The sequence below is a fragment of the Nerophis ophidion genome, linkage group LG17 (assembly GCF_033978795.1).
Source record: "Nerophis ophidion isolate RoL-2023_Sa linkage group LG17, RoL_Noph_v1.0, whole genome shotgun sequence".
In the NCBI taxonomy this organism is placed as follows: Eukaryota; Metazoa; Chordata; class Actinopteri; order Syngnathiformes; family Syngnathidae; genus Nerophis; species Nerophis ophidion.
In genome coordinates, this window is record NC_084627.1 from 5235494 (window position 1) to 5498369 (window position 262876).

General features: G+C 40.0%; 7 protein-coding genes across 15 annotated transcripts in view; 4 read left to right on the forward strand and 3 right to left on the reverse strand.

The window, feature by feature from the left end:
- Window positions 1–11203: 11203 nt before the first annotated feature.
- Window positions 11204–88953, reverse strand: antxr1b (ANTXR cell adhesion molecule 1b). Of its 3 annotated transcripts, none has more exons than XM_061875807.1 (19): window positions 88846–88953; window positions 88361–88523; window positions 63942–64013; window positions 63805–63876; window positions 63651–63732; window positions 62618–62651; window positions 60603–60682; window positions 57022–57090; window positions 56866–56946; window positions 53485–53545; window positions 53165–53263; window positions 46488–46557; window positions 46311–46389; window positions 38753–38848; window positions 38635–38679; window positions 38347–38439; window positions 34705–34872; window positions 24376–24456; window positions 11204–15024 (listed from the first exon to the last, which is right to left on the reverse strand). In XM_061875807.1, the coding sequence occupies exons 2-19, from the start codon at window positions 88519–88521 to the stop codon at window positions 14701–14703; spliced, it is 1767 nt and encodes a 588-aa protein (XP_061731791.1). In that variant the 5' UTR covers window positions 88522–88523; window positions 88846–88953; the 3' UTR covers window positions 11204–14700. The 3 variants fall into 3 exon arrangements, with proteins under 3 accessions (XP_061731791.1, XP_061731790.1, XP_061731788.1); XM_061875806.1 differs by lacking the exon at window positions 88846–88953 and having other exon boundaries at window positions 11204–11952; window positions 14681–15024; window positions 88361–88797; XM_061875804.1 differs by lacking the exon at window positions 88846–88953 and having other exon boundaries at window positions 88361–88797.
- Window positions 88954–95427: 6474 nt separating this feature from the next.
- LOC133535838 (bone morphogenetic protein 1-like) lies at window positions 95428–142081 on the forward strand. Of its 4 annotated transcripts, none has more exons than XM_061875810.1 (21): window positions 95428–95509; window positions 102636–102730; window positions 105239–105325; window positions 105496–105585; window positions 105650–105767; window positions 108700–108878; window positions 109058–109163; window positions 114553–114677; window positions 114749–114864; window positions 118656–118758; window positions 118830–118946; window positions 119014–119159; window positions 119234–119429; window positions 122257–122382; window positions 124967–125130; window positions 129975–130155; window positions 130238–130363; window positions 133448–133575; window positions 133650–133863; window positions 133967–134217; window positions 141421–142081. In XM_061875810.1, exons 3-21 carry the CDS (start codon window positions 105283–105285, stop codon window positions 141553–141555), a joined length of 2664 nt encoding a protein of 887 aa, XP_061731794.1. In that variant the 5' UTR covers window positions 95428–95509; window positions 102636–102730; window positions 105239–105282; the 3' UTR covers window positions 141556–142081. The 4 variants fall into 4 exon arrangements, with proteins under 4 accessions (XP_061731794.1, XP_061731795.1, XP_061731792.1 ...); XM_061875811.1 differs by having other exon boundaries at window positions 105500–105585; XM_061875808.1 differs by lacking the exon at window positions 95428–95509 and having other exon boundaries at window positions 102451–102730.
- Window positions 142082–148305: 6224 nt separating this feature from the next.
- On the reverse strand, window positions 148306–168503 carry trim69 (tripartite motif containing 69). Its single transcript, XM_061875824.1, has 6 exons — window positions 167598–168503; window positions 162336–162431; window positions 156504–156737; window positions 156104–156126; window positions 155895–156010; window positions 148306–149438 (listed from the first exon to the last, which is right to left on the reverse strand). The coding sequence occupies exons 1-6, from the start codon at window positions 168177–168179 to the stop codon at window positions 148894–148896; spliced, it is 1596 nt and encodes a 531-aa protein (XP_061731808.1). The 5' UTR covers window positions 168180–168503; the 3' UTR covers window positions 148306–148893.
- A 14012-nt stretch (window positions 168504–182515) lies between these two features.
- On the forward strand, window positions 182516–210435 carry LOC133535854 (calsenilin-like). 3 transcript variants are annotated; one of them, XR_009802342.1, is made up of 9 exons: window positions 182516–182671; window positions 185308–185479; window positions 201721–201845; window positions 205260–205329; window positions 205416–205559; window positions 209722–209829; window positions 209894–209998; window positions 210067–210129; window positions 210193–210435. XR_009802342.1 is itself a non-coding variant. In XM_061875843.1 (9 exons), the coding sequence occupies exons 1-9, from the start codon at window positions 182651–182653 to the stop codon at window positions 210238–210240; spliced, it is 783 nt and encodes a 260-aa protein (XP_061731827.1). In that variant the 5' UTR covers window positions 182520–182650; the 3' UTR covers window positions 210241–210435. The 3 variants fall into 3 exon arrangements, 2 of the variants coding, with proteins under 2 accessions (XP_061731827.1, XP_061731828.1); XM_061875843.1 differs by having other exon boundaries at window positions 182520–182671; window positions 205416–205486; XM_061875844.1 differs by lacking the exons at window positions 182516–182671; window positions 185308–185479 and adding an exon at window positions 197398–197741 and having other exon boundaries at window positions 205416–205486.
- A 7800-nt stretch (window positions 210436–218235) lies between these two features.
- sprn2 (shadow of prion protein 2) lies at window positions 218236–224987 on the forward strand. Its single transcript, XM_061877197.1, has 2 exons — window positions 218236–218479; window positions 224431–224987. The coding sequence occupies exons 1-2, from the start codon at window positions 218421–218423 to the stop codon at window positions 224885–224887; spliced, it is 516 nt and encodes a 171-aa protein (XP_061733181.1). The 5' UTR covers window positions 218236–218420; the 3' UTR covers window positions 224888–224987.
- A 15336-nt stretch (window positions 224988–240323) lies between these two features.
- On the reverse strand, window positions 240324–245548 carry prnpb (prion protein b). Its single transcript, XM_061875825.1, has 2 exons — window positions 245205–245548; window positions 240324–242845 (listed from the first exon to the last, which is right to left on the reverse strand). The coding sequence occupies exon 2, from the start codon at window positions 242839–242841 to the stop codon at window positions 241420–241422; it is 1422 nt and encodes a 473-aa protein (XP_061731809.1). The 5' UTR covers window positions 242842–242845; window positions 245205–245548; the 3' UTR covers window positions 240324–241419.
- Window positions 245549–251430: 5882 nt separating this feature from the next.
- LOC133535839 (protein phosphatase PTC7 homolog) overlaps window positions 251431–262876 on the forward strand; it is a 34587-nt gene continuing 23141 nt past the window's right edge. The window contains exon 1 of one of the 2 annotated variants that reach the window (XM_061875813.1): window positions 251431–251926. In XM_061875813.1, the coding sequence (XP_061731797.1) occupies window positions 251725–251926 (202 nt within the window). In that variant the 5' untranslated portion in view covers window positions 251431–251724. The remainder of the gene's footprint in view (window positions 251927–262876) is intronic. The other variant, XM_061875812.1, reaches the window with a different exon arrangement.

The following is a 262876-nucleotide window of genomic DNA, read 5'->3' on the forward strand; positions in this document are numbered from 1 at the left end:
TCAAATAATAATAATAATAAAAAAATATCAATGGCATATCAAATAAAATTTGAATAAAAATGTAATGCTTCTTTTCTATTTATAAACTTTTTCCAAAGGCTTTTAATACATTTGAAAACAAAACAACAATAATGGATGAATCAAACATTCAGGTAGCCAGAGAAAGTGAAGTGAATTATATTTATATAGCGCTTTTCTCTCGTGACTCAAAGCGCTTTTACATAGTGAAACCCAATATCTAAGTTACATTTAAACCAGTGTGGGTGGCACTGGGAGCAGGTGGGTAAAGGGTCTTGCCCAAGGACACAACGGCAGTGACTAGGATGGCACAAGCGGGAATCGAACCTGCAACCCTCAAGTTGCTGGCACGGCCACTCTACCAACTGAGCTATACCGCCCCCCAGTTTATTTAATGTATCCATATTTTTTAGGGTAGAATTGCGTTGTTAGTCTTTTAGTGCATACTTTGTTGTTTAGAGCATACTTAGTGCATACTCATTATTTTAGGGCATAAGTGTACTTACATAGTTTTTTAGGGCACAAATGTCTACTTAGTCTTTTTAGTGCATAAATATGTGTTTATGGCATAAGTATGTACTTAACCTTTACAGTGCATGCTTAGTTTTTAAGTGTGTACTTAGTATTTCAAGTGCATACTTACTCTGAACCAAGGATGTCGTCGTGGCTTGTGCAGCCCTTTGAGACACTTGTGATTTAGGGCTATATAACATTCTTTGTCGGGACTTTGTTTGGAATGTATAGTCAATTCTTTCCTACTGCCGTGGGTTTTGCTGTGTTCCAGCATTCCGCTTTTGTTGTTTTGCACCTCTTAGTTTTAGTTTTTTTTTTTTTTTATAGCCTTAGTGCCTTCCTAGCATCTCTGTTTGTTTTGAGCTATGTTAAATATTTTTCCCTGGACGTTGCCTTCTTGGTCTTAATCGCCGCCATGTGACCTGAGAGTATATATATCCATCCATCCATCCATTTCCTACCGCTTTTTACCTTCAGGGTCGCGCAGGGCTTGCCCAAGGACACAACGGCAGTGACTAGGATGGCGGAAGCGGGAATCGAACCTGCAACCCTCAAGTTGCTGGCACGGCCACTCTACCAACCGAGCTATGCCGCCCGTTAATTATTGCTCAGTTTGCTAAACTGATTTGCTTTAACACTGAATATAAAACAAGCGACGCTTATATAACTTAACTGTGCAAAATTAACTTTCCAAAAACAAACGAAAGAATATCAATGGCATATTAAATAAAATGAAAAAAAAAAAAAAATGGTGGTAGCAGGGGGGTGTATAATAGTGTAGCGTCCCGGAAGAGTTAGTGCTGCAAGGGATCCTGCGTATTTGTTCTGTTGTGTTTACGTTGCGAATGTGCTCCCGAAATTCTTGTTTGGTGTGGGTTCACAGTGTGGCGCATATTTGTAACGGTGTTAAAGTTGTTTACATGGCCACCCTCAGTATGGGTGTTGACCAAGTAGGCCTTGCATTCATTTCTGTGCGTATAAGCCGCATATATTATGTGACTGGGCTGGCACGCTGTTTGTAGGGAGGAAAAGAGGACATGACGACAGGTTGTAGAGGACGATAAAGGCAGGGTCCTCAATATTTCTGGGTGGAAATCGGGAGAAATTCGAGAGGGGCAATGAAATTCGGGAGTCTTCTGGGAAAATGGGGAGGGTTGGCAAGTAAGAGTATTAGCGGTGTTACCGCGGCACCACCGCTGTATAATACTGGCGGGCCAGCTCTAATGTTAATTTGATATTGCCAAAAGGGCCAAATAAAATTAAAGCTGCAAGCAGCGTTGGTCGGGTCCGCCTTTGGCCGCTGCTGCCGCTACTCAGGCCCTGGTCTAAGTCAGACCAACATAGAGGTTTTTATTTCATGTCTCTACGACATTTCTAACAGAAGTTACATGCAGTTTTGTCTGGGTTTTTTCCAAGGGGGCGCTAAGCGCAATTTAGATTTTTGGGGTTTGGTTTTTTATTAGATGGCAGTTTTTGCCAGTCCTTATATGTGTGTAAAATTTGGTGAGTTTTGAAGCATGTTAAGGGGGGGAAATTATAGATCGGCGATTCTGGATGTTGTTGATAAATGGCTTTTGCTTTGCATAGTAGAGCTTTAACTAGCACTTTGAAGCATTTTAAGGGTGTCAAATTACAGTTTAAAGAGGCAAAAATGACATTTTTTAGGAAACTTTGCACAGGGGTTTTTTGAAGGCGCGTAAAATCCAAACCGGAGCAGTAATCAAAAGGGTTTAATGTCTCTCCTGTGCGAGTTTGAAGCCGAAACAACAAACGCACTGGGAGGAGTTTCGATTTGAAAAAGGTGACGGGTTTTTACAAAACTTTTATTTTGAAGGGGTAATTTTTAACTTCCTGTCGATTTTGGCCCTAGGATGTCAATTATCTAAATGTAGATCTAAGTGAGACCTACATAGAAGTTTTTGTTTCATGTCTTTCCGACATTCCTACTGGAAGTTACAAGCAGTTTTGTCTGTTTTCTCTTCCTAGGAGCAGTTTTTTCTGTGTTTTATTCAAGTTTTATTAATTTTTTTTTTCATTAAATCGCAATTTCTGCCAGTCCTGATGTGTCTGCCAAGTTTGGTGAGTTTTGAAGCATTTTAAGGGGGTCAAATTACAGCTCAAAGAGGCAAAAATAGCATTTTTTGCGAAAATTTTGCTTTGAATGAGTTTTTGCAAAATTTCTGTTGATTTTGGGTATAGACGTTTTTTATTGGAAATGTAGATCTAAGTCAGACCTACACAGAGGTTTTTGTTTCATGTCTCTACGACATTGCTAACGGAAGTTACAAGCAGTCTGTTTTTTGTTTCCTTTTAGGGGGCGCTAGAGCGCAATTTTCATTTTTGGGGTTTGGTTGCTTAATATGTTGTGGTGTCACGGTAGACCGACGTGTGTGTCAACTTTGGTGAGTTTTGAAGCATGTTAAGGGGGTCAAATTGGGGCGCGACGGTGCGGAATAATAAAGAATAATAATAAGAATAATAAAACACACCAGATACAATAGGGTCCTTGCCTATGGCAAAGGACTCCACAGGAGTCCTTTGCCATAGACAGGGCGGACCCTAATTACAGGGCGGGGGGGGTTTGGTGTTAGCTGGTGTATATAATAGCCAAGAGTCATGGATGCATTGCATTCTGGGTAAGTGCTATGTAGGTTAGTTGAGTGTTTCTGGAAATAACGGTACTTTCCACATTTCCCAAACGTCCTCAGCGCAATTTTATATCTTTACCGGTCTACCCGTCTTGTTGAATGCACATCTCCATGGCAACCTCCTCGGACTGCACTTTTATTGTCCAGTTTCCTGCCGTTCCTCGGCCTCTGAGACTTGCCTCACACGAGCTAACAATCTCCCAGGACCAGCATATGGAAAAGATATATTAAGATTTATTGTCGTCATCCCAACACTATTAGAAGCACTTCCTCAAATAGTCACGTCACCCCCCCCCCCCCCCCGTGCATTCTCTGATTTATGTGGCACCTGCCCTGCCGGAGAATAAGAAGACATAGCAGGAGACGTCAGTGACAAACTTAGGGGCGTGCACCTTCCACTTCAGCCGCCAGATGGCAGTAGAGTGTGGGATATCTTAAACTGTGCTTTTGTGGCATTTCCAACTTTGACCACAAAGTAGAGTGGCGCTTTCTGTCATTTTCAGCAGACCGCATTGAAAAATGATTATAAACGAGAGCCACCCATGAATGGGGCCATGTTAATCCCTTCCGGACTGTAGACACTACAGTATATGTACATTTTATGGATATATTTTATTTTATTTTATTTAGCAACAATTATTTTAACCAGCCATTCATTATTCAGACAAATATATTTAATAGGGGTGTCAAAAAATATATATTTCTAATTAATTTCGGTTCTTATTTGCAACAATTGATTAAAACAATTTAATACAGTTATAAGGGGATTCATATTAATCCCATTTAATTTAAATATGGACACTATATTTACATGTTAAATATATACTTTATTTTCTAATACATTTTATTCAGCAACAATTATTTTAGCCAGACATTTATTATTTAGACAAATATATTTAGTAGTGCTATGAAAAAAAAAATCAAATTAATTCCAATTCTTACAACGATTCTTATCAAAAATATATGTATAAAAAAATAAAAAAAAATTTGAAGGGGATTTATTTATATGGCCCCATTCATCACCATTTACCTGACACACGGAACGTGACAAACTTTGGTGTGTGCACCATCCACCTCAGTCGCCAGATGGCAGTAGAGTGTTGAAAATTTGATTTTATCCATCCATCCATTTTCTACCAGGGTTGCGGGTGGCGCTGGCGCCTATCTCAGCTACAATCGGGCGGAAGGCAGGGTACACCCTGGACAAGTCGCCACCTCATCGCAGGGCCAACACAGATAGACAGACAACATTCACACTCACATTCACACACTAGGGCCAATTTGATTTTATTCAGCAACAATTGTTTTAGCCAGCCATTCATTATTTAGACAAATATATTTAGTAGGGGTGTCCAAAAATATTTTTTTTTCAAATGAATTGCGTTTATTTGCAACAATTCTTATCAAAAATCAATTATAACAAACAAACAAAAAATATTTTAAAACATTAAAAAAAAAACCAGTTGGAAAGGGATTCATAGGGCCCCCATTCATCGTCGTTTACCTGACACACGGAGCGTGACAAACTTGGGGTGTGCACCATCTACTTCAACCGCCAGATGGCAGTAGAGTGTGGAATATTTCAAACTGCGTTTTGTGACAATTCCAACTTTGACAACAGCGCCAGGTGCTATGTAGAGTGGCGCTTTTCGTCATTTTCAGCAGACCGCATTGGAAAATGATAAACTCCCCAAGCGATATCCACCAAAAAAAAAAAAAAAAAAATTCAAAAGAATTGGGATTCTTACGATTCTTATAATTAGATTAAAAAAAAAGTTGGAAGGGGATTCATATGGTTCCCATTCATTGCTGTTTACCTGACACTTGGAACGTGACAAACTTGGGTTGACACCTTCCACTTCAGCCACCAGATGGCAGTAGAGTGTGGAATATCTCAAACTGCGTTTTGTGGCAATTCCAACTTTGACAACAGCGCCAGGTTCTATGTAGAGTGGCGCTTTTCGTCATTTTCAGCAGACCGCATTGGAAAATGATAAACTCCCCAAGCGATATCCACCAAAAAAAAAAAAAAAAATCAAAAGAATTGGGATTCTTACGATTCTTATCATAATTTGATTTTTAAAAAAAAGTTGGAAGGGGATTCATATTGCTCCCGTTCATTGCTGTTTACCTGACACTTGGAACGTGACAAACTTGGGTTGACACCTTCCACTTCAGCCACCAGATGGCAGTAGAGTGTGGAATATCTCAAACTGCGTTTTGTGGCAATTCCAACTTTGACAACAGCGCCAGGTGCTATGTAAAGTGGCGCTTTCCATCATTTTCAGCAGACCGCATTGGAAAATGATAAACTCCCCAAGCGATATCCACCATAAAAATAAATAAATAAATAAATTCAAAAGAATTGGGATTCTTACGATTCTTATAATTAGATTAAAAAAAAAGTTGGAAGGGGATTCATATGGTTCCCATTCATTGCTGTTTACCTGACACTTGGAACGTGACAAACTTGGGTTGACACCTTCCACTTCCGCCACCAGATGGCAGTAGAGTGTGGAATATCTCAAACTGCGTTTTGTGGCAATTCCAACTTTGACAACAGCGCCAGGTGCTATGTAGAGTGGCGCTTTTCGTCATTTTCAGCAGACCGCATTGGAAAATGATAAACTCCCCAAGCGATATCCACCAAAATAAAATAAATTCAAAAGAATTGGGATTCTTACGATTCTTATAATTAGATTAAAAAAAAAGTTGGTAGGGGATTCATATTGCTCCCGTTCATTGCTGTTTACCTGACACTTGGAACGTGACAAACTTGGGTTGACACCTTCCACTTCCGCCACCAGATGGCAGTAGAGTGTGGAATATCTCAAACTGCGTTTTGTGGCAATTCCAACTTTGACAACAGCGCCAGGTTCTATGTAGAGTGGCGCTTTTCGTCATTTTCAGCAGACCGCATTGAAAAATGATAAACTCCCCAAGCGATATCCACCAAAATAAATAAATAAATGAATTCAAAAGAATTGGGATTCTTACGATTCTTATCATAATTAGATTAAAAAAAAAAGTTGGAAGGGGATTCATATGGTTCCCATTCGTTGCTGTTTACCTGACACATGGAACGTGACAAACTTGGGTTGACACCTTCCACTTCCGCCACCAGATGGCAGTAGAGTGTGGAATATCTCAAACTGCCTTTTGTGGCAATTCCAACTTTGACAACAGCGCCAGGTGCTATGTAGAGTGGCGCTTTTTGTCATTTTCAGCAGACCGCATTGGAAAATGATAAACTCACCAAGCGATATCCACCAAAAAAAAAAAAAAAAAATTCAAAAGAATTGGGATTCTTACGATTCTTATAATTAGATTAAAAAAAAAGTTGGAAGGGGATTCATATGGTTCCCATTCGTTGCTGTTTACCTGACACTTGGAACGTGACAAACTTGGGTTGACACCTTCCACTTCAGCCACCAGATGGCAGTAGAGTGTGGAATATCTTAAACTGCGTTTTGTGGCAATTCCAACTTTGACAACAGCGCCAGGTTCTATGTAGAGTGGCGCTTTTCGTCATTTTCAGCAGACCGCATTGAAAAATTATAAACTCCCCAAGCGATATCCACCAAAAAAAATAAATAAATAAATTCAAAAGAATTGGGATTCTTACGATTCTTATCATAATTAGATTTAAAAAAAAAAGTTGGAAGGGGATTCATATGGCTCCCATTCATTGCTGTTTACCTGACACTTGGAACGTGACAAACTTGGGTTGACACCATCCACTTCAGCCACCAGATGGCAGTAGAGTGTGGAATATCTCAAACTGCGTTTTGTGGCAATTCCAACTTTGACCACAGTGCCAGGTGCTATGTAGAGTGGCGCTTTCCATCATTTTCAGCAGACCGCATTGGAAAATGATGAAATCCCCAAGCGAGATCCACCCAGCAATGGAGCCATATTAATCTCATCTAATTTAAAACATGGACACTATATTTACATGTTATCAATATACTTTATTTTGCAATACCCTTTATTCGGCAACAATTATTTCAGACGGCCATTTATTATTTACACAAGTATATTTAGGAGGGCTGTAAAAAAAAAAAAAAAAAATACAAAATGTATTAATCCGGAGTCTTACTTGCAACGATTCTTATCAAAATTAGATTAAAAAAACAAAACAGTTGGACGGGGATTCATATGGCTCCCATTCCTTGCCGTTTACCTGACACACGGTACGTGACAAACTTGGGGTGTGCACCATCCACTTCAACTGCCAGATGGCTGTAGAGTGTGGAATATCTCAAACTGCGTTTTGTGGCAATTCCAACTTTGTCCACAGCATCAGGTGCTATGTAGAGTGGCGCTTTCCATCATTTTCAGCAGACCGCACTGAAAAATGATTACCGGCGAGATCCACCCAGGAATGGAGGCATATTAATCCCATCTAATTTAAATATGGACACTATATTTACATTTTATAGATATACTTTATTTTGCAAAACTTTTTATGGAGCAACATTTATTTCAGCCAGCTATTTATTATTTACACAAATATATTTAGTAGGGCTGTAAAAAAAAAAAAAAAAAAAATCAAATGAATTGCAATTCTTATTTGATTTTTGATTATTATCAAAAATCTATTATTTTATCTATTTTATAAACCCTCAAATTAAGTTAAGTTAAAGTACAAATAATTGTCACACACACAATAGGTGTGGTGAAATTTGTCCTCTGCATTTGACCCATCCCCTTGATCACCACCTGGGAGGTGAGGGGAGCAGTGAGCAGCAGCGGTGGCCACGCCTTGGAATAATTTTTGGTGATTTAAAGTTAAAGTACCAATGATTATCACACACACACACACACCAGGTGTGGCAAAAATATTCTCTGCATTTGACCCATCACCCTTGATCACCCCTTAGGAGGTGAGGGGAGCAGTGAGCAGCAGCGGTGGCCACGCCCAAGAATTTAACCCCCAATTCCCACCCTTGATGCTGAGTGCTGAGCACTCGAAGCATCATCCATCTATCCATCCATTTTCTATCGCTTATTCACTTTTGGGGTCGCTGGTGCCTATTTCAGCTACAATCGGGCGGAAGGCGGGATGCACCCTGGACAAGTCGCCACCTCATTGCAGGACTCAAAGCATAATGTAATGAGAAAATACTACCAATAATATGATGTTTTCTCTTGGATTTAATACAAGAGAAAACATCATATTATGAGTTATTATTTAGTTTAATAATAATTTATTAATTATTAAAAAATAATTAATTAATAATTACAAGAGAAAACATAATATTATGAGTTATTATTTAGTTTAATAATAATTTATTAATTATTAAAAAATAATTAATAATTACAAGAGAAAACATAATATTATGAGTTATTATTTAGTTTAATAATAATTTATTAATTATTAAAAAATAATTTAATTAATAATTACAAGAGAAAACATAATATTATGAGTTATTATTTGGTTTAATAATAATTAATTAATTATTAAAAAATAATTAATTAATTGATAATATTTATTATTAAATGCCAATACATTTGATGTATTGGCATTTAAAAGAAATGAGCCCCACAAATGTGAGAACTCTCCAATAGACACTTGCCTTTGCATCTCATGACTTCTACTGTAAATTAACTCTTAATCCACACATTAAACATGACATCTGTAAAGCTGACTTTTTTTAATTATTTTTTTTTAAATGGCGTTTGAGGAGAATAAACTGCTGGGGGCAAAAAAAACAGTTGAAACCAAAAATATTTCTGTGATGTTTTTGTCCCGTCTTGTTTTCATTATTGCAATCTAGATGTTTCCAGGGTGTTGCACAACATCTTTCCCAAATGGAACAACAGATGAGTTGCTACCCAAAAGTCGGGACACATTTTGCTAAAAAAACATTCCTCGTTGTTTTTGGCAACATTATCTTGCAAACTAAGGGGATTTTTTTTTCTGTTGACAAAAGCACAACACGCTTCTATTTTAGTATTTGATTGAGAAATAATCCTTTCTTCATCGACCAATCACTGCTAACCATTCATGTTTTCTCAAAGCCTCCGCGGGATTTTCCAATCCTGACAAACCTCAAAAATCCTTTGGACGTCAACCTCGCACGCTCGCTGCAAATGAGGTGACACACTTTTGTTTTTCTACTGCGTTTTTTTTTCTTTTGACTGTTTGGGAAGATGAATGTGCTGCTGCCTCTCTGGCTTCCTTCAGCACAGCTGGCCTCCATATTACTATTAATGATGATAATAATATCATTTTTAATAATAATAATATTAATACTCTTATTAGAGTCCTCTCCAAGGTTTCTCATAGTCACGGTCACTGACGTCCCACTGGGGTGAGTTTTTCCTTGCCCTTATGTGGGATGTCGTCGTGGTTTGTGCAGCCCTTTGAGACACTTGTGATTTAGGGCTATATAAATAAACAATTGATTGATTGATTAAACAATAATAATAATATTATTATTACAAATAATAAATTATCGTATCCATATTATCATTATTAATACAAATTGTATTATTATTACTAATAACAATATTATTTGTATTATTAACAATAAAAATAGGTATTAATAATACGTTTATTATTAATAAAAACAATAATAGAATTATTATTAATAATGAAATTATGATTATTGCGATTATCATTAATAATAATGGTAAGAATATAATTATTAATAATAATATTATTAATAATAAATAATCATATCCATATCATTACTATTAATAACAATACCCATAATATTATTAATAATAATATTGTTATTAATAACAATAACATTATTAATATAACAATATAATTAATGACATCATAATTATGATTATTATTACTAGTAATGATGGTGATATTATTAATAATAACAATAATAATATTATTATTATTACAAATAATAAATTATCTTATCCATATTATTATTATTAATAAAACATGTATTATTATTACTAATAATAACAATATTATTTGTATTATTAACAATAAAAATAGGTATTAATAATACATTTATTTTTAATAAAAACAATAATATAATTACTATTAATAATGAAATTATGATTATTATTGCGATTATCATTAATAATAATAATGGTAAGAATATAATTATTAATAATAATATTATTAATAATAAATAATCTTAACCATATCATTACTATTATTATTAACAATACCCATAATATTATTATTAATAATAACAATAATATTGTTATTAATAACAATAACATTAATAAAACAATAACAATATAATTAATGGCATAATTATGATTATTATTACTATTAATAATGGTGATATTATTAATAATAACAATAATCATATTATTATTAATAATGACATTATGAATATTATTATTGATAGTAATATTGATAACATACTTTTTTTTATTAATAATAACTAATAATACTCAATTGGTAGGAGGCCACGGGGAAGACCCAGGACACGTTGGGAAGACTATGTCTCCCGGCTGGCCTGGGAACGCCTCAGGATTCCCCGGGAAGAGCTAGACGAAGTGGCTGGGGAGAGGGAAGTCTGGGTTTCCCTGCTTAGGCTGCTGCCCCCGCAACCTGACCTCGGATAAGCGGAAAAAGATGGATGTATAATAATAATATTAATAATAATAATATTAGCAATAATAAAAACAATATTGTTATTATTACTACTAATAATAATAGCAATAATATTATTAATAATAATGACATTATTATTATTAATAATAGCCCCACTTTAAAACACCCTTGTGTTGTGTTGAAATGGTCATTTTGTAGCCAAGAGCACTGAGGTTGCACTCACACCAACACAATCCTGCTTCAGACACCAAGTGGGTGGAGTTTGTCATACAGCAGCCAACCACCAGGGGGGGCAAAGCACATGCTAGTCTATTTACAACAAGGGTGTCTAAAGTGCTCATTCTTCATTGGCCTTCAGCATAAACTAAATGCATGTATTAATAATGAGACACATTAGTAGATATTACACTAAGTGGCTTTGTCAGCTATAACATCAAGCGTAGCCCCGCCTCCTTCAGTTGTACAGTAAGAACTTTGGACACCCTGATTCACAGTCTTATGAAAATCACCTATCACTCTTTTTTTGTTGTTTTGTTCCCTTTTTCTGCAACAACAAAAAATCAAAATCACAAATTTTCCTCAAAATTTGAACAGCCCAAACTTAGTAATGTTTATAAATCTGCCAACATAATGTGCCACAAAAGACCGTCTCGCTTTTACATTATACACATTGTTGTCATAATTACAAAACCCAAAACCAGTGAAGTGAACTTTTGCGCCAAGTTCTTTTCCTCTTTGGTCCGGAGGACACGACGTCCACAGTTTCCAGAAACAATTTGAAATATGGACTCATCAGGGCACGGAACATTTTTCCACTTTGCGTCAGTCCTGGGTGTTGTTGATAAATGGCTTTGGCTTAGCGCTATCTTGCACTTACAGATGTAGCAACAAACTGTAGTTACTGACAGTGGTTTTCTGAAGTGTTCCTGAGCCCGTGTGGTGATATCCTTTACACACTGATGTGGCTTTTTGATGCAGTACCGCCTGAGGGATCGAAGGTCTTGCCGCTTACGTGCAGTGATTTCTCCAGATTCTCTGAACCTTTTGATGATGTTACGTACCGTAGATGGTGAAATCCCTAAATTCCTTGCAATAGCTGGTTGAGAAATGTTGTTCTTAAACGGTTCGACAATTTGCTCATGCAATTGTTGAGAAAGTGGTGTTTGTGAATGACTGAGAATTTTGTGGTAGCTGCTTTTACACCCGGTCATGGCTGATCCCAATTAGCCTGTTCACCTGTGGGATGTTCCAAATAAGTGTCTGATGAGCATTCCTCAACTTTCTCAGTCTTTTTTGCCACTTGTGCCAGCTTTTTTGAAACATGCTGCAGGCATCAAATTCCAAATGAGCTAATATTTGCAAAAAATAACAACATTTACCAGTTTGAACGTTAAATATCTTGTGTCTGCAGTCTATTCAATTGTATATAAGTTGAAATGGATTTGCAAATCATTGTATTCTATTTTTATTTACAATTTACACAACGTGACAACTTCACTGTTTTTGGGGTTTGTACATAATTGTGGTTAGCTTCTTTTTACACTTTTATGACAGAGAACGTTAGTATTCCATCCATCCATTTTCTACCGCTTGTCCCTTTCAAGGTCACGGGGGGTGCTGGAGCTTATCTCAGCAGCATTCGGGCGGAAGGCGGTGTACACCCTGGACAAGGTTTTTTTAAGTTAGTATTTATTTTGCTATTTAAAATCGAAGGTCCTGGGTTCGATCCTGCGCTCGAGATCTTTCTGTGTGGAGTTTGCATGTTCCCCCCGTGACTACGTGGGTTCCTCCCACCTCCAAAGACATGCACCTGGGGATAGGTTGATTGGCAACACTAAAATGGTCCATAGTGTGTGAATGTTGTCTGTCTATCTGCAACTTGTCCAGGGTGTACCCTGCCTTCCGCCCGAATGCAGCTTAGCTCCAGCACCCTTCGCAACCCCGAACGGGACGAGCGATAGAAAATGGATGGATGGAAAATCACAGTGGTTAGCTTCTTTTTACACTTAAGCGACGATGCACTTAACTAACATTGGAACTTTGACTAAACTAGACCACAAGTACAAACCCCGTTTCCATATGAGTTGGGAAATATGTGTTAGATGTCAATATAAACAGAATACAATGATATGCAAATAATTTTCAACCCGTATTCAGTTAAATATGCTACAAAGACAACATATTTGATGTTCAAACTCATAAACTTAATTTTTTTTTCTCAAATAATAACCTAAAAATTCATGGCTGCAACACGTGCCGTAGTAGTTGGGAAAGGGCATGTTCACCACTGTGTTACATCACCTTTTCTTTTAGTTTGGGAACTGAGGGAACTAATTGTTGAAGCTTTGAAAATGGAATTCTTTCCCATTCTTGTTTTATGTAGAGCTTCAGTCGTTCAACAGTCCGGGGTCTCCGCTGTCGTATTTTACGCTTCACACATTTTCGATGGGAAACAGGTCTGGACTGCAGGCGGGCCAGGAAAGTACCCGCACTCTTTTTTTAGGAAGCCCCACTGTTGTAACACGTGCTGAATGTGGTTTGGCATTGTCTTGCTGAAATAAGCAGGGGCGTCCATGAAAAAGACGGCGCTTAGATGGCAGCATATGTTGTTCCAAAACCTGTATGTACCTTTCAGCATTAATGGTGCCTTCACAAATGTGTAAGTTACCCATGCCTTGGGCACTAATGCACCCCCCTACCATCACAGATGCTGGCTTTGAACTTTGCGTCGATAACAGTCTGGATGGTTCGCTACATGACACAATGTTGAATATTTCCAAAAACAATTTGAAATGTGGACTCGTCAGACCACAGAACACTTTTCCACTTTGCATCAGTCCATCTTAGATGATCTCGGGCCCAGAGAAGCCGGCGGCGTTTCTGGATGTTGTTGACGAATGGCTTTCGCTTTGCATACTAGAGTTTGAACTTGCACTTACAGATGTAGCAACCGACTGTAGTTACTGACTGGTGTTCCTGAGCTCATGTGGTGATATCCTTTAGAGATTGATGTGCCGTCTGAGGGATCAAAGGTTATGGTCATTCAATGTTGGTTTCCGGCCATGCCGCTTACGTGGAGTGATTTCTCCAGATTTTCTGAACCTTTTGATGATATTATGGACCGTAGATGTTGAAATCCCTAAATTTCTTGCAATTGCACTTTGAGAAACGTTGTTCTTAAACTGTTTGACTATTTGCTCACGCAGTTGTGGACAAAGGGGTGTACCTCGCCCCATCCTTTCTTGTGAAAGACTGAGCATTTTTTGGGGAAGCTGTTTTTATACCCAATCATGGCACCCACCTGTTCCCAATTAGCCTGCACACCTGTGAGTGTTGGATGAGCATTCCTCAACTTTATCAGTATTTATTGCCACCTTTCCCAACTTCTTTGTCACATGTTGCTGGCATCAAATTCTAAAGTTAATGATTATTTGCACAAAAAAAAAAGTTTATCAGTTTGAACATCAAATATGTTGTCTTTGTCGCATATTCAACTGAATTTGGGTTGAAAATGATTTGCAAATCATTGTATTCTGTTTATATTTACATCTAACACAATTTCCCATCTCATATGGAAACAGGGTTTGTATTTAGCTATTTACCATTTTGTTATACTGATACTATTAATACAGGCATTATGTTACTTTTTTTTTTTTTTTTAAAAGAGACATTTAGTTAGTATTTAATGGAGGTTTTGACATACTACTAGTACAGTGGGGAGTTTCTTTTGACACTTTTGTGCCTGGAAGGTTAAAAAATGATGAAGGATTTAAGGACTTTGTTACACTTGCATGCCAGTCAAAATAGTTTTAACACTGGAACAGACTTCTCCCAATATTCTGATTGGACCTGCTATTAGTTGCTTTTCATTGGACAGCGAAGTTACGCAAGTTAATTGCACATCAGCCCCTATTTAAAACAAACAAACAAACAAACAAACAGACATAAAAGAATCCAACTTAACTGTTCAGGAGTTCTTTAGCATCAGTAGTCGTCCTGATTGGGGCGTGGCGGTGGGCGGGCCGGAGGCGGGGCTCTGCAAGGAGGCGGGCCCTGCGGCGGGGGCGGCAGGAAGCCGGTGGGCGAGGGGGGAGCGGAGAGGCGCCTGGCGTTGTTGAGGGGCGGCGGGGGCGAGTGCGGCAACGGCGGCAGGGTGGAGGTGGGCGACGGCGGCAAGGTGAAGGCGTGGTCGGGGGTGGGGCACTGCCCGCCGTGGGGCAGGGTGTAGATGGGCGTGGAGGGGTGCTTGTAGATGGGATAGCGAGGGGCCGGGTAGGACTTGGTGCGGGTGAAGCTGATGCACTTCCCCTTTTGAAGAAGAAGACAATCATTAATGAGACAAGAAGCAGCTGCTGTCTGACTTTCTTGGAGGATCTTCAACAACTGGCAGCTCTCAGCAGATGGAAAGCTGCAGTACGTAAAAGTGAGTGAGTGTCACGGAGGAAAAGCACATTCCTGCCCGGCCCGCCATCCTGACGCTGGAACCTGGAGGAGCTACTCCTCTTTTTTTTTTTTTTTTTAATGACTTCTGCAGACAACAGTCTCCTCAGGACATTATGATGAAGCTATTGTTGTCCTGCTAAATACAATACACTGTCCGTCCGTTTTCTGCCGCTTATTCCCTTTTGGGGTCGCGGGGGGGCGCTGGCGCCTATCTCAGCTACAATCGGGCGGAAGGCAGGGTACACCCTGGACAAGTCGCCACCTCATCGCAGGGCCAACACAGATAGACAGACAACATTCACACTCACATTCACACACTAGGGCCAATTTAGTGTTGCCAATCAACCTATCCCCAGGTGCATGTCTTTGGAAGTGGGAGGAAGCCGGAGTACCCGGAGGGAACCCACGCATTCACGGGGAGAACATGCAAACTCCACACAGAAAGATCCCGAGCCTGGATTTGAACCCAGGACTGCAGGAACTTCGTATTGTGAGGCAGACGCACTAACCCCTCGGCCACCGTGAAGCCCCTACAATACACTGCAAAAACTGAAATCTAAGTCGGATTAAATATCTCAAATAAGGGTCATATTTGCTTATTTTATGCCTGATAAGATAATTTTTCTCGCTAAGCAGATTTTTTGTTAGTGTTTTACCTGTTTTAAGTGTTTTGGTCCTAAATCAGGCGTGTCCAAAGTGTGGCCCCCAGCTTATTTGTTAATTGCCCATTCTAAAAAGTACTATAATAAAAATTTACAACATAAAAGAGTTTAAGAAAAGAGTAAACAGGGACATGTAACAAGAAAAAGTTGCAATGTTGACACTAATAACACCAAACCACAGGGCGCCCCGGATTAAAAGGCTCACTGCCGATGAGCGGGTCTATTCAGGTCTTTTTTTCATACTAAGGCGCGTTAAAAGAGTCCATCCATCCATTTTCTACCGCTTATTCCCTTTTGGGGTTGCGGGGGGCGCTGGCGCCTATCTCCGCTACAATCGGGCGGAAGGCGGGGTACACCCTGGACAAGTCGCCAGCTCATCGCAGGGCCGACACAGATAGACAGACAACATTCACACTCACATTCACACACTAGGGCCAATTTAGTGTTGCCAATCAACCTATCCCCTGGTGCATGTCTTTGGAAGTGGGAGGAAGCCGGAGTACCCGGAGGGAACCCACGCAGTCACGGGGAGAACATGCAAACTCCACACAGAAAGATCCCGAGCCTGGATTTGAACCCAGGACTGCAGGACCTTCGTATTGTGAGGCAGACGCACTAACCCCTCTTCCACCGTGAAGCCCCATTAAAGGAGTCATATTATAATTTTTTTTTTCTTTACTAAATGTTAAAGTCTTCCTTGTGGTCCACATAACATTTAATGGTGTTTTTTTTGGTCAAAATGTTTTACACATCATATTCAAGTCGCTTTCTGACGGTCGCTTCAGGATGCGTTGTTTTGTGGGCGGTCTTATTTACGTGGCTCACCTTCGACGGCGTCATCGCTGTTGTAGCCGTGTAGCGTGCAAGGACGGGAATGGAAAAAGTGTCCAAAGACGGAGCTAACTGTTTTAATGACATTTAGACTTTACACCAGTGCCACCCACACTGGTTTAAATGTAAGTTAGATATTGGGTTTCACTATGTAAAGCGCTTTGAGTCACTAGAGAAAAGCGCTATATAAATATAATTCACTTCACTTCAATCAATAACGGAGCAGCATCTTCCAGTTCACTAGTGCAACAACAACAACGTTGGAAATGTGTCCCCGTGAAAAAACGTCCGGCCGAAACTCTCTAATAACTAAAGTTCCTTGAGTGAATAATGTAAACTCACTACACCGGTATGTTTTAGCGCTTTCATGGCGAGTTGACTGACAGATATAAGTAAGAACTTTACACTACTTTAAATTAGAAATGGCAACAGCGGAGGATGAATGTCACATATCAAGAAGATAGCGAAAAAGAATAAGCTTATGAATACGGGTTGACACGGGCTACAAAGGCGGACACGTGCACATTTTCAGGACTTATGCAGAACCCAAATACAGATCAGCAGGTACCAGAAGATAAGAAAAGTTGATTTTGCATAATATTGTGAAACAAAACACCAGATAATGTCTGCTAATAGGTGCCATTTTGTGGTCCTTATACACACACCATAATACTTATATGTTTAATGCGCCGACAACCCATCAAGCCATGCGGCTCCATAGTTTACCGAAGTCGTACCAAAAACATTTTGACAGATTTTTGAGCGCCGTGTGTAATGTTTTATATTTTCAATGGAACATTTAAAGTTTTGGTGTTGTTTACTGCCATCAAAGTGTAGTTTACACATATATCTTATGTATGACTACCATCTACTGGTCACACTTATCATTACACCACATACCAATTTTGGTGTTTACTTCCATCCTAGTGCAGTCTACACATATCTCTTATGTATGACTACCATCTACTGGTCACACTTATCATTACACCACATACCAATTTTGGTGTTTACTTCCATCCTAGTGCAGTCTACACATATCTCTTATGTATGACTACCATCTACTGGTCACACTTATCATTACACCACATACCAATTTTGGTGTTTACTTCCATCCTAGTGCAGTCTACACATATCTCTTATGTATGACTACCATCTACTGGTCACACTTATCATTACACCACATACCAATTTTGGTGTTTACTTCCATCCTAGTGCAGTCTACACATATCTCTTATGTATGACTACCATCTACTGGTCACACTTATCATTACACCATGTACCAATTTTGGTGTTTACTGCCATCATAATGCAGTTCACACATATCTCTTATGTATGACTACCATCTACTGGTCACACTTATCATTACACCATTTACCAATTTTGGTGTTTACTGCCATCATAATGCAGTTCACACATATCTCTTATGTATGACTACCATCTACTGGTCACACTTATCATTACACCACATACCAATTTTGGTGTTGTTTACTGCAGTCATAGTGTAGTTTACACATATCTCTTATGTATGACTAACATCTACTGGCCACACTTATCATTAAACCACATACCAATTTTGGTGTTTACTGCCATCATAATGCAGTCTACACATATCTCTTATGTATGACTACCATCTACTGGTCACACTTATCATTACACCATGTACCCAATAAAATTGCTTCGAGGTCGGTAAGCACAACCAGAATTATTCTGTACATTAGGCACACCAGGTTTTAAGGCGCACTGAGTTTTGAAAAAATTAAGAGGATTTTAAGTGCGCCTTATAGTCCGAAAAATACGGTAAAACGTTATTTACGTTCCGTAACCTGTATCAAAGTGCCGTTAAAAGTAGTTCCTTAACTTTAGCCCTTACAATAACAATATCGCTAATACTTGGTTAATTTTAAGGAGTATTGTTGGTGGATTTTGCAAAGTTTTTTTTTTTTTTTTTTTGACAACTTTAGGGGGGTAATTAGCTTCATGGTTAGCCACATTGTACTTGTACAAATTACAAGGCATAAAAAAAAAATGTTCTTGTTTTACAAAGGGATTGTGAATTAATGGCAAAATTCCCCCCCTAAAAAGTGCAGTTCCTCCTCAAGTGTAAAAGCTGCATTTAATTAGTTTCACATCTGACAAAAGTGTAAAAAGAAGTTGACCGCAGTAAAACATGAAAACAATACATGCTGCCCTAACTTTGACAACAAATGTGAGTCTGTTTCCTTCCTGTCTGTTCTTCTCAGTGTCTGATCTTTCTTTTGAAGTCAATGGTGCTAAAAAAAAAAAAATTTCTAACAAAGGACTAAGCAAAGAATGTACTGTTGATCCTAAAAAAGCCAAAGTCGGGTCATATCAAGGGCGCTTTCTTGCTTTCACGTGCTACGCGGAATGGTTAAATACCACAACCCACGTTTAAAAAGCCTAAAAACACCGGAGCTGACGGTCCGACAGAGCGGCAGGGCACGCTGGAGCCCGGCCCAAGATGGCGGCGAGGAGGTGGAGATGGCGAGCGAGCGAGCGGCGAGGCGGGCGCGACGCTTCAAGCGAGATCAGGTGCGTGGATCGCGCACTTGCATACAATTAATGAATCCTCTCGCACTGATAAAAGGGGCGGCAGATGTGAACGTGGATGAGAGAGGCGTAGAGACTGGAAGGAGCCAACGTGAAGCTGACGCTTAGCGAGAGAGGAGGAGAGCCCGAGACAGACGACGAGCGAAGAAGTGGAGCTGAAAAGCTATACGGAGGAGACTTGTCTTATTTGGAAAAATAAAGAAGTCTACACCTGCTAAAAAGGCATATCCTTCCTTGGTGGTCCATGGAACCCGCACGACGGCTTGAGTCCCGTCACACACCCATTTAAATGATGTGCCTCACACATGTTGAAAGGATAAAACGTAAAAACGCTCACCACTGATGAACAGTAAGAACAGATGAAGATGACCATTATGAAGACGCCACAAGCATCGGCAGCCAATCATCAGGAAGTACAGGTAAAAATGACAACTTTCAGCCATTAACTACATTTGTTCCACCTTTTCTTCTGTGCTTGTCCTAACATGCAGTTAACATGTCCTACTAGCAACACTGGTCATTACTAGAAATGTCCGATAATGGCTTTTTTTGCCGATATCCCGATATTGTCCAACTCTTAATTGCCGATTCCGATATCCACAGATACTGATATATACAGTCGTGGAATTAGCTTTACGGGGGGGTGTAAGTAGCGTCCCGGAGGAATTAGTGCCGCAAGGGGTTCTGGGTATTTGTTCTGTTGTGTTACGGTGCGGATGTTCTCCGGAAATGTGATTGTCATTCTTGTTTGGCGTGGGTTCACAGTGTGGCGCATATTTGTAACGGTGTTCAAGTTGTTTATACGGCCACCCTCAGTGTGACCTGTATGGCTGTTGACCAAGTATGGGTTGCATTCACTTATGGGTGTGTGAAAAGCCGTAGATATTAAGTGATTGGGCCGGCGCTCAAAGGCACTGCCTTTAAGGTTTATTGCGCTTTGTATGTCTCCCTACGTCCCTGTAGCACTCCGTACAGCGGCATTTTGAAAAGTCATAAATTGTACTTTTTGAAACCAAAACCGAAAATTTCCGATATTACATTTTAAAGCATATATCGGCCGATAATATTGGCAGTAATACATCTCTAGTCATTACCAACATAAACTGTATGATCTGCTGTATTATTGACTATTATTAGGCTGTACAAGCTTCATTTATGAAGTAGTACTGACTTGTTGTAAACAAAAACAAAACGTTATATTTCTGCAAGGAAAAAGGGGATTTTGTGAATAAATTCGTGACTATACAGGGGAGCAAGTGTTGCCCGTTTGTCATCAATCTATTTTCTACTGCTTGTCCCTTTTGGAGTCGCGGGGTGTGCTGGAGCCTATGTCGACTGCATGCGGGCGGAAGGAGGGGTACACCCTGGACAAATCGCCACCTCATCACAGGGCCAACACAGATAAGACAACATTCACAGACTAGGGCCAATTTAGTGTTGCCAATCCCCAGGTGCATGTTTCTGGAGGTGGGAGGGAACCCACGCAGTCATGGAGAGAACATGCAAACTCCACACAGAAAGATCCCGAGCCCAGGATTGAACTCAGGACCTTCGTATTGTGAAGCATATGCACGAACCCCTGCGCTGCCCGCCCATTGCAGCGCTTACACACCCTCCCTCTCACTTCCTTTTTCCTGTGCAATCGTCGTCCCTCGTACACGGTGTATCTCGTCCATATTTTGCCGGAAAATCCAGTTTTTGTCCTTCCTTCCCGGCATCTTACCGGTATTGTTTCGCTTGTCTCGCTACTGCCACGATCCAGCCTCCGTCCGCAACACCCGGAGCGTGGGCTCACTTAAAGGAACGCCGTCAGATTGATGTTCCGTAACTCAATCAACATGAAGATGACAGGATTGTGTGTAAATATCTTGACAAATAGGAGACTTGTTATATAAGTAAAGAAAAGGAGGCAGCGTTCTTTTACTTTCTGTCACATTCCAGAAAGAAATGTCAGCCAGACGGAAAAATATCTCATCTACAAGCTATGTGAAGAAGCCTAGAACTGATTCGATTTCAATGTCCGCAATATTTAAGGGTTCGTTAGGAGGAAACCTTACAGTGTAATAAATCTGTACACTTCTATAAAACTGGTGAGATGGCAAGTTTTTGGGATGTAGAAAAATCCTGTATTTTCCCAAGAGATTTCCCATATTTTGAAAAGCAAATATTGATGCTCCTGTATTTGGTGCTAAATTAACCACAAGATCAGCACCGCATTAAACATGTTAAAGTACCAATGATTGACACACCTACACACTTAAGTGTGGTGAAATTTGTCCTCTGCATTGGACCCATCCCCTTGTTCACTTCCTGGGAGGTGAGGGGAGCAGTGAGCAGCAGAAGTGCCGCATGTTGCTACTGGTTTCCTCAAAAGCATGACGTATAATATTCATGTTTAAATAACTTGTACTGCAAATGAAAATATGCTCCAGATATCAGTTTTCGGCTTCCTTGACTACTAATAATCGGTATCAACCCTAAAAAAAACATATCAGTCGATTTGTAGCACCTTTATGCGCCGTCAATGATAAGAATTTAAGTGCAAATTTCCCTAATTGTGTTACGAACTGCAGGGTTTGTTCCCCCGGGATGCAGACGGACCACTCCGGACTGGACGTGCAGGTAAGAACATGATGTATTCTCGAAAATCAAAGCGGTACAAAAAAAACAGAAAACAAGCCGACGGAACAACGTGCCGATCTCACTCGAAGCTAAGGCTACCACTAAGTATAGAATATTTTTTATCGTCACAAAACGTTTTTTCCTTTAAAAAGTAATATGAGGTGGCGACTAAAAACACATCAGTTGATTTGTAGCACCTTTATGCTCCGTCAATGATTAGAATTTAAGTGCAAATTTCCCAAATTGTGTTACGAACCCTGCAGTGAGCTGCAGGGTTTGTTCCCCCGGGATGCAGACGGACTACTCCGGACTGGACGTGCAGGTAAGAACATGATGTATTCTCGAAAATCAAAGCGGTACAAAAAAACAACAGAAAACAAGCCGACGGAACAAAGTGCCGATCTCACTCGAAGCTAAGGCTACCACTTAGCATTGAATATTTTTTTATCGTCACATAACGTTTTTTCCTTTAAAAAGTAATATGAAGTGGCGACTAAAAACATATCAGTCGATTTGTAGCACCTTTATGCTCCGTCAATGATAAGAATTTAAAAAGTAATATGAGGTGGCGACTTGTCCAGGGTGCACCCCGCCTTCCGCCCGATAGCAGCTGAGATAGGCTCCAGCACCCCCCGCTACCCCAAAAAGGACAAGCGATAGAAAATGGATGAATGGATGTTTATAAACTCAGGAAATACGTCCATGGACAAATGAGGACTTTGAATACGACCAATGTATGATCCTGTAACTACTTGGTATCAGATCGATACCTAAATGTGTGGTATCATCCAAAACTAATGTAAAGTATCAAATAACAGAAGAATAAGTGATTATTACATTTGAACAGAAGTTTAGATTGAACATGTTAAAAGAGAAAGTAAGCAGATATTAACAGTAAATAAACAAGTGGATTAACAATAAGTCTTCTACAACTTGACCTTTATAATGATGACAAAATAATAGGTAGATAAATAACACAATACGTTACTGCATCTGTCAGCAGACTAATTAGGAGTCTTTGTTTACTTACTACTAAAAGACAAGTTCACTATTTTATTTAGGACAAACTTGCAATGATAAACATATGTTTAATGTACACTAAGATGTTTTGTTAAAATAAAGCCATTTTTTGTGATCTTCCTTATTTACAAAAATAGCGTACTACATGTTGGTACCGGTACCAAAATATTGCCTTCTGCCTTCATTTGGACAACAGGTGCTAGTGTGCATGTGTAACGCAGCTGCTAAAAAAAGGTGCAAAGCAACACACACACTTCCTGTGATGCTGTGTGACATGTGGAATGATTGCACTTAACCCCTGTGGGTTAAGTGCAATCAACCTTTGGCCCAATCAAAGGCGTAGAATTGGGTAGGGACGCTAGGGACACGTCCCTACCAATATCCAGCCGCTACTGTGTAGTCACTATCAATACAAGCGCTGCCCGTAATGTTTAATCAATGATTATGGCACAGAAAGGGTTAAATGTCGGTCTCTGCTAGAAGTACCGCCTTTAACCTAAATATCGCTCCCTGATTGGTTGCCGCGTTCATGCTAAATTACGTGTGATTGGCTGTCCCCGCTGTCACTCCTCACTGTGGAAAAAACAGTCCCACCTATCCAGACGTTAGCTCCAAATTAGCACTGCATCTAGTCTTTTCCTCCGCTTTTTTTCCAGGTGAAAGTCAATGCTCAGTCCCCTTTACCATTGTTAACCCTCCCCAGAGGTGAAAGTTAACCTTTAACATGTGAATTCAACTACTTTAGTCCGTTTTTTAACATCGTAAAAAAATCAGCTGTCTTTTTCTACGGACTGCAACAGTCCGTCGTCATGGATACATGACAACAACTTCCATTCATACCAGTCATGCGTGCCTGAGGCGGAGTGATAGCCTACGCTGTGATAAGGCTTTAGAATAGTAGCCGTGCTCAATATTTAAACCACGGTTAACAGCCAATCAGATCGTCGGATTTCACCTTTCCGTTTAATTTTTTTTAGTTTCATGTAACATATTTACAGTACAAAAGCAGCAATAGAAAGAAGTAGATGAAGGGAAACATTGTGAGTGATTTAAACACAAGTTGGGGAAAAGATTATTACAGTTCATTTATGTTTATTTACAATGTTGTATTGCATGAATGTATTTCTGATGATGTTGATGGACAGTAGGCTATGTTGATTGACAGTATGATGCACAGTTGCACTACAGCCCTACACTAAAGACGAAAGATGAGAACTCTTCGAAGTCTTCTCCTTTGCTTTCATTTTAGTTACTTTACCCTATAACATCTGTTTGACGTGAAATTATGATTGCTAATGTAGAAACAAAAAAAAAAGTAAACTTTCAGAGTGCTGCCTTGGAGCACTTTTGTGTCCCCACCAATCTCAAAATCAAACCTACTCCCTTGGGCCCAATGAAAGCAATTTGGAAGTTTTGTTCAACCTCAGGGGCCGGAATGTTTGCTCAACAATAGACGCTTCGCTGTGATTACTGCTCTTCATTTTTTTTTTTTTCAACATATTAAACATCTCACCTTGTCTCCAGGATGAGGTCGCATGATTGACACTCGGTCATAGCCTCGTCTCAGGAAAACCCACAGAGCGTCCAGTTTGCCCTGTGAGTAATCACACACACACACACACACACACACACACACACACACTGGTTATAATTTGGAATGGGGACCAGGTTTGTGATCATGACTTGTAAAGACCACCCTTTCTACAGGTTGTGGAGGCATTAAAAAATGAGGTAAAATGGCCAGATAGCTCATACACTTCTTTAAATCTCTGGATTGATGAAGTAATGTGCTGATCATGCTTACTGGGGACCCGGGGAAAAAGAGTTACTATGGTTCATGGGGACCACATTTTTAATAATTTTGCATAATTCACACAAATTCGTACGTGACTACTGAGGACCACTTAAAAAAAAAAAAAAGTTGAAATGAAATATGACATGATCTACAATCAATCAATCAATCAATGTTTACTTATATAGCCCTAAATCACTAGTGTCTCAAAGGGCTGCACACAGACTACAGCACTACAGCTGACCTCTTATTGCAGGGGTCGGCACCCTTTACCACTCAAAGAGCCATTTTGACCCGTTTCACAAAATAAAAAAAACAATGGGAGCCACAAAACTCTTTTGATATTCAAAATGGAATAACACTGTGTACAAAGTTTTTTTTTGCTTTGTGCTATGTATAAACCAGCGGTCTCAGTCAAGCAGCCTGCAACTTAATATGAAAATTTAAAGGGGAACATTATCAGCAGACCTATGTAAGCGTCAATATATACCTTGATGTTGCAGAAAAAAGACCATCTATTTTTTTAACCGATTTCCGAACTCTAAATGGGTGAATTTTGGCGAATTAAACGCCTTTCTGTTTATCGGTCTTTTTGTGATGACGTCAAAACGTGACGTCTCCGAGATAATTCATTTTCAACACATTACAAACACCGGGTCTCAGCTCTGTTATTTTCCGTTTTTTTGACTATTTTTTTGGAACCTTGGAGACATCATGCCTCGTCGGTGTGTTGTCGGAGGGTGTAACAACACTAACAGGGAGGGATTCAAGTTGCACCACTGGCACGAAGATGCGAAAGTGTCTGCCGCCAGACCCCCATTGAATGTGCCAGAGTGTCTCCACATTTGACCGGCGATGCTAAGACAGACATGGCACAGAGATGTATGGATAACCTGCAGATGCATTTGCAACGATAGTCAACGAAATCACAAAGGTGAGTTTTGTTGATGTTGACTGCCAGCTAATCGATGCTAACATGCTACGCTAATCGATACTAACATGCTATTTACCGGCGGTGCTAAAGCAGACATGGCACAGAGATGTATGGATAACCTGAAGATGCATTGATTGATTGATTGATTGATTGATACTTTTATTAGTAGATTGCACAGTACAGTACATATTCCGTACAATTGACCACTAAATGGTAACACCCGAATAAGTTTTTCAACTTGTTTAAGTCGGGGTCCACGTTAATCAATTCATGGTACAATTTGCAACTATATTACGTTTCCTTCCACCCACATTTAATGCGAAACAAACACTTACCAATCGACGGATTTAAGTTGCTCCAGTGTCAAAAGATGCGAAAGTCCTGATCGTTTGGTCCGCACATTTTACCGGCGATGCTAACCCAGCTATTCGGCCATGCTATGGCTATGAATAGCGTCAATAGCTATTCGCTCAATAGCTTCAGTTTCTTCTTCAATATTTTCATACTCCAACCATCTGTTTCAATACATGCGTAATCTGTTGAATCGCTTAAGTCGCTGAAATCCGAGTTTGAATCCGAGCTAATGTCGCTATATCTTGCTGTGGTATTCCCATTGTTTGTTTACATTGGCAGCACTGTGTGACGTCACAGGGAAATGGCCAGTGTCTTCGCAGAGAGCCAAAAATAAGGCACTTTAAAGCTTTATTTAGGGATATTCCGAGACCGGTAAAATTTAGAAAAAAAATTCAAAAAATACAACAAGCCACTAGCAACAGAATTTTATTGTTTTTAACCCTTTTGAAATTGTGATAATGTTCCCCTTCAATGTTAGTGCGGCCTGCGAGTTTTATGTGAATGCCACTCGGCAACATCACATTTGCCAACCCTCCCAATTTTCCCGGAAGGCACCCGAAATTCGGCGCAACTATTCGCTTGAATGTCTATTGATATTCACTCAAACAACAATAATATGGGCGTGCTTTGATGGTACCGCGTTTAACGCCCTCTACAACAGTGACAAATAGCTTGCCAGCCCAGTCACATGTTGTGTGTGGCTACTGCAAACATGCGTAAGTGAATGCAAGGCATACTTGTTCAACAGCCATACACGTCACACTGAGGGTGCCCGTTTAAACAACTTTAACACTCTTACTAATATGCGCCACAACAGAACAAATACCCAGAATCCCATGCATCCCTAACTCTTCCGGGCTACATTATACGGCGGCATAGCTCGGTTGGTAGAGCGGCCGTGCCAGCAACTTGAGGGTTGCAGGTTCGATTCCCGCTTCCGCCATCCTAGTCACTGCCGTTGTGTCCTTGGGCAAGACACTTTACCCACCTGCTCCCAGTGCCACCCACACTGGTTTAAATGTAATTTAGATATTGGGTTTCACTATGTAAAGCGCTTTGAGTCACTCGAGAAAAAGCGCTATATAAATATAATTCACTTCACAATTCACTATACACCCTGGCTACAACCAAACCCCGCCCACCTCAACCGAATGCACGGACGGGGGGTTGGTGGTAGCGGGGTTGTATAATGTAGCCCAGAAGAGTTAGGGATGCATGGGATTCTGGGTATTTGTTCTGTTGTTTTTATGTTGTGTTACGGTGCGGATGTTCTCCCGAAATGTGTTTGTCATTCTTGTTTGGTGTGGGTTCACAGTGTGGCGCATATTAGCAAGAGTGTTAAAGTTGTTTAAACGGGCACCCTCAGTGTGACCTGTATGGCTGTTGAACAAGTATGCGTTGCATTCACTTGTGGGTGTCTGTAAAAGCCGCATATATTATGTGAATGGGCCGGTACGCTGTTTGTATGGCGGAAAAGTGGATGTGACGACAGGTTGTAGAGGACGCTAAAGGCAGTGCCTTTAAGGCAATCCCCAATATTGTTGTCCGGGTGGTAATCCAGAGAAATTTGGGAGAATAGTTTGCCCCGGGATAAATGGTCCCTAGTGTGTGAATGTGAGTGTGAATGTTGTCTGTCTATCTGTGTTGGCCCTGCGATAAGGTGGCGACTTGTCCAGGGTGTACCCCGCCTTCCGCCCGATTGTAGCTGAGATAGGCGCCAGCATCCCCCGCGACCCCAAAAAGGGAATAAGCGGTTGAAAAAGGATGGATGGATGAGTTGCCCCGGGACATTTTCGATAGGGGCACTGAAATTCTTCACGGTGGCAGAGGGGTTAGTGCGTCTGCCTCACAATACGAAGGTCCTGCAGTCCTGGGTTCAAATCCAGGCTCGGGATCTTTCTGTGTGGAGTTTGCATGTTCTCCCCGTGAATGCGTGGGTTCCCTCCGGGTACTCCGGCTTCCTCCCACTTCCAAAGACATGCACCTGGGGATAGGTTGATTGGCAACACTAAATTGGCCCTAGTGTGTGAATGTGAGTGTGAATGTTGTCTGTCTATCTGTGTTGGCCCTGCGATGAGGTGGCGACTTGTCCAGGGTGTACCCCGCCTTCCGCCCGATTGTAGCTGAGATAGACAGCCCAAAGGGAATAAGCGGTAGAAAATGGATGGATGGATGGATGGCACTGAAATTCGAGAGTCTCCCGGGAAAATTGGGAGGGTTGGCAAGTATGGGTGACTGTGTAAACAGAGCGATGTCCCCATTAAGTAAGCATTGCCAGAACACACACACACACACACACACACACACACACACACACTCACATACACAACCTCTTTAAATTCAAGTTAAGGGTTGTTTTGCTTCTGTAATTATTTTCTTTATTTTTTTGCTTCTGTATTGACACCCAATGTGTGAGGTGTAGAAGAATGTTATTTTGGTGAGGAGGAGAAGCACCTGCTGAAAAGCTTCCATATTTAGTTGTGATCTCAGCTGACATCTGCTTCTCATTATAGCAGCTGACTTGATTGGTTCGAGAGCACACATTCAACTATTTCCCATCAATGTTAGATACCAACACCGGCTGTCGATTCTTCACCATCCCTCTTTTTCCCCCATTTCTACTGTAATATATGTCATTGTTTGGCATTTGGTAATCATAAGGAGGAAATGGTTGAATGTGTTTGAGAGCGATACACAATAAAACTAACTTTATCACATGGGTGTCCAAAGTGTGGCCCGGGTCCCACAACATTAAACAAAGAAAAATGTTTACCGTATTTTTCGGACTATAAGTCGCAGTTTTTTTCATAGTTTGGTCAGGGGTGCGACTTATACTCAGGAGCGACTTATGTGTGAAATTATCAACACATTACCGTAAAATATCAAATTATATTATTTAGCTCATTCACGTAAGAGACTAGACGTATAAGATTTCATGGGATTTAGCAATTAGGAGTGACAGATTGTTTGGTAAAGGTGTAACATGTTTTATATGTTATAGTTATTTGAATGACTTACCATAATATGTTGTGTTAACATAGCAGGCACCATCTCAGTTGCTTATTTATGCCTCATATTAAATACACTTATTCAGCCTGTTGTTCACTATTCTTTATTTATTTTAAATTGCCTTTCAAATGTCTATTCTTGGTGTTGGGTTTTATCAAATAAATTTCCCCAAAAATGCGACTTATACTCCAGTGCATCGTATTTATGTTTTTTCCTTCTTTATTATGCATTTTCGGCAGGCGCGACTTATACTCCGAAAAATACTGTATTTTAAGGTATTTTTGGGTTCAGTGAGGTTAGCTAATTTTACTTGTTTTAGAAAGTCTTGACAAGCCAAATTTTCTTGTTCCATTGGCAGATAATTTTGCTTAGTTCAAATAAAATACCCCTCATTTTTGAATTTTTTTTTTCTTGTTTTTGAACGCTGACTTTTTGCAGTGTACAACTTGCTTTCCTGAGGGGACTGAAAAGTCAAAGCATGCAAGCAGAGGTGGGTAGTAACACGCTACATTTACTCCGTTACATTTACTTGAGTAACTTTTGGGATAAATTGTACTTCTACGAGTAATTTTTATGCAACATACTTTTACTTTTATTTGAGTATATTTATAGAGAAGAAACGCTACTTTTACTCCGTTCCATTTATCTACATTAAGCTCGCTACTCGCTACTTTTTTTAATCGATCTGTTAATGTTTGTTTTTGTTAATGACAGAGCTTCAAAGTAGAATCTACGCATGCCTGCATTTCACCAATCACATGTAGTCACTGGTGACGTTGGACCAATCAAACAGAGCCAGGTGGTCACATGACCGTGATACGTAAAACCCGACTTAAACATGTTGACAAACTTATTGGGGTGTTACCATTTAGTGGTCAATTGTACAGAATATGTACTGTACTGTGCAATCTACTATTAGTTTTAATCAATCAATCAATCAAATCAATGAATGCCCACTGAGCCTATGGTGCTGTTAAGTTATTGTGGCTCAATGTGCCTTAATTTTAATTTTATTTTAATGTACTATTATTTAATATATATTATTGTTTTAGTTGCTTAAGAGATATTCCTGGCTCTGAATTTGCTCATTGCTATTTTTATGTTTTTGTGCATTATTTGTTGCCGTAATCATTAAACAGGTTACTCATCAGTTACTCAGTACTTGAGTAGATTTTTCACAACATACTTTTTACTTTTACTCAAGTAAATATTTGGGTGACTACTCTTTACTTTTACTTGAGTAATAAATCTCTAAAGTAACTGTACTCTTACTTGAGTACAATTTCTGGCTACTCTACCCACCTCTGCATGCAAGGGCTATTAAAAAAAAAATGTTTATTAAAAAACAGACATTGTTTATGTTTAAAGGTGAACTGCACTTTCGGGGTAATTTTGCCGATCATTCACAATCCGAATGTGTTCCAATTTGTAATAATCAGCTCGTTTTAGGTGGCGAGCGGTGCAGATCAAATAAATTTCCCAAAAAAATGCGACTTATACTCCAGTGCGACTTATATATGTTTTTTTCCCCTTCTTTATTATGCATTTTCGGCAGGTGCGACTTATACTCCGAAGCAACCTATACTCCGAAAATTACGGGTAGTATCACACTTTTACTTAACTATTCGTCATTGACTGATAAAAAAAAAAAGTACAACTTTTTTTAATTTTTATTATTATTATTCTTAAGCGCTTGGCACATGGATGTCTAAACCTTTTTTTTTTTTTTTTTAAATAAAAGATGCAAGGGCCATTTTGGTATTTTTCATTGTCTAAACAAAACATTTTTAAACACCTGCATGTCAGCTTTGTTGTATTAGTGTCAACATTTCAACTTTTTCTTGTTAATTTTGTTTTAGTAATATTTGTTTTGGCACAGGGGTGTCAAACTCATTTTAGCTCAGGGGCCGCATGGAGGAAAATCTTGGACTATTAAAATCATGACATGAAAAAAATAAGAAATAAATAAAGATTGTGAATGTTGTCTATCTATCTGTGTTGGCCCTGCGATGAGGTGGCGACTTGTCCAGGGTGTACCCCGCCTTCCGCCCGATTGTAGCTGAGATAGGCGCCAGCGCCCCCCGCGACCCCAAAAGGGAATAAGCGGTAGAAAATGGATGGATGGATGTTTTCTTTGTCTTACTTTGGCCAAAAAGTAGAACAAACAAATTCTGAAAATATTACAATATAAATATAGAAAAAAATAGCGGCAGCGGTAAAGTTTAGATCCATGAAGGAAAGAAGAAAATAAATGAATGTTTATAACTGAATACATTTACATATGTATAAAAAAATAGTTTCCTTTTTTATTGTTTTTATTTTAATAAATTAACGTTTATGACAACTTTTTTCCAAACCACAATATACAATGTTTTGGAAAAAGGTTGTCATAAACGTCAGTTCATTAAAAAAACAAATAATACAAGAGAAAACACCTTTTTATGCATATGTATTCACTTTCTTCTTTCCTTCATGTTAGCACAGGGGTTAGTATATGTGCCTCACAATACGAAGGTCCTGGGTTCGATCCTGGGCTCGGGACCTTTCTGTGTGGAGTTTGCATGTTCTCCCCGTGACTGCGTGGGTTCCCTCCAGCTTCTTCCCAACTCCAAAGACATGCACCTGGGGATCGGTTGATTGGCAACACTAAAATTGGCCTTAGTGTGTGAATGTTGTCTGTCTATCTATGTTGGCCCTGCGATGGGGTGGTGACTTGTCCAGGGTGTACTCCGCCTTCCGCCCGAATGCAGCTGAGATAGGCTCCAGCACCCCCCGCGACCCCGAAAGGGGAAAGCGGCAGAAAATGGATGGAATATAGAATGTGAGATATAACAGGATAATGCGTACATTTATCATTTGTTTTCAAAACGCCTACAACAAAGTGGGACCCCAAAAATGTACTGTGGGACACTATTTTTATGACTAAATGGGGTCCAGGGACCCCATTTTGAAAATTCCTTTTTTAAAATGTATTTTTTTTCCTTTTTTTTTTTATTGACATCCAGCATCAGACATTTCTATCCATTACATCAGGCGTGTCCAGAGTGCGGCCCGAGGGCCATTTGTGGCCCCCAGTTAATTTGTTAATGGCCCCCGGCCCATTCTAAAAAATACTATAATAAAAATTTTAAACATTGACACTAATAACACAAAGCTGCCATGCTTTATTGACCTGCTGAAGACTCCAATTACATCACTGAAACAATTTCACTTTCAAATATTTTGGTGGGATAATATTGCATATTTTGTGCGAAACAAAGTTTTCTTTCACAAAAAGGGCATAACAAAATAACTTGAAAAAAATTATAAAATCTTATAATCAAGAGATATACAGACTTCAGCGTTAAAAGTAAAATAATATAAATATACATTTGGCTTATTTTCAACACTTATTCTTTTTTTATTGTTATGAATTATTCACCTATTTAGGGTTCCAATTACTTCACGTCATGTATTCCACTTTGAAATGTTTTGGGGGAAAATGTTGCATAGTTTGTGTGTTCGCCATATAAATAAGGGTTTTGACATAAAGGCCATAAACATAAAAAACACAAATTAAAAAATTTTTATAACGACAGACAGACCTGAAGTTGATCTTGAGATTCAAGCGTTAAATGAAAAAAAAAAATAATTTATGACTTATTTCTAACATTTTTATGACTGAGACCCTTCCGGAGACCGGGGACCAAACTTGAGGAAAGCCAAAGATGTAAAAAAATCATCTATTGTATTGCTTTTAAAAAGGAAAAATATCAAAATGGCCCCCGCATGCTTTGATTTTTCAGTCTGCGGCCCTCAGTGGAAAAAGTTTGGGCACCCCTGCATTACATCATATTCAAATACATCATATAGCTGTTGTCTGCTGTAAATGTCAAAAGTATTTTTTGTTTATATCCCAACGTAAACCCCACCCCAAAAAAAGCAAAAAAAACAAACAGAAAATATATTTTGAAAATTCCTAGCGCCAACACTGATGAAGTATTGGTGGCGGTGGCCTGCTGGCCGCTTCTAATACTAATCAAATATCCTCCCGGAGGCCATAAATCATTAATTAGGGGGCCTTGACTTTCTCACATAGGGCTTAGCATACGATGACATATATTTGATTGTTTTAGTTTAATTTTTTGTTTTGGCTTTGTGTGTGTATGTATGTGTGTGTGTGTGTGTGTGTGTGTGTGTGTGTTTGTGTGTTCACGCGTGTGTGTTCTTCTCTTCTATTTTTTTTGTACAGGATATTGTGTTTGCCACTTGCCCGTGAAGGAATAGTATTATATAATAAAGTTTGATTTGATACATCCATCCATTACACCATGGGTGTCAAACTCTGGCCCGCGGGCCTGTAATTTCATTTGGCCCTTGAGGGAATAATAAATTAACATTAAAGCCGGCCCGCCGGTATTATACAGTGGCGGTGTCGCTGTATCACCGTATTCAACGATGATTTTCATACTTGCCAACCCTTTTTCCAGGAGAATCCCGAATTTCAGTACCCCCCGAAAATCTCCCGGGGCAACCATTCTCCCGAATTTCCACCCGGACAACAATATTGGGGGCGTGCCTTAAAGGCACTACTTTTAGCATCCTCTACAACCTGTCTTCACGTCGGCTTTTCCTCCATACAAACAGCGTGCCGGCCTAATCACGTAATATATGCGGCTTCTACACACACACAAGTGAATGCAAGGCATGCTTAGTCAACAGCCATACAGGTCACACTGAGGGTGGCCCTATAAACAACTTTAACACTGTTACACCACACTGTGAGCCCACACCAAACAAGAATGACAAACACATTTCGGGAGAACATCTGCACCATAACACAACAGAACAAATACCCAGAACCCCTTGCAGCACTAACTCTTCCGGGACGCTACAATATACACCCCCGCTACCAACAAAACTCGATTTTGCATGTCACTATAAAGTTATATAAGCCTTGCTTGTTCAATATTCAATGCAAAACTTGTTTGGGTCCCTATTAAAATGTTCAGTTGTTCAACTTTGGACCGCGGCTTTGTTCAGTTTAGAATTTTGGCCCACTTTGTATTTGAGTTTGACACCCCTGCATTACATCCTCTGGTGTCTGTTGCCGTCATCTCCCTCTGCAAACCATAACAGTCCATCCATCCATTTCCTACCGCGTGTCCCTTTTGGAGCCTATCTCAGCTACAATGGGGCGGAAGGCGGGGTACAAGTCACCACCTCATCGCAGGGCCAACACAGATAGACAGACAACATTGACACACTAGGGACCATTTAGTGTTGACAATCAACCTATCCCCAGGTGCATGTCTTTGGAGGTGGGAGGGGCCTATCCCCAGGTGCATGTCTTTGGAGGTGGGAGGGGCCTATTCCCAGGTGCATGTCTTTGGAGGTGGGAGGAAGCCGGAGTACCCGCAGGGAACCCACGCAGTCACGGGGAGAACAAGCAAACTCCACACAGAAAGATCCGGAGCCCGGGATTGAACCCTCGACCTTCGTATTGTGAGGCATGTGCACTAACCCCTGCTTCACCGTGCTGCCCTGATTTGAAACGTAATAGGTACAAAAATCTCACAATGGCTGTCATTTTTTCTTTCTTTCTGTTTTTGCCCCGTGTAGAAAAAGTTAGGACACCCCGTATTTAGAGGTTATCGACCATCTGCCTTTTTCAATGATGTTGACATGTATGGGTAGGTTGAATAATACGTGTTGTAGTTTATAAGGGTGTCCTGAAGTCTGTTTATATTGTGATGTAATGTAAGCAAAAGCACCTTGATGGGGGAGTACCACTTGTGAGGGTGGGCGGGTTTTCGCAGGTGGTAGTGCAGCCGCGATAAAGGCGGAAGATCGGGTTCGTCTTCGGGCATCACAACCCGAGCGTTCTTTGCTTTTTCCAGCTTGGCTCCTTCCTCGGTGGAGCCTCTGTCACCCCAGCGCACCTGCAAGGAAACAACCAAATCTGATCGTACACGTATTTGAACTACTCAAAATGTGTAGCGGTCCATTTCTGGCGCCTTTGTCTGTTTGTATAAAGCTCATAAGTTGAGGATGAGTTATTGAAATAACAGGACAGAAAGTAACAGGAGTACAGGCATTTAAGTCCCATTTTAAAACTCATTTGTATACTCTACCCTTTAAATTGACCGCCCTTTTAGACCAGTTGAACTGCCGTTTTTCTTTTCCAGTCTGCCCCCCTCTCCCTCGTGGAAGGGGGGGGTGTCACAGGTCTGGTGGCCATGGATGAAGTGCTGGCTGTCCAGACTTGGGACCCGGGGTGGACCGCTCGTCTGTGCATTGGTTGGGGACATCTCTGCTCTGCTGACCCGTCTCTGCTCGAGATGGTCTCCTGCTGGCCCCACTATGGACCGGACTCTCACTATTATGTTAGATCCACTATGGACTGGACTTTCACGATTATGTTAGATCCACTATGGACTGGACTCTCACTATTATGTTAGATCCACTATGGACTGGATTCTCACAATATTATGCTAGATCCACTATGGACTGGACTTTCACTATTATGTTAGATCCATTATGGACTGGACTCTCACTATTATGTTAGATCCACTATGGACTGGATTCTCACAATATTATGCTAGATCCAATATGGACTGGACTTTCACTATAATGTTAGATCCACTATGGACTATACTCTCACAATATTATGCTAGATCCACTATGGACTGGACTTTCACTATTATGTTAGATCCACTATGGACTGAATTCTCACTATTATGTTAGATCCACTATGGACTGGACTCTCACTATTATGTTAGATCCACTATGGACTGGACTCTCACAATATTATGCTAGACCCACTCGAAGTCCATTGCACTGGTCGCCCTAGGGGCGGGGGTCCCCCACATCTGCGGTCCTCTCCAAGGTTTCTCATTGTCATCCCACTGGGTTGAATTTTTCCTTGCCTTGATGTGGGCTCTGAACTGAGGATGTCGTTGTGGCTTGTGCAGCCCTTTGAGACACTTGTGATTCAGGGCTATATAAATATACATTGATTGATTGAGTGAGTGAATTTTATCCATCTTAATAGCATGTGATTCAATAATTAAATAATCAATAATTAATAACAGTGATTCAACAACAGAATAAATAATATTTAAAATAGTTTGGGTAACAGGACTGTGCTGAGATTTTAACCCTCACCCTCCAGTCTTAGATGAAATAATCAGCCATAGTTACAGAAAAAAAAATGTATTTTTGGCTTTTCTCTTGGCCTGCACCAGATCTGAATGATGCAACGTCCTGTGTACCATGTGACTAAAGTGTGAATTCTAATTAAATTGGTTAGTCTTTTCTTTAAAAATTTATTTTTTTAATTATACACAGGTTAAGAAGTAACACAACTATGTAAAGAAAAAAAAAAACATTTCTGATGTTTTATGGTACAGTGTACAGTAACAGTGAAGGCATGTCAAATTGTATTTAGCAAAGTGAAGAACACTTTGCTAAATTCAAACAAAAGTATTTTAAAAACCTCTAAAGGCTTTGTGTCCACATGCGTGGACAGCACCTTTTAGCTCTTATTTCCAAAATTGTGTACACTACTAAATTGGGGTCTTATGGCCACTTATGTGGACACTTATACTGCCATCTGGTGGTGTCAGAAGAGTATTAACATACAATGTAATTTGGGAAAAAAAGTGTAAAAAAAAGAATTAGCATGTCACTAAACATGAAGTACACATCTGTGTACTTATGGACTAAGTACATCATATAAAAAGATGACTCTTAGTTTTTATTTTAATTAGGGTGCAATAAGTCCAAATAGCTAAGAGAAATTAAAAAAGCATGTAAACAAACAGCTTGGGCCTCAAGAAGTTAAAGCTTGATTTTAAAGTGTGTTTATACATTTTATTTTCTGATTGGGTGGAATGGCTGGTAAGTCACTCTTTTTCACATCAAAATTTCAGGGAAAAACAAACTGTCAGCACATTTGGGGTAAAAAGTGGTTATGTCACAAAAAAAAAAGTGAATCCTTTCAGCAAATACATGATGCATATTTTCCAAGGGTGTGCAGTACTGAGACATCTCCTTGACTTTTCATCACCCAGGACAGATGTGCGACCCCTCTTGACCTCTCGTATGTGCTGTTAAGTGAAAGTCTGCTGTCGTGATGCAGCACAGCCTCGCACTCGCTGCAAAGTGCTGACAGATGTGGTCACAGGGCACCGACGCCAGAGGAGGAAATACTCTGGAGCATCACAACATGTCATAGCGACCCCCAGGCGCCGTGTAAGTATGTGCCCTCGTGTCCTCAAGCAAACAGTGGAAGTAGAAAACACTTGGAAGGTCACCCCCTGAGCATAATTGACTGTAATGATGTCCCAGCAGTAATGTGTCCCTAGAGCCTGATTTTCAGCACCGAAGAGGCCTGCCTTACTTGTTTGCTCCACTTTTGAGAGGCGGGGCACACAAGAAAAGTTACAGGTTTTCATGGCGTCGTCAATCAATCAATGAATGTTTATTTATATAGCCCTAAATCACAAGTGTCTCAAAGGGCTGCACAAGCCACAACAAAATCCTCGGTTCAGATCCCACATCAGGGCAAGGGAAAACTCACAACCCCACCCAATGTGAATGACTATTAGAAACCTTGGAGAGGACTGCAGATGTGGGTAACCCCCCTCCCCCTCTAGGGGAGACCGGATGCAATGGACGTCGAGTGGGTCTAGCATAATATTGTGAAAGTCCAGTCCATAGTGGATCTAACATAATAGTGAGAGTCCAGTCCATTGTGGATCTAACATAATAGTGAGAGTCCAGTCCATTGTGGATCTAGCATAATATTGTGAGAGTCCAGTCCATAGTGGATCTAACATAATAGTGAGAGTCCAGTCCATTGTGGATCTAGCATAATATTGTGAGAGTCCAGTCCATAGTGGATCCAACATAATAGTGAGAGTCCAGTCCATAGTGGATCTAACATAATAGTGAGAGTTCAGTCCTGGTATGTTGTTTCTCCTTATTCCTGTAATCCCTCTCCTCATTGTGTTCGCTTCATAGTCCCTCTAAGGTAAAGAATATTTTGTGTTGGACTTTTTGCTGTGCTCAGTCCGACCTGGCCGTTTTCCCTGCCGACCACTGAGGAACCTGTTTTTGTTTGTTTATTCATGGTGTGCACTTCTGCCCCATCGCCTTCTGTTACACTTTTTGGACTTATTTCATATTCCCCTTTTTGTAATTCTACCTTGCCTCCCGCCTCTGCACCCTGGGGTCACCTCCTTGATCAGGTCTTAACAGCAAGATTGTTCTATAAATACCTGTATGCCTCCAAAGTTTGATTCCAAATTTTCTGGATTTATCCCGAATACACAAAAACAAGTACCGATTGGCGAGAAAATGTGGTTTTGAATTGCAGCCTCAATGTTATCTTATCTTAAGACCACGCGTACCTCCATTCTTTTGATGCCTCCAACGCCGCGGCCTCCGTAATACGAGGCGTCCACTGTGGGCCATCTCTTCTTGTGAAAGTCATCCTCGTCGTCCTGGGAAGAGAAGGGAGGTTGCACACTTATATCAGAGCAAGGTCAAGCAATATTTTTAAAGCCCTTGTTTTTTTCATGCAGGACTATGCTACAAACCCAGTTCCCCCAAAGCATGAAAGAACCCATTCAAACCGGCAGGTAAGACAAGAGTATATATACAAGATGCATGTCTATAAAATGGTATGAATCCCTTACCGAGAAATCGTCCTCTATCGGTGGTGGTGGTGGCTCATGAATGACCTGCATGGCATCATGACAGGTTTTAAAAGGGTCCTTCTAAAAGATGACTTAGTTTTACTGCGCTCGAGCTTACCACGGTGCAGCAGAGAGGCCAGAACCACCACAGCAGAGCAAAGATGAGCAGGAGCAGCAGGATGAGCAGAGCAATCGCCACAAAGGTCCCATCAGACTGGTCAGAAAAACACAATCATGACTTATTAGATGTTCTAATATCTTGACTTTTATGTGGAAGCAGGCAATGATCGAACACCGTCCGTACAGCCAAATCTTTTAGTCGTGTTTGTTATGTGTGCTTAATTTGTTCTTAGAACACACACAGAACCATGAACAGCTCAGTGTCTGTATCTTCCTTTGGGGCAGGATGAATCTATCAATCCCTGCGCTGATCACACTATGAGAGGTGTTACTTCGGGTTTGAGACAAAACTAAAGGGCCAACGAAAGTTGCGAGTGCCAGCACTATTGAATTCAGGAAAGAAGTCGTAGCAAAGTACAAAGGTACATCTACACCATGGGTGTCAAACTCTGGCCCCCGTGTAATTTCATTTGGCCCTTGAGGCAATATCAAATTAACATTAGAGCTGTAACACCACATTCACCGCTAATACTCATACTCCTCAACCCTCCCAATTTACCCGGGAGACTCCCAAAATTCAGTGCCCCTCCCGATTTCCACCCAGACAATAATATTGGGGGCGGGCCGTAAAAGCACTACTTTTGCCGTTCTCTACATGTCGCCACGTCCGCTTTTCTTCCATAAAAACAGCGTGCCGGCCCACTCACATAATATATGCGGCTCACACACACACAGAAGTGTGTGCAAGGCATACTTGGTCAACAGCCATACAGGTCACACTGAGGGTGGCCGTATAAACAAGTTTAACACTGTTACAAATATGCGCCACACTGTGAACCCACAGCAAACAAGAATGACAAACACGTTTCGGGAGAATATCCGCACCGTAACACAACATAAACACAGCCGGACAAATACCCAGAATCCCTTGCATCACTAACTCTTCCGGGACGCTACAATATACACACCCGCTACCACGCCGGCCCACTCACATAATATATGCGGCTCACACACACACACAAGTGTGTGCAAGGCATACTTGGTCAACAGCCATACAGGTCACACTGAGGGTGGCCGTATAAACAAGTTTAACACTGTTACAAATATGCGCCACACTGTGAACCCACAGCAAACAAGAATGACAAACACGTTTCGGGAGAATATCCGCACCGTAACACAACACAAACACAACCGGACAAATACCCAGAATCCCTTGCATCACTAACTCTTCCGGGACGCTACAATATACACACCCGCTACCACGCCGGCCCACTCACATAATATATGCGGCTCATACACACACACACAAGTGTATGCAAGGCATACTTGGTCAACGGCCATACAGGTCACACTGAGGGTGGCCGTATAAATAAGTTTAACACTGTTACAAATATGCGCTACACTGTGAACCCACAGCAAACAAGAATGACAAACACGTTTCGGGAGAATATCCGCACCGTAACACAACATAAACACAGCCGGACAAATACCCAGAACCCCTTGCATCACTAACTCTTCCGGGACGCTACAATATACACCCCCGCTACCACGCCGGCCCACTCACATAATATATGCGGCTCATACACACACACACAAGTGTATGCCAGGCATACTTGGTCAACAGCCATACAGGTCACACTGAGGGTGGCCGTATAAACAAGTTTAACACTGTTACAAATATGCGCCACACTGTGAACCCACAGCAAACAAGAATGACAAACACGTTTCGGGAGAATATCCGCACCGTAACATAACATAAACACAATCGGACAAATACCCAGAACCCCTTGCATCACTAACTCTTCCGGGTCGCTACAATATACACCCCCGCTACCACGCCGGCCCACTCACATAATATATGCGGCTCATACACACACACACAAGTGTATGCAAGGCATACTTTGTCAACAGCCATACAGGTCACACTGAGGGTGGCCGTATAAACAAGTTTAACAGTTACAAATATGCGCCACACTGTGAACCCACAGCAAACAAGAATGCCAAACACGTTTCGGGAGAATATCCGTACCGTAACACAACACAAACACAACCGGACAAATACCCAGAATCCCTTGCATCACTAACTCTTCCGGGACGCTACAATATACACACCCGCTACCACGCCGGCCCACTCACATAATATATGCAGCTCATACACACACACACAAGTGTATGCAAGGCATACTTGGTCAACGGCCATACAGGTCACACTGAGGGTGGCCGTATAAACAAGTTTAACACTGTTACAAATATGCGCCACACTGTGAACCCACAGCAAACAAGAATGACAAACACGTTTCGGGAGAATATCCGCACCGTAACACAACATAAACACAGCCGGACAAATACCCAGAACCCCTTGCATCACTAACTCTTCCGGGACGCTACAATATACACCCCCGCTACCACGCCGGCCCACTCACATAATATATGCGGCTCATACACACACACAAGTGTATGCAAGGCATACTTGGTCAACAGCCATACAGGTCACACTGAGGGTGGCCGTATAAACAAGTTTAACACTGTTACAAATATGCGCCACACTGTGAACCCACAGCAAACAAGAATGACAAACACGTTTCGGGAGAATATCCGTACCGTAACACAACACAAACACAACCGGACAAATACCCAGAATCCCTTGCATCACTAACTCTTCCGGGACGCTACAATATACACACCCGCTACCACGCCGGCCCACTCACATAATATATGCGGCTCATACACACACACACAAGTGTATGCAAGGCATACTTGGTCAACAGCCATACAGGTCACACTGAGGGTGGCCGTATAAAGAAGTTTAACACTGTTACAAATATGCGCCACACTGTGAACCCACAGCAAACAAGAATGACAAACACGTTTCGGGAGAATATCCGCACCGTAACACAACATAAACACAACCGGACAAATACCCAGAATCCCTTGCATCACTAACTCTTCCGGGACGCTACAATATACACACCCGCTACCACGCCGGCCCACTCACATAATATACGCGGCTCATACACACACACAAGTGTATGCAAGGCATACTTGGTCAACAGTCATACAGGTCACACTGAGGGTGGCCGTATAAACAAGTTTAACACTGTTACAAATATGCGCCACACTGTGAACCCACAGCAAACAAGAATGCCAAACACGTTTCGGGAGAATATCCGCACCGTAACACAACACAAACACAACCGGACAAATACCCAGAATCCCTTGCATCACTAACTCTTCTGGGACGCTACAATATACACCCCCGCTACCACCAAACCCCGCCCCAACTCAAACTCGCCGCCGAAAAAAGGCATTACATTTATGTTTTTATTAGGGTCCGCAGGCCCATGGCAAAGGACTCCAAAGGATTTGACCCCCTTAACATGCTTCAAAACTCACCAAATTTGACACACACGTCGGTATAGCAAACCTTCCCAACATATTAAGCAACCAATCCCCCAAAATTAAAATTGCGCTCTAGCGCCCCCTAGGAAAAAATTACAGACAAAACTGCATGTAACTTCTGTTAGGAATGTCATAGCGAGATGAAACAAATACTCCTATGTAGGTCTGAGTTAGACCCAATTTTCATACACTCACTTCTTTCAGCAAAAATCTACAGGAAGTTGGCAAAAACCCCTTCAAAATGCAATTTTCGCAAAAAATGCAATTTTTGCCTCTTTACGCTGTAATTTGACCCCTTCAAACTGCTTCAAAAGTCACCAAACTTGGCGCACACATAAGGACTGGCGAAAATTGCGATCTAATGAAAAAACCAAACCCCAAAACTCAAAATTGCGCTCTAGCGCTATTTCTGAATAAAACACTGAAAAAACTGCGCCTAGGAAGAAAACACAGGCAAAATTGCTTGTAACTTCCGGTAAGAATGTCGTAGAGACATGAAACAAAAACCTCTATGTAGGTCTCGCTTAGACCTACATTTCATAGATTGACAACCCCCAACAAAAATCAACAGGAAGTTTGCAATCCCCCCTTCAAAACAAAAGTTTTGTAAAAACCGGTCACCTTTCTTCAAACATTATCTCCTCTGAGTGCGTTTGTTGTTTTGGCTTCAAACTCGCACAGGAGAGAGATTGAACCCTTCTGATTAAAAGTATAGAACAGAGTTTTGATAAGTTCTCAGGTTTTGATTTTACGCGCCTGCAAAGTACCCCTTTTAAACACATATACCTTTATACCTTTTAATTTCCTTCCTCTTCTTTCCTGACAATTTAAATCAATGGTCAAATGTTTTTTAATTTATTGTAAATAATAATAAATACATTTTAATTTAATTCTTCATTTTAGCTTCTGTTTTTTCGACAAAGAATATTTGTAAAATATTATACTTATTATGATTCAAAAAAAAAAAAAATATTCTGGCAAATCTAGAAAAATCTGTAGAATCAAATTTAAATATTATTTCAAAGTGGATTTTAACCTATTTAAAACATGTCATCAAATTTTTTAAATTAATCTTAATCAGGAAAAATTACTAAAGATGTTCCATAAATTCTTATTTAAATTTTTTCAAAAAGATTGGAATTAGATTATTTTTCTCTTAATTTATCTCGGTAGAATTTTGAATTTTAAAGACTCGAAATTGAAGAGAAACTATGTTTCAAAATTTAATTTAATTTTTTTTCGTGTTTTCTCCTCTTTTAAACCATTAAATTAAGTGTTTTTTCATCATTTATTCTCTACAAAAAACCTTCCGTAAAAGGAAAAAAAATGTACGACGGAACGACAGACAGAAATACCCTTTTATATATATATATACATCCATCCATTTTCTACCGCTTGTCCCTTACGGGGTCGCGGGGGGCGCTGGCGCCTATCTCAGCTACAATCGGGCGGAAGGCGGGGTACACCCTGGACAAGTCGCCACCTCATCGCAGGGCCAACACAGATAGACAGACAACATTCACACTCACATTCACACACTAGGGCCAATTTAGTGTTGCCAATCAACCTATCCCCAGGTGCATGTTATGTAGGTTTATTTATTAAAGGTAAATTGAGCAATTTGGCTATTTCTGGCAATTTATTTAAGTGTGTATCAAACTGGTAGCCCTTCGCATTAATCAGTACCCAAGAAGTAGCTCTTGGTTTCAAAGAGGTTGGTGACCCCTGCTATAGATATTCCCTGTAAAATGTGGATTTCCTTTATTATGGGAACAATTGCTTCCTTTTTTCCGTACGATTCAGCTTTTTTTTTTTAGCCGAGGTAGTGCTGTATTTACACGCACTTACAGTAAGTAGTGTCGGGTCCCGCTCTGACTCACATACTGTACGTCTTGGTAACAACTTGCTTTTACGACACACTCTCACACAGCTGCGTAAAACGTATTGCTTTTTCCCAGCAGTAAATTTTGCATGCCGTTCCTTAAAATACAGTCCTTTCCCTCCATAGGATGTCCCCAGAGAATGATCTGGACACGATCAAACCCTCCCAGGGCAAAAAATAGGGACTGCAAAGGTAGTGTTTTCACAAAGGCCTAAGTATAATTGATAGCAGACTTGGATGTCTGCAATTGATGACTAAAATATGTCTCCATTCCATTTGGCAGTTAAGGTGACAGCCGACCTGGCCTGGCCAGAGCAAAGAATGTCTGCTCAGAGTAAACATTTTCTTTTTTTTCGCGTGGGGGCGGGGGCTTTTTATGGCTGCTAATATTACAAACCCTGTTTCCATATGAGTTGGGAAATTGTGTTAGATGTAAATATAAACGGAATACAATGATTTGCAAATCCTTTTCAACCCATATTCAGTTGAATATGCTACAAAGACAAGATATTTGATGTTCAAACTCATAAACTTTATTTATTTTTTTTGCAAATAATAATTAACTTAGAATTTCATGGCGGCAACACGTGCCAAAGTAGTTGGGAAAGGGCATGTTCACCACTGTGTTACATCACCTTTTCTTTTAACAACACTCAATAGACGTTTGGGAACTGAGGAAACTAATTGTTGAAGCTTTGTAAGTGGAATTTTTTTCCCATTCTTGTTTTATGTAGAGCTTCAGTCGTTCAACAGTCCGGGGTCTCCGCTGTCGTGTTTTACGCTTCATAATGTGCCACACATTTTCCATGGGAGACAGGTCTGGACTGCAGGCGGGCCAGGAAAGTACCCGCACTCTTTTTTTTATAAACCGACGCTGTTGTAACACGTGCTGAATGTGGCTTGGCATAGTCTTGCTGAAATAAGCAGGGGCGTCCATGAAAAAGACGGCGCTTAGATGGCATTGTTTGTTGCTCCAAAACCTGTATGTACCTGTCAGCATTAATGGTGCCTTCACAGATGTGTAAGTTACCCATGCCTTGGGCACAAATACACCCCCATACCATCACAGATGCTGGCTTTTCAACTTTGCGCTTATAACAGTCCGGATGGTTCTGTTCCTCTTTGGTCCGGATGACACAATGTCGAATATTTCCAAAAACAATTTGAAATGGGCACTCGTCAGACCACAGAACACTTTTCCACTTTGCATCAGTCCATCTTAGATGATCTCAGGCCCAGAGAAGCCGGCGGCGTTTCTGGATGTTGTTGATAAATGGCTTTCGCCTTGCATAGTAGAGCTTTAACTTGCACTTACAGATGTAGCGACGAACTGTATTTAGTGACAGTGGTTTTCTGAAGTGTTCCTGAGCCCATGTGGTGATATCCTTTAGAGATTAATGTCGGTTTTTGAAACAGTGCCGTTTGAGGGATCGAAGGTCACGGTCACTCAATGTTGGTTTGCAGCAATGTTGGTTACATAGAGTGATTTCTCCAGATTCTCTGAACCTTTTGATGATATTATGGACCGTAGATGTTGAAATCCCTAAATTTCTTGCAATTGCACTTTGAGAAACGTTGTTCTTAAACTGTTTGACTATTTGCTCACACAGTTGTGGACAAAGGGGTGTACCTCGCCCCATCCTTTATTGTGAAAGACTGAGCATTTTTTGGGAAGCTGTTTTTATACCCAATCATGGCACCCACCTGTTCCCAATTAGCCCGCACACCTGTGGGATGTTCCAAATAAGTGTTTGATGAGCATTCCTCAACTTTATCAGTATTTATTGCCACCTTTCCCAACTTCTTTGTCACGTGTTGCTGGCATCAAATTCTAAAGTTAATGATTATTTGCAAAAAAAAAGTTCATCAGTTTGAACATCAAATATGTTGTCTTTGTAGCATATTCAACTGAATATGGGTTGAAAAGAATTTGCAAATCATTGTATTCTGTTTATATTTACATCTAACACAATTTCCCAACTCATATGGAAACAGGGCTTGTATTTAATTATGCATATTTTGGGGCGTGTGCTTTGAAACAAGGTTTTAAAATAACACTTTCCATCGTGTTTCCAAGTCCAAGTAACATAAAGCAGAAGGTGTATGCATGGCAGATGTTTTCCAAATCTTCCAAGATTTTAGGATCAGTGGGAGCGAAGGAGAACTTAAGAGTCATTAGGAGATATGACGTAGCATAGTGATGTCAGGCTCGTGTTGGAAAACAAAGATGGTGGGTTTGGTTTGGCTTTCTTCTCGCCCTCGGCGTGGTACTCACACAAGTGACAGCAGTGATGGTGACGGAGCTGGATATGAAACTCAGGCCGTTGTTCATGCTGACGTGGAGCGTGGCGGCCCTGCAGAGAAAAAGCAAGCGCGTGTCAATGAGAGGAATGAGGTTTCTCGACAATTTGCCGGGAATAAAAGAGTACGCGCTCATTAGAATAGTACTTACATTCCCTCCTTTTCCAAAACGGGAGCCGGGCACAGAAGGTAGGTGTCTTTCACCACCAAAGGCCTTTTCACTGTGCAAAGATAATTAAAAGCTTAGTTTATGGTTTAGTCCAGGGGCGCTCACACTTTTTCTGCAGGTGAGCTACTTTTCAATTGACCAAGTCGAGGAGATCTACCTCATTCCTATTTATAATTTATATTTATTTATTTATGAAAGACATTTTTTTTAACAAGTTAATGGTGTTTAATGATAATACAAGCATGTTTAACACACATAGATTCCTTTCTTTCATGAAGACAAGAATATAAATTGGTGTATTACCTGATTCTGATGACTTGCATTGATTGGAATTAGACAGTGGTGCTGATAACGTCCACATTTTCAAATGGAGGAAAAAAAAAAGTCCTCCTTTCTGTCCAATACCACATGAAAGTGGTTGGATTTGGCATCTCATTTGTCCAACTTGCATACTGGTTTTTAAACACTTTGTTATGAGAGTAGCATATGTGTGTGGCCCTTTAATGTCTGGCAGCAGGTGAGTGACGTCAGTGAGTGTGCGGGTGGGCAAGCAAGTGAGAAAGTGGTCACTGAGGGCGGGGGAGAAATACATTGGCATCAAACTCCGTAGCTTGCTAGCTTGTGCACGCTAGCTTTCTGAGACTCTTATTTTGTTAGCACAGGCAGGATAAAACAGGTCTTTTATGGTGAAGACAGGAACTGTGCAGTCGGTCTTTAGAGTTTTGACAGTAGGTACGGAGTCTCTAGAAATAAAATGTGTTTCCCTGCGTCCGCCCTGTTAGTGATTTTTTTCTTAAATATGAGCTCGCAGCAGCCAGCGTCATCTCACAAGATCCTCGGGTGCCGAGAATGTCAAACAACTGACGAAAGTGAAGTCTTGGTATGATTGATGATTGCTCATTTTTATGTCTATTTTTTAATGCCTGGCTTGAGATCGACTGACACACCCTCCGAGATCGACCAGTCGATCGCGATCGACTGGTCGACATAATAGGCACCCCTGGTTTAGTCATTTCAAACATAGTCAACATGTTACAAAAGAAATGAACAGGACATGTTTACATTCAATAATATGTTTGAAGGAGACAAACGTTGATTTAATCCTACCTCTCTCCATGTCTCAGTGATTACTGATAGTTTGTTCACTTCCTGTGTTTTAATGCGACCATTAGGAAATTTAAAAAAATGGTGTTGTGCCAATTGACAGATTGCTTTTAAAGGCCTACTGAAATGAGATGTTCTTATTTAGACGGGGATAGCAGGTCCATTCTATGTGTCATACTTGATCTTTTCGCAATATTGCCATATTTTTTTCTGAAAAGATTTAGTAGAGAACATGGACATAAAGTTTGCAACTTTTGGTCGCTAATAAAAAAGCCTTGCCTGTACCGGAAGTAGCAGACGATGTGCGCGTGAAGTCACCGGTTGTGGCGCTCCTTACATCTGAACATTGTTTACAATCATGGCCACCAGCAGCGAGAGCGATTCGGACCGAGAAAGCAACAATTTCCCCATTAATTTGAGCGAGGATGAAAGATTCGTGGATGAGGATAGTGAGAGTGAAGGACTAGAAAAAAAAAAACAGAGGCGAGGGCAGTGGGAGCGATTCAGATGTTAGACACATTTACTAGGATAATTTTGGAAAATCCCTTATCTGCTTATTTTAATAGAAATGTGTCGGGAGAAGTGTATGGTGTGTGTTTGAGTTTGAGTTTATTTCGAACATGCATGCAAGCATACAACATGATACATCACAATTTCCAGTTTCTCTTTTCAACATGTTCGAAAAGGAGTAGGAAGAAGCAGAGCATATTTAATCCCACCCCTTTTCTTTACATAACAGTTGCTAAAACTTTTGTTCACTTCCTGTTCTCAATGTATTCACAATGTATACTCCATAAGTAATAAGTAATCACAATACAAATAAATAAATAAATAAATAATTGGTGAAGTAAGTTTTATTCCATACGATGAGATAAATCAGATTATTTTGAGAATGAATGGGTGAGTAAAATCAGAATGTTTATCATGGTTCTTCATTTTTGTACTTTGTAAACACTTCCAGTTTGAAGAGTTTCTTGAAGTGGATCATATTAGTACATTGTTTGATTGCTTTGCTTAATCCATTCCATAATTTAATTCCACATACTGATATACTGAAGGTCTTAAGTGTTGTACGTGCATACAAATGTTTTAAATTACATTTTTCTCTAAGATTATATTTCTCTTCTTTTGTTGAGAAGAATTGTTGTATATTCTTGGGAAGCAGGTTATAGTTTGCTTTGTGTATAATTTTATCTGTTTGCAATTCCACTACGTCGTGGAATTTCAGTATCTTTGATTCAATAAATAAAGGGTTTGTATGTTCTCTATGCCCAACATCATGTATTATTCTAACTGATCTTTTTTGTAACAGTTAGTGAATGAAGTGTACTTTTGTAATTATTTCCCCATATTTCTACACAGTAACTCAGATATGGTAACACTAGTGAGCAGTAGAGAATATAAAGTGATTTTTGGTATAGAACATATTTGGCTTTATTCATTATTGATATATTTCTTGCAAACTTTATGTTGTATAATTTTTACATGAGATTTCCAGTTCAATTTATCATCAATCAGTATACCTAGAAATTTGGTTTCATTTACTCTTTCAATTTCTATTCCGTCTATTTGTATTTGTGTTTGACTTTCTTTTCTACTGTTACCAAATAGCATTATTTTAGTTTTACTGAGATTCAATGATAGTTGGTTTTTGTCAAACCATTTTTTTAATTTGTTCATTTCTTCTGTTATTATTTGTATTATCCATTGTGTGTTCTCTTCTGGGGCTTCACGGTGGCAGAGGGGTTAGTGCGTCTGCCTCACAATACGAAGGTCCTGCAGTCCTGGGTTCAATCCCAGGCTCGGGATCTTTCCGTGTGGAGTTTGCATGTTCTCCCCGTGAATGCGTGGGTTCCCTCCGGGTACTCCGGCTTCCTCCCACTTCCAAAGACATGCACCTGGGGATAGGTTGATTGGCAACACTAAAATTGGCCCTAGTGTGTGAATGTGAGTGTGAATGTTGTCTGTCTATCTGTGTTGGCCCTGCGATGAGGTGGCGACTTGTCCAGGGTGCACGCCGCCTTCCGCCCGATTGTAGCTGAGATAGGCGCCAGCGCCCCCCGTGTCCCCAAAAAGGGAATAAGTGGTAGAAAATGGATGGATGGATGGATGTTCTCTCCTGAACAAAAGGCTGTTGTATCATCCGCAAATAATACTAACTTTAAATCTCTTGTAACTTTACAAATGTCATTTATATAGAGATTGAATAATTTAGGTCCTAGTATTGATCCCTGAGGTACACCACAGGAAATATTTAGCATTGTAGAAGTGTGTTCGCCTAGCTGCACGTATTGTTTCCTGTTCGTTAGATAACTTCTTATCCAATTTAAGACTAACCCTCTGATGCCATATCGTTCCAGTTTTTTTATTAAAACATTGTGATTAATTGTGTCAAATGCTTTAGTTGGATCCATGAACGCTGCTGCCGCACGTGTGGTCATTAAATATGTATTCTGATATATGTTCTTCAGAGAAAATGAGCCAAGGTCAGTGAGTCTCAGTTTGAAAAATTCATTAATTGTATCATTTGTCGTTTAATAAAAAAATTAAAACGGGTCCCACAGACCCGAACACCACGCAGGTCATTAGATTATTTTTTTTCCATCACCATCTTTTTCACTTTGAAAGAACTACATTCTGTATTTCTACATTTGTTAATTGACCCCAGCTGTAGTGTGTTGTTTATAAGCTCGAAGTTGATCTCGAGGCGTTCTGCATGCAAAAGGAAAACTTTTACAAAGTGATAGTCATACAGCAACGAGACCAATCGCAAATTATTATTTTTTTCCGCCTTTGTCCCTAAATTCCTGCACTTCCCCTCTTGCAAGTGAGACAGAAGGCCAACGAGCAGGGCTGTGGTTTGTTTACACTTGGCCGAGGAGCATGGTGTGCAAAGACGCGGCTCCTTTTCGATGGGATCCACATTCCCCCCAACTTCAGACATCTGAGAAGGCCTGAGTGTTATACCAGCTGATCCTAAGCGGACTGGGGGCGGGGGGGGGGCAAGAGACCACTTTTCCTTTGCCCATCACCCAAAAAATTGGGCTGAATCTAAATAATGTGTTTGTGTTTTTGTACAGGAAATATCAATGTCATTATATTCAATTGTCAATCTTTCAAAGTTCATGTACGTAGCCCTTAATCAAAGACCACAATGACCTTATTCAAGATAATGACAGTCTTCTACAACAAAAGTGTTGTCAGTCCGGGACAAAACAGTTTTTAAAAACTTGGGTGTGCACTTTGGTGGGGTTTCGCTTAGCAATCACACTGGTATTTTTTATTTTGGAGTGAGTTTGGCAACATATTACATGACGTAAGTCAAATATTCCAAGTCTGCTGGGTTGAATACGTATGTTATTTTTTATATTATGATAAATAAATGATAAATGGGTTGTACTTGGGGCTTCACGGTGGCAGAGGGGTTAGTGCGTCTGCCTCACAATACGAAGGTCCTGCAGTCCTGGGTTCAAATCCAGGCTCGGGATCTTTCTGTGTGGAGTTTGCATGTTCTCCCCGTGAATGCGTGGGTTCCCTACGGGTACTCCGGCTTCCTCCCACTTCCAAAGACATGCACCTGGGGATAGGTTGATTGGCTACACTAAATTGGCCCTAGTGTGTGAATGTGAGTGTGAATGTTGTCTGTCTATCTGTGTTGGCCCTGCGATGAGGTGGCGACTTGTCCAGGGTGTACCCCGCCTTCCGCCCGATTGTAGCTGAGATAGGCGCCAGCGCCCCCCGCGACCCCAAACAGGAATAAGCGGCAGAAATGGGTTGTACTTGTATAGCGCTTTTCTACCTTTCAAGGTACTCAAAGCGCTTTGACATTACTTCCACATTTACCCATTCACACACACATTCACACACTGATGGAGGGAGCTGCCATGCAAGGCGCTAACTAGCACCCATCAGGAGCAAGGGTGAAGTGTCTTGCTCAGGACACGAGAGACGTGACGAGGTTGGTACTAGGTGGGGATTGAACCAGGGACCCTCGGGTTGCGCACTGTGCCACCCCGTCCCTCTATTCTGCTTTCTTCTTAATTTTATCAGGATGGATTTCATCTTTAGCAAGGGCAGGTTTTGTGGCATATTATGTGACATAACTCAACTATTTGCAAGCCAAAATACTGCTAGTTTTTTTTTTATATATATATTTTGCTATATTTACCTGTTTTGACCTCACCAAAACATCCAAAATAAACTTGTAAAGGGCAGTTTTTGTGATATATATATTATGCGATGCAACCCAATATTCTAAGTCCGTTGGTTTGAATGCGTACAGTAAGTGAATTTATATTCTGCTGTTTTGACCAGCATAGATTTCATCAAAAGCATCCAGAATTTATTATGTTAGATCCACTATGGACTGGACTCTCACACTATTATGTTAGATCCACTATGGACTGGACTCTCACACTACTATGTTAGATCTACTGTGGACTGGACTCTCACACTATTATGTTAGATCCACTATGGACTGGACTCTCACACTATTATGTTAGATCCACTATGGACTGGACTTTCACACTATTATGTTAGATCCACTATGGACTACACTCTCACGCTATTATGTTAGATCCACTATGGACTGGACTCTCACACTATTATGTTAGATCCACTATGGACTGGACTCTCACACTATTATGTTAGAGCCACTATGGACTGGACTTTCACACTATTATGTTAGATCCACTATGGACTACACTCTCACGCTATTATGTTAGATCCACTATGGACTGGACTCTCACACTATTATGTTAGATCCACTATGGACTACACTCTCACGCTATTATGTTAGATCCACTATGGACTGTACTCCCACTATTATTTTAGATCCACTATGGACTGGACTTTCACACTATTATGTTAGATCCACAATGGACTGGACTTTCACAAATGTATATTTTTTATACATATATTGTATTGGTTTTTAAAATAAATGGCCCCCGGTTGCTTAGATTATTCAGTGTGCGGCCATCAGTAGCAGAAGTTCGGACACCCCTGACTTAAGTGGTGCACACTAGTTAGAATGATGGCGTTCGCTACATTCCCAAGGAAGAGTACTATGAGACTAAACGCACCGGTGTTCTTTTTCACCGACCATGACAATTGTTGCTTCCTCCTCGTGTCCTTGTTAGCCACAAACCGCTAACTCAGCTATTTTATTTGCTCTGTGAAGCTGTGTTTCAAAAACAAATCATGTGTCTGTGTAATAAATGCCGCCGGCAGCCAGCGCACAGACTTGACAAAGGTCTTGCCAAACTCCTGGGAAATTAATCTGGCTCTTGGGCTACTTAATTCCGTCTAACCGGCCACTTTTACCACCAAATATGCTGCTTTGACTTGCTTCTGGCTCGGCACGGCACAAAGTGGAGGGCTTTGCGTTTATATACGACCCACTTAAAGGCGCCTTAATTGTCAGGGTTTTTCCCCCACACCCACAGGATCTTGTTGGCAGCTCTGAGACCAATCGTTTTTGTGCTTTTATGTACGAACACGCTGCACTGGGCCTCTCGAAAAAGAAAATTCTTTGATTTATTAAAGCGGGTACTTACTAAAAGTCACTGTGTCGTTGATGCGGAAGCTGCAGAGGACTTTCTGCACATCACCAGCGTGCAAGAAACCATTTCCTCTGATTACCACCTGGAATGACTCTAAGGGAGCATTGAAGTTATTAAAATAATCAATCATTCTGTAGGTTATTTGGCAGAATTGTACAAAAAAAAACAAGAACTCTCGCCATGCAACCTTATTTAAAGAGGGGAGATTTATAATTAAAACAGATTTTTGACACTAGCCAGATGACGGGAACAATATTAGTGTGTCAGTCATTACATTGATGCAGGCTAACAATGGCTCAAATTATTTCCCTTACCTCCTGCACAGATGCTAGACGGCTCAACAGCCAGAATCTCAATGCATGACCTCTTCAGAATCTGGAACATTGACCAAAAAATAAGAAAATTTAAATACATACAGTACATTTTTCTGCATGCGCAGCATCTCCCAAATATGAATACACTCCTCACATTTCAGAAAGCATTTTGTTCTATCTTCTCAAAAGACAAAACTATAGAAGTTAAACTTGGATATGCTTTTGAGTAGTCAGTGTACAGCAGGCCTGGGCAATTATTTTGAACCAGGGGGCCAAATTTGGAGAAAAAAATGGGTCTGGGGGACAGTATATCCATATATATATATATATATATATATATATATATATATATATATAGTAGGCTCCAGCGCACCCCGCGACCCCGAAGGGAATAAACGGTAGAAAATGGATATATATATATATACATATATATATATAGTATAAACATATGAATACATATATATTTACAATATATACATACATACAAATATATATATACATACATACAAATATATACATATATACACACACACACACACACACACACATATATCCATCTATCCATTTTTTACCGCTTATTCCCTTTTTGGGGACGCGGGGGGCGCTGGCGCCTATCTCAGCTACAATCGGGCGGAAGGCCGGGTACACCCTGGACAAGTCGCCACCTCATCGCAGGGCCAACACAGATAGACAACATTCACACTCACATTCACACACTAGGGCCAATTTAGTGTTGCCAATCAACCTATCCCCAGGTGCATGTCTTTGGAAGTGGGAGGAAGCCGGAGTACCCGGAGGGAACCCACGCATTCACGGGGAGAACATGCAAACTCCACACAGAAAGATCCCGAGCCTGGATTTGAACCCAGGACTGCAGGACCTTCGTATTGTGAGGCAGACGCACTAACCCCTCTGCCACCGTGAAGCCATATATATATATATATATATATATTAGGGCTGGGCAACGATTAAAAATGTTAATCGAAGTTAATCGCACTATTTCTCAGATTAATCGCGATTAACTGCATTGTATACGCAAAGCCCAATAATGAATTCAAAAGTAGTGTGTAGTGCACCTTTATTGGAATATTCTCCCACATGAACAAAAGCGCCAAAACATTTGTTGTGCAAACACAATTTAAGTCAGTCCTTGTTAAACAGTAGCAGTTAAATAGCATATTTTATGAAAATCAACTCAAAAAATGTAAATACAAAAATTTTAAGCTTATTGCCACTGCCAGGGTATTAAAGTTATCCTGTTTGTTATGGAAAATAAATATAATCTACATACAAATCTCTGAGCCACAATCATAACATCTGAACAGGCAATTTCTGAGGTAACAGCAGAAACATTTTTTTTATCAGGGATCTTATGTTTAAAAAAACTATATTATAGGTAGTGGGCTGTTTTAGGGAATTTTTGATCAAATTATGCGTATTAGCAATATTAATAAAGTTGTGTTTATTCTGCGTAGTGGACTTAAAATAATTATGACCATATCTCGGAATTGATATGATGGGAATTTTCCGATTGTTTGCTTGGTGCTTTGATAAACTGAACGCATCATATACATGGTACTATATTGTGATGTTATGAGCCAGGGAAAAAAAGAACTACCCTACCCAGCATGCAACAGGAGTGACGAGCATGCGCGGTAGCCCGGTATAGGTTGTGTCGCCATGACGGCATCTTGTATGTTGTGATATGCACGCTCTGAAAGCAAACGTTAAGAACTCCGCCAACACTCCTGGTCTGCATTATTCATAAATAGACAGACAACACATATACTCCGCTGCTTCACAGGCCGCTGGATGTAGCCGGCAAAGTATTCCCATCCTAGCTAGCCGGTCTAGCAAGCACGCGTCATTCAGTCCAAAACGGCCCGATCTATCCGGAGTGACCACGCTGTAAGCCAGCCATGAAATTTGCAGAATTGTCCGGTATTTTTGCCAAATGTTCCATCTTTACCAAGAGCCCCTCGACGCCGAAGCCCATCCGGGCGACGCCATCTTGTTAAGAAAAAGCGTTAACAAAATAAAAGCATGTAAACAACATACGCAAATGTGCGATAAAATAATTGTCGGCGTTAATAGATTGATGAGTTAACTCGTAATTAATGCAATAATTTGCCCACCCCTAATATATATCCATCCATCCATCCATTTTCTACCGCCGCTTATTCCCTTTCGGGGTCGCGGGGGGGCGCTGGCGCCTATCTCAGCTACAATCGGGCGGAAGGCAGGGTACACCCTGGACAAGTCGCTACCTCATCACAGGGCCAACACAGATAGACAGACAACATTCACACTCACATTCACACACTAGGGCCAATTTAGTGTTGCCAATCAACCTATCCCCAGGTGCATGTCTTTGGAAGTGGGAGGAAGCCGGAGTACCCGGAGGGAACCCACGCATTCACGGGGAGAACATGCAAACTCCACACAGAAAGATCCCGAGCCTGGATTTGAACCCAGGACTGCAGGAACTTCGTATTGTGAGGCAGACGCACTAACCCCTCTGCCACCGTGAAGCCCCCCCTAATATATATATATATATATATATATATATATATATATATATATATATATATATGTGTGTGTAAGATGTGAAAATCTGCTGTACAGTACGTGTGCTTGGGAACACTAATACAAAACCTCACAATAATGTCTGATTGAATGCTAGGAACGTTATGACAGATCGCCTTAAAAAAACGGAATGCAATTTTTATTTTGTTTACTAAATGGGACACCCAGAATGTACATGAAAATAAAGAATGTGGGATTTACAATATTAAGTATGAACGATAAAACACTGAATATTGACTTTACATGAACGTCACAACCCTTCTCCGTCCACATATTTTACAATCAAGTGAAACGCAACACAAATGCAATAAACACAGCGAAATATGAACGCAAAGGGTAAAAAAAAACCCCACCTACAATCTGATATAACTGATATATCACTAAGCTTTAGAACTTAGTTGTAAAAATCTCCTTCCGCGTCTGTCCCTGACACCCACATTTCAGGCTGACGCTCCGTGGAAACGCTCCCCACCCACACTGCTTGGTGCCTCGTCTGAGCTGCTGTGACTTAGGTTACCATAGTAACTAATTAGATTACCATAGTAACTAGTACATCATGCAGAATCACAGATTCCAACCATTGAAATACTTTGTATAGTTGAAGACTTACGGTTATTTGAAAACATCCCTACACATCATAATGGCAGCTACACTTTCCATCTTAAAGATCTAAACAAAATTGTTTGGGAATGTCCGGCGGGCCAGATTGAAAAACTCAACTGGGCCTTAATTTGTCCAGGTCTGGTGTGCAGCTTGTATAGTTAAGACTATGGAACTGAGGCTTCACGCTTATACCGAGTCAATGACCCCTTGCAGGGTGTGAAATCCCTCCGTCACGGGGAAGACGTGGTCCTGGCTGTCGGCGATGGTTGACAGCTGCAGAGACAGGCGGCATTTGGATTATCTGTGGAACGTAACGTTCATTGGTGCGCCATTATGAGGTTTACTCACCTGGGTTTCATTGAAGTCTTTCACTCCCACACAGTAGACGGTGGCCCCCAACTGTCGCGCTCGGCCGGCCTGGTTCGTTTAAACACACACAAAAACATCAAACACTTGATGTCAAAGGTCACACCACTAAAATGTGGGAGGATGACTCTCATTTAGTGGCGTGACACACCCGCAGAGGACCAAGTTTAAGGGTGCGGTCACACTTGTCATGTTGGGTGCGGTTAATGAGGAACTTGTGTGGGTTTGCTGGGTCTGCTGGTTTTATTTCTTTGGTCAATATAATCTCTGCCCTGGTGTGCACCAAACAAGCGGACCGAGACCCTTTGAATAAACGGGTCCAAGTATGCTGGCAAGTTAACTCTGATCATGGACTAATGTGACAATTACAGCAAAACGCATGAGGTAATGACAACTATACAAGAGAAGACGTGGAGCTCTTTAAGAGTATATTTGAGAAGCTTTTGGAGAACCGTAAACTGATGAATATAGCAGAATATACATTTAAACAACGCATTAAATGGCATAGTTGGAACACTTTACTAAAACGGCCTTCTTTCATCTCCGTAATATCGCTAAAATTCGCTCCATTCTGTCCACTAAAGACGCTGAGATCATTATCCATGCGTTTGTTACGTCTCGTCTCGACTACTGTAACGTATTATTTTCGGGTCTCCCCATGTCTAGCATTAAAAGATTACAGTTGGTACAAAATGCGGCTGCTAGACTTTTGACAAGAACAAGAAAGTTTGATCACATTACGCCTGTACTGGCTCACCTGCACTGGCTTCCTGTGCACTTAAGATGTGACTTTAAGGTTTTACTACTTACGTATAAAATACTAAACGGTCTAGCTCCATCCTATCTTGCCGATTGTATTGTACCATATGTCCCGGCAAGAAATCTGCCTTCAGAGGACTCCGGCTTATTAGTGATTCCTAGAGCCCAAAAAAAGTCTGCGGGCTATAGAGCGTTTTCCGTTCGGGCTCCAGTACTCTGGAATGCCCTCCCGGTAACAGTTCGAGATGCCACCTCAGTAGAAGCATTTAAGTCTCACCTTAAAACTCATTTGTATACTCTAGCCTTTAAATAGACTCCCTTTTTAGACCAGTTGATCTGCCGTTTCTTTTCTTTTTCTTCTATGTCCCACTCTCCCTTTTGGAGGGGGTCCGGTCCGATCCGGTGGCCATGTACTGCTTGCCTGTGTATCGGCTGGGGACATCTCTGCGCTGCTGATCCGCCTCCGCTTGGGATGGTTTCCTGCTGGCTCCGCTGTGAACAGGACTCTCGCTGCTGTGTTGGATCCGTTTTGGACTGGACTCTCGCGACTGTGTTGGATCCATTGTGGATTGAACTCTCACAGTATCATGTTAGATCCGCTCGACATCCATTGCTTTCCTCCTCTCCAAGGTTCTCATAGTCATCATTGTCACCGATGTCCCACTGGGTGTGAGTTTTCCTTGCCCTTATGTGGGCCTACCGAGGATGTCGTGGTGGTTTGTGCAGCCCTTTGAGACACTAGTGATTTAGGGCTATATAAGTAAACATTGATTGATTGATTGATTGACTTAGAGTTTTGTCTCATGGTATGCCACAAAACCGGCCTTTAAAAGTATGTTTTAGAAGTCTTTTGGAAGATAGTAAAAATCAGTGGACTAGTGGTTAGAGTGTCGGTAGGTTGTGAGTTCAAACCCCGAGTCATACCAAAGACTAAAAAAATGGGAGCCATTACCTCCCTGCTTGGCACTCAGCATCAAGGGTGGGAATTCCGGGTTAGATCACCAAAAATTATTCCTGGGCGCATCACCACTGCTGCTCACTGCACCCCTCACCTCCCAGGGGGTGACCAAGGGGACGGGTCAAATGCAGCGGACAAATGTTTCCACCGCCAAGTGTGTGTGTGTGTGACAATCATTGGTACTTTAACTTTAACTTAACTAAACAGAAGATTAAAAAAAAAAAGAATAATTACAGTAGACCCAACAGATGGCATTTTAATTTGGAATATTTGCGTTACGTCCCATACTATGTTAAGAAAAGAGCCCTTTAAAAGTTTTTTTAGAAGCTTTTGTTGAAATCTAAGATAGTAAAAACAACAGAATATTAAAAAAAAAAAAAAAAAGAATAATTACAGTAAAACCAGCAGATGGCATTATAATCTGGAATATTTGAGTCACGTAATATGCTACAAAACCAGCCTTTAACTATATATTTAAGAAGATTTTGGTGAAATCTATTATGTTAAAATTATATATATATACATATATTGTATATATATGTATATATCCCATGTATATAATCCCATTGAGATCTTTGATCTCAATGGGATTTTACCTGGTTAAAAAAAGGCTTAAAGAAAAAAAAAAAAAATTATATATGTGTATATACATATATATACACATATATAATTTTTTTTTTTTTTTATCCTTTTTTTAACCAGTTAAAATAAAAATAAAAAAGTATATATGTGTATATACATATATATATATATATATATATATATATACACATATATAATTTTTTTTTTTTTTTTTAGCCTTTTTTTAACCAGGTAAAATCCCATTGAGATCGAAGATCTCTTTTCCAAGGGAGACCTGGCCAAGAGGGCAGCAGCAAGGTCACATTAAAAACAGTAAACAACACATAAAACTTTACAAAATAATATATACATACATATATATCTCCTACGAATTAAACCCAGCAGACGGCATTTTACTTTAGAATATTTGCAACAAAACAAGCCTTTTATAGTATTTTTTAGAAGCTTTTGGTGGAATGTAAGCTGGTAAAAAATACCACGTAAATTTTACCTATGCACGATATAAATCACCATAAATGATTCCCGCCCACTGCTCCCGTCACCTCCCAGGGGGTGATCAAGGGTGATGGGTCAAATGCAGAGAATAATTTCGCCACACCTAGTGTGTGTGTTTGTGTGTGACAATCATTGTTACTTTAACTTTAATAAACACAACAGACAGCATTTTGGTTTGGAGTATTTGGGTTACCTCACGTAGTAATATGTTAAAAAGGGTGCCCTTTAAAAGTATCTATTTTCTTTATTTGAATTTTGTTACATATCCTGCCACAAAACCTGCCCTTTAAATGTAGAATACCAAAATAATGTATGTATTTAATCCAGCAGACTTGGTATATATCACAAAAACTGTCCTTTAAACGTAGAATATCAAAATAACGTATGTACTCAACCCAGCAGACTTGGTATATTTGAATAATATGTCACGAAAACTGTCCTTCACAGCTCTTGGTGAAATCCAAGCTCTTAGAAATACAAAAATAACCTACATTTTCAACCCAACAGATGTCATTTGGGCTTGGAATATTTGGGTTTTGTACGAAAGCTGTCCAATCAGGTCTTTCCTTTCTGTATTTTTTTTAACTGTGCAGCCTTTGCTCCAATGACAAAAATACCAGTGTGCAACACTAAGCCAACCGCACCGAAGATTGCACTAAGTATCCTAAAAAAAAAGTTTGTCCGTACCAAACCACAAGTGTGAACGCAGCCTAAAACTCTCACTTTTTAAACTATACAAATATCTTGATAATGCATGTAGTTCTCTTGCCTCACTTTGAGCCAGATCAAATTGATTTTCTCTCAGTTCTCCATCTGTCAAGGCGATGATGACGCTGGCAGTCCGGTAGCCTGGAAGCCAGACAAATTGAAAATGTGCTACTTAACACAAATAGACATCTGTTATACAAATGCTTCATTCTTTCCACATACTATACTCACTGCACATTTAATATTGCTATTAATTCATGGTAGTTTATTATTGTAGTTGTACAAAACCCGTTTCCATAAGAGTTGGGAAATTGTGTTAGATGTAAATATAAACGGAATACAATTATTTGCAAATCCTTTTCAACACATTTAGTTGAATGCACTACAAAGACAAGATATTTGATGTTCAAACTCATAAACTTTATTTTTTTTTGCAAATAATAATTAACTTAGAATTTCAAGGCTGCAACACGTGCCAAAGTAGTTGGGAAAGGGCATGTTCACCACTGTGTTACATCACCTTTTCTTTTAACAACACTCAATAAACATTTGGGAACTGAGGAAACTAATTGTTGAATCTTTGAAAGTGGAATTCTTCCTCCTTCTTGTTTTATGTAGAGTTTCAGTCGTTAAACAGTTCGGGGTCTCCGCTGTCGTATTTTACGCTTCATAATGCGCCACACATTCGATGGGAGACAGGTCTGGACTGCAGGTGGGCCAGGAAAGTACCCGCACTCTTTTTTTACGAAGCCACGCTGTTGTAACACGTGCTGAATGTGGCTTGGCACTGTCTTGCTGAAATAAGCAGCGGCGTCCATGAAAAAGACGGCACTTAGATGGCAGCATATGTTGTTCTAAAACCTGTATGTACCTTTCAGCATTAATGGTGCCTTCACAGATGTGTAAGTTACCCATGCCTTGGGCACTAATGCACCCCCATACCATCACAGATGCTGGCTTTTCAACTTTGCGTCGATAACAGTCTGGATGGCTTGCTTCCCCTTTTCTAAAACAATTTGAAATGTGGACTCGTCAGACCAAAGAACACATTTACACTTTGCATCAGTCCATCTTAGATGATATCAGGCCCAGAGAAGCCGGCGGCCTTTCTGGATGTTGTTGATAAATGCATAGTAGAGCTTTAACTTGAACATACAGATGTAGCGACGAACTGTATTTAGTGACAGTGGTTTTCTGAAGTGTTCCTGAGCCCATGTGGTGATATCCTTTAGAGATTGATGTTGGTTTTTGATACAGTGCCGTCTGAGGGATTGGGGTCAGTGTCATTCAATGTTGGTTTCCGGCCATGCCGCTTACGTGGAGTGATTTCTCCAGATTCTCTGAACCTTTTGATGATATTATGGACCGTAGATGTTGAAATCACTAAATTTCTTGCAATTGCACTTTGAGAAACTTCGTTCTTAAACTGTTTGACTATTTGCTCACGCAGTTGTGGACAAAGGGGTGTACCTCGCCCTATCCTTTCTTGTGAAAGACTGAGCATTTTTTGGGAAGCTGTTTTTATACCCAATCATGGCACCCACCTGTTCCCAATTAGCCTGCACACCTGTGGGGTGTTCCAAATAAGTGTTTGATGAGCATTCCTCAACTTTACCAGTATTTATTGCCACCTTTCCCAACTTCTTTGTCACGTGTTGCTGGCATCAAATTCTAAAATTAATGATTATTTGCAAAAAAAAAGTTTATCAGTTTGAACATCAAATATCTTGTCTTTGTGGGGCTTTCAACTGAATATGGGTTGAAAAGGATTTGCAAATCATTCTGTTTATATTGACATCTAACACAATTTCCCAACTCATATGGAAACAGGGTTTGTACAACCACGACAAACTAGTTTATTTTATTGGTTATGTTTTAATTCATTTATGATTACTTTTATAATTCATTTATTTTTAGTTTTGCCTTCTTGTAATGTTCTGTGCAGCACTGAATTGCCTTGTGTACAAATTGTGCTCCATAAATAAACTTGCCTTGCCTTTACATAGCTTGCAAAAATTGACTCCCAAGAAAAAGCTCATATTTAAAATTGGAGGAAAAGTTGCATCTTCGACTCACCGTCGCCTGTCGCATAGTAAATTTGCTGACTGGCCTGAAAAAGACACAATTGAAGGCGTTAGTGGAAACGTTTTAAACGGATCTCATTTTTAGAGAATAGGTTTTGGTAGTGGTGTAACGGTACGTGTATTTGTATTGAACCGTTTCGCTACGGGGGTTTCGGTTCGGAGGTGCACCGAACGAGTTTCCACACGTACATTTTAAGTAGCGTACCGCACGTTGTGTAAACAATGCACAACACACGGCATGCTAGCAGCGACCGGGCTACAATAGACTGATCATAACTCCTCTTTTCACCGGATATGTCCTCTTTTGCCGGGCTGTCCGGGTGGAGTTTCTTAAATGCCTCAAATGTCCGGCATTTTAAGTTAGGGTTGCGTGTATTTTCAATGTACGTTCGGGGTTAAGAAGGGGTTAAAAACAAAACGCATTGTGCAGGCAGCAGCATTCGTGAGGGAGGGGCAGAGACAGAGAGAGCGAGAGAGTTATGATAACGCGCATGCGTCGCCAGGCTCTGCTTTTTACATATAGATTTATCATTTTATTTTTTATTATCTATAGCAGGGGTGTCAAAAGTGTGCCTCAGAGGCCATTTGCGGCCCACAGCTAATGTTTTAAAGGCCCACGGCACATTCTGAAAATACTATTACAATAAACAAAAACATAACAAAAAAGCTTATACGTTAAATGTAATTTAGAAAAAGTTGCAATGTTGACTAATAAAACAAAGCTGTTTTCTTTTCTTTCAAACTGTCATTGCTCAAAACATAATATTGTATCAAAATCAATGTTATTATGAATTATTGACCTATCCAAGGATCCGATTACTTCACATCAAATATTCCACTAAGAAAAATATTTTTGGTGGAAGATTTTGCAAATTTGGTAAATAAATAAACCAAAAAAAGTTATATTTTGTTGTTTTCTTACTGTACCGAAAATGAACCGAACCGTGACCTCTAAACCGAAGTACGCACCGACTGAAATTTTTGTGTATCGTTACACCCCATAAATTATGGTGAATATTCCTCACTTTTTCCAAGCCTTTGTGCATGTAGGTGTCGCCACCTGGCTGGACCATTCGCAGCTCGGCCAACCCGGCTCGTATTTGCTCTCTGAAAAAAAAAAACATGAATAATTTAAAAAAAAAGGACGAAAAATGATTGAAAAAGTTAGAATGTGTGAACCTGTCTTCTGTCAGCGGCATCACTATTCGCCCTTGTGTTGAAAAGACGATGAAAGACATCCTCAGCTGAGGACTAGACCATGACAAAAGTTAACTTTGTTTCATTTACTTCTTGAATCTTTCAACGACGACAAATACCTGATAAACCTTTGAGCCAGGAGTTCCACAAAATAATAGATTTCATTCCAGTAATGTTGCACACTGCCAGATCTGGGAACAAAACATGAAGGGGGACATTATGTCATTATTATGAGATTTGCAAAGAAATATCAATCAATCAATCAATCAATGTTTACTTATATAGCCCTAAATCACTAGTGTCTCAAAGGGCTGCACAAACCACCACGACATCCCCGGTAGGCCCACATAAGGGCAAGGAAAACTCACACCCAGTGGGACATCGGTGACAATAATGACCCAGTGGGACGTCGGTGACAATGATGACTATGAGAACCTTAGAGAGGAGGAAAGCAATGGATGTCGAGCGGGTCTAACATGATACTGTGAAAGTTCAATCCACAATGGATCCAACACAGTCGCGAGAGTCCAGTCTAAAGCGGATCCAACACAGCAGCGAGAGTCCCGTTCACAGCGGAGCCAGCAGGAAACCATCCCAAGCGGAGGCGGACCAGCAGCGCAGAGATGTCCCCAGCCGATACACAGGCAAGCAGTACATGGCCACCGGATCGGACCGGACCCCCTCCACAAGGGAGAGTGGGACATAGAAGAAAAAGAAAAGAAACGGCAGATCAACTGGTCTAAAAAGGGAGTCTATTTAAAGGCTAGAGTATACAAATGAGTTTTAAGGTGAGACTTAAATGCTTCTACTGAGGTGGCATCGCGAACTGTTACATAATACATAAATAATCACTTCTAAAAAGGGATGCCGATAAATGCTTTAAAATGTAGTATCGGAAAATATCGGTATCGGTTTCAAAATTAACAGTATCGGTTTCAAAAAGTAAAATTTATGACTTTTTAAAACGAAGCTGTGTACATGACGTAGCAAGAAGTACAGAGTACCAATAAACCTTAGAGGCACTTCCTTTACTTACCGGCACTGTCGCATAATATCTACGGCTTTTCGCACACCCACACAAGTGAATGCATTGCATACTTGGTCAACAGCCATACAGGTCACACTGAGGGTGGCTGCATAAACAACTTTAACACTGTTATAAATATGCGCCACACTGTGAACCCACAACAAAAAAAATGAGAAACACATTTTGGGAGAACATCCGCACCGTAACACAATATAAACTTCTTCTATGTCCCACTCTCCTTTGTGGAGGGAGTCCGGTCCGATCCGGTGGCCATGTACTGCTCGCCTGTGTATCGGCTGGGGACATCTCTCCGCTGCTGATCCGCCTCCGCTTGGGATGGTTTCCTGCTGGCTCCGCTGTGAACGGGACTCTCGCTGCTGTGTTGGATCCGCTTTGGACTGGACTCTCGCGACTGTGTTGGATCCATTATGGATTGAACTTTCACAGTATCATGTTAGACCCGCTCGACATCCATTGCTTTCCTCCTCTCCAAGGTTCTCATAGTCATCATTGTCACCGACGTCCCACTGGGTCATTATTGTCACCGATGTCCCACTGGGTGTGAGTTTTTCCTTGCCCTTATGTGGGCCTACCGAGGATGTCGTAGTGGTTTGTGCAGCCCTTTGAGACACTAGTGATTTAGGGCTATATAAGTAAACATTGATTGATTGATTGATTGAAACACAACAGAACAAATGCCCAGAACCCCTTGCAGCACTAACTCTTCCGGGAGGCTATAGAATACACCCCCCGCTACCCCCTATCCCACCTCAACCTCCTCATGCTCTCTCAGGGAGAGCATGTCCCATATTCCAAGCTGCTGTTTTGAGGCATGTTAACAAAATAATGCATTTTGTGACATCAATAATAAATATAGCAGTGCCATGTTGGCTTTTTTTCCATAACTTGAGTTGATTTTATTTTGGAATACCTTCTTACATTGTTAAATGCATCCAGCGGGGCATCACAACAAAACTAGGCATAATAATGTGTTAATTCCACGACTATATAGATCGGAATCGGTAATTAGGAGTTGGACAATATCGGAATATCGGATATCTCTACTTCTTAATTATTAGCAGTAAACTGCAGTACATTACGGGGCGGTATAGCTCGGTTGGTAGAGCGGCCGTGCCAGCAACTTGAGGGTTGCAGGTTCGATTCCCGCATCCGCCATCCTAGTTACTGCCGTTGTGTCCTTGGGCAAGACACTTTACCCACCTGCTCCCAGTGCCACCCACACTGGTTTAAATGTAACTTAGATATTGGGTTTCACTATGTGAAGCGCTTTGAGTGACTAGAGAAAAGCGCTATATAAATATTAATTCCTTTAATTAGTGCCAACATTTCTGATTAGTTTAGATTACACAAGTTCATGTTCAAAAATAAATGACAACATGTATAGAGCAGTTCTCCAAATGCTGCAATATTAAAAAAAAAAAACACCATCATAATTTTACTGATTTTGTGGATGTGAAATCACAAAGAAAAGTGTTTTTCTGGGGATTTTTTTTTGCACAACCAGAACTATTCATCCTGAGAGAATTGCGCAATTAATAATATTGATAGCACCGTGCTGATTATTTGGCTATGTTTTTGACACATTGCTTTTGTTTATATACGTTTGGAGAGTTATGTGGTCCAGGAGTTTGTTTTTCTACTCAGTCCCTTGTGTGAAAATCCTAATTTAGATATTCCTGGCGTGTCATTTAGATTCATGCGTTGTGTAAATTTATTTATTTTTTAAATAAAAAAAAGACAATAAACGACTTTTATAATGTCAACGGCAGTGGAAAAAAAAAATCTTGGATCTGCACAAAATTCCTGGTTCACTCAAAAATGTGATACTTTGGCCAACCCCTCCAAAAAGTTCCATGGAAGTCGGTCAAGCAGTGTTTTTCTAACCCCTGCTAGCAAACAAGATGAGAGTGAAAAGAGCTGATCAAAGATTACATAACGCACGTCAAGGACTTTTGTGTCTTAACTATATAATTCACACTATATTGACCTATGTATACAGCATGTAAATTAGACCAGTGGTTCTCAAATGGGGGTATGCGTACCCCTGGGGGTACTTTTTAGACCAGTTGATCTGCCGCTTCTTTTCTTTATCCTATGTCCCCCCCTCCCTTGTGGAGGGGGTCCGGTCCGATGACCATGGATGAAGTACTGGCTGTCCAGAGTCGAGACCCAGGATGGACCGCTCGTCGGGACCCAGGATGGACCGCTCGCCTGTATCGGTTGGGGACATCTCTACGCTGCTGATCCGCTTGAGATGGTTTCCTGCGGACGGGACTCTCGCTGCTGTCTTGGAGCCACTATGGATTGAACTTTCACAGTATCATGTTAGACCCGCTCAACATCCATTGCTTTCGGTCCCCTAGAGGGGGGGGGGTTGCCCACATCTGAGGTCCTCTCCAAGGTTTCTCATAGTCAGCATTGTCACTGGCGTCCCACTGGATGTGAATTCTCCCTGCCCACTGGGTGTGAGTTTTCCTTGCCCTTTTGTGGGTTCTTCCGAGGATGTTGTAGTCGTAATGATTTGTGCAGTCCTTTGAGACATTTGTGATTTGGGGCTATATAAATAAACATTGATTGATTGATTGATTGATTGAAGGTATGTGATATATTTTTTTAATATTCTAAAAATAGCAACAATTCAAAAATCCTTTACAAATATATATATTGAATAATACTTCAAGAAAATATGAATGTAAGTTCATAAACTGTGAAAAGAAATGCAACAATGCAATATTCAGTGTTGACAGCTAGATTTCTTTTGTGGACATGTTCCATAAATATTGATGTTAAAGATTTCTTTATTTGTGAAGAAATGTTTGGAATTAAGTTCATGAATCCAGATGGATCTCTGTTACAATCCCCAAAGAGGGCACTTTAAGTTGATGATTACTTCTATGTGTAGAAATCTTTATTTATAATTGACTCACTTGTTTATTTTTCAACATGTTTTTAGTTATTTTTATATCCTTTTTTTCCAAATAATTATTTAGTTTAGTTTATTTAGTTTATTAAGGATCCCCATTAGTCTACACCGCAGTGGAGACTATTCTTCCTGGGGTCCAGGCAAAAAACATCACACAACCACAGAACAAACGATTAAAATGCAGTACAACATGATCCAATAATAAATTGTCATAATACAAAAATAGAACCAAAAAATACTAATAAATGTTGTTCCATAATAATTTTCATACCAAAGATAAAAATAGCAATATAAAAATAGATATACTGTATACATTTTTGCAAAAATAAAACAAAGAACCAATGGCCTAAAATATACACATTAGTGTACCAAAGACAAACAATAAGTGACGAAAAAGTATCATCCATCCATTTTCTGCTGCTTATCCCATAATCAATAAAATACTCAATAGTCAATAAAAACAGTCATGACATTAGGTACAATCTAAAATAATCTCTTTACGCAATACTTCTCCTTTTAGTTTATTCTTAAAGCCAACTATGCTGGTGATTGATAGCAGATATTGTGGAAGTCTGTTCCAGTAAGTGATTGCCCGATACATTACAGTCTTTTTCAAAACATCACTTTTGGGTTTAAGACGGGTGAGAGCACCTCTTTGGGCTAGCCTGGTACCGTAGTTGTGACTGTCACTGGCAAGCAAGAGCTGAGAATACAGATATGAGGGTTTATGGTATGTATAGATGTTTTTTAAAGAAAGACCACTACAAATGATCAATATTTTGCACTGTTATACAATTTAATACATCAGAAAGTGATGACATAGTGCTGTATTTTACTTCTTCATCTCTTTTTTTTTTCAACCAAAAATGCTTTGCTCTGATTAGGGCAGTGTTTCTTAACCTGGGTTTCGGTGAGTCGGCCTCAGGGGTTCGGCTGAGGTCAAAACACACCCGACTCATCGTGTAAATACGAACTTCTCCCTATCGGCGTTTTACGGATAGGCAACAGCTGACTAAATTTGCAGGTGTGTAATTTGTTGCGAGTTTTGTTAATTTTGTTGTTGGAACAAGGTGATGTTCATGCACGGTGCATTTTGTGCACCAGTAAAAAAAAACATGGTAACACTTCAGTATGGGGAACATATTCCCCATTAAATAGTTGCTTATTAACATGCAAATTATTAACATATTGTCTCTTAACTAGTCATTATTATGTACTTATTAATGCCTTTTTGGCATGGCCTTATAATAACCCTAACCCTCTAACCCAAGGGTAGGGAACCTATGGCTCTAGAGCCAGATGTGGCTCTTTTGATGACTGCACCTGGCTCTCAGATAAATCTTAGCTGACATTGATAGATTACGATAAGTAATTAATAATTCTGCTGGTAATCACAGTGTCAAAAATAACGATCAAATTATAAAACATTGTCATGCATTTTAATCCAACCATCTGTTTTCTATCGCACCTGTTCAAGATGTTGCATTAATGGTAAGAAGTATTATATTTATTATAGGTTACCTTAGAACAGGGGTCACCAATCTTTTTGAAACCTAGAGCTACTTCTTGGGTACTAATTAATGCGAAGGGCTACCAGTTTGATACACACTTAAATAAATTGCCAGAAATAGCCAATTTGCTCAATTTACCTTCAATAAATAAATCTATATATATAAAAAAGGGGTATTTCTGTCTGTCATTTCGTCGTACATTTTATTTCCTTTTACGGAAGGTTTTTTGTAGAGAATAAATGATGAAAAAAAACACTTAATTGAACGGTTTAAAAGAGGAGAAATCCCCCCAAAAATGAAAATTCAATTTTGAAACGTAGTTTATCTTCCATTTCGACTCTTTAAAATTCAACCGAAAAAAATTAGAGAAAAACTAGTTCATTTGAATCTTTTTGAAAAAATTAAAAAAATAATTTATGGAACATCATTAGCCATTTTTCCTGATTAAGATTAATTTTAGAATTTTGATGACATGTTTTAAATAGGTTCAAATCCAATCTGCACTTTGTTAGAATATATAACAAATTGGACCAAGCTAGATTTCTAACAAAGACAAATCATCATTTATTCTAGATTTTCCAGAACCAAAATTTTAAAAGAAATTCAGAATACTTTGAAATAAGATTTAAATTTGATATTACAGATTTTCTAGATTTGCCAGAATATTTTTGGGGAATTTTAATCAGGAAAAGTTTGAAGAAATATTCCACAAATATTCTTTGTCGAAAAAACAGAAGCTTACATCAAGAATTACATTAAAATGTATTTATTATTCTTTACAAAAAAAAAGTACTTGAACATTGATTTAAATTGTCAGGAAAGAAGAGGAAGAAATTTAAAAGGTAAAAATGTATGTGTTTAAAAATCCTAAAATCATTTTTAAGTTTGTATTTTTTCTCTAAAATTGTCTTTCTGAAATATTTTCTTGGATTTTCAAATTATATTTGAGTTTTGTCTCTCTTAGAATTAAAAATGTCAAGCAAAGCGAGACCAGCTTGCGAATAAATAAATAACATTTTAAAAATAAAGGCAGCTCACTGGTAAGTGCTGCTATTTGAGCTATTTTTAGAATAGGCCAGCGGGCGACTCATCTGGTCCTTACGGGCGACCTGGTGCCAGCGTGCACCGCGTTGGTGACCCCTGCCTTTGAATAACAATGTTATTAAAAAGAATAAGAACTTATTATACTCAAAAAATGTTGGTCTTACTTAAAAATGCACACATTTAGTTGTATTCAGTGTTAAAAAATATTATATGACTCTCATGGAAATACATTTTGAAATATTTGGCTTTCATGGCTCTCTCAGCCAAAAAGGTTCCCGACCCCTGCTCTAACCCTTACCAAATAACTCTAAATTAAGTCTTTATGACGTAGAATATGTTCCCCTAGTGTCCAAATAACTCTAAATTAAGTCTTTATGACATAGAATATGTTCCCCTAGTGTCCAAATAACTCTAAATTAAGTCGTTATGACGTAAAATATGTTCCCCTAGTGTCCAAATAACTCTAAATTAAGTCTTTATGATGTAGAATATGTTCCCCTAGTGTCCAAATAACTCTAAATTAAGTCTTTATGACGTAAAATATGTTCCCCTAGTGTCCAAATAACTCTAAATTAAGTCTTTATGACGTAAAATATGTTCCCCTAGTGTCCAAATAACTCTAAATTAAGTCTTGATGACGTAGAATATGTTCCCTTAGTGTCCAAATAACTCTAAATTAAGTCTTTATGACGTAAAATATGTTCCCCTAGTGTCCAAATAACTCTAAATTAAGTCTTTATGACGTAGAATATGTTCCCCTAGTGTCCAAATAACTCTAAATTAAGTCTTTATGACGTAGAATATGTTCCCCTAGTGTCCAAATAACTCTAAATTAAGTCTTTATGACGTACAATATGTTCCCCTAGTGTCCAAATAACTCTAAATTAAGTCTTTATGACGTAAAATATGTTCCCCTAATGTCCAAATAACTCTAAATTAAGTCTTGATGACGTAGAATATGTTCCCCTAGTGTCCAAATAACTCTAAATTAAGTCTTTATGATGTACAATATGTTCCCCTAGTGTCCAAATAACTCTAAATTAAGTCCTGATGACGTAGAATATGTTCCCCTAGTGTCCAAATAACTCTAAATTAAGTCTTTATGACGTACAATATGTTCCCCTAGTGTCCAAATAACTCTAAATTAAGTGTTTATGACGTACAATATGTTCCCCTAGTGTCCAAATAACTCTAAATTAAGTCTTTATGACGTAGAATATGTTCCCCTAGTGTCCAAATAACTCTAAATTAAGTCTTTATGACGTAGAATATGTTCCCCTAGTGTCCAAATAACTCTAAATTAAGTCTTGATGACGTAGAATATGTTCCCCTAGTGTCCAAATAACTCTAAATTAAGTCTTTATGACGTAGAATATGTTCCCCTAGTGTCCAAATAACTCTAAATTAAGTCTTGATGACGTAGAATATGTTCCCCTAGTGTCCAAATAACTCTAAATTAAGTCTTTATGACGTACAATATGTTCCCCTAGTGTCCAAATAACTCTAAATTAAGTCTTTATGACGTACAATATGTTCCTCTAGTGTCCAAATAACTCTAAATCAAGTCTTTATGACGTACAACATGTTCCGCTAGTGTCCAAATAACTCTAAATTAAGTCTTTATGACGTACAATATGTTCCCCTAGTGTCCAAATAACTCTAAATTAAGTCTTTATGACGTAGAATATGTTCCCCTAGTGTCCAAATAACTCTAAATTAAGTCTTTATGACGTACAATATGTTCCCCTAGTGTCCAAATAACTCTAAATTAAGTCTTTATGACGTAGAATATGTTCCCTAGTGTCCAAATAACTCTAAATTAAGTCTTTATGACGTACAATATGTTCCCCTAGTGTCCAAATAACTCTAAATTAAGTCTTTATGACGTAGAATATGTTCCCCTAGTGTCCAAATAACTCTAAATTAAGTCTTTATGACGTAGAATATGTTCCCCTAGTGTCCAAATAACTCTAAATTAAGTCTTTATGACGTAGAATATGTTCCCCTAGTGTCCAAATAACTCTAAATTAAGTCTTGATGACGTAGAATATGTTCCCCTAGTGTCCAAATAACTCTAAATTAAGTCTTTACGACGTAGAATATGTTCCCCTAGTGTCCAAATAACTCTAAATTGAGTCTTTATGACGTACAATATGTTCCCCTAGTGTCCAAATAACTCTAAATTAAGTCTTTATGACGTACAATATGTTCCCCTAGTGTCCAAATAACTCTAAATTAAGTCTTGATGACATAGAATATGTTCCCCTAGTGTCCAAATAACTCTAAATTAAGTCTTTATGACGTAGAATATGTTCCCTAGTGTCCAAATAACTCTAAATTAAGTCTTTATGACGTACAATATGTTCCCCTAGTGTCCAAATAACTCTAAATTAAGTCTTTATGACGTAGAATATGTTCCCCTAGTGTCCAAATAACTCTAAATTAAGTCTTTATGACGTAGAATATGTTCCCCTAGTGTCCAAATAACTCTAAATTAGGTCTTTATGACGTAGAATATGTTCCCCTAGTGTCCAAATAACTCTAAATTAAGTGTTGATGACGTAGAATATGTTCCCCTAGTGTCCAAATAACTCTAAATTAAGTCTTTATGACGTAGAATATGTTCCCCTAGTGTCCAAATAACTCTAAATTAAGTCTTTATGACGTACAATATGTTCCCCTAGTGTCCAAATAACTCTAAATTAAGTCTTTATGACGTACAATATGTTCCCCTAGTGTCCAAATAACTCTAAATTAAGTCTTTATGACGTAGAATATGTTCCCCTAGTGTCCAAATAACTCTAAATTAAGTCTTTATGACGTAGAATATGTTCCCCTAGTGTTCAAATAACTCTAAATTAAGTCTTTATGATGTACAATATGTTCCCCTAGTGTCCAAATAACTCTAAATAAAGTATTGATGACGTAGAATATGTTCCCCTAGTTTCCAAATAACTCTAAATTAAGTCTTTATGACGTAGAATATGTTCCCCTAGTGTCCAAATAACTCTAAATTAAGTCTTTATGACGTACAATATGTTCTCCTAGTGTCCAAATAACTCAAATTTAAGTCTTTATGACGTAGAATATGTTCCCCTAGTGTCCAAATAACTCTAAATTAAGTCTTTATGACGTAGAATATGTTCCCCTAGTGTCCAAATAACTCTAAATTAAGTCTTTATGACGTACAATATGTTCCCCTAGTGTCCAAATAACTCTAAATTAAGTCTTGATGACGTAGAATATGTTCCCCTAGTGTCCAAATAACTCTAAATTAAGGCTTTATGACTTAGAATATGTTCCCCTAGTGTCCAAATAACTCTAAATTAAGTCTTTATGACGTACAATATGTTCCCCTAGTGTCCAAATAACTCTAAATTAAGTCTTTATGACGTAGAATATGTTCCCCTAGTGTCCAAATAACTCTAAATTAAGTCTTTATGACGTAGAATATGTTCCCCTAGTGTCCAAAGAACTCTAAATTAAGTCTTGATGACGTAGAATATGTTCCCCTAGTGTCCAAATAACTCTAAATTAAGTCTTTATGACGTAGAATATGTTCCCCTAGTGTCCAAATAACTCTAAATTAAGTCTTTATGACGTAGAATATGTTCCCCTAGTGTCCAAAGAACTCTAAATTAAGTCTTTATGACGTACAATATGTTCCCCTAGTGTCCAAATAACTCTAAATTAAGTCTTGATGACGTAGAATATGTTCCCTTAGTGTCCAAATAACTCTAAATTAAGTCTTTATGACGTAGAATATGTTCCCCTAGTGTCCAAATAACTCTAAATTAAGTCTTTATGACGTAGAATATGTTCCACTAGTGTCCAAAGAACTCTAAATTAAGTCTTTATGACGTACAATATGTTCCCCTAGTGTCCAAATAACTCTAAATTAAGTCTTTATGACGTAGAATATGTTCCCCTAGTGTCCAAAGAACTCTAAATTAAGTCTTTATGACGTACAATATGTTCCCCTAGTGTCCAAATAACTCTAAATTAAGTCTTGATGACGTAGAATATGTTCCCTTAGTGTCCAAATAACTCTAAATTAAGTCTTTATGACGTAGAATATGTTCCCCTAGTGTCCAAATAACTCTAAATTAAGTCTTTATGACGTAGAATATGTTCCCCTAGTGTCCAAAGAACTCTAAATTAAGTCTTTATGACGTACAATATGTTCCCCTAGTGTCCAAATAACTCTAAATTACGTCTTTATGACGTAGAATATGTCCCCCACTGTCCAAATAACTCTAAATTAAGTCTTTATGACGTAGAATATGTTCCCCTAGTGTCCAAATAACTCTAAATTAAGTCTTTATGACGTAGAATATGTTCCCCTAGTGTCCAAATAACTCTAAATTAAGTCTTTATGACGTGGAATATGTTCCCCTAGTGTCCAAATAACTCTAAATTAAGTCTTTATGACGTACAATATGTTCCCCTAGTGTCCAAATAACTCTAAATTAAGTCTTGATGACGTAGAATATGTTCCCCTAGTGTCCAAATAACTCTAAATTAAGTCTTTATGACGTAGAATATGTTCCCCTAGTGTCCAAATAACTCTAAATTAAGTCTTGATGACGTACAATATGTTCCCCTAGTGTCCAAATAACTCTAAATTAAGTCTTTATGACGTAGAATATGTTCCCCTAGTGTCCAAATAACTCTAAATTAAGTCTTTATGACGTAGAATATGTTCCCCTAGTGTCCAAATAACTCTAAATTAAGTCTTTATGACGTAGAATATGTTCCCCTAGTGTCCAAATAACTCTAAATTAAGTCTTTATGACGTAGAATATGTTCCCCTAGTGTCCAAATAACTCTAAATTAAGTCTTGATGACGTAGAATATGTTCCCCTAGTGTCCAAATAACTCTAAATTAAGTCTTTATGACGTAGAATATGTTCCGCTAGTGTCCAAATAACTCTAAATTAAGTCTTTATGGCGTAAAATATGTTCCCCTAGTGTCCAAATAACTCTAAATAAAGTCTTGATGACGTAGAATATGTTCCCCTAGTGTCCAAATAACTCTAAATTAAGTCTTTATGACGTAGAATATGTTCCCCTAGTGTCCAAATAACTCTAAATTAAGTCTTTATGACGTAGGAATATGTTCCCCTAGTGTCCAAATAACTCTAAATTAAGTCTTTATGACGTAGAATATGTTCCCCTAGTGTCCAAATAACTCTAAATTTAGTCTTTATTACTTAGAATATGTTCCCCTAGTGTCCAAATAACTCTAAATTTAGTCTTTATTACTTAGAATATGTTCCCCTAGTGTCCAAATAACTCTAAATTAAGTCTTTGTTACTTAGAATATGTTCTCCATACTAAAGTGTTACCAAAAACATGTAACTTTGTCTTGAATTTGAAAAAAAATATATATTTTTTTTCATTTTTCACTAAAGAAGGGTTCGGTGAATGCGCATATGAAACTGGTGGGGTTCGGTACCTCAGACAAGGTTAAGAACCACTGGATTAGGGGGTACTTGAATTAAAAAAATGTTCACAGGGGGTACTTCACTGAAAAAAGGTTGAGAACCACTGTACTAGACATTATGTTTTTCCCCATTGAAAAAAAGTCAACAATTGACACAAGCAAGTCAGAGGTGTTCGGTATAGCTCGGTTGGTAGAGCAGCCGTGCCAGCAACTTGAGGGTTGCAGGTTCGATACCCGCTTCTGCCATCCGAGTCACTGCCGTTGTGTCCTTGGGCAAGACACTTTACCCACCTGCTCCCAGTGCCACCCACACTGGTTTAAACGTTAAAATTAGATATTGGGTTTCACTATGTAAAGCGCTTTGAGTCACTTTGAGAAAAGCGCTATGTAAATATAATTCACTTCACTTCCAGTCACTCAAACTAGTGACATTGTGAGATGGAGCTGCATTCGTAATATTTATTTTAAGATTGCGATCAACAAAGCAGCCATCAAACAATTCTTGATTAGATAGTACTTTATTTATTCCGTCAGGAAAATTACAATTTTCAGCACAATCCCATTCAAGATCAGACAAACATTAAAGGGAGACAGAACAGGATCGCTGACGGGTCTGCCGGCTTCCAGCGCCCCTTACAAAAAAAAAAAGATGAGATACAGGTATACAAGGGGGGGGGGAATAGAAGATTAAAATAAAATAAAAAAATCGGTGTTAGCCTGGACCCCGGAGGGGTATCCCCCCCCCTTGTTTACCTGTATCTCATCTTTTTTTGTAAGGGGCGCTGGAAGCCGGCAGACCCGTCAGCGATCCTGTTCTGTCTCCCTTTAATGTTTGTCTGATCTTGAATGGGATTGTGCTGAAAATTGTAATTTTCCTGAAGGAACTCTCCTGACGGAATAAATAAAGTACTATCTAATCTAATCTAAATTGTAGAGAAGCTAAGAAAAGACAAAATGTCCCATTGTTCCTTATGTTCTGGACAATACGGTGAATGTAATATTCTGTAAGTTTGACAAAAAAGCACTTTGCCGTTTCTGTTTTGTTTGGCAGGCGCCAATAGAAAGTGAAACAAAAAGCCAAATCAGTATAACTCAAAAGAAGTCTTCTTTGCGTCTCTCTGAACTGCTTCTTTTCTCTCTCCCCCTCTCGGTGTGTTTTCATTTATCGTCCTGTGATGTGAGTCCCATAGCGCTGAGGCGGCCAATAAGCGCTCCTTGGAACAGCTGGCGCTCATGGAGAAAGGGTTCTTGACGCTTGGGACGAGATGTGGGATACAGCTGTCCTTTAAGAGACGCGTGGCTGCAGTTGGACGGCACATTTTATCACCTAGATTGTGCTACCGGTTCCAGTTGTGTTTATTGATTCGCATGCTTGGAGGCAGTTTACGTATCCAGTGGGACATTACTTCTATTCGATGTTTACTTGGAAGAAGGCATTTATTTGAGAGGGGGTGTTTATTAGTACAAAAGAGCAATTGACTTGGTTTGTCGGTTAGTTGGTTGGCAACATAACTGAAAAACTTTCAGGAAATGTCCAAAATGGGATAAGGCACAACAGATTGCATTTTTGGCCTGAGACGGATAATTGCTGTGGTTACTTTATATTTACATTTAGGGATGTTGTAGCAGCTGACAGAAGCACACTGTATACTGTATTTTTCGGAGTATAAGCCGCTCCGGAGTATAAGTCGCACCTGCCGAAAACGCATGATAAAGAAGGAAAAAAAAACATATATAAGTCGCATTTTGGGGGGAAATGTATTTGATAAAACCCAACACCAAGAATAGACAATTGAAAGGCAATTTAAAATAAATAAAGAATTGTGAACAACAGGCTGAATAAGTGTACGTTATCCATTCATCCATTTTCTACCGCCTTTTGGGGTTGCGGGGGGCGCTGGCACCTATCTCAGCTACAATCGGGCGGAAGGCGGCGTACACCCTGGACAAGTCGCCACCTCATCGCAGGGCCAAGTGTACGGTTTATGACACATAAATAACCAACTGAGAAGGTGCCTGGTATGTTAAATGTAACATATTATGGTAAGAGTCATTCAAATAACTATAACATATAGAAAATGCTATACGTTTACCAAACAATCTGTCACTCCTAATTAGGGCTGGGCAATACACACAATATACATCTGAATGTTTGGCCTTAGCATTAAATGAACACTTGATACATACAACCACAGCAGCATGATGATTCTATGTGTCTTGTTCATACTGCATTATTATATGCTCATTTTAAACTTTCATGCAGAGAGGGAAATCACAACTAAGTCAATTGACCAAAACTGTATTTATTAAAGAGTTATTAAAAACTGCACTTTTGTGAATGTCACTAAGATGACATATCAAAACAACACTAAATTAAAGTGCACTTTTTGTACAGAACGCCACTACAATAGTTTAAAACAAAAAAAGTGCACTTTTGTGCATGATGTCAAACAACATATCCATCCATCCATTTCCTACCGCTTATTCCCTTTTGGGGTCGCGGGGGGCGCTGGCGCCTATCTCAGCTACAATCGGGCGGAAGGCAGGGTACACCCTGGACAAGTCGCCACCTCATCGCAGGGCCAACACAGATAGACAGACAACATTCACACTCACATTCACACACTAGGGCCAATTTAGTGTTGCCAATCAACCTATCCCCAGCTGCATGTCTTTGGAAGTAGGAGGAAGCCGGAGTACCCGGAGGGAACCCACGCATTCACGGGGAGAACATGCAAACTCCACACAGAAAGATCCCGAGCCTTGATTTGAACCCAGGACTGCAGGAACTTCGTATTGTGAGGCAAACGCACTAACCCCTCTTCCACCGTGAAGCCCCCGTCACACAAGATATTTAAAAGTTAAAAAGTCAAAGTACCAATGATTGTCACACACATACTAGATGTGGCGAAATTATGCTCTCCATTTGACCCATCACCCTTGATCACCCCCTGGGAGGTGAGGGAAGCAGTGAGCAGCAGCGGTGATTTAACCTCCAATTCCAACCCTTAATGCTGAGTGCCAAGCAGGGAGGTAATGGGTATCATTTTTATAGACTTTGGTATGACTCGGTCGGGATTTGAACTCACGACCTACTGATATCCGGGCGGACACTCTAACCACAAGGCCACTGAGTAGTTCAACAACAAGAGTTTACAACTTTTAGTCGTAACACAACAGCAACTTTCAACAAATTGCGATCTGATTGGCTATCGCAACTGTCTATCAACTGTATGTGTTCTCAAATTCATCCGCTTAACGGTCCCGATGAGTATCCAATCACAGGACGCGTAAATGTCACGTTCAACACAAGGCCATCTAGAACAGTGTTTTTCAACCGCTGTGCCGTGGCACACTGGTGTACCGTGAGATACAGTCAGGGCGGACACTCTAACCCAGGGGTGCCCATTACGTCGATCGCGAGCTACCAGTCGACCGCGGGGGGTGTGTCAGTCGATCTCCAGCCAGGCTTTTAAAAAAAATAGACCTAAAAATGAGTGATCATCAATCTTCACCAAGACGTCACTTAAATGACATTCACGGTACCGGAGGGTCTTGTGAGATGACGCTGGCTGCTGCAAGATCATTATTATGAAAATATGACCGAGAGGAAGGCGAGAAACACTTTTTATTTCAACAGACTCTCGCGCCGTACCTTCCGTCAAAACTTTAAAGGCCGACTGCACATTTCCTATCTTCACAACAAAAGCCCTGCTTCATGCTGCCTGCGCTAACTAAATACAGAGTCTCGGAAAACTGGCGTGCACAAGCGATCCCTCAGAAAGCTGGCGTGCACATCACTTGTGCACGCCAGCTTTCCGAGACTCTTATTTTGTTAGCGCAGGCAGCATGAAGCAGGGCTTTTATTGTGAAGATAGGAAATGTGCAGTCGGCCTTTAGAGTTTTGACGGAAGGGACGGCGCGAAAGTCTGTTGAAATAAAAAGTGTTTCTCGCCTTCCTCTCTGTCATTTTTTCATAATAATGAACTGGCAGCAGCCAGCGTCATCTCACAAGACCCTCGGGTGCCGTGAATGTCAATCAAGCAAGCTACGGAATTTGCCGCCAATGTTTTTCTTGTAAAGTGTATGGAAGCTAGATGAATTAGATGCCAAAAACCAACCACTTTCATGTGGTATTGTACAGAAAGGCCAACTTTTTTTCTCCTCCATTTGAAAATGTGGGCGTTATCATCATTACTGTCTGATTCCAATCAATGCAAGTCATCAGAATCAGGTAATACACCAACTTATATTCTTGTCTTTGTGAAAGACAGACATCTATATGTGTTACACATGCTTGTATTATCATTAAACACATTTAACTTGTTTACAAAAATGTCTCTTTCATAAATAAATAAATATAAATGATATATATAAATGAGGTAGATCCCCTCTAGTTGGTCAATTGAAAAGTAGCTAGCCTGCAGAAAAAGTGTGGGCACCCCTGCTCTAACCACTAGGCCACTGTAAAAACCGTCAAATAAAAATGAGCTGCATAATAGGAAATCAAATAGTGTTCGTCCTTCGCTATGTGGTAGGTTACTGCGGATGTTATCTCCTTTTGTCGTTGACTATTTTTTTCATACGGTGTTGATCTGGAAATCTTTGCCTTGGCATTTTGATGGTGTGGCACCAAACGGAGATGTTGACATGCGGAGTAAGCACTCATCATTCTCTCGCAGGTGACTTTTCTAATGATGCTGCATATTGGCCGTAATGCTACTTTTTGTAGCAATGCTTTTGCCCCACACTTAACAAACTACGGTTGTCTGCGCGACATATTCCCACTTGAAGCCAAACCACCGCCAGACGATGGACCCCCTGCTGTTTTTCTTGGGAATTAATTCTTCCTTCATTGGTTACCAGATTCGAACCTTCTTTCTCTCGTATTACTACCCGCACCACTGTTAACGTGACCCATGCTGCTACCTCTCTGCTCTGCGAGGGCGTATACGTATGTGACGTATGACGTGACAGTATGTAAGAAAATGCACTTGCTGTCTGTGAGAAGGAGAGACAGGAAAGAGTGGGAAGAGCCTGTGGTGTAATGCCAGCAGCTAAAAGCAACTGCGTGAGAACGTATACTCGAATATCACCGTATAGTCATTTTCTATATCGCACGGAGACAAACCTGCGATATATCGATATACTCGATATATCGCAGGTTTGTCTCCGATATATCACCATATAGTCATTTTCTATATCGCACGGAGACAAACCTGCGATATATCGATATACTCGATATATCGCAGGTTTGTCTCCGATATATCACCATATAGTCATTTTCTATATCGCACGGAGACAAACCTGCGATATATCGATATACTCGATATATCGCAGGTTTGTCTCCGATATATCACCATATAGTCATTTTCTATATCGCACGGAGACAAACCTGCGATATATCGATATACTCGATATATCGCAGGTTTGTCTCCGATATATCACCATATAGTCATTTTCTATATCGCACGGAGACAAACCTGCGATATATCGATATACTCGATATATCGCAGGTTTGTCTCCGATATATCACCATATAGTCATTTTCTATATCGCACGGAGACAAACCTGCGATATATCGATATACTCGATATATCGCAGGTTTGTCTCCGATATATCACCATATAGTCATTTTCTATATCGCACGGAGACAAACCTGCGATATATCGATATACTCGATATATCGCAGGTTTGTCTCCGATATATCACCATATAGTCATTTTCTATATCGCACGGAGACAAACCTGCGATATATCGATATACTCGATATATCGCAGGTTTGTCTCCGATATATCGCCCAGCTGTTGCGATCTGTGACTCTGATCTTCACATGTTTAATTTCTTCTTTGTTTCATTCTCTTCCGACCCACTTACTTCTGTTTAGTCCGTTACCATGGTTACACATTGATTTCACCTGCTCCTCGTTTTCTACACACATCTGGTTCTCCTTGATTTCTCCCTATATAAGCTTTCCTCTTTTCTTTGTTCAGTCCGGGTCCATAAATTTGCCTTCTAGCAAAAGTATCGACTGACTTCATGTAAGTATATTCTCGCTAGCTTTTCACGCTAAACCTTTGTTTTATTCCAGCTCTCATGCTGATGAATTGTTTTTTCTTTTTTGTGTGCCTTTGTGCCAGTCTTAGTTTTTATGGTTTCTATTCCTAACTTTTATGCTAGCGCCCTTGGTTTATTTTGTCTGTTAGCTGCAGTATTTTTGTTCGTAGCCTGCTTTTGTTAAGTTTAATAAATCATTTAAACTTACTATTGCTGTGTTCTTGTCGACGCATCCACGGAGGGACAAACTCGGCGTTACTATGCCAATCAGTCATTACACCAGCACTACTCTTAATCACTAAATCCAATGAAATCCTCTTCCCCTGTGTCGCTTTCAAACAACTCTGCCAACTCCAAACGTAGACAATGCGCCGCTTCCTCTTCTATCGGTACGTGGCTTACGTCAGAGTCATCGGGAGTTGCAGTTCCAATTATTCCAGCCGTTCTGAATCCGGACAGGATGGTTTTGGTTGTCACCGAAGCCCATGCTTTGTCGATTCGTGTGTGTGTGTGACGATTGCTGACATACGCCTGGTCTCTTACGTGAATGAGATAAATAATATTTTTTAATATTTTGCGGAAATGTGTTAATAATTTGTTAAAATAAGTCGCAAAACTGTGACTTATAATCCGAAAAATACTCTATGTACTTCAAGTAGAAAATTTAATGTGCGTATAAAAGCAACACAAGCATTATAAACAAAGTATTATGGCAGAAACAAAATAATAACCTAAATAGATATGAAACTTGTGCAAGATGGCAACTTATATTAATAGAAATATATAATATTTTTAACCCAAATAGGTGAAACTAAATAATCTCCCACGGCACACCAGACTGTATCCCATGGCACAGTGGTTGAAAAACAATGATTTACAGAGTAAAACACCCGAAACTAAGGTTTTGGGCATTGTTTTCTCTTAACACATTTATTTATCTAAAAATGACCCAGGACACGCAATATTGTGGGTTTCCTGCGAATCGTCTTCATCTCTAAAGGAAAAATCTAATCTGCGGGAGAGAATTCCTCTGCAATTTTCAACTAAGTGTCTTTTTTTTTTTGAGTGGTCAGCTTGGAGCGTCCCTCTGTCTCCGACTCCCTCGTCGTCAAGTGACATAAGTGCGTGACTGTTATGATTTTGCTGACTAGTTTTGATGACCCGCCTTATCTTGCCTCTGATTGGCCAGTACGTAATGTTTTGCCCTAATCTTAGCCAATGGTTACTCATCATACGAACAACTAATCATCATGGATTTTCTCCGTATGTATGGATGTTCTCATTCATCCATGTCATTGTATTTTCTCCATATTTTTATTTGACCTGGATTCGCAGTCCATTTTTTAATTTGTAGCTTATAGCTTTAATGTAATCTACCTAGCTACATTGGTCAAAATGTAGCTAAACTAAAAGATACTTGATAAAAAAGTAGCTAAGCTACCGCCAAGCTACTGGAAAATGTAGTTAAGCTACATAGCTTAGCTAAATGTAGCTTGTTACTGCCAATCACTATGTATAGGAATGAACTATACACCATAAAACATTATCAAAATGCTATGTCACATTTTTTAAAGTAATACTTTTGTGAAATGAAAAAACAAACTAGTAATGTAAAAAAAAAACATGGTGTTTACTTTTTGATATCAATATAGAACACAAAGCAGTTTGGTTAATGTAGATAAAGTCAAATAAACAAGTGTAACCTATTTTTATGGACTTGTTATAAGCTGTTGTACAGTATATGCCTTGAGCTCTTATTTTGAAGGCGCTAAAAGTGGAAGTGGTGACACGTGGTGGAGCGGAGTTTTGAAAACAAACAAAACAAAGTGGTCCTCGTGTAAAACTGGAGCTTCCGTGTTTGTTATTTTGTCGGTTTTTTTTGTTGTTGTGGGTGTGTGAAGCTCTGTATGTTTGGAGGGAAAGGTTAATACGTTTTTTTTTGTTTTAACGGCCTGTTGTTTTTGTACTTATCATGTTATTGTGTTGAAACGAGGACGTTTATTTTTGTAAGAGGAGAGGTATGTAACCTATTTTTACGGACCTGCCTCTTTGTGATGTTAAGTTCCTGTTATAAGCTGTTATACAGTATATGCCTTGAGCTCTTATTTTGAAGGCGCTAAAAGTGGAAGTGGTGACACGTGGTGGAGCGGAGTTTTGAAAACAAACAAAACAAAGTGGTCCTCGTGTAAAACTGGAGCCTCCGTGTTTGTTATTTTGTCGGTTTTTTTGTTGTTGTGGGTGTGTGAAGCTCTGTATGTTTGGAGGGACAGGTTAATAGGTTTTTTTTTTGTTTTAACGGCCTGTTGTTTTTGTACTTATCATGTTATTGTGTTGAAACGAGGACGTTTATTTTTGTAGGAGAGGTATGTAACCTATTTTTACGGACCTGCTTCTTTGTGATGTTAAGTTCCTGTTATAAGCTGTTATACGGTGTATGCCTTGAGCTCTTATTTTGAAGAATATGATTGATTTTGATTGGGTGTGAGTTTTCCTTGCCCTTTTGTGGGTTCTTCCGAGGATGTTGTAGTCGTAATGATTTGTGCAGTCCTTTGAGACATTTGTGATTTGGGGCTATATAAATAAACATTGATTGATTGATTGAAACTTTTATTAGTATATTGCATAGTACAGTACATATTCCGTACAATTGACCACTAAATGGTAACACCCGAATACGTTTTTCAACTTGTTTAAGTCGGGGTCCACGTAAATCAATTCATGGTAAAGAGCAGAAGTGGTGACACATGGTGGAGCGGAGTTTTGAAAACAAACAAAAAAATGTGGTCCTCGTGTAAAATTGGAGCCTCCGTGTTTGTTATTTTGTAGTTTTATGCATTTTTAAACCCTCGGTTACAAAATCTTTGTCCTTCTTCAACAACGCCATTCGGTTTCAGTGCAACAGGTTGGCCAACAAAAATAAACAGGAGTGACACCTCTCACGTCTATTACACAATCTCCGTGCCTCAATGACAACACAGCCTGCCTGGGTTCAAATGGATGAGATGACAAAACAAATGACATAGTATTGACGTTATTGGAACACTGACAAAGTTAGCAGGAAGATAAAGGACAAGTGACTATCCCAGTGAACAAATTAAAGACTTTATAAAGCTGTCGTCATCTAATAACAGCAGTGCGCTCTTAAAGGCACTCTGAGACTCCACGGAAGTAGAAGCGAGTAAAATGAAGTGAAACAAAGCCAGCGGCTCTGTTTACTCGGAGGGTACATCCCCAGAGCAAAGTCTGTGTAGTTAATGCCGTTTTTTCTCAGGTCTAAGTGCGCTAGTGTCAGTTCTGTTTCCAGGAAGTAAGCAGTTTTGCGTTAAAATGCATTAATAAATGAGTTTTTTTGGGGGGTAATAAAACATTTAAACAGTATTACTATCCAATGTGTTATTCTTATAGCCAGACATGTGTGTTTAATTCCGTACCTGACGTTTTTATCTACATCTGTTGCCTTCCTAAGAGGTTGTCACATGATTCTGAGGGAGGCAACAGGTAGCCAAAACCGTCAGGTACGGAAATAAACACACATGTCTGCCTATAAGAATAACAAATTGCATAATTTTTTTGAAAACCTAATGAACCTCTCAAAGTAAAGCCTCAGCCTTCCTGGTAAGGTTTATTCAGGTGTACTGGAGAGGAGGCAAGGCGGATAGTTGAACCTCGGATCCAGGAGGAACAGTGTGGTTTTCGTCCTGGTCGTGGAACTGTGGACCAGGTCTATACTCTCGGCAGGGTTCTTGAGGGTGCATGGGAGTTTGCCCAACCAGTCTACATGTGCTTTGTGGACTTGGAGAAGGCATTCGACCGTGTCCCTCGGGAAGTCCTGTGGGGAGTGCTCAGAGAGTATGGGGTACCAGACTGTCTTATTGTGGCGGTCCGCTCCCTGTATGATCAGTGCCAGAGCTTGGTCCGCATTTCTGGCAGTAAGTCGGACACGTTTCCAGTGAGGGTTAGACTCCGCCAAGGCTGTCCTTTGTCACCGATTCTGTTCATAACTTTTATGGACAGAATCTCTAGGCGCAGTCAAGGCGTTGAGGGGTTCCGGTTTGGTGGCCGCGGGATTAGGTCTCTGCTTTTTGCAGATGATGTGGTCCTGATGGCTTCATCTGACCGGGATCTTCGGCTCTCACTGGATCGGTTCGCAGCCGAGTGTGAAGCGACCGGAATGAGAATCAGCACCTCCAAGTCCGAGTCCATGGTTCTCGCCCGGAAAAGGGTGGAGTGCCATCTCCGGGTTGGGGAGGAGACCCTGCCCCAAGTGGAGGAGTTCAAGTACTTAGGAGTCTTGTTCACGAGTGAGGGAAGAGTGGATCGTGAGATCGACAGGCGGATCGGTGCGGCGTCTTCAGTAATGTGAACGTTGTATCGATCCGTTGTGGGGAAGAAGGAGCTAAGCCGGAAGGCAAAGCTCTCAATTTACCGGTCGATCTACGTTCCCATCCTCACCTATGGTCATGAGCTTTGGGTCATGACCGAAAGGATTAGATCACGGGTACAAGCGGCCCAAATGAGTTTCCTCCGCCAGGTGGCGGGGCTCTCCCTTAGAGATAGGGTGAGAAGCTCTGTCATCCGGGAGGAACTCAAAGTAAAGCCGCTGCTTCTCCACATCGAGAGGAGCCAGATGAGGTGGCTCGGGCATCTGGTCAGGATGCCACCCGAACGCCTCCCTAGGGAGGTGTTTAGGGCACGTCCAGTCAGCAGGAGGCCACGGGGAAGACCCAGGACACGTTGGGAAGACTGTCTCCCGGCTGGCCTGGGAACACCTCGGGATCCCCCGGGAAGAGCTAGACGAAGTGGCTGGTGAGAGGGAAGTCTGGGCTTCCCTGCTTAGGCTGCTGCCCCCGCGACCCGACCTCGGATAAGCGGAAGATGATGGATGGATGAACCTCTTTACTTACCGTGAGGAATTTGACCACAATTTATCTATTATTCCCTTTACTGTTACATCTCTATTTACATTACATGCTTCAACTTCTCTGTGTGTATGCGAGCAACATAGAAGAATATAGTGGAGACAGACATGTGGGTTCACTCCATTTCTTTCATTATGCGAAATGGCTCAAAAAGGTATTGGCAGATTTTTCATTTTTGGAAGTGTCAGAAATGTGATAATGAATAAGTTATTACTTTTTTGTGGGGATGATCTGGACAACTGTTTGGATTCAAGACTTTTTACGATTGGGAGGAAGGGCCTGGCAGAAGTCCACACTCTCCAATTTCTTTTTTAGTTGTATTATAGGTTAAACATCTGTAAAAGAGAATATATTGCATCTGACCTAAATAATAAAACAAAATACTGTTATTTGTTTACATCCACTGTTTTAAAATGACTGTAGGTCACAATTGTATTCATGTCCTAAAACTGTCCCTCTTAAAAAAGTTCAACGAAATCTAAAAAATGTACTTCCATCCATCCATTTCCTACGGCTTATTCCCTTTGGGGTCGCGGAAGGTGCTCGTGCCTATCTCAGCTACAATCGGGCGGAAGGCAGTGTACACCCTGGACAAGTCGCCACCGCAGGGCCAGATATATTAAATAAAACATTTTAAAATGTTTTATATGCCTTTTTTGAACACTTGCTTTTTTTCCAAAGGGAAAAAAATATGCAATAACTTGAAGCGCAAAATGAAGTGAATTATATTTATATAGCGCTTTTCTCTAGTGACTCAAAGCGCTTTACACAGTGACACCCAATATCTAAGTTACATTTAAACCAGTGTGGGTGGCACTGGGAGCAGCTGGGTAAAGTGTCTTGCCCAAGGACACAACGGCAGTGACTAGGATGGCGGAAGCGGGAATTGAACCTGCAACCCTCAAGTTACTGGCACGGCCGCTCTACTAACCGAGCTATGCCGCCCCAAATGGGATATTTGAGATTATAGCCTTGATTAGGTCAATAATTCATAAAATTCATTTTTATGCATTACTATTTTGGGAGATTTCTTTTGTAGAAATATGTGGTTATAATGTGTAATGGGACATTATAATAAGACAAAATTGGTTCTGAGGGTAAAGAGTGTAAGCATATTTCTATCCCATTCTAAACAAGAATAAATAAATCAATAACCCTTGCTATAGGTCCCAAAACGGTCCCTATCATAAAAGTATAATACGAATCTAATATTAATATTTTAAATCCGTCAACAATAAATAGCTATTCTAAAATTCTTGTGACCAAATGGGTCTGGAGTGTAAAGACTATAAGTATACAGTACATGCAAACTATCTTGTTCTTTTGCACCTTGCAATAATGTAGATTATAATAAAAAAAGAAGGATACTAAAAAAACAAATCCTGACCACGGTGACAAGCATATAAGTGTAGATGCATGAAAATAATGTGCTGTGCCAATACAACTTTTAAAATCAAACCATCCCAAATGCATCACATCCTAATTTATGAAGAAGAAGCGCTCAATTAAATTGAAAGTTGAAAGCAGTGATAAGTAAACCACTAAACGTCTCCATCCTTTGATCAAACAGATACAAACAAATGCACTCACTTGTCCAACACAAAGAAAAGGTCAAATCCCCCATAGCAAGACGACCCGGCTTCTCTCCCGCCGTGGTCCTGTCCTGCAGCACCGACCACGAGCACCACCACAGCCACCACCATGCCAACTTCCACGCCAAGCAGGACCCGCCTGCACCAACGCCTCGACATCCCTTGGAGTTTAAAACAAAAAACAAAAAACATTAAGAGGACATGTCCGGTTTGGGAAATATCGCCTGTCAAAGTCTCAGCGGTGAGCCCCAGAGATGCAGCTTGCCATGCTGTGAAGCAATGAAGTCTGGAATCAAGACTGCCATCTCCTCAGCAACAGATGTGCACAGAAAAGAAAAAAGGGGGAGTGAAGCTTCCAGCGGTCCTTCCTTCTTCGGTCTCTGCAACCCAATCCCCTTAACAAACTCGTGCCTTGACCTCACACCACATGATACACTATAACAAACATCTCATCTACTTCTTAAACAAAATAACATGTCTTACCTTAACAGTACAGTACTTCCAATTGACCTGTGTAGGCTTGCTCCTCTTGTCCACTAGTGTCATCTAGTGGTACAGTAGATTCACTTCATGTTGGAGTTTTGTTTACCTGGGGAAAAAAGGAGTTTAGTCAAAAAATATCTATTTTATTTTGACAATAGGTCCCACCTGTCCGACTTCAATGATTACCTCTCAAAATAGATTAGATTAGATAGTACTTCATTTATTCCGTCAGGAGAGTTCCTTCAGGAAAATTAAAATTTTCAGCACAATCCCATTCAAGTTTAGACAAACATTACAGGGAGACAGAACAGGATCGCTGACGGGTCTGCCGGCTTCCAGCGCCCCTTACAAAAAAGAGGAGATAAAGGTAAACAAAGGGGGGGGGGAGAAAAAAATAGAAGATTAAAATAAAATTTAAAAAATCGGTCTTTGCCTGGGCCCTGGAGAGGAGGTGCAGACTGAGGCCAAGGGAAAAAAACAAAAAAAATTAAAAAACAACTCATAACCATGGTACACATCCCTCTTCCATGTGTGTAAGAGGGAAACATCAAAGAACACAGAGGACATTAAAGACATTAAAGCAGCAGATACAACCAGACACTTCTACATAAAGCTATGAATAAAAAGTAAAAGAAACATATCCACTGTGGTGGCCTCTGCGGTGTTCCACGCCATCGTCCGCTGGAGAGGAGGGAGCATGGCCAGGGACAGGAGCAGACCCAACAAAGCAACCAAGACAGCTGACTCCACTCTCGGCCAGTGTCCAGTCCGCATGGATGAGCGATGATACATCCAAGGTGACTGAGGTGTCCGACACCTGCTCACCCAGCCAAGACACCGCAAAGACTGTCCGTCCCAGCGCTCAGTGCTAGCTCCGCAGCTCTGTCCCCTCATCCGCATCTCCTCCAGTACATCCAAACATACTCTGGTGTAGCAGAGACCCAGCAGCTGGTCTCCATGGCCAAAAGGCTCCCGGGAGGCAGATCCAGAAGTCCACAAAAAAAGCACCACAGAGGTCACGAAAGTGCCACCCCTTATCACACAGTCCCAAAGGGTCCCGGACCAAAAGGCAAAAAAATATAATAACACATGAAAACAAGAGGGAAACACAAAAGGATGACACAAGAGCACAGAGCTCCTGCCTACAGCAGCCACTACAGCAGCGCCATCTTGGGAAAAAAAAAAAATAGCATCATTAACGTAGGTAGGTAGGTAGGTCTTTATTGTCACTGCAACAAGTACAACGAAACTTTGTTTTCAGCACAAACCTGTTCAAGATTAGACAAACAAACAGTGTACAGGGTTACAGAACAAGAACGCTGATGGCTCGCCAAAAGGCGCCCCGTAAAAGATGGGAAAAAGGTCAACGCTGGGGAAGGATTAGTAAAAAAAATACATTCCAGACTGGGCTCCCAAGGGGGCCCAGTTCGGAGTGAGAAAAAACCTCCATAGCAAAGCACATATACATATTACAACATACATCTCGAGATATCTAACAACAGAGGGAAGGTAGTTCAAGGTCATGGTGGTAGGTCACAGCTCTCAGGCGCTGACCATCCATTCATCACTCCTACGGGATTTGCGTCGAGGGTGTTGGATTAGGGGCCTGGGGGGTGTATGTGTGGCGTATATTTTTTTTGTGGATGTGTGTGTGTGTGTATAAGCCCATAGTGTGTCTCTGTTCCGCGGCCTTGATGTATTTGCCGTCGCTAGTCCAAAGTTCACAAAAACAAGTGTGTGTCCATGACAGACAAAAAAAGGGAGTTTGTTGTGTCTTTGCTTGCAGTGATCTTTGGGAGAGTCTCGAAGCCAGGGAAACATCCATCCATTTTCTACCGCTTATTCCCTTTTTTGGGGTCGCGGGGGGCGCTGGCGCCTATCTCAGCTACAATCGGGCGGAAGGCGGGGTACACCCTGGACAAGTCGCCACCTCATCGCAGGGCCAACACAGATAGACAGACAACATTCACACTCACATTCACACACTAGGGCCAATTTAGTGTTGCCAATCAACCTATCCCCAGGTGCATGTCTTTGGAAGTGGGAGGAAGCCGGAGTACCCGGAGGGAACCCACGCATTCACGGGGAGAACATGCAAACTCCACACAGAAAGATCCCGAGCCTGGATTTGAACCCAGGACTGCAGGAACTTCATATTGTGAGGCAGACGCACTAACCCCTCTTCCACCGTGAAGCCCAGCCAGGGAAACAATCCAAGTTAAAAAGATTTGTATGCGAGTGAAAATAAAATTTGCTTTTCACTCTAAAATTGTCTATGACTGGTCCTCAAAAACTGCGGGGTAGACAGTCCGATGTAATCCACAGTTCTTCCCGCATCCTCCAATCGTTTGTGGCAGCTTTGGGGTACTTTGAAGACTGCCAGCAACTTCCAGTTTGTCGAGAAACCAGAGCAACGCTTACTCCAATCTGTTGTCATAATTCCCAATAGGTGGATATCTCCACGTCGTCGACACAAAAGGGTCGCCACGCACGCGGCCTTCCTTCTTCTCCCAAGAGTCCGTCGTGTGTCCAGCAACAACCGCTTCGTCACGACAGCAGGTTCCCTCCAAACCCAAGATCTTGTCAATTTTGTTGAGGCCAGTTAAATAGTTCCAATGTTTAGATTTGGAGAGCAGTGCAGCAGTGCAAAAAGAGGCAAAAAGAAAGTTAAAGACAAGACAAAACAAAGAAGCAAGCAGGAGAGATAAGGGAACAACAACCACATGACCACTGCTGGAGAAATACCATTCACACACTACTGGGCATTGAATCACATCAACAGTATACAAAAGGGCTCGTTTTCTGGCGCATTTAAAATCTATTAAAACGCATCAGCAATTAAAACATATAGCGTAAATTGCTCCGATTGGCTCATGAAACTTCCGGTCAATAAAGTTTGATTCATAGTACACACTCCTCAAAGACATATTACCTGCCCTGACCACATGGTGGCGACAAATACACATGTAACAATGTTAATTAAATGACAAGAGTGACACACTTAAGTTAAAAGCCTACAGAAACCCACTACTACCAACCACGCAGTCTGATAGTTTATATATCAATGATGAAATATTAACATTGCAACACATGCCAATACTGACGGTTTAGTTCACTAAATTGCAATTTTAAATTTCGCGCGGAAGTATCATGCTAAAATGTTGCGGTATTTTATTGCATAATTCCACAGTATTCTTTTGCAATGTGTTCAATTAATAATGGAGACGTCAAAGAAGAAAGATGTAGGTGGGAAGCGGTGTATTGTGGCCGCCTTTAGCAACACAAACACAGCCGGTGTTTCCTTGTTTACATTCCCGAAAGATGACGGTGAAGCTTTACTATGGAACAGAGCGGTCAAGCGAACATGGTTTCCTACCACATGTCAACCGACAGGTTTCGGTGAGAAAATAGTGGTAATAAGTCGGCTCTTACCGTAGACATGAGCGGAGAGCTTGGGTCGTTCCTGTCGAAGAGGCAGCTGCTGACTCTCTTGCCTCCTCTCACCGGCCGCCCCCGACCGTCGGATGATTCCACCGTGGAGGAGGGAAAAAGAAAAACAATCTCAGCCCGGCCCAACCGGCTGCCTTTGCCTCGTCGAGAAACATGGCTTCCCTCGCAGACAATGGCGGTCACCGCACCCGTGGCCACACCCCTCCGACTGTCAGGTTGTACAGGTACGACCGTATAATCTCACTAAAACACTAGTAACACAATAAGCAGATAAGTGATTTTCCAGAATTATCCTAGTAAATTTGTCTAATAACATCTGAATCGCTCTGCCGTCTAATTTTTTTTTTCTTTTCTAGTCCTTCATTCTCACTTTCCTCATCCACGAATCTTTCATCCTCGCTCAAATTAATGGAGAAATCGTCACTTTCTCGGTCCGAATCGCTCTCGCTGCTGGTGGCCATGATTGTAAACAATGTGCGGTATACTTAATTATGATTATGATTTCTGGTTATGTTAGGCCAGGGGTCACCAACGCGGTGCCCGCGGACCTGTTCTAAAAATAGCTCAAATAGCAGCACTTACCAGTGAGCTGCCTCTATTTTTTTAAATTGTATTTATTTACTAGCAAGCTGGTCTCGCTTTGCTCGACATTTTTAATTCTAAGAGAGACAAAACTCAAATAGAATTTGAAAATCCAAGAAAATATTTTAAAGACTTGGTCTTCACTTGTTTTAATAAATGTATTTTTTTTTTTTTACTTTGCTTCTTATAACTTTCAGAAAGACAATTTTAGAGAAAAAATACAACCTTAAAAATTATTTTAGGATTTTTAAACACATATACCTTTTTACCTTTTAAATTCCTTCCTCTTCTTTCCTGACAATTTAAATCAATGTTCAAGTAAATTTATTTTTTTTATTGTAAAGAGTAATAAATACATTTTAATCTAATTATTCATTTTAGTTTCTGTTTTTTCGACGAAGAATATTTGTAAAATATTTTTTCAAACCTATTATGATTAAAATTCTAAAAAAATTATTCTGGCAAATCTAGAAAATCTTTAGAATCCAATTTAAATCTTATTTCAAAGTCTTTTGAATTTCTTTTAAAATTTTTGTTCTGGAAAATCTAGAAGAAAAAAACGATTTGGCGGCTTCACGGTGGCAGAGGGGTTAGTGCGTCTGCCTCACAATACGAAGGTCCTGCAGTCCTGGGTTCAATCCCAGGCTTGGGATCTTTCTGTGTGGAGTTTGCATGTTTCCTCCGGGTACTCCGGCTTCCTCCCACTTCCCAAAACCTGCACCTGGGGATAGGTTGATTGGCAACATTAAATTAGGCCCTAGTGTGTTAATGTGAATGTTGTCTGTCTATCTGTGTTGGCCCTGCGATGAGATGGCGACTTGTCCAGGGTGTACACCGCCTTCCGCCCGATTGTAGATGAGATAGGCGCCAGCGCCCACCGCAACCCCTAAAGGAAATAAGCGGTAGAAATGGATGGATGGATGGATGGATGGATAAACGATTTGTCTTTGTTAGAAATATAGCTTGGTCCAATTTGTTATATATTCTAACAAAATGCAGATTGGATTTTAACCTATTTAAAACATGTCATGATATTTCTAAAATTAATCTCAATCAGGAAAAATTACTAATGATGTTCCGTAAATTATTTGTTTAATTTTTTCAAAAAGATTCGAATTAGATAGTTTTTCTCTTCTTTTTTTCGGTTGAATTTTGAATTTTTAAGAGTCGAAATTGAAGATCGTACAGGGATACGATCTTCAATTTCGATCAGTGTCAGAGCTTGGTCCGCATTGCTGGCAGTTAGTCGGACACGTTTCCAGTGAAGGTTGGACTCCGCCAAGGTTGCCCTTTGTCACCGATTCTGTTCATAACTTTTATGGACAGAATTTCTAGGCGCAGTCAAGGCGTTGAGGGGATCTGGTTTGGTGGCCGCGGGATTAGGTCTCTGCTTTTTGCAGATGATGTGGTCCTGATGGCTTCATCTGACCGGGATCTTCAGCTCTCACTGGATCGGGTTGCAGCCGAGTGTGAAGCGGCCGGAATGAGAATCAGCACCTCCAAATCCGAGTCCATGGTTCTCTCCCGGAAAAGGGTGTAGTGCCATCTCCGGGTTGGGGAGGAGACCCTGCCCCAAGTGGAGGAGTTCAAGTACCTAGGAGTCTTGTTCACGAGTGGGGGAAGAGTGGATCGTGAGATCGACAGGCGGATCGGTGCGGCGTCTTCAGTAATGCGGACGTTGTACCGATCTGTTGTGGTGAAGAAGGAGCTGAGCCGGAAGGCAAAGCTCTCAATTTACCGGTCGATCTACGTTCCATCCTCACCTATGATCATGAGCTTTGGGTCATGACCGAAAGGATAAGATCACGGGTACAAGCGGCCGAAATGAGTTTCCTCCGCCGTGTGGCGGGGCTCTCCCTTAGAGATAGGGTGAGAAGCTCTGCCATCCGGGAGGAACTCAAAGTAAAGCCGCTGCTCCTCCACATGGAGAGGAGCCAGAAGAGGTGGTTCGGGCATCTGGTCAGGATGCCACCCGAACGCCTCCCGAGGGAGGTGTTTAGGGCACGTCCAACCGGTAGGAGGCCACGGGGAAGACCCAGGACACGTTGGGAAGACTATGTCTCCCGGCTGGCCTGGGAACGCCTCGGGATCCCCCGGGAAGAGCTAGACGAAGTGGCTGGGGAGAGGGAAGTCTGGGCTTCCCTGCTTAGGCTGCTGCCCCCGCGACACGACCTCGGATAAGCGGAAGAAGATGGATAGATGGATGGATGGAAATTGAAGATAAACTATATTTCGAAATTTAATTTTCATTTTTTTGCCCGTTCTCTCCTCTTTAAAACCGTTCATTTAAGTGTTTTTTTTTCATCATTTATTCTCTACAAAAAAACTTCCGTAAAAGGAAAAAAAATGTACGACGGAATGACATACAGAAATACCCTTTTTTTTTTTTATATACATAGATTTATTTATTAAAGGTAAATTGAGCAAATTGGCTATTTCTGGCAATTTATTTAAGTGTGTATCAAACTGGTAGCCCTTCGCATTAATCAGTACCCAAGAAGTAGCTCTTGGTTACAAAAAGGTTGGTGACCCCTGCTTTATGCCAGCAGAGAACTTAACTGAATGAAGAAGACAGGTCAACAAAATGGCGGATGCTAGTTTAATGCTCACCGACTTCCCACACAACATTTTGGTAAGCATCTTTTTGTATCTATTTTATTTAATTTTACCTGTAATTATATTGTCTCGTCGGGTATGCCGTGATAATGATTTTATTTCGTTTTCCCCTAATCCTTCGAGGGTTGGCTAATGGCTAATAGCTAATTAGGGCCTAGCATGTTGCTAATTAGTCACCGGATGTCGGGAAAACAGTAGCTTGCTCTTCTCTCAAGTTATTATTCATCTTAAAGTGTACCCCCAAAAAACCGAAATGTAATAAAACACTAAAACGATTTTTAAACACATCTCTAACACATTTAAAAGCACCACAGCCGACTACCTGGCTAATGCTAACCCTCAGCTCAGGGCTAATCGGCTAAATTGTTGCTATTAATTCTGTTGTATTTGAATGTCTTACCTCACCGAATGGCTGATGTAGTTATAAGTTGGTCATTAATTTAAACATAAGTTTGTGTGATATAAAAAACTTACTGCAAACAAATGCTTGACAAAAATCTTCTTTATCAGTGGTCATCTATTTTAAGGGGTTTGCGACCTCTAGGGGATCTGTGGAGGTACTGCAGGGGAGTCTTAACATTATTGAGTGATACGACTTTTTTAAATAATCCATCCATCCATTTTCTACCGCTTATTCCCTTTCGGGGTCGCGCGGGGCGCTGGCGCCTATCTCAGCTACAATCGGGCGGAAGGCGGGGTACACCCTGGACAAGTCGCCACCTCATCGCAGGGCCAACACAGATAGACAGACAACATTCACACACTAGGGCCAATTTAGTGTTGCCAATCAACCTATCCCCAGGTGCATGTTTTTGGAAGTGGGAGGAAGCCGGAGTACCCGGAGGGAACCCACGCATTCACGGGGAGAACATGCAAACTCCACACAGAAAGATCCCGAGCCTGGATTTGAACCCAGGATTGCAGGACCTTCGTATTGTGAGATTGTGAGGCAGACGCACTAACCCCTCTGCCACCGTGAATAATATATAATATAATAATGATATAATATATTGTTATATTCACACTTGTCCATCCATCCATCCATTTTCTACCGCTTATTCCCTTTTGGGGTCGCGGGGGGCGCTGGCGCCTATCTCAGCTACAATCGGGCGGAAGGCGGGGTACACCCTGGACAAGTCGCCACCTCATCGCAGGGCCAACACAGATAGACAGACAACATTCACACTCACATTCAAACACTAGGGCCAATTTAGTGTTGCCAATCAACCTATCCCCAGGTGCATGTCTTTGGAAGTGGGAGGAAGCCGGAGTACCCGGAGGGAACCCACGCATTCACGGGGAGAACATGCAAATTCCACACAGAAAGATCCCGAGCCTGGATTTGAACCCAGGATTGCAGGACCTTTGTATTGTGAGGCAGACGCACTAACCCCTCTGCCACCGTGAATAATATATAATGTAATAATAATATAATATATTGTTATATTCACACTTGTATTAAAACATATTTTTTACTCGTTTGGAATGCCTTTCGATACACTATCGCCTTAGCATGAATTGATTAACGTGGACCCCGACTTAAACAAGTTGAAAAACTGACAGTTTTGCAAAAATTAAAAACATTTTTAAAAAGTGGAATGAGGTGAAATCTAATGAGAAAAAGTGGCAATGTTGACACAAAGCTGCCATGCAGGCAGTTTTTTTTCCCTTTTTTCTTTATTTTCCTTTTTTTCCATTGCTCAAAAAAAAAAAAGGACAAAAAAATCTATGTTATAATGAATTATTACTTAAAAATTATCACTTTAAAATGTTTTATGTGGAAAAAATATTCCATATGTTGTGTGGTTGCCATATAAAAACATCAACGTTTTGACAAAAGAGCATAAAACAAACAAAATCATAGTTCAAACTTAAAATCAACAGATTAATCGGAATTTAAGTGTTAAAAGTAAAAAAAAATAATAATAAAAATGCATCACTTTATGTGTGGGGAACCATTTGGATCTCAAATATATTTAGTAGGATTTTATTGAACTTTTCACTGTGATTACTCAAAAATATTAAATAATTTAAATAATTTTTGTCCCGCATTATTGATCTTTGAGGGATTTAATTGCTAAATAAAGAAACTCTCCTGAAGGAATTAATAAAGTACCATCTATCTATCTAGCCATCTATCTAAATACTGCATATTTCAGTTTTACTATAAAAAACTAAGTTATCTTTGACAAAAAAGGCATAAAACTTTATTTGTATTCCTTTATATCAACCTCACGTTTATATAGAGATTTACTGTAAGCATTAAATTAAAAATAATAATAACAATTTGACTTATTTTGAACATTTTAGTTACTGAGACCCTCTATACTCCCCAGGAGCCCTAAGGATTAAAAAAAAAATCCATATATTTTGTTATGGTTTGAAAATGAAAAATATCAAAATGGCCCCCGCATGCTTAAATTTTTCCGTGTGCGGCCCTCTGTGGAAAAAGTTTGGACACCCCTGAGTTAAGTTAAAATGACAAAACCAGTGAAGTTGGCACGTTGTGTAAATGGTAAATAAAAACAGAATACAATGATTTGAAAATAATTTTCAACTTATACTGAATAGACTGCAAAAACAACATATTTAATGTTCGCGCTGAGAAACTTTTTTTTCTGCAAATAATCATTAAGTTAGAATTTAATGGCACAGGGGCATTTTTACCACTGTGTTACATGGCCTTTCCTTTTAACAAAACTCAGTTAAGTTTTTTTTTTAAGCTTTTCAGGTGGAATTCTTTCCCATTCTTGCTTGATGTACAGCTTACGAGGTCTCCGTTGTGGTAGTTTACGTTTCATAATGCGCCACACATTTTCAATGGGAGACAGGTCTGGACTACAGACAAACCAGTCTAGTACCCGCACTCTTTTACTATGAAACCATGCTGTTGTAACACGTGGCTTGGCATTGTCTTGCTGAAATAAGCAGGGGCGTCCATGGTAACGTTGCTTGGATGGCAGCATATGTTGCTCTAAAACCTGTATATACCGTTCAGCATTAACGGTGCCTTCACAGATGATAATAATAATAAGAATAAGAATAATGATGATGATGATGATATTATTATCATCATCATCGTCATCATCATCATCATCATCATCATCATTATTATTATCATTATTAGTAATGATAATAATGAATTAGCTTTATATAGCGCTTTTCTAGACACTCACAGCGCTTCACAGAGAAGTGAGAAGCCACCTGGTGGTGGTAAGCTACTTTCATAGCCACAGCTGCCCTGGGGTAGACTGACAGAGGCGTGGCTGCCAGTTTGCGCCTACGGCCCCTCTGAAAACCACCACCTGTCATTTATCCACCAGAGTGAGCGGCACTGGGGGAAAGGGTGAAGTTTCCTGCCCCAGGACACAACGGCAGCAATTTGCATGTCAACAGGCGGGTAGCCAATCTGCAACCCTCAGGTTTTTGGCACGGCCGTTCTACCCACCACGCCATGCCGCAGATGTGTAAGTTACCCTTACCTTGGGCACTAATACAACCCCATACCATCACGGAGGCTGGCTTTTGAAATTTGAGCCTATAACAATCCGGATGGTTCTTTCCCTATTTGTTCCGGAGGACACTACGTGCACAGTGTCCAAAAACAATTTGAAATATGGTCTTGTCAGACCTCAGAACACTTTTTCACTTTGGATCAGTCCATCTTAGATGAGCTTAGGCCCAGCTGGGTGTTGTTGATACATGGCTTTGGCTTTGCATAGTAGAGTTTTAACTTGCACTTACAGATGTAGCGACAAACTGTAGTTACTGAGAGTGGTTTTCTGAAGTGTTCTTGAGCCCATGTGGTTATATCCTTTACACATTGATGTCGGTTTTTGATGCTGTACCGCCTGATTGATCGAAGGGCCGTAATATCATCGCTTACGTGCAGTGATTTCTCCAGATTCTCTGAACCTTTTGATGATATTACAGACCGTAGATGGTGAAATCCCTAAATTCCTTGCACTAGCTGGTTGAGAAATGTTGTTCTTTAACAATTTGCTCACACATTTGTTGAAAAAGTGATGACCCTCGCTCCATCCTTGTTTGTGAATTACTGAGCATTTCATGGGCGCTGCTTTTATACCCAATCATGGCACCCACCTGTTCCCAATTAGCCCGTTCACCTGTGGAACGTTCCAAATAAGTGTTTGATGAGCATTCTTCAACTTTCTCATTGTTTTTTGCCACTTGTGCCATCTTTTTTGAAAGATGCTGTAGGCATCAAATTCCAAATGAGCTAATATTTGCAAAAAAATAAAGTTTTCCAGTTCGAATGTTAAATATCCTGTCTTTGCAGTCTATTCAATTGAATATAGGTTGGAAAGGATTAGCAAATGATTGTATTCTGTTTTTATTTACCATTTACTCAACGTGCCAACTTGACTGGTTTTGAGTTTTGTTTGTTTGTATATACATGTATATACAATAAATACAAGATATACAGTGTATGCAAGAGGTCCCCGCTCCATATTTCGCTGGCCTGGAAAACGTTGAAGAAACCTGCTCTATATGACAAAAGGATAATATTGCACTGCAAGCAGGACATAATGAAAAACTGATGCTTTGTTCTGTATTTCCCCTAACCCAGCATTATTAGACTTAGTGCTTGTTCACATTCCAATGTTTTGGTGGAAAACAGATGTTACTGATATCGAAAATAGCTAAAAGTCTATTTTTGCCACTACACTCAGCCTTGCTTTGTTGACGATCTTTCACAGACATAAAAACAATAGCGGTTGTTTATCTAGTAGAGCTTCATAACTGGGGTTATGTTAGATTAGAGGTGTTTCTGATATTGCGTCCCTCATAATCAATTATAAACAATTAATCAGTCAACTATGGAGACTCGAGCTGTTTTGCGGTTCCTTCCCACTTGTGACTTCCTGTTACTTCCAAACTCACACGACAGTTAACGCTCTTCTCCCCGGCGGTTGCCAGGAGACCGCAGGTCACTGAGGCCGAGGCTGAACCAGTCGTGACTGCCTGTAAAAAAAACAAAAAAAAACAACTCAATTGCATGAGTGAATTGACTTTGGAAAAAAAAAAGGAATAGTTTCCACCTTTCAAAGTTTGTCACGTCACACTGCAAATGAGCTATTTATTAATGGGGAAGACCGGTGAACTGTTTGTTCTACTTGACTAAAACCACGACATGACGTCTTTTATCGTGCAGGATGTGTGGTCAGAATACCGGAAATAATGTGTAAAGTTAATCAGAGTGACACAAAATCTTTGGGTATGCCTGAAATGAAAAAATATATAGAAATGTACAATTACAGAGTCCTTTACAAAGTTTTTAAGGTTTTCAAATTGTCATAGAGGTATTAAATGTCCGATATCAAACAGTGTTTTAACCCTCAGGGGACAAAAGGTGACTTTTTTATTTTTTTAATATATTTTTTCTCAGCTTTTGGTCTTATTTTTTGTGCGTTTTTGTCATATTAATTTGAAACATTTCAATGTCCAGTTTTTTCCCAGGTGTACAATACACTGGTAATTATTTTGTTATTTTTGACTAAATGATTTCACAGCTTTATTTGACCTACATTTGCATAGCATTCGTTGTTTTATTGTGAAATTGTCTAAACAAAAGGCCTTCAAATGGGTCGAATTAAAACAAAAATGATATTTTTGGTATTTTTATCATTGAAAAATGTGTGACAAAAATTTGTTTACACCCTTTTATGTCCTGTTTAGCTTTGAAGATAATTAAAATTGAATGTCCCCAGAGAATTAAATAGCAACACTAAGATATAAGGCAACCGGGGTTTCTGTTGTGGTATTTTAGGCTTCATAATGCGCCACACAGTTTCAACGGGAGACAGGTCTGGACTACAGGCAGGCCAATTTAGTACCTGTATTCTTTCACTACGAAGCCACGCTGTTGTAACACGTGGCTTGGCATTGTCTAGCTGAAATAAGCAGGGGCGTCCATGAAAAAGACGTTGCTTGGATGGCAGCATATGTTGCTCCAAAACCTGAATGTACCTTTCAGCATTAATGGTGCCTTCACAGATGTGTAAGTTACCCATGCCTAAGTTACCTCCATACGGCGTGGCGCAGTGGAAGAGTGGCCGTGCGCAACCCGAGGGTCACTGGTTCAAATCCCACCTAGAACCAACCTCGTCACGTCCGTTGTGTCCTGAGCAAGACACTTCACCCTTGCTCCTGATGGGTGCTGGTTGGCGCCTTGCATGGCAGCTCCCTCCATCAGTGTGTGAATGTGTGTGTGAATGGGTAAATGTGGAAGTAGTGTCAAAGCGCTTTGAGTACCTTGAAGGTAGAAAAGCGCTATACAAGTACAACCCATTTATTTATCATTTATACCATCACAGATGCTGGCTTTTCAACTTTGCGCCTAGAACAATCTGGATGGTTTGTTTCCTCTTTGGTCTGGAGGACAAAACGTCCACGGTTTCCAAAAAACATTTGAAATGTGGACTCGTCAGACCATAGAACACTTTTCCACTATGCATCAGTCCATCTTATATGAGCTCGGGTCAAGCGAAGCCAGCGGCGTTTCTGGATGTTGTTGATAAATGGCTTTGGCTTTGCATAGCAGAGTTTTAACTTGTACTTGCATATGGAGACGAACTGTAGTTACTGACAGTGGTTTTCTGAAGCGTTCCTGAGCCCATGTGGTGATTTGCCGGCTTTTTTTAAACATATTGTAGGCATCAAATTCCAAATGAGCTAATATTTGCAAAAAATTACAAAGTTTCTCAGTTTGAATCTTATGTATCTTGTCTTTGCAGTCTATTCAATTGAATATAGGTTGAAAAGGATTTGCAAATAATTGTATTCTGTTTTATTTACAATTTAAACAACATGTTAACTTCACTGGTTTTGGGTTTTGTAGGTGTGTGACATCAGCATGTGTGTGTTTTGCAGCGAAGGGTGTGCTAGTGCGTGTGTGTGTGCGCGTGTGCTCTGCGCTCGCTGTTGAATGTCCTCTAATCTTTGGTGCAGAATGGAGACCTGAGATAGAGAGAGAGGGAGAAAAACAAAACAAAATAAAAATAGTACTGTCGTGTCGACCTGAGGAACTTTTGACGTCCTCAAGCTATCGCTTAAAAAACTGTATTTCTACTTTTTATTTTATTTTACATCATGCACTTTACATTTCTGTTTTTGTGCAGTTTGCGGATTTCTCACGCTGCGGACTGGGACTTTTTGGATCCAAATGTTCAATACCAGCAGGATGATATTGACTACAAGGATCCCTGCAAAGCTGGTAAAGTACATATATTTTTATTTTATTTAGTGTCCATTTCAGGCTATGTGGGATCTGGGTTTGTCATACATACTTAAACCTTTTTAAAGTGAAAATTCGGCCTTTTAAAATAAATGCTCAATTTTGATGTCATTTAACAGTAGCACTGCAACATACAGTTTCTGATACTTTATCCCTCCTTAACCAAATTATTAGTTATAAAATCTATAATAAACATACTGTTAAATAAGCATATATGTGTATTATTGAGTGCAACACTTTAATTGGATGTTTGTTTACTTAATAAAGATATGTATGATATAATTAATGACCCCTAAAAAATAAAAACTCACTTTGATTGACCAAAATGGCTATTACTACTACTTCTACATCAATATCCATAAAACAATTCAATTATTTTCAGTGCAGCAGATAAATTTGTGTCGAACATAAAAAACGATCCGTCATACCTCATTAAACATGTCAAACAATTAGTGAGTCAATTATGGAGTCTCAAGCTGTTTTGGGGGTACCTTCCCACTCGTGATTTCCTGTAACTTCCAAAACACGCACCTCCGCTCTTCTCCACAGTAGTTGCCAGGAGACCAGAGGTCATTGAGGCCGAGGCTGAAGCAGTCGTAGATGCCTGTAAAAAAATCCTCCTGCAATAAAAGACGGCTTATTACATCCAGTTCATTGTGACTAGTTTCCACTTTTTCAAAGGTTGTCACGTCACACTGAAAACCTGCTTTGATATAAATCGGGAAGACCAGTGACCTATTTATTCTGCTTCACTGCGGAACACGTTACCAGATATAATAATAATAATTATGGATTAAATTGTATATCGATATAGTATTTTATCCACAGTGTTCGGTCCATTTACCATATTTTTTGGACTACAAGGCACACTTAAATTCTTTTCATTTTCTCAAAAATCGAACAGTGCGCATTGTGACCCGGTGCGCCTAATGCAAGGCATAATTCTGGTTCTGCTTACCGACCCCGAAGCAATTTGATTTGGTAAATGGTGTAATGAATTGATTAACGTGAACCCCGACTTAAAACAAGTTGAAAAACTTATTCGAGTGTTACCATTTAGTGGTTAATTGTACGGAATATGTACTGTACTGTGCAATCTACTAATAAAAGTTTCAATCAATCAATGATAAGTGTGACGAGTAGATGGCAGTCATACATAAGAGATACATGTAAACTGCAAAAGGAGGCCAATAAACAACACCAAAACTTTAATTGTTCCATTGAGAATATCAAACATTACACAAAGCGCTCAAAAATCTTTTGGTAAGCTATGAAGCCGCATCTTTTGATGGATTGTTGGCGCATTAAACATACGAGTATTATTATGGTGCATGTATAAGGACCGCAAAATTAGCAGACATATTATCTGCCGTTTTGTCTTGCATTATTATGCAAAACCAACTTTTCTTACCTTCTGGTACCTGCTGATGTGTATTTGGGATCGGCATAAGTCCTGAAAATGTGCGCGCCTCTGCATTTGTAGTCCGTGGTAACACCGTAGTCAAAAGCTTCTTTTTCTTTACCTTCTTATGTGGCATTCATCTTTGTCTGTTGCCATTTCTAATATAAAGTAGTGTAAAGTTCTTACTTAATCTGTCAGTAGACTAGCTGTCAAAGCGCTTGAAACTGTAATGGGTTTACATAATTCCCGGACGGAACTTTAGTTACTAGACATTTCTGGTCGGATGTTTTTCACGGGACACATTTCATTTTCTCAAAACTTGACAGTGCGCATTATAACCCGGTGCACCTAATGTACAGCATAATTCTGGTTGTGCTTACCCACCTCAAAGCTATTTTATTTGGTACATGGTGTAATGACAAGTGTGAACAGTAGATGGCAGTCATACATAAGAGATACGTTGATGTTGCATTATTGAGCCACTCCGTTATTGATTTGAGTAAAGTCTGAATGTCATTAAAACAGTTAGTTCCATTTTTGACACTTCTTCCACTCCGGTCCTTGCACGCTAGACCACTAGAACCTGAATAGACCCGCTCATTGGCACCGGGGACAAGTCTGTTGGCGGTGACCAGTGAGGCGGGCGACCAAAGGACGGCCATCTTCTTGACCGTAGGAAAGGCGGACGCGAGTGGCGCCAAAACCATTGTGGCCTAAGATTATCATGTCTTTGTCCTGGGTGTTGCTACTGGTCACACTTATCATTTCACCATGTACCAAATAGAATAGCTTTGAGGTCGGTAAGCACAACCAAAATTATTCCATACATTAGGCGCAGAGGGTTATAAGGCGCACTGTCAAATTTTTGAGAAAATGAAAGGATTTTAAGTGCGCCTATAGTCCCAAAAAATTTGGTAATGCCAATGTTTTTCGACCATTCTAAATAGTTGTGTGGTATGAGACTTTGGAAGTTTTGCAGTAACATCACAGACAAATGTTTGCTGAAATGTTACAATGTTGGAAGCAGTATTGCATTAATAGCGCGGGTCATGTTTACTGTATATCTGTATAAATATGTCCCTTAGCTGCCTTTTTGGGAGACATTGCCTTGGATGAAGAAGAACTTCTGATGTTTAAAGAAGCCCTAAAAGTAGCACCTCTTCAGCAAAAAGGTATCGGCTTGAACACATTTTCTTTTTTGACTCCAGTTGTGCACAAATCATCCTGTTTACATTCTTTTTAGTTAACAGTTCCGCTTCCAATGACGTCATCAGATTAAGGAAATCTGACCGTAGACATACAGTTAAAATTTAAAAATTAAAGTACCAATGATTGTCATAAGGAAGAAGAAGAAGACGAGCAGCCACGTCCAGATCTGAGCGGGTTTGGTCCGACGGCATCATACCGTACACCATCAGCGGCAATTTCAGTGGTAGGTTCCTGTTGTTCGACACATGTCGGAGCAGTCAAACTCTGACTCAAAGTTTTTTCTTCAGGGAGTCAGCGAGCCATTTTCCGTCAGGCCATGCGTCACTGGGAAAAGCACACCTGTGTCACGTTCATCGAGAGGACAACCGAGGAGAGCTACATTGTTTTCACATACAGGCCTTGTGGGTGAGTTCGCCATGTAACTGGTTTGGGTGTATATGGGAGACCCAGAGTTCGGTATAGAGAGACTATGGCCAACCCGGTTTTAGGCGGTCTCCTTCATCAACGGTCGGCAACCCAAAATGTTGAAAAAGCCATATTGGACCAGAAATACAAAAAAAAAATCTGTCTGGAGCCGCAACAACTTAAAAGCCTACTGAAAGCCACTACTACCGACCACGCAGTCTGATAGTTTATATATCAATGATGAAATATTGACATTGCAACACATGCCTATACGGCCAGTTTAGTTTACTAAATTCATCCATCCATTTTCTACCGCTTATTCCCTTTCGGGGTCGCGGGGGGCGCTGGCGCCTATCTCAGCTACAATCGGGCGGAAGGCGGGGTACACCCTGGACAAGTCGCCACCTCATCGCAGGGCCAACACAGATAGACAGACAACATTCACACTCACATTCACACACTAGGGCCAATTTAGTGTTGCCAATCAACCTATCCCCAGGTGCATGTCTTTGGAAGTGGGAGGAAGCCGGAGTACCCGGAGGGAACCCACGCATTCACGGGGAGAACATGCAAACTCCACACAGAAAGATCCCCAGCCTGGATTTGAACCCAGGACTGCAGGAACTTCGTATTGTGAGGCAGACGCACTAACCCCTCTGCCACCGTGAAGCCCTAGTTTACTAAATTGCAATTTAAAATTGCAATTTAAAATTTCCCGCGGAAGTATCATGCTAAAACGTGACGTCACGCATCGTAGAGGACATTTTGTTCCAGCACCGTTCACAGCTATAAGTCATCTCTTTTTATCGCATAATTCCACAGTATTATGGACATCTGTGTTGCTGAATCTTTTGCAATTTGTTCAATTAATAATGGAGACGTCAAAGCAGAAAGATGTAGGTGGGAAGCGGTGTATTGCGGCCGCCTTTAGCAACAGAAACACAGCCAGTGTTTCCTTGTTTACATTCCCGAAAGATGACGGTGAAGCTTTACTATGGAACAGAGTGGTCAAGCGAACATGGTTCCCTACCACATGTCAACCGGCAGGTTTCGGTTAGAAAATGGTGGTAATAAGTCTGCTCTTACCGTAGACATGAGCGGAGAGCATGCGTCGTTCCTCCTGCACCTGTCAAAGAGGCAGCTGCGAGTATCTTGCCTCCTCCTACCGGCCGCCCCCGACGGTCGGGTGCTTCCACCGGGGAGGAGGGGGAAAAAAAATCTCAGCCCGGCACGACCGGCTGCTTTCGCCTCGTCGAGAAATGTGGCTTCCCTCGGAGTCACTGGCGGTCACCACACCTGTGGCCACACCCCACTGAATTTCTGGTTGTACAGGTACGACCATATAATCTCACTAAAACACTAGTAACACAATAAGCAGATAAGAGATTTTCCAAAATTATCCTGAATGTGTCTAATAACATCTGAATCGCTCTGCCGTCTATTTTTTTTTTTTTTTTTTTCTAGTCCTTCATTCTCACTTTCCTCATCCACGAATCTTTCATGGTGAAATCGTCGCTTTCTCGGCCCGAATCGCTCTCGCTGCTGGTGGCCTTGATTGTAAACAATGTTTGGATGTGAGGAGCTCCACAACCCGTGACGTCACGCGCACATCGTCTGCTACTTCCGGTACAGGCAGGGCTTTTTTATTAGCGACCAAAAGTTGCGAACTTTATCTTCGATGTTCTCTACTAAATCCTTTCAGCAAAAATGATCAAGTATGACACATAGAATGGACCTGCTATCCCCGTTTAAATAAGAAAATCTCATTTCAGTAGGCCTTTAAGAGCCTTATATGAGTCTTATAATGAAGGCAACACATGATGTAAGTGTCTATATTATCCTACTATTAAAAAAAACAACAACTATGTGTCGGCTGACACAAATCTACGTTAACAGAAATGTTGAAATGTAATATTTATTCTACACATTTTTACAACATTGGACAACATTATTAAAACTTCTCAGAGGATGTGATAACTCCTGGAATGACCGGCTTAGAATGGGTAAAGGTATATGTGTCTAAGAAAACGGCAGGCTGTCTTCTTTTAATGGATTTATTACCTATTATCTGTGCAAGCCAGGTAATGTTTGCTGTGGTCTGGAACAGCATGGCACAGAAATGCAGCAAATATTACATACTATAGTCATACTTGCCAACCCTCCCGACCTGCCGTGACGTCCGCTTTTCCTACATTCAGACAGCGTGCCGGCCCAGTCACATTGTAAATGCGGCTAACATATACTGCACTCATACGTGAATGCAAGCCATACTTGGTCAACAGCAGTACAGGTCACACTAAGGGTGGCCGTATAAACAACTTTAACACTGTTACAAATAGGCGCCACACTGTGAACCCACACCAAACAACAATGACAAACACATTTCAGGAGAACATCCGCACCATAACACAACATAAACACAACAGAACAAATACCGAGAATCCCTTGTAGCACTAACTCTTCAATCAATCAATGATTTTTTTATGTAGCCCTAAATCACTAGTGTCTCAAAGGGCTGCACAAACCACAACACAAACCACAACGACATCCTCGGTAGAGCCCACTCTTCCGGGACACAACAATATTACCACTTCCCCACACGTTTATTTTATTTACATTTGTTAGAGAGCCTGCAGGAATGTAGCAGCAGTGTGCGTTATATACGGCTGCAAAACTGCACTTTGACTAAAAAAAAGCATATCTTATTGTAATTTTATGAGCTGTATGTATAGAGTTTGTGTTTAGAACTATTATAGATTTTTTATTTTGGTTTATTTTGTCAGGAAAGCTTGCGTCAAAATGACAGCAATTGCATTCTTCCGAGCACAGCCCCTCGTGGCCTTGGTAGCAAACATGGCGCCTGTTGTTTAGTTGGCCATACTCTCTTTATGCACGAGTCTGGGGAGACCTGAGCGATGTCGCCCCCCTGCAGTTGTTGTTCCTACGTGGGGAGGAGAGGCGGCGGCCCTCAGGCCATCTCTATAGGCAAAAACTGTGATAAGTTTGGCATCGTGGTGCATGAGCTGGGCCACGTCATCGGCTTTTGGCATGAGCACACACGCCCTGACCGCGACCAACATGTGAGCATCATCAGAGACAACATCCAACAAGGTACTGCACTTTTTTTTTTTCTATTGGAAGATCACGCCGTTTTGTGTGTCTGGAGCTTTAATGCTCATGAGCTGTGTTTGTCCACAGAGGGTGTTTCTCCCGGGAAGTGGCATTGTGTACTTTTTACATGTATCAGATTCAGAATAGTTTGTATTGCCATTGTTTGACAATTTTAACAGGCCAAGAGTACAACTTCCTGAAGATGGAACCAGGCGAGGTGGACTCACTCGGTGAGGTGTACGACTTTGGCAGCGTCATGCATTATGCCAGGAATACCTTCTCCAGGTTGGTACATCATTTAACATCACGCTAGGGCTGGGCGATATGGCCTTTTATTAATATCTCAATATTTTTAGGCCAGGTCACAATACACCATATACTGTATATCTCCATATTTTTTCTTAGCCTTTAATGAACACTTGATGCATATAATCACAGCAGTATGATGATTCAATGTCTACAGTAAAACATTCTTCTTCATTATTATATGCTTATTTTAAACTTTCATGCAGAGAGGGAAATCACAACTAAGTCAATTGAACAAAACTGTATTTATTAAACAGTTATTAAGCAGTGGCACAAACATTCATGTCATTTCCAAAACATAAAGTGCAAGATTGTAAGAGACATTTTAAAACAAGCTATTAGTGCACTTTTGTCATGATGTCACTAAGATGACCAGGGGCGCCGAAAAGGGGGGGGGGGGTAAAAGAGACGGATTCTAGGGGCCCATGATGGAGGGGGGCTCAGAGAGGCCCCTAATGATGATGAAATTATATGAAATTATGTGTTGGGGGCCTTGTAAAGATTATTTTCATGTGGCCCAAAATCCCTAGTGGCGCCCCTGAAGATGACACATCAAAACAAAACTAAATTAAAGTGTACTTTTTGTAAAGAACGCCACTACAATCTTATAAAACTAATAAAGTGCACTTTTGTGCATGATGTCACACAAGATATTTCGATAAGTGTCAAATAAAAATTAACTGCATAATAGGGAATCAAATAGTGTATGTCCTTTGCTATTTGGGAGGTTACTGCAGACGTTATCTTCTTTTGTTTTTGACTATTTGTTCATACAGTGTTGATCTGGAAATGGTTGCTTCGGCATTTTGTTGGTGTGGCACCGAACGGAGATGTTGACGTGGAGTTTCAAGCACTATTCATTCTCTAGTGGGTGACTTTTCAAATGATGCCACATTAATAGAGCTGCTACTTTTTGTAGCAACGCTTTTGCCGCATACTTGACATATTACGGTTGTCTGTAAAACATCTTCCCGCTTGAAGCCAAACCACCGCCAGACAAAAGACCCTGCACTGTTTTTCTTGGGAATTATTTATTCCTTCATTTGTTATCAGATTGGCACCTTCTCTCTCTGGTAAATACCACTCGCACCGCTCCGTTAGCATCACAGTTAATGTTACCCACGCTGCTACTTCTCTGCTCGGTGAGGGCCTATGACGTTGCACGCGCGACAATATGTGACGTATGCAAGAAGGTGTGCTTGTTTTAAGTCTCAGTGAGAAGGAGAGACAAGAAAGAGTGAGATTCGCCTGAAGTGTAATGCCCGCAGCTAAAAGCAACTGCGTGAGAACGTATACTCGAATATCACAGTATAGTCATTTTCTATATCGCACAGAGACGAACCTGCGATTTATCGAGTATATTCCATACATCGCCCAGCCCTATATCATGCATGATCCACTTCACCTGTGACTTCCTGCCATAAATTACTGTATTTTCTGGACCACAGGGTGCACCGGATTATGAGGCGCACCTCCGATGAGTGGGTCTCTTCAGGTCTATTTTCATACAAAAGGCACAGCGGAATACAAGGCGCATTAAAGGGATCATGTTATTATTTTTTTCTAAATGGAAAACACTTCCTTGTGGTCTACGTAACATGTAATGGTGGTTATTAGCTCAAAATGTTGCATAAATGATGTTTTACAGATCATCTTTCGCTTCAAAATGCGCTGTTTTGTGGGCGGTCTTATTTACGTGGCTTACCTTCCACAGCGTCTTCTCCCCATCATCTTTGCTGTAACGGTGTAGCGTGCAAGGACGGGAGTGGAAGAAGTGTCAAAAGATGGAGCTAACTGTTTTAATGACATTCAGACATTACTTTAATCAATAACGGAGCAGCATCTCCTCATCCGTGGCTCTCTAGTGCAACAACAAGTCCCGTGAAAAAAGTCCGATCTGAACTCTCTAATAACTAAAGTTCCTTGGGTGAATAATGTAACCTCACTACAGCGGTAGTTTTTAGCGGGATATAAGTTAGAACTTTACACTATTTTATATTCGAAATGGCAACAGTGGAGGATGAATGTCCCATAAGATGATCGCAAAAAAGAAGAAGCTTATCGACTACGGCATCGGCACAGACTGCAGTGGCGGACTTGCGCAAATTTTCAGGACTTATGCAGATCACAAATACAGATCAGCAGGTACCAGAAGGTACAAAAGTTGCTTTTGCATAATATTGTGAAACAAAACGCCAGATAATATGACCATTTTTTGGTCCTTATACACACACCATAATAATACTTGTATCTCTGACTACGGTAGCCGTATTGGGCCGACAGTCCATCAAGCGGTGCGGCTTCAAAGTCATACTAAAACATTACGACAGATTTTTGAGTGACGTGTGTAATGTTCTTTATTTTCAATGGAACATTTAAAGTTTTTGGTGTTGTTTTCTGGCGTCATATTGAAGTCTACACATATCTCTTATGTGTCACTGCCATCTACTCGTCACACTTATCATTACACCATGTACCGAATAAATTTGCTTCGAGGTCGGTAAGCACAACCAGAATTATTCCGTACATTAGGCCCACCGGGTTATAAGGCGCACTGCCAGTTTTTGAGAAAATGAAAGGATTTTAAGTCTGAAAAATGCGGCACACAACATCAACTTGTGGGGAACTTGGTAATGCCACCGACAGGACCACAGTAGGCAAGGCAACTTTATTTATATTGCACGTTTACAACAATTTTTAAAATGGACCAAAGTGCTTTGCAGGTTGAAAAGAATAAAGCAAAAAAACAACAACAACAAAGAACATAAACAATGTAAAAGGTAAAAGGGCTTGGATAAAAACTAAAATTGCAAGATAAAAATAATGAAATAACAAAAGTGCGACAAATTGGAAAAAACAACAACAACAAAAAACACCACACTTTTACAGTTATTTCCGTGCATGTGTTTATATGCTGTTCTGTGTGTGTGCTTTGTGTTTTTTTAAAACCCCGTCCTCACTCTGTTGGTGTGAGTCATGGTCGTAAGCCAAGCTAAATAAAGGCACGGCATTACGGGCTTTGTTGAATAATTCCAGCTTGAGTAGCCTTTCTCTCTGGCATTCACGGGCGCGTACCACAGAGCTGGCTGGCAGAGGCCAAACGCTCCCCATCCAGACCCCTGTGTTTGCACATGCCTGCCATTCACGGGCACATCACCATGGCAACCGTACAAGCCCTGGAGCCATTTAGAGATTATCAAAAGATTCATATCTATTAATATTGTGGTATATTTATATCAATATTAAGGATTAATATCCATGAATCTTTTTTCCCCTCCCGTTGACTCCAAAAAAGTAGACACTATCCTGAAGTATATTTCTAAGTCTAAGTCTAAGTGTACATCCCACCATGCCCACCACTTGTTCAACCTTCCTCCCTCAGGGCGTTAAAACACGCTTTGATTGATTGATTGATTGATTGATTGAAACTTGTATTATTAGATTGCACAGTACATATTCCGTACAATTGATCACTAAATGGTAACACCCCAATAAGTTTTTCAACTTGTTTAAGTCAGGTCCACGTTATTCAATTCATCTCTTATGTTTGACTGCCATCTACTGGTCACACTTTATCATTTCACCATGTACCAAATAAAATAGCTTCGAGGTCGGTAAGCACAACCAGAATTATTTCATACATCAGGCGTACCAAGTTATAATCAATCAATCAATCAATGTTTATTTATATAACCCCAAATCACAAATGTCTCAAAGGACTGCACAAATCATTACGACTACAACATCCTCGGAAGAACCCACAAAAGGGCAAGGAAAACTCACACCCAGTGGGCAGGGAGAATTCACATCCAGTGGGACGCCAGTGACAATGCTGACTATGAGAAACCTTGGAGAGGACCTCAGATGTGGGCAACCCCCTCTAGGGGACCGAAAGCGCATTGTCGAGTATTTTGGGGGAAAAAAGGATTTTAAGTGCGCCTTATAGTCCAGAGAATACAGTATATTATTTACAATGACAATAAATCAGTGCCTCCATGGAAATGCCCTCTTCTACCTCAAAGAACTACTCACCCCCAAATCCTCCACACGACACCTGCGCTCCAAACAGGCTAACCTTCTCCAACATCCAAGGACAAAACTACGAGCGATGGAAGACCAGGCTTTTTGCTCCGCCGCTCCCAGTCTGTGGAACGCTCTCCCTTACCACATGAAGGCACCCCAGACTGTTGATGCTTTTAAAAAACCCTTAAAAACCCTTCTTTTTAAAAGAAAACTTTTTATAGACATACGTATACTATACACTGTAGCACTTTGAGGTTGTTTGCTCAATGTAAACTGCTTTTTACAAATAAAATCTATTATTATTATAAAGAAATCTATCTATCTGTCTAGTTATCGATCTATCGGCGTGGCGCAGTGGGAGAGTGTCCGTGCACAACCCGAGGGTCCCTGGTTCAATCCCCACCTAGTACCAACCTCGTCACGTCCGTTGTGTCCTGAGCAAGACACTTCATCATTTCACCATGTACCAAATAAAATAGCTTCGAGGTCGGTAAGCACAACCAGAATTATTTCATACATCAGGCGTACCAAGTTATAAAGCGCATTGTCGAGTGTTTTGGGGGAAAAAAGGATTTTAAGTGCGCCTTATAGTCCAGAGAATACAGTATATTATTTACAATGACAATAAATCAGTGCCTCCATGGAAATGCCCTCTTCTACCTCAAAGAACTACTCACCCCCAAATCCTCCACACGACACCTGCGCTCCAAACAGGCTAACCTTCTCCAACCTCCAAGGACAAAACTACGAGCGATGGAAGACCAGGCTTTTTGCTCCGCCGCTCCCAGTCTGTGGAACGCTCTCCCTTACCACATGAAGGCACCACAGACTGTTGATGCTTTTAAAAAACGCTTAAAAACCCTTCTTTTTAAAAGAAAACTTTTTATAGACATATGCATACTATACACTGTAGCACTTTGATGTTGTTTGCTCAATGTAAACTGCTTTTTACAAATAAAATCTATTATTATTATAAAGAAATCTATCTATCCGTCTATCGATCTATCGGCGTGGCGCAGTGGAAGAGTGGCCGTGCGCAACCCGAGGGTCCCTGGTTCAATCCCCACCTAGTACCAACCTCGTCACGTCCGTTGTGTCCTGAGCAAGACACTTCACCCTTGCTCCTGATGGGTGCTGGTTGGCGCCTTGCATGGCAGCTCCCTCCATCAGTGTGTGAATGTGTGTGTGAATGGGTAAATGTGGAAGTAGTGTCAAAGCGCTTTGAGTACCTTGAAGGTAGAAAAGCGCAAGTACAATCCATTTATATCAAAAAAGTGTAAAACCACTGATCGGCAAACTTGTTTTTTTTGCAAACTTCCTGATTGTTGTTATTTCCCTCACACAGAAGCGTCTTCTTGGACACCATCTTACCTCGTGATGATGTCAATGGAGCGCGGCCGCCTATTGGTCAGAGGCTCAGGCTCAGCAAAGGAGACATCGCACAAGCGCGAAAACTCTACAAATGTGCAAGTAGGTTTCATTTGCTCTAATTGTTTTTGTCAGTCCAAACTCTTCTACATTCATCTTATTGTCGCCGGAAGGATGCGGGAAGACATTGCAGGACAGTTCTGGAAACTTCTCGTCTCCTGATTTCCCCAATGGCTACTCTGCGTACGTTCATTGTGTGTGGAGGATCTCTGTCACACCTGGAGAAAAGGTAACCGGGTGATCTTCATTGTATGGCTGTAAGGATACAAAGGACACTTGTTTACAGACACTCATCATGGGCAGGAATGTAATATTCATTTTGGGGCCCAAAACAATTTCATTGGACCGTTCCTTTCGTAAAATGGAACGGTTATACAATACACTTCTTCATATGAAATATAAAAAAAATTATATAAGAATATGGTGAAGTCATGTTTGGTATTAATTTATTTTGAACATGCATACAACAATGTTATGGTATCGCACACAATTACAATTTCACATGTTAACATGTCTGAAAAGGAGTAGAAAGACACAGATTTAGATTCAGATCAGAATCAGGACCATTCAAAAGTTTGAAAAATCTGTTAAAAAAAAATCATCAATTGACAGCACTAATTATTTTAATATTTCCAATGAATTTCAATTTACATGTCATAAATAAAACACGCTTGGCGTCGTAGTAAAAATATTGAAAAAATTACATCAATTGGAAATGTGTGTTTGTTTCTATTTAATTCATTGCAACACAGCAGGCATTGTAACTTTTCGAAGGAATGTATATTTTTGCATTTATTTTATTCAATTGAATGAATGCATTTTAATTGATCCATTATTTTTGTAAAATGGAACGATTATATAAAATGCGCAACTTCATATGACTGATAAAAATATGTATAAGTATAGATAGATAGATAGATAGTACTTTTTTGATAACTTGAGGTAACAATATATGATTAATTTGGTTTGGTATTAATTTATCTTGAACTTGCATACTTTGACTTCCTTTTTATTGTCATTCAAATTTGAACTTTACAGCACAGATAAGAACAAAATTTGGTTGCATTAGCTCATGGTAGTGCAGGATAAAATATCAACAAGGTGAAAATATAAATAACACAATTACTATATGGTAGATGGCACATATTTACAATTTCACATTTCCAAAAAGGAGTATGAAAAAGCAGATTTAAGTTTATTTAGTCCTACAAGGAAATATTTTAGCTGTATTCAATTTTCTTGCCGCCTTATATTGTATGTTTTTAATATGAGGTTTATTTTACTTCATCAATGTCTACTCCGTCTATTTGTATTTGTGCTTAACTGTCTTTCTAACTCCCATCCATTTTCTACCGCTTATTCCCTTTTGGGGTCGCGGGGGGCGCTGGCGCCTATCTCAGCTACAATCGGGCGGAAGGCGGGGTACAAATAAGCGGTAGAAAATGGATGGATGGATGGATGTCTTTCTAACTGTTAGTGAATAGCACTATCTTAGTTTTAATGAGATTGTTTTTGTCAAACCATCTCTTTAACTATTATTTAGTTTTCTGTTAGATGAGTTTGGGCCTAGCAAAGCCAGCACCGTTTCTGGGTGTTGTTGATAAATGGCTTTTGCTTTGCATTGTAGAGTTTTAACTTGCACTTACGGATGTAGCGACCAACTGCAGTTACTGACAGTGGTTTTCTAAGATACTCCTGAGCCCATGTGGTGATAGCTTTTACACACTGATGTCGCTTTTTGATGCAGTACCGCCAGAGGAATCGAAGGTCACCGGCATTCAATGTTGGTTTTCGGCCTTGCTGCATACGTGCAGTGATTTCTCCAGATTTTCTGGACCTTTTGAGGATATTACGGACCGTACATGGTGAAATCCCTAAATTCTTTCCAATAGCTGGTTGTTAAATGTTGCTCTTAAACTGTTAGACAATTTGCTCAGATATTTGTTCACAAAGTGGTGACCCTCGCCCCATCCTTGTTTGTGAATGACTGAGCATTTTTCATGGAAGCTGATTTTATACCCAATCATGGCACCCACCTGTTCCCAATTAGCCTGTTCACCTGTGGGATGTTCCAAATATGTGCTTGATGAGCCTTACTCTACTTTGTCAGGTCTTTTTTGCCACTTGTGCCAGCGTTTTTGAAGCATTTTTCAGGCATCAAATTCCAAATGAGCTAATATTGGCAAAAAATAACAAAGTTCACCAGTTCGAACATTAACTATCTTGTCTTTGCAGTCTATTCAATTGAATATAGGTTGAAAAGGATTTGCAAATCAATTAATTCTGTTTGTATTTACCATTTACACAATGTGCCAACTTGACTGGTTTTGGGTTTTGTAATTTGCCACATCATTCCAGCTCACAGTTACAGCTCTTTTTATTACCTATTCTGTGTCATGTGTGTTTTATGTTGCACGATTGCACCAAGAAAAATTCCTAGTTTGTGAACCCGTTCTCAAACAATGGCAATAAAAACTATTCTGATTCCGATTCTAATCCTGATTAGGTACACCTATCAGAGCTGTATTGAAACATTGTCAAATTCTATACAAGTATTAATAATACAATGGTGAGACTCCTTATTGGTCTTCCTGTACAGGTTATTTATGAGTGATATACCCCAAAAGGGCTTCACGGTGGCAGAGGGGTTAGTGCGTCTGCCTCACAATACGAAGGTCCTGCAGTCCTGGGTTCGAATCCAGGCTCTGGATCTTTCTGTGTGGAGTTTGCATGTTCTCCCCGTGAATGCGTGGGTTCCCTCCGGGTACTCCGGCTTCCTCCCACTTCCAAAGACATGCACCTGGGGATAGGTTGATTGGCAACACTAAATTGGCCCTAGTGTGTGAATGTGAGTGTGAATGTTGTCTGTCTATCTGTGTTGGCCCTGCGATGAGGTGGCGACTTGTCCAGGGTGTACCCCGCCTTCCGCCCGATTGTAGCTGAGATAGGCGCCAGCGCCCCCCGTGACCCCGAAAGGGAATAAGCGGTAGAAAATGGATGGATGGATGGATACCCCAAAAGGGAATAAGCGGTAGAAAATGGATGGATGGATGGCCGGTGAATGTAGATTTTAAAAATCCATCTATCCATCCGTCCATTTTCTACCACTTATTCCCTTCGGTGTTGTGGGGGGCGCTGATGCCTATCTCAGCTACAATCGGGTGGAAGGCGGGGTACACCCTGGACAAGTCGTGACCTCATCACAGGGCCGATTTTAAAAATCAAACTGAGTTAAATGAACGACTCCGCTGTAATTCTTCAAACTTCCACAAGAGGGAGACAGACATTAGCATAACTGTAGCCTACACCAGTGGTTCTCAACCTTTTTTCAGTGATGTACCCCCTGTGAACATTTTTTTAATTCAAGTACCCCCTAATCAGAGCAAAGCATTTTTGGTTGAAAAAAGAGATAAAGAAGTAAAATACAGCACTATGTCATCAGTTTCTGATTTATTAAATTGTATAACAGTGCAAAATATTGCTCATTTGTAGTGGTCTTTCTTGAACTGTTTGGACAAAAATATATAAAAATAACTAAAAACTTGTTGAAAAATAAACAAGTGGTTCAATTATAAATAAAGATTTCTACACATAGAAGTAATCATCAACCTAAAGTTACCTCTTTGGGGATTGTAACAGAGATCCATCTGGATTCATGAACCTAATTCTAAACATTTCTTCACAACAAGAGAAATCTTTAACATCAATATTTATGAAAAAATCAAGCTGTCAACATTGAATATTGCATTGTTGCAGTTCTTTTCACAGTTTATGAACTTACATTCACATTTTGTGGAAGTATTATCCAATATATATATTTATAAAGGATTTTTGAATTGTTGCTATTTTTAGAATATTTAAAAAAAAAAAACCTCAAGTACCCCTTGGCATACCTTCAAGTACCCCCGGGGGTACGTGTACCCCCATTTGAGAACCACTGGCCTACACCACTAATGGTTCCTTTTCAGAATTTGCCTGTACTGTAAACCTTCTCCCATGTTTGTGTTTTTTTTTTCCCAGATTGTTTTGAATTTCACATCCATGGCTGTCTCCAGTAGTCACCTGTGCCGGTACGACCACGTGGAAGTCAGAGACGGCTTCGGGAAAAAGGCTCCTCTGAAAGGTCTCTACAGCTTCTAGTCGAGAACTACAAAGCCTGACTCTCCTTATCCGTCTCGTCATATTCCTTGTCAGGCCGCTTCTGTGGAGACTCCGTCCCGGATGTGATCGTCTCAAGTGACAGTCAACTTTGGATCGAGTTCAGGAGCAGCAGCATCTGGGTGGGCAAAGGCTTCTCGGCCGCCTACGAAGGTACTGATGTGGTCCCACCTGTCATCTGCAACAGAGTCGCTATCTCACACACTTAACTCCGCTCCAGCCGTCTGTGGAGGGGAAGTGGAGCGGGATAGCGGTCAGATCCAATCCCCTAATTACCCCGATGACTACCATGCCAACAAAATGTGTGTGTGGAAGATTACAGTATCAGAGGGTTACGAAGTAGGTCTCTTCTTCCAGTCGTTTGAGGTAAAATCACAAGATTTGTGTAGTTTGACCTCACTGTCTGTTTACGGACTTCAGCATCCTTGCTTCTCCCGCAGCTGGAGAGTCACAACAGCTGTGCTTACGACTATGTGGAAGTGAGGGACGGCGACTCGGACCTCGGCCCGCTGCTTGGCCGCCTCTGCGGCTACGGCAAACCCGACAACATCAAAAGCAGCAGCAAGCAACTCTGGCTGAAGTTTGTGTCTGACGGATCGGTCAACAAGGGCGGGTTTTCCGCGAGCTTCTTTAAAGGTCGGTTGAGCCGTTACATACCAAGTTTCAAGTTTATTCACAATATTATATAACAATTACAACAGTAGTGAATATAATCATTGGTACATGAAAGGGTCCCCCAAATAAGCTAGAAGAAGCTTTTGACAGGGGGTCCAGAGGACAGTATATACATGGAATGATGAAACATGGTAGCAAGCACAACAACAACAACAAAAACGACGCTATATGATAAACACAAGTTAATAGTAATAAAGCAAGCATACACATACATACATACATACATACATGCATTCTACCATGCAAAACCCAACAGTAGTCTACCCCACATGAGGCATTAAAGATAGGTGGTTAATATGTAAGTTTTCAGTTTATTTTTGAAGTTGAAGAATGAATACAGCATCTTCGGGCTTTCATTAAAAGGGAACATTATCACAATTTCAAAAGGGTTAAAAACAATAAAAATCAGTTCCCAGTGGATTGTTGTATTTTTTTAAGTTTTTTAAAAAAATTTTACCGGTCTTGGAATATCCCTAAATAAAGCTTTAAAGTGCCTTATTTTCGGCTCTCTGCGAAGACACTGGCCATTTCCCTGTGACGTCACACAGTGCTGCCAATGTAAACAAACAATGGGAATAGCACAGCAAGATATAGTGACATTAGCTCGGATTCAAACTCGGATTTCAGCGATTTAAGCGATTCAACAGATTACGCATGTATTGAAACAGATGGTTGGAGTATGAAAATATTGAAGAAGAAACTGAAGCTATTGAGCGAATAGCTATTGACGCTATTCATAGCCATAGCATGGCCGAATAGCTGCGTTAGCATCGCCGGTAAAATGTGCGGACCAAACGATCAGGACTTTCGCATCTTTTGACACTGGAGCAACTTAAATCAGTCGATTGGTAAGTGTTTGTTTCGCATTAAATGTGGGTGGAAGGAAACGTAATATAGTTGCAAATGCATCTACAGGTTATCCATACATCTCTGTGCCATGTCTGCTTTAGCACCGCCGGTAAATAGCATGTTAGCATCGATTAGCGTAGCATGTTAGCATCGATTAGCTGGCAGTCAACATCAACAAAACTCACCTTTGTGATTTCGTTGACTATCGTTGCAAATGCATTTGCAGGTTATCCATACATCTCTGTGCCATGTCTGTCTTAGCATCGCCGGTCAAATGTGGAGACACTCTGGCACATTCAATGGGGGTCTGGCGGCAGACACTTTTGCATCTTCGGGCCAGTGGTGCAACTTGAATCCCTCCCTGTTAGTGTTGTTACACCCTCCGACAACACACCGTCGAGGCATGATGTCTCCAAGGTTCCAAAAAATAGTCGAAAAAACAGAAAATAACAGAGCTGAGAGCCGGTGTTTGTAATGTGTTGAAAATGAAAATGGTGGGTGTGTTACCTCGGCGACGTCACATTCTGACGTCATCGCCTCCAGCGCGATAAACAGAAAGGCGTTTAATTGGCCAAAATTCACCCATTTAGAGTTCGGAAATCGGTTAAAAAAATAGATGGTCTTTTTTCTGCACCATCAAGGTATATATTGACACTTACATAGGTCTGGTGATAATGTTCCCCTTTAAGCTGGTTCCAAATTTTTGTTACCCTGCATACAACACTTCGAGCGGTACAAGCCAATAAACCATGTTTACCTGATATCAGATCTAAGTTACGAGTGTTGTGGGCATGCTGGGGATGGTAGATAGGAACCAAGCTGCAGAGCCTAAGATTCAGCCTGTAAATGACTTGATAGGTTAAACAAGCATTTTGATAAATATTGAACTCTGTCAGTCTTAAGAGATGATATTTATGGAATAGATGTCGAGTGGGGGCATTAAACTTAGACCATGACAGGGCCTTTATGATTTTCTTTTGCATGGATTCTAATTTGTGAAGGTAGCTAGGGAAGGTGTTATTTTAGATGATATTACAGTAGTTTAGATGTGGTTCAAAGAGAGTTTTATATAGGGTAGGAAGAGCATAAAGAGGAAGATAATGACAAAGGTGAAAGAACAGACCAACATATTTGGATCATTTGTTTAACAGATGGCTAATGTGACATTTGAAATTGAGGTATTCGTCAATAATGACCCCCAGGAATTTTGTGGAGTACACTCTCTGTATTTGCTGCCCATTGATGTTAATATGGTAGTGCTCAGTATATGTCTGGTTTTTATTTGAACGAAATAGAATAACATTTGTTTTATTTACATTAAGTGAGAGCTTATTGCATTTGAACCAGGAATCCATTTTCACAAGCTCTGAATTGACTGTTACTTATAGATGGAGTAGGCTCCTGTGTGAGGTAAACACATTTGTATCGTCAGCAAAAATTATTTTATGAAAAGCTTCGGAGGAGTTTACAAAATCATTTATGTATAGGATAAAAAGGAGAGGCCCCAAGATGGATCCCTGGGGAACCCCATAATTTATGGTCATACAGGGTGAGTTGTGATCGTTGACGCATACACATTGTTGCCTTCCGTATAGGTAAGAACGGAACCAATCGAGAGGTACTCCTCTGACACCATAGTGGTAGAGCTTATACAATAACATCACAAAGTCTATTGTGTCAAAGGCCTTGGACAGATCCAAAAAAATGCCAATACCGCATTTTCCTTCTTCAAAACAGTCATTGACCTTTTCCAAGAGGTCGAGTATAGCCATACAGGTGGTGCTTTTTTTACAAAAAACACTTTGGGAGGGGACAAGGATATCTAGTTTTTCTAGAAAGCCATTCAGTCGGTTATAGACCACTTTCTCAAACATTTTTGAAAATGTTGGTAAAATTGAAATTTTGCAAAACAACCCCGCTGCTTTTTATCATTTGCCAGAGATGGACGAGTGCTCCCGACCTGATAATGGCGGCTGCGAGCAGCATTGCATGAACACCCTGGGCAGCTACAGATGCACCTGTGATCCTGGATATGAACTGGCCTCTGACAAGTCCAGCTGTAAAAGTAAGGAACTGCTCTTCTTAACAAACATACGTAATGTCAGCTCGAGATATAGCTTCTGTTTCAATAACGGCAGAGTCATGTCCATCAATGATCAATGTTTATTTACATAGCCCTAAATCATAAGTGTCTCAAAGGGCTGCACAAGCGACATCAACATCCTCGGTTCAGAGCCCACAAAAGGGCAAAGAAAAACTCACAACCCAGTGGGACGTCAATGTGAATGACTATGAGAAACCTTGGAAAAGACCACAGATGTGGGTGACCCCCCCCCCCCTCCCCCCCAGGGTAGACCGGATGCAATGGATGTCGAGTGGGTCTAACATAATATTGCAAAAGTCCAGTCCATTGTGGATCTAACAAAATAGTGAGAGTCCATTCCATAGTGGATCTAACATAATAGTGAGAGTCCAGTCCATAGTTGCTCTAACATAATAGTGAGAGTCCAGTCCATAGTGGATCTAACATAATTGTGTGAGAGTCCAGTCCATAGTGGATTTATCATAATAATGTGAGAGTCCAGTCCATAGTGGGTCTAACATAATATTGCGAAAGTCCAGTCCATAGTGGATCTAACATAATAGTGTGAGAGTCCAGTCCATAGTGGATCTAACATAATAGTGTGAGAGTCCAGTCCATAGTGGATTTAACATAATATTGTGAGAGTCCAGTCCATTGTGGATCTAACATAATAGTGTGAGAGTCTAGCCCGTAGCGGATTTAACATAATAGTGTGAGAGTCCAGTCCATGGTGGATCTAACATAATAGTGTGAGAGTCCAGTCCATAGTGGATCTAACATAATAGTGTGAGAGTCCAGTCCATTGTGGATCTAACACAATAGTGTGAGAGTCCAGTCCATAGTGGATCTAACATAGTAGTGTGAGAATCCAGTCCATAGTGGATCTAACATAATAGTGTGAGAGTCCAGTCCATAGTGGATCTAACATAATAGTGTGGGAGTCCAGGCCATAGTGGGTCTAACATAATATTGCGAAAGTCCAGTCCATAGTGGGTCTAACATAATATTGCGAAAGTCCAGTCCATAGTGGATCTAACATAGTAGTGTGAGAGTCCAGTCCATAGTGGATCTAACATAATGATGTGAGTGTCCAGTCCATAGTGGATCTTACATAATAGTTTGAGAGTCCAGTCCATAGTGGCTCTAACATAATAGTGAGAGTCCAGTCCATATTGGATCTAACATAATAGTGTGAGAGTCCAGTACATAGTGGGTCCTACATAATATTGTGAAAGTCCAGTTCATAGTGGATCTAACATAATAGTGAGAGTCCAGTCCATAGTGGATCTAACATAATAGTATGAGAGTCCAGTCCATAGTGGATCTAACATAATAGTGAGAGTCCAGTCCATAGTGGATCTAACACAATAGTGTGAGAGTCCAGTCCATAGTGGATCTAACATAGTAGTGTGAGAATCCAGTCCATAGTGGATCTAACATAATAGTTTGAGAGTCCAGTCCATAGTGGCTCTAACATAATAGTGAGAGTCTAGTCCATATTGGATCTAACATAATAGTGTGAGAGTCCAGTACATAGTGGGTCTAACATAATATTGTGAAAGTCCAGCTCATAGTGGATCTAACACAATAGTGTGAGAGTCCAGTCCATAGTAGGTCTTACATAATAGTGTGAGAGTCCAGTCCATAGTGGATCTAACATAATAGTGTGAGAGTCCAGTCTATAGTGGATCTAACATAATATTGCGAAAGTCCAGTCCATAGTGGATCTAACATAATAGTGTGAGAGTCCAGTCCATAGTGGGTCCAACATAATATTGCGAAAGACCAGTCCATAGTGGGTCTAACATAATAGTGTGAGAGTCCAGTCTATAGTGGATCTAACATAATAGTGTGAGAGTCCAGTCCATAGTGGGGCCAGCAGACACAAATAAGCTTTCTCCTCTCTCCACAAAGGAATGCTGTAGCTCTGACAGAGTGACCATCAGGTTTTTGGTCAAATCCCTGACTAGACTAAGATGAATGCAGAAATGTACAGAGACATTCTGGATGAGAACCATCTGTCCCTCACTCTCTAGGGGAGACCGGATGCAACGGACGTCGAGTGGGTCCGACATAATATTGTCAGGCAGGGTAACCGTGTAATACTCCACATCAGTAGGTGGCAGCAGGTAGTTAATTGCTTTGTAGAAGTCGGACCGCGTCGGGTGAGACGAGGATGGTTTGACGTGATCCCAATATGCAGAGCACAGCGGGAGACAGCCTGCAGGTTAAAAGATATGTAACGCTTAAACCAAAAAATGAACAAAAGGCAAGTCTTGCTAGGAAAAGGCACTGAATCATAGGGATGGCTATGCAAAACGAAAGTAAAACTGAACTGGCTACAAAGTAAACAAAAACAGAATGCTGGACGACAGCAAAAACTTACAGCGTGCGGAGCAGAGACGGCGTCCACAAAGTACATCCGAACATGACATGAAAATCAACAATGTCCCTCATCTGCGGGATAAAGATTGGAAAAATGACGGACAATGCTGAAGTTATTACACCCAACATGAGAGTAAATGTACACGTCACAAATGTTAAAGTCAGCCCTTTCTTCAACCAGCAGCAGCGTGTGGCGGCTTCATCACAAAACTAAACGGCTCCTTCACAACTCCCGGGTGGCCCAAGGAATACCCGTCGAACAAAAACTGCGTGTGGCAACTGGTGGCGCCTGTCCAGCACCGCATCACTCTGGTCTTTGATGTGTTTGATATAGAAGGCAATGATGTAAGTATGTTTGAAAAGTCATTCTTATTCGTATATTTCCAATTTAGATTTTATTAATAATTGTCAGGTTCAAACACTGGTAACATTTATTAAACAGACAAGAAGCAAGGAATCATGCAGAAACAGAGTTAAGTTTTGCTCAATTCAGGAGAGACATTTTTTGGGTTATACTCTAGTTACAGATCCAAAATACACTCTAAAGTCCAGCCCACGTGCTTCCTGTATTTATTTGGGAGGTGCCTGGTTACTACTGTAACGTATTATTTTCGGGTCTCCCCATGTCTAGCATTAAAAGATTACAGTTGGTACAAAATGCGGCTGCTAGACTTTTGACAAGAACAAGAAAGTTTGATCACATTACGCCTGTACTGTATATACATATTGTACCATATGTCCCGGCAAGAAATCTGCGTTCAAAGGACTCCGGCTTATTAGTGATTCCCAAAGCCCAAAAAAAGTCTGCGGGCTATAGAGCGTTTTCTGTTCGGGCTCCAGTACTCTGGAATGCCCTCAGTTTGAGATGCCACCTCAGTAGAAGCATTTAAGTCTCACCTTAAAACTCATTTGTATACTGTAGCCTTTAAATAGACTCCCTTTTTAGACCAGTTGATCTGCCGTTTCTTTTCTTTTTCTTCTATGTCCCACTCTCCCTTGTAGAAGGGGTCCGGTCCGATCCGGTGGCCATGTACTGCTTGCCTGTGTATCGGCTGGGGACATCTCTGCGCTGCTGATCCGCCTCCGCATGGGATGGTTTCCTGCTGGCTCCGCTGTGAACGGGACTCTCGCTGCTGTGTTGGATCCGCTTTGGACTGGACTCTCGCGACTGTGTTGGATCCATTATGGATTGAACTTTCACAGTATCATGTTAGACCCGCTCGACATCCATTGCTTTCCTCCTCTCCAAGGTTCTCATAGTCATCATTGTCACCGACGTCCCACTGGGTCATTATTGTCACCGATGTCCCACTGGGTGTGAGTTTTCCTTGCCCTTATGTGGGCCTACCGAGGATGTCGTAGTGGTTTGTGCAGCCCTTTGAGACACTAGTGATTTAGGGCTATATAAGTAAACATTGATTGATTGATTGATTGATCACTGAAGCTGCTGCTGAAGACACAATATATAATTATATAAAAATGCAAACGTGCTAACAGTCGTGATATCGCCCTGTCTCTGCTTTGTCCGCGTCACGGCGGTGTTCGGTTTTGGCTATCAGCAGGCCGTTCCTGGACACAGACACTGAAACAAGACGACTTCCAATCTTTGGATTTGCAAGTCGTCTCTTTGCAGGGATTGAGAAGTACTACTTCAACACAATTGATAACAACTTTAGCAACGGCCCTTAAACATAAGAGTTGTGTGATAATTTATACGTCATTATTCTAACATAGTGAGAGTGAATGAGATAGTGGGAAAAAAAAAGGAAATCTATCTCTCCACTGAGAAACATCCCCACACCATAATGCTGCCGCCACCACAACGCTTCACTGTCAGGATGGTACTGGTCTGGTGATGAGTGGTTTCTGGTTTCCTCCTAACATGACACCTGGCATTCACGCCAAATACTTAAATCTTTGTCTCATCAGTCCAGAGAATTTGTTTCTCATGGTCTGAGAGTCTTTCAGGTGCATTTTGGCAAAGTTTTTACTAAGAAATGGCTTCTGTCTGGCCACTCTACCATACAGTCTTGATTGGTAGATTGCTGCAGAGATGGAAGATTCAATCAATCAATCAATCAATCAACGTTTAGTTATATAGCCCTAAATCACAAGTGTCTCAAAGGGCTGCACAAGCCACAATGACATCCTCGGTTCAGAGCCCACATAAAGGCAAGGAAAAACTCACAACCCAGTGGGACGTCGATGTGAATGACTATGAGAAAACTTGGAGATGACCGCAGGTGTGGGTGTCCCCCCCTCCCCTAGGGTAGACCAGATGCAATGACGTGGACTGGGTCCAACATAATATTGTTAAAGTCCAGTCCAAAGTGGATTTAACATAATAGTAAGAGTCCAGTCCATGGTGTGGCCAGCAGGAAACCATCCCGAGGGTAGACTGGTCTGCAGTGCAGAGATGTCCCCAACGGATACACAGCCGAGCGGTCCACCCCAGGTCCCGACTCTGGACAGCCGGCACTTAATCCATGGCCACCAGACCTTTGCCCCCACCTCCACAATTTATTTTTACATGCACCTTATTACTTTTTAAACTCTGCACTACCATGAGCTAATGCAAAAAAATGTCGTTCTTATATGTACTGTAAAGTACACATTTGAATGACAATAAAAAGGAAGTCAAAGTCTAATACATTTGCAAAATAAAAAAAAAATAGAAATACATTTCACATTGTCATAGGGTATTGTGTGTAGAATTTTGAGGACAAAAATGTATTCTATCTTGGATTAACGGCTCTGTCATAACAAAATATGGAAAAAGTGAAGCTCTATGAATACTTTTTGGATGCACAGTAGGCCCTTTTTTTTTAAACTAAGAAAAAACATTTTAACATTGAAAAACAATATGTATTTAGTGGGTTTTATCTCGATATGTTAATGCCATCTTCCATCCATCCATCCATCCATCATCTTCCGCTTATCCGAGGTCGGGTCGCGGGGGCAACAGCCTAAGCAGGGAAACCCAGACTTCCCTCTCCCCAACCACTTCGTCTAGCTCTTCCCGGGGGATCCCGAGGCGTTCCCAGGCCAGCCGGGAGACATAGTCTTCCCAACGTGTCCTGGGTCTTCCCCGTGGCCTCCTACCGGTTGGACGTGCCCTAAACACCTCCCTAGGGAGGCGTTCGGGTGGCATCCTGACCAGATGCCCGAACCACCTCATCTGGCTCCTCTCGATGTGAAGGAGCAGTGGCTTTACTTTGAGTTCCTCCCGGTCGGCAGAGCTTCTCACCCTATCTCTAAGGGAGAGACCCAAACTCATTTGGGCCGCTTGTACCCGTGATCTTATCCTTTCGGTCATGACCCAAAGCTCATGACCATAGGTGAGGATGGGAACGTAGATCGACCGATAAATTGAGAGCTTTGCCTTCCGGCTCAGCTCCTTCTTCACCACAACGGATCGGTACAACGTCCGCATTACTGAAGACGCCGCACCGATCCGCCTGTCGATCTCACGATCCACTCTTCCCCCACTCGTGAACAAGACTCCTAGGTACTTGAACTCCTCCACTTGGGGCAGGGTCTCCTCCCCAACCCGGAGATGGCACTCCACCCTTTTCCGGGCGAGAACCATGGACTCGGACTTGGAGGTGCTGATTCTCATTCCGGTCGCTTCACACTAATGCCATCTTTAAAATGTCAAAAACCTAAAGCTGGTTTGACTTTTTCATGGAAGCTGCATTTCAAGCAGTACGTAGTTTTTACATGAAAACATACAACGTATGTCCGTATGGGGCGGCGAAGTCAGGTTTAGAGTGGGATGTGGAGCCCTTTAGTAGTCTTGTGAATGAGGGCCACGGAATTTGGTGCTACTCCCTTAGAGAGGAGTTAATAGGGCTGTTACAGATTTAAGCCTTCATCGTGCGGGTTCAGGGGACCACCTAGGAAGGACATCTCTTGAGCAGGTTTGACTTCTTTATTTTTCAATAAAGCTTTTCTGCAGCTTGGATCGCTCTTTCAGTTCCTCTCCGCTACTCGCTCCTCGGTCGCTCTTTCAGCAGCCATCGTCGTCGTCCTCCTCTGCTTCTTGTTGCTCTTTGATCGCTGTTGCGGGCTCTCCCCATCCTTCCTCCTTCTCCCCTTTTATACTCTGCGAGGAGATAAGTCAATCGAGTGCCGGTGTGTGAGCCACGCACCTGGATTAGATGGCGGCGGCGCTCCCGGCACGTCCCGCCTCTCCGCTCCGCCGCATTCTCTGCCTCCTTGCTGCCAACTTGGGCAGGGCTGCAGTGTGCCCTGCCCTGCCGTCGGCCCGTCGGCTCCGCCTCTCCACAGTCCTCCATCGCCAGACGCAAGCCGGGCTTCCGCTCGGCTGAGCGTACTCCCCCCTCCCTTGAAGACTGCCTCGGCCACCTATCTTCTCTTCTTCCATCTTGTCTGCTCGCTCTTCTACCTTCTGGTCTTGTGGTTGTACTTTGGCTTCTTCCTCTTTGACCTTTTCTTTGTCTTTTTCTTCATCCCTTCCTTTGTCTTCCTTGTCCTCTTCATCCTCCTCATCATCATCATCACCATGTTCCTCTTCATCCCCATCATGCTCCGATTCATCATCACCATGCTTCTCTTCATCATCATCATCACCAGGCTCTTCTTCATCATGCTCTTTTTCTTCTTCTTCTTCTTCTTCTTCTTCTTCATCATCATCATGCTCATTTTCTTCTTCTTCTTCTTCTTCTTCTACCACCACTTCTTTCACTTCTTCTTTTTTTCTTCCTCTTCAGCTGCTCGCTCCAACGGCTATGCATCTGTCTCCTCAGCAGGGGGCGCCTCCTCTGCACCGCCGTCTGCCTTTTTGTCTTCGGGGGGCCATTTGCCCTTTCAGCTGCCGTCGTCCTCGTCCTCGTCTGCCTCTTGTTGCTCTTTGATCGCTGTTGTGGGCTCTCCTCCTCCTTCCTCCTTCACCCCTTTTTATACTCTCCGAGGAGATAAGTCAATCGTGTGGACGTCGTGTCAATCCCGGCACGTCCCGCCTCTCTGCTCCGCCGCATTCTCCGCCTCTTTCCCGCCACAGCCCTGCCCCGCCGTCGGCCCGTCAGCTCCACCTCTCCACAAGGGCTGTATAAATAAACATTAATTGATTGATTAATTGATAGATAATAATAGCATTCACGGAAGTATAGTAGTGTGTTGATACCTCATGCCTCGATTCCTCAATGAGTTAACTGTGTTTCCATCAGGTGTGTAAATACGATTATGTGGATGTGCGCAGTGGCGCTACAGCGGACGCAAATCTCCACGGGAAGTTCTGCGGCGAGGAGAAACCCGACCCTGTAACCTCACAGCAGAACGCCATGAGAGTCGAATTCAAGTCCGACAACACCGTGTCCAAGAGAGGATTCAAGGCTCACTTCTTTTTCGGTTAAGAGTCAACCATGGCGGCCAGTGTCGTCGTCTTGTTCAAATTAGTCGATACACACCCCTGAAAAATCTTGCTTTGCAGATATGGACGAGTGTTCGGATAAAAACGCCGGTTGCCAGCATGAATGTGTGAACACCATGGGAAGCTACAAGTGCCGGTGCCGCAGCGGCTTCGCTCTTCACGACAACAAGCATGACTGCAAGGAAGGTGAAGAAGTGCAGAAGTCATCATTTATTTTCACAGCACCTTCGTGCACAGACACGTTGCAGCGCATAGAAGAAGAAAAGACACACACAGCACCAGTGACGATAACAAAACATGGCATGGCACTGAGAATTGAGGAAAAACGCCACCTTCGAGGCTTTCACATGGTAGAATAACTCAAATGTACGTCATCTAAAACAGATTTTAAAATACACAATATGTACTAAATAAAATATAAATAACAAATTGGCTTAAACATACATTTGTGAGAATAATAGTAATGATAATAGCAACAAATTAAATAGAAAATACTGCGATTAGGTGGCAATGTGTCCAGGGTGCACACCGCCTTCCGCCCTGAAATAGGCTCCAGCACCCACCGCGATCCCGAAAGGGACGAGCGGCATTGAGGTTAGTTAGCTAACCCCAATGCACTCAAAAATACCTTAAAATAAGTAACAACAAGTGCACTTTTCTTGGTAGAAAAAGAATCAAGACCTTTTTGCTCAATTTGTTGAAAAATGATCTTAAATTAAACAAATGCTGGTGCCATTATCTTGACATAATGATATGCGCTCGGCATCATGATTGTTTTTTTTCATGCTTGAAGTAAGAAATTATTACTTTAAAGGCCTACTGAAAGCCACTACTACCGACCACGCAGTCTGATAGTTTATATATCAATGATGAAATATTAACATTGCAACACATGCCAATACGGCCTTTTTAGTTTACTAAATTGCAATTTTAAATTTCCCGCAAAGTGTCGTGTTGAAAACGTTGCGGTATGATGACGCGTGCGTTTGACGTCTCGGGTTGTAGCGGACATTATTTTCCAGCCCGATCCAAGCTATAAGTAGTCTGCTTTAATCACATAATTACACAGTATTCTGGACATCTGTGTTGCTGAATCTTTTGCAATTTGTTCAATTAATATTGGAGAAGTCAAAGTAGAAAGATGCAGGTGGGAAGCTTTTAGCCTTTAGCCACACAAACACATGGTGTTTCCTTGTTTAAAATTCCCGAAGGTGAAGCTTTACTATGGATCAGAGCGGTCAAGCGAACATGGATCCCGATTACATGTCAATGGGCAGTTTTCGGTGAGAAAATTGTGGTAATAAGTCTGCTCTTAACGGAGACATCAGTGGAGCTTCCGTCCTGCTGCAGCTGCGTGACTCTCCTCAGAGACTTTGGCGGTCAACACACCCGTGGCCACATCCCTCCGACTTTCAGGTACGATTTAATCTCACTAAAACACTAGCAACACAATAGGCAGATAAGGGATTTTCCAGAATTATCCTAGTAATTGTGTCTAATAACATCTGAATCGCTCCCACCGCAATCACCTTTTTTTTTTTTTCTTCTAGTCCTTTACTCTAAATTTTCTCATCCACATATCTTTCATCCTCGCTCAAATTAATGGGGAAATTGTCGCTTTCTCGGTCCAAATAGCTCTAGCCCAGGGGTGCCCATTACGTCGATCGCGAGCTACCAGTCGACCGCGGTGTGTCAGTCGATCTCCAGCCAGGCTTTTAAAAAAAATAGACCTAAAAATTAGTGATCATCAATCTTCACCAAGACGTCACTTAAATGACATTCACGGTACCGGAGGGTCTTGTGAGATGACGCTGGCTGCTCCAAGATCATTATTATGAAAATATGACCGAGAGGAAGGCGAGAAACACTTTTTATTTCAACAGACTCTCGCGCCGTACCTTCCGTCAAAACTCTAAAGGCCGACTGCACATTTCCTATCTTCACAATAAAAGCCCTGCTTCATGCTGCCTGCGCTAACTAAATACAGAGTCTCGGAAAACTGGCGTGCACAAGCGATCCCTCAGAAAGCTGGCGTGCACATCACTTGTGCACGCCAGCTTTCCGAGACTCTTATTTTGTTAGCGCAGGCAGCATGAAGCAGGGCTTTTATTGTGAAGATAGGAAATGTGCAGTCGGCCTTTAGAGTTTTGACGGAAGGGACGGCGCGAAAGTCTGTTGAAATAAAAAGTGTTTCTCGCCTTCCTCTCTGTCATTTTTTCATAATAATGAACTGGCAGCAGCCAGCGTCATCTCACAAGACCCTCGGGTGCCGTGAATGTCAATCAAGCAAGCTACGGAATTTGTCGCCAATGTTTTTCTTGTAAAGTGTATGGAAGCTGGATGAATTAGATGCCGAAAACCAACCACTTTCATGTGGTATTGTACAGAAAGGACAACTTTTTTTCTCCTCCGTTTGAAAATGTGGGCGTTATCATCATTACTGTCTGATTCCAATCAATGCAAGTCATCAGAATCAGGTAATACACCAACTTATATTCTTGTCTTCGTGAAAGAAAGACATCTATATGTGTTACACATGCTTGTATTATCATTAAACACATTTAACTTGTTTACAAAAATGTCTCTTTCATAAATAAAGAAATATAAATGATATATATAAATGAGGTAGATCCCTCGAGTTGGTCAATTGAAAAGTAGCTCGCCTGCAGAAAAATTGTGGGCACCCCTGGTCTAGCCGCTGCTGGCCATGATTGTAAACAATGTTCAGATGTGAGGAGCTCCACAACTCGTGACGTCACGCGCACATCGTCTGCTACTTCCTGTACAGGCAAGGCTTTTTTATTAGCGACCAAAAGTTGCAAACTTTATCGTCGATGTTCTCTACTAAATCCTTTCAGCAAAAATATGGCAATATCGCAAAATGATCAAGTATGACACATAGAATTGACCTGCTATCCCCGTTTAAATAAGAAAATCTCATTTCAGTAGGCCTTTAAAAAAGTAGTTTTATACTTCTGAGTGTTGATGACACAGCTTTGCAACACTTGATGTTCTAGTTTCAAGCATGTTTTAACTCAATATAGGTCATTACATCTCAGCAACAAGCTGTAATATTTTACTGAGATCATTTAGGATCAAAACCCCTTAAAACAAGTAAAACACTCTAACATAAAATCTGCTTAGTGAGAAGAATGATCTTATCAGACAGAAAATAAGCAAATATTACCCTTATTTGAGATATTTAATCTTGCTTAGATTTCAGTTTTTGCAGTGTGCTGCTTACCGTACAATGTGTTCTGACGTCTCCAGCGGGCTGTGATCACATGATTAGCGGCGTATCCGGCACCATTAGCAGCACCAACTGGCCCGAGAAGTACCCCAGCAAGAAGGCCTGCACCTGGCTTCTGTCCACAACTCCGGGTCATCGGATAAAACTTGTATTAACGCATTTTTTTATTTTATAATTTAGCAGTTGCTTTTGTCACACTTTATTTTTTTTTTCCCCACCGAGGTATTCAACGAGATCGACATGGAGGCTCATATTCAGTGCGCTTACGACCATTTGGAAATTTTTGACGGGACAGATGTCCGCGCCTCGAGCCTGGGACACGTCTGCGGCGCAAAGAAGCCTCCTCCGGTCGTCTCCAGCGCCAGTGTGATGTTTCTACGTTTCTACTCCGACAACTCTGTGCAAAAGCGAGGCTTTGAGGCCTCGTACAGAGCAGGTAACCTCCCTTCAAAAATGATAGTAGGCCGTAAAATGGTTAAGGAACGAAGCACTCGTCCCTGTCTTTTCTTTTCTACCCTCTAATTTTGTGGTGGCTCCAGAATGCGGAGGCAGCCTTCACGCTGAGGTCAAAACGAAAGATTTGTACTCTCATGCCGAGTTTGGAGACAACAACTACCCGGGAGGCTGCGACTGCGCGTGGGTCATCTCTGCAGAGAAGGGTTACGGAGTGGAGCTCCTCTTCCAGGTGTTTGAGGTGGAGGAGGAGCCTGACTGCGGCTACGATTACGTCGAGCTCTACGACGGGGCCGACGTCAAGTCCCCACGCCTGGGACGGTTCTGCGGATCAGGGGTAGATATGCTGACAATGTCCACTTTGTAAACAATTCTTGAATATTCCCTCCAACGGTAACCTCCACTTTAATAGAGGCCATCCCACTATGTGTCCAGCGTTCAACAAATAAATAGAACTTACACAAAGTACCGTATTTTCCGGATTATAAGGTGCACTGCCGATGAATGGTCTATTTTCGATCTTTTTTCCAAGGTTTCTCATTGTCATCCCATTGGGTTGAGTTCTTTCTTGCTCTGATGTGTCAAGATCCGTGACCCGGATCATGTTTTGGTATTTTCGGTTAGTTTTGGACTCCCTCAGTTCCTGTTTCCTGCACCCTTGAGTTTGTTTTAGTTACCATGGTTGCTTATTGTTTTGACCTGCCTCTGATTAGTGCTCGGGGAACAGGTGAGCGTCCCGAACGCCGTCAAGCAAATTATCTTAGCAACTTACCAACTAATTGTCCATAGGTCCTTGATTATTGGTCTAGTGACTATACAACTTTGAGAATAGAGTAGTGCCTCAACTTGCGAGCATAATTGTGTCATGTTTTGTTTGGTTATGTTCTGTTGGTTTTTGGACTCTTTTAGTTCCTGCTTGGTATTTTATGTGGTGGAAAAGTCATCCTGTTCATGACGCCAATTTTATGTAGTCGAAAAGTCAGAATCTTAAACAGAAACAATAGAGAATTTTTTACAGGATTTTATTTACTCATAATCAGATGGTACAAAGTTGGATTGAATCGATATGATTACAGACAGAGTCTCATGGGACGAAAGATGGCGGACCCTCGTGAAAGAATTAAGAAATGCGCACATCAGACTTGGTCTTCACTTCTTATTTATACGCTCCCTGATGGCCTGATTGTAGCATAACAACTTATGTAACTGTCCAATGTTCAAATGTCACCCCACCAACAGAACTAGCACTTGGTCTGGGTGACTTGACCTCTTATGTCGTGTCCCTCCCGATGCATTCAGTTTAGCGGTAACCCTAGGACAGAAATTTTCCACTGCAGTTTTGTCACCATGGCAACCCATTAGTTTCACCTGCCTCATTCGTTTGGACTCACGCACCTGTCGTTTGCGGGAAAACAAGGTGCGTGAGTCCAAACAAATGAGGCAGGTGAGACTGATGGGTCGCCATGGTGACAAAACAAACCAGGAAGCGCAAGCAGGAACTAAAAGAGTCCAAAAACCAACAGAACATAACCAAAAAAAACATGACCACAGAACATGACAAATTGGTTCTGTGACGCAGCTCTTAACCCAAAACAATCAGAATCTATGTTTCCTGTTAAAATGAAAAAAAACAGCACAATTTTAACCGTAACATGACCTCTAAATGGGTCAAATGCAGAGAATATTTTCGCCACACCTAGTGTGTGTGTGACAATCATTGGTACTTTAACTCTAAAAAGAAAAACAAACTTTTAGATAAGAAATATTGTATAGAAATACAATATCTTATATGACAATGAACTACTATGCGTGGTCCGGATCATGTTTTGTTATGTTCTGTTAGTAATATTTTTCAACATATTGAGCAAAAAGGTCACGTTTTTTTTCTACCAAGAAAAGTGCACTTGTTATTAGTAAGAATATACTTATTTTAAGGTATTTCGGGGTCCATTGAGGTTAGCTAATTAGGGACCGAATGTCCCTTTGGGACAGAGGACCCTATTGTATTCTAAGGTTTTATTATTATTATACCGCCGCCCCTTTGAGCTGTAATTTGACCCCCTTAATGTGCTTCAAAACTCACCAAATTTTACACACACATTAGGACTGGACTAATAAAAAAAACAACAAAAAAACCTCAAAATTGCACTCTTGCTCCCCCTTGGAAAAAACACAGACAAAACTTCTTGTAACTTCCGTTAGGAATGTCGTAGAGACATGAAACAAAAACCTCTATGTAGTTCTCACTTAGACCTACATTTTATAAACTGACATCCTTCAGCACAAATCAACAGGAAGTTGGCAAACACCCCGTCAAAACAAAAGTTTCCCAAGAAAATGTCATTTTTGCCTCTTTGAGCTGTAATTTGACCCTCTTAAAATGCTTCAAAACTCACCAGACTGGACACACACATCAGGACTGACGAAAATTGCGATCTAATGAAAAAACCAAACCCCAAAACTCAAAATTGCGCTCTAGTGCCCCCTAGAAATAAAACACAGACAAAACTTCTTCTAGGAAGAAAACACAGACAAAACTTATTGTAACTTCCGGTAGGAATGTCTTAGAGACATGAAACAAAAACCTCTATGTAGGTCTCACTTAGACTTACATTTTATTAACTGACATCTTTCAGCAAAAATCTACAGGAAGTTGGCAATTACCCCTTTAAAAAAAAAGTTTTGTAAAAACATGTCACCTTTTTTCAAACATTATCTCCTCTGAGCGCGTTTGTTGTGTCTGCTTCAAACTCGCACAGGAAAGAGATTGAACCCTCCTGATTTAAAGTTGCGCAAAGAGTTTTTCTAACTGCTCCGGTTATGATTTTACGAGCCTTCAAAGAACTGCTGGGCTGATGCTGCTGCGCTGCTGCCGTCTCAAGATTGCCGCTTAAAAGCAGGAAGCTCCAGCGTGACCACACAATGCAGAGAAGGTAGGTACTGTGCAGGTAAAGATATGTTAACTGGGTGAAAAAAGGAGGCACCCGTTTGACTCCAGGATACAGAGAAGGTAGGTAACGTGCAGGTAAAGATATGTTGTCTGGTTGATGGCAGGAAGCACCAGCATGTATGGGTGAAAGAAAGAAGCACCAGTGTGACCCCAGGATGCAGGGAAGGTAGGTAATGTGCAGGTAAAGATATGTTGAATGGTTAAAGGCAGGAAACACCAGCAAATGTCGGTCCCGTTCATCGCTGCTTGCAGCTTTAATTTTACTTGTTTTGGAAAGTCTTGACAAGCCACATTTTCTTGTTCTATTGGCAGATAATTTTGCTTAGTTCAAATAAAGTACCCCTCATTTTTTGTATTTTTTTGTTCTTGTTTTTGAACACTGACTTTTTGCAGTGTGTATTGCATGTATGAACCAAAAACCACAAAGGGCTCCACATGAGGCATCCTCATTTCACCGTATGAGAGGAATATTGTACTCTCTGCACTGCAAAAAGTCAGTGTTCAAAAACAAGAAAAAAAAATACGAAAATGAGGGGTCTTTTAATTGAACTAAGGAAAATTATTGTCACATGATGTTGGTGACGAACCACAAGATGCAGAGAAGGCAGGCTTTGTCCGAGAAAACATGATTTAATGTTCAAAATAAAAGGTAAAAAACACAAACCAGGAACTAGGTATAGCCAAAACTGAAAACAGGAACCAGCAATGGCTAACAAGAAAACATGAAACAAAAGAGCTAGGAGGAGAAAGCAAACTACAAATAGCTAACAGGAACAGCTTATCGCTACGATGACAGCGACAAAGACAAGTAGTAGCACGACAGGTAGTAGCTGTAGCGATATCGACAATGACAGGTAGTGGTGACATCGACACGACAATACTCCAACACCGAGTGGAAGACAAAGCAGGTTTTAATATTATCTCGCTGATTGACACCAGGTGTGGCCAGGTGCCAATCAGCCACAGCTGAGGGGACACAGCACACAGGGAGACAAACAGTAAACAGAACCAAAACAGGAGCGCTGACAGGAAATATAACCAACACAGAGGAAAAACTAAAACACAACCAAACTGTCAGGGGCAAGCCAATGGAACACAAAAATTCGGCTTGTCAAGACTTTCCAAAACAAGTAAAATGAGCTAACCTCAATGAACCCAAAAATACCTTAAAATAGGTATATTCTCACTAATAACGGGTGCAATTTTCTTGGTAGAAAAAAATGCTCAATATGTTGAAAAATATTCTTAAATGAAGTAAATGATAGTGCCATTATCTTGACAAATTGATATGCGCTTGGTCGGCATCATGATTTTTTTTTTTTAAAGGCCTACTGAAATGAGATGTTCTTATTTAAACGGGGATAGCAGGTCCATTCTATGTGTCATACTTGATCATTTCGCGATATTGACATATTTTTGCTGAAAAGATTTAGTAGAGAACATCGACGATAATGTTCGCAACTTTTGGTGCTGATAAAAAAAGCCTTGCCTGTACAGGAAGTAGCAGACGATGTGCGCGTGACGTCACGGGTTGTAGGGCTCCCCACATCTGAACATTGTTTATAATCATAGCCACCAGCAGCAAGAGCGATTTCAGACCGAGAAAGCGACGATTCCCCCATTAATTTGAGCGAGGATGAAAGATTTGTTGATGAGGAAAGTGAGAGTGAAGGACTAGAAAAAAAAAGGGGGGGAAAAGACTATACAGTGGGAGCGATTCAGATGTTATTAGACAAATTTACGAAGATAATTCTGGAAAATCCCTTATCTGCTTATTGTGTTACATTTCAACATTTCTGTTAACGTAGATTTGTGTCAGCCGACACATGGTTGTTGTTTTTTTTATAGTAGGATAATATAGACACTTACATCATGTGTTGCCTTCATTATAAGACTCATATAAGGCTCTTAAAGGCCTACTGAAATGAGATTTTCTTATTTAAACGGGGATAGCAGGTCCATTCTATGTGTCATACTTGATCATTTCGCGATATTGGCATATTTTTGCTGAAAGGATTTAGTAGAGAACATCGACGATAAAGTTCGCAACTTTTGGTCGCTAATAAAAAAGCCTTGCCTGTACTCGAAGTAGCAGGAAGTAGCAGACGATGTGCGCGTGACATCACGGGTTGTGGAGCTCCTCAAATCCGCATATTGTTTACAATTAAGGCCACCAGCAGCGAGAGCGATTCGGGCCGAGAAAGCGACGATTTAACCATGAAAGATTCGTGGATGAGGAAAGTGAGAGTGAAGGACTGGAAAAAAAAAAAAAATAGACGGCAGAGCGATTCAGATGTTATTAGACACATTTAGGATAATTTTGGAAAATCTCTTATCTGCTTATTGTGTTACTAGTGTTTTAGTGAGATTATATGGTCGTACCTGTACAACCTGAAGGTCGGCCCCGCACCTTTCTTCAGCACCAGTCGACGGGTGGTGGCGATGCCCATCTCTGCCCTTCGCAAGGAACCCTCTTCGAAACACGATCTTTCGAAATGATCGCTGCATAATACACTGTACTTTGTGTGTGTGGTCCAATCCAACTGTGTTCGCTTGACATCTCTGTTCCATAGTAAAGCTTCACCGTCATCTTTCGGGAATGTAAACAATGAAACACCGGCTGTGTTTGTGTTGCTAAAGGCGGCCGCAATTCACTGCTTCCCACTTACAGCTTTCTTCTTTGACGTCTCCATTATTCATTGAACAAATTGCAAAAGATTCAGCAACACAGATGTCCAGAATACTGTGGAATTCTGCGATGAAAACAGACGATTTATAGCTGGGAACGGTGCTGGAAATAATGTCCTCTACAATGCGTGACGTCATGCGCACTTTGTCATCATACCGCGACGTTTCAGCAGGATAGATCGGGGCGAAATTTAAAATTGTAATTTAGTAAACTAACCCGGCCGTATTGGCATGTGTTGCAATGTTAATATTTCATCATTGATATATAAACTATCAGACTGCGTGGTCGGTAGTAGTGGCTTTCAGTAGGCCTTTAATGCTTGAAGTAAATGATTACTTTAAAAAAGCAGTTTTATACTTGTGAGTGTTGATGACACAGCTTTGCAACAGTTGATATTCTAGTTTCAAGCATGTTTTACTCAATATAGGTCATCACATCTCAGCAACAAGCTGTAATATCTTACAGAGATCATTTAGGACCAAAACACTTAAATAAAACACTCGAACATAAAATCTGCTTAGTGAGAAGAACTATCTATTTAATAATACAACTTTAACATTTGACAACCAAATAATAAAACAAGGTGACTCTGTAAAAAATCTGGGTATTATGTTCGACCCAACTCTCTCCTTTGAGTCACACATTAAAAGCGTTACTAAAACGGCCTTCTTTCATCTCCGTAATATCGCTAAAATTCGCTCCATTTTGTCCACTAAAGACGCCGAGATCATTATCCATGCGTTTGTTACGTCTCGCCTCGATTACTGTAACGTATTATTTTCGGGTCTCCCCATGTCTAGCATTAAAAGATTACAGTTGGTACAAAATGCGGCTGCTAGATTTTTGACAAGAACAAGAAAGTTTGATCACATTACGCCTGTACTGGCTCACCTGCACTGGCTTCCTGTGCACTTAAGATGTGACTTTAAGGTTTTACTACTTACGTATAAAATACTACACGGTCTAGCTCCAGCCTATCTTGCCGATTGTATTGTACCGTATGTCCCGGCAAGAAATCTGCGTTCAAAAGACTCCGGCTTATTAGTGATTCCTAGAGCCCAAAAAAAGTCTGCGGGCTATAGAGCGTTTTCCGTTCGGGCTCCAGTACTCTGGAATGCCCTCCCGGTAAAAGTTCGAGATGCTACCTCAGTAGAAGCATTTAAGTCTCACCTTAAAACTCATCTGTATACTCTAGCCTTTAAATAGACCTCCTTTTTAGACCAGTTGATCTGCCGCTTCTTTTCTTTCTCCTATGTCCCCCCCTCCCTTGTGGAGGGGGTCCGGTCCGATGACCATGGATGAAGTACTGGCTGTCCAGAGTCGAGACCCAGGATGGACCGCTCGTCGGGACCCAGGATGGACCGCTCGCCTGTATCGGTTGGGGACATCTCTACGCTGCTGATCCGCTTGAGATGGTTTCCTGTGGACGGGACTCTCGGTGCTGTCTTGGATCCGCTTGAACTGAACTCTCGCGGCTGTGTTGGAGCCACTATGGATTGAACTTTCACAGTATCATGTTAGACCCGCTCGACATCCATTGCTTTCGGTCCCCTCGAGAGGGGGGGGGGGTTGCCCACATCTGAGGTCCTCTCCAAGGTTTCTCATAGTCAGCATTGTCACTGGCGTCCCACTGGATGTGAATTCTCCCTGCCCACTGGGTGTGAGTTTTCCTTGCCCTTTTGTGGGTTCTTCCGAGGATGTTGTAGTCGTAATGATTTGTGCAGTCCTTTGAGACATTTGTGATTTGGGGCTATATAAATAAACATTGATTGATTGATTGATTGATCTTATCAGACAAAAAATAAGCAAATAGCAACCTTATTTGAGATATTTAATCTTATTTAAATTTCAGTTTTTGCAGTGTGCTAAAATCCCTGAATCTTTTTTTTCCCCTCCTCCAGACTCCAGAGGAAATCTACTCCGCCGGGGATGCCCTGCTGTTGAAATTTCACTCGGACGACAGCGTCAGTAGAAAAGGTTTCCACGTGCTCTACACCAGCACAAAGTTCCAGGACACTTTGCACGTGAGCAAGTGACTTTAAACTTACATCCAAACTGCAAATGCAGACTCTTCACTTTTCGCTGGGCCCACACCCATTCCAGCGAGGAGTGCGTGGATTTAAAACCACAAATGTCACATTTACAGCTGACAAATGATATATTTCACATAATTGTAGGTGTACAAGCTCTTGCACGCTGCCTGTAATTAGCAATTTAGTGCCCCGTGGGGATTTAAAATGCACAGTTTTACATTTAAACACCTGATGACATGCTGTTAACTTTCTTATGTTTTTCCGACCTTCCACTCTAAGCTTATGTTTAATGAATAGTGTTTTTGCACATATTACTTACTCCTACAAATCCCTCTTACACACAGCATTTTTCCACACTTTTAAAATTAACTGTTGCATCGCCGGACAGCAGACACAATACTTCACTGTAGGCTGTGATTTTAGGACGAAACATGTTTACATTCTTGGACAATGTGTGTGACACGTGATGCTGACAGCTAGTTAGTCATTTTTTAGTTGGATTGTTAAATAAATCCCCACGTTTTCTGTCTTTTTGTGTTGTATTATAACAAACCTCATCATTTCCTGCGCACTTAACAACAGCACCAGATACATTAGTTACTGTATACACCCAAAACATCATTTAAAAAAAATTAAAATGATTCCTTAATTTGAACGCAACAAACCAAAAATACTCTCCGTCTACACAGTTCAAACAAAATAGCATCTCCGAAACAATATTGATCTGAAAAATTAAAACTGCAAGCAGCGATGGACGGGACCGACTTTTGCTGGTGTTTCCTGCCTTTACCCATTTAGCATATCTTTACCTGCACTTTACCTACCTTCCCTGCATCCTGGGATCACACTGGTGCTTCTTTCTGTCACCCATACACGCTGGTGCTTCCTGCCATCACCCAGACAACATATCTTTACCTGCACATTACCTACCTTCTCTGTATCCTGGAGTCAAACTGGTCCCTCCTTCTTTCACCCAGTCAACATATCTTTACCCGCACAGTACCTACCTTCTCTGCATTGTGTGGTCACGCTGGTGCTTCCTGCTTTTAAGCGGCCATCTTGAGACGGCAACAGCATCAGCGTAGCCGTTCTTTGAAGGCTCGTAAAATCAAAACTGGAGCAGTTAGAAAAACAAAGGCGCTCAGAGGAGATAATGTTTTAAAAAAGGTGACAGGTTTTTACAAAACTTTTGTTTTGAAGGGGTAATTGCCAACTTCCTATTAATTTCTGGTGAAGGATGTAAATGAATGAAATGTAGGTCTCAGTGAGACCTACATAGAGGTTTTTGTTTCATGTCTCTACGACATTCCTACCGGAAGTTACAAGCAGTTTTGTCTGTGTTTTCTTTCTAGGAGCAGTTTTGTCTGTTTAATTCCTAGGGGGCGCTAGAGCGCAATTTTGAGTTTTGGGGTTTGGTTTTTTCATTAGATCGCAATTTTCACCAGTCCTGATGTGTGTGTCCAGTTTGGTGAGTTTTGAAGCATTTTAAAGGGGTCAAATTACAGCTCAAAGAGGCAAAAATGACATTTTATAGGAAACTTTTGTTTTGAAGGGGTTTTTGCCAACTTTCTGTTGATTTTAGCTGAAGGAAGTCATTTTATGAAATCTAGGTCTACGTCAGACCTACATAGAGGTTTGTCATGTCTCTACGACATTCCTAACGGAAGTTACAAGCAGTTCTGTCTGTTTTTTTCCTAGGGGGCGCTAGAGCGCAATTTTGAGTTGTTTTTTTAATTTTTTTTTATTAGATGGCAGTTTTCGCCAGTCTGATGTGTGTGTAAACTTTGGTGAGTTTTGTAGCATAATAAGGGGGTCAAATTACAGCTCGAAGGGATGGCGGAATAATAATAATAAAACCTTAAAAAATACAATAGGGTCCTCTGTCCGAAAGGGACATTCGGTCCTTAATAAATAATGAATAAAAAATTTGCAGAAACATTTCCTGCCTCATCACTCAGACATAATACTATTATTAATTATCAACAGTACAATACATAATGACCTGATATGACACTATTTAGTTTATAATCACAGAATACATATCAGATGTACTTTTAACCATGTATATGTAACCCCGGTGGTTCAGCCACTTCACCTTTATCCCATTCCGCAAGGGCACACAAACCCTGGTCGTCAGCGTGAGAGGCGAGTGTGCTGGCCGCTGAGCCAAAAGCCAGAGCTGGCAGCCCTGTAGCCAGTACCACTCTCGAAATTGGCAGGTTTACTAAAGTACACCTGGCTATATATATATATATATATATATATATATATATATATATATCTATATATATATATATATCCATCCATTTTCTGCCGCTTATTCCCGTTCGGGGTCGCGGGGGGCGCTGGCGCCTATCTCAGCTACAATCGGGCGGAAGGCGGGGTACACCCTGGACAAGTCGCCATCTCATCGCAGATATACATATATATCTATATATATATATAGATATATATGTATGTATGGGCTTCACGGTGGGAGAGGGGTTAGTGCGTCTGCCTCACAATACGAAGGTCCTGCAGTCCTGGGTTCAATTCCAGGCTGAGGATCTTTCTGTGTGGAGTTTGCATGTTCTCCCCGTGAATGCGTGGGTTCCCTCCGGGTACTCCGGCTTCCTCCCACTTCCAAAGACATGCACCTGGGGATAGGTTGATTGGCAACACTAAATTGGCCCTAGTGTGTGAATGTGAGTGTGAATGTTGTCTGTCTATCTGTGTTGGCCCTGCGATGAGGTGGCGACTTGTCCAGGGTGTACCCCGCCTTCCGCCCGAGTGTAGCTGAGATAGGCGCCAGCGCCCCCCACGACCCCGAAAGGGAATAAGCGGTAGAAAATGGATGGATGGATGGATATATATATATATATATATGCAAAGAGTGCGTGTGTGTGTGTGTGTATATATATATATATATATATATATATGTGTGTGTGTGTGTGTGTGTGTGTGCATGTATCTATATATATATATATATATATATATATATATATATATATATATATATATATATATATATATATGTGTGTGTATATATGTATACAGTATATTTATATACAGTTTATATCTATATGGATCTTTACATGTATATACTCTGTATGTATATATGTGTATATATATTATTACTTCTAAAACCAACATTGATTATTCACTTTTTGGAGATTAAAAGTTTTTATTTGATGTGTTACAAGTAATCCAGCCATGTGATGGATCATTTTGTCATTTTTAAATTGCATTGTTAAAGAAATCCAACATATTTCTTTGGATTGCGTCTAAAACAAATGTTCGTATGTCCCTGCGTACTTCAACACGACACCAGTTACATCAGTCACTACCCAAATCAACCACTTACTTTTTGGAGATTAAAAGATAAATATAATGTATAACCCCACAATAAAAAATGTTTTATATAAGCCAAGTGTCTCGCACATTGATTTAATTGCATTACTAATAAATTCATTAAACATTGATGAAAAAAAATTGTTGCCTGCTCCCGCTTTCTAAAATTCGACTTTATCATGAAGTATAATCAATGAAATCTTTCATTAGATGTTTAATACCAAATATACTTTTAAGTTTATTTTATGAAGAAAAAAATATGTTAAAATTCACATTTTAGTTGCTTCCCTGGTTTTTACTCACTCCTGTTACCCTTACACATCAACACTTTTTAAAAAACGGTCCACAGGAAGTTGCACCATCCAGATCATCTGCAGACCAAAACTAATTTCACTCAGTCATTTTTATGCATTATGTTTTAGTGTGTGAATGTTGTTTGTCTATATGTGTTGGCCCTGTGATAAGGTGGCGACTTGTCCAGGGTATACGCCGCCTTCCGCCCGAATGCAGCTGAGATAGGCTCCAACACCCCCCCGCTACTCCAAAATGGACAAGCGGTAGAAAATGGATGAATGGATGTTTCAGATAAGATTGAGTTTGTTACCTAAATTGTTGTTTTATGTTGTTCATTTAAAAAATACATGGAATCACTGTAATGTGCGTAGTGCAAACATGCTATAAGCAAAAATGTAAAGAGGTTAAAATTGGCTGTTTTGGTTAATTCTATGTTTGAAAAAAAAAATCTCAAATTTAAGTCATCCTTTTTGCGGTTTTTTTTTTCCCATTTTGAATGTATATTTCAGATAAGTAGAAGATGGATGGATGGATGGATTTTATTTAGTTAAATTTTTTTTAAATACCCGGATGCAGCTGGGATAGGCTGCAGCACCCCCTTGACCCTGAAAGGGACAAGCAGTAGAAAATGGATGGATGGATGCCTCAGATAAGATTGAGTTTTATACCTAAATTGTAGTTTTTTTTATGTTGTTCAGCGGTATAGCTCGGTTGGTAGAGTGGCCGTTCCAGCAACTTGAAGGTTGCAGGTTCGATTCCCGCTGCCGCCATCCTAGTCACTGCCGTTGTGTCCTTGGGCAAGACACTTTACCCACCTGCTCCCAGTGCCACCCACACTGGTTTAAATGTAACTTAGATATTGGGTTTCACTATGTAAAGCGCTTTGAGTCACTAGAGAAAAGCGCTATATAAATATAATTCACTTCACTTCTTTTAAAATAAAAAAAAAATCTCAAACTTCAGTCATCCTTTTTGGGTTTTTCTCCCCATTCTAAATGTATATTTCAGATAAGCGGAAGAAGATGGATGGATTTTGTTTAGTTAAATTATTTCAAATACCCAGATGCAGCTGGGATAGGCTGCAGCACCCCAGTGACCCGGAAAGGGACAAGCGGTAGGAAATGGATGGATGGATGCTTCAGATAAGATTGAGTTTGTTACCCAAATTGTTTTTTTTTTTTTTGTTGTTAATTTTTAAAATACATTGAATCATTGTAATGTGCTTAGTGCCAACATGCTATTAGCATAAATGTAATGAGGCTATATCTGGTGTGTTGGTGAATTCTATCTTCCAAAAAAAAAAAATCTCAAACTTAAGTCATCCTTTTTGGGGCGTTTTTCCCCTTTTGAATGTATATTTCGGATAAGCGGAAGAAGATGGATGGATTTTATTTAGGTTAATTGTTTTTAAATACCCGGATGCAGCTGAGATAGGCTGCAGCACCCCCTTGACCCTGAAAGGGACACACGGTAGAAAATGGATGGATGGATGCTTCAGATAAAATTGAGTTTGTGACCTAAATTGTTGTTTTTTTTTATGTTGTTAATCAGTGGTCTCAGACACAATTGGACCGCAAGACGTTATTTTGCGGCCCGCACCTTGATATGTAAATTTAGTGTTAGTGTGACCCCGCGAGTTTTATATGAATGGCGCTTGACAGCGTCATATTTGCTATAATTACCAACCCTCCCGAATTTTCCGGGAGACTCCGAAATTTCAAGGAAATCATTCAACGGTAATCATTCCCGCGAACACCTGTCAGTTTTCAGCCAAACAACAATGTTCAATGTGTGCCGTGTTGACACTGTCTTTGATGCCCTCTACATCTTGTACTAACAGCGTACAGTTCCGGACATTTCTGTATTTGGCTTTTATGAACACAAGTCATAGCGTCCACCTTTTCATCAAACATACAGCATACAGTCTCAGCCACATGTTCTGTAAGGTTTCTGCAAACACGTGTCAGTGACTGCAAGGCATACATACTGTACAGGTCACACTGACGGTGGCTGTAAACAAGTTTATCACTGTTACAAATATGCGCCACACAGTGAACCCACACAGAACAAGAAAGACAAACACATTTCGGGAAAACATCCGCACTGCAACACAACATAAATACAACAGAACAAATACCCAGAATCCCATGCAGCCCTGACTCTTCCGGGCTACCACCAAACCCCGCCTCCCTTGCATAGGTGGAGGTGGAGAGTTAGGGCTGCAAGGTATTCTGGGTATTTGTTCTGTCGTGTTTATGTTGTGGTACAGTGCGGCTGTTCTCCCAAAATGTGTTTGTCATTCTTGTTTGATGTGTGTTCACAGTGTGGCGCATATTTGTAACAGTGATAAAGTTGCTATACGGCCACCCTCAGTGTGACCTGTATGGCTGTTGATCGAGTATGCCTTCCAGTCACTCACATGTATCAACCAAAGAGTTTTGCTGTTTATATCAAGGCCGGCACGCCGGTAATATGATAAGTGATAGCGATGACATGTAGTAAAAGGCGGTAAAGGCAGCGCTAACACCGAACCCTTATGGTATTGTTAACTGGGTGTGAATCAGGACTAATATTTGGGTAATGCTTACCCCAGGAAATTGTCGGGAAATGCACTTATATTCGGGTGTTTCTTGGAAAAATGGGGAGATTTGACTAGTATGTTGCCAGAGTGGGTAAGCCGTTCAAAGAAGGTGAATCAATTAAACATGCATGATAGAATTTTTAAGTAATCTTTTTTGCGGCCCAACCTCACATCCAGAACAAATACCCAGAATCCAGTGACCCCTAGGCAAATTGACTTTGAGACCCCTGTGGTTCATTTTTTAAAATACATTGAATCATTGTAATGTGCTTAGTGCCAACATGCTATAGGCATAAATGTAATGGGGCTATATTTGGTTTGTTGGCTAATTCTATGTTTGAAAAAAAATCTCAACCGTAAGTCATCCTTTTTAGGTTTTTTGTCCCATTTTGAATGTGTATTTCGGATAAGCGGAAGAAGATGGATTTTAGTTTTTTTTTTTTTTTTTTTTTACATACCCGAATGCAGCTGAAAGGGACAAGCGGTACAAAATGGATGGATGGATGTATTTTATACATTTTTTATAAAGTCAAAAAGGTAAGAATAGATTAGATTAGATAGATAGTACTTTATTTATTCCGTCAGGAGAGTTCCTTCAGGAAAATTAAAATTTTCAGCACAATCCCATTCAAGTTTAGACAAACATTACAGGGAGACAGAACAGGATCGCTGACGGGTCTGCCGGCTTCCAGCGCCCCTTACAAAAAAGATGAGATAAAGGTAAACAAAGGGGGGGAGAAAAAAATAGAAGATTAAAATAAAATTTAAAAAATCGGTCTTTGCCTGGGCCCTGGAGAGGAGGTGCAGACTGAGGCCAAGGGAAAAAAACAAATAAATTAAAAAGATAAAAAAACAACTCATAACCATGGTACACATCCCTCTTCCATGTGTGTAAGAGGGAAACATCAAAGAACACAGAGGACATCAAAGACATTATATAATAGAATAGAAAACTAAGTTAATTTTCCTGAAATTGACCAAAACACATTGTGAATAGTTCAAGTGTGTATTATTAGATTTTGAGTTAAAAGTAGACAGAAATGTATTTAAAAAATAAAAAAAAGGCCAAAGATATATATAATATTCCAGATATTGCGGCCGTAGATCCAGTCTACAGACGTCTGTACAAAAAAAAACTAGATTTTTGGCAAGAAAACTTTAAGAGGCTCATTTTCATGCACTTTATCCAGGAATCCCAGATTAAAGTAAGGGTAGAGCGTCTCCATGAAGCTCTCCCTAAAGGTGTACAGGTGCGTCATGGTTTCTGCATTGTAAAAAGACACTAGGCCTCTTTTGTAGTCCAGGTACACCCCGATCCTGGCCAGCGGCTCCTCTAGGGACAGAACGGTCGGCGGGGACGTGCCCGCCATGTACTGTATCCCGTAGGACAGCGAGAGGGTCCAGAAGCCGTTGGCCGGAAGAGCCTTGATGACCCCCTTCCTGGGCACCGACTCCCGGGCCACGCCCACGGTCCAGACGGTGCTGCTGTAGACCTCGATCTCCCAGTAGTGGCGGCCGTGGGTGAAGCCCTGGCTCCCCAGCAGCGACAGGGCAGCGTTGAACCTGTTGGGGTTGTCCTCCACGCCGTGGTTGAAGGTCTGGTAGCGGACGCAGGTGAGTGAGGAGGTGAGGCTCAGCCAAGGGTTGGCCGTGCTGGAGTTCAACGTGATGGCTGCTGGGACTAAAAGTGCATGGATAATTATTATATAATAATGTGTCGTAAAGCAATTGAAGCAAAATGGAGTTCAGTACTTAAGTCTCAACTAGTTTGCTTTCTGAGGAAAAGATTGTGATTTGATAAATGTAAAAAAAAACAGTGCATCCGGAAAAGTATCCACAGGGCTTTATGTTACAGCCTCATTCCAAAATGGAATGCATTCATTTTTGTCCTCAAAATTCCACACACAATACCCCATAATGACAATGCGGAAAGGTTTTTTGAAAATAACCATAAAAAGTATGAATGTATTAAAAACTACAAAATATGACGTGCCTGCTATCTGTGCCCAGGACCATCGGAAGCCGCCGTGCTTTTAAGGGGGTACCGAGTGCCAAGTTTTAGGTGTAACTTTACATAATGCGCTACGGAGCTTGCCTAAAATGTTAGCATGCTTACATGATTCCCAAAGCCCAAAAAAAGTCTGCGGGCTATAGAGCGTTTTCATTTCGGGCTCCAGTACTCTGGAATGCCCTCCCGGTAACAGTTCGAGATGCCACCTCAGTAGAAGCATTTAAGTCTCACCTTAAAACTCATTTGTATACTCTAGCCTTTAAATAGACTCCCTTTTTAGACCAGTTGATCTGCCGTTTCTTTTCTTTTTCTCCTATGTCCCACTCTCCCTTGTGGAGGGGGTCCGGTCCGATCCGGTGGCCATGTAATGCTCGCCTGTGTATCGGCTGGGGACATCTCTGCACTGCTGATCCGCCTCCACTTGGGATGGTTTCCTGCTGGCTCCGCTGTGAACGGGACTCTCGCTGCTGTGTTGGATCCGCTTTGGTCTGGACTCTTGCGACTGTGTTGGCTCCATTATGGACTGAACTTTCACAGTATCATGTTAGACCCGCTCGACATCCATTGCTTTCCTCCTCTCCAAGGTTCTCATAGTCATCATTGTCACCGACGTCCCACTGGGTGTGAGTTTTCCTTGCCCTTATGTGGGCCTACCGAGGATGTCGTAGTGGTTTGTGCAGCCCTTTGAGACACTAGTGATTTAGGGCTATATAAGTAAACATTGATTGATGATTGATTAAATTGCTCATGTGTGCTAACGTTAGTACGATAACAGTTAGCACGTCTCATATACCAAGTTATATGACCCTAAGGTGTAAGGCTGCCGAAACCGAAAAAAAAGTGTGAAATTAGATCAAATAGTTAGCATGCTTAAGTTAGCTTGCTAGCATGCTATCGTTTACATGTGTATGGGTTTTTCACTTTTCTCAACTTTTCTGTAAAAGCCTAACCAGGGACGAGGGTTGAAAATTAGCCTGTGGCTAGAAGTCTTATGTACTATGACATCGGTTACCTATGGGTAGCAATGTTTCATTGTCCTGTCCCTGTCGAATAAATCAAATAAATATCATCTTCTTTCTGCACTTCCTCGAGCATCTTGATGAAAACATCAGTAGATAAGGACGCAAAAATACAATGCTATGCATATTCATTTTCTCTCAGTTTTGACCTCTTCTTTTTATGTTTTTCAGCAGGTTCTGACTAAGTCTGATTTCCGGGATTGCATTTGGCTTGAGTCGTTTACTGTCACGACTTGGACTATGGGTTATTTTGTTTTTCCAACGCAAAGGATGATTGGCACGAGCCAGGCATGAACGTGAGTACATTTTTAATTATTACTACACAAACAAACTACAACAAAGGCAAACAAATGGCGCACACAATGGCGGAAAACAAACTTGACTAATGAGCGGTATAGCTCGGTTGGTAGAGTGGCCGTGCCAGCAATTTGAGGGTTGCAGGTTCGATCCCCGCTTCCGCCATCCTAGTCACTGCCGTTGTGTCCTTGGGCAAGACACTTTACCCACCTGCTCCCAGTGCCACCCATACTGCTTTAAATGTAACTTAGATATTGGGTTTCACTATGTAAAGCGCTTTGAGTCATTAGAGAAAAGCGCTATATAAATATAATTCACTTCACTAATGAAAACAAAAGACTAGCACATAGGCTATAACTATAAACACGAAACCAAAACACTTGCTCAATGGCATGAATAACAATGAACTATAAACAAAAACTTACCTGACATGGAACTGAGAACGAGACATGGATCTTTACAAGGTGCGTAGCAGGTGGTAGGCATGAGAAGGAGGTGTAAGTTGGTAAAGTTGCCAGGACGAAAAACAAAAACAGAATGGCTTAAATAGCAGTGACATAATCAGTGAAGGAACAGGTGCGTGACATGACAGCTGAAATTAATGACTTTGCAAGGTAATGAAAACAAACCAGGAAGTGCAAAACAGGAAACAAGTGTCCAAAAAACAAAACATAACATGACCAAAACAAAACATGATCCATAGGCGTGACAGTTTACATTGTTTTTTCCATTCAAAATCGGACCGAAACCCTCAGTCAGAGTCATTTAAATGCAAATTGCTCTCCTTTCGCTCAGTCCATCCCATTTTGCGCGAGTTAATTTTACTGGAGAGGTCCATACTCTCCTTATATTGCCTTCCTTTGAATATGTTTGCAGGCTGATCCCTTCTTTACTTGTACTGCTACAACTTGCAACAATGCATCTGGCAGCCATGTTTAATGATTTCCTCAAACACTGTGCAAAAATATATTGATTCCAGATGAAGATGCTTGCAAAACACAGGCTGATGCAGGCCCCGCCCACATTTTTTACCTAAAAGTAGGCGTTCCAAAAACTACCGTATTTTCCGGACCATAGACCGCACCGGATTATAAGGCGCACTGCCGATGAGCGGGTCTAGTCATGTCTATTTTCATAAAAGATGTGCACCGGATTATAAGGCGCAATTAAAGGAGTCATATTAATATTATTGTTTTCTAAATGTAAACTACTTCTTTGTGGTCTACATAACATGTAAAGGTGGTTCTTTGGTCAAAATGCTGCATGGATGATGTTTTACAAATCATCTTCAAGTCGCTTCAGGATGCGCCGTTTTGTGGGCGGTCTTATTTACCTGGCTCACCTTCGACAGCGTCTTCTCCTCGTCATCTTTGTTGTAGCGGTGTAGCGTGCAAGGACGGGAGTGGAAGAAGTGTCAAAAGATGGAGCTAACTGTTTTAGTGACATTCACACTTTACTTCAATCAATAATGGAGCAGCATCTTCCGTCTCACTAATGCAATAACAACGCCGGAAATGTGTCCCGTGAAAAACTGTCCGACCAGAACTCTCTAATAACGAAAATTCTTTGAGTGATGTGTAGGGGAGCGTGGTCTGCGGGCCTGCCGCGGAGCAGGGTGTGAAAGGACCGGCCTCGAAGCCAGCGGTAGGTGAGTAGATAGCCCAGCTGGGACTGGTATTCTAATCACCTGTCACTTTTATTAGCAACAGCCGGACCGAGACACGTTGTTGGAGTAGGAGCCAGAGAGAGAGACACGCACAGAGACCGAAAGCAGGGAAAACAGAGACACGCCGGACTGGAAAGTCCGAAATATATATTGCTGGAAGCAAGCCATCTCCAGGTGTTCATGTCAATAAAAGACTTGATTCAAGCGGTCTACCGGGCTCCAGAAGATCTGTCGGCATCAGGAGAACACACCACGTACAGAGACGTTCAGGTAAATAATGTTAACTCACTACACCAGTATGTTTTAGCGCTTTCATGGTGAGTTTACTGACGGATATAAGTAAGAACTTCACACTACTTTATATTACAAATGGCAACAGCAGAGGATGAATGTCACATAACAAGAAAAAGAAGACGCTTATCGACTACAAAGGCAGAGGCGCACAAATTTTCAGGACTTATGCAGATCCCAAATACAGATCAGCAGGTACCAGAAGGTGAGCAAAGTTGCTTTTGCATAATATTGTGAAACAAAACGCCAGATAATGTCTTACCTTATACACACACCATTATAATGCTCCTATGTTGAAGCACAGTACAATCCTTCAAGCGGCTTACCAAAGTCGTACTAAAATATGTTGATAGATTTTTGAGCGCCGTATGTAATGTTCCGTATTTTCAATGGAACATTGCAAAATGTTGGTGGTGTTTACTGTACGTGAGTCATATTGCAGTCTGCACATATCTCTTATGTGTGACTGCCATCATATTGCAGTCTCCACGTATCTCTTATGTGTGACTGCCATCTACTGGTTGCACTTATCATTTCACCATGTACCAAATGAAATAGCTTCAATGTCGGTAAGCACAACCAAAATATTTCCGTACATTAGGCGCACCGGGTTATAAGGCGCATTTTCAAGAAAATTTAAGGATTTTAGGTGCGCCTTATAGTCCGAAAAATATGGTTACTATTGTGGGGGGGAATTGTACCGGTAGACTTCCTTTTTAGGCCCAGAACTATGAAGTAAGCGGCAATGCTGTCAGTGTTTTACTCCGCTGTGATGGCTGCAGTGCTTGACTGCAACCACCAGAGGCGCTAGGGATGCAGTCGCAACGTGTCATCTTATAATTCGATTTATGGTCTGTTATAAACCTAATGGCCGCATGTCGTTGCAAGGCAGAGTTCAATCTTACTGTGCAGTAATGAAAAACAGGCCCACGCTAGCCACACCCACTCGGCTGTTTTAAATGAGTTCTGTTTGGCATGACGGCCCAGTAATGTAAAGCCCTGTGAATTGTCGGTGACCCACTGTCACGCCTGTGGATTATGTTTTATTTTTGTCATGTTTGGTCATGTTATGGTTTGCTTTTTTTAGGACATTCAGTTCTTGCCTTTTGCACTTCCTGGTTTGTTTTGTTTTCATAGTAACCCTTTGATTTTCACCTTGCCCTCTAGTCAGCCCTCACACCTGTTACTAATCATCATAGTCATTATTTAAGCCATTCTGTTTCTGTCCTCGTCCTGGCAACTTTACCTACAATCCTACCTACCTTACCTCGCCGACCTTCATGCCTTGCCACGCTGTTTGTTGTTTTGACCACGCCACGTAATTTTTTTTTGTATTCATGCCTCAGTGCAAGTTTTTGGTTTGTTTTGTACCACAGTTAGTGTTTTTTTTGGTTTTGTACATAGTCATGCCATTGTGCTGCTTTTGTTTTGAGTATAGTCTAGTTCAGGGGTAGGGAACCTATGGCTCTGGAGCCAGATGTGGCTCTTTTGATGACTGCATCCGGCTCTCGGATAAATCTGAGCTGACATTGCTTAACACGATAAGTAATGAATAATTCCACAGTGTTAAAAATAACGTTCAAAATATAAAACATTCTCATGCTTTTTTATGTTCAAGAAGTTGCATTAATGGTAAGAAGTAATTTATTTTATTATTGGTTAGTGTGGGGCTTGCCCACCTGGGGTTCTTCAGACCACCAAGAGCCTGTTTTAGGGTTACAATATTGTTTTATTTTATTTTTCTCTCAGTTGAAGTAGAAGCATTTAAGTCTCACCTTAAAACTCATTTGTATACTCTAGCCTTTAAATAGATTCCCTTTTTAGACCAGTTGATCTGCCGTTTCTTTTCTTTTTCTCCTATGTCCCACTCTCCCTTGTGGAGGGGGTCCGGTCCTATCCGGTGGCCATGTACTGCTTGCCTGTGTATCGGCTGGGGACATCTCTGCGCTGCTGATCCGCCTCCGCTTGGGATGGTTTCCTGCTGGCTCCGTTGTGAACAGGTCTCTCGCTGCTGTGTTGGATCCGCTTTGGACTGGACTCTTGCGACTGTGTTGGATCCATTATGGATTGAACTTTCACAGTATCATGTTAGACCCGCTCGACATCCATTGCTTTCCTCCTCTCCAAGGTTCTCATAGTCATCATTGTCACCGACGTCCCACTGGGTGCGAATTTTTCCTTGCCCTTATGTGGGCCTACCGAGGATGTCGTAGTGGTTTGTGCAGCCCTTTGAGACACTAGTGATTTAGGGCTATAAAAGTAAACATTGATTGATGATTGATTGGTTGCTTTCCAGTAATTGTCTTTTTCTCTTTCGTCCTCACTCGCGCTCTAGCTCCAGCCCCAACCCTGTCTCTCCTCCTGGCTGCTGCTTATAACAGAGCGACAGGTGATTAGATAACAAGGCCCAGGTGGGCCATCTGCGCACCTGTCGCTGATTTCGAGGCCGGTCCTGGGAACATCCTGCTTTGCTGCAGGCCCGCAGGCCACGCCCCCTCCACAGTTATCTTCAGAATAACAATGTTATTATAAAGAATAAGAGACCTATTATACTCTGGAAATGTTGGTCTTACTTAAAAATGCACGCGTTTAGTTGTGTTCAGTGTTAAAAAAAATATTATATGGCTCTTAGGGAAATACATTTTAAAATATTTGGCTTCTTGGCTCTCTCAGCCAAAAAGGTTCCCGACCCCTGGTCTAGTTTGTTATCCGCCTTTGTGCGCACCCTTTGTTTTCCTTTGTATTATAGTGTTTAAATAAATCAAAATGTACTCACACTCTCGTCTGGCTCGTGCCAATCATCCTTTGCGTGGAAGAAGCAATACAAAGTCCAAGTCCATGTGTGACACCCACCTGGGTAAATAGTGCTCTTCATGGACTTCCACACTCTGTACTGCAGGGGCCCTGCAAAGCGTCCCTCACACAGGCTGGGAGGCGTAAAAAGTGGCTTCTCGAACTTCAGCGGCGGCCTGCCAATAAAAAAAAAAAGCCCCCGTAGCAAAACTGAGACGATGCAATGCAAACAAAACTTGCTTTTTTTTTTCTTTTTTTTTCCCACTCACCTCTGCAGACACACTTTGATGCTCTGGGAGGAGGAAAAAAGTGGCGATTAGAATCTGACAGACGAGAAGGCTTTTTCCACATGACATCAGCGTCTAGGAGCTCCCTGCGGTCGGGGGAGTGGAGGGGGGGGGGGAAAGTCCCTGAGCCGAGGGCCCGTGGACTTGACTGAGCTTCTTATCCCGCTGATCAACCAGTGAGCTCACTGGCTTTGCATCCTGTCCAGCTTTTTGTTAGCAGGAAGCAGGAGCAACTCGACCCCGCTTGGCTTCTTTAGAATTATGCTCCAACTTGACAGGAAAAGACAACGAGGTCCCGCCCTTGCACTGCTTATACTTCTCATCTCGCTCAGCAACTCTGCTGACTCATTTCTTTCCTTTTTTTTTTTTTTTTATCTCTTACCCGCAGCAGAGTGAAGGGGTCCTGCTCCCGCCGCTTGTCCTCGATATCTTGCAGGGCTCGCTGCAGACGGGAGATCTCCACGCACAGCAGGGCCTTGTGCTCGTCCAGGCGGATCAGCTCGCGGCGCTCCTCCGTCTTCAGCTTCACCTGCAGCATCTTCTCCTCCTGGTAGAGGAACTGGTGCAGGTCGCTGAACTGGGTCTCGATGCGCTGCTTCAGGTCAGCCGTGTGGTCCTGATAAGTAGTTAAAGGTGCCATATGTAATAATGTGGTTAGAAATGGTACTGCAATCACACAGCCAAATCCAGCTCAGTGGACTGGGCTACTCCCATTCTGTGGAACGCTCTCCCTGACCACCTGAGGGCACCACAGACTGTGGATGCTTTTAAAAAAGGCTTTAAAAACATTATTTAAAAAAAAAAAAACCTTTTTATAGATATATGCATACTAGTTCTAGCTATTAGGCTGTTCTAGTGCTTATTTTATTTATTTTTATTATGTTTTTATTTTTTAATACACTGTAGCACTTTGAGGTTGTTTGCTCAATGTAAAGTGCTTTTAGGAAATAGGAACTGACACTACCAAAATCCACATAGGTTTTATTTGTCCAAAATATATTTTGCCCCGTCAGTTGGAATACACATGGACATACAGGCTAACGGGCATGTATTTCCTTCGCTAAGCATTACACTCTGAGCGAAGCACCATCACACTAAGCAAACTAGCTTTGTTAGACAAGATCATAGACTGTATTGGAAAACATAGTTTACATACCAAATGTCCATTTCCATTTATTACAAGGAGGAAATTAGCAAGTTCATCTACTCCGCCTTTAATCATCTCCATCTTTCAAAGGCATCGCCGGTACAAATCCTGGCTTTGTCATGAATAAGTTGCGAACGGTAACGAGTCCTTTTCGATTGACTAAGGTCTGACATGTTTAGTAACTTTACCGGTGGCAGTAGCCAGACAAAGGATGTATGATACACATGAACTTTTTAATTGGTCAAAAGGTGGAGGGCGGGGCACTGAAATTAAAACAATAAGATTTCGGTGCTGTAAATCAAATTGTTAAATGAGCATATCCCGGCTGAACTACTGTTATCAGTTATAGAGGTATTGTAAAATAACATGATTTATTAATGCCATTCAATGATGACTTGACATGAAATTATTACATATGGCTCCTTTAAATCATGGACGTTTCTTGTGTTGATTCACAATAGGCATGGGTGCAGTTCACATTTAACATTTGAACCGATACGTTATCAGTTTCCGGTACCAGGGAAATCAACAACAATACCAATTTAGTGTTAATTGTTAATTTTTTGATGATAAAATCTCACTTTTTTTTATTTAACATTCCACAGATTATGATAAGCTTGCTGTTGTGTTGTTATTTCTAATTTTCTAACCCTTCCAGGTCTCATTTGCAAGTATTATATAGTAGCCTTTGCATGCCGTTGCAATTTCAAGACGTTAGATGGTAGTAGTGTATGAACTACGCCAAATAGTTTTGGGGGGCCACCTTTCCAGAAAGTTTCTCCCTTTTATTATTTGTATTATTTTGTCAATCCGTAGAATCAGCTTCTTCAAGAGTAGACATTTGGTTTTGGTATATTTAATTTGTCAGAGTAACAGGAGTGCTCTGCTGTTTGTCTCTTTATTTTAAGGCCAGTCAAAGATCGTCTCTAATGACAGTGTTTTTAAGAATCTCCTGCAAAAATGTGAGTGTCTCACCAAGTTTTTTTAACTGAACTTGAGGGTCACCAGTTGAAAGGGCCAAATGATGAAACTAGAAGCACTGGTATACCTAAAGGAGTTGACCACTGACCGCATGTGAAGTAAACAGGCTACAACAACACCTTGGTTACAGAAATCACATTACGAAGAAAATGTGTGACTGGCTCTGTCATTGTTCTGTGATTGCTAGGAATGTTAAAATGTCAAAGATCTGCTCACGTGTTAACATTGGTCCAAGTTCCTCCACACAACAAGAACACTCTAGAGTTTTGAAGAATTTGCTGCAAAAATGATTGTCTCCCTAGTTTCGAATAGAACTCGGGGGGCCGGTATGATGTCCTTTGCGACCCCTTGGGCGAACAGTTGAAATGGACTGGACTCTCACACTATTATGTTGGATCCACTATGGACTGGACTCTCACACTTTTATGTTAGATCCACTATGGACTGGACTCTCACACTTTTATGTTAGATCCACTATGGACTGGACTCTCTATATTATGTTAGATCCACTATGGACTGGACTCTCACACTGTTATGTTTGGTCCATTATGGAATGGAATCTCACACTATTATGTTAGATCCACTATGGACTGGACTCTCCATATTATGTTAGATCCACTATGGACTGGACTCTCCATATTATGTTAGATCCACTATGGACTGGACTCTCACTATTATGTTGGATCCATTATGGACTGGACTCTCACACTGTTATGTTTGGTCCATTATGGACTGGAATCTCACACTATTATGTTAGATCCACTATGGACTGGACTCTCACACTATTATGTTAGATCCACTATGGACTGGACTCTCACACTATTATGCTAGATCCACTATGGGTTGGACTCTAACACTACTATGTTGGATCCACTATGGACTGGACTCTCACACTATTATGTTAGATCCACTATGGACAGGACTCTCACTATTATGTTAGATCCATTATGGACTGGACTCTCACAATGTTATGCTTGGTCCATTATGGATTGGAATCTCACACTACTATGTTAGATCCACTATGGACTGGACTCTCACACTATTATGCTAGATCCACTATGGGTTGGACTGTAACACTACTATGTTAGATCCACGATGGACTGGACTTTCCCACTATAATGTTAGATCCACTATGGACAGGACTCTCACTATAATGTTAGATCCACTATGGACTGGACTCTCACACTATTATGTTAGATCCACTATGGACCGGACTCTCACACTATTATGTTAGATCCACTATGGACTGGACTCTCACTATTATGTTAGAACCACTATGGACTGGACTCTCACTATTATGTTAGAACCACTATGGACTGGACTCTCACTATTATGTTAGATCCATTATGGACTGGACTCTCACACTGTTATGTTTGGTCCATTATGGACTGGAATCTCACACTATTATGTTAGATTCACTATGGACTGGACTCTCACTATTATGTTAGATCCACTGTGGACTGGACTCTCACTATTATGTTAGATCCACTATGGACTGGACACTCACACTGTTATGTTTGGTCCATTATGGACTGGAATCTCACACTATTATGTTAGATCCACTATGGACTGGACTCTCACTATTATGTTAGATCCACTGTGGACTGGACTCTCACTATTATGTTGGATCCACTATGGACTGGACTCTCACACTATTATGCTAGATCCACTATGGATTGGACTCTCACTATTATGTTAGATCCACTATGGACTGGACTCTCACACTATTATGTTAGATCCACTATGGACCGGACTCTCACACTATTATGTTAGATCCACTATGGACTGGACTCTCACACTATTATGTTAGATCCACTATGGACTGGACTCTCACTATTATGTTAGATCCACTGTGGACTGGACTTACGTTGGGCCCTACAAAGTGTTTATGCTGTAAATTGGAGGTGTCCAAACTTTTTGACTAGGGGTCAAAAAAAATTTGGCCGGGGGCCTAAAGCCGACTGCATGCCAAGTATGTGTGTGTGTTTACATATTATAATAGTTTAATGGATGTATAATTAATAATCATTAAAAATTAATAATAAGAGTATGTGAAAATTAAACTCCTACCTTCCATGACAAGCTCTTTAAAGCTTTGTAATCAGTCAGAAATATCAAGCAGCTTTCAGTCAAACATGAATAAGTGTGAGAAGGGTGTTTTGCTTTTTTCCCATCATGCCTTGCAATGGATTTAAATGGGTGCGATTTCATTTTTTTATGGTGATGGGACGTTTTTGTTTATGATGTCCACAACGTTTAGTTAACATGTTGTGTTATGTGACTTTTTGCGCTGGTTGAATTTTTATTTCTGCACCATGACTGGAAAAGGTTGTTTTGATTGGGTGATATAAGTAAATGATGTGCCTGTTAGTGTTACATTTCCCCTTTAAATGGTGACAAATTGGCATCTGTCAGGCCCCTGGGTAATCACAGTTATTGTATCCTTGAATTGCCGCTGGGGAGCTAAATAATTTAAGACCTCTTCTCACTCCGGCGCTTACCAAAGGCATGTGGTAAAGGCAAGCATGCGCTAATTATTTTAAGACCTCTTCTCACTCCGGCACTTACCAAAGGCATGCTGTAAATTTAGGCCTGCGCTTACAAATTTGAGTTTGATGTAAGGATACCATCATGAAAAGTACATTTGATTTAAAAAAAACCCCAACATATTATGGTCTTACCTTTACTTATAAATGAAGTCCATGTGCAGCTCTTTCTGATCAAAAGCATCGATAACTTGTTTATAGAAGTCTTCCTTATCTTTCTTCAGTTTTAAAAGTCTCTGTCTTGATGATGTTCCTTTCTCCTGATTCGATTGAAAGTCCAGTTTAGAACAAATTTATTTTATTTATGTAATCCTCCATGTTAAAAGTGCAAGCGAGAGGAAAAAATAAACACACGCTGCTCACTCTTGCTGCTTGTTGTCACTTCTTCTGCAGCCAAGTAGTCGCAAAGAAGGATCACTAGCGCCCTCTACCACCAGGAGGCGGGAGTCATTTAATGACTCATATTTGACACACGCAGCTACGGTATATTAATAAAACATAGCTGCTTACAGGTCTTGTTAGCATATTCAATAGCTTGGACCTTAAATCCGACTGAATAGCTCTTAATCTTCTTCCCTTTATGCGATTTCAAATGATAGAAATCAGCCTCCTCTATTTTGAAAATGATGACAGGTGATGTGTCACTTGTGACGTGACGAGTTTGACCCTGTGGAAATTCTAGGCATATGCTAATTATTTTGCGAAACGAGTTTGACCCGGTGGAAATTCTAGACATGCGCTAATAAAAATAATATTTTGCGAAACGAGTTTGACCCGGCGTTAATCCTGAACCGGCGGTAATGCTAAGCATGCGCTAATTATTTTGCAAAAGGAGTTTGACCCGGCAGTAATTCTAGGCAGGCGCATACTATATACCCGGCGGCAATTCAAGGAATTAAGGTAATACAAATTACCAATTGTACATTTGGCAATATATAAAGTTAGTCTGGAACCACCCTGCACATCTAGGTTGTTTATTCAAATTAAACTCGTACCTTTTGTCAAATTGAAGATGCCAGCGGGTCTCACTTGGCCCAGTATTGTACTGATTACACACCAGCTGTTTGGTTGAGCATGTTATTTGTAGTCTTCACTCAGCAAATTTGGAAGCGTTGACATCCTCATGTAAAATTGTGAATGCTAATCCGTAGCATGTCTATGGCAAAGCCAATGCAAATTAGCATCAAGCTGGCACATTTTGCAAAAGTGGAGCCTTACTGTACGTTTAAGCGTTTCCCGTCAAGCATACTCGCTTTGTTGTCATGGAAAATGTCAACATCATGGCTCAGACCACTCTGCTCGAGTGCTTGTTTACCCGCCAGTTGTTTGAGCCGGTGCATGGTCTGAAACGCGAAGGTGATGTCACGGGGCAACAAAAGTATTGAAATATGGCCTTAGTTGTCATTTTGATTACCAAATTTGGAGGTGTTGAAACGGCAGCGTTTCTATGGCAAATCCAAACTAAATTCGGATCAATATTTAGTCTGTACCAAATTCGGTACCCATCATTAACTAAAAGCATACACAAAAACCCTCTCACCTTAAGCTTTTTGACTTCCTCCTCAGCTTCCCGATCACACTGCAGTGCCGTGTTGAGCTCCGCTTTGAGGGAGTCCATGGAGCTGTTCAGGGACGCCTGAGTTTGGACAAAGAAGAGGACTTAACAAGTTTCAGAGGTACTCTAATGCAGTGCTCCCCAACCACCGGGCCGCAGAATATTTTTTTTATTATATATATATATTTTTATTTTATTAAATCAACATAAACAACACAAGATACACTTACAATTAGTGCACCAACCCAAAAAAAACTCCCTTTTTCATGACAAAAAAAAAAAAAAAATAGTAAATAAATAAATAAATAAAAATTAAAGAAAACCCCACTCCGCCAGGCCGCGGGACAAATTATCAAGCGTTGACCGGTCCGCAGCTACTAAAATGTTGGTGACCACTGCTCTAATGCGCTACATTGTGGTTGTCAAAAAAAAAAATTGCGTAAATCTAGGTGGACAAAAAAGTGGCAAGTTTACGCCAAAAAGAACGGTTTCGACTAGACTCCGGACTAGAAGATGGAACTAACCTAGTCAGTGGCCTTGTGCAGTGGTCCCCAAGCTTTTTGTATCCGCGGACCGGTCAACGCTTAATAAATTGTCCCGCGGCCTGGGTGTGGGGGGGTGGGGGTCCTTTTTTTTTTTTCTTTGTCATGAAAAGGGAGGTTCTTGTGGTTGGTGCACTAATTGTAAGTGTATATTGTGTTTTTTATGTTGATTTAATTAAAAATATATTTATATATTTATATTTAAAAACATTTTTGAATAAAAATTAATAAAAAAAATTATTCTACGGCCCGGTACCAATCGGGCCACGGCCCAGTACTGGGGGACCACTGGCGTAGTGGTTAGAGTGTCCGCCCTGAGATCGGTAGGTCCGTTTTAAAAACAAATCCGCCCCCCCAAAAAATCTCCATACTGTCGAGGTTTTATCGACAATTTCTTCGCTTTAAGCAGCACTTATTTTTACTTTCTCGTCTCACTCTATGCAAAGAATCAACCGCGAAACCACAACTAAACTTGATAGTTGATACTGTTATCCGATTGGCTGTTGGTGTGCCACTCCCACTGCTCAGTGATCACTTCCTGTGTCGATTCCTGTGTTTACAGGCCTGGTGGTTAGAGCATCCGCCCTGAGATCGGTAGGTCGTAAGTTCAAATCCTGGCCGAGTCATACCAAAGACTATAAAAATGGGAGCCATTAACTCCCTGCTTGGCACTCAGCATTAAGGGTTGGAATTGGGGGTTAAATCACCATAAATGATTCCCGGGCGCGGCATTGCTACTGCCCACTGCTCCCCTCACCTCCCATGGTGTGATCAAGGGTGATGGATCAAATGCAGAGAAATAATTTCGCCACATCTAGTATGTGTGTGACAATCATTGGAACTTTAACTTTTAACTAAGTTTTGGTGAGAATCTGGAAAAAGGTGCAAATAATATGCTACATTGCGATTGTGTGCAAATATTCATTTACAAAACCTAAAATGAGTAAAGTTGGCGCGTTGTGTAAATGGTAAATAAAAACTAAATACAATGATTTGCAATTCTTTTTCAAATTATTTTGAATTGAAAAGACTGCAAAGACAAGATATTTAACGTTCAAACTTAAAGATTGTTGTTATTTTTTGCAAATATTAGCTCACTTGGAATTTGATGCTTGCAACATCTTTTAAAAAAGCTGGCACAAAAAAAGACTGAGAAAGTTGAGGAGTGCTCATCAAACACTTATTTTGAACATCCCACAGGTAAACAGGCTAATTGGGAACAGGTGGCTGCCATGATTGGGGATAAAAGCAGCTTCCATGAAATGCTCAGTCATTCACAAACAAGGACGGGGCGAGGGTCACCACTTTGTCAACGAATGCAAATTGTCGAACGGTTTAAGGTAGGTAGATCTTTATTGTCATTGCACAAGTACAACGAGACTTTGTTTTCAACACAAACCCGTTCAAGATTAGACAAACACTGTAGAGCAGGAGTCAGCAACCTTTTTGAAACCAAGAGCTACTTCTTGGGTACTGATTAATGCCAAGGGCTACCAGTTTGATACACACTTAAATAAATTGCCAGAAATAGCCAATTTGCTCAATTTACTTTAAACTCTATGTTATTATTAATAATTATTTCTATTTATGTTTGTGGGAACACTGATCATATTAGTGATTTCTCACACTAAATACATATAGAAACAAATATTTTTATAAATATATTGAGGTGGCGACTTGTCCAGGGTGTACCCCGCCTTCCGTCCGATTGTAGCTGAGATAGGCGCCAGCACCCCCTACCACCCCAAAGGGAATAAGCGCTAGAAAATGGATGGATGGATAGATATTTCGACTCTTTGAAATTCAAAATTCAACCCCAAAAAATTTGAGAAAAACTAGCTAATTCCAATCTTTAAAAAAAAAAGAATTTATGGAATATCACTAGTAATTTTTCCTGATTAAGATTAATTTTAGAATTTTGATGACATGTTTTGAATAGGTTAAAATCCAATCTGCACTTTGTTAGAATATATAACAAATTGGACCAAGTTATATTTCTAACAAAGAAAAATATATATTTTTAATTTTAATCATTCAAATTAATGTTCAATTTAATTAATGTTTTTATTGTAAAGAATAATTAATTAATTTTAATTTAATTCTTCATTTTAGCTTCTGTTTTTTCGGCAAAGAATATATGTGAAATATTTGTGAAATGTTTTATTCAAACTTATGTTTGAAGAAATATTTCAAAAATATTCTTTGTTGAAAAAACAGAAGCTAAAATGAAAAATTAAATTAAAATGTATTTATTATTCTTTGCAATAAAAAAAATTTACTTGAACATTGATTTAAATTTTGAGGATTGAAGAGGAAGGAATTTAAAAGGTAAAAAGGTATTGTGTTTAAAAATCCTAAAATCATTTTTAATGTTGTATTTTTTTCTGTAAAATTGTCTTTCGGAAAGTTATAAGAAGCAAAGTAAAAAAATAAATGAATTTATTTTAACAAGTGAAGACCAAGTCTTAAAGATATTTTCTTGGATTTTCAAATTCTATTTGAGTTTTGTCTCTCTTAGAATTAAAAATGTCAAACAAAACAAGACCAGCTTGCTAGTAAATAAATACAATTTAAAAAATAGAGGCAGCTCACTGGTAAGTGCTGCTATTTGAGCTATTTTTAGAACAGGCCAGTGGGCGACTCATCTGGTCCTTACGGGCGACCTGGTGCCCGCAGGCACTGCGTTGGTGACACCAGTGTAGAGGGTTACAGAACAGGAACGCTGATTAGTCGCCACAAGGCACTCCATAAAAGATGGGGAAAAGGTCAACGCTGGGGGAGGATGAGTAAAAAAAATACAATCTAGACTGGGCTCCAAAGGGGAGGGGAAAAAACCTCCATAGCAAAGCACATACATATATGACAAAATACATCTTGAGACTTGCAACAGAGGGGAGGGAGTGGGGGCTACAGTGGAAGGCTGCAGCTCTTCAGGTGCTGCCCATCCGTCCATCACCTAAGGGATTCGCGTCAAGGCTGTTTGAAAAGACGGCGCTTAGATGGCAGCATATGTTGTACCTGTATGTACCTTTCAGGATTAATGGTGCCTTCACAGATGTGTAAGTTACCCATGCCTGGGGCACTAATGCACCCCCATACCATCACAGATGCTGGATTTTCAACTTTGCGTCGATAACAGTCTGGATGTTTCGCTTCCCCTTTGGTCCGGATGACACGATGTCGAATATTTCCAAAAACAATTTCAAATGTGGACTCGTCAGACCACAGAACACTTTTCCACTTTGCATCAGTCCATCTTAGATGATCTCGGGCCCAGAGAAGCCGGCGGCGTTTCTGGATGTTGTTGATAAATGGCTTTCGCTTTGCATAGTAGAGCTTTAACTTGCACTTACAGATGTAGTGACAAACTGTATTTAGTGACAGTGTTTTTTGAAGTGTTCCTGAGCCCATGTGGTGATATCCTTTAGAGATTGATGTCGGTTTTTGATACAGTACCGTCTAAGGGATCGAAGGTCACGGTCATTCAATGTTGGTTTCCGGCCATGCCGCTTTCGTGGAGTGATTTCTCTGAACCTTTTGATATTATGGACCGTAGATGTTGAAATCTCTAAATTTCTTGCAATTGCACTTTGAGAAACGTTGTTCTTAAACTGTTTGACTATTTGCTCACGCAGTTGTGGACAAAGGGGTGTACCTCGCCCCATCCTTTCTTGTGAAAGACTGAGCCTATTTTGGGAAGCTGTTTTTATACCCAATCATGGCACCCACCTGTTCCCAATTAGCCTGCACACCTGTGGGATGTTCCAAATAAGTGTTTGATGAGCATTCCTCAACTTTATCAGTATTTATTGCCACCTTTCCCAACTTCTTTGTCACGTGTTGCTGGCATCAAATTCTAAAGTTAATGCCATCCATCCATCCATCCATCATCTTCCGCTTATCCGAGGTCGGGTCGCGGGGGCAACAGCCTAAGCAGGGAAACCCAGACTTCCTCTCCCCAGCCACTTCGTCTAGCTCTTCCCGGGGGATCCCGAGGCGTTCCCAGGCCAGCCGGGAGACATAGTCTTCCCAACGTGTCCTGGGTCTTCCCCGTGGCCTCCTACCGGTTGGACGTGCCCTAAACACCTCCCTAGGGAGGCGTTCGGGTGGCATCCTGACCAGATGCCCGAACCACCTCATCTGGCTCCTCTCCATGTGGAGGAGCAGCGGCTTTACTTTGAGTTCCTCCCGGATGGCAGAGCTTCTCACCCTATCTCTAAGGGAGAGCCCCGCCACACGGCGGAGGAAACTAATTTCGGCCGCTTGTACCCGTGATCTTATCCTTTCGGTCATGACCCAAAGCTCATGACCATAGGTGAGGATGGGAACGTAGATCGACCGGTAAATTGAGAGCTTTGCCTTCCGGCTCAGCTCCTTCTTCACCACAACGGATCGGTACAACGTCCGCATTACTGAAGACGCCGCACCGATCCGCCTGTCGATCTCACGATCCACTCTTCCCTCACTCGTGAACAAGACTCCTAAGTACTTGAACTCCTCCACTTGGGGCAGGGTCTCCTAAAGTTAATGATTATTTGCAAAATAAATAAAAGTTTATGAGTTTGAACATCAAATATGTTGTCTTTGTAGCATATTCAACTGAATATGGGTTAAAAATGATTTGCAAATCATTGTATTCTGTTTATATTTGCATCTAACACAATTTCCCAACTCACATGGAAACGGGGTTTGTGTATACACTCACCCTGTACTTTTGCTCTGCGTCCTGGACACACACCATGGTGTGGTTCCTGTGCTCCTGCGAGAGTCCACACACCAGACAAACCAGCTCCTGGTCGTCCTCGCAGTACAGCTTCAGCTCCTCCCGGTGTCGGCCGCAGCGCGGGGCCGGGGCGGGGGGCGCCTTCTCTGCCGGGGCGGGCTCCGCCCTCCCGCTCTCCTCCAGCCCCTGGCAGTAGCTCTCCACGATGTTGGCCACGATGCGGTTGGGTCTGTAGCTCTGACCCGGGTACACCTTCCTGCACTGGGGGCAGGAGCCCGTGGCCCCCTGGCTGTGACCCCTGGGCCCCGCCCAGTAGCCCACGATGCAGCCCTGGCAGAAGGTGTGGTCGCAGGGCAGGGAGACAGGTTGTTTGAAGAGGTCCAGGCAGATGGAGCAGGTCAGGTCTCGGCTGATCCTGTTGGCGGGGGGCGGTCTCGGCGAGGCAAACTCTCCTTCCTTGGCCTTCCAGCTTTTCTTCTCTGGTTTGACTCCCTGGTTGTGCTTCTCCACAGTCTGCAGATAAGCAGACTGGATCTTCTTCACCTCTTTCTGGTTCTTGCTCATGTTTTTTTTCTTTGTGTGAGCGGCCTGCAGTCTTCCTGTTGACTGTGAAGGAAGGAGGTGGTGGACAGTGAGGGAATGTCTCCTCCCTTTCCTCCTCCTCCTCTCGCTCTCTCTCCAGACAGTCGCCAGGAAACCGAGGCGGACCTTTCTTTAACCGCGTCTGCAACAAAGCCCGTACTTAACGCTTTAAATCTGCCGCGGAAGAATGTGAATCCGCTTCAAGTCCTGCGAGATTGGCATCGGAGTCAACAAGCGCCGACTTGCTAGCGTTGTCCACTTTGACAACTTTTCTTCCTTCTTGTTACTCAGAGACCACTAAGTGTGTGTGGGAAGTATCTGGGTTCCCTTCCTGTCCGCGTGCGTGGGAGGGATCCAGGCTGCTAACAACAAAGTCGTGTTGTGTACCGAGAGCCAAGTAGTCCTTAAACGCACCATGAGAAAACATCTTTTTTCTGTACAGCAGGCCTGGGCAATTATTTTGACTCGGGGGCCAACTTTAGGGAAAAATATGTGTCTGGGGGCTAGTATATATCTATTTTTGGGGAAATTAATATAAAACCTCACAATAAAGTCTGATAGAATGCTAAAAATGTTATGACGGACCACCTTGAAATTTTTGTATGAACAATAAAACCCTGAATATTGGCCACATATGAACGTGAAGTGAATTATATTTATATAGCGTTTTTCTCAAGTGACTCAAAGCGCTTTACATAGTGACACCCAATATCTAAGTTACATTTAAACCAGTGTGGGTGGCACTGGGAGCAGGTGGGTAAAGTGTCTGGCCCAAGGATGGCACAAGCGGGAATCGAACCTGCAACCCTCAAGTTGCTGGCACGGCCACTCTACCAACCGAGCTATGCCTAACGTCACACCCCCTCTCAATAGACATACAAACCCCGTTTCCATATGAGTTGGGAAATTGTGTTAGATGTAAATATAAACAGAATACAATGATTTGCAAATCATTTTCAACCCATATTCAGTTGAATATGCTACAAAGACAAAATATTTGATGAACAAACTGATAAACATTGTTTTTTTGCAAATAATCATTAACGTTAGAATTTGATGCCAGCAACACGTGACAAAGAAGTTGGGAAAGGTGGCCATGAATACTGATAAAGTTGAGGAATGCTCATCAAACACTTATTTGGAACATCCCACAGGTGTGCAGGCTAATTGGGAACAGGTGGGTGCCATGATTGGGTATAAAAACAGCTTCCCAAAAATGCTCAGTCTTTCACAATCGAATCATGGTAGTTACGGTATGTATTTTTGTAGAGCTGTGTGAGAAATTTCAAGTTGTCCGACGAATACAAACCCCGTTTCCATATGAGATGGGAAATTGTGTTGGATTCAAACAAACAAACAAACTGTTCAAACTCATAAACTTTATTTATTTTTTTTAAAATAATAATTAACTCTGAATTTCATGGCTGCAACACGAGCCAAAGTAGTTGGGAAAGGGCATGTTCACCACTGTGTTACATCACCTTTTCTTTTAGCAACACTCAATAAACGTTTGGGAACTGAGGAAACTAATTGTTGAAGCTTTGAAAGCGGAATTCTTTCCCATTCTTGCTTTATGTAGAGCTTCAGACGTTCAACAGTCTGGGGTCTCTGCTGTCGTATTTTACGCTTCATAATACAACACATATTTTCGATGGGAGACAGATCTGGACTGCAGGTGGGCCAGGAAAGTACCCGCACTCTTTTTATACGAAGCCACGCTGTTGTAACACATGCTGAATGTGGCTTGGCATTGTCTTGCTAAAATAAGCAGGGGCGTCCATGAAAAAGACGGCGCTTAGATGGCAGCATATGTTGTTACAAAACCTGTATGTAACTTTCAGCATTAGTGGTGCCTTCACAGATGCGTAAATTACCCAGGCCTTGGGCACTAATGCACCCCCGTACCATCACAGATGCTGGCTTTTCAACTTTGCGTCGATAACAGTCTGGATGGTTCGCTTCCCCTTTGGTCCGAATGACACAATGTCGAATATTTCCAAAAACAATTTGAAATGTGGACTTTTCCACTTTGCATCAGTCCATCTTAGATGATCTCGAGCCCAGAGAAGCTGGTGGCGTTTCTGGATGTTGTTGATAAATGGCTTTCGCTTTGCATAGTAGAGCTTTAACTTGCACTTATAGATGCAGTGACAAACTTTATTTAGTGACAGCGGTTTTCTGAAGTGTTCCTGAGCCAATGTGGTGATATCCTTTAGAGATTGATGTCGGTTTTTGATACAGTGCCGTCTGAGGGATCGAAGGTCACGGTCATTCAATGTTGGTTTCCGGCCATGCCGCTTACGTGGAGTGATTTCTCCAGATTCCCTGAACCTTTTGATGATATTATGGAGCGTAGATGTTGAAATCCCTAAATTCTTGCAATTGCACTTTGAGAAACGTTGTTCTTAAACTGTTTGACTATTTGCTCACACAGTTGTGGACAAAGGGGTGTACCTCGCCCCATCCTTTCTTGTGAAAGACTGAGCATTTTTGGGAAGCTGTTTTTATACCCAATCATGGCACCCACCTGTTCCCAATTAACCTGCACACCTGTGGGATGTTCCAAATAAGTGTTTGATGAGCATTCCTCAACTTTATCAGTATTCATTGCCACCTTTCCCAACTTCTTTGTCACGTGTTGCTGGCATCAAATTCTAACGTTAATGATTATTTGCAAAAAAACAATGTTTATCAGTTTGTTCATCAAATATGTTGTCTTTGTAGCATATTTAACTGAATATGGGTTGAAAATGATTTGCAAATCATTGTATTCTGTTTATATTTACATCAAACACAATTTCCCAACTCATATGGAGACGGGGTTTGTGTATATATATATATATATATATATATACGTATATATATATATATATATATATTTTTTTTTTTTCTTTCTACCGCTTATTCCCTTTTGGGGTCGCGGGGGGCGCTGGCACTTATCTCAGCTACAATCGGGCATATATATATATCATGAAAAATGTTAATGCATTATTTTGAAATTTTTCATGACATATATATATATATATATATATATGTGTGTGTGTGTGTGTGTGTGATATTGATCCCCCAAATATATATACATGTATATATATATGTATGTATGTTTATATATGTATGTATGTGTGTATTTATGTATGTATATATGTAAGTATATATATATATATATATATGTGTGTATATATATATGTGTGTATATATGTATATGTGTGTGTTCAGAAGAAAAAACATACTACAATGATAAAACAACAACAAAAGAAATACAAGCATGAAAATAGAAATAAAATAAACTAAAAGTTGTATATTAAAAAAAAATGCGGTAAAATGCGGTAGAAATGGATGGATATTTGTTTCTTGAGACGTTTCTATTTTAAAATTTTACAATGAATATTTAATGTATTTAAAAGTAGTAAAAACCCCCTCTCTTGCAACTATTGATTAGCTTATTCCAACAAAAGTGCTGTCATTTTGATACAAAAAAGAACAAAACAATACGAATCACCACGGAGCTGAAAAGCTTAACAGCACGCTTCCAAACGTAAGTGACGTCAGCACTCCCTCTGGTGGACAACAGTGGTTATAACAACTGGTCAGGAAATGTCACTTGATAGATAAATGGATGATAGTTTGATAGATATATAAGTGGATAGATGGATGGATGGATGATAGATATATAGATGGATGGATGGATGATATTGATTGATTGATACTTTTATTAGTAGATTGCACAGTTCAGTACATATTCCGTACAATTGACCACTAAATGGTAACACCCCAATAAGTTTTTCAACTTGTTTAAGTCGGGGTCCACGTTAATCAATTCATGGTAGATATATAAATATATAAATGGATAGATGGATGATGGATGATAGATATATAAATAGATGGATAATAGATGTATCAATGGATGGATTCAAGTGTCTCTCGTTGCTCACTTATTTTGAGGTGTCTGAGATCCTCTTCACACAATTATTGATGCAACACTATGGCAGTTTAAAACATGACATTTGTTGGTACAAATAATTCAACTTCAACTTAAAGACAGCATACGGCCATCCCAGATGGTTAATAATAAATGGGTTAGTGTTTATCATACCTACCTTTGTTCTCTGTTTGACTAAGTTCACTTGATCAAACCTTTTCTAACATTCCACAGGACAAAATAATAAACGTGTGTATTATTCTTCCTGCCAATTGATTCCTAATTCTTCACCCTTCCATTTGTGCTCATCTCCTTTACTCTGGCTCCTTGTTCCTGTGGCTCTGCCCCGGTGTTGCCATGTAGTGTCCCCTCTTTCCTCTCCACACCTTTTTGTGTGCGTATTCAGTTGTTTTTTCTTCATTCCTTTTGAGTGCCATTTTTACTATTTTTATTCTTTTTTTCCTTGTATTGGGATCCTTACTCCGGCAGAAGCTGTGATCGATTCCACAAAACAAATGTGTATTTGTATACCGTATTTCCTTGAATTGCTGCTGGGGCGCTAATTAATTTAAAACCTCTTCTCATTCCGGCGTTAACAGAAGGCATGTGGTAAAGGCAAGCATGCGCTAATTAGTTTAAAACTTCTTCTCACTCCGGCGCTTACCAAAGGCATGCGGTAAATTTAGGCCTGCGCTTATACATTTGAGTGTAATGTAAGGATACCATCATGAAAAGCACATTTAATAAAAAAAAAACGTTATTATGGTCTTATCTTTACTTATAAATGAAGTCCATGCGCAGCTCCTTCTGATCAAAAGCATCGATAACTTGTTTATAGAAGTCTTCCTTATCTTTCTACAGTTTTAAAAGTTTCTCTGTCTCGATGGAGATCTTCCTTTATTACCTCCTGCTTCAATTGAAAGTCCAGTTTAGAAAACAGTTTTATTTTAGATATGTAATCCTCCATGTTAAAAGTGCAAGCGAGAGGAAAAAATCAACTCTTGCTGCTTGTCACTTCTTCTGCAGCCGAGTTGTCGCAAGAAGGATCACTAGCGCCCTCTACCACCAGGAGGCGGGAGTCATTTAATGACTCATATTTGACACACGCAGCTACGGTATATTAGTAAAACATAGCTGCTTACTGTTCTTTTTAAAATATTCAATAGCTTGGAACTAAAATCCTACTGAATAGCTCTTAATCTTCTTCCCTTTATGCGATTTCAAACGATTGAAATCAGCCTCCTCCATTTTGAAAATGATGACAGGTGAAATGTCACTCTTGACGTGACGAGTTTGACCCTGTGGAAATTCTAGGCAAATGGTAATTATTTGTCAAAACGAGTTTGACCCGGCGGAAATTTTAGACGTGCTAATAAAAATAATATTTTGCGAAAAGAGTTTGACCCGGCAGTAATTCTAGGCAGGCGCATACGATATTTTAAGAATGGCAAGCATGTGTTTTGGTGAGCGCTTGTGTATGATCATGTACTGTTTTCAACATAAGGACAAAATATAAATGTTCATCCTTGCTGCCATTTTAGTGCCAAGGAAGTAAATTGCCGCACACGTGAGTTAATTACCCAGTAACATTTTGAGGTGTCTGATAAGAAGTAGAAAAAAAACTCCATGTTAATTAACTCACTGGGCAGATTGTAGCTTTGGGGTTAATGAAGGGAGCTGCTGAATTAAGCCTCACAGGTCAGGGCAGGCAAAATGATGTTTTTTACTTTCATTCTACAGCATTTTTCATACTTTCCACCCAAGACTCATTTCAGTGTTCCAGTGGTGTTGACAATGTTGAAAGTAAGAATATTGCTTTCACACTTTTTAATCTAATCGTTCCCACATTCTCATAAATGACGGATATTACTTGTTAGTCCCCCGATAGGAGAGCCCGTTGTTGTTTTCGTTCGATGCACGTTTTCTCTAAATGTGTGCAGCGGGTCGTGATGTACATTTCACACATGTTCGCAGGGCGCACTCTGAAGGAAATGCAACATTTATGCATGTAGGGGTGAGGGGAATAAAAGCAGCACATCCTCCATTTTAAAGGCGAGACTTGGTGGTGAGGCTGGTGTCTGTTGCCGTCACCTCCCCTCAATCCTTAGTAAAACACAACAAAATTATTGCAACTTAACATATATATTTTTTTTACATTTTACTTAAAATATATATATATTTACTACTAGAACCCATGAAAATAATTGTGTAGTAATAGTATTCACTGTTCGAAGACAAACATAACTGCCCTCTGTGAAAACCACTTTGACGCTTCTGGTATAAACAGGTCTTCTGTTGAGGTCAGTCCACTCCTGGATGTGATGATTGCACCTTCATCCACTCACTGCTGAAGTCAGGTGGGTGAGCAGATGTGCTCCTCCTCCTCCTCCTCCTCCTCCTCTTCCAACTCTCTCTCTCCTGTTTCTTTTTGCATGCAAGCGCAGAGGACAGAGGAGGAGCGCCCATACAGCGAAAAGGGACTCGCAGACACAATGCAGGTACAGTAAGCGTTTTGTTATAATACATGATTTATTTGTTTAGGGCAGGGGTCACCAACGCGGTGCCCGCGGGCACCAGGTCGCCCGTAAGGACCAGATGAGTCGCCCGCTGGCCTGTTCTAAAAATAGCTCAAATAGCAGCACTTACCAGTGATCTGCCTCTATTTTTTAAATTGTATTTATTTACTAGCAATCTGGTCTCGCTTTGCTGGACATTTTTAATTCTAAGAGAGACAAAACTCAAATAGAATTTGAAAATCCAAGTAAATATTTTAAAGACTTGGTCTTCACTTGTTTAAATAAATTAATTTATTTTTTTACTTTGCTTCTTATAACTTTCAGAAAGGCAATTTTAGAGAAAAAATACAACCTTAAAAATGATTTTAGGATTTTTAAACACATATACCTTTTTACCTTTTAAATTCCTTCCTCTTCTTTCCTGAAAATTTAAATCAATGTTCAAGTACATTTATTTTTTTTTATGGTAAAGAATAATAAATAAATTTTAATTTAATTCTTCTTTTTAGCTTCTGTTTTTTTGACGAAGAATATTTGTGAAATATTTTTTCAAACTTATTATGATTAAAATTCAAAAAAATTATTCTGACAAATCTAGAAAATCTTTAGAATCAAATTTAAATCTTATTTCAAAGTCTTTTGAATTTATTTAAAAAAAGTTGTTCTGGAAAATGCAGAACTAATGATTTGTCTTTGTTAGAAATATAGCTTGGTCCAATTTGTTATATATTCTAACAAAGTGCAGATTGGATTTTAACCTATTCAAAACATGTCATCAAAATTATAAAATTAATCTTAATCAGGAAAAATTACTAATGATGTTCGTGGATAACTCCTCTGGCAGGGGGCTCCCCTCGTCTCTTTTAATGCACAGCAGAGGACACATAGCAAGAGTGGTCCTCGGGTCCTGTTGATCAGGGGCAGTAGCTCCACAGCCACAGATCCACTTTTAACCACTAATATCACAGTCAAAATGAAAGCTTGTTCCCATAGGCACCATAAACTGTTAATAATGTTTAGACAAAAGTGTATGTTATATATACTATTATATTTATAGTATTTATATAGGTGTGTGTGTGTGTGTGTGTGTGTGTGTGTGTGTGTGTGTGTGTGTGTGTGTGTGTGTGTGTGTGTATTTTGGGTATATGCATGTGTGTATGTATGTGATTATATATATGTATGTGTATATATATATATATATATATATATGTATATATTTATGTATATGTATATAAATTGTATATACGTGTGTGTGTATATATGTGTGTGTTGTGTACATATGTGTGTGTAAATATGTAAGTTTGTGTGAATTTAAATGTATTTTATATAGACTATATAGCAGCAACCACTGAATTGAATTATATTATATATATTATTGTATTATATATTGTAAATATATATTGTATATGTATAGGGGTGGGACCTAATAAGTTTACTTCTTCCCACTCCCTTTTGAGCCAATCTTGACATCTACAAAAGATTAGTCACATGTAATGTTTTCAATGTAGGTGTAAAAATAATGTATCTATATATTTCTTTTGTATTTTATGACATTGTCTTGTTTTGTTTGCATGGCTCAAAATAAACCAATCATTCATTCATTCATGTTCCATAAATTCTTTTTTTTATTTTTTTCAAAAAGATTCAAATCGGCTTGTTTTTCTCTTCTTTTTTTTGGTTGAATTTGGAATTTTAAAGAGTCGAAATTGAAGATAAACTATGTTTCAAAATTTTATTTTCATTTTTTTCCTGTTTTCTTCTCTTTTAAACCGTTCAATTAAGTGTTTTTTCATCATTTATTCTCTACAAAAAATTTTCCGTAAAAGGAAAAAAAATGTACGACGGAATGACAGACAGAAATACTCATTTTTTATATATATATATAGATTTATTTATTAAAGGTAAATTGGGCAAATTGGCTATTTCTGGCAATTTATTTAAGTGTGTATCAAACTGGTAGCCCTTCCCATTAATCAGTACCCAAGAAGTAGGTCTTGGTTTCAAAAAGGTTGGTGACCCCTGGTTTAAGGTTTCTGCAGGTGTATCCATTTAATGGTCGCTTGATATGTTTGTGTATGTATGAAAAATGTCCAATGCATTGAAAAAGAGTTTAAAACACTTTAGCCTCTTGTTATTTACATGTTTTTTTATTGGAGAAAAATGCTGCAGACTGATAATATTTGCAAATTGTTGTATTTTGTCAATATAGTCAATATATTTTTTATCCTGCACTACTATGAGCTAATGCAACACATTTTGCTCTTATCTGTAGCGCAAAGTCCAAATTTGTATGACAATAAAAGTAAGTCTAAAAAGTAATTTCTTTCACAGCAGTTTTGCAAAACACTTTACCGGAATAAAAGCGGTTGTGCTGTGACGAGGACATCCCGTGCAGGCTTTCTGGTAGTATTCTCGGGCTTTGTCCATAAAGGGGCTGCCATACCAATGTAGTTATCGTGTTTTGTTTTGTTTTTAAAAAAAGGTAGACATTAATAACCTCCCACATAACACATGCTTGGTAAGTAAAATGTTGAAAGTGTTGAAAAAAATAAACACATATTGATATAAATAGTAAGCAAATATTTGCATGTACATGGGTTGCATGACAAGTGTAAAAATGGTGTCACTGTCACCATGGAGACTGTCATTTGGTGCACATTCATGGCGTCATGTTCCCACCTGTGGTGTTTTGCCGTGTTGTGGAACACGTAGCACACCACTATTGTCTGTGTTGCGCTCCTCCACTGCCATTTCTACAACAGAACCTATTTAGACTACTGGGTAACACACGGCACTCTGACAAAAATCAACCTGTTGTTACTCTAACAATCCATCCATCCATTTCCTACCGCTTATTCCCTTTCGGGGTTGCGGGGGGCGCTGGCGCCTATCTCAGCTACAATCGGGCGGAAGGCAGGGTACACCCTGGACAAGTCGCCACCTCATCGCAGGGCCAACACAGATAGACAGACAACATTCATACTCACATTCACACGCTAGACATGCAAACTCCACACAGAAAGATCCCGAGCCTGGATTTGAACCCAGGACTGCAGGAACTTCGTATTGTGAGGCAGACGCACTAACCCCTCTGCCACCGTGAAGCCCACTATAACAATCTACAAGGTTAATGTCAGGTTCAAACACTGTTGACATTTATTAAACAAGACAAGAAGCAAGGAAATAAACAGACAGAATTAAATTTGGCTCAATTGAGGAGAGACGTCTGGACTGTACTCAGCACGCTTCCTCTTTTATTTGGACTTTCCCTGATAACATGGCAACAGCTGTTTCTAAGGGACGGGGGTCGTAAACAGCCAGTTCAAAAAATTGGTCGGTTCAAAGAAAAGGCTGTGAAAGAGTTCAAAGAAGAGGTCGTAAAACAAAGAAGCGGTGCCTGGAGGGGAGTCTGGTCCTGCTTCCTTTCTGTTTTGTTGTTCTCGGGTCAGGAAAAAAAATATTGCTGTGGATTACATTACATCAAATAAACATAACACCTTCATGTGGCTTCCCATCCTACACAGTGGAGTTTTACAAGCCTTTTTCTTGGTAGGATCAAAGACAGCTTTTGTCTTCTCGCCGGGAAGTCCTGGCACCACAATGTTTTGTGATAACTTGGATACAATTATTCTGACAGTTAATACAGATCGCTTCTCTTTTTTCCCCTCCATTTATCTGCTTTCTTTTGTGTTTCAAGTTGTCATTACATATATGTATTGTTGCATTTGAGACAATGGTATTGTTGATAATAGAGGTATCTATTGCCATTTATCATTGTCAATTGTGCCATTTGTATTGGTATTTGTATTGCTCCATTTGGAGTGTAATAATGTTCATTGTCATTTCCGTTTTGTTAATATTTACTTCACTAAATGCTTCTGTCAGGTTCAAACACTGATGACATCTATTAAACAGACACGAAGCAAGGAATCATGCAGAGACAGAGTTCAATTTGGCTCAATGAGGAGAGACGTGTTGGGCTGCACTCTTAGTTACAGATCCAACCTACGCTCTAAGGTCCAGACCCACGTGCTCCTCTATTTATTTGGGAGGTCCCTGGTTACATCACTGAGGCTGCTTCTGAATTAAGGGCGGGTGATTTCAGCAGCCCCAGTTGGACACAATATATGATTAGGCAGAAATGCAAATGTGCTGACACTCGTGATATCGCCCTGTCTCTGCTGTGTCTGTGTCACGGTACTCGATGTTCTGGACACATACACTGATACGAGAGGACTAACAAATGTTGGCTTTGTGAGTTGTCCCTTTGCACAGATAGAAAAATACAACTTCAGCACAATTGATGATAACCCTAGCAACTGCCTTTAAGCATAAGAGTTGTGTGATAACTTATGCAATGGCTAAATTACAAGAAGAAAACCTAAATATAACAATCCCAAATTACTAGAAATGAGGAACCAATTTAAATAAAGTACAAAAAACAATTCCAATTCCACAAAAGTGTTACAATGTAATAGGAAAACAAGAGAGTGCGTTGACCATAATATCAAATAAATGAAAATGCTTCGCTTGGTTACAAATAGGCTGTGGAGGTTGCCCTCGCGTGGGTCCTCCAGATCACCAAGCACCGACGAGAGCCCGGTTTAGGGTTACAATACAGTTTTATTTTCTTTATCTTGCAGCAGGTTGCTTTCCAGCAACTGTCTTATTGTCTGTGTCAGTCTCGCTCTCACGCCAGCTCCAACAACCTCTCTCATCCTGGCTGCTGCTTATAAACGGCGACAGGTGATGAGATGACAAGACCCACCTGGGCCATCTACGCACCTGTCGCTGACTTCGAGGCCGGCCCTGGCACACCCCGTTCCGCTGCAGGCCCGCTGGCCACGCCCCCCCCCCCCCCCCCCACATAGGCAAAGAAACATAATTACAAAGTCAGACTGTTCACACAAATTCCACAAAATGTAAAAAAAACATCTGCAAGTTCAATTTATAACGCTGAAGGTGTACGCTGAGGAATGCCAGATATGTGCTTGCTAAACACCGGCAATATAGCAAAATGCAGTGCTGCGGAAGTTGTTTCATGTAACGGCATGTGAAAAGGCTGCTGAAGTCATCCAGCAGCTGAAAAATGGAATCGCTGGATAGAAGATATGTCTCTCTGTCGCCTCCTTCTCTCCACATTTTTGCGTAAACTGTGCCAATTTGAACGTGCCAACCATTTTTGTCTTGATAAATCACACTACCAGCGCTGAATGATCCAGTGTTGGGAGTTAGCGGGGGAGGTGTATATTTTAGTGTCCCGGAATAGTTAGTGCTGCAAGGGGTTCTGGGTATTTGTTCTGTTGTGTTTATGTTGTGTTACAATGCGGATGTTCTCCCGAAATGTGTTTGTCATTCTTGTTTGGTGTGGGTTCACAGTGTGGAGCATATTTGTAACAGTGTTAGAGTTGTTTATACGGCCACCCTCAGTGTGACCTGTATGGCTGTTGAGCAAGTATGCCTTGCATTCACTTGTGTGTGTGAGAAGCCATAGATAATATGTGATAGGGCTGGTGCGCAAAGGCAGTTTTTTGGAGCTCTGTACTTCTCCCTACGTCCGTGTACCACTCCGTACAGCGGCGTTTTAAAAAGTGTGGAAGGATGCTGATATGTTTAAGAGTTCTTCCTTTTTACATAGCCATGTTTAGAGTAGCTACTTTTCCTTTGTGTATTCTACCAGTCTTTCTTTGTCTTCAGATCCCAGGTTAGTGTCGTAAACCATCGGAATGTGAAGACCCCCCCCACGTCTCTCTCACCTTATGGTGTTGAGAGGAGGGGGAAGAGGGCTTTTTTTTATGTGAAAAGAGTGTGTTTTCCCCTTGGAATGCCAGATCAACTAGAGTTGCCGATATGAATGTATTGGTTAAGTTAACCTCCTAAAGCTTTAGTAAAACTTGGAAATATTCCAATTCTGTCTCGATGGTCCTTCTTACTCAGCATATATGTCATCAAAAGAACTTGGGATTGACCAGTAACTTAGATTCCCTTGGAGGAAGAGGTGGTCCGACGCAACAATTTGGGGGCTCGTCCGGGATGACACGCTGAGGATTGATCATCTCTTGCACTCTTCTGGACAGACTCACTTGGCTAAACATAAATCAAGGTAAGCAGAGCCTTTTTGTAAAATCTGCATTAGGAGTCTGTCCTGAAGTCTGTAAGTCAAACATTGTTTTGGACCTCATAGGCCGAGTTGTAATATTTTAGTGTTGAGTGCATTTTTACCTTACGACATAATAGTTGAGAGGCTTCACGGTGGAAGAGGGGTTAGTGCGTCTGCCTCACAATACGAAGGTCCTGAGTAGTCAGGGTTTAATCCCGGGCTCGGGATCTTTCTGTGTGGAGTTTGCATGTCCTCCCCGTGAATGCTTCCTCCCACTTCCAAAAACATGCACCTGGGGATAGGTTGATTGGCAACACTAAATTGGCCCTAGTGTGTGAATGTGAGTTTGAATGTTGTCTATCTGTGTTGGCCCTGCGATGAGGTGGTGACTTGTCCAGGGTGTACACCGCCTTCCACCTAATTGAAGCTGAGATAGACACCAGCGACCCCAAAGGGAATAAGCGGTAGAAAATGGATGGATAGATGGACATAATAGTTGTAAATTGTGGTCCGACGCAACAAAAGTAATCAATTTTACTTTTTGAAACAGATACCGATAATTTCCGATATTAGATTTTAAAGCATTTATCGGCCGATAATATCGGCAGTCTGATATTATCGGACATCTCTAATAAAAACATTTAATATGTGATTGTACTTCTGGAAATTGTACATGCCTTAAAACTCTATAAAGAAATGTCAGAATAATTGTTTTTAAACTATCACAAAAAACTTTGTATTACATTGTGTTCCGGACAAGAAGACCAAAGGCTGAAACCTTCCAAGAAGAATGCTCGTAAAAAAAAAGGGACGGCGTGGCGCAGTGGGAGAGTGGCCGTGCGCAACCCCACCTAGAACCAACCTCGTCGCGTCCGTTGTGTCCTGAGCAAGACACTTCACCCTTGCTCCTGATGGGTGCTGGTTAGCGCCTTGCATGGCAGCTCCCTCCATCAGTGTGTGAATGTGTGTGTGAATGGGTAAATGTGGAAATAGTGTCAAAGCGCTTTGAGTACCTTGAAGGTAGAAAAGCGCTATACAAGTACAACCCTTTTATCATTTAAAACTCCACTGGGACTACAAAGCGGACAGATGGCAGGATCTGCCCAACTTCCACAGGAACTCTTTTTGAAGTGTTTTACGAACTCTTTTTGAACTATTTATGGAACTCTCTTTGAACTATTTTATGGGACTCTCTTTGAAATATTTTATGGTACTCTCTTCAAACTATTTTATGGGACTCTGTTCGAACTATTTTATGGGACTCTTTTTTTTAACTATTTGACAAACTCTCTCCAAACTGTTTGGTAACCGAAGGCAACGCTGTTTACGACCCACTTCCCTCAGGAAGCAGCTGTGGGCAGGGGGGGGGGGGAGAAAGTCAAATAAAGAAGGAGGAGTACAATCTGGGGGCAGAGCGTGGTGCAGGACTGTACAGAGAGTACAGTGGCCATGTCTCTCCTCAGATCTGAGTCCAAATTCAATTCTGTCTCTGATTGATTCTTTGCCTTTTGTCTTGTTTAATAGATGTCATCAGTGTTTGAACCTGACAAAATGTTTGAAAAAAAGGAGCTAAAACAAGCATGTATTTTTGCTTTGTTTATGTTTTAGCATTGGATGTCTGACCAGTGGTTTTGAAAATACACAAACCAGCAGTTATCGGTCACCTCAGCAAGGCAGCAGCTCTGATCTTTTATTGATGCATTTTTAAGGAGTGTGAATTATTGAGCGACGCACTGCGCCCCGCCTCCACACTCAAACAGGAAACAAAGCAAAAGGAGACTTTTTTAACGCTGTTTAACGGAATGATGACGCCCCATGACACTTTGTTTGAGAAAAAAAACGGGAGCAGTCGGAAATAGAATAGCGGCGAATCTCCCAGACTGTGTCACTGAAATATTCATCTGGATGCGGAGAGACCATGAGTGTGCTCCAGTGTCAGGTGACGTGGTGAACTAACAAGAACCCGGTGTATTTTTAGAAGTGCTGCATGCGGACACAGCGTTATTACGTCTTCTCCATTGCTTTTCTCTCATTTTCAAGATCGTCCTCTCTGCGGTTTGTTCTTGGCCTTGTGCGCACACACACACACACACACACACATAAATACTCTTGTTATAGCCGCAGGCATTTATTAGCGCTGTCAAACGAATCCATCCATCCATTGTGTTCCACTTTCTTCTTTCTTAACTTGAACTATTTACAACCAGATATATCTGCTGCGACAGTTATACTGTTACACTTTATGGGAATGCTCTGTAATTCTACAAGTGGAGTAAAACATGTATAGTATCAGCACACATATATGTGAGGGTGTATGTATGTGAATATATTTGTGTAAAAAAAAAAAAAAAAAAAAAAAAAAAAATATATATATATATATATATATATATATATATATATATATATATATATATACCTAGTGTGTGAATGTGAGTGTGAATGTTGTCTGTCTATCTGTGTTGGCCCTGCGATGTGGTGGCGACTTGTCCAGGGTGTACCCCGCCTTCCGCCCGATTGTAGCTGAGATAGGCACCAGCGCCCCCCGCGACCCCGAATGGGAATAAGCGGCAGAAAATGGATGGATGGATGGATGGATGTATATATATATATATATATATATATATATATATATATATATATATATATATATATATATATATATATATAGCTGAGATAGGCGCCAGCAACCCCAAAGGGAATAAGCGAAAGAAAGTGTATATGTATATTAGGGCTGGGAATCTTTGGGTGTCCCACAATTTGATTCAATATCGATTCTTGGGGTCACGATTCGATATTTATTTAGATTTCTTCTATTCAATTCGATTCTCGATTCAAAAACAATATTTTTCCAATTCAAAACGATTCTGTATTCATTCAATACATAGGATTTCAGCAGGATCTACCCCAGTCTGCTGACATGCTAGCAGAGTAGTAGATTTAAAAAAAAAAAAAAAAAGCTTTTATAATTGTAAAGGTCAATGTTTTATCAACTGATTGGAATAATGTAAATTGGTTTTAACTATTAAACGAACCAAAAATATGACTTATTTCATCTTTGTGAAAACATTGGACACAGTGTGTTGTCAAGCTTATGAGATGCGATGCAAGTGTAAGCCACTGTGACACTATTGTTCTTTTTTTATTATTTTTATAAATGTCTAATGATAATGTCAATGAGGGATTTTTAATCACTGCTATGCTGAAATTATAAATAATATTGATACTGTTGTTGATAATATTCAGAGGGGTTAGTCCGTCTGCCTCACAATACGAAGGTCTTGCAGTCCTGGGTTCAAATCCAGGCTTGGGATCTTTCTGTGTGGAGTTTGCATGTTCTCCCCGTGAATGCGTGGGTTCCCTCCGGGTACTCCGGCTTCCTCCCACTTCCAAAGACATGCACCTGGGGATAGGTTGATTGGCAACACTAAATTGGCCCTAGTGTGTGAATGTTGTCTGTCTGTCTGTGTTGGCCCTGCGATGAGGTGGCGACTTGTCCAGGGTGTACCCCGCCTTCCGCCCGATTGTAGCTGAGATAGGCGCCAGCGCCCCCCGCGACCCCAAAAAGGGAATAAGCGGTAGAAAATGAATGGGATGGGATGGATTACTTTTGGTTTGTTCTGTGTCGTGTTTGTGTCTCCTCAATTGTTCTGTTTATTGCAGTTCTGAGTGTTGCTGGGTCAGGTTTGATTTTGGAATTGGATTGCATTGTTATGGTATTTCTGTGTATTGTTTTATTGGATTGATTTATAAAAAATAAAAAAAAAGATCGATTTAAAAAAAAAAAAAGACAATCAATTCTGAATCGCACAACGTAAGCGATTCGATTCGGATTCGAATTGATTTTTTCCCACACCCCTAATATATATATATATATATATATATATATGTATGTATGTATGTATGTATGTATGTATGTATGCATGCATGCATGCATGCATGCGTGTGTGTGTGTATATATATATATATGTATGTATGTATGTATGTATATATATATGTGTGTGTGTATGTATATGTATGTCTATATACATATATGTGTGTATTTATATATGTGTATATATAGATATATACGTATATATAGATATATATGCGTGTGTATGTGTGTATATATATACATAAAAATACGTACGTGTATATATGTGTGTATATATGTATGTATATATACACATATATGTATATATATACGGATGTGTGTGTGTTTGTGTATATGTGTGTGTGTGTGTTTGTGTGTATATATTTATATATATATATTTGTGTGTGTATATATATACATATATATATATATATATATGTATATATATATATATATATATATATATATATATATATATATATATATATATATATACACACAAACACACACATATATATATATGTATATTTGTGTGTGTGTGTGTTCACACAGCACCACCCGCGACTCCAAAAGGGACAAGCGGAAGAAAATGGATGGATGGATGAGTCAATTGTGAAAGAGAAGGTGTTCGAGCACCACTAGGGGGCGATCTGTGCATGTAAATGATCTCCAAGGGTTTATTTCCCCCCTCACTGAGTCTTTTGTCATGTGTGCCTCCTCTGAAGGCCGACAACAAGGAGGTGGACGGCGGCCTGCTGCCCGACGGCAAAGAAGCCAGCCCGGGCGGACACGAGGCGGAGGGCTCCAAGTGGCAGAGGCCCAGGTTCTCGCGAAAGTCTCTGATGAGGTGTTGTCTGGTCAAGTGGATCATCGCCAGTACGACTCAGCAAGGACCAGGTAGAACCCATCAATGCCGGGGGCCTCATGTATTAAGAGTTGCGTGGACTTCCTGTAGGTTCAAATCCAGAAAACTACAAACGCGAGAAAACCTTCAGATGTACTAAAGTTTTTTTTTACATTGCAATCAACTTGAAATTGATCTTGGATGATACTGAAGGGGACAAGTGGTAGAAAACACATGGCTGGATATTGAAAGTAGCCATAGGACCGAGCTCTGCAAGCTCTGCCCAATCAGGAGTCAGTAGGGGGTAGGGTGGTACGGTAGACCGGTACTAGTATAATATTGCGGTACTAATCAATCAAAAACGGTACTATAGTCTGATAAAAAGTACCGACATTGCTGGTTTTAGGAGCAGAGCAGCATGTTCGGCAGCGCACAATGACAGGGTACTTACAAGCAGACACAGTGTGTAGACAGAAAAGGGAGAACGGATGCATTTTGGCCTAAAAAGTAAAGATAAAGGTGAAGTTACAACACAGAAACGCCCTCAGGAAGAGGTGCTTTAAGACATGGCTAGCTAGCTAGCGGCTAACATCCATCTGCAGTCGGCAGTGTTTTAGCTACTTCTAAAACACTTACCCTCGCTTCCATGGCAATAAATAAAGTAAGTTTCTTACAAGTAGCATGTCAGGTTCAAACACTACTGACATCTATTCAACAAGACAAGAAGCAAGGAATTTAACAGAGACAGAATTAAATTTGGCCCAATTGAGGAGAGTAGCGTCGACACTGTTTTATTTAAGGACAAACTTGCAATAATAAACATACGTTTAATATGCTGTAAGATTTTTGGTTAAAATAAAGATGTTGTGGGTTCGCTCAAAAACTATATATCAATCAATCAATGAATGATTGATTGATTGACGTCCATTACATCCGAGACTGGATTTAATGGACATCGAGGGGGTCTACCGTAATATTGTGAAAGTCCAGTCCATAGTGGATCTAACATAATAGTGAGAGTCCAGTCCATAGTGGATCCAACATAATAGTAAGAGTCCAGTCCATAGTGGACCTAGCATGATAGTGAGAGTCCAGTCCATAGTGGATCTAACATAATAGTGAGAGTCCAGTCCATAGTGGATCTAACATAATAGTGAGAGTCCAGCCCATAGTGGATCTAACATAATAGTAAGAGTCCAGTCCATAGTGGACCTAGCATGATAGTGAGAGTCCAGTCCATAGTGGATCTAACATAATAGTGAGAGTCCAGTCCATAGTGGACCTAGCATGATAGTGAGAGTCCAGTCCATAGTGGATCTAACATAATAGTGAGAGTCCAGTCCATAGTGGATCTAACATAATAGTGAAAGTCCAGTCCATAGTGGATCTAGCATAATATTGTGAGAGTATAGTCCGTAGTGGATGTAACATAATAGTGAGAGTCCAGTCCATAGTTGATCTAACATAATATTGTGAACGTCCAGTCCCTAGTGGATCTAACATAATAGTGAGAGTCCAGTCCATAGTGGATCTAACATAATAGTGAGAGTCCAGTCCATAGTGGATCCAACATAATAGTGAGAGTCCAGTCCCTAGTGGATCTAACATAATAGTGAGAGTCCAGTCCATAGTGGATCTAACATAATAGTGAGAGTCCAGTCCATAGTGAGTCTAACATAATAGTGTGAGAGTCCAGTCCATAGTGGATCTAACATAACATTGTGAAAGTCCAGTCCATAGTGGATCTAACATAATATTGTGAAAGTTCAGTCCATAGTGGATCTAACATAATATTGTGAAAGTTCAGTCCATAGTAGATCTAACATAATAGTGAGAGTCCAGTCCATAGTGGATCTAACATAATAGTGAGAGTCCAGTCCATAGTGGATCTAACATAATAGTGTGAGAGTCCAGTCCATAGTGGATCTAACATAATAGTGAGAGTCCAGTCCATAGTGGGTCTAACATAATAGTGATAGTCCAGTCCATAGTGGATCCAACATAATAGTAAGAGTCCAGTCCATAGTGGACCTAGCATGATAGTGAGAGTCCAGTCCATAGTGGATCTAACATAATAGTGAGAGTCCAGTCCATAGTGGATCTAACATAATAGTGAGAGTCCAGCCCATAGTGGATCTAACATAATAGTAAGAGTCCAGTCCATAGTGGACCTAGCATGATAGTGAGAGTCCAGTCCATAGTGGATCTAACATAATAGTGAGAGTCCAGTCCATAGTGGACCTAGCATGATAGTGAGAGTCCAGTCCATAGTGGATCTAACATAATAGTGAGAGTCCAGTCCATAGTGGATCTAACATAATAGTGAAAGTCCAGTCCATAGTGGATCTAGCATAATATTGTGAGAGTATAGTCCGTAGTGGATGTAACATAATAGTGAGAGTCCAGTCCATAGTTGATCTAACATAATATTGTGAACGTCCAGTCCCTAGTGGATCTAACATAATAGTGAGAGTCCAGTCCATAGTGGATCTAACATAATAGTGAGAGTCCAGTCCATAGTGGATCCAACATAATAGTGAGAGTCCAGTCCCTAGTGGATCTAACATAATAGTGAGAGTCCAGTCCATAGTGGATCTAACATAATAGTGAGAGTCCAGTCCATAGTGAGTCTAACATAATAGTGTGAGAGTCCAGTCCATAGTGGATCTAACATAACATTGTGAAAGTCCAGTCCATAGTGGATCTAACATAATATTGTGAAAGTTCAGTCCATAGTGGATCTAACATAATATTGTGAAAGTTCAGTCCATAGTAGATCTAACATAATAGTGAGAGTCCAGTCCATAGTGGATCTAACATAATAGTGAGAGTCCAGTCCATAGTGGATCTAACATAATAGTGTGAGAGTCCAGTCCATAGTGGATCTAACATAATAGTGAGAGTCCAGTCCATAGTGGGTCTAACATAATAGTGATAGTCCAGTCCATAGTGGATCCAACATAATAGTGAGAGTCCAGTCCATAGTGGGTCTAACATAATAGTGATAGTCCAGTCCATAGTGGATCCAACATAATGGTGAGAGTCCAGTCCATAGTGGGTCTAACATAATAGTGAGAGTCCAGTCCATAGTGGATCCAACATAATAGCGAGAGTCCAGTCCATAGGGGATCCAAGATAATATTGTGAAAGTCCAGTCCATATTGGATCCAACATAATAGTGAGAGTCCAGTCCATAGTGGATCTAACATAATCCGCAGGTTTTTTCGCTGGTGTGCCGACATCTGCTTGCTGTGTGTGAATTGCACACACATGACATGACAGTCAGTCGTCTGTTTCTGCACGACTCAGCGATATCAACCCTTCCTTGTACTATCTGCTTCTCACTATTTGTCACTTAAAATCCCAAAATTAGATTAAAAACAACAACAAAAACAAGTTTTGTTTATGTATAGAAGACCTCATTGTTGGACTCTGACTCTGCTGCTGTTTTGAAATAGTCACTGCTGCTTGGCTGCCATCTAGTGGTTGTCAGGAGAACTTCCTGTAGTATTGATCATCATACTGAGATTACATGTCATTTATTGCACATTACATGTGAATAAAGTGGTCATCAATAATATAGCCCTTGGTTTCAAACTGCCATGAGTTAATTTTTTATTTAGGACTTTTTTTTTGTTGTTGTAATAATTAGGCAGGAAAAAAAAAAGTAAATAAATTGCACAAATTATCAAGCGTAGACCGGTCCGCAGCTACAAAAAGGTTGTGGACCACTGATGTAGACCACTAGGAAGTCTTTTACATTTAGAAAAAAATAATAATATGACTCCTTTAATGCGCCTTTTAATCCGGTGCGCCTTATGTATGAAAACGATCAAAACTATACCATTCATCAGCAGTGCGCCCTATTGTCCAGAAAATACGCTATTCTGTAGGCTTTTTATAGACAAACATTTATTCTTTTTTTTCAACTTTCCAGTCCATCCTTGATTAAACCCATATATTCCAACACATTCTGGAAATAAACCCTTCCAATTAATGCCGAAGAGCAAGCATGACAAGAGTGTTAAAGGTTCCTTCTTTTTGTATTTAAAAGGACAGGAGTAAGACCATAGGATGCACTTAGGGTGCATTAAACACTATTATGTTGCATTGTTTCATTTGTTCTGTATGGCAGGAGCTCATACATATTGTATGTTAATGTAGTGATGTCAGCAGCAATATAACAATATCACATTAGTACGCATGTCCACCAAACCAATGTTTTAGTTTTAAAAATATTTAAATGTCATCTCATCCTTGAAAATGTTGCAATATGTTTAATTATTATTTTTTTAAATACACATCTAAATAAACAAATGTCATTTTTGGGGGAAAAAAATGCATATAGACATAAAATGTATTATTAACTTTAGTTTTAGTTTTAAAAATATCTAAATGTCTTTTCATCCTTCAAAATGTTCCAATATGTTTAGTTCAATTTTAAAAAAAAGGACAAATCTAAATAAACAAATGTCATTTTTGATAAAAAAAAATGAATATAGACATATAATGTATTTTTAACTTTAGTTTTAGTTTTAAAAATATCAAAATGTCATCTCATCCTTCAAAATGTTCCAATATGTTTAGTTAAATTTAAAAAAAATACAACATATCTAAATAAACAAATGTAATTTTTGAGAGAGAAAAAAATGCATATAGACATAGAATGTATTTTTAACTTTAGTTTTAGTTTTAAAAATATCTAAATGTCATCTCATCCTTCAAAATGTTCCAATATGTTTCATTAAATTTAAAAAATACACATCTAAATAAACAAATGTCATTTTTGAGAAAAAAATGCATATAGACAGATAATGTATTTTTAACTTTAGTTTTAGTTTTAAAAATATCAAAATGTCATCTCATCCTTCAAAATGTTCCAATATGTTTAGTTAAATTAAAAAAAAAATACAACATATCTAAATAAACAAATGTAATTTTTGAGAGAACAAAAATGCATATAGACATAGAATGTATTTTTAACTTTAGTTTTAGTTTTAAGAATATGTAAATGTCTTTTCATACTTCAAAATGTTCCAATATGTTTATTTAGATTTGTCCTTTTTTTTTAAATTGAATTAAACAAATGTCCTTTTTGAGAAAAAAATTCATATAGACATAGAATGTATTTTTAACTTTAGTTTTAGTTTTAAAAATATCTAAATGTCATCTCATCCTTCAAAATGTTCCAATATGTTTAATTAAATTAAAAAAAATACATATCTAAATAAACAAATGTCATTTTTGAGAAAAAAATGCATATAGACATAGAATGTATTTTTAACTTTAGTTTTAGTTTTGAAAATATCTAAATGTCATCTCATCCTTCAAAATGTTCCAATATGTTTAATTAAATTTTAAAAATACACATCTAAATAAACAAATGCCATTTTTGAGAAAAAAAAATGCATATAGACATAGAATGTATTTTAAACTTTAGTTTTAGTTTTGAAAATACCAAAATGTCATCTCATCCTTCAAAATGTTCCAATAGTGCTGTCAAAAAAAAAATATATATATATATTTTTTTTTTTTATTTTTTTTTTTTTTTGAACAGATTAATCAAACTATGACATTTTGATTAATTAGTTAATCCATCCATCCATCTTCTTCCGCTTATCCGAGGTCGAGTCGCGGGGGCAGCAGCCTAAGCAGGGAAGCCCAGACTTCCCTCTCCCCAAGCACTTCGTCCAGCTCTTCCCGGGGGATCCCAAGGCGTTCCCAGTCGGGAGACATAGTCTTCCCAGCGTGTCCTGGGTCTTCCCTGTGGCCTCCTACTGGTCGGACGAGCCCGAAACACCTCAACTTTTAAAAAAAAAAAATATATATATAAATATTTTACCACAAATGCAATTATATCATCAGAATAGCATACACAAACATTTTATACATAGTGTATTTCCTTGAATAGACTACATTTATTTAGTTTGTTGCGCGCCACCGGTCTTCCTCTCAGGGAATAAAACACACTGGTCGGTACAAAGTTCTTTCAGATGACATGTATGTTGAGTAAAAATGACCCCAGAGACAGAATGATACAATATTAACGTTTTTTACTAAAGCTTTAGGAGACCAGCCCTTACAACGCAGCCATAGCATCAGCAAGAAGAGGTCTAAACCCAAGCAAAAAGAGTCAGCTTATGTAGAGCGAAAACAGCCCCCCTCGCCCAGAAAGCAGTGCTGCTGCTTCTTCAAAACTGATAAGGAACTGGCCAAAACAGCCCCGTGAGCTGAAAAACAGGAGCCTTTAAGACAAAACCAAGAGGTTACTAGCAGACATGAGATATAAGCAAGGAGGTCACGAGAAGACAAACTACATGGGATAATACTAACTCAGGTTCTGACTTTGGTTTCACCATTGAATTTTGGTCATTTCCCAACCAATTTTCTACAACACAAACACAACGTTGAAACACATATGCCTTTTGACCAAAAATGTTTTACCGTTGATTATTGGTCATTTCCCAAACAATTTTCTACAACACAAACATAACATTGAAACAACATGCTTTTTGACAACTTTTATTTAATGTCAGATTCGGACGTAGATTTGATTGATTTTTGGTCATTTCCCAACCAATTTCCTACAACACAAATGCAACATCCTTTTTTAATACAGTTAATCAATGTTCGGTTCCAACGTAGATTTGACCATTGAATTTTGGTCATTTCCCAACCAATTTTCTACAACACAAATACAACGTTGAAACAACATCCTTTTTGACAACATTTAATCAATGTTGGGTTCCAACGTAGATTTGACCATTGAATTTTGGCCATTTTCCAATCAATTTTCCACAACAAAAACACAACATTGAAACATGTTTTCTGATGACTTTTAATCAATGTTGGGTTCCAACGTAGATTTGACCATTGAATTTTGGCCATTTCGAAACCAATTTTCTACAACACAAATACAACATTGAAACAACATGCTTTTTGACGACATTCAATCAATGTTGGGTTCCAATGTAAATTTGACAGTTGAATTTTGGCCATTTTCCAACCAATTTTCCACAACAAAAACACAATATTGAAACAACATGTTTTCTGATTACTTTTAATCAATGTTGGGTTCCAACGTAGATTTGACCATTGAATTTTGGCCATTTCGAAACCAATTTTCTACAACACAAATACAACATTGAAACAACATGCTTTTTGACGACATTCAATCAATGTTGGGTTCCAACGTAAATTTTGACCATTGAATTTTGGTCTTTTCTCAACCAATTTTCTACAACAAAAACACAACACTGAAACAACATGCTTTTCGACGACGTTTATTCAATGTCAGGTTCTGACTTAAAAAAATTGACCATTGAATTTTGGTCATTTTCCAACCATTTCCCTACAACATAAACATAACGTTGAAACAACATGCTTTTCGAGAACGTTTATTCAACGTCAGGTTCTGACTCAAAACAATTGACCATTGAATTTTGGCCATTTCCCAACCAATTTTCCACAACACAAGCATAACGTAGAAACAACATGCTTTTTGACCACTTTTATTTAATATCCGGTTCCAACGTAGATTTGACCATTGAATTTTTGCCATTTTCCAATCAATTTTCCTCAACAAAAACACAACATTGAAAGAACATGTTTTTTGATGACATTTAATCAATGTTGGGTTCCAATGTAGATTTGACCATTGAATTTTGGCCATTTTCCAACCAATTTTATACAACACAAATACAACAGTGAAACAACATGCGTTTCGACAACGTTTATTCAATGTTAAGTTCTGACTTTAAAAAATTGACATTTGAATTTTGGTCACTTTCCAACAATTTCTCTACAACATAAACATAATGTTGAAACAACATGCGTTTCGACAACGTTTATTCAATCTCAGGTTCTGACGTAGGATTGACCATAGAATTTTGGTCATTTCCCAACCAGTTTTCTACAACACAAATAAAACATTGAAACAACATGCTTTTTGGCGACATTTAATCAATGTTGGGTTCCAACGTAGATTTGACCATTGAATTTTGGTTTTTTTCTCAACCAATTTTCTACAACAAAAACACAACACTGAAACAACATGCTTTTTGACGAAGTTTATTCAATGTCAGGTTCTGACTTTAAAGAATTGACCATTGAATTTTGGTCATTTTCCAACCATTTCCCTACAACATAAACATAACGATGAAACAACATGCTTTTCGACAAAGTTTATTCAATGTCAGGTTCCGACTCAAAAAAATTGACCATTGAATTTTGGCCATTTCCCAACCAATTTTCTACAACACAAATACAACAGTGAAACAACATGCGCTTCGACAACGTTTATTCAATGTAAGGTTCTGACTTAAAAAAATTGACCGTTGAATTTTGGTCATTTTCCAATCAATTTTCCACAACAAAAACACATCATTGAAACAACATGTTTTTTGATGACATTTAATCAATGTTGGGTTCCAACATAGATTTGACCATTGAATTTTGGTCTTTTCTCAACCAATTTTCTACAACAAAAACACAACACCAAAACAACATGCTTTTCGACGACGTTTATTCAATGTCAGGTTCTGACTTTAAAAAATTGACCATTGAATTTTGGTCATTTTCCAACAATTTCCCTACAACATAAACATAACGATGAAACAACATGCTTTTCGACAACGTTTATTCAATGTCAGGTTCTGACTCAAAAAAATTGACCGTTGAATTTTGGTCATTTCCCAACCAATTTTCTACAACACAAATACAACGTTGAAACAACATGCTTTTCGACGTTTATTCAATGCCACGTTCTGACTTTAAAAAATTGACCATTGAATTTTGGTCATTTTCCAACCATTTTCCTACAACATAAAAATAACGTTGAAACAACATGCGTTTCAACAACGTTTATTCAATCTCTGGTTCCGACATGGATTTCACCATTGAATTTTTGTCATTTCCCAACCAGTTTTCTACAACACAAATACAACATTGAAACAACATGCTTTTTGACAACATTTAATCAATGTTGGGTTCCAACGTAGATTTGACCATTGAATTTTTGTCTTTTCTCAACCAATTTTCTACAACAAAAACACAACACTGAAACAACATGCTTTTTGACAACGTTTATTCAATGTCAGGTTCTGACTTTAAAAAAATTGACCATTGAATTTTAGTCATTTTCCAACCATTTCCCTACAACATAAACATAACGTTGAAACAACATGCTTTTCAACAACGTTTATTCAATGTCAGGTTCTGACTCAAAAAAATTGACCATTGAATTTTGGTCATTTCCCAACCAATTTTCCACAACACAAACATAACGTTGAAACAACATGCTTTTTGACCACTTTTATTTAATATCCGGTTCCAACGTAGATTTGACCATTGAATTTTGGCCATTTTCCAATGAATTTTCTACAACACAAATACAACAGTGAAACAACATGTGTTTCGACAAGGTTTATTCAATGTCAGGTTCTGACTTAAAAAAATTGACCATTGAATTTTGGTAATCATCCAACTATTTCTCTACAACATAAACATAACATTGAAACAACATGCGTTTCGACAACGTTTATTTAATCTCAGGTTCCAACGTAGATTTGACCATTGAATTTTGGCCATTTCCCAATCAATTTTCTACAACACAAATACAACAGTGAAACAACATGCGTTTCGACAACGTTTATTCAATGTCAGGTTCTGACTTTAAAAAATTGACCATTGAATTTTGGTCATTTTCCAACCATTTCCCTACAACATAAACATAACGTTGAAACAACATGCGTTTCGACAACGTTTATTCAATCTCAGGTTCCGACGTGGATTTGACCATTGAATTTTGGTCATTTCCCGACCAATTTTCTACAACACAAATACAACATTGAAACAACATGCTTTTTGACGACATTTAATCAATGTTGGCTTCCAACGTAGATTTGACCATTGAATTTTTGTCTTTTCTCAACCAATTTTCTACAACAAAAACACAACGTTGAAACAACATGCTTTTCGACGACGTTTAGTCAATGTCAGGTTCTGACTTTAAAAAATTGACCATTGAATTTTGGTCACTTTCCAACCATTTCTCTACAACATAAGCATAACGTTGAAACAACACGCGTTTCGACAACGTTTATTCAATCTCAGGTTCCGACGTAGATTTGACCATTGAATTTTGGTCATTGAATTTTGGTCATTTCCCAACCAATTTTCTACAACACAAATGCAACATTGAAACAACATGATTTTTGACGACATTTAATCAATGTTGGGTTCCAACATAGATTTGACCATTGAATTTTGGCCATTTTCCAATGAATTTTCTACAACACAAATACAACAGTGAAACAACATGCGTTTCGACAAGGTTTATTCAAAGTCAGGTTCTGACTTTGAAAAATGGACCATTGAATTTTGGTCATTTTCCAACCATTTCCCTACAACATAAACATAACGTTGAAACAACATGCGTTTCGACAACGTTTATTCAATCTCAGGTTCTGACGTAGATTTGACCATTGAATCTTGGTCATTTCTCAACCAATTTTCGACAACAAAAACACAACACTGAAACAACATGCTTTTTGACGACACTTAATCAATGTTGGGTTCCAACGTAGATTTGACCATTGAATTTTGGTCTTTTCTCAACCAATTTTCTACGACAAAAACACAACGTTGAAACAACATGCTTTTCTACGACGTTTATTCAATGTCAGTTTCTGACTTTAAAAAAATTGACCATTGAATTTTGGTCATTTCCCAACCAATTTTCTACAACACAAATACAATGTTGAAACAACATGCGTTTCGACAACGTTTATTCAATCTCGGGTTCTGACGTAGATTTGACCATTGAATTTTGGTCATTTCCCAACCAATTTTCCACAACACAAGCATAACGTTGAAACAACATGCTTTTTGACCACTTTTATTTAATATCCGGTTCCTGCGTAGATTTGACCATTGAATTTTTGCCATTTTCCAATCAATTTTCCTCAACAAAAACACATTGAAACAACATGTTTTTTGATGACATTTAATCAATGTTGGGTTCCAACGTAGATTTGACCATTGAATTTTGGCCATTTCCCAACCAATTTTCCACAACACAAATACAAAAGTGAAACAACATGATTTTCGACAACGTTTATTCAATGTCAGGTTCTGACTTTAAAAAATTGACCATTGAATTTTGGTCATTTTCCAACAATTGCCCTACAACATAAACATAACGTTGAAACAACATGCGTTTCGACAACGTTTATTCAATCTCAGGTTCCAACGTAGATTTGACCATTGAATTTTGGTCACTTCCCGACCAATTTTCTACAACATTGAAACAACATGCTTTTTGACGACATTTAATCAATGTTGGGTTCCAACGTAGATTTGACCATTGAATTTTGGTCTTTTCTCAACCAATTTTCTACGACAAAAACACAACGTTGAAACAACATGCTTTTCGACGACGTTTACTCAATGTCAGGTTCTGACTTAAAAAATTTGACGATTGATTATTGGTCATTTCCCAACCAAGTCTCTCCAACACAAACATAACATTGAAACAAAATGCTCTTTGACAACGTTTATTCAATATTTGTTCCATCTCGCTGCCTATTTAGACTCTCATCCCGCACGGGCCAACAAAATTCCTCGGCCCGCATCCACTCCCCCGTCCAAGACCAATATAAGTTATCTTAACAATTGATTTTTGCCTCTTCCTCATCCTTGAAGTGACTCTAATGTGCGTGCAGAGTCATCAAGCACGATCATCTAAAGCATGCAAAGCGGGCCATGTGAGAAAAGGTGCGTCAGGTTGAGTGTTGGAGAAGTGAAACCAAGCAGGCGTGTTAAATGTGTTTTAGGCCGGCGGAGTTATTGACAGGACGGGGCGGGGCGGGCTTTCTCTACTCTTTTAAGTGCTCTTCATATATCCCCAGCATCAGCGGATATGGATCATTGCTTGTTTTTTTTTTGCAGCCTTGAAATGACTGCGCAACTACAGCTCCCACATATAAACACACACACACACACACACTTGAAGTATATAGAGCAAGGTATCCTAATGTGAGAAGCCCCCGCTAGAAATGGAGGATAGTTTGGGATCATGTGATGGATTTTGGCTTTTTTACTTTGTGCATTTTAAACTGTTTACCGGGACCCAGTCGATGATTTTTGTACGTGGTCGCTACGTTGTGTCGCAAAGAGTTCTGATCGCCGGCGGTGTCTAATGAGAGGCCAGGATGGGATTGGACGGCATGGAAATTATTGCTATTTTGGTTGTCAGCAGCATGTTCTATTTCGTGCTCAAACAGTTTGGCATCTGTGACCCTTTGTCACAGGAAGGTAAGACTGGAGTTAAGTTGTCCAACATTAGTTGCTGTAGATGCGTAAAATACGTATATACCAGGGGTTAGGGAACCTATGGCTCTAGAGCCAGATGTGGCTCTTTTAATAACTGCACCTGGCTCTCAGATAAATCTTAGCTGACATTGCTTAACACGATAAGTAATGAATAATTCCGCTGGTAATCAGTGTCAAAAATAACGTTCAAAATATAAAACATTCTCATGCATTTTAATCCATCCATTCGGTTCTACCGCACCTGTTCAAGAAGTTGCATTAAATGTAAGAGTTATTTTATTTATTGTTGGTTAGCTTCGGAATAACAATTTTATTAAAAAAAACAAGAGACTTATTATACTCTAAAAATGTTGGTCGTACTTAAAAATGCACGCATTTAGTTGTATTCACTGTTAAAAATATATATTATATGGCTCTCACGGAAATACTTTTTAAAATATTTGGCTTGTATGGCTCTCTCAGCCAAAAAGGTTCCCGACCCCTGGTGTATACTATACATATATATAGATTCGAACTTGAACAAGAAGAAGATATGTTTTATTATGATTATATCTGTGACGCATCCTACTGATAGTTGTAATATCACTACTGATACACAAGCACAATAACAAACATTTTGTTGTAGGAATAAGTCTGCAGGTGTGCTTAAAGTTGTTGTTTAAATGTGTCTAAACGTCTTAATTTGCTTCTTCTTGTTTATTTGTTTGTTGATCTCAATCTCTCCCTGGTCTTGTGTGTATCAACTTTCCATTTGTCTTGTGCTCTTTGCAAAGATGGTGAGTATTGCCTCTGCTGCTATATTTCCCTTCACTTAATATTTTTATTATATTATCATTATTGCATCTTTATTATTTGTATTGTTAATGCTATAACCCTTCTATCATTATTTGTATTTGAATTGTTTTATTTTATTATCATTATAATTACCAATGGTTTTATTACTACATTTTATTCATTATTATTGTATGTATTATTATCATTAATAATGATATTGTATGTATTATTGTTGTTTTTTATTAGTAGTACTATTGTTTTTAATATAATATTGTATGTAATATTTTATTTATTACTATTGTATTCATTTATTATTTTGCATGCATTTTATTATTATTACAATTGCATTTATTTTTGTTATTTTATTTGTATTATTAATTTATTATCAGAATTTGTAATATTGTTTTATTAATTTTTTATTGCTAATTTATTTGAATTATCATTGTATTATTATGTTACCATTATTTTATTGTATCTATTATTATTTAGTCATTAACAATTGTCATTGTATTTATTATTGTTTATTATTAATGTTAGTGCTGTTGATAGTGCCATCAATTTTATTATTTCTACATTTTATTTGTATCATTATTGTCATAATTTGTGTTGTTTAATTTAATTTTTATTACTAATTTATTTATTTTAATTATAATTATATTATTATGTTACTGTTATTTTTATTGTATATATTATTATTTTGTTATTAACATATGTATTGTCATTGTATTTATTATTGTTTGTTATTAATGTTAGTGTTATTAATACGGCCATCACTTTTATTATTTGTATTTTTTTAAATTAATTTAATTATTATCCTAATTTGTATTATTGTTTTATTTTTATTTTTTTATTAATATTTTTTAATTTTAATTATTATGTCTCTGTTATTTTTTGTTGTCTATTATTATTTTGATTTTAACATTATGTGTATTGTCATTGTATTTATTCTTGTTTATTATCAATGTTAGTGTTATCAAAATTGCCATCACTTTTATGTGTACATTTTATTATTAATTTTACTGTCATAATTTGTATTATTGTTTTATTATTATTTTTACTATTTATTTTAATTATATTAAGTTACTGTTATTTTTATTGTATGTATTATTATTTTGTTATTTATTATTAATGTTAGTGTTATTAATATTGCCATCACTTTTATTTGTATATTTTATCCTAATTATTAATTTTATTGTCATAATTTGTACTATTGTTTTATTACATTTTGTATTATTTATTTTAATTATCCTTAAATTATGTTAGTGTTATTGTTATTGTATGTATTATTATTTTGTTATTTATTATTAATGTTAGTGTTATTAATAGTGCCATCACTTGTATTATTTGTATTGTTTATTATCAATATGAAGGCAATTACTGAAGCACTATTGACATGATCCTCCCTTATCATTTTGGACATTTTGAATGACGGTATGCAGAAGGTCACTTTGCACCGCTCTCAAATAATGGATGTATTTATTGATATCCATCTTGTTTAAAAGTCCAATTGTGGAAGACGCTTCCTCGCTTCCCCACTGACAGACACTTCACAGAATCCCAGCGTGCAGACTTCAACAGAGTTTTTTCTCTCAGAATGTGACTTTTCAGTCACGTCCGTATCCTCCCTCCCTCTCTGCTCCCGGCCGCTTACTGTTAAAGACAACAGATGATTAGACAACTCGTACCACCCGGGAAATCTATTCACCTGCCAGCTGTGTCTCGCCGTCAGCACTGCCCCGCCCCCGTCTGCTGGTGCTCTAGCTTCAGCACCGTGAACAGAGGCGGTGACCTTTGCTCCTGCAGGCGCGCTGGTCACACGCTCCCTCCACACCAATATTTTTCAAACATGTCAGTAATGTCCAACAATATTGTAAGTTGAAAATGGCTTTTATTTTAAAATGTGTAGAAAAGCTGTATACTGTATTTCCTTGAATTGAATATAGTATGCGCCTGCCTAGAATTACTGCCGGGTCAAACTCGTTTCGCTAAATAGTTAGCGCATGCTTAGCATTACCGCAGGTTCAGGATTAACGCCGGGTCAAACTCGTTTTGCAAAATATTATTGTTATTAGTGCATGTCTAGAATTTCCGCCGGGTCAAACTTGTTTCGCAAAATAATTAGCATATGCCTAGAATTTCCGCCGGGTCAAACTCGTCACGTCACGAGTGACACGTCACCTGTCATCATTTTCAAAATGGAGGAGGCTGATTTCAATCATTTGAAATCGCATACAGGGAAGAAGATTAAGAGCTATTCAGTAGGATTTAAGGTCCAAGCTATTGAATATGCTTAAAAGAACAGTAAGCAGCTATGTTTTATTAATATACCGTAGCTGCGTGTGTCAAATATGAGTCATTAAATGTCTCCCGCCTCCTGGTGGTAGAGGGCGCTAGTGGTCCTTCTTGCGAAAACTCGGCTGCAGAAGAAGTGACAACAAGCAGCAAGAGTTTATTTTTTCCTCTCGCTTGCACTTTTAACATGGAGGATTACATATCTAATATAAAACAGTTTTCTAAACTGGACTTTCAATCGAAGCAGGAGGTAATAAAGGGCAGATCTCCATCGAGACAGAGACTTTTAAAACTGAAGAAAGATAAGGAAGACTTCTATAAACAAGTTATCGATGCTTTTAATCAGAAGGAACTGCGCATAGTCTTCATTTATAAGTAAGAGTAAGACCATAATAACTTTTTTTTTTTTTTATTAAATGTGCTTTTCATGATGGTATCCTTACATCACACTCAAATGTTTAAGCGCAGGCCTAATTTTACCGCATGTCTTCGGTAAGTGCCAGAGTGAGAAGAGGTTTTAAAATAATTAGCGCATGCTTGCCTTTACCGCATGCCTTTGGTAAACGCCGGAGTAAGAAGAGGTTTTAAATCAATTAGCGCTCTTGCGGCAATTCAGAGAAATACGGTACTTCAAAAAAATCGAAGGACACACACATGTTATTGTTAAAAACATGATTTAAAAAAAAGAATATTTTCAATAACAGGGGACTTTTAAATTAAGCTTGAGGGTGAAATAATGCATCCAAAGTGTCCAAAATGATTGAAAGTTAAACACCACATTCGGAATGTTCCTCACACGCTCTTGGACATTTCACCTTCCCCTTCAAGATGCACTTCTTCCATATGTTCTTTTCTTTCCATCCTTACCGCTCCTCCTCACCTTTTGGCTCGGCAGACAACATCGACATGGACCTGGAGCTCTCCATGGTGCGCCACCAGCCTGAGGGTCTGGAGCAGCTCCAGGCGCAGACCCAGTTCACCCGGAAGGAGCTTCAGTCCCTTTACAGAGGCTTCAAGAACGTAAGAGCACACACGTACACGCACACGTAGTTTCTAAGTTTGCAGGGGTGGAAGGCTGCTAATGTGCATTAAAGGACGTCCGCTGCAATTACAGCGCAGACAAAGACCGCCGGGCTGCTTTGCCAAAGTAGTGCAAGGCATTAAGTCAGGAGCTGTGGTCAGGGAGCTTCGCTGTAAGCAAAACGTTTGTTGTTTATGTCAGGTTGAGTTGTTGACGAACCCCAAGATGCAGAGAAGGCGGCAGGCATTGTGCAGGTAAACATAATTTAATTTAACACTAAAACAAGAACAAACAAAAGGGTACAAAAAAAAGGCGCGCACAAGGCGGAGAACAAACTTGGCTAAAAACTAGCACTAAGGCTAGAAACAAAAACACTTACTGTGACACGAAGGAACTATGACATGAGCAGAGTGAACAGAAGTAGACACAGCTACAACGATAAGTGAAGTGAATTATATTTATATAGCTCTTTTCTCTAGTGACTCAACGCGCTTTTACATAGTGAAACCCAATATCTAAGTTACATTTAAACCAGTGTGGGTGGCACTGGGAGCAGGTGGGTAAAGTGTCTTGCCCAAGGACACAACGGCAGTGACTAGGATGGCGGAAGCGGGAATCGAACCTGCAACCCTTTAAGTTGCTGGCACGGCCACTCTACCAACCGAGCTATGCCGCATTATTAATGACAGTATTAATGACATTGACAGGTAGTGGTGAGGAGAAAGCAGGTCTAAATAGCACCTGGCTGATTGACACCAGGTGTGGCCAGGTGCCAATCAGCCACAGCTGAGGGGACACAGCACTCAGAGAAACAAGCAGGAAATAAAAACAAAATAAAAAGCGCTGACAGGAAACAGACAAATGCAGAGGAAAAACTAAAACATAGCCAAATTGTCAGGGACAAGCCTGACAGTTTACTCGGGAACCTCTTGGAAGTCAACGCTTCCGTAGATTTAACTATTGAATTTTGGTCATTTCGCCAACCAATTTTCTACAACACAAATATAATATTGAAATAACGTGCTTTTTGACAACATTTACTCAAATTCAGATTCCGACGTAGATTTGACCGTTGATTTTTGGTCATTTCCCAACCAATTTCCTACAACACAAATACTGTACAACATTAAAACTGTCAGTACGTGGACTTTAGGGTTTGTTTTTCCGGAAAGCAAAGGAAAGTTGGAGCGGGCAAGTCGTGAAGGCAAAGACATATTTTATTTTAACACTATAAGTACAAAAAAAAAAGATGCAAACAAAAGGCGCGCACAATGGTGGAGAACAAACTTGACTAATGAAACAAAACTTGCACAAAGGCAGAAACCATAAACAATAAACAAAAACTTACTTGGCATGGAACTATGAAACAAGCAGCGTGAATCGTAAACATGGCATGAAGCAGAGTGGAGGTAAAGTCGCCAGGCTGACTTCCTGGTAACTTTCGCTTTAAATAATAGACATGATTAGTGACAGGTGTGCGAGTGCAAAACGTGAGACAGGTCCGTGACATGAGGACAGGTGAAAACGAATGGGTAGTCATGGAAACAAAACAAACAAGGAAGTGCAAAAACAGGAAAGAAAGGAGTCTTAAGCAAAACAGAACATAATTAAACTAAAACATGATCACAAGACATGACAGAAACAACATGCTTTTTGATGACCTTGATTGATTGATACTTTTATTAGTAGTTTGCACAGTTCAGTACATATTCCGTACAATTGACCACTAGATGGTAACACCCCAATAAGTTTTTCAACTTGTTTAAGTCGGGGTCCACGTTAATCAATTCATGGTACAAATATATACTATCAACGTAATACAGTCATCACACAAGTTAATCATCATAGTATGTACATTGAATTATTTACATTATTTACAATCCGGGGGGTGGGATGAGGAGCTTTGGTTGATATCAGAACTTCAGTCATCAACAATTGCATCAGCAGAGAAATGTGGACATTGAAACAGTGTAGGTCTTATTTAGTAGGATATGTACAGTCAGCAGAGAACATAGTGAGTTCACATAGCATAAGAACAAGTATATACATTAGAAGTACATTTGAGTTGTTTATAATCCGGGGAGATGGGATGTGAATGGAGGAGGGTATTAGTAAAGTGTTGAAGTTGCCTGGAGGTGTTGTTTTAGAGCGGTTTTGAAGGAATATAGAGATGCACTTACTTTTATACCTGTTGGGAGTGCATTCCACATTGATGTGGCATAGAAAGAGAATGAGTTAAGACCTTTGTTAGATCGAAATCTGGGTTTAATGTGGTTTGTGGGGCTCCCCCTGGTGTTGTGGTTATGGCGGTCATTTACGTTAAGGAAGTAGTTGGACATGTACTTCGGTATCAAGGAGGTGTAGAGGATTTTATAGACTAGGCTCAGTGCAAGTTGTTTTACTCTGTCCTCCACCCTGAGCCAGCCCACTTTGGAGAAGTGGGTTGGATTGAGGTGTGGTCTGGGGTGGAGGTCTAAAAGTAACCGGATTAGCTTATTCTGGGATGTTTGGAGTCTAGATTTGAGGGTTTTGGAGGTGCTGGGGGTACCAGGAGGTGCAAGCGTAATCGAAGAAGGGTTGAATGAGAGTTCCCGCTAATCAATGTTTAGTTCCAACGTAAATTTGACCATTGAATTTTGGTCATTTCTCAACCAATGTTTTACAACACGAATACAACATTGAAACATGCTTTTTGCCAACGTTAATTCAATGTCAGGTTGTGACGTTTATTTGACCATTGATTATTGGTCATTTCTCAACCTATTTTATATAACATTGGAACAACGTGTTTTTTGACAACGTTTATTCAATGTCAGATTCCGACGTAGACTTGACCATTGATTTTTGGTAATTTCCCAATCAATTTGCGAATACAACGTTGAAACAACATGCTTTTCGAGAACGTTTAATCCATGTCAGTGAACGTTTGTGACTTGTGCTTTGTGTCTTACTTTAGAAGGCCAAGCTAGCTACACAACAACTCGCACTTACATTCGTGACTTGTGCTGGTTCAAGCAAACCAACAGCAGAGCATTTTTTTCGACATTGGGTTTCATCGTGGACATGTTGTGCTACAACCGGTCTTACATAAATTAAAAATGGCTTACTCGCACAAGGCTATATGGGTAGATTTCTGCCATATATGGATAATTCGCTGATGTCACACTTGGACAGCATTCCAGAGCGTTTGGAGGAAGTATGAAGGAAGGCAAGATTGTTTTAGAAAAATCTCTGCAAAACCTCTATGATTTGATTTCTAATTTTCCAGACCCAAATACACATAAGCAGGAACCAACTGGTAAGAAAAGTTGGTTTTGAATGATAGGACCCCTTTTAGAAATTTCACTCGACACAAATAAAATTTAAAAAAAGACAATGATAAGCATTTAATTCTCGCCACTTTTCCAAAATAGGAATGTCCCAGTGGGCTTGTGGACGAGGAAACCTTCAAGACTATTTACTCACAGTTCTTCCCTCAAGGAGGTAAACTTGACGAATGACAACCAATGGATTTATCGATTTTTGATGTTTGTCAGTGTTGTTTCTAATCGTGCCTTTCTCCTTCTCAGACGCCACCATGTACGCACATTTCCTCTTCAACGCCTTCGACATGGACAGAAACGGCTCCATCAGATTCGAGGTCCAGTCCACCGCTACTCCTTCTTATTATTTGGCGGTATCGCTTTTAATTGGATTTAATGAATCTCCACCAAGTAAGATTTATTTGTTTAAAACCGAAAAATGTTCATTGTTAGAGTACAAAAACCTTCTACTGTAAATACCATTTTTGTCCTGATCGGCTACTTGGATCATGTCATATTTAGTTTTTGTTCCATCTTTGTATCGTGTTCTGTTATTTAACTTCCTTAGTTCCTGGTGGCACTTCCTGTTTTGTTCCGTTGCCTAGTTACACATTAGTGTCACCGGCCTTTTGCTTTTGACGGTATCGCTTTTAATTGGATTTAATGAATCTCCACAAAGTAAGATTTATTCGTTTAAAACTGGAAAATGTTCATTGTTAGAGTACAAAACCCCATCCATCATCATCTTCCGTTTATCCGAGGTCGGGTCGCGGGGGCAACAGCCTAAGCAGGGAAACCCAGATTTCCCTCTCCCCAGCCACTTCGTCTAGCTCTTCCCGGGGGATCCCGAGGCATTCCCAGGCCAGCCGGGAGACATAGTCTTCCCAACGTGTCCTGGGTCTTCCCCGTGGCCTCCTACCGGTTGGACGTGCCCTAAACACCTCCCTAGGGAGGCGTTCGGGTGGCATCCTGACCAGATGCCCGAACCACCTCATCTGGCTCCTCTCGATGTGAAGGAGCAGCGGCTTTACTTTGAGTTCCTCCCGGATGGCAGAGCTTCTCAGCCTATCTCTAAGGGAGAGCCCCGCCACACGGCGGAGGAAACTCATTTCGGCCGCTTGTACCCGTGATCTTATCCTTTCGGTCATGACCCAAAGCTCATGACCATAGGTGAGGATGGGAACGTAGATCGACCGGTAAATTGAGAGCTTTGCCTTCCGGCTCAGCTCCTTCTTCACCACAACGGATCGGTACAACGTCCGCATTACTGAAGACGCCGCACCGAGCCGCCTGTCACGATCCACTCTTCCCTCACTCGTGAACAAGACTCCTAGGTATTTGAACTCCTCCACTTGGGGCAGGGTGTCCTCCCCAACCCGGAGATGGCATTCCACCGTTTTCCGGGCGAGAACAAAAACCTTCTACTGTAAATACCATTTTTGTCCTGATCCTCTACTTGGATCATGTCATATTTAGTTTTTGTTCCATCTTTGTATCGTGTTTTGTTATTTGACTTTCTTAGTTCCTGGTGGCACTTCCTGTTTTTTTTCCGTTAACTAGTTACACATTAGTGTCACCTGCCTTTTGCTTTTGACGCGCACCTGCCTCTTAATTACTCTCCTTATTTAAGCCTGCCTTTTTCATTACTCTACTCGCTCTCGGATTGTCGTTTGTATTTGATGCAACAGGTGACGTCACTATCCCCGCTTGTGGTAAAAGACTTTGTGTTCTTTAGCTTCCATGCTATTCCGTTGCTTGTCCCTAGCTCACATGCTTGCGCTTTTTGTTCGTTTTGTTGTTAGTGCCTTGTGCAAGTGTTTTCTGTTCCTGGTCTGTTCTTAGTTTGTTTTGTTAGTGATAATAAATCATCATTTCTTACCTTCACGCTGTGTCAATCTCCGACTGCATCATTCGAGAGAACGAACCCGCACCACGATGCCAGCTAAGCGTCACAATTTTAACATCATGACAGACATGGAATCACACCCTTTAGTCACCACCCCTTTTTTTTTAATCCAATATAGTATTGTTGTCTGAGGCTGGGCCAATCAGGGGCCACTATTGTTTAGTCTTTATTTGAAGGGACAATGCACAGAAACTGTCATGACGAGGACTGTGGTGCGGTTTGTTTTCCCGTGGTGCAAAACGACTGGATCGGACACGACGTGAAGGTAATGACATCTTTTAATATAAACTACAAAAAGGAACAAACGAAAGGCGCTCACAGCTGAGGTTCAAAACTTGGCTAAGAAAACAAAAGCTATTACTATAACGTAAACTATGGACATAAAACAAAACTTGCAGACTATGGCATGAATAATGAAAACTTACTTGGAACGAGAAAAGAGCATGGATAACGAGGGTGTGTAGTGTAGAGGGTGATGTCGCCAGGCGGACTGCCTGGCAACTACAGGCTTGAATAGTGCTGTGGATGTTGACAGGTGCGTGAGTCCAAACAAATGAGCCAGGTGAAACTAATGGTCGTCATGGAAACTAAAACAAACTAATGGAGTCAAAAACAAAACAGAATATAACTAAACAGAACATGATCACAAAGACATGAATAAACATTAAGCTCCAAGACAAATATGTTCTGTACCAGATTATTGCTAAATAGCTCATTTCCATCTGCAGTCCCTGGCTACCTCAATTAAAGGGATACAAAAATCATGCAATAAAATCATACCATAACATATAATCAAATTAAGAAAAGTCAGAAAATGCCCTTTCACTTACAATACAACCACAGCTCATTTACATGATCACACAAAGACAATACATGCTCTTGTTCACATCTGTCATCATTTGTAAAAAACAAAACAAAACATGATTTTAACAGACACACCTTACAATTTACAACAAAAATGCTGTCACGGATAAATATAATACACATTAAGTTGATGTGTCAAACACAGTGCCCACCTTAGTGACCGTGTGAGCAGCCACGATACTAAACAGCACACTCTGATTGGTTTGGACTCATCTAGAGCCCAATACAATTGCAGTATTGATATTTTTAGTTCCTTAAGCTAACTCTTAAGCTTAAAAAATGCTTAGGGCTAAAATATGTAGATAATGCTTTAAAAAGCGGTAAATGACACAAATATAGTGTTCAAATATTGGGGTCTTTTCGTAAGCAAACGTTAACTCAAGCACGTAATTACCTGTGATTAATCATGATTCATCCAAATTCCACAATTTAATTCATCCATCCATCCATCTTCTTCCGCTTATCCGAGGTCGGGTCACGGGGGCAGCAGCCAAAGCAGGGAAGCCCAAAATTTCCTCTCCCCAACCACTTCGTCCAGCTCTTCCTGGGGGATCCCGAGGCGTTCCCAGGCCAACCGGGAGACATAGTCTTTCCAACGTGTCCTGGGTCTTCCCCGTGTCCTCCTACCGGTTGGACGTGCCCTAAACACCTCCCTAGGGAGGCGTTCGGGTGGCATCCTGACCAGATGCCCGAACCACTTCATCTGACTCCTCTCCATGTGGAGGAGCAGCGGCTTTACTTTGAGTTCCTCCCGGATGGCAGAGCTTCTCACCCTATCTCTAAGGGAGACCCGCCACCCGGCGGAGGAAACTCATTTTGGCCGCTTGTCCTTTCGATCATAACCCAAAGCTCATGACCATAGGTGAGGATGGGAACGTAGATCGACAACGGATCGATACAGCGTCCGCATTACTAAAACGCCGCACCGCCTGTCGATCTCGCGATCCACTCTTCTCTCACTTGTGAACAAGACTCCGATGTACTTGAACTTCTCCACATGGAGCAGGGTCTCCTCCCCAACCCGGAGATGGCACTCCACCCTTTTCCGGGCGAGAACCATGGACTCGGACTTGGAGGTGCTGATTCTCATTCCGGTCGCTTCACACTCGGCTGTGAACTGATCCAGCGAGAGCTGAAGATCCCGGCCAGATGAAGCCATCAGGACCACATCATCTGCAAAAAGCAGAGACCTAATCCTGCAGCCACCAAACCGGAACCCCTCAACGCCTTGACTGCGCCCAGAAATTCTGTCCACAAAAGTTATGGACAGAGTCTGTGACGAAGGACAGACTTGGCGGAGTCCAACCCTCACTGGAAACGTGTCTGACTTACTGCCGGCAATGCGGACCAAGCTCTGGCACTGATCATACAGGGAGCGAACCGCCACAATCAGACAGTCCGATACCTCATACTCTCTGAGCACTCCCCACAGGACTTCCCGAGGGACACGGTCGAATGCCTTCTCAAAGTCCACAAAGCACATGTAGACTGGTTGGGCAAACTCCCATGCACCCTCAAGAACCCTGCCGAGAGTATAAGGCTGGTCCACAAAAGGGACCAGCCGGGGACCGTGTAATTATTTCTCAGAGTCGCCTCTGGCTACTTTGGGGCCCTTAGCAAATGTATTTATTTTTTATCAAAGAGACGTCAGAGACGATTTACTGAACCAAAAGTTGCTTTATTACAAGCGAATATCATTATACAGGACTGCAGTTCCAGGAGGAGGTCAGGTCAAGAAATTGAGGCACTACTAACTTGGAGAGGTTTGTTTACAACTTCAATTTTCTGTGACGTCGTCCACAGGACTTTGTGCTGGGCTTGTCCGTGCTGCTTCGAGGCTCTGTCACAGAGAAACTACGCTGGGCGTTCAACCTCTACGACATCAACAAGGACGGATACGTCACCAAAGAGGTGGGGTGTTTGTTTGTTTTTCTCATTTTCGACTCTTTCTCTTGATTTTTGTGTATGCGCGCAGGAAATGATGGCCATAATGACGTCCATTTACGACATGATGGGCAGGTACACCTTACCCAGCGTACGAGAGGACTCCCCTTATGAACACGTGGAGAAATTCTTCCAGGTAATGACGGCGGAAGTAATCCAAACAATGCGTGAAAAACAACCTGCCGCCAACCACTGTGTGTCTAGAAAATGGATCGTAACCGAGATGGAGTCGTGACCGTTGAGGAGTTCATAGAAACCTGCCAAAAGGTAAAACCTGCAGTTCTGGTCCCTATGTGGTTTCACTTCTTATACCAAGTTTTGGCTTTGCAGGACAAAAGCATTATGTCTTCCATGCAACTCTTCGAGAACGTCATCTAGGATGGTGGCAACCTCGCGTCACCTTGAGAAATTATCTCATGCAACACACCAGGTGTCACTCATCACAATGTAACCTCACCTATGCAGAGGAATCGTCGCCAGGCCACGTTCTCTTCGCGTTTGTTCTTTTCAAAGCACAAAACTTCAAAGTCGGCCGTCCACAGAGTATTAAAAAGCATGTGATACTTGACAAAATCCTCACATTTTTCGAGTGTTACAGTACATCTTCTCAGGGGGACAATAATATTGAAAGGAAACTTGCTTTGGAGTAGGGATGTCTACGACAATGTTTGCCCTCAGATCAGATACTTTGACAAAAGATTGTGATGTGTCTTTCCGGTCTTGCCTTCCTCGTCCGGCAGTGCGGCTGGATCAAAACAGACTTCGGATACGTTTTACCGAACCACAAGTTGCTTTATTACAAGCAAATGTCCTTACACAGGACTGCAGTTCCTGGAGGAGGTCAGGTCGAGGAAATGAGGCACTCCTATCTTAGAGAAGCCAAACCATCATCGCCAGGCCACGTTTTCTTCACGTTTGTTCTTTTCAAAGCACAAAACTTCAAAGTCGGCCTTCAATAGAGTATTAACATGTGATACCTGACAAAATCCTCACATTTTACGAGTGTTAAAATACAGCTTCTCAGGGGACAATAATATAGAAATTAGACTTGCTTTGGAGTAGGGATGTCTCTGACATTTTTGCCCTCAGATCCGGTACATTGGCAATAGATTGTGATTTGTGTTTCCGGTCTTGTCATCCTCGTCCGGCAGTGCGGCTGGATCAAAACAGACTTCGGATACGCTTTACTGAACCAATAGTTGCTTTATCAACGGCGAATGTCCTTATACAGGACTGCAGTTCCTGGAGGAGGTCAGGTCGACGAAATGAGGCACTCCTATCTTTGAGAAGCCAAACCATCCGCATCCTGGCCATAAAAGGATACGTTTTTGTCTAAGTGCCAGGTTCAAACACTGATGACATCTATTAAACAGACAAAGAAGCAAGGAATTAAACGGAGACAGAATTCAATTTGTTTCAATGAGGAGAAACGCGTAGACCTGTACTCTTGTACAGTGTCCCACCACGCTCTTTTGTTTGGACTTTCCCTGATTACGTGTCAACATATGTTTCTAAAGGAAGGGGGGGGGGGGTCGTAAACAGCCTTCGCCTTTGGTTACAAAACAGTTCAAAGACAAGGTGCCTGGAGGGGGGGGGTCGGGTGCTTCTTTCTCTCCGCTTTGTAAATCTCGGGTCAAGACAAAATCTCCTTGTGGATTACAATACATCAAAGAAAACGACACCTTCATGTCGCTTCCCATCCTACACAGTGGAGTTTTACAAGCCTTTTGATTGGTAAGATCAAAGACAGCTTTTGTTTTCTCGCCGGGAACTCATTGAAACACAAAGTTTTGTGATAACTTAAATACAATTATTCTGACAGTAAGTGTCTGAAAAAACACTTACTGTCAGAAGTGTTTTTTCAGACAGTAAGTGTGCCGTGAGATACAGTCTGGTGTGCCGTGGGAGATGATCTAATTTCACCTATTTGGGTTAAAAATATTTTTTGCAAGCCTGTAATTATAGTCTGCAAATGATGTGTTGTTGTTGAGTGTCGGTGCTGTCCAGAGCTCGGCAGAGTAACCGTGTCATACTCTTCCATATCAGTAGGTGGCAGCAGGTAGATAATTGCTTTGTAGATGTCGGAAATAGCGGGAGGCAGAGTGAAGGTAAAAATGTGTATAATGTTTAAACCAAAAATAAATAAAAAATTGAGTGCCCCCAAGAAAAGGCATTGAAGCTTGAACTGAATTGGCTACAAAGTGAACAAAAACTGAATGCTGGACGACAGCAAAGACTTACGGTGGAGCAAAGATGGCGTCCACAATGTACATCTGTCCATGACATGACAATCAACCTCTTTAAACTTAGACTTGGACAAACTTTATTGATCCACAAGAGAAATTGTTCCACACGGTAGGATGGAAAGGGTAATGCAGCTATAAAGTTGACAAAAAATATACCATAGTAGCAATGTAAAATATATATGTAACATTTACATAGTATATATACAGTATATTATATATATATATTGATACTTTATATTATTATACAATTAATGTTTTGATGTTGAAGGTACTTTTCCTTGTTGATGTCTCAAGAAGGGAAGAAATACAAGAAAACACACACATTCTTTTGTTTCTTACCTTCTGGAGACCTCTGAAAAATACCGACCTCTTTAGACTTTGACTGAGACAAACTTTATTGATCCTCAAGGGAAATTGTTCCACATCGTAGCTCAATGACAAAGGATGGAAAGGATAATGCAGGTATAAAGTAGACTAAAAATGTACGACTCTAGCAATGTAAAATATAACATATTTTTAATATTTACATATTATAGATACAGTGTATAATATATACTGATATATTATTATATAATTATATTTTTTTATATTGAATGTACTTTTCCTTGTTGATGTCTCAAAAAGTGAAGAAATACAACAAAACACACTCACACACATATTCTTGTATTTCTGACCTTCTAGAGACCTCCGAAAAATGCCTACCTCTTTAGACTTTGACTCAGACAAACTTTATTGATTCACAAGGGAAATTGTTTCAAACAGTAGGATGGAAAGGGTAATTCAGCTATAAAGTAGACTAAAAATGTACCATAGTAGCAATGTAAAATATAACATTTACATAGTATAAATACAGAATATAATTATAACTGATATATTATTGTGACAGTTGCTCGCTGTCGTATTGCGGGTTCCACTGACCACCAAGGAAGGACATTGCTTTTGCAGGTTTGACTCTCGTTTATTTTTTCAAATAAAGGAAGTTTTTTGCGCCGTCTGCTCGCTCCTCCGTGTCGCTCTTTAGTCGGCCGCGTCGTTGTCGTCGCCGTCTTGCGTTCTGTCGCTTCCGTTTTTCATACGCTGCTGCAAGCTCTCCAACTCCTTCTGCCCTGATCTCTCCTCCTTCTCCCCTTTTATACATCATGAGGATCCACGCACCAAAACTTGACTGCGGCGTCGCTCCCGGCACGCTCCGCCTCGCCGCTCGCTCGCATCCTCCGCCTCCTTGCCGCCATCTGTCGGACCATCAGCTCTGCCTCTCCACAATTGTATATTATATAACTATGTTTTTATATGGAAGCTACTTTTCCTTGTTGTCTAAAGAATGGTAGGGGTACAAGAACACACACAAACTGACTAAAGTGCCATTAAAAACGAGCGATGGCGTTATGTTCATAGGGCCTCACGAGTGCACAAGGTCTGTGTTTGTATTTCAAGCATGTGATGCTCAAAACTGCAAGTGGAAGCGTGCGAAAGCAACATTTATTAGGCTCGACAAAACAGCTTTTGGGCTTTCGACGCAACGTCTGCAGACCACTTCTTCATTTCTCCTTCCTGTCCCACAATATTCGTCTCCGACAAGTAGTCTGTGATTTGAGCGAAACGCGACTCGTTCTAATGTTAATCACCACAAGTCGACCAGTGTCCACAGTTTCCTGGCCCGAGGGGGAATATGATGGGGTCACAATATGATTTCACCGCACAAAAATGTCTGCAAACAATCATCTCCGTTGTTGGACGGCCTGCCTTTTGCTTTTTACCACAATCTGCTCTCATGTGACTAAACATCAAAGAATTTGGATTTCGGGGGTTTTAGTGAGTTATAAAGTAGCAAATATGAGTTGAAAACCTGCAGGCGCGTGATATAAAGTCACTTAAAGGCCTACTGAAATGAGATTTTCTTATTCAAACGGGGATAGCAGGTCCATTCTATGTGTCATACTTGATCATTTCGCGATATTGCCATATTTTTGCTGAAAGGATTTAGTAGAGAACATCCACGATAAAGTTCGCAACTTTTGGTCGCTAATAAAAAAGCCTTGCCTGTACCGGAAGTAGCAGACGATGTGCGCGTGATGTCACGGGTTGTAGGGCTCCTCACATCCTCACATTGTTTACAATCATGGCCACCAGCAGCGAGAGCGATTCGGACCGAGAAAACGACAATTTCCCCATTAATGTGATCGAGGATAAAAAATTTGCGGATTAGGAAAGTTCGAGTGAGGCACTAAAAAAAAAAAGGCGACGGCTCCGGGTGGCGGCAGTGGTTGCGTTTCAAATGTAATCAAACACATTTACTAGGATAATTCTGGAAAATCCCTTATCTGCTTATTGTGTTACTAGTATTTTAGTCAGATGAGATGAGCAAAGTCATACCTGAAAGTCGGACAGCTGCGGTGAACGCCAGTGTCTCAGAGAGCCGAGACCGCAGCTGCCTTTTTGACAGCTACAGGAGAAGGTCCCATAATCCACTGAAGACTCCGGTATGAGCCAACAATTTTCCCATCCAAAAACTTGCTGGTTGACGTAGAGAAAAATGTTCGCTTGACCGCTCTGTGTTAAAGCTTCACAACAAAAACAAAGAAACACCGGCTGTGTCTCGGTGCTAAAGGCAGCTGCAATCCATCGCTTCCCACCTACAGCTTTCTTCTTTGACGTCTCCATTATTCATCGAACAAATTGCAAAGGATTCAGCTGTGGAATTATGCGATGAAAAGAGACGATTTATAGCTGTGAACGGTGCTGGAAGAAAACGTCCTCTACAATGCGTGACGTCACGCGCACGCGTCATCATACCGCGACATTTTAGCATGATATTTCCGCGCAAAATTTAAAATTGCAATTTAGTAAACTAAACCGGCTGTATTGGCATGTGTTGCAATGTTAATATTTCATCATTGATATATAAACGGGGATAGCAGGTCCATTCTAGGTGTCATACTTGATCATTTTGCGATATTGCCATATTTTTGCTGAAAGGATTTAGTAGAGAACATCCACGATAAAGTTCGCAACTTTTGGTCGCCAATAAAAAAGCCTTGCCTGTACCGGAAGTAGCAGACGATGTGCGCGTGACGTCATTGGTGTGAAGGCTCCTCACATCTGAACATTGTTTACAATCATGGCCACCAGCAGCGAGAGTGATTCGGACCGAGAAAGCGACGATTTCCCCATTAATTTGGGCGAGGATGAAAGATTTGCGGATGAGGAAAGTTAGAGTAAAGAACCAAAAAAAAAAAAAAAAAAACGACTGCGCCGGGCTGCGGCAGTGATAGCGTTTCAGGTGTAATTAGACACATTTACTAAGATAATTCTGGAAAATCCCTTCTCTGCTTATTGTGTTACTAGTATTTTAGTGAGATGAGCAAAGTCATACCTGAAAGTCGGATGGCTGCGGTGAACGCCAGTGTCTCAGAGAGAATCCAAAGAGGAGCCAAGATCACAGCTGCCTTTTTGACAGCTACAGGAGAAGGTCCCATAATCCACTGAAGTCTCCGGTATGAGCCAACAATTTTCCCATCCAAAAACTTGCTGGTTGACGTAGAGAAAAATGTTCGCTTGACCGCTCTGTGTTAAAGCTTCACAACAAAAACAAAGAAACACCGGCTGTGTCTCCGTGCTAAAGGCAGCTGCAATCCATCGCTTCCCACCTACAGCTTTCTTCTTTGACGTCTCCATTATTCATCGAACAAATTGCAAAAGATTCAGCTGTGGAATTATGCGATGAAAAGAGACGATTTATAGCTGTGAACGGTGCTGGAAGAAAACGTCCTCTACAATGCGTGACGTCACGCGCATGCGTCATCATACCGCGACGTTTTAGCATGATATTTCCGCGCAAAATTTAAAATTGCAATTTAGTAAACTAAACCGGCTGTATTGGCATGTGTTGCAATGTTAATATTTCATCATTGATATATAAACGGGGATAGCAGGTCCATTCTAGGTGTCATACTTGATCATTTTGCGATATTGCCATATTTTTGCTGAAAGGATTTAGTAGAGAACATCCACGATAAAGTTCGCAACTTTTGGTCGCCAATAAAAAAGCCTTGTCTGTACCGGAAGTAGCAGACGATGTGCGCGTGACGTCACGGGTTGTGGAGCTCCTCACATCTGAACATTGTTTACAATCATGGCCACCAGCAGCGAGAGCGATTCGGACCGAGAAAGCGACGATTTCCCCATTAATTTGGGCGAGCATGAAAGATTTGTGGATGAGGAAAGTTAGAGTGAAGAACTAAAAAATAAAATAAAAAAAAAACCGACTGCGCCGGGCTGCGGCAGTGATAGCGTTTCAGGTGTAATTAGACACATTTACTAGGATCATTCTGGAAAATCCCTTATCTGCTTATTGTGTTACTAGTATTTTAGTGAGATGAGCAAAGTCATACCTGAAAGTCGGATGGCTGCGGTGTCACTGTCTCAGAGAGAATCCGATGCGGAGCCAAGATCACAGCTGCCTTTTTGACAGCTACAGGAGAAGGTCCCATAATCCACTGAAGTCTCCGGTATGAGCCAACAATTTTCCCATCCAAAAACTTGCTGGTTGACGTAGAGAAACATGTTCGCTTGACCGCTCTGTGTTAAAGCTTCACAACAAAAACAAAGAAACACCGACTCTGTCTCGGTGTTAAAGGCAGCTGCAATCCATCGCTTCCCACCTACAGCTTTCTTCTTTGACGTCTCCATTATTCATCGAACAAATTGCAAAAGATTCAGCTGTGGAATTATGCGATGAAAAGAGACGATTTATAGCTGTGAACGGTGCTGGAAGAAAACGTCCTCTACAATGCGTGACGTCATCATACCGCGACGTTTTAGCATGATATTTCCGCGCAAAATGTAAAATCCAATTTAGTAAACTAAAAAGGCCGTATTGGCATGTGTTGCAACGTTAATATTTCATCATTGATATATAAACTATCAGACTGCGTGGTCGCTAGTAGTGGCTTTCAGTAGGCCTTTAAAAGCCTACTGAAATGAGATTTTCTCATATAAACGGGGATAGCAGGTCCATTCTATGTGTCATACTTGATCATTTCGCGATATTGCCGTATTTTTGCTGAAAGGATTTAGTAGAGAACATCCACGAAAATGTTTGCAACTTTTGGTCGCTAATAAAAAAGCCTTGCCTGTACCGGAAGTAGCAGACGATGTGCGCGTGACGTCACAAGTTGTGGAGCTCCTCACATCTGAACATTGTTTACAATCATGGCCACCAGCAGCTAGAGCGATTCGGACCGAGAAAGCGACGATTTCCCCATTAATTTGAGCGAGGATGAAAGATTCGTGGATGAGTGAGAGTGAAGGACTAGGAAAAAATAAAATAAACTAGACGGCAGAGCGATTCAGATGTTATTAGACAAATTTACTAGGATAATTCTGGAGAATCCCTTATTTGCTTATTGTGTTACTAGTGTTTTAGTGAGATTATATGGTCGTACCTGTACAACCTAAAAGTTATAGGGGTGTGACCACTGGTGTGGTGACCGCCAGTGTCTCAGAGGGAATTCACGTTCCTCGACGAGGCAAGATTTTTTTTTTTCCCCCCTCCTTCACAGTGGAAGCATCCGACGGACGGGCCTGGCCGGTGGGAGAAGGCAAGAGAGTCCGCAGCTGCCTTTTTGACAGAAGCACGAGGAACGACGCAAGCTTTCCGCTAATGTCTATGGTAAGATTATTTCCACCATTTTCTCACCCAAACATGTTCGCTTGACCGCTCTGTTCCATTGTAAAGCTTCACCGTCATCTTTCGGGAATGTAAACAAGGAAACACCGGCTGTGTTTGCGTTGCTAAAGGCGGCCGCAATACACCGCTTCCCACCTACAGCTTTCTTCTTTGACGTCTCCATTATTCATTGAACAAATTGCAAAAGATTCAGCAACACAGGTGTCCAGAATACTGTGTAATTATGCGATTAAAAGAGACTACTTATAGCTGTGATCGGTGCCGGAACAAAATGTCCTCTACAATGCGTGACGTCATCATACCGCGACGTTTTAGCATGATACTTGTGCACGAAATTTAAAATTGCAATTTAGTAAACTAATGTGTTGCAATGTTAATATTTCCTCATTGATATATAAACTATCAGACTGCCTGGTGGGTAATAGTGGCTTTCAGTAGGCCTTTAAGTGGGACTTTTTGTCCTCTGGGGTGCAGGAGTGCTGAATAATGGCAGGGCGAAGCTCAGCAAAACTCATTGAAGCTGTCCGGTATTATTCATCCGGGGCCAATGGCAGCGCCGCACTTGTTGTTGATGTCGGTGGAGGGGGAGGAGCCTAACTCCTGTTGCTATAGAAATAATTAGGATGAAAAGCAAGCTCCTGCAGCCAATGGATCGCCTCCTCTGCATCACTTTGTCGCAAAGGTAAGCAAACCTCACTTTTTGTTACTGCAAGTTTTTAATAGTTTTTTTTTTAACTAACGCGTAAATGCATGGGGAATTTTACTGTTTAATATTTAATACATCATTCATGTATTTTGACAATATGGCTTAAGTGATTGTGGGAAGGCCACACTAAATTTTACAGTTTTTTAGCTCGGTTGGTAGAGTGGCCGTGCCAGCAACTTGAGAGTTGCAGGTTCGATTCCCGCTTGTGCCATCCTAGTTACTGCCGTTGTGTCCTTGGGCAAGGCACTTCACCCACCTGCTCCCAGTGCCACCCACACTGGTTTGAATGTAACTTAGATATTGGGTTTCACTATGTAAAGCGCTTTGAGTCACTCGAGAAAAGCGCTATATAAATATAATTAACTTCACTTCACATATTTGTGAATATTTTTATGTTTTTGCCGTTCAATGTTCACTATAGTATAACGGAAATGTCTTTTTAAATATTTCCCTGTTGATTTTGTATTAAGATTTTTTGTTATTGCATTAATGTATGTTTAATCTAAAATAATGTAATTTTTAAAAAAAAATTTTTTACTGTTTTATTAAATTGACATCACTTTTACTACTGCCTAATAAGTGAATGAGAGTTGGTGATAGAGATTTTTTTCATTCAATTTCAGATTTTTTTGTTTTTAACTTATTTAAGTTTCTTGGAAAGTCGCCAAATTTTAAAATATAATATCGTTTATAGTAACAGTATTATATTATTCATATTTTCCTTTTTTGAAATGTACATTACACGTGCAGGTATATTTCCTGTATTTTATATTATTAATTTGAACTGTTTTATGTTTAAATTTTTTATCCTGTAAAGCGTCTTTGAGTACTCTGAAAAGCAATATACCAAATAAAATGTATTATTATTATTATTATTATTATTATTATTGTAACATTTCTCTGTAACATATATTATTTGTTTAATATGTAGTTGTTTTTTTTTTTTTTACTTAGAAACACAAATATGGTTCATAATTATTGTTTATATTAATTCTGTAATACTAAAATATTTCATTTACATTTTTTGTAGCTATAGATTTTTTTATGTATTACAAATAGACAATGACATATAATGATATACAATACATTTATTGTACAGTACTAAAATAACATAAAATATAATATGTTAAAGGTCAAATCACACCCTGGTTGCTATTGTGTTACAGCATGGGTGTCAAACTTGTTTTAATTCATTAGTTTTTTGATGTACAATGTTAATTTTTTTTTTAGATTTTACAGTAAAAATCTGACAGATCAGTCGCAAAAATTTTTACGGTACAATTTACAGTCTTTTTTCCAGCATGTTACTGTAAAAGGAAAAAAACTGCACCGCTGCTTTTTACAGTACAAAACTGGCAGCTCGGTTGATAGAATTTTACTTTAAAATGTACAGTATTTTTAAAAAAACTTTTAATAGAAAACTGCATTTTTACAGTAAAATTCTGGCAACTTTTACTTCAAGAGGAAAAAAATAATACCACCGTTTTTCACAGTAAAAAATGGGCAGCTCGGTTGATAGAATTTTACTGTAAAATTTAGTGTTTTTTTTACTGTAAATATAAAACTGCATTTTTACTGTAAAATTCTGGCAACCTTTACTGTAAGAGGAAAAAACGGTACCACCATTTTTTTAAGTAAAAACAAATGGCAGCTTGGTTGACATAATTTTACAGTCAAATTTACCGTGTCTTATTACTGTAAATATAAAACTGAATTTTTACAGTAAAATTCTGGCAACTTTTACTTCAAGAGGAAAAAAATAGTACAACCGTTTTTTACCATAAAAAAAACTGGGAGCTCGGCTGATAAAATTTTACTGTAAAGTTTACAGTGTTTTTTTTTACTTTAAATATAAAACTGCATTTTTACAGTAAAATTCTGGCAACCTTTACTGTAAGAGGAAAAAACAGTACCACCGTTTTTTTAAGTAAAAAAAAATGGCAGCTTGGTTGACAGAATTTTACAGTCAAATTTACCGTGTTTTATTACTGTAAATATAAAACTGCATTTTTACAGTAAAATTCTGGCAACTTTTACTTCAAGAGGAAAAAAATAGTACAACCGTTTTTTACAGTAAAAAAAACTGGCAGCTCGGTTGATAGAATTTTACTGTAAAGTTTGCAGTGTTTTTTTTTTACTTTAAATATAAAACTGCATTTTTACAGTAAAATTCTGGCAACCTTTACTGTAAGAGGAAAAAACAGTACCACCGTTTTTTTACAGTAAAAAAAAAATGGCAGCTTGGTTGACAGAATTTTACAGTCAAATTTACCGTGTCTTATTACTGTAAATATAAAACTGCATTTTTACAGTAAAATTCTGGCAACTTTTACATCAAGAGGAAAAAAATAGTACAACCGTGTTTTACAGTAAAAAAAACTGGGAGCTCGGTTGATAAAATTTTACTGTAAAGTTTACTGTGTTTTTTTTTACTTTAAATATAAAACTGCATTTTTACAGTAAAATTCGGGCAACCTTTACTGTAAGAGGAAAAAACAGGACCACCGTTTTTTTACAGTAAAAAACTGGCAGCTCAGTTGATAGATTTTTACTGTAAAATGTACAATGTTTTTTTACTGTATATATAAAACTGCATTTTCAGAGTAAAATTCTGGCAAATTTTGCTGTAAGGGGAAAAAAATAGTACCAGCGTTTTTTTGCAGTAAAAAATGGGCAGCTCGGTTAATAGAATTTTACTGTAAAATTTATATATTTTTTTACTGTAAATATAAAACTGCATTTTTACAGTAAAATTCTGGCAACATTTACTGTAAGAGGAAAAAACAGGACCACCGTTTTTTTAAAGTAAAAAAAATGGCAGCTTGGTTGACAGAATTTTACTGTAAAATTTACCGTGTTTTGTTACTGTAAATATGAAACTGAATTTTTACAGTAAAATTCTGGCAACTTTTACTTCAAGAGGAAAAAAATAGTACAACCGTTTTTTACAGTAAAAAAAACTGGCAGCTTGGTTGATAGAATTTTACTGTAAAATGTACAGCGTTTTTTTTACCGTAAATATAAAACTGCATTTTTACTGTAAAATTCTGGCAACCTTTACTGTAAAAGGAAAAAACAGTACCACCGTTTTTTTTAAGTAAAAAAATGGCAGCTCAGTTGACAGAATTTTACTGTAAAATTTACCGTGTTTTATTACTGTAAATATGAAACTGAATTTTTACAGTAAAATTCTGGCAACTTTTACTTCAAGAGGAAAAAAATAGTACAACCGCTTTTTACACAAAAAAAAAACTGGCAGCTCGGTTGATAGAATTTTACTGCAAAGTTTACAGTTTTTTTTACTGTAAATATACAACTGCATTTTTACAGTAAAATTCTGGCAACTTTTACTGTGAGAGGAAAAAACAGGACCATTGTTTTTTTTACAGTAAAAAAATGGCAGCTCAGTTGATAGAATTTTACTGTAAAATGTACAGTGTTTTTTTTTACTGTAAATATAAAACTGCATTTTTACAGTAAAATTCTGGCAAATTTTGCTGTAAGAGGAAAAAAACAGTACCGGCGTTTTTTACAGTAAAAAATGGCAGCTCAGTTGATAGAATTTTACTGTAAAATATACAGTGTTGTTTTACTGCAAATATAAATCGGCATTTTTAGAGTAAAATTCTGGCAAATTTTACTGTGAGAGGAAAAAAACAGTACCACCGTTTTTTACAGTAAAAAACTGGCAGCTTGATTGGTAGAATTTTACTGTAAAATATACAGTTGTTGTTTTTTACTTTGAATATAAAACTGCATTTTTCAAGTACAATTCTGGCAAGCGGATTTTACCGTAAAAACGACGACAAATGTTACCTTGTACTATTGTGAATAGCAAAACAGTACCGCCGTTTTTTTACACTAAAAAACTGGCAGCTCAGTTGCCAGCATTTTATGGTCCAAAAAAAAATCTGTAAAATGTACAATAAAATGCTGTAAAATCTATTTATCAAATTTGACAATTTGATGAATAACTTGCTTTGAACTCTTAAGTCAAGCCGATGAAAAGTATTTAGTTCTAGTTTGACATAAACATTGTTTTTTAAACATTATAATATTTATGTCCCGTGACCCCAAAAGAGACAAGCGGTAGAAAATGGATGGATGTTTAAAAACTATGGCATTGAATTGACGACATGTATTTTTTCTGTCAAAATGGTAAAAAACTACAAGACAATATAAAGCACTTTAAAGGCCTACTGAAAGCCACTACTAGCGACCACGCAGTCTGATAGTTTATATATCAATGATGAAATATTAACATTGCAACACATGCCAATACGGCCTTTTTAGTTTACTAAATTGCAATTTAAAATTTCCTGCGGAGTTTCTCGTTGAAAATGTCGCGGAATGATGACGCGTGTTTGTGACGTCTCGGGTTGTAGCGGACATATTAGCCCAGCACCTCACACGGCTAAAAGTCATCTCTTTTCATCGCATAATTACACAGTAATTTGGACATCTGTGTTGCTGAATCTTATGCAATTAGTTCAATTAATAATGGAGACGTCAAAGAAGAATGCTGTTGGTGGAAAGCGGTGTATTGCAGCTGCCTTTAGCGCCGAAACACAGCCGGTGTTTCTTTGTTTGTTGTGAAGCTTTAACGCAGAGCGGTCAAGAGAACATGTTCTTCTACGTCAACCAGCAAGTTTTTGGATGGGAAAATTGTGATATTAAGTCGGCTCTTACTGGAGACTTCGGTGGATTATGGGACCTAATCCTGCAGTTTTTTAAAAAGGCAGCTGTGATCTTGGTTCCTCGGCTTCTCTCAGAGACACTGGCGTTCACCGCAGCCATCCGACTTTGAGGTATGACTTTATTATCTCACTAAAAGCCAATTGAGCCAATCTTGACATCTACAAAAGATTAATGTTTTCAATGTTGGTGTAAAAATAATGTATCTATATATTTCTTTTGTATTTTATGTCATTCTCTTGTTTTGTTTGCATGGCTCAAAATAAACCCATTCATTCATTCAAAAAAAAAATGCTAGTAATACAATAAGCAGATAAGGGATTTTCCAGAATTATCCTGGTAAATGTGTCTAATTACACCTGAAACGCTACCACTGTCGCAGCCCGGAGCCGTCGTTTTTTTTTGTGGTTTTTTTTTAGTTCTTCACTCTCACTTTCCTCATCCACAAATCTTTCATCCTCGCTCAAATTAATGGGGAAATCGTCGCTTTCTCGGTCCGAATCGCTCTTGCTGCTGGTGGCCATGATTGTAAACGAAGTGAATTCCCTCTGAGACACTGGCGGTCACCACACTAGTGGTCACACCCCTAAAACTTTCAGGTTGTACAGGTACAACCATATAATCTCACTAAACACTAGTAACACAATAAGCAAATAAGGGATTTTCCAGAATTATCCGAGTAAATTTGTCTAATAACATCTGAATCGCTCTGCCGTCTATTTTATTTTATTTTTTCCTAGTCCTTCACTCTCACTCATCCACGTATCTTTCATCCTCGCTCAAATTAATGGGGAAATCGTCGCTTTCTCGGTCCGAATCGCTCTTGCTGCTGGTGGCCATGATTGTAAACGATGTTCAGATGTGAGGAGCTCCACAACCCGTGACGTCACGCGCACATCGTCTGCTACTTCCGGTACAGGCAAGGCTTTTCTATTAGCGACGAAAAGTGGCAAACTTTATCGTCTATGTTCTCTACTAAATCCTTTCAGCAAAAATATCGGGAAATGATCAAATATGACACATAGAATGGACCTGCTATCCCCGTTTAAATAAGAACATCTCATTTCAGTAGGCCTTTAATGACACATATTATTTCCAGGCTTTGGAAAGCCAAAAAAAGTGATGAGGCGGGCTTGAGTTCGACTCCCATGTATTGGAGCCATGCAGAAGAGTGAAAATGCAAAAGTGTGAAAGCTTGATGACGCCACATGATTGATTGTTGTGCCCGGCAGTGCATTGATGACGAGCCCCCAGAAGCTTCTGTGTCTGTGTGTGCTGCTGCCGCTCATTGTCACAAACTGGGCAGGTGCGCTCCACACACACAGCAAACACGGCGCCGCAGCTCACAAAGACGGGAGCGGCAAAACGCCTCCCGGAGGCCGCCTCCCCAAGCAGGGGCTGAAGTGGGCCGCCGCAGCCGCCGCCGCCACCGGCGTGCTCGGGGGCACGGGCACCGGCTACGGCCTGGGCTTCCTGGGAAGGCCCAAGCACAACTCCGGGGGTCACGGCGGAGGAAAGCGGGTCTCGTCGGAGCAGCGCCACCACCAGGACCGCCAGAGGTTCAACAACCAGTCGAGATGGCGGGCGTTTCTGAGGGCGGCGGCCCCGCCGGCGGACATCAACAGCCTGTGGGTGACGCTGGGTCACACCGTCACCTTGGTCTTCAGCGCCTGGATGGCGGCTGTGTGAGTGTGTGATGCAACATGCAGCTGTGTGTGTGTGTGTGTGATGCAACATGCAGCTGTGTGTGTGTGTGTGTGCTGCACACTGAATAAAGTTTTGCACGTCTTTAACCTTCCTCTTGTGTTAGCTTTCTGTTACCATCTCTTATTGCAGCGGTATCGCTCGGTTGGTAGAGCGGCCGTGCCAGCAACTTGAGGGTTGCAGGTTCGATTCCCGCTTCCGCCATCCTAGTCCCTGCCGTTGTGTCCTTGGGCAAGACACTTTACCCACCTGCTCCCAGTGCCACCCACACTGGTTTAAATGTAACTTAGATATTGGGTTTCACTATGTAAAGCGCTCTGAGTCACTAGAGAAAAGAGCTATATAAATATAATTCACACTTCGCTTCACTGTGCCTTTAGCACCGAGACACAGCCGGTGTTTCTTTGCTTGTTGTGAAGCTTTAACGCAGAGCGGTCAAGCGAGCATGTTTCTCGACGTCAACCAGCAAGTTTTTGGATGGGAAAATTGTGATATTAAGTCGGCTCTTACCGGAGACTTGAGTGGATTATGGGACCTAATCCTGCAGCTTTTTAAAAAGGCAGCTGTGATCTTGGCTCCGCAGCCATCCGACTTTGAGGTATGACTTTGTTATCTCACTAAAATGCTAGTAACACAATAAGCAGATAAGGGGGTTTCCAGAATTATCCTGGTAAATGTGTCTAATTACACCTGAAACGCTACCACTGCCGCAGCCCGGAGCCGTCGTTTTTTTTTTAATTTTTTTATTAGTTCTTCACTCTCACTTTCCTCATCCACAAATATTTCATCCTCACTCAAATTAATGGGGAAATTGTCGCTTTTTCGGTCCGAATAGCTTTTGCTGCTGGTGGCCATGATTGTCAGTTCTGACCCATGTCTTAAATCAGCTGTAAAATACACTAAAAACAATGATCTATCATCCAATTTGTTTCTCATCTCTTGGTTACCTCGTTAGGCTTCCTTATCCTTGAAAATATTGGTTTCAATATTTTTGGTTTGGGCCATTGGGCCTTTTTTTGTCAGTATACCCCTCGATTTCAATTTTTAAAAATGGTAAAACGAACCTCAAGAGAATCATATACATAAAAAAAGGTTGTTGTGTTACCTAACTATTACTAAGGGGTATTAGAACACATCTCTTAACCTTCGTCTTGTGTTAGGGTCGGCACCGACCCGTTTTAGTTTTTAAATGCATAAAAACACCACATTTATTTTTTTGCATCAAAGCTTTTTGACTTTGTCAGGAACCTTTTTGTCAACAAAATATAACATTTTAATTTTTTTCACTAAATTATAAAATGCTCTGGTAGAAATTATGCCCTTGGTGTTGTTAGGGTCGGTTTTGACCCAGTTATAAAAATAAGATGATAAAGCAATGATAAGAGCCAAAACTGAACACACTGACAGCCAGCTCCTCTCCCAATCATGTGAGCTTTAGTGGATTCTCATTTTACCTTGTTATCCTGTACAAAAACAAACAAAAGACGGACACTAAAAGTGTCACCTTTTTGCCACTCTGATTTTGTTTTTTTATTAGTTTTGGAACTAGTAATCTATTTCTCTTGATTGCATTTGCTTGATTGGTTGTTTGTTTGATGTTGGATTTCTGTTGCTGAAAAAAAATACTTTTTAGCCTTTTTCTTGAAGTAAATATATATGGGTCGAAATTGACCCGTAACACCATAAATGTTACTATAGTTAAAATTCTTAAAATGAAAAAATAAATGAAACACATTTATTTAACCTTCCTCTTGTGTTAGCTTTCTGTTACCATCTCTTATGTTAACGGGTCGGTTTTGACCCATGTCTTAAAACAGCTGTAAAATACACTAAAAACAATTATCTATCATCCAATTTGTTTCTCATCTCTTGGTTACCTCGTTAGGCTTCCTTATCCTTGAAAATATTGGTTTTAATATTTTTGGTTTGGGCCATGGGCTTCACGGTGGCAGAGGCGTTAGTGCGTCTGCCTCACAATACGAAGGTCCTGCAGTTCTGGGTTCAAATCCAGGCCCGGGATCTTTCTGTGTGGAGTTTGCATGTTCTCCCCGTGAATGCGTGGGTTCCCTCCGGGTACTCCGGCTTCCTCCCACTTCCAAAGACATGCACCTGGGGATAGGTTGATTGGCAACACTACAATTGGCCTTAGTGTGTGAATGTGAGTGTGAATGTTGTTTGTCTATCTGTGTTGGCCCTGTGATGAGGTGGCGACTTGTCCAGGGTGTACCCCGCCTTCCGCCCGATTGTAGCTGAGATAGGCGCCATCGCCCCCCGTGATCCCAAAAGGGAATAAGCGGTAGAAAATGGATGGATGGATGGATGGTTTGGGCCATTGGGCCTTTTTTTGTCAGTATACCCCTCGATTTCAATTTTTAAAAATGGTAAAACGAACCTCAAGAGAATCATATAAATAAAAAAAAAGGTTGTTGTGTTACCTAACTATTACTAAGGGGTATTAGAACACATTTCTTAAATAAATGTGTTTTGTTTACTTTTTCATTTTAAGAAATTTAACTATAGTAACATCTATGGTGTTACGGGTCAATTTCGACCCATATATATTTACTTCAAGAAAAAGGATAAAAAGTATTTTTTTCAGCAACAGAAATCCAACATCAAACAAACAACAACCAATCAAGCAAATGAAACCAAGAGAAATAGATTACTAGTTCCAAAACTAATAAAAAAACAAAGTCAGAGTGGCAAAAAGTGACACTTTTAGTGTCCGTCTTTTGTTTGTTTTTGTACAGGATAACAAGGTAAAATGAGAATCCACTAAAGCTCACATGATTGGGAGAGGAGCTGGCTGTCAGTGTGTTCAGTTTTGGCTCTTATCATTGCTTTATCATCTTATTTTTATAACCGGGTCGAAACCGACCCTAACAACACCAAGGGGATAATTTCTACCAGAGCATTTTATAATTTAGTGAAAAAAATAAAAATGTTTTATTTTGTTGACAAAGAGGTTCCTGACAAAGTCAAAAAGCTTTGATGCAAAAAAAATAAATGTATGTGGTGTTTTTATGCATTTAAAAACTAAAACGGGTCGGTGCCGACCCTAACACAAGACGAAGGTTAAACCACGCCTCCCTTTCTTCTTCATCACACAGCAAGCACAGATAATAATCTGTAAAGAAATGTTACTTTTTTGATATTTTTTTCACAACATTTTTTGGGGGGCTTTTTTATCCAGGAAATTCACACTGAGAATATTTACAATTTATTATTATCCATCCATTTTCTACCGCTTATTCCCTTTTGGGGTCGCGGGTGGCGCTGGTGCCTATCTCGGCTACAATCGGGCGGAAGGCATGGTACACTCTGGACAAGTCGCCACCTCATCGCAGGGCCAACACAGATAGACAGACAACATTCACACTCACATTCACACACTAGGGCCAATTTAGTGTTGCCAATCAACCTATTATTATGCTTATCATTATTGTAATATTTTCTTCATATTTTACTTACTTTGTAGACTTGTAGGGATGGAAAAGCCTCTGTTTTTTCCCCCTGACCTAACGTATATTCCACCCGGTATTGAACACGGTATAACGGATAAACCACAGAAACCTCGAATATATAAATAAATTATATATATATATATATCAATAAATTATACATATATGTATGTATATATGTATAATTTATTTTTGACCAAGATGATTAAATCATTATTTTAATATTTTTTTGTTTTGCTATTGCTTATATATATATATATATATATTGTACATATGTGTATATATGTGTATATACTGTATATATGTGTATATATATATATATATACTGTATATATGTGTATATATATATATATATATATATATATATATATATATATATATACTATATATATGTGTGTATATATATATATGTATGTATATATGTATGTATATATATTTATATAAATATATGTATATATGTATGTATATATATATATGTATACATGTGTGTATATATATGTATGTATGTATGTATATATATATATGTGTGTGTATATATATATATGTTTATATATGTATATCTATATATATATAGATATATATATATATAAACATATATATACACGTTAGGTCAGGAATAAATACAGAGGCGTTTTCGTCCCTACAAGACTGTTTCCCAGGTTTCCCTGCTCTTTAGGGGATTTTATATAAAATCCCATGATTTTATCCATTCCATCCATCAATCCATTTTCTGCCGCTTATTCCCTTTGGGGTTGCGGGGGCGCTGGTGGCTCTCCCATTTTAAAGTTTAAAGTTCATATAAAATCCTCTGAAGAGCAGGGAAACCTGCGAAACAGGCTTGTAGGGATGAAAAATCCTCTGTGTTCTTTCCCGACCAAACAAATATTCCGCCCGGTATTGAGCACTGTATATACAATATACATATATGTATATTTTATTTATTTTTTACCAAAATTATGTAGTACTATTATTACATTTATTAAATCATTATTTTAATAATTTTTACTTTTGCTATTGCTTAAGTGTATTGGAAGCAGCACACGACAGTGAGTAAAAACTATTATAAATAACATAATTAATTAGCAATATTTTCTAACTATACAGTAATTATATATCAGATAAAATGTGGGTATTTTTACTATGGACTAATAATAAAAAATAAAAAAAAAAGTCACATACGTTTTTCATTGACCAAAAGTAACTAACGTTTTAATGAGAAAATGTGTTATTTTTTAAATGTGTAAAAATGGACTGTATTTCCATCCATCCATTTTCTACCGCTTATTCCCTTTCGGAGTCGCGGGGGGCGCTGGCGCCTATCTCAGCTACAATCGGGCGGAAGGCAGGGTACACCCTGGACAAGTCGCCACCTCATCGCAGGGACTGTATTTCGAGTCGATTAAATCGTACAAAACAATGCATCTACAGACTCGTGAGTCGTTTCCTTTTCTAAAATATATACATTAAAAAAAAATCAACTTTTGTCATTTTTCCTCTTAGGTAATAAGAAATGATCTGTTCCAGGGTCAAACTGGTGCTATATATATATATATATATATATATATATATGTATATATATATATATATATATACATATATATATATATATATATATACATATATATATATATATATATATATATATATATATATATATATACATATATATATATATATATATATATATATACATATATATATATATATACATATATACATACATACATAAATATACATGTATATATACTTATATTTACATACATATATATATACAAACATATATATATATATACATACATAGATACATACATATATCCGTTGTGTCCTGAGCAAGACACTTCACCCTTGCTCCTGATGGGTGCTGGTTGGCGCCTTGCATGGCAGCTCCCTCCATGTGTGTGTGAATGGGTAAATGTGGAAGTAGTGTCAAAGCGCTTTGAGTACCTTGAAGGTAGAAAAGCGCTATACAAGTACAACCCATTTATCATTTATTTATATACACATATGTATATATACATACATATATACACATATATATATATATATATATATATATACATATATACACACATATATAGATACACACACACACATACATGCACCACGACAAAATTGTGTGTAAATGTAAAAAGAAGTTCAAACTCTAATACTAACATGTAAATACAATAAAACACTTCAACAATTTCAGCTTAAATTTAGTTTAGTTTTTTTTAATATTTCTAATGTGAGAAAACATCCAGGGAGGTGTCATGAAAGCGTAAAAATAAGTTAACACCACATCTCGCCGTTCGTTACTTCCCATCAAATACTACATTTGGAATTATTCAATACAAATCTTACCTGACATTTTCTAAATGAAAAATATGACATTAAGGCACAAATATACTTTTTTTTTTTTTGTACATATTTTATTGATCACGTAACATTTCACTGCACATTATAATCGACCAACCATATAGCGGCCGTATCACTTGCAGAGGAGGGGAGTCACACACGTTATGAGCTCAAAGTATAAATTCCAGAACATTCTAGAAGAGAACAAGTGCATGACTGAAACACATTCAGGTGGAAATTGTCTGGGAGATGAAACGTTATAAAAGTATTAAGAGTGCAGGATGGAGATGAAATGTCAGTGTTTATATTTGTCAAAAAGAGACGTTTACAAAGTGCATTGAGGAACAGAAACATGAGAAGAACATCAAAGGATGACAGCAGTGTACTTTCACCTGGGATCCAGCAATTCATTTATGTTTTTGGAGTCGTACAGTTCAATCGTAAAAGCGACAAAATGCGGCGGTTTAAACGACAAAATGGGTGTGACACAGGTGCAACATGTTAGTTTTTACACTTTAGTTAAAAACGCGCATTTTCACCCAGACATTTCCATGCGTGTTATTTGCAACTAAAGCGCACGAAAGAAAAGAAGTTTTATGCGAATTAAAGAAAAATGGCGGGCGGCTCCATTTAACACAACTTTGCAAGCACGGCAGCACCCCAATCTCAAGAGTATTTTGCGATATAAGCGCGGTCTTTCTGCTTTTTGGTTATGCTTTAAGTCGTGAGGAAAATTTGAGTGAGGAGCCTCCAGAGCCCACAGCCAGAGATCGACACAATCCTGCCCTGTAGCCACCTAATCAGAGAAACAAATCATTAAAAAAAACGTCCTACCGGTTAGCCGATCTACCGGTGAGTCATTTATCTATGAAAATATCGAGAAGATGCTGACATGACATGTTTCATTTCATTCCGTTTAGTCCTGATTGTAAAAACTGGACCATTTGGTACACAAACACGACTGGCCGTCAACCCTGACCTCAGGTCCGTCACTCAAATGCGTCCGTGCGCGACATAACCAACCACAGCAGTAGCTATGTTACACGACAATATATGATATAAGCACGGTCTTTCTTCGTTTTGGTTATGCTTCAAGTCGTGAGGAAAATTTGAGTTAGGAGCCTCGAGCGCTCACAGCCAGAGATCGACACAATCCTGCCCTGTAGCCACCTAATCAGAGAAACAAATCATTAAAAAAACACGTCCTACTGGTTAGCCGATCCGGTGAGTCATTTATCTATGAAAATATCGAGAAGATGCTGACAGGACACGTTTCATTTCATTCCGTCTAGTCCTGCCTCTACTAACTCGACCGTTTGGTACACAAACCCAATTTGTAGACAACTCCGACATCAGGTCTGTCACTCAAATGCGTCCGTGCGTGACATAACCAAAACAGCAGTAGCTTTGTTACACGATAATATATGATATAAGCACGGTCTTTCTTCGTTTTGGTTAAGCTTTGAGTCGTGAGGAAATTTTGAGTTCGGAGCCTCCAGAGCCCACAACCAGAGATCGACACAATCCTGCCCTGTAGCCACCTAATCAGAGAAACAAATCATTAAAAAAACACGTCCTACTGGTTAGCTGATCCGGTGAGTCATTTATCAATGAAAATATCGAGAAGACGCTGACAGGACACGTTTCATTTCATTCCGTTTAGTCCTGATTGTACAAACTGGACCGTTTGGTACACAAACACAACTGGCCGTCAACCCTGACCTCTGGTCCGTCACTCAAATGCGTCCGTGTGCGACATAACCAACCACAGCAGTAGCTATGTTACACCACAATATATGATAGGAGTGCGGTCTTTCTGCTTTTTGGTTATGCTTTAAGTCGTGAGGAAAATTTGAGTGAGGAGCGTCCAGAGCCCACAGCCAGAGATCGACACAATCCTGCCCTGCAGCCACCTAATCAGAGAAACAAATCATTAAAAAAACACGTCCTACCGTTTAGCCGATCCAGTGAGTCATTTATCTATGAAAATATCGAGAAGACGCTGACAGGACACGTTTTATTCCATTCCTTCTAGTCCTGCCTCTACTAACTGGACCGTTTGGTACACAAACCCAATTTGTAGACAACTCCGACATCAGGTCCGTCACTTAAATGCGTCCGTGCGCGACATAACCAAAACGGCAGTAGCTATGTTACACCACAATATATGATAGGAGTGCGGTCTTTCTGCTTTTTGGTTATGATTTAAGTGGCGAGGAAATTTTGAGTTAGGAGCCTCCAGCGCCCACAGACAGAGATCGACACAATCCTGCCCTGCAGCCACCGAATCGGAGAAACAAATCATTGAAAAACACATCCTACTGGTTAGCCGATCTACCGGAGAGTCATTTATCTATGAAAATATTAAAAAGATGCTGACAGGACACGTTTCATTTTATTCTGTTTAGTCCTGCCTCTACAAACTCGACCGTTTGGTACACAAACCCAATTTGTACTCAACTCCGACAACAGGTCTGTCACTCAAATGCGTCCGTGCACGTCGTAACCAAAACAGCAGTAGCTTTGTTACACGACAATATATGATATAAGCACGGTCTTTCTTCGTTTTGGTTATGCTTTAAGTCGTGAGGAAAATTTGAGTTCGGAACCTCCAGAGCCCACAGCCAGAGATCGACACAATCCTTCCCTGCAGCAACCGAATCAGAGAAACAAATCATTAAAAAAACGTCCTACCGGTTAGCCGATCCGGTGAGTCATTTATCTATGAAAATATCGAGAAGATGCTGACAGGACATGTTTTATTCCATTCCTTCTAGTCCTGCCTCTACTAACTGGACCGTTTGTTACACAAACCCAATTTGTACTCAACTCCGACATCAGCTCCGTCACTTAAATGCGTCCGTGCGCGACATAACCAAACCAGCAGTAGCTATGTCACACCACAATATATGATTGGAGTGCGGTCTTTCTACTTTTTGGTTATGCTTTAAGTCGTGAGGAAAATTTGAGTGAGGAGCCTCCAGAGCCCACAGCCAGAGATCGACACAATCCTGCCCTGCAGCAACCGAATTGGAGAAACAAATTATTAAAAAACACGTCCTACCGGTTAGCCGATCCGGTGAGTCATTTATCTATGAAAATATTAAAAAGATGCTGACAGGACACGTTTAATTTCATTCCGTTTAGCCCTGATTGTACAATCTGGACCATTTAGTACATAAACACAACTTGTAGACAACTTTAAGCTCCGTTTAAAAAAGTGTGGGTGGAACTGGAAGAAGTTGTCCTGACACAACGGCAGTGACTAGTAAGGCAGAAGCAGGAATCAAACCTGGAACCCTCAAGTTGCTGGGTACCAATTGAGCCACATCGCCCCATTTTTAGTACATCTGTCCCTCAAAATCACAGATTATTTTCTATTTCTGACTAGATAAGTCGTCATTTTCCGCATTTGTCTTATTTGCGTTACAAATTGAGCTCTTAAGTTGAGGTGTTGCTGTGCAGCAAAATGTTTCAACGTTGATTCCCTTCAGCATTTATGTTTATTATTTTAGACAGCAGAGTGGTATTAGGAGACTATTTATGTGGATAAACATTACAAGAACAAAAAGTCACATTAAACATAAGAATAAAAGGGAGGGGAACAGCAAAGTGACAGAAAACATTACAAGAACAAAGTGTAATTTTACCGCCAGAAAAGTCAGATTTTCATTTTTTTTTTTTTTTAAAGTGGAGTAGGTCATAATTTCACCAGAATAAAATTGTAATAATAGTATGGTATTATTAAAATGTTCTAGAAACAAACAAAAATAAAGTGGGAAAAAAAATAAAGTGGAAAATGTCATAATTTCACCAGAATAAATTGTAATAATAGTATTTTACTACAAACATTTTCAAGGAACAACATTTTTATAATAAACTACTATTGTTACAATTTTATTCTACTGAATTTATGACATAAATTACATGAATTAAGTTGTAATTTTACCCCCCCCCCCCCCAAAAAAAAATAATGTGGAGGGGAAAAAAAGTGGAAAACGTCATAATTTCACCAGAATTGTAATAATAGTATCTTATTAAAATTTTCTAGGAACAAAAGAAATAAAGTGGAGAGAAAAAAAAGTGGAAAATGTCCGAATTTCACCAGAATAAAATTGTAATAATAGTACTTTAATATAAAAAAAAAAATTCTAGGGACAACATTTTAATAATAAAATACTATTATTACCATTTTATTCGATTGAAATTATGACATAAATGATATGAATAAAGTTGTAATTTTAACCCCCAAAAAGTCAGATTTTTATGGGTGAAAAAAGTGGAAAAATTCATAATTTCACCAGAATAAAATCGTAATGATAGTATTTTATTATTAACATTTTTTTAAAACTAAATTTTAATAATAAAATACTATTATTATAATTTTTATTCTATTGAAATGATGACATAAATGATATGGCTAAGGTTGTAATTTTAACCCCCAAAAAGTCTGATTTTTATGGGGAAAAAAGTGGAAAACTTCATAATTTTACCAGAATAAAATTGTAATGATAGTATTTTATTATTAACATTTTCTAAAAACTAAATTTTAAGAATAAAATACTATTATTATAATTTTTATTCTATTGAAATTATGACATAAATGATATGGCTAAAGTTGTAATTTTAACCCCCAAAAAGTCGGATTTTTATGGAAAAAAAGAAAGTGGAAAACATCATAATTTCACCAGAATAGAATTGTAATGATAGTTTTTCATTAACATTTTCTAAAAACAAAATGTTAATAATAAAATACTATTATTACAATTTTTATTCTATTGAAATTATGACATAAATGATACGGCTAAAGTTGTAATTTTAACCCCCAAAAAGTCAGATTTCTATGGGGAAAAAAAGTGGAAAACGTCATAATTTCACCAGAATAAAACTGTAACAATAGTATTTTATTATTAAAAAAATTGAGGAACCACATTTTAATAAGAAAATACTATTATTACAATTTTAATCTATTGAAATTATGACATAAATGACATGAAAAAAGTTGTAATTGTACCCTTATGGAAAAAAAGAAAGTGGAAAACGTCATAATTTCACCAGAATAAAACTGTAACACTAGTATTTTATTATTAAAAAAATTGAGGAACCACATTTTAATAATAAAATACTATTATTACAATTTTAATCTATTGAAATTATGACATAAATAATATGAAAAAAGTTGTAATTGTACCCTTGTGGAAAAAAAGAAAGTGGAAAACGTCATAATTTCACTAGAATAAAACTGTAACAATAGTATTTTATTATAAAAAAAATTTGAGGAACCAAATTTTAATAATAAAATACTATTATTACAATTTTAATCTATTGAAATTATGACATAAATAATATGAAAAAAGTTGTAATTGTACCCTTATGGAAAAAAAGAAAGTGGAAAACGTCATAATTTCACCAGAATAAAACTGTAACAATAGTTTTTTATTATAAAAAAAATTGAGGAACCACATTTTAATAATAAAATACTATTATTACAATTTTAATCTATTGAAATTATGACATAAATAATATGGCTAAGGTTGTAATTTTAACCCCCAAAAAGTCTGATTTTTATGGGGAAAAAAGTGGAAAACTTCATAATTTTACCAGAATAAAATTGTAATGATAATACTATATTTTTAACATTTTCTGAGAACAAAATTTTATTAATAAAATCCTATTATTACAATTTTTATTCTATTGAAATTATGACATAAATGATATGGCTAAAGTTGTAATTTTAACCCCCAAAAAGTCAGATTTTTATGGGGAAAAAAAGTGGAAAACGTCATAATTTCACCAGAATAAAACTGTAACAATAGTATTTTATTATAAAAAAATTGAGGAACCACATTTTAATAAGAAAATACTATTATTACAATTTTAATCTATTGAAATTAATACATAAATAATATGAAAAAAGTTGTAATTGTACCCTTATGGAAAAAAAGAAAGTGGAAAGCGTCATAATTTCCCCAGAATAAAACTGTAACAATAGTATTTTATTATAAAAATTTTGAGGAACCACATTTTAATAATAAAATACTATTATTACAATTTTAATCTATTGAAATTATGACATAGATGATATGAAAAAAGTTGTAATTGTACCCTTATGGAAAAAAAGAAAGTGGAAAACGTCATAATTTCACCAGAATAAAACTGTAACAATAGTATTTTATTATAAAAAAAATTGAGGAACCACATTTTAATAATAAAATACTATTATTACAATTTCAATCTATTGAAATTATGACATAGATGATATGAAAAAAGTTGTAATTGTACCCTTATGGAAAAAAAGAAAGTGGAAAACGTCATAATTTCACCAGAATAAAACTGTAACAATAGTATTTTATTATAAAAAAAATTGAGGAACCACATTTTAATAATAAAATACTATTATTACAATTTTAATCTATTGAAATTATGACATAAATAATATGGCTAAAGTTGTAATTTTAACCCCCAAAAAGTCTGATTTTTATGGGGAAAAAAGTGGAAAACTTCATAATTTTACCAGAATAAAATTGTAATGATAATACTATATTTTTAACATTTTCAGAGAACAAAATTTTAATAATAAAATGCTATTATTATAATTTTTATTCTATTGAAATTATGACATAAATGATACGGCTAAAGTTGTAATTTTAACCCCCAAAAAGTCAAATTTTTATGGGGAAAAAAGTGGAAAACGTCATTTCACCAGAATAAAACTGTAACAATAGTATTTTATTATAAAAAAAATTTAGGAACCACATTTTAATAAGAAAATACTATAATTACAATTTTAATCTATTGAAATTATGACATAAATAATATGAAAAAAGTTGTAATTGTACCCTTATGGAAAAAAAGAAAGTGGAAAACGTCATAATTTCACCAGAATAAAACTGTAACAATAGTATTTTATCATAAAAAAAATTGAGGAACCACATTTTAATAATAAAATACTATTATTACAATTTTAATCTATTGAAATTATGACATAAATAATATGAAAAAAGTTGTAATTGTACCCTTATGGAAAAAAAGAAAGTGGAAAACGTCATAATTTCACCAGAATAAAACTGTAACAATAGTATTTTATTATGAAAAAAATTTAGGAACCACATTTTAATAATAAAATACTATTATTACAATTTTCAATCTATTGAAATTATGACATAGATGATATGAAAAAAGTTGTAATTGTACCCTTATGGAAAAAAAGAAAGTGGAAAACGTCATAATTTCACCAGAATAAAACTGTAACAAAAGTATTTTATTATTAAAAAAATTGAGGAACCACATTTTAATAATAAAATACTATTATTACAATTTTAATCTATTGAAATTATGACATAAATAATATGAAAAAAGTTGTAATTGTACCCTTATGGAAAAAAAGAAAGTGGAAAACGTCATAATTTCACCAGAATAAAACTGTAACAATAGTATTTTATTATAAAAAAAATTGAGGAACCACATTTTAATAAGAAAATACTATTATTACAATTTTAATCTATTGAAATTATGACATAAATAATATGAAAAAAGTTGTAATTGTACCCTTATGGAAAAAAAGAAAGTGGAAAACGTCATAATTTCACCAGAATAAAACTGTAACAATAGTATTTTATTATAAAAAAAATTGAGGAACCACATTTTAATAATAAAATACTATTATTACAATTTTAATCTATTGAAATTATGACATAAATGATATGAAAAAAGTTGTAATTGTACCCTTATGGAAAAAAAGATAGTGGAAAACGTCATAATTTCACCAAAATAAAATTGTAATAATAGTATTTTACTATTACAATTTTGTTCCTAGATTTTTTATTATTATAAAATACTATTATTACAATTTCATTCTATTGAAATTATGACATAAATAATATGAAAAAAGTTGTAATTGTACCCTTATGGAAAAAAAGAAAGTGGAAAACGTCATAATTTCACCAGAATAAAACTGTAACAATAGTATTTTATTATTAAAAAAATTGAGGAACCACATTTTAATAATAAAATACTATTATTACAATTTTAATCTATTGAAATTATGACATAAATAATATGAAAAAAGTTGTAATTGTACCCTTTTGGAAAAAAAGAAAGTTGAAAACGTCATCATTTCACCAGAATAAAACTGTAACAATAGTATTTTATTATAAAAAAAATTGAGGAACCACATTTTAATAATAAAATACTATTATTACAATTTTAATCTATTGAAATGATGACATAAATAATATGAAAAAAGTTGTAATTGTACCCTTATGGAAAAAAAGAAAGTGAAAAACGTCATAATTTCACCAGAATAAAACTGTAACAATAGTATTTTATTATAAAAAAAATTGAGGAACCACATTTTAATAATAAAATACTATTATTACAATTTTAATCTATTGAAATTATGACATAGATGATATGAAAAAAGTTGTAATTGTACCCTTATGGAAAAAAAGAAAGTGGAAAACGTCATAATTTCACCAGAATAAAACTGTAACAATAGTATTTTATTATTAAAAAAAATTGAGGAACCACATTTTAATAATAAAATACTATTATTACAATATTAATCTATTGAAATTATGACATAAATAATATGAAAAAAGTTGTAATTGTACCCTTATGGAAAAAAAGAAAGTGGAAAACGTCATAATTTCACCAGAATAAAACTGTAACAATAGTATTTTATTTAAAAAAAAATTGAGGAACCACATTTTAATAATAAAATACTATTATTTCAATTTTAATATATTGAAATTATGACATAAATGACGTGAAAAAAATTGTAATTGTACCCTTAAAAAAGTCCGATTTTTATGGAAAAAAAGAAAGTGGAAAACGTCATAATTTCACCAGAATAAAACTGTAACAATAGTATATTATTATAAAAAAAATTTGAGGAACCAAATTTTAATAATAAAATACTATTATTACAATTTTAATCTATTGAAATTATGACATAAACGATATGATAAAAATGGCAATTGTACCCTTAAAAAAGTCAGATTTTTATGGAAAAAAAGAAAGTGGAAAACATAATTTCACCACAATAAAATTGTAATGAGTTTTTCATTAACATTTTCTAAGAACAAAATTTTAATAATAAAATGCTATTATTATAATTTTTATTCTATTGAAATTATGACATAAATGATATGGCTAAAGTTGTAATTTTAACCCCCAAAAAGTCAGATTTTTATGGGGAAAAAAAGTGGAAAACGTCATTTCACCAGAATAAAATTGTAACAATAGTATATTATTATAAAAAAAATTTGGGGAACCACATTTTAACAATAGAATACTATTATTTCAATTTTAATCTATTGAAATTATGACATAAATGATGTGAAAACATTTGTAATTGTACCCTTAAAAAAGTCAGATTTTTATGGAAAAAAAGAATGTGGAAAACGTCATAATTTCACAAGAATAAAACTGTAACAATAGTATATTATTATAAAATAAATTTGAGGAACCACATTTTAATAATAAAATACTATTATTACAATTTTAATATATTGAAATAATGACATAAATGACATGAAAAAAGCTGTAATTGTACCCTTAAAAAAGTCAGATTTTTATGGGGAAAAAAAGTGGAAAACGTCATAATTTCACCAGAATAAAACTGTAACAATAGTATGTTATTATAAAAAAAATTTGGAGAACCACATTTTAACAATAAAATACTATTATTTCAATTTTAATATATTGAAATTATGACATAAATGATGTGAAAACATTTGTAATTGTACCCTTAAAAAAGTCAGATTTTTATGGAAAAAAAAGAATGTGGAAAACGTCATAATTTCACAAGAATAAAACTGTAACAATAGTATTTTATTTAAAAAAAAAATTGAGGTACCACATTTTAATAAGGAAATACTATTATTACAATTTTAATATATTGAAATAATGACATAAATGACATGAAAAAAGTTGTAATTGTACCCTTAAAAAAAGTCAGATTTTTATGGGGGAAAAAAGTGGAAAACGTCATTTCACCAGAATAAAACTGTAACAATAGTATATTATTATAAAATAAATTTGAGGAACCACATTTTAATAATAAAATACTATTATTACAATTTTAATCTATTGAAATTATGACATAAATAATATGAAAAAAGTTGTAATTGTACCCTTATGGAAAAAAAGAAAGTGGAAAACGTCATAATTTCACCAGAATAAAATTGTAATAGTATTTTACTATTACAATTTTGTTCCTAGAACAATTTTTTTGTTATAAAATACTATTGTTACAATTTTATTCTGGTGAAATGATGACATTTTCCTTTTTTTTCCCCTCCACTTTATTTTTTTTCACATAAAAATCTGACTTTGCTGGGGGTAAAATTACAACTTTATTCTTTTTTATTCTTACAATAAACGTAACCTATTTTTTCTTTTCTTGTAACGTTCATCCACAATTGCGATGTAATGCCATGCAAAAGCTGTACGAGCTCCGATTACAATATCGTGATTTGACACAGCTGTCGCAGACTTGGGGCGCGGAGGTCATAACGATACAAATATATTAACATATTTTGACGTATTCAGTGCTCAACAATTGGAAGTGCAAATCAAAAAGGTTTAGTTTGGGACCTGCGTGTATAAAAGCGTGTGTAAGCACGTTAGTATGGATCAGGGACTAAAATATGAGCCACATTCAGCAAGACCGTCATGTACACGTGCAGCCGGACTTGAAACGGAGGACTTGGAAAGTCCTTACTGGAGCAGCAGCAGGCTGGAGAGGAGCATCAGCAGGGACGGGAAGAGCTGGGCCACCCCGAAGCTGAGAGGACTGCAGCGACCCCGGGCTTGGCGCTCGGCTTTGCGCTCCTGCAGGAAGCGCTCGGAGTAGACCATGTACTCCTCCACGCAGCGCCGCGCCTTCATCTGCTCCACCAGGGACGGGTAGCCGATCTCCTCGATGCTCACCGTGTCGTCGTCCGCCGACGGCTCGCCTTTGCCCTGGTCCTTCAGGAGGTCCGTCCTGTTCATGCATTTCCCCATGAAGGCCTCGTAGGTCTCCGCCCGCGGGGGCAGCTTGTACTCGTAGTCGCGGCCGAAGTCCTTCTCGTCGGTGGAGCGGGAGCCGTAGCGGCGGTACATGTAGTTGTTGTAGTACGACTCCTCTTCCGGGTTGCGGAAGTTGAAGTGCGGTCGAGGGAAGCGGCCGAGTCCGTAACCGACGGCCATACCGGCGACGGCGCCGACGCCGGCGGCCATGATGGCTTTCTTGGCGAAGCCGCTGGATTTGGGTTTGTAGCCCATCTGCTGGACGGAATGGGAGAACGGGGACCCTCCCATGCCGCGACCGCCGTAGCCGTACGCACCCCCGCCGATGTGAGGACTCAGGATCTTATTATTGGGGTTTCCTTGAGGGTAGCCCCAACCTTGCCCACCCGCAGCCGGGTATCCCCCGGCAGCTGGGTAGCCGCCCCTGTTCGGGTATCCCCCTCCGGCCGGGTAACCACCACCAGCTGGATTCGGATTATACCTTCCAGGGTACTGGTTGGGATAACCTCCAGCAGCCGGATAGCCTTGGTTGGTACCCCCTCTTCCTGGGTAGCTGCCTCCTCCCGGGTAGCCTCCACCTTGGGGATACTGGTTACCTCTTCCAGGGTACTGGTTGGGGTATCCCCCGGCAGCTGGATATCCCCCCGCAGGGTTCTGGTTCGGATAACCCCCCGCAGGGTTGCGGTTCGGGTAACCCCCCGCAGGGTTCTGGTTCGGATAACCCCCCGCAGGGTTCTGGTTTGGATAACCCCCCGCAGGGTTGCGGTTCGGATAACCCCCCGCGGGGTTCTGGTTCGGGTAACCCCCAGGATTGGTCCGCCCGGGAGATTGGTTGGGATAACTACCGGCGCCCGGGTTACTGGCTGGGTTCTGTCTGGGAGACCCTCCTCCCGTGTTTCTGGTGCCCGCCCCCGGGTAGCTTCCACCGGACGGGTACGGATTGGTGTTCCGGTTGGAAGAGCTTCCTTGATTAGTGCTGGACGGCTTGGACTGCGACCCGCCCCGACTGCCGGAGGATGACGATCTGCTGCTGCTGCTGCCCCCTCTCTTGGCCCATGTGGACTGAGTGCTGAGGAGACAAACGAGAAGGAACGACGCAAAAGCCACCTGCCGCCACCTCTTCATCATGGCCCTGAAAAGAAGACAAATGATCAGACGTGGAGTTTGATGCCAAACCCCGCCCCTGTTTTGGTAACTTCCAGTAACAGGGTAATAGTTTGGATACTCATACTTGGTACCATGTCGCTATGCTTGCTGGCGGCTATGTTTTTCAACCAATTTTGCTCAAATTTTACAGGCGTGTGCTTGTCAGTCCCCTGAAGGTGTGTACCAAATTTTATGATGATTCGGCCAAACCCATAGAAGTTTTTTGATTGATTGATTGAAATTTTTATTAGTAGATTGCACAGTACAGTACATATTCCGTAAAACTGACCACTAAATGGCAACACCCCAATAAGTTTTTCAACATGTTTAAGTCGGGGTCCACGTTAATCGAATCATGGTAGTTACGGTATGTATTTTTGTAGAGCTGTGTGAGAAATTTCAAGTTGTCCGACAAATACAAACCCCGTTTCCATATGAGATGGGAAATTTCAAACAAACAAACAATCTGTTCAAACTCATAAACTTTATTTATTTTTTTGCAAATAATAATTAACTTAGAATTTCATGGCTGCAACACGTGCCAAAGTAGTTGGGAAAGGGCATGTTCACCACTGTGTTACATCACCTTTTCTTTTACCAACACTCAATAAACGTTTGGGAACTGAGGAAACTAATTGTTGAAGCTTTGAAAGGGGAATTCTTTCCCATTCTTGTTTTATGTAAAGCTTCAGTCGTTCAACAGTCGTATTTTACGCTTCATAATGCGTCACACATTTTCCATGGGAGACAGATCTGGACTGCAGGCGGGCCAGGAAAGTACCCGCACTCTTTTTTATACAAAGTCACGCTGTTGTAACACATGCTGAATGTGGCTTGGCATTGTCTTGCTGAAATAAGCAGGGGCGTCCATGAAAAAGACGGCGCTTAAATGGCAGCATATGTTGTTCCAAAACCTGTATGTACCTTTCAGCATTAATGGTGCCTTCACAGATGTGTAAGTTACCCATGCCTTGGGCACTAATGCACCCCCATACCATCACAGATGCTGGCTTTTCAACTTTGCGTCGATAACAGTCTGGAGGGTTCGCTTCCCCGTTTGGTTCGGATGACACAATGTCGAATATTTCCAAAAACAAATCGAAATGTGGACTCGTCAGACCACAGAACACTTTTCCACTTTGCATCAGTCCATCTTAGATGATCTCGGGCCCAGAGAAGCCGGCGGCGTTTCTGGATGTTGTTGATAAATGGCTTTCGCTTTGCATAGTAGAGCTTTAACTTGCACTTACAGATGTAGCGACAAACTGTATTTAGTGACAGTGGTTTTCTGAAGTGTTCCTGAGCCCATGTGGTGATATCCTTTAGAAATTGATGTCGGTTTTTGACACAGTGCTGTCTAAGGGATCGAAGGTCACGGTCATTCAATGTTGGCTTACGTGGAGTGATTTCTCCAGATTCTCTGAACCTTTTGATGATATTATGGACCGTAGATGTTGAAATCCCTAAATTTCTTGCAATTGCACTTTGAGAAACGTTGTTCTTAAACTGTTTGACTGTTTGCTCACGCAGTTGTGGACAAAGGGGTGTACCTCGCCCCATCCTTTCTTGTGAAAGACTGAGCATTTTTTTGGGAAGCTGTTTTTATACCCAATCATGGCACCCACCTGTTCCCAATTAGCCTGCACACCTGTGGGATGTTCCAAATAAGTGTTTGATGAGCATTCCTCAACATTATCAGTATTTATTGCCACCTTTCCCAACTTCTTTGTCACGTGTTGCTGGCATCAAATTCTAAAGTTAATGATTATTTGCAAAAAAACAAAAGTTTATCAGTTTGAACATCAAATATGTTGTCTTTGTAGCATATTCAACTGAATATGGGTTGGAAATGATTTGCAAATCATTGTATTCTGTTTATGTTTACATCTAACACAATTTCCCAACTCATATGGAAACGGGGTTTGTAAAAGCACAGACAACATTGTAGCCATGCACATTTTTGACGCAGTTTCACCCTTTTGTAGGCAGCGGTTCAGGCGCAGAAAGGGCTTACAGTAACAGTATGACATCATTCTCCTCTAATGTTATTTCATAGGTTGCCAAATCGTTGACCATTAAAAAATAATTATATTTAAACATCCGCTCCGTTATTATATTATAGTCATTTATTTCGGACCCATCACAGAATAAAAACATACTACAACCACAAAAAAATAAATACAAGCGTACAAATACAAATAAGATAAGTAAAAATTGTATTTAAAAAAAAAAACATGAACCCACATTGTTGTTGTAACCAGCAATGCACTAAAGCGCATTAAACCGTTAGAATAAAACGACATAATCCAAATGGAACCTGACTTTATTTGTGTTAGCCCACATACCTGGAGAGTGTCTCTCGACGAGAAGAAGGCTAAATTCGATTGTTTGATGTTAATTTTGAAGAGAACGTGTTGTTGTCGTCTTTTTATTCCTCCTTCTTCGCTCGCTGAGGAGGGCTTGGTCTCCGATTAAGGGTGCGTTTGTTTTGCACGCAACGGAGACCAGAATGGCGGTGAGGAAACAGTGACCTTCACGTAGAACTTAGCTTTATGTACTTTTTTGGGGTGTAACGCTTATATTGTATTGGTTTAATAATACAAGTAATCTTGCAAACCCGTCTTAAGTAAAGGCAGTTATTAGGTTTGGGTAAAAATGGAGCTGTCACGCCCGATGTCGAAAAACAAGCGCACATGTGACGCATGCGTACTTGGGCGGAACAGCGCTCAAGGTTGGTTGAGTATGCTCGTTTTGTGCCATAACATCACCGGAGGGCGGTGAATAAAATGGTGACTTTTGCAAAGAAATTTGCTTTGTGTACAAATTATTTTCATTTTTTTACGTTAAATAGTTTCATAAATATTATTTCATCAAAACAAACATTACGATAAGTAAATGTGCAGTGATACGTTGGGCCAAGCATTGACATCTTATAAGTAGACACAGCATTGGCTGCTGTGACGCGAGAAATTCGGCCGCCATCTTGAAGTGGTGATGAGGAGCCGGCGAGTAGCTTAAACCTGTGGTCCCCAACCTTTTTGTATCCGCGGACCGGTCAACGCTTAATAGTTTGTCCCGCGGCCCGGGGGGGAATCTTTTTTTTTTTTTTTTTTTCCTGCTTTGTCATGAAAAAGGGACGTTTTTGTCATGAAAAATGGAGGTTTTTGTGGTTGGTGGACTAAGTAAGTGTATATTGTGTTTTTTATGTTGATTTAATAAAAACATTTAAAAAAATAAATAAAAAATATTTATTTATTTATTTTTTAATAAAAATGAATAAACCGGTGGTTGGGGACCACTGGCCTAAACCATCCATCCATCCATTTTCTACCGCTTATTCCCTTTTGGGGTCGCTGGCGCCTATCTCAGCTACAATCGGTCGGAAGGCGGGGTACACCCTGGACAAGTCGTTGTAAACCAGTGGTTTTCAAATGGGGGTACGCGTCATGCTTGCCAACCTTGAGAACTCTGATTTCGGGAGGTGGGGGGTGGGACGGAGGCATGGTTGGGGGCGTGGTTAAGAGGGGTGGCGTATAATTCACCAACTTGAGTATTTCCTATATATTTCATATATATATATATATATATATATATATATATATATATATATATATATGTATGAAATACTTGTCTTTAAGTGAAGAAACAGTTGAATTTCAGAGGCACCTATCAAATGCACAGTAATAAAAACACAGTTGTTCTACTAACTACTGTGCTTGCTTGTTACTAAAAAAACAACAACAACACTTACCTTTCACTATTTGAATAACCATTGTTCTGCCATTTGCGTATTGGCGAGCGATCTCCGAATACGGGAACATCCTTTTGCAAGACGGGCCATAATACTGGGTTGTGAACGATGCTGCCTTGCGGACGCGTTGTGCTTCGCTGACTGTTTATGTTTGAGTATATCCGTTCACCCTGTTCAATGGAGAAGTCTGTTCTACAAAATTTACAGACAACATACCCCTTCCCCTTCGAACTCTCCTGGATAAACTGAAATTCTTGTTTCCAATCGTTGTGGAACTTGCAAGCGTATTTCTTCATTTTGCTCGTCGAAGGTGTAATATATTGGGTTGGTGTCAATAACCGGGCGACGTGATGAAGTTACGTCTCTTTACTGTGGGCTTCAGAACAGACATACTATTCTATGTACAGTAGATGGCAGTATTGTCCTGTTTAAGAGGGTCTCAACATTGAGTCAGGTTCTCATGGAGCTGGAGTGGGCGGGGCCTCCGGCTCCGTCTGAATTTCGGGAGATTTTCGGGAGAAAAATTGTCCCGGGATGTTTTCGGGAGAGGCGCTGAATTTCGGGAGTTGGAAAGTATGGTACGCGTAACCCTGGGGGTACTTGAAGGTATGCCAAGGGGTACGTGAGATTTTTTTTTAAATATTCTAAAAATAGCAACAATTCAAAAATCCTTCATAAATATATTTAATGAATAATACTTCAAGAAAATATGAATGTAAGTTCATAAATAGTGAAAAGAAATGCAACAATGCAATATTCATTGTTGGCAGCTAGATTTTTTCTGGACATGTTCCATAAATATTGATGTTAAAGAATTCTTTTTTTGTGAAGAAATGTTTAGAATTAAGTTCATGAATCCAGATGGATCTCTGTTACAATCCCCAAAGAGGGCACTTTAAGTTGATGATTACTTCTTGTGTAGAAATCTTTATTTATAATTGAATCACTTGTTTATTTTTCAACAAGTTATTTTTATATCTTTTTTTCCAAATAGTTCAAGAAAGACCACTACAAATGAGCAATATTTTGCACTGTTATACAATTGAAAAATCATAAACTGATGACATAGTGCTGTATTTTACTTCTTTATCTCTTTTTTTCAACCAAAAATGCTTTGCACTGATTAGGGGGTACTTGAATTAAAAAAATGTTAACAGGGGGTACATCACTGAAAAAAGGTTGAGAACCACTGGTCTAAACTAAAAGTTGACAGGTAAATAAATGGGTTGTACTTGTATAGCGCTTTTCTACCTTCAAGGTACTCAAAGCGCTTTGACACTACTTCCACATTTACCCATTCACACACACATTCACACACTGATGGAGGGAGCTGCCATGCAAGGCGCCAACCAGCACCCATCAGGAGCAAGGGTGAAGTGTCTTGCTCAGGACACAACGGACATGACGAGGTTGGTACTAGGTGGGGTTTGAACCAGGGACCCTCGGGTTGCACACGGCCACTCTCCCACTGCGCCACGCCGTCCCTGGTAGAAAACAAAGATGCCGGGCTGCTTAAATGAGAAGAGTGTTCGAAATAGGAATCGGAGGATTACTTTTCACAAGTATGATTTAACATTCTGTTACTGTGTGAATGTGTGTGTGTGAATGGGTGAATGTGGAAATACTGTCAAAGCGCTTTGGGCTCCTTAAAAAGGGGTAGAAAAGCGCTCTACACGTACAACCCATTTATCATTAACTTACTATTGGTTGTATTTTGTGAAAATAATATTACCACATAGTTGAGAAGGAGAGCAAACACGAGTATGACCGTAGTAGAATTGCTTGTCCATGAAATGAATTACATTTAAAAATGTCATACTTGAACGACATAAAGTTCAAATAAATGTTTGTGACACCTAAAAAATATTCCCCAGCCGCCACTGATCATGATGCATTCTCATGGTAGGCAAAGTATAGGACAATACGTTCTTAACAGTATAATTGTAACCAGGAATAAGTCTTTAAGTAACAATATTTAAATACTAACATTGTTGGGTAAGACATCATTTGGTTTTATTCTGAATTCAGTGAAACCGATTGGTGGTTTTAGCTGACATTCAGGTGTTTATATATGTTTGTGTTTAAGTATTTGACAGATGCTTTTATCCAAAGCGACATGCATAAAAAATAAATATAAAACAATCAGTGTAAACATGATCATTTAAGTGTCAAGACAGAATAAACTCTTTGCTGCTGCAGCAACAGAGATACGGCCTATATGTCCCTAAGATATATAGATATCTAATGTATTCATAAATTGTTTGTTTAGGATATACGCATGTATATATATAACCTAATAATATGGTTTTTTCCATCTAAAATAACTGACCGTTTCCCCCCCCCCCCCACCCTTCTCTTGGATTATATTCCCACTTTTGATCTCGGACTGCATGGTCTGGTCACTTATAGCAGTGGTCCCCAACCACCGGGCCGTGGCCCGATTGGTACCGGGTCGCAGAATAATTTTTTATTATTTTTATTTAAAATAAAGAAATAAATAAAAATGTTTTTATTTTTTTATTTTTTTATTAAATCAACATAAAAAACACAATATACACTTACAATTAGTGCACCAACCACAAAAACCTCCCTTTTTCATGCCAAAAAAAAAAAAGGATCCCCCCACACCCCCACCCGGGCCGCGGGACAAATTATTAAGCATTGACCGGTCCTCGGATACAAAATGGTTGGGGACCACTGGATGCAGTGCGTCTCCCATAACAATGTGACCTCGGACTACGTTAAGGTAACGTGTGGAGTTCCCCAGGGTTCGGTCCTTGGCCCTGCACTCTTCAGCATCTACATGCTGCCGCTAGGTGACATCATACGCAAATACGGTATTAGCTTTCACTGCTATGCTGATGACACCCAACTCTACATGCCCCTAAAGCTGACCAACACGCCGGATTGTAGTCAGCTGGAGGCGTGTCTTAATGAAATTAAACAATGGATGTCCGCTAACTTTTTGCAACTCAACGCCCAAAAAAACGGAAATGCTGATTATCGGTCCTGCTAGACACCGACCTCTATTTAATAATACAACTCTAACATTTGACAACCAAACAATTAAACAAGGCGACACGGTAAAGAATCTGGGTATTATCTTCGACCCAACTCTCTCCTTTGAGGCACACATTAAAAGCGTTACTAAAACGGCCTTCTTTCATCTCCGTAATATCGCAAAAATTCGCTCCATTCTGTCCACTAAAGACGCCGAGATCATTATCCACGCGTTTGTTACGTCTCGCCTCGATTACTGTAACGTATTATTTTCGGGTCTCCCCATGTCTAGCATTAAAAGATTACAGTTGGTACAAAATGCGGCTGCTAGACTTTTGACAAGAACAAGAAAGTTTGATCACATTACGCCTGTACTGGCTCACCTGCACTGGCTTCCTGTGCACTTAAGATGTGACTTTAAGGTTTTACTACTGACGTATAAAATACTACACGGTCTAGCTCCATCCTATCTTGCCGATTGTATTGTACCATATGTCCCGGCAAGAAATCTGCGTTCAAAGGACTCCGGCTTATTAGTGATTCCCAAAGCCCAAAAAAAGTCTGCGGGCTATAGAGCGTTTTCATTTCGGGCTCCAGTACTCTGGAATGCCCTCCGGGTAAAAGTTCGAGATGCCACCTCAGTAGAAGCATTTAAGTCTCACCTTAAAACTCATTTGTATACTCTAGCCTTTAAATAGACTCCCTTTTTAGACCAGTTGATCTGCCGTTTCTTTTCTTTTTCTCCTATGTCCCACTCTCCCTTGTGGAGGGGGTCCGGTCCGATCCGGTGGCCATGTACTGCTCGCCTGTGTATCGGCTGGGGACATCTCTGCGCTGCTGATCCGCCTCCGCTTGGGATGTTTTCCTGCTGGCTCCGCTGTGAACGGGACTCTCGCTGCTGTGTTGGATCCGCTTTGGACTGGACTCTTGCGACTGTGTTGGATCCATTATGGATTGAACTTTCACAGTATCATGTTAGACCCGCTCGACATCCATTGCTTTCCTCCTCTCCAAGGTTCTCATAGTCATCATTGTCACCGACGTCCCACTGGGTGTGAGTTTTCCTTGCCCTTATGTGGGCCTACCGAGGATGTCGTAGTGGTTTGTGCAGCCCTTTGAGACACTAGTGATTTAGGGCTATATAAGTAAACATTGATTGATTGATTGATTGATTGAAGAATATTTTATCACTGTTAAGAATTGATTGATTGATTGATTGATACTTTTATTAGTAGATTGCACAGTACAGTACATATTCCGTACAGTTGACCACTAAATGGTAACACCTGAATAAGCTTTTCAACTTGTTTAAGTCGGGGGCCACGTTAATCAATTCATGGTAGAAAACTATGAATAATACAACACGCCAAAACATGTATCCTTTATCATAGCTGCACGTATGACAAATAAATGCGCTTGAAAATTAGCGGTATTGAGTGAGGTAAAATGAATTAAATGCGCTGACAGTTCATTGCTCCTGACAAATAAATTGAACCGATTGGAGCGGATCACCACTCCAAGATGGCGGGCCCGCGTCTCGTCAGCGCCAGCAGGAAGTAGCGCTCGATGCTGCGTCTACTTATAAGACGTCGATGTGGCCTACTGTTTTTGTACTTACTTTGGTTATTATTTCTCAACTGTTTGTAAATGTTGAAATGTATGAATAAAGGTTTATAAAAAAAATAAATAAATATAATAAAAACAAGTATACCAGGGTGGTAAAACAAGCGAACGTATGACGCATGCGCAGTTCTATGGGACATTTTATTTTTGCAGCTCTCTTATTGGTTGTCGTAGCCTGGCTTTGATGTCACTATGGTAAACTGCCAAAGTGCCCGGATGTACCCCGGTACACAACAGCGGCAAGATGTCGGATCCGAGAGTGCCCAGTGGAGGTGCCTTGCACACAGGACACGCTGCCACAAAGACCCAGCAGCAGCAGCAGCAGCACCGTGCTGTTTAATGCCAGCTTTGAGGATTTCCCGGGACTGCCTGTCGCCAATGGGTGCTTAAAAAGACCCTCGTACGAAGCCGATTAAGGACCGTGTGAAGAGACAAGAGAGCCGGGGCTGACACTCAACCGGGAGCCCGGGCGGACTGCTCCTCTTGGCGGGATGTTGTCCGTACTGTCTTACGGCAGACTGGTCGCCCGGGCCGTGCTCGGGGGTCTCTCGCAGACGGACGGCCGGGACTACAGCCTGGTCACCGCCAGTTGTGGCTTCGGCAAAGACTTCCGTAAGGGGATCCTGAAGAAAGGCATGTGCTACGGGGACGACGCCTGCTTCATTGCCCGGAACAAGAGTGCGGATGTCCTGGGTGAGTTTTCCCCGCTGACCGGGTGACCTTGGAGAGGACCGGGTGACCTTCGGGGGGGGCTTCCCTCCACGTGGGATGACCCCCATCCACCCCATGAATGTAAACATTCCAGCATCCTTTTCATCTAACCCAGCAACATTTTAAACAGCATATTTTAATATATTTTAAACACCTTATTTCAACATAAATCCATTCCAAAACAAGACATATATTCCGGCATTTTATGTTAGCTCCTGTAAGCATGTACACCCCAATGACCTTTCACCTACATTGCCTACAACCCCTGTTTTAAAGGCCTTTAATTGGCAGATGTTGATTGGCGACATTTTAGATGACTAACCTCGAAAAAATAAACACCGAATGTATCATATTTGACTAAGGATGTCTTACAAAGGTCAGAATGGTTGAGCATGGAGGCAGCCATTTTGCTAACATTTAGCCGGCTCAGCTGAGCTCCGATCACGTCGCTTTGTCCACAAGCTGTGGGAATGAAAATAAATACCGTTTTTCCTTGAATAGCCGCCCGGGCGCTAATTAATTAAAAACCCTCTTCTCACTCCTGCGCCTATTCAAGGCATGCGGTAAAAGTAAGCAGGCGCTAATAATTTCAAACCTGTTCTCACTCCTGCGCTTATTCAAGGCATGCGGTAAAAGTAAGCAGGCGCTAATAATTTTAAACCTCTTATCACTCCTGCGCTTATTCAAGGCATGCGGTAAAAGTAAGCAGGCGCTAATAATTCTAAACCTCTTCTCACCCCTGCGCTTATTCAAGGCATGCGGTAAAAGTAAGCAGGCGCTAATAATTTCAAACCTCTTTTCACTCCTGCGCTTATTCAAGGCATGCGGTAAAAGTAAGCAGGAGCTAATAATTTTAAACCTCTTCTCACTCCTGCGCTTATTCAAGGCATGCGGTAAAAATAAGCAGGCGCTAATAATTTTAAACCCTCTTCTCACTCCTGCGCTTATTCAAGGCATGCGGTAAAAGTAAGCAGGCGCTAATCATTCAAAAACCTCCTCTCACCCCTGCGCTTATTCGAGGCATGCGGTAAAAGTAAGCAGGCGCTAATAATTCAAAAACCCCTTCTTACCCCTGCGCTTATTCAAGGCATGCGGTAAAAGTAAGCAGGCGCTAATAATTTTAAACCCTCTTCTCACTCCTGCGCTTATTCAAGGCATGCGGTAAAAGTAAGCAGGCGCTAATAATTTAAAAACCTCTTTTCACTCCTGCGCTTATTCAAGGCATGTGGTAAAAGTAAGCAGGCGCTAATAATTTTAAACCTCTTCTCACTCCTGCGCTTATTCAAGGCATGCGGTAAAAGTAAGCAGGAGCTAATAATTTTAAACCTCTTCTCACTCCTGCGCTTATTCAACGCATGCGGTAAAAGTAAGCAGGCGCTAATAATTTAAAAACCTCTTCTCACTCCTGCGCTTATTCAAGGCATGCGGTAAAAGCAAGCAGGCGCTAATAATTTCAAACCTCGTCTCACTCCTGCGCTTATTCAAGGCATGCGGTAAAAATAAGCAGGCGCCAATAATTTTAAACCTCTTCTCACCCCTGCGCTTATTCAAGGCATGCGGTAAAAGTAAGCAGGCGCTAATAATTTTAAACCCCTTCTCACTCCTGCGCTTATTCAAGGCATGCGGTAAAAGTAAGCAGGCGCTAATAATTTCAAACATCTTCTCACCCCTGCGCTTATTCAAGGCATGCGGTAAAAGTAAGCAGGCGCTAATAATTTTAAACCTCTTCTCACTCCTGCGCTTATTCGAGGCATGCGGTAAAAGTAAGCGGGCGCTAATAATTTTAAACCTCTTCTCACTCCTGCGCTTATTCAAGGCATGCGGTAAAAGTAAGCAGGCGCTAATAATTTCAAACCTATTCTCACCCCTGCGCTTATTCAAGGCATGCGGTAAAAGTAAGCAGGCGCTAATAATTTAAAACCTCTTCTCACTCCTGCGCTTATTCAAGGCATGCGGTAAAAGTAAGCAGGCGCTAATAATTTTAAACCTCTTCTCACCCCTGCGCTTATTCAAGGCATGCGGTAAGAGTAAGCAGGCGCTAATAATTTTAAACCTCTTCTCACTCCTGCGCTTATTCAAGGCATGCGGTAAAAGTAAGCAGGCGCTAATAATTTTAAACCTCTTCTCACTCCTGCGCTTATTCGAGGCATGCGGTAAAAGTAAGCGGGCGCTAATAATTTTAAACCTCTTCTCACTCCTGCGCTTATTCAAGGCATGCGGTAAAAGTAAGCAGGCGCTAATAATTTCAAACCTATTCTCACCCCTGCGCTTATTCAAGGCATGCGGTAAAAGTAAGCAGGCGCTAATAATTTAAAACCTCTTCTCACTCCTGCGCTTATTCAAGGCATGCGGTAAAAGTAAGCAGGCGCTAATAATTTTAAACCTCTTCTCACCCCTGCGCTTATTCAAGGCATGCGGTAAGAGTAAGCAGGCGCTAATAATTTTAAACCTCTTCTCACTCCTGCGCTTATTCAAGGCATGCGGTAAAAGTAAGCAGGCGATAATAATTTCAAACCTCTTCTCACTACTGCGCTTATTCAAGGCATGCGGTAAAAGTAAGCGGGCGCTAATAATTTCAAACCTCTTCTCACTCCTGCGCTTATTCAAGGCATGCGGTAAAAGTAAGCGGGCGCTAATAATTTCAAACCTCTTCTCACTCCTGCGCTTATTCAAGGCATGCGGTAAAAGCAAGCAGGCGCTAATAATTTTAAACCTCTTCGCACTCCTGCGCTTATTCAAGGCATGCGGTAAAAGTAAGCAGGTGCCAATAATTTTAAACCTCTACTCACTCCTGCGCTTATTCAAGGCATGTGGTAAAATTAAGCAGGTGCTAATAATTTTAAACCTCTTCTCACTCCTGCGCTTATTCAAGGCATGCGGTAAAAGTATGCAGGCGCTAATAATTTTAAACCTCTTCTCACTCCTGCGCTTATTCAAGGCATGCGGTAAAAGTAAGCAGGCGCTAATAATTCTAAACCTCTTCTCACTCCTGCGCTTATTCAAGGCATGCGGTAAAAGTAAGCAGGCGCTAATAATTTTAAACCTCTTCTCACTCCTGCGCTTATTCAAGGCATGCGGTAAAAGTAAGCAGGCGCTAATAATTCTAAACCTCTTCTCACTCCTGCGCTTATTCAAGGCATGCGGTAAAAGTAAGCAGGCGCTAATAATTCTAAACCTCTTCTCACTCCTGCGCTTATTCAAGGCATGCGGTAAAAGTAAGCAGGCGCTAATAATTTTAAACCTCTTCTCACTCCTGCGCTTATTCAAGGCATGCGGTAAAAGTAAGCAGGCGCTAATAATTTCAAACCTCTTCTCACCCCTGCGCTTATTCAAGGCATGCGGTAAAAGTAAGCAGGTGCTAATAATTTTAAACCTCTTCTCACTCCTGCGCTTATTCAAGGCATGCGGTAAAAGTAAGCAGGCGCTAATAATTTTAAACCCTCTTCTCACTCCTGCGCTTATTCAAGGCATGCGGTAAAAGCAAGCAGGCGCTAATAATTTTAAACCTCTTCGCACTCCTGCGCTTATTCAAGGCATGCGGTAAAAGTAAGCAGGTGCCAATAATTTTAAACCTCTTCTCACTCCTGCGCTTATTCAAGGCATGTGGTAAAATTAAGCAGGTGCTAATAATTTTAAACCTCTTCTCACTCCTGCGCTTATTCAAGGCATGCGGTAAAAGTATACAGGCGCTAATAATTTTAAACCTCTTCTCACTCCTGCGCTTATTCAAGGCATGCGGTAAAAGTAAGCAGGCGCTAATAATTTTAAACCTCTTCTCACTCCTGCGCTTATTCAAGGCATGCGGTAAAAGTAAGCAGGCGCTAATAATTTTAAACCTCTTCTCACTCCTGCGCTTATTCAAGGCATGCGGTAAAAGTAAGCAGGCGCTAATAATTTTAAACCTCTTCTCACTCCTGCGCTTATTCAAGGCATGCGGTAAAAGTAAGCAGGCGCTAATAATTTTAAACCTCTTCTCACTCCTGCGCTTATTCAAGGCATGCGGTAAAAGTAAGCAGGCGCTAATAATTTCAAACCTCTTCTCACTCCTGCGCTTATTCAAGGCATGCGGTAAAAGTAAGCAGGCGCTAATAATTTTAAACCTCTTCGCACTCCTGCGCTTATTCAAGGCATGCGGTAAAAGTAAGCAGGTGCCAATAATTTTAAACCTCTTCTCACTCCTGCGCTTATTCAAGGCATGTGGTAAAATTAAGCAGGTGCTAATAATTTTAAACCTCTTCTCACTCCTGCGCTTATTCAAGGCATGCGGTAAAAGTATGCAGGCGCTAATAATTTTAAACCTCTTCTCACTCCTGCGCTTATTCAAGGCATGCGGTAAAAGTAAGCAGGCGCTAATAATTTTAAACCTCTTCTCACTCCTGCGCTTATTCAAGGCATGCGGTAAAAGTAAGCAGGCGCTAATAATTTTAAACCTCTTCTCACTCCTGCGCTTATTCAAGGCATGCGGTAAAAGTAAGCAGGCGCTAATAATTTCAAACCTATTCTCACCCCTGCGCTTATTCAAGGCATGCGGTAAAAGTAAGCAGGCGCTAATAATTTAAAACCTCTTCTCACTCCTGCGCTTATTCAAGGCATGCAGTAAAAGTAAGCAGGCGCTAATAATTTTAAACCCCTTCGCACTCCTGCGCTTATTCAAGGCATGCGGTAAAAGTAAGCGGGCGCTAATAATTTCAAACCTCTTCTCACTCCTGCGCTTATTCAAGGCATGCGGTAAAAGTAAGCAGGCGCTAATAATTTCAAACCTCTTCTCACTCCTGCGCTTATTCAAGGCATGCGGTAAAAGTAAGCAGGCGCTAATAATTTCAAACCTCTTCTCACCCCTGCGCTTATTCAAGGCATGCGGTAAAAGTAAGCAGGTGCTAATAATTTTAAACCTCTTCTCACTCCTGCGCTTATTCAAGGCATGCGGTAAAAGTAAGCAGGCGCTAATAATTTTAAACCTCTTCTCACTCCTGCGCTTATTCAAGGCATGCGGTAAAAGTAAGCAGGCGCTAATAATCTAAAACCTCTTCTCACTCCTGCGCTTATTCAAGGCATGCGGTAAAAGTAAGCAGGCACTAATAATTTCAAACCTCTTCTCACTCCTGCGCTTATTCAAGGCATGCGGTAAAAGTAAGCGGGCGCTAATAATTTTAAAACCTCTTCTCACTCCTGCGCTTATTCAAGGCATGCGGTAAAAGTAAGCAGGCGCTAATAATTTTAACCCTCTTCTCACTCCTGCGCTTATTCAAGGCATGCGGTAAAAGTAAGCAGGCGCTAATAATTTCAAACCTCTTCTCACTCCTGCGCTTATTCAAGGCATGCGGTAAAAGTAAGCAGGCGCTAATAAATTTAAACCTCTTCTCACTCCTGCGCTTATTCAAGGCATGCGGTAAAAGTAAGCAGGCGCTAATAAATTTAAACCTCTTCTTACCCTTGCGCTTATTCAAGGCATGCGGTAAAAGTAAGCAGGCGCTAATAATTTAAAAACCTCTTCTTACTCCTGCGCTTATACCATGGGTGTCAAACTCTGGCCCGCGGGCCCTTGAGGCAATATCAAATTAACATGAGAGCTGGCCCGCCGCTGTAACACCACATTCACCACTAATACTCATACTCATCAACCCTCCCGATTTTCCCGGGAGACTCCCGAAGTTCAGTGCCCCTCCCGATTTCCACCCGGACAATAATATTGGGGGCGGGCCGTAAAAGCACTACTTTTGGCGTTCTCTACATGTCGCCACGTCCGCTTTTCTTCCATAAAAACAGCGTGCCGGCCCACTCACATAATATATGCGGCTCATGCACACACACGAGTGTATGCAAGGCATACTTGGTCAACAGCCATACAGGTCACACTGAGGGTGGCCGTATAAACAACTTTAACACTGTTACAAATATGCGCCACACTGTGAACCCACAGCAAACAAGAATGACAACACACATTTCGGGAGAACATCCGCACCGTAACACAACATAAACACAACCGAACAAATCCAATCCAATCCACTTTATTTATATAGCACATTTAAACAACAATAACGTTTCCAAAGTGCTGCACAGCCATGTTAAAAACAATTGTAAAAAAAATAAATAAATAAATAAAATAAAAAAAGTGTATATATATATGTACATATATATTATGCTCCACCAATGACTGAATAAAAACAAAAAATAAATAAATAGAAAACCAATAAAAACAATATAAAACAAATATGATTAAAAACTATTTTAAAGGGTAAAATCAATTAAAACATCCATCCATCCATCCATTTTCTACCGCCTATTCCCTTTCGGGGTCGCGGGGGGCGCTGGCGCCTATCTCAGCTACAATCAGGCGGAAGGCGGGGTACACCCTGGACAAGTCGCCACCTCATCGCAGGGCCAACACAGATAGACAGACAACAACAGTAAAATAGAAATCAAATTGTATAAAAAACACAGAGGACAACAGAGAATAAATACCCAGAAGCCCTTGCATCACTAACTCTTCCAGGACGCTACAATATACACCCCCGCTACCACCAAACCCCGCCCCAACTCAAACCCGCCGGCGAAAAGAGGCATTCAATTTGTATTTTTATTTTATTTGATATGCCTTTGATGTTTTTTAATTATTATTATTTAAAACTCGATTATGCATATCACCATAAAGTTATATTATATATTATATTTGGGTCCCTATTAAAGGATTAATTTGTTCAACCTCGGCCCGCAGCTTCGTTCAGTTTGAAATTTTGGCCCACTCTGTATTTGAGTTTGACACCCCTGGCTTATACTAATGGCATGCAGTAAAAAATTGAGTGGAATATAAATAAAATAAATATAAAATAAATAATTCTTCCGCGGCCCGGTGGTTGGGGACCACTGCTCTACAACATGTCATCGCGCCCACCTTTACACCACGCTATCTGCGTGAGATTGCAATGCATACCTTTCACACTGATGGTCGTGATATAAACAACTTTAACACTCTTACTAATATGCGCCACACTCTGTGAACCCACACCAAACACATTTCTGGAGAACATTGGCTCTGTAACACATTATAAACGCAGCATAAGAATTACCCAGAATTCCAATGCGTCCATGACTCTTGGCTATTATACACACGCCCCCAACCCCGCCCACCTCAACCGGCGCACGGTGGTGGTGCTAGCAGGGTGTATAATATAGCCAAGATTCATGGATGCATTGGAATTCTGGGTATTTATTATTTTGCGTTTATAATGTGTTACAGAGCCAATGTTCTCCAGAAATGTGTTTGGTGTGGGTTCACAGAGTGTGGCGCATATTAGTAAGAGTGTTGAAGACATGTTGTTTTCTATCATAATCATCTATCATAATCATCAGTGTGATCTGTATGGCTGTGGAACAAGAGCCCTGGTTTACACATAGTAAAAGCAAAAAAAACCAAACTTCACCTCCATTTTGAGAACGACGACAGGGGAAGCGTCGCTCATGACGTCACGGCTTTGGACCGGCGGTAAAAGTAAGCATGCGCTAATAAATTTGGGGAGCGAGTTCGACCTGGTAGTAATAAAGGAGATACGGTAGTTCTGAATGGAAATCAGACCGAATAAGCGTCAGTTGGATTTACCCTCATTTAACTGTTGAGTTGAGTTTATTGCATATACAAACCCCGTTTCCATATGAGTTGGGAAATTGTGTTAGATGTAAATATAAACAGAATACAATGATTTGCAAATCCTTTTCAACCCATATTCAGTTGAATATGCTACAAAGACAACATATTTGATGTTCAAAGTCATAAACATTTTTTTTTTGTTGCAAATAATCATTAACTTAACAATTTGATGCCAGCAACACGTGACAAATAAGTTGGGAAAGATGAAAATAAATACAGATAAAGTTGAGAAATGCTCATCAAACACTTATTTGGAACATCCCACAGGTGTGCAGGCTAACCGGGAACAGGTGGGTGCCATGATTGGGTATAAAAGCAGCTTCCATGAAATGCTAAGTAATTCACAAACAAGGATGGGGCGAGAGTCACCACTTTGTAAGCAAATTGTCGAACAGTTTTAGAACATTAAAACGAGCTATTGCAAGGAATTTAGCTATTTTACCATCTACGGTCCGTCAAATCATCAAAAGGTTCTGAAAATCTGGAGAAATCACTGCATGTAAGCGATGATATTACGGACCTTTGATCCCTCAGGCGGTACTGCATAAAAAAAAAACGACATCAGTGTGTGAAGGATATCACCACATGGGCTCAGGAACACTTCATAAAACCACTGTCAGTAACTAGAGTTGGTTGATACATCTGTAAGTGCAAGTTAAAACTATGCTATGCAAAGTAAAACCCATTTATCAACAACACCCAGAAACGTCGCTGGCTTCACTGGGCCCGAGATCATCTAAGATGGACTGATGCAAAGTGGAAAAGTGTTCTGTGGTCTGATGAGTCCACATTTCAAATTATTTTTGGAAACTGGACTTGGTGTCCTCCGGAACAAAGAGGAAAATAACCATCCGGATTGTTATAGGCGCAAAGTTGTGATGGTATGGGGGTGCATTAGTGCCCAAGGCATGGGTAACTTACACATCTGTGAAGGCACCATTAATGCTGAATGGTCCATACAGGTTTTGGAACAACATATGTTGTCATCCAAGCAACGTTATCATGGACGCCCCTGCTTATTTCAGCAAGACAATGCCAAGCCACGCGTTACAACAGCGTGGTTTCGTAGTAAAAGAGTGCAGGTACTTTCCTGGCACACCGGCAGTCCAGACCTGTCTCCCATCGAAAATGTGTGGCGCATTATGAAGTTTAAAATTGGACAGCGGAGACCCCAGATTGAACGACTGAAGTCCTACATAAAACCAGAATGGGAAAGAATTCCACTTTCAAAGCATCAACAATTAGTTTCCTCAGTTCCCAAACGTTTGAGTGTTGTTAAAAGAAAAGGTGATGTAACACAGTGGTGAACATGCCCTTTCCCAACTACTTTGGCACGTGTTGCAGCCATGAAATTCAAAGTTATTTATTATTTGCAAAACAACAACAAAGTTTATAAGTTTGAACATCAAATATGTTGTCTTTGTAGCATATTCAACTGAATATGGGTTGAAAAGGATTTGCAAATCATTGTATTCTGTTTATATTTACATCTAACACAATTTCCCAACTCATATGGAAACTGGGTTTGTACATGCAGACTACATGATACATCACAGTTTCCAGTTTCTCTATCCGACATGTTTGAAAAGGAGTAGGAAGAAGCAGAGCTTCCATCCAATTTCTTCCGCTTATTCGAGATCGGGTCGCGGGGGTAGCAGCCCAAGCAGAGAAGCCCAGACTTCCCTCTCCCCAGCCGGGAGAGGGAAGTCTGGGTCTAGGGAGGCGTTCGGGTGGCATCCTGACCAGATGCCCGAACCACCTCATCTGGCTCCTCTCCATGTGGAGAAGCAGCGGCTTTACTTTGAGTTCCTCCCGGATGACAGAGCTTCTCACCCTATCTCTAAGGGAGAGCCCCGCCACACGGCGGAGGAAACTCATTTCGGCCGCTTGTACCCGTGATCTTATCCTTTCGGTCATAACCCAAAGCTCATGACCATAAGTGAGGATGGGAATGTAGATTGACCGGTAAATTGAGAGCTTTGCCTTCCGGCTCAGCTCCTTCTTCACCACAACGGATCGATACAGCGTCCGCATTACTGAAGACGCCGCACCGATCCGCTTGTCGACCTCACGATCAGCTCTTCCCTCACTTGTAAACAAGACTCCGAGATACTTGAACTTCTTCACTTGGGGCAGAGCTTATTTAATGGTGAATGAGTCACACTTATATAGCGCTTTTCTACCTTCAAGGTACTCAGAGCGCTTTGACACTATTTCCACATTCGTCCATTCACACCGCCATGCAAGGCCCTAACGTAACCACGACCCATCAGGAGGAATGGGGGAAGTGTTTTGACGAGGATGGTAGCAGCTGGGGATTGAACCAGGAACCCTCAGGTTGCTGGCACGGCCACTCTCCCAACTGTGACACGCCGTCCCCGAGGGGTAATCCTAACAATCAATCAAGCAGTGTTTATTTATCCATCCATCTTCCACCGCTTATTCCCTTTGGGTTTGCGGGGGGCGCCGGTGCCTATCTCAGCTAAAATCGGGGGGAAGGCAGGGTACACCCTGGACAAATCGCCACCTTATCGCAGATGTTTGTTTATACAACCGTAAATCACAAGTGTCTCAAAGGGCTGCACAAGCCACAACGACATCTTATCATCATATTCTTATTTTACTGTTATATTGTTATTCCCATTGTTTTTATTCTTTTTGTAATATTTCTCTATTTTGTTTCCTTTTGTTTCCATTATTTACTTTTTTTTTTTTTAATTGATCTCAACTCTGTACACTGCTGCTGGAATTTTAATTTTCCTGAAGGAACTCTCCTGAAGGAATCAATAAAGTACTATCTATCTATCTATCTATCCGCGGTTCAGCGCCCACATAAAGGCAAGGAAAAACTCAGAACCCAGTGGGACGTCGATGGGAATGACTATGAGAAACCTTGGAGAGGACCGTAAATGTGCGTGACATGTGACTCTAACACTATTAACTAGATCCACTCGAAGTCCAGTGCACCGCTCGCCCAGGGGAGGGTCCCATTGGGTCCCCTCCAAGGTTTCTCATTGTATCCCAGTGGGTTGAGTTTTTTCTTGCCCTGATGTTGGATCTGATATCATGTGCAGCCCTTTGAGACACTTGTGATTAAGGGCTATATAAATACACTTTGATGGATTGATATATTAGCAATGTTTTCTTTAGTATGAAGCCTAAACACCAACAAATGCAAAGTTATATATATTGTTCCTGTTTTAATATACCACTCTTTAGTCTTTGTAGTGTCTTTTATTCTTTTGCACATCAAAGAATAGAAGGGGAGTAAAAATAAAATAAAAGTG

Coding starts and splice junctions, on each gene's coding strand:
- sprn2 (XM_061877197.1), top strand. CDS start 218,421: ATGAAAAGCAAGCTCCTGCAGCCAATGGATCGCCTCCTCTGCATCACT. Junction 218,480..224,430: donor TGCATCACTTTGTCGCAAAG/GTAAGCAAACCT, acceptor TGTGCCCGGCAG/TGCATTGATGACGAGCCCCC.
- LOC133535854 (XM_061875843.1), top strand. CDS start 182,651: ATGAGTGTGCTCCAGTGTCAG. Junction 205,330..205,415: donor ACAGTTCTTCCCTCAAGGAG/GTAAACTTGACG, acceptor TCTCCTTCTCAG/ACGCCACCATGTACGCACAT. Junction 210,130..210,192: donor TCATAGAAACCTGCCAAAAG/GTAAAACCTGCA, acceptor TTGGCTTTGCAG/GACAAAAGCATTATGTCTTC.
- LOC133535838 (XM_061875808.1), top strand. CDS start 102,607: ATGCACTTTACATTTCTGTTTTTGTGCAGTTTGCGGATTTCTCACGCT. Junction 105,586..105,649: donor CATCAGCGGCAATTTCAGTG/GTAGGTTCCTGT, acceptor TTTTTTCTTCAG/GGAGTCAGCGAGCCATTTTC. Junction 105,768..108,699: donor TTCACATACAGGCCTTGTGG/GTGAGTTCGCCA, acceptor GCCCCCCTGCAG/TTGTTGTTCCTACGTGGGGA.
- prnpb (XM_061875825.1), bottom strand. CDS start 242,841: ATGATGAAGAGGTGGCGGCAGGTGGCTTTTGCGTCGTTCCTTCTCGTT.
- trim69 (XM_061875824.1), bottom strand. CDS start 168,179: ATGAGCAAGAACCAGAAAGAGGTGAAGAAGATCCAGTCTGCTTATCTG. Junction 156,738..162,335: donor AGGAAGTCAAAAAGCTTAAG/GTGAGAGGGTTT, acceptor ACTACTTATCAG/GACCACACGGCTGACCTGAA. Junction 156,127..156,503: donor ACCCCTTCACTCTGCTGCGG/GTAAGAGATAAA, acceptor TCCTCCTCCCAG/AGCATCAAAGTGTGTCTGCA.
- antxr1b (XM_061875806.1), bottom strand. CDS start 88,554: ATGTTTTTTGTTTTTTGTTTTAAACTCCAAGGGATGTCGAGGCGTTGG. Junction 63,733..63,804: donor ATGCCGCTGACAGAAGACAG/GTTCACACATTC, acceptor TTTTTTTTTCAG/AGAGCAAATACGAGCCGGGT. Junction 53,546..56,865: donor TGCAAGGGGTCATTGACTCG/GTATAAGCGTGA, acceptor TCAATGTTCCAG/ATTCTGAAGAGGTCATGCAT.